This window comes from Molossus molossus, unplaced genomic scaffold (genome assembly GCF_014108415.1).
Source record: "Molossus molossus isolate mMolMol1 unplaced genomic scaffold, mMolMol1.p scaffold_m16_p_8, whole genome shotgun sequence".
In the NCBI taxonomy this organism is placed as follows: domain Eukaryota; kingdom Metazoa; phylum Chordata; class Mammalia; order Chiroptera; family Molossidae; genus Molossus; species Molossus molossus.
The window spans coordinates 98,497,445-98,762,127 of record NW_023425402.1 but is presented as its reverse complement, the minus strand read 5'-3'; the positions used below and the strand labels follow the sequence as shown (position 1 = coordinate 98,762,127).

General features: G+C 40.5%; 5 protein-coding genes across 31 annotated transcripts; 3 read left to right on the top strand and 2 right to left on the bottom strand.

Annotated features, from left to right (window-relative positions):
- Positions 1 to 14,161: 14,161 nt before the first annotated feature.
- Positions 14,162 to 36,054, top strand: KATNA1 (katanin catalytic subunit A1). Its single transcript, XM_036248401.1, has 10 exons — positions 14,162 to 14,336; positions 16,216 to 16,373; positions 19,654 to 19,834; positions 28,247 to 28,368; positions 29,491 to 29,596; positions 30,980 to 31,138; positions 33,645 to 33,771; positions 34,279 to 34,413; positions 34,725 to 34,851; positions 35,693 to 36,054. Exons 1-10 carry the CDS (start codon positions 14,175 to 14,177, stop codon positions 35,889 to 35,891), a joined length of 1,476 nt encoding a protein of 491 aa, XP_036104294.1. The 5' UTR covers positions 14,162 to 14,174; the 3' UTR covers positions 35,892 to 36,054.
- A 1,408-nt stretch (positions 36,055 to 37,462) lies between these two features.
- GINM1 (glycoprotein integral membrane 1) lies at positions 37,463 to 60,619 on the bottom strand. 2 transcript variants are annotated; one of them, XM_036248403.1, is made up of 8 exons: positions 60,503 to 60,619; positions 50,890 to 50,949; positions 50,654 to 50,750; positions 47,677 to 47,828; positions 46,766 to 46,922; positions 44,971 to 45,101; positions 42,648 to 42,811; positions 37,463 to 37,915 (listed from the first exon to the last, which is right to left on the bottom strand). In XM_036248403.1, the coding sequence occupies exons 1-8, from the start codon at positions 60,617 to 60,619 to the stop codon at positions 37,804 to 37,806; spliced, it is 990 nt and encodes a 329-aa protein (XP_036104296.1). In that variant the 3' UTR covers positions 37,463 to 37,803. The 2 variants fall into 2 exon arrangements, with proteins under 2 accessions (XP_036104296.1, XP_036104295.1); XM_036248402.1 differs by having other exon boundaries at positions 37,486 to 37,915; positions 44,971 to 45,104.
- A 7,020-nt stretch (positions 60,620 to 67,639) lies between these two features.
- Positions 67,640 to 102,264, top strand: PPIL4 (peptidylprolyl isomerase like 4). Its single transcript, XM_036249178.1, has 13 exons — positions 67,640 to 67,794; positions 71,316 to 71,383; positions 71,471 to 71,535; positions 72,055 to 72,172; positions 72,872 to 73,014; positions 73,478 to 73,574; positions 75,077 to 75,193; positions 81,101 to 81,225; positions 82,791 to 82,857; positions 85,677 to 85,788; positions 89,657 to 89,753; positions 94,094 to 94,241; positions 101,476 to 102,264. The coding sequence occupies exons 1-13, from the start codon at positions 67,725 to 67,727 to the stop codon at positions 101,725 to 101,727; spliced, it is 1,479 nt and encodes a 492-aa protein (XP_036105071.1). The 5' UTR covers positions 67,640 to 67,724; the 3' UTR covers positions 101,728 to 102,264.
- Positions 102,265 to 124,099: 21,835 nt separating this feature from the next.
- Positions 124,100 to 148,758, top strand: ZC3H12D (zinc finger CCCH-type containing 12D). The gene is made up of 6 exons (XM_036247775.1): positions 124,100 to 124,413; positions 129,188 to 129,563; positions 139,650 to 139,789; positions 143,852 to 144,086; positions 147,032 to 147,138; positions 148,073 to 148,758. Exons 1-6 carry the CDS (start codon positions 124,401 to 124,403, stop codon positions 148,756 to 148,758), a joined length of 1,557 nt encoding a protein of 518 aa, XP_036103668.1. The 5' UTR covers positions 124,100 to 124,400.
- Positions 148,759 to 180,172: 31,414 nt separating this feature from the next.
- TAB2 (TGF-beta activated kinase 1 (MAP3K7) binding protein 2) lies at positions 180,173 to 261,587 on the bottom strand. 26 transcript variants are annotated; one of them, XM_036247810.1, is made up of 13 exons: positions 247,100 to 247,175; positions 232,174 to 232,322; positions 229,328 to 229,474; positions 226,395 to 226,459; positions 225,148 to 225,189; positions 220,300 to 220,372; positions 219,183 to 219,258; positions 216,055 to 216,245; positions 206,510 to 208,010; positions 186,543 to 186,703; positions 186,242 to 186,335; positions 184,839 to 184,919; positions 180,173 to 181,672 (listed from the first exon to the last, which is right to left on the bottom strand). In XM_036247810.1, exons 8-13 carry the CDS (start codon positions 216,154 to 216,156, stop codon positions 181,530 to 181,532), a joined length of 2,082 nt encoding a protein of 693 aa, XP_036103703.1. In that variant the 5' UTR covers positions 216,157 to 216,245; positions 219,183 to 219,258; positions 220,300 to 220,372; positions 225,148 to 225,189; positions 226,395 to 226,459; positions 229,328 to 229,474; positions 232,174 to 232,322; positions 247,100 to 247,175; the 3' UTR covers positions 180,173 to 181,529. The 26 variants fall into 26 exon arrangements, with proteins under 26 accessions (XP_036103703.1, XP_036103695.1, XP_036103696.1 ...); XM_036247802.1 differs by lacking the exon at positions 229,328 to 229,474 and adding an exon at positions 223,882 to 224,042; XM_036247803.1 differs by lacking the exon at positions 229,328 to 229,474 and adding an exon at positions 221,944 to 221,971.
- Positions 261,588 to 264,683: the final 3,096 nt, after the last annotated feature.

The following is a 264,683-nucleotide window of genomic DNA, read 5'->3' as shown; positions in this document are numbered from 1 at the left end:
AAGCTATAGAAATTAAGCCATGGTGGTGAATGTTCCTAGGCTAATTATAATTTGCGTAATTCATGTCTCGGGACTAAGAAATACAGGGTGACAGGGTCGATCAGAAGAGAAAAATAGATAAACTTCATTTATTTCCCACTGGAATATTTAACATTTGTTTCTCAAGAATTACTGGCATTAAAAGCAAAGCACTACCATTTTTCTTTCCATATTGGTATTTTTAATGCTGCTTCCAGGTGGATATTTTATTTTTTGCATTATATGAAATGTTTATTATTTGGGTTGATGTGTTATACATGATTACAGTCAGAAGATTATTTCACAGAACACCAGTCCTTGAATTTGTTTTTATTGATACTTGTTTTGGAGATTCCTATAAATGTTAGATTGCTACTCTTGAGAAGACTAGATCTCTTTTCTTCTTTATATTCAGAAATTAGTTTGCTATTAAAGTTAAAACCACTAACGGAGCATATTCTTCTACAGACTGTCCATAGTTACCTTGGAAAAGAATTCAATACCTTGCTGGAAAAGAAGCCTGACTATATTTGTGGATACATATTTACATCAAGCATGAGGGTTGTTCTTTTCATCTTATGTCTGTTTACTAAAAATTCCACCATTTGCTGTTTGTGCTGCTTCCAGTTTTAAAGGGAACAAAGCTGCTATGAATCAAAATTTCTTATATTAAAAGCTAAGATTTTTCATATTTTTACTTTGAAATTTAAATATGATTTCCACCATCCTAAGCAGAAAGATTGTTTCCAGTTTCATATGAAACTTTGATTAGAAGTTATTTATGGGTACTCACTAGAATAGTATTTTTACTATATTGTGGCATTTTGAGTATGTCATCAGTAATGTTACAGGTTTCTTCTTTCAGAACAGTGCTGCATACATGGATTGTTTAACAGCAAAGGAAGATATGGCTATTTTGCAATACTTAACCTATGGGCAGATTGATGGAAAAAAAATATTTAACTCTTAATTAAGGTGGCCATTAGTAATTAGGGAAAGTTACATAGTGGTCCTAGTCAAAATTCAAGTCCTCCTAACTTATTTTAAAGTTAAATATGTTTTTCAACATTCCTATTATATAGGTTTAGGTTTCAAGAAGACTTGTGGTCTCAAACCAAAATACATTTAGCTTATTTTTTAGGATGGGGAAAAGGGCTCTATTCTTATATTAGTAAAATTTTAGTGATTTTCAAACTTTTAGCTTTTTTTAATATATAAAAGCTAATGGAAATCATATACGTAAGTAAAATTATGTTAAAGCTGTTCCAGTTGAATTGGGGACAGCAAAGATTTATTAGCTCACAGTTTTCACCTTTCTGTAGATGGCCCTCTCAGAGCTTGGCTTGTAAACCTCTGCGCAACACACTGTAATGGGTGTGTGTAGGAAGGGGCGGTGATCTTTGGGGATCATTGCTCCTTTTGAAAATTTGATGAAAGCTGTGGACTCTTCCTAGGGGAAAAAATGGACATGAACACATACACATGAAATGTGTACAGTTTTAGGGGTTCTGGACATGCTGAAATCTATCATAAACTCTTGGTTAAGAACCTCTGTCCTGTTAAGAACACTGATACATAAACTAAGAACTTTGCTTTACATTTACTGATTAGTTTTTCGATTAGCACATCGTGTATAAACACTGATAACTTGTGATGGAAAAAGTCTGTACCATGTGATAAGATATCCCTATGAGTGCTTCTCTTTCTGGTACAGCACTAAGACATTCTAAACACACCCTTTTGAGGGCACTGACATGTTTGGCTCTACAGGCTTGATAAAGAAATAATTTCTGAAGGACTTCTAATCAGAATTGTAAGAAAATGCACATGAGATGACAGTCTTCATGGGACATGATTAGTTCTATAAAATTCTATGCAAAACAAATTAGTTCAAGAATTTTTAGCTCAGTACTCAAAATTTCAAGACATACCTCTTGCTCTTGGGCTTTCTCAGTCACATTTAAATTTCCATTTAGTTGTTTTACTTCTGCACTATGGTGCAGTACAGTACAAAACCAAGTTTGTTATATTTATGTTGTAGGAAAACGAAGGTGCTGCCCCCTCCCACTTCCCCCTCACAAAATCTGTGTTGCCCTTATTTCTCAAATGTAAGACACTACAAACGTATTCTTTTGAAATTTCCTGACAGTATAAACTTTATGTTTATCTGAAGCCTTATACAAGCCTTTAGTATCTAGTTTTAATAATTTGGATATACTTATTAGCTATCTTATTCCCAAACTATATCCAGTTCTTCCAGTATAGAATCTGGTGCTTCCTGACCAAAAAGATAAGAATATAAATCTATATGCTTTCAATTGAAATGGAGTGAAACATGGGTTATGCATGTTTTCTTTAAAAAAAATTTCCCAGTCATTACAAAGTTACTGTCTTTGTTATACTTACCCCTTTTATGCATATCAATAGTATTTATGAAATGTGTTCTATAATTATGTAATTGTAGATACTGTTATGTATTGTTCAGTGACATCCTAAGGCAGGCCCTATTGCTGTATCTTTTCTACCTTATTTGTAATAGAAACTATAGAATGTATGACTAAGAAGTCACTTTGAGACTGACTTTTTAAAAAAGTGATTACCTTCTGCTGTTGCAAAGTGCAAAACTGTGAGTGGAAATGTTTTATTCTGACTTAATGTGTTAGAAATTAGAAAATACAGTGGGAGGATTTTTAGATATTGCTGCTGCTGTTACCTAAGGTACTTTAGAAATTTTCTTTAATAAACAAAAATAAAAATCCCTTTGGTATTTAAAGTGAAACAATAGCCTGTTTGTTTTAATCTAAAAAAGTAATTTGGGTCAACATATTGGTATATTTGTAAAGCGCCTTAATATATCCCTTTGTGGAAGGCACTGTACCACAGTTTACTTTTATATTGTATTGTGTATATAAGTATTTTGTATTAAAATTGAATCAATAAAACACTACAATTTTATAAAATAATGCTTTGTTAGGAAAAGGAATTAAAAAGCTTTGCAATATAAGTTGTTTTGCATACTTTTGAATGTAGTAGATCTGAATAATCAGCCTGTGTTTTTAATGAAACTATTTGTATTTTCCCAATCATTTTATCTAGTGTAACATTTGCTGGGATAATAAAAAAGCAAAATTCAAATCTTTTAATTATGTGTGGAAAGCTGACTTTTAAGCCACTTAAGTATGTTGATACTTTTATTCAAATATTCACTTTAATCTTTTTATTCTTAGAGAAAATGTATGATGAAAAATGTGATGCTTTGGAATTAAAATATATAACTAATAATAATACCTAATTAGGTTAAGGCAAACTGAACAGAATTAGTATATAACCCAGTAAAATGTCTTCACTTTGTGCAACATAAGTATAATATTCCATGTTAAGGGCTTCCTTTAGATCAGCACAGATTTAAACCTTTATAATCGTTAATCCCTGCATTTAGTATCGTTTGAGTTCAGTTTATAATTTTTAAAATGTGAAGTTGTTAGCTAATTTGTTTTTAGTGTTTATTGATTTTAGAGAGGAATAGAGAGAAACATGAATGTGAGAGAGAAACATCAATCAGTTGTACTCCCTTGTAAAGTTATATTTGATCTACATGAAAGCATTGTATAGCTGATACAAATTACATTTCTATGACCCATTTTACTGCAGTGAGGACCCAAGTTTGGCATGTTTCAAGTTGTTACTTTTCCTTGTTATGCCAAAGCAAAACAATGTATCTGCTTATGTGTGGGAAGTGTGGAGGAAGGATGCCAGGTTTGTGTTTGAAACATAGTTATCATCTTCCTTAGTTCCAGTCTTTCCTTCCTTCCTTAGAGTCACTTAGAGATCCTGAACATTTTGCTGGATTCAGAATCTGGTTGGGACTTGGAGTTGTTTCTCTGGAGAGGGGTTAAATTTGGTGGGAAAAGGCATTCTCATAAGTACTTAACTCCTAGAGAGGTTGACTAATGGTAAGGCTGCTCTTCCTTAGCATCCATCCTCTCATTCTTCCTTTCACTAATAGAGCCCTCATTCCTGTCCAAGTTTTGACTGCCCCACTAGAGCCCGTGTTTTTCATATTCCCTTATAATTAGCTGTGGCCACAGGACTAGGTTTTGGCCATTGGGATTGAACAGGTATGGTATGTGCAAATTCTACTTTGTACACTTAAAGTTGATAGTGCATGCCCTCCATTTGCTTTTTACCTCCTCCCAATGGAACAAGAATGGAGTGGTGATTCAATGTTGCCTATAAAAACTAGGAAAACACACTAGTGGTGACAGATCAACAAAATGAATAGAATCTAGTTACCTCAAAGATTGTGTAAAGCAGAGCTGTCTGTCCAGCCTGGACTGATCATCTTCAGAATGTTAAAGAAAAAAAACATAATATATCCATTTGTTACTAATGCTGAACCTATACCCTAACTAATAAAGCATATAATATGTATTAGTGTTTAATTTGCACAATTTAAGGAGGTCGTTTTGTACTTTGACTATCTCATGCAATCAGTCATGAAATCCAGTTATTTATTTATTTATTTGTTTGTTTATTTATTTATTTATTTATTTATTTATTTTCTTTATTGATTTGGGGGGGGGGAGAGGGACACTGATGAGAGAGAACATCAACAGGCCACCTCCTGCATGCCCCCCACTGGGGATTTGGCCCACAGCCTTGGCATGTGCCCTGACAAGGAATTGAACCAGCAACCTCCTGGTGCATGGGAAGATGCTCAACCACTGAGCCACACCGGCTGAGTGAAATCCAGTTCTTTTACCTTGTACATTTTTCTCTAATTAGCCATCTTCATCCACATTGTTACTAATTTGACACCTTCATCTGAACCTCCCTGGATTGCTTTTTATTTAAAAAAGATAGGGATGGGAAGAGACAAACCAAAGAACTTATATGCATATATGCATAACCAATGGACACAGTGTGGGGAAGGCAGGGTGGGGCAGGAGTGGGAAGGAAGGGGTCAGTGAGGGAAAAAAGGAGGTATCTATAATACTTTTAACAATAAAGATAAAAATTTTAAAAAGATATACTAATTATGTATACTGTTCTCCATTATAATAGAGATCACATACACCATAGCAAAATTATTATTGAATACTTAGTTGAGAATTTTACAAAACTCTAAGCTCCACAAAATATTGTATTTTGTTGACTACTCTATACCTAGTGCCTAGAATAGTGTCTGGTACATAGTAGTTGCTCAATAAATATCTGCAGGTTGAATTGTCTTTATCTAAATCTATTAAATTACTGGGATGCTTTAAAATTAGATTTTTAAAATTATCATGCACTCCTAAAAGAAAACGTGTCTTACATGTTTCTGTTCAATAGGTGAAGGTACAGGATGGAGACTGATATTGGAGGAAACACAGTACTTTCCAGTACGTATCTGTAAATCGCGGAACATCATATAATTTTATTTGTTCTCTGGTTGTTTAAAAGTGACCAAAACAAAAAAAAAAATCAAGAGAATGAAATCCCACCACCAGCGTGTCTTAATATCTTTGTTTACCCACTCCGTTTTATCTATGTTACGTCGTGACAAGCGCCCTAGCCAAATTCTGAGTATTTGGTTCTAAAACAGAATTTGTCATAAACGAATTGTATGACCCTTGACACTCACCTGTAAAACAGGCACTCTGACTTCCTAAACTTCTGAGGAATGTGGTGAAAATCAAAAGGGAGGACGATTGAGCAAACACTTCGAAAAAGATAGGTATGCATGGTGTTTGGTACTAAGTCATTACCATCTCGACTGTCAGCCCAACTCACTTCAAGGAGGCGACGCGGACTGCGCAGGCGCACTCCTGTTTCGACCCCGCCTCCGTTGGCCACGCCCATTTCGCGCCCGGCGCGCGCACGCCGCCCGGCGTCCTCGCTCCCGGGGCGTCGCCCCGCGTGCGCCGAAGTCGCCGAGGCCACCCCCGGCACCGGAAGTGACCCTGGCAAGTTTGCCTTCAAATTCTTGATTAGCTGAAGCTTCGCAGGGGGCTGGTGACGGTTGGACCAAGCACCGCTGGCACGGTGAGCACAGAGCAAGGTGGTTGGGGCTGGGCAGGCCTTCCTTCCTTGCCTGGAGTCCCGCTCCACCCTGCCCCTCCACCTGTCGCCGGGCTGTTTCCGAGGAGCCTCGGCCTCCACAGGTGAGTGTTCGCTCGCCTGGTGCTGTGGGGGTCCCCGACCCCCACGGCGGAGTCGGTGAGGGACTTCCGGGCCTGAGGTACGAGACTTGTCTGCGCGGGGTTCTTAGGTCCTTGTTGTCGTTGGCACACCTGTGGCTCAGGTGATGGTCCCCTTACGTGAGGAATCCTGTCCAGCCGGGAAATTTGGGGGGCTCCTGCAGATTCCATCTCTAGATCTGTGTCATTAGAGAAGTTTTCGGCCAAGAGAACATGTTTTATTTTTTCTCTTTTTGACCGATCCTCTCCGGAATCCGTCCACGCTCCCGCCCCCGAAATCCTCACCCCAGAAAAACTCCGAATAAGTAGGTATGATGTTGTTGAGGATGTTATTTCTTATTTAGTTTATTCTGGAGCCCGGGAAGTTCGTGGCTTTTTGTTTAGAGTTAGTATCTTTTAGAAAATTTATCCCTCGAAACGTGTGTCACATAGTATATTATATGGTGATGAAGTTGGAGATAAGCATGGATTTCTAAATTCCCTACAGTGGATTATCTCAAACCCTTATTTAATCTATAGTAATTTTCTCCTTTAACTGCGAAGTGCCACTTTTATATCAGTTACTGACTTCCAACAGCACAGTGTTGCACCCTTCTCTCTTGAAAGCACTGGTCTTCCTCTTTGAAATCAGACCTTTAGTCACTGCTGGAAACATTCCTAAAGTTTTAGAATGTGTGCGACAGATCACTGCCACATAGTAACAATGATAGAACACTAAGGTGTCAAGAAAGATTCTTGCAAGGTTCATACCGGCCTCAGTGTGTCAGTGTGCAGCCCTGTTTTCTTTGAAGTCAAAGAGTTCCAACACAGAAATACCAGAAAAATTCTTTTTTTGTATTAATGTTAATGACTTGTGGCCGGTAGTATGCCTTAAGGAAGGGGCAGTGCCCATCAACTTTTCAACAGTCCTAAACTATCAAAAGCTACATAAAGTTCCTTTATGGCATTGGTTATTCAAGAAGCGTTTACCTTTTATAGAATCAGTACTAGACATAGTATGTAGTCTGCATTGGATTCTGCATTTTATTTTGAAACTGGTATCACAATTCTGACAAATACTCAGGATTAGAGAATCTTACAGAATTTACTGTACTAACATTGTTGAATTTCTGTTTACAACAATGTGGGGTTTTTTTCTTAGCTACCAGAGTGGTTAAAAAGATAGTGTATCAGATCAAAATGGTCAGTGTTGATTACAGACTAAATAGATTTTGCTTGTGTGTTTGTTGATATGGCTTTTAAATTACATTTAAATTGTTATGTTCATTGATTTATTTTTGCATTGTTCAGGGAAAATTTAAAGAAAGTTTACTAAATACATATCCAATATATGTAGTTTTTTGTCTGAGCAGGTTGTTTTTTGGTGCTCTTTTTCTACAAAATAACTTTCTTGTGCTTCTTGAGTATCATATGATGATTATAAGGCTAAGAAAAATGGATGCCATGCTATAATTGGTCATGGGTTGCATCCTTACTGCTTATTCATAGTCACCAGTGACTGACTGTAAATTAGCATTATGGTTGCTTTCATATACTAGACATGAACATTCTGAAACTTGTTTAACATTGTATTGACACTTTTACAGTAATACACATTTGGTTTACTGAAATACCTTAGGAAAATGCATGATTGACTTTTATCTGTTTTATATTTTAGGACACTGGTTTTGCAGATATTTTTAACATTGATGCTGATTTTTTAGCCTGTGCTTAATAGTCTATGCTTGTTTTCTGTTACTAAACAAATAAAATACACCTATAATAAATAAGGCGATATCCCTTTACTAAACTACAAGGATTTCAAGGTGCTCTGTAAATGTTTCTTGAATGAATGAACTATACACATTATGGTAAAAACTGCAGTATAAGGGGAACCCTAAGATTCCTTTAAAAATTGCCCTGGCCAGTTTGGCTCAACAGTTAGAGCATTGGCCTGTAGACCAGAGAGTTTCGGGTTTGGTTCCCGCTAAGGGCACGTATCTCGGTTGCAGTTTGTCCTCGGCCCTGGTTAGGTCATGCGGGTGGCAGCCACTCAATATGTACCTTTCACGTCGATGTCTCTCTCTCCCTCCCTCTCTATCTGAACAAAAAATGAGAAAATGCCCTCGGGTGAGGATAAAAAAATAAAATAAAAATTAAGGGGGTAAGGTATCCATTTTAGATGTGAAATAAGGAAGGCCCTATATTTGTTGTTTTGTAAGAGAAGAGGAATCATAGGATTCAGATATTTGGATCTGTTGTCTGTTCTTTTTCCATGTCTTTGATCCCTTATTTTCCTTAATCTTAGAGGATAAAAAGACATTTTAAGTCTCTTTGTGGAGACACCACACCACATCAGCTATTAAGTTTGCTAGAAATATTGCAGTAATATTGAGTTTTTAGTGTTTAATTTTTAAATTTTTTACTCTGTTACTTGAATTAAAATTTCATAGTGCATCTTACTTAGTTTTAAAACAATGAATTTAGCCCAGGCAATGTTGCTCAGTGGATTGAGCGTGGTCCCATGGACTGAGAGGTCCCAGTTTGATTCCTGGGTTGCTGGCTCGATCCCCAATAGGCATGTGCAGGAGGCAGTCTATTGATGCTTCTCACATCAATATTTCTATGTCTCTACCCCTTCTGCTCTCTCTAAACAGACAAAAAAAATCAATAAAAACATATTTTTTAAAAAATAAAACAGTGAATTTAGTTATTAGCTAAATCATAAATACTCAAGCCATGTAAGCAAAAGGGTGGTTCTGATAGAATTATATAAAAGAAAAGTTTGCTGTGAGATAAAGCAGGCATCACCACTTAAAGTTATTTTCTCTTTATATAACCTCTATAAATCAAGAGTCTGAATTTTTGGACAATCTCATATTCATAAATGCTTTATTAATTGAGCCCGTAGGTAGTGTTTTCAATTAGTTCATGGTGGTTAAATTTGGTCTATAGGCTTTTCTTGAGATATATTCATTTCTTTAAATATTGCCAGATGTTGTGCTGAGTAGACCCAGTTTCTGTCCTCCTGCAGTACACTTTTAGTAATGATAGGATATATTCTTGAAAGTTGGAGACTCTCATAAATTTATAGAGCTGACATTCATTTGAGAAGAACGAGTCTGGCTTAGAGACTACTAAAAGAACAGGAAAAAATAATTTTTTTCTAAAATTTAGTCAAGGAAGGGTATTTTGATACTGTTTTCAGTAAATATGTTGTTTCTTTGATAACCAAGAATTTTTCAGGTTATTTATTAATGTGGCCTTGGAGTGACTTTACATTTTTGTTTGTTAGAAAGAGTTAATTCATTGGCACCTAAGGACTTTTATTTTATCTTCACCAAGGACATTTTTTTTTTTTTTTTTTCATTTATCTTCAGATAAAGCTGGAGGGAGAGAGGGGGGAAGGAGAGAGAAACATTGATATGAGAGAGACACATCAACTTGTTGCTACCCACACGACCCAAACAAGGGCAGGGGACAAAACGCAACCAAGGTATGTGCCCTTAGCAGGAACCAAACCCGGGCCTCTCTGGTCCACAGGCCGACGCTCTAACTGCTGAGCCAAACCGGCCAGAGCAAGAACTTTTATCTGACTAGAAAGTATTCATAACACAGAGAACCTTCAAAGGAGGCCTGAAGTGACTTCTGGCGTTTTAGGCCATTAACTCATGGCCCTCAGAAAAAAGAGGGTCACTCATATATAAGTAACAGTTTAATTTAGATTTTTTAAAAGTGGGGTAAGGGAAGAAATATCAGGAGAAAGTCTACACTATTGCCTAGACTAGGTGTCGCTGTACAGCATGTAGTTTCAGAGCAGAGGCAATCACACAGCTCTGGTAGCGATGAGTTGAGGATCAAGGAATGTGAGTACTGAGGATAAGGAACTGGACAAAGGTAAGAAATCTTAGTAGTTAAGACAAAAACTTGGCACTGTTCATTCATTTAAAAGTTAATTGAGTATCTGATGTGTGCCAAGCATGGTTCTGGGAGCTGCATATATTCAGTAAGTAACAGAGAGCCATGATCCCTGATCATGAAGCTTTTATTATAATAGAATATTATCAAAGTGACTCCAGAGAGTTATTATTTAGGTATGGGATTTTTTTTTCTTTTGGATCTGAGATGCCCAGCCTTGAGTTACTTATATACCTCAGTTCATAGTTGTATTGCTTCATAGCAAATTACCCTAAAACTTAAGGGATTTAAAACAACAAACATTTATTACTCGTAGTTTTTTTGGTCAGGTTCAGGTCTAGCTTACCTGGGTACTTCTGATAAAGGGTCTTTCACAGGCTGTAATCAAGGTATCGGGGCTGCAGTCATCTCAAGGCTCAACTGAGGAAAGATCCATTTCCAGGTTCCCCACACAGAGTACTTGGCCCGATTCCGTTTCTCTGGGCTATTGGAATGAGGGCCTCAGTTCCTCACTGACTGATGGCCTGCGGCCTTCCCTCAGTTCTTTGCCATATGAGCCTCTACACTCGGCAGCTCTCAACATGGTAGCTGGTTTCCATTAGAGTGGTCCAGCAAGAGACAAGGAGCAAGATGGAAATCACAGTCTAATCTCAGAAATCACATTCTGTTAATTTTGTGTATTCTGTTTTTTACAAGCTCACATTCAAGGGGAGGTGATTACACATGGGTATGGATACTGGGAAACAGAGGTCTTTGCAAGCCATTTCAGAGGCTCTCTGTGATTATTGATGGTTATGCATCTCTTCTTTTGTTGTATTAATTAAAAAAATTGTTTTTTCTTTATTGATTTTAGAGAGAGAGGAGGGGAGAAGGAGAGAGAGATAGAAATATCAATGAGAGAGAACATCGAGTGGCTGCCTCCTGCATGCCCCCCACTGGGGATTTGGACCACAACCTGGGCATGTGCCCTGACCAGGAATCGAACTGGTGACCTCTTGATGCATGAGCCAACGCTTAAACACTGAGCCACACCATCCCGGCTATTGTATTAATTTTTATTGTTTCTCTCCTACCCTTCATCCCCTTTCTCCACACATAATTCCCTATCTTAATCCTCCTCCATAGACACTGCAGTATACTTAATACGTATATTCTCAGATGTATATGTGTCCTTTAAAAAGGAGTGTTTTATATAGCATATGTAAGTAAATATAGCATATTTTTTAATCCTCACCCGAGGATATGTTTATTGATTTAAGAGAGAGGAAGAGAGAGAGAGAGAGAGAGAGAGAGAAACATCAATGGGCTGCCTCCTGTTCTCGCTCTGACCCTATGCACCCTGACTTGGGATCAGACATTCAGCTCAGGTGTGTGCCCTGACCGGGAATCGAACCTGCAACCCTTTGGTGTATGGGATGACTCTCCACCCAACTGAGCCACCTGGACAGGGCAAATGTAGCTTATTTTAATTTACAAAATGATGTTGGGATTTAGAGCTTGTTTTATGTGTAAGATTTTTTTTTTTTTTTGCCCTACCTTGTATTTTGATGATCTATCCATGATGCTATTTGTAAATTTTGCTTCCATCTGCTACATGGTATTCCATTGTATACATCCACCACATTTTTGTATCCATTTCCCTAGGTAGGTTGCTTCCAACTCCTTGATTTCCCAAAAGTTTATGTCATTTACATCCCAAACATATCCCTTTCTGGATCTGTGTGAGACTTTCTCTCTGATATATTTACAGAAGAGTGGGATTGCAGGGCCATAGGATGTATGCATACATAGTTCCCCTTAGTACTGCCAGATTGCTCTCCAAAATGACTATATCAGCTATACCCACAAATTGTATGTGAGGGTTTTCTTTTTCCCAAATCCTTGGCAATACTTAATATTATTGAATTTATTAATGCTTTTTAAAATCTGGTAAATGTAATAGGGGTGTCTTATTGCTCTTATTTGCATTCATCTGTTACTAGTATCTATTCTTTTTAGCCAGTTTGAGTTTTCCCTTTTGTGAATTGTCCTTAATGCTATCTACCCATTCTTGTGTGAAGTCCCTTTACATTAGTGTGAGGAATTGTAAGGATGGATTTTCTGATCTTAAGTTATTTTATTCCTAGGATAAACCTTCCTGATCATGGAGAGGGAGAGTGGTAGGGAGAGGGGGAGGGATGGAGAGAGAGAGGAGGGGGGAGGGAGGAAGAGAAGAGAGAGGAGAGAGAGGGAGAGAGTTAGTTAGTTAGTTAGTTAGTTAGTTAGTTAGTTAGTTAGTTGACACTGTTAGTTAGCTAACATTTTATTTAGGATTTCCATATCCATGTACATAATTGAAATGGGGTTTGTATTCTTACTCAGTTTTGAAATTTTGAAATTCAGGTGATCCCAGCCTCAGAAAAAAAAGTTTCTCTCTCTCTCTCTCTCTCAGATTAACTTTTATGTGATTGAAATTATTTTCTTTTCTACTTAGAAGGTAGGCCTGGAGTTTTTTATTATTTATTTTTGTTCATCCTCACTCGAGGATATTTTTCTATTGGTTTTTAGACAGAGTAGAAGGGGAGGAGGGGAGAGAGAGGAAGGGTAACATCTATGTGAGAGAGACACATCGAGTGGTTACCTCCTGCATGACCCTGATCAGGGCCATGGATCCAACCTGCAACCCAGGTGTGTGCCCTTGACTGGAAATTCAATCTGTGACCCATTGGTCTGCAGGCTGATGCTCTAATCATTGAGCCAAACCAGCCAGGGCAATTCTTATACTTTTAGTTCCTGTGCTTGAAACTTCATTCATTTACATCTTCACACAGATTCATAAGTACTTTCAACAGTTCTTTCACCAATTTGTTTCTTTTCATTTCCAAAGCCACAACCCTCTACTAAATCATTGCATTCTCAAAAGCACTCAGCTCTTCTTGACTTTGAATTTCACAGTGCTGTGTACAGTTAATAAATAGTAATAATTATCGTCAACATCAACAAAGCTGACATTTATCAGATGTCTCTTTCTAATGCTTTATAGCCATATCTATATATCCATATCCTACTAAGTACAAAGACTGTGTTTGGTTCTCATATATAGGAAGTTTCAGGGAAGATGCATTTAGTACTTATTGAAGATCTACTCTTTGCCAAATAATATGCTAGGTACTTGAAATGGTCATTTATTCCTTACATTGGAACTCTTAAAAGTAGTTATTGTCTCCGTTTAACAGATATAAAAACTGAATCTTAGGAAGTTAAGGGGCTTGACCAAGGTGGCAGAATTCGAATTCGAACCAAGATTTTTCTAACTTCAAAATGCACGTGCTTCCTGCTGTTCTACATTGCCTTCCAAAAACTGTATCTGACATTCTACGTTTGTTCTGCAAATATTCAGTGAGACATATGTGCTATACACTGAGGATACAGTCTCACACCATTCAGATGCAAATCCTACTCCCGAAGAACTTAGTCTAGTAGAGATAAGATATATCAGTAACTATAATTCAAAGTAGACAAGAGCCTTGAGATGATAGGTCCCAGTAAAGTGGCAGGGGGCCTTAGAAAGGGGAGAGTTTATTCTGAACCAAGAAGTTCAGAGTGAGACATGATGGAACAACTGTCGTCTCAGCTGGGCTTTGACACATAGGTAGGGTTTGGCTTTAGGAACTAAAGAATTCTTTTGCTCTGGCCGGTTTGGCTCAGTTGTAGAGCGTTGGCCAGCTTACCAATGAGTTGCAGGTTTGATTCCAGCCAAAGGCATGTACCTTGGTTGCAGTTTGTCCCCGGCCCTGGTCCAGGTCTTGCGGGTGGCAACCAGTAATTGTGTCTCTCTCACATAAATGTTTCTCTCCCTCCCACTCTATCTGAAGATATATATATCTCTCCTCAGGTGAGGATTTAAAAGAAAAGAATTCCTCTGAAGGATTAGAAATAGCATGAGCAAATGTATAGAGATGGAAAATGCAGTGCATATGTGCTTGTGAGCTTCTGGAGGGTGCCCTAGAAAGTACTTAAAAAAACTCTTTGCATTACTTATTTTTAAGATAATATGAAATGTTTCTTTCTTTCATTTTTTTTAGTTTACAATTGAGCATGAGTCTTCTTATGATTAGTGAGAATGTAAAATTGGCTCGTGAATATGCATTGCTGGGAAACTATGACTCCGCGATGGTCTATTATCAGGGAGTTCTTGACCAAATGAACAAGTATCTGTATTCAGTCAAAGATACATACCTCCAGCAGAAATGGCAACAGGTGAGAATCATGATCTATGTACTTTTTAATAGTTTAAGTACTCAGAATATTTCAATAGATTATCAGTGCTTTTTACAGTTACGCATGAAGAGTGTATCATTTATTACATGGACTTGTATATAATGTTACTTGAAATTTGATTTATTATATTAGTAATAGTCTATATTCACCATCATTAGTATTATAAGTTCTATTTAATTATTCTAATTGTTGGAATCTAATAGTTTTTCTTAAAGTAATGGTTTTCAAATTTTTTTCTAGATCACATTTTTATCTGGTAAAATTAGAGTTGACTTTATTAAGCAATTTTCGAAGCTGCAGATGACACCTGAATCTCTTGGGTACCATATTTTCTATAGAATGTTATAGAGCAGACCATATTTGAATTTTGTTTGAGGAACTTTAGTCACTGTAGACCAATAGAAGTTTACAGGTGGGATATATAGAACTAGTAGGTCCAGTTGAAGGTGGCATTTTATCTATGTCACAGAGGAAAGAAATGTTATAAAAATTAATAGTCTTTTTAAGCTGGTCGTCTAGGTAGAATATCATCCCTCAGATTCTACTGAACTGCTTTTTTGATAGTATTCCATATTTGTCCTTAATTTTTTAAAGAGAGAAAATATCCCACTGTTTTTAATGTAACCTCTTTTCCTAAATCTGCCTCTGCATATCTCTAACATTACCGGAAGGGGAAAATATTGTATTTCACAAGGACTCTTGTTTGTCACTGAAAGACTTTAAGACCTTTTGTTCTTAGGCTAGAGACTTTTACTTTAAATGTCTAAGCTTTTTTGTAAAGATCTTAAATCATTTAGTTTTAAGACAAAAATATTACCAACTTCATTTCAACATTTCAAATATATATGTGTATGTGTCTGTGTGTGTGTGTATATATATATAGTTTTTAAATTGAGTCAAGATAGCTTTTTTTTAAAAAAATCCTCACCCGAGGATATTTTTCCATTTATCTTCAGGCAGAGAGAGAGAGAGAGAGAGAGAGAGAGAGAGAGAGAGAAACATCAATGTAAGAGAGACACATTGATTGGTTGCCACCCACACAACCCCGACCAGGGCCGGGGACCAAACTGCAACCGAGGTACATGCCCTTAAATGGAATCGAACCCATGACTCTTTGGTCCGCGGCCAACATGCCAACAGCTGAGTCAGACTGGTCAGGGTAGTCAAGATAGCTTTTAAAAATATCTTAGTTGTATGTGAATAGAGCCATTTATCTTCTGAAGCTATGTTTTTCAAACTGCAGTCCACTAGTGAGTTATGAAATTAGTGGTGTCTAATTAACATTTAAGAAGTCTAGCAGTGCCTGTCTGGTATGTTTAGTGGATTGAGCATCGTCCAATGGACTGAGAGGTCCCGGTTCGATTCCCAGTCAGGGGACATGCCCGGATTGGGGGCTTGGTCCCCAGTAGGGGGTGTGCAGGAGGCAACCAATTAATTTTTGTCTCTCACATCAATGTTTCTCTCTTTCTATCTTAAAAAAAAATCAATAAAAACATATTTTTTTAAAAGTCAAATAGCATAAAAACACTATCAAAGTACAACTTACAAAAATAAATTTTTATCAAACTTTAAAGTTACGGCTAACTTTTCAATTTGTTATGCAGTTCGAATAAGAACCATAAGTCAGTAATATGGCTTAATTAGCTAGAATATTTAATTCATTTTATCAGAATTAATTCCGCAATTGAAAACAAAGAATTAATGAACCATTATTAAAATTTCAACAGAATAGCTTGGTGTGGTTTACTGGATATCTGATGTCAAAATGGAGGTTTCTAACATCTCTAATAAATGGCCCTAGTTTAATCTTGGCAGTGATTTATTTGTAATAAAGAGTTGTATTCTCCTTTGAAACCAGGTTTGGCAGGAAATAAATGTGGAAGCCAAACATGTTAAGGATATCATGAAAACACTAGAGAGTTTTAAATTAGACAGTACTCCATTGAAAGCTGCACAACATGAGCTTCCAGCTTCTGAGGGAGAAGTCTGGTCCTTACCTGTACCTGTTGAACGAAGGTAAGTGGAGACCTTTTAAGAAAGGCATGCCTTGACTGACAAACCTCAGAGGGAAGGGGGTGGTGGTAGTGGGAAGAGATAAACCAAATAACTTATATGCGTGTATGTATAACCAGTGGACACAGACAGCTGTGAGGGTGGGGTTAGGGGGGTGGGGAGAGAGGAAGTCAATCGGGGAAAAAGGAGAGACATTTGTAATACTTTAAAAAATAAGGATAGCCCTGGCAGGTTTAGTTCAGCGGTTAGAGCGTCAGCCTGCAGTTCAGAGAGTTCCGGATTCGATTCCCACTAAGGGCACGTATCTCGGTTGCAGTTTGTCCCCGGCCCTGGTTGGGTTGTGCGGGTGGCAGCCACTCGATGTGTACCTTTCATGTCAATGTTTCTCTCTCTCTCTCTTCCTCCCACTCTATCTGAACAAAAAATAAAAAAATGTGCTCGGGTGAGGATAAGAAAAATAAATAAATAAGGATAGCCCAACTGGTGTGGCTCAGTGGTTGAGCATCGACCCATGCATCAAGAGGTTGCCAGTTCGATTCCTGGTCAGGGCACATGCCCAGGTTGTGGGCCCAATCCCCAGTGAGGAGCATGCAGGAGGCAGCCAATTGATATTCTTTCTCATCGATATTTCTCTCTCTCTCTCCCTCTTCCTCTCTCTCTAAAATCAGTAAAGAAAAAATAAATAAATAAATAAATAAGAATAGCCACAGCAATCTTAAAAAAGAAGAACAAAGTAGGAGGGATCACATTACCAGATTTCAGGTTATACTACAAAGCCACTATAATCAAAACAGCCTGGCATTGGCACAAGAACAGGCAGATAGATCAGTGGAACAGAATAGAGAACCCAGAAATTGACCCAAGACATTATGCTCAATTAATATTTGACAGAGGTGGCAAGAGCATACAGTAGAGTCAAGACAGTCTCTTCAATAAATGGTGTTGGGAAAATTGGACAGCTACTTGCAAAAAATGAAGCTAGACCACCAACTTATACCATACATGAAAATAAACTCAAAATGGATAAAAGACTTAAATGTAACTTGTGAATCTATAAAAATTATAGAAGAAAATGCAAGCAACAAAATTTCAGACATCATACGCAGCAGAATTTTCAATGATACAACACCTAAGGCAAGAGAAACAAAGGAAAAAATGAACAACGTGAGACTACATCAAACTAAAAACCAAAAACAACCATCAAAACGGAAAGAGATCCCACTATATGGGAGACCATAATCACCAATGATGCATCAGATAAGGGGTTAATTTCCAAAATACATAGAGTGCTCATACAGCGCAACAAAAAGAAGACACAGAACCCAATTAAAAAAATGGGCAGAGGACCTAAATAGACACCTCTCCAAAAAGGACATACAAATGGCCAAGAGACATATGAAGAAATGCTCAATGTCACTAATCATCAGAGAGATGCAAATTGAAACAACTATGAGGTATCACCTCATACCTGTCAGAATGGCCGCCATCAACAAATCATCAAACAAGTGTTGGCGAGGGTGTGGAGAAAAGGGGATTCTAGTACACTGCTGGTGGGAATGCAGACTGGTGCAGCCACTGTGGAAAACCCGATGGTATTACCTCAAAAAGTTAAAAATTGAACTGCCATTTGACCCAATGATCCCACTTCTAGGAATATACCCTAAGAAGCCTGAAACACCAATCAGAAAGAATATATGGAGGCAGGCTGGCTTCTCCCTGTTCTGGGGCATCTTCAGCAAACGTGAAACAGGGAGTTCTGTTCCTCTTCATGTTGTTGGCTGGGGGCAATGTTAAGAGAGTTAGGGTCAGAGTGGCCTCGACTGGAACATGGGTCCCATCCATCTTGGCCTCACTTTGCTCATCTGTACAGAGAGATGATTACATCTCGTTGGAGGGCTGGTGTGAACCCATACACACCTGTGTCGCACAGGGTCGTCTTACAGTCAGTGTGAGGTACATGATAGCTATAGAGAAACCACTCAGAACACAATACTAAACCGAAGGTGACTCCACTTTGCTCTCTCCTTACAGAAGCCACAAGGCTACCCCTGAGCAAACCATTCCCACAGCTCTCAGTGACCTACTTGGGCAGTCTCCAGCTGAGCTTGCTCCCTGGGGAGCAGGAGTCACTGGTTTGCCACTCTTGGGAGCTCGGGTTCTGGCAATGGCCACTTCCCCAGGAAGATACCACCCTCCCAAACACACACATACACACACAGGAAGTGATACCCTCTGTTCACAGAGCTCTGGTGTTCCCATGGCCAGAGAGAAGCCCTGTGTTTCAACCCTGCCCCTTACAAAAGAAAGAAAGAAAGAATATATGTACCCCTTTCTTCATAGCGGCACTATTTACAATAGCTAAGATCTGGAAACAGCCCAAGTGTCCATCTAAAGATGAGTGGATAAAAAAGCTTTGGTACATATACTCAATGGAATACTATGCAGCTGTAAGAAAGAAAGATCTCTTATCCTTTGAGACGACATGGAGGGACCTGGAGAGTATTATCCTAAGCAAAACAAGCCAATCAGAGAAAGACAAATATCACATGATCTCATTTATTTGTGGAATATAATGAACTAAACAAACTGGTGAACAAAATTGACCCAGAGACATAGAGGTGGGGTACAGACTGACAAGCCTCAGAGGAGGGGGGGTTGGGAAGGAAGAGATAAACCACATAAACTTATATGCATGTATGCATGACCAGTGGACATAGACAACAAAGCTGGGGATGGGGCGGCGGGATAGGGAGGAGGGTGTCAATGGGGGAAAAAGGAGAAACATCTGTAAAAAAAAACAAAATACAAAATAATAATAATAAGGATAGGTTAAATAAATAAAAAGAAAAACATGGCTTTTGAAAAATAAAGTTTATTCACTCCTATCTTGTGTTCAGTTATTGCCTTGGCTTCTTTATTTCATAGACTCTTTTTTTTATTTATTATTTATTTTTATCCTCACCTGAGGATATTTTTCCATATTTTGTACAGATAGAGTGGGAGGGAGAGAGAGGAAGGGAGAGAGAGAAACATCGACGTGAAGGGACACATCGAGTGGCTGCCACCCGCACGACCAACCAGGGCCGGGGACAAACTGCAACCGAGGTACGTGCCCTTAGCGGGAACCGAACCCGGGTCTCTCCGGACCGCAGGCCGACGCTCTAACCGCTGAGCCAAACCGGCCAGGGCTATTTCATAGACTCTTATACACTGTTTGTGTTCATCTATATTTGGGCCAATTCCAGGGGTTGATTATGATTTTTATGATGTTGTGTTTGATTAGACCCTCCCCAGGTCCTAGAAAACGCCAGTCTTCTCAGAACAGTGACTCTAAACCACACAGTAACCGTCCAAGTACAACTGTCAGAGTTCACCGTCCATCTGTACACAATCTTCACAGTGACAGAGGGAAAGCTGTTCGTTGTCGGGAAAAGAAAGAACAGAATAAAGGAAGAGAAGAAAAGGTAAATGTTACTGATTTTCATAAATGGAAGTTATTAACTTTAAAAACAAAGACTGTACAGATTTTAATAGCATTTTACTCATTAAAACTGCCAGACTATGGCAGCTCTCTCTCTTTGGAGTGAGCCCCTGCCTTTCCCTCTCACCTTCCTCCAGGTACGTTTTCTTTGCCTTTCTTCTAAACTCCAATGGCCTTTCTTTTGAGTCTGTAACTTGTTTCCTGAGCCCATGCAGCCCAGCTGGCTCACCTTTTTTTTTTTTTTTACCTCTGTGACTTTCTAAATAGACTTTCTCCTGTAAAAAAATAAATAAAAATAAAAAAACAACACAAACAAAAACTGTCATCCCTGCCTGGCCAGTGTGGCTCAGTTGGTTGAGCATCGTCCCATGTACCAAAAGGTCACAGGTTCAATTCCCAGTCAGAGCACATACCCAGGTTGCAGTCTTGATCCCCAATACAGGGTGTGCAAGAGGCAGCTGATCAGTGTTTCTCTCTTGCATTGATCTTTCTCTCTCTGTGTCCCTTTCCCTTTCTCTCTCTCTAAAATCAGTAAAAACATTTTTAAAAGATTTGCTGGAGTATAATAAAACCTTAGTCATACTCCACGTAGGATTTTCCCACTCACTGTTCAACCAATATTTTTGGTTGGTTTTTATAACTTCATATCTTGATATAATTTCAGACTTGCAAACAAGTTGTAGGAATGGTATAAGGAACTTCCATATATTCTTTACTAATTTTTACTATTTATTAATATTTTGCCTCTTTTGCTTTATCGTTTACTCTTTGTATACTTGTTTTTTCTGAAGCATTGAGAGTAAGTTATAGATATCATGCCCTTTTACACTTAAGTACTTTAGGAGATATTTCCTAAGTACAAGGACATTCTTTCACTTAAATACTATACTGTTATCAAAAGCCATAAATATTATATTGGTACAGTAAATCTAATCCACAGAACTTAATAGATTTCTGGCAATTATCTAATGTCATTTATAGCCTTTTCTGCCCCATGCCAGGATCCAGTGTAGAATCATATATTGCATTTAGTTTTCAATGGTTTTTAAAATATATTTTATTGATTTCAAAGAGAAGAAAGGAGAGGGAGAGAGAGAGAGAGAAACATCAGTGAGAAAGGAACATTGATCAGCTGCTTCCTGCAGGCCCCTTACTGGGGATTGAGCCCACAACCTGGGCATGTGCCCTGATCGGGAATTGAACTGGTGACCTCCTGGTACATGGGACAATGTTCAACAAACTGAGCCACACCAGCTGGGCTAAATCTCATGTTTCTTTACTCTATTTTATTTATTTATTTTTTTATCCTCACCCGAGGATATTTTTCCATTTTTTGTACAGATAGAGTAGGAGGAAGGGAGAGAGAGAGAAAGAGAAACATCGACGTGAAGGGACACATCTAGTGGCTGCCACCCGCACGACCAACCAGGGCCGGGGACAAACTGCAACCGAAGTACGTGCCCTTAGCGGGAACCGAACCCGGGTCTCTCCGGACCGCAGGCCGACACTCTAACCGCTGAGCCAAACTGGCCAGGGCTCTTTACTCTATTTTAATGTGAACATTTCTCAGCCTCTCTTTTTTGGCCTGGCATTTTTAAAGAGTGCTGGCCAGTTATTTTGTAGAATGTCTCTCAGTTTGGGTTTGTCTGAGGTTTCCTCATGATTATATTGAGGTTATGCATTTTTGGCAGGAATACCACAGAAATGAAGTTTTAATCTTCTCAATGTATCATATAAGGAGGCCCCAGGATGTTTATTTGTTCTATTACTCATGATAAATTGGATCACTTGGTTAGGGTGGTGTCTGCCACCCTATACATGGGAGTATGGGAGCATTGTCCCATGTACCAGGAGGTCTCCATTGTAAAGTTACTCTTTTTCCCTTTATAATAATTTGTGGGAAGATGCTTTGAGACTGCAAATATCCTATTTCTCATCAGTTTCATCTATTTGTTGTATCATCCAGTGATTCTTGCCGGAATCAGTTATTCCTGTGATGATTGTGAAATCATGATTTTCTAATGCCATTATTTCTTTTACATTAATTGGTACTTGTCCATAAAGAAAAGCTTTGTTTTCTTCCCCTTTATTTAATTATATCAGTATGAATTCATGGAGTCTTATTTTATTCAGTGAATTATAATGTTACTATCATTATCTGATGCTTAAATTTTCCAAGGTTAGAGGAGTGGGAGATCCTTGCGCCGGATCCTATGCGTTTTTGACATTTGCTCATCATTCTCTGAGCTCTTCCTTATTTTCTGGCACAATAGGATGTTCTGGGCTCCCCTTGTATTTCCCCCATGTTTCCTGTTAGTGAGGAAGGAATGGGATTTAGAAATAAAGATTTGAGTGCTGATTAATATTTTTTTAGAGGGCTTATACTCTATTGTAATAAGAAATATATGGGTCCTGGCCCTGTGGCTCATTTGGTTGGAATGTTGTCCCATACACTGAAAGGTGGCAGGTTCGATTCCCGGTCAGAGCCCATATCTAGGTTGCAGGTTTGATACCTGGTCAGGGTGCATATGGGAGGCAACCGATCGATGTTTCTCATTCTCTCCCCTCTCTCTCCTCTGTCTCTCTCCCTCCTTCCCTCTAAAAATCAATAAACATACCCTTTGGTGAAGATTTAAAAAAAAAAAATGCATATGGGAATCTCAGAGCTTAGTTTCTGTCTTCTGTGCTACCCCATTTCCCCTACTTCTGCCCAAGGCATGTCTCCAGTGACTGTGATAGAATAAAGTACAGGGTATCTTGTTTGGCTACTTGGGCCAGAAAGACCTCTCCACACCACTTCGGCAAAGTGAAAACTGTGTAGCAAAATATGAAGCCCCCGTGCTTCCCATTCACTCCATTCATAACCTCACATCAGCTTCTACTTCATTCTTTCTTCCAGATGTACAGTCTAACTTTATAATTCTGCCTGAGAACCTCACCCAACAATCAGCAAAGCCACACCTTTAAATAGCCTTCCTTGTTGATAAAGATACAGATAATCATTTAGCTCTTGATTTTGTGTCGTCTGCCTCATTCCTCCTACATTTCTGGAGGTCAGTTGCTCTTGTACATCTGGACAGTCAGTTCTGTTAAGTCCCTCTTTCCGGATAGTTCTGTAGTCCTACATCTTTGCACTTCCAGGAGCAGTAGCAGTCCTGTTTTAGTTCCTGAAACAAGGAAGGGTGTGGGGAAGGTGGCTGATGAATCTGGCCTTTATGGAGTATTATCGATACCAAAGTTTCCCTGGTCTATCATTTAGGGTTGGGTTATAAGCCTTATAACCATTTGTGGTCTGTAGAACTCATCTCAGTGTCCTATACCTTTTCATTTTATTCCCATGCTTTTATACCCTGAAAAATGGTATATAACCTCAAATACTGTAATCAAGAAATCAGTTGTCCCAGAGAAATTAATATCTGCTTATTAAGACAGGAAGCTATAAAATATAAACTATAAAATATAAACTCAAAAATATAGCATGGTAATTACAAGTATGGGCATTGGATTCAAGTGACCTGTTTTAAGCACCAACTCTGCTATTTCTTTTCTTTTTTTCTTTTTTTTAATTTATTTTTTTTGGTACGTGCCCCTGGTGGGAACCGAACCTGGGACTCTCTGGTTCACAGGCCAACGCTCCAACCACTGAGCCAAACCTGCCAGGGCTAATGGTTTTTTTTTGTTTGTTTGTTTGTTTTATTGATTTTTTTTTAAGGAGAGAGGAAGGAAGAGAGAGAGAGAGAGAAACATCTGTGTAGGAGAGAAACCTCAATCGGCTGCCTCCTGCATTTCCCGCACTGGGAACCAAACCCGCAACCAGGGCATGTGCCCTGACCAGGAATCAAACCAGGACCTCTCAGTTCATGGGGCAATGCTCAATCCACTGAGCCACACCGGCTGGGTGTGCTATTTCTATTTGATATTAAGTTCTTAACTCTTGGCCTATTCCTAGATACCCCACATTTTCTATTTTTTTCTAGAAGTTTACATTTTACATTTAAGTCTGTGATGCATTTTGAGTTAATAATTATATAAGATGCGAGACTTAGGTCAAAGTTTACTTTTTGCCTATACATATCCAGTTGCTTCAGCACCATTTGTTGAAAAGGCTATCTTCTCTCTATTGAATTGCTCTTGTACCTTTGTCAAAAACCAGTTGGCCATATTTGTGTATGTCTATTTCTGGGTTCTCTACTTATCACGTTTCACTGATATATGTGTCTGTTTTTCTACCCATACCACACAGTTTTGATTATTGTTGCTATATAATAAGTCTTAAAATTAGGAAGACTGATTCATCCCATTTTATTTTTCCTTTTCAAAATTGTTTTAGCTATTCCAGTTCCTTTCTTTTTCCTCATAAGTTTTAGAATCAGCCTTTTTATGTCTACAAAGAATTTTGCTGAGATTTTGATAGGAACTACATTAAAACCTTTATGCCAATTTAGGGAAAATCAGCATCTTTATTATATTGAATCATATACTCCATGAACATGTTTTTTGTTTTTTTTTTATCTCCATTTATTTAGGTTTTTGAATTCTTTTATCAATATTATATAGTTTTCAGAATGCAGGTTTTGTATATGTTTTGTTAGATTTTATACCTATTTTATTTTTTTAAGTGATTGTAAGTCAATTTATTTTTTATTTCATTTCCACATACTCATTTCAATTGTATAAAAATACAATTAACTTTTTTTTTTTTTTATCCTCACCCAAGGACATTTTTCCATTTTTTGTTCAGGTAGAGTGGGAGGGAGAGAGAGGAACAGAGAGAGAGAGAGAAACATCGATGTGAAAGAAACACATCGAGTGGCTGCCACCCGCACAACCGACCAGGGCCGGGGACAAACTGCAACCGAGGTACGCGCCCTTAGCGGGAACCGAACCCGGGTCTCTCAGGACCGCAGGATGACGCTCTAACCGCTGAGCCAAACCGGCCAGGGCACAATTAACTTTTTTAAAAATTATTTTTTACAATTGTGGTTAAAATATATGTAACAAAAGTTACCATTTTAATCCCCTTAAGTGTGCAGTTTGGTGCAGGTGAATACATTCACATTGTTGTGGAACCATCACCACTATTTATCCACACAACATTTTTAATTTTGCCAAACTGAAACTCTGTGCCCATTAGAAAATTACTCCCTGTAGCCCTGGCCGGTTTGGATCAGCGGTTAGAGCATCTGCCTGCGGTCCAGAGAGACCCGGGTTCAGTTCCTGCTAAGGGCACGTACCTCGGTTGCAGTTTGTCCCCGGCTCTGGTTGGTCGTGCGGGTGGCAGCCACTCGATGTGTCCCTTTCACATCGATGTTTCCCTCTCTCTCTCTTTCTTCCTCTCTCTCCCTCCCACTCTATCTGTGCAAAAAATGGAAAAATATCCTCTGGTGAGAATTTAAAAAAAAAGAAAAGAAAAGAAAATTACTCCCTGTAAAGGGAGATTCTGTTTTTCTGTCTACACACAAGTACTCCAAGTACGCAGGGGATTTTCAATGCCAGGCAAATTCTCTCGCCCCAGCTGAGTGTCCCACAATTTAAGTAGATTTGACACTTATCAACCTGGAGTTAACATCAGATTCCACAGATGAAGGACTCAGTCCCGTAAGACTGCCCCCATAGCAGATGCCAATTGCAAGTCCATTTGTTGCCTGTGCTTCTAACTAGTATAAATCGGAGATTATCATGACTCTCCTTGGGCTTGATAATTTGCTAGAGCGGCTCACAGAACTAAGAAAAGTAGTTTACTTACTAGATTACTAGTTTATTACAAAGGATACAGCTCCGGAACAGCCAGGTGGAAGAGATGCATAGAGCAAGGTATGAGGGAAGGAGCACAGAGCTTCCAGGCATTCTTCTCCAGATTAATTAAGGCAGTGGATTTGGATTTGTTTATAATTTTGCCAGCTTTTAAAATAACTGGTTTTAAACCCAGGAACTTGTCTCCCAGTTACTTGGTCCATCTTCAACTTTATTGTGCGCATCAAAAAGGAGTGTGCACCAGAGAGACCTGGGTTCGGTTTCCGCTAAGTGCACGTACCTCAGTTGTAGTTTGTCCCCAGCCCCGGTTGGGGTCATGTGGGTGGAAACCACTCCATGTGTCTCTCTCACATAGATGTTTCTCTCTCTCTCTTCCTCCCTCTCTATCTGAAGATGAATGCAAAGATGTCCTTGGGTGAGAATTAATAAAAAAAAGAGTATACATTTTTTTAACCTCTCTGTTGTTTTCTTTTACCTCCTAGTAGCTGTTAGTATTTTCACTTAGAGCGAGTTATTGCATCAATGTATACTTAAAGGAAACTGTACTAGTTCAGCTAATTCAATAAAATTATATTAAAAATGTCAACATTTGAAATTCCATAACTTTTCTTTCATGACTATCATAGAATTGTTTCTCCTTTCTGCCTAGCTTAAATTTGTTTAGCTTTGTCTGGAAACATTCCCTCAGCACTGTGTTCTGTGGGCGAAAAAGCGAGAACTAGAAAGTGCCTTCCATTTGTGTCTTCTTGGGCTTACAGTGTACATTTCAATAGTCAGAGACAGTGTCTTCTTTCTACCCCCACAGCTGCTAGTACAGAACAGATTCTTGGTAAATACCTCTGAATGAATAACAACTTCATAAATACTTAGAAGAAAAGATAACATTCTTTTAAATGTTAAACAATACCTTCCTTGTTCCATGTTAGTATTGGATGCTGAATAGTCTGCACATTGTGAGACAGATGCTTATTTGGTCATATAGTGTAAAACTTTGAATATCATAAATATTGGCTAAGTCTAGACATTAATATTGACTTTAGACAGCACCATTGACAAATCTCATGTTAAGGGCAAAAAATGTTATGGAATGAGATAATGATCTTAGTACAAAATCCAGTAAATGATTATTTATACTAATGCAGAGCTTCATAAATTTTCTTGGCTCATAAAATTTGTATTTCAGTAATTTTCTCACAGTACCTCTAGGACCAAAAGAATACCTATCCATTTATGAAGCAGTTAGGTTCAAAGGACTTTATGTCCTAGCAACACCTGCTGTCACTGCAGTTTCTCAGACCTTGGAGTAAGAGTGGACATTCTACTCTTATTCCTCATCCACGTTGATTTTTCCCACTATATTTTTTATCAGAGCAACTGCCAAAAATCTAGCTTTCCAAAATATGGCATTTCTGAAAGGCATATAACAATCTTCATGTATAAACTGAACTGCTTCGAGCTGGTAGTTTCATCTAGTGTTCAACAGATACTGCTCTGCTTTCTTCAAAAATGGAAAATATCGCCCGGTCAGTGTGGCTCCGTGGTTGAGCGTTGACCTTGCACCAGTAGGTCGCTGGTCCAATTCCCAGTCAGGGCACATGCCCAGGTTGTGGTCCTGATCCCCAGTGGGGGGCATGCAGGAGGCGGTGTTCTCTCTCATCGATGTTTCTGTCTCTCCCTTTCCCTTACTCACTTTCCAAAATAAATAAAGAAAAAAAAATTTTTTTTTTTTTTTATCCTCACCCGAGGACATTTTTGCATTTTTTGTACAAATAGAGTGGGAGGGAGAGAGAGGAAGCGAGAGAGAGAGAGAAACATCGATGTGAAAGGGACACATCGAGTGGCTGCCACCCGCATGACCAACCAGGGCCGGGGACAAACTGCAACCGAGGTACACGCCCTTAGCGGGAACCGAACCCGGGTCTCTCTGGACCGTAGGCCAATGCTCTAACCGCTGAGCCAAACCGGCCAGGGCAAGAAAAAAAATTTTTTAATTGAAATTTTCAAATGGGGGACATTTGTAATACTGCCAACAATTATAAAATAAAAATAAGAAAATCTTTCAGTGCTCTATGAAGTTGCCATTGTGCCTTGGATACTTTAGTATATATTTGGGATCTATGGCCCGAATGACTGTCATCACAGGGGATTGGAGGGGGTGGGTCTCACTTAAGGACTGAGATGTCTTTTTTGGAAGGTGGGTGGGAATGGTGAAAAGGGATATTTTAGGAGTATTAATGAGGACTGAGGAGGTTGTTAAAGACTGAGCTATAGTCTTAGTTGAATAATCCATCTGTCTTTAACCTTATCTCCTCTAAAGCTTTGAAATAAGTGTCACACATATCTGATGTTCAGTAGTGGCCACAGTTACTCTCAGTATTAATTTTTTGATTCTCATCAGTTCATATGTACAATATTTTTAACAGCATTGCCATACCTTTTATGTAAAAATAGAAATTAAGTATGCAACTCTGATGTAGATGTAGAAGGATGACTTCTAGTCTTTGATTCTGCCCTTATTACTGTACTATAATATTAGCTTTTAAAAAAATATCACTTGAGTCTACTCTTTGTTTTTGACTCACAGATACAAAATATAATTTTTGAGTCTATCAAAAGCTCTTGTTTTTTTCTCCTGATGTAGAACAAATCACCTGCCGCTGTTACAGAACCAGAGACAAATAAATTTGATAGTACTGGATATGATAAGGACTTAGTAGAAGCTTTGGAAAGAGATATAATTTCCCAGAATCCCAATGTTCGATGGTAAGTTATAATAATTGGGTGCTGTTGATGTTTTTTGAAATAGAAAATGGAGCAAATGCGGGCATTTACTGGCAGTCAGTCCTTGGGGACAGAACCAGAGATGTAATGGGAGTGTGACGTGTAATGAAAAACTCCAGTTCAGGCTGTATCACTTTTTTGTCTGAGACTTTAATTTAATGAAATAAATAATAAAATAATATTTTATTGAATAAAAAATCTTAATACAGAATGGGAATAAGATCACAGAAATTTTGTCTTCTTTTGGGGACATTCTCTAATGATGAAATGGCTATGATTCTTATGCATGTGTGTTGCTTGTTATCTATATGTTTATCTAGTACATGCTGCTTTTATTTCCCACTATTTAGAGCAGTGGGTTTTTTTTACTTTATTAATATTATATCTAATCAAAGAACTGTAATTTATCACAATAAGTTATAAAAGCTCCCTTCCCCATGAAGTTAATAAGTACATTCTGTTATATCTATATCTATCTCTATATTAAAACCTGATTATATTATTTTTACATATGGTTTGGGGATATTTTTAAAATATTTTTTGACATTTGATATTTATACAATAAACATATTTTCATTAAAAATACCATGTGTGCGGTGGTGGTGGTGCTAATCTTGTGGTTGGAGATGACTTCATAGCAACCTCTATGATGCTCTTTAACCTTGGTGTCTACATCTTAATAGGGTTGGGGGCAAAGCAGCAGTATTACAACCTGTCTCTGCTTTATGCCTTGTTTATTCTTGATGGTTTTTTTAATGGGCTCATTGTTTTTAAATCATGGAGTTTATGGAATTAGCATCATTAGTAAGAGCAGGAATTTAAAATGAGATGGCATAATAATACTTGAGTGGGCCTATAGACCTATGTTCGTACTCAACAAGCTGAGGATCATCACTGACAAAAACTGAAAGTACACGTTGTGCTCTTTCTATGTACTGGTTGGTGCAGTCGGCCTCATCACTGTCTTAGTTCACCAGTACCAAGGGAGAGGCTTAGCATCTGTCGGCAGCATTAAATGACATAATTCCAGTGGTTCTGAAGAATGACTGTATAGAGTTAAATATATAATCTCAGAGATGACTGATAAAATATCTTCTGTTTCAGGGATGATATTGCTGATTTGGTAGAAGCTAAAAAGTTGCTTAAGGAAGCCGTAGTGTTACCAATGTGGATGCCAGAATTCTTTAAGGGCATCAGGAGACCATGGAAAGTAAGTTTATTACTAATATGGCATTGTCAAAGTGAATGGCAAGTACATTGCTATAGAAAGCCAGTATTTATCTATATGAGGGAGAAAGCAGTCGAGTAGGTAAAGAAAATTTAAATTAAAAAATGTAGCCCTGGTGGGGTTGCTAAACGGTTAGAGCATTGGCCAGTGGACCAAAGAGTCGCGGATTCAATTCTGGTCAAGGACATGTACCTCAGTTGCAATTTGGTCCCCAGCCCTGGTCAGGGTCATGTGGGAGGTGGCCAGTTGATGTCTCTCTCTCACTTGATGTTTCTTTCTCTCTCTCCCTCTCACTTTATCTGAAGATAAATGGAAAAAAATATCCTCAATTGAGGATTAAAAAAAAAAAAGGATGTTGTGTTATTCAGAATTTTGTTTAGACCAAAAGCTATTTCAAGGTTCCCAGAATAATAAGTATAATATGATCTCGGAAAGTAGGACACATAGCAGATTTAGAATGAGCTTGTATTTGCAAATGTGAACAAGTTGCCTAATGCGAAAACATTCCATTTTATGTATCATGTTGCAAACTTGTACCCTGTTCTTAAGAAATTAAGACATATTTGCATCTAATTCAGATATTTTTCTTCAAAAATGACAAATATCTACATCTGATGAGGCCTTTTCAAGATCCTGGGTTGATCTGAAAAGAGATTGTCAAAAAACCCTTTCTTGGATTTGGAAAATGTGCTGATAGCTAAGCACTTACTAATTTTTTTAATTTATTTTTTATCCTCACTCAAAGACATTTTTCCATTTTTTTGTTCAGATAGAGTGGGAGGGAGAGAGAGAGAGAGAGAAACATCGATGTGAAAGGGACACATTGAGTGGCTGCCACCTCACAACCCAATCAGGGCCGGGGACAAACTGTAACCAAGGTACATGCCCTTAGTGGGAACCGAACCCAGGTCTCTCAGGACCGCAGGCCGACACTCTAACCGCTGAGCCAAACTGGCCAGGGCTTCTTTTTTTTTTTCACTTACTAATTTTAAATCTAAATGTTAAGTGATAAGCAAGGTACAAAATTATAGACATTCTCTGAGTATAAATATGTAAAACTAATTTATTTGAACAAAAAGACTACCAGGAAATATTTCAGTTACTAATGATACCTGTGTTAAGGTATGATATTATAATATCAATATTATAATATTGATTGTATTTTTTCTCATTTCTGGGTTGCATATTTTTAATGTCTTTATACTTTTGTAATGGATAAAGTATCCTTCTGTTTACCTTTATTTTTGTCTTTTGTCTTAATGTTATGTGTAAGTTAGTTGAAAAGTGATCCTTGGTAATGGAATTCTTGTGAATTTAGCATAGTGTCAGATAAAACCTTCATTTACGCTGTTATATTCCAAACAGGGAGTGTTGATGGTTGGCCCACCTGGCACGGGAAAGACCCTCCTTGCTAAAGCAGTAGCTACGGAATGCAAGACAACATTCTTCAATGTCTCTTCATCAACACTAACTTCTAAATACAGAGGAGAGTCAGAGAAGCTTGTTCGTCTTCTGTTCGAAATGGTGAATGTTTGAGACAACTCTGAATCCAAAAGAGTCGGCCTCTTCTTTAGTGGAATGAGAATGGAAGTGGGATGATTTATGAATGAAAAAGAGAGCTTCTCTTACCAGAAGAAGTCAAAACAATTGGTGTCCACTCCAAGTCTCTGCATTACTCTCCCAGGTCATCCAAAGCCGATTTTATGTGTGCCACATAGCCTCTGCTTTAAGTCAGGGCAGGTTATTCTACACACCCTCAGAATTTGGGAAGAATTAGTCATTTTTATGTGGTATGGCAAAAGATTGAAATCTAAATTTTGTAAATGGTTTATAGCTAGAACTTCAAATGGAAAGTTTCTTAGATACTCTTTTTTTCTTTCCCTCTTTGTTAAAAAAAAAGTACAAAAATTTTTGTACATAGTACCTAAAACTCAAATAAGGGTGTTTTATTAAAAATGAAATTAACCCTTTGGAAAGAATAGATGATTTAGGATTCAAATTTTCTATTGGAAAAGAGAAATGTAAATATTAGGATTTCCCAAGGGAACATACTAAAACTAAATCCATACTTTGGAGGCACAGTACTTTCAACAGCTAAATGCCTCTTAAAGGGTACTGATTATAACCTTACAGTCCAAAGGAATTGACAGGCCTAGTACAATTGCATGTTCAAGTGTGGAAGACTCACTTGCCACTGTGGACTTTCATTTTTAGAAAAACCTTTAACTTGTTTGTTCACTCAAGCTGTTTTAAGAAATCTGTCATCGCCCTGGCCGGTTTGGCTCAGCGGTTAGAGCGTCGGCCTGCGGTCCTGAGAGACCCGGGTTCGGTTCCCGCTAAGGGCGCGTACCTCGGTTGCAGTTTGTCCCCGACCTCGTGCGAGTGGCAGCCACTCGATGTGTTCCTTTCACATCGATGTTTCTCTCTCTCTCTGTTCCTCTCTCTCCCTCCCACTCTGCCTGAACAAAAAATGGAAAAATGTCCTCGGGTGAGGATAAAAAAAAAAAAAAAAAAGAAAGAAATCTGTCATCATTTAGTTCTAACTTCCTTGTTTAGTGATTCTGTAAGTTTGGATATTTCACTTAAAAATGATTAAACAATGAACTTCTCTAGCTACTGTAATAAATTGCATCTTCAGACTCCTGAAGAGAAAGGTGATACTGTTGAATGTTTCACAGCTATTTACTAGTTAATCCTTGACTAGTAATTATTTAATAGATCAGTTTTTCCTGTCCTTTGGTTTGAGAAAGAAATGTATTTGAGGTACAAAAATAAACTCAGGAGGTGTTATTTATCCATAAAATGGAGTGAAGTACTGTAATGCTACAGTATAGATGAACATTGAAAACATGCTAAGTAAAGGAGCCACACACAAAAGGCCACATATTATTGTATGATCCCATTTATTAGAAATGTCCAGAATAGGCAAATCCATAGCGTGGAGACAGAAAACTAATTAGATGTGGCCAGGAATTGAGGGGAATGGAAATACAGGCTGTTTTTGGGGTGACGAAAATATCCTGGAATTTGATAGTGGTGATGGCTGCACAACATAGTGAATATTCTAAATCATACAATTTTAAAGTGGTTTAAATGGTAAATTTTATGTGAATTTTATCTAAAAAAGTTTAGGCAGCCCTGGCCAGTGTGGCTCAGGTAGCTGGAGTGTCTTGACATGCACCAAAAGGCGGTGGGTTCCATCCCCAGGCAGGACACATGCCTGGGTTGTGGGTTCAATCCCTGGTTGGAGGCATGCAAGAGGCAACTGATTGATGTTTCTCTCTCTTCCTCTCTCTAAAAAATCAATTAGAAAAAAACTTGGGCAAGATAAGAAATTCATTCTTCTAGTTGACTACTTAAAAGGATTAAAAAAGTACTTCTATTTTTCAAATGAAAAATGGCAATTAGCATTTCTTAGAGAAAATATATGTACTTTTATTTAAGATAATGGTTCACTTTAACCAAATTTTTCCCTAGAACTTTATAACACTTAACCAGTACCTATAAATGTTTTCTCATCAATTACTCATATTTTTATAGTACACAGGAAAATGCTGTATTTATATCACTCATAAGTAAATATGTATCCAGTTATAGTATTGAATGGCAAAAAACTGCTATATAATCTTTTAGTATAAGTCTATATTAGAAAGTATATTTTGCTGTTCCAATTTTATCCTCTCCCCCTAATATTTGGGCAAGAGAGACACACAGTATGGCAGACTCTTCAGCTGCTTTCTGGTTGCTCAATTATAGATTACTTTTTTAAAATAATTATTGATTTTTTTTTTAGAGAGAGAGATAGGAAGGGAGAGATAAAAACATCATTGTGAGAAACATCCATTGGCTGCCTCCTGCACGCCCCCTACTGGGGATCAAGTCCACAACCTGAGCATGTGCCATGACCAGGAATCAAACTGGGATCTCTCAGTCCATGGAAGGACGCTCAACCCACCAAGCCACACCGGCCAGGCTATAGATTACTTTTAAATGAAATAAAAACCTGGTGTTGCATGGTTTCTTTCTTTAGGCTCGATTTTATTCTCCAGCCACCATATTTATTGATGAGATTGATTCCATTTGTAGTCGCAGAGGGACTTCTGAAGAGCATGAAGCAAGCCGAAGGGTGAAAGCCGAGCTGCTCGTTCAAATGGACGGTAGGCTTGAGTATATGCATGAATTGACCAAGCTCTGCTCCTGGTGCTAACCCACACAACTCCCAATGACTAGAGGAGGCTGGCGAGTAGGTCCTGGAGTCTGCAGCATTAAATTGGGTACACTGACAGTGGTGTCATACCAGAAATAATGGCTATTCATAGGGCACCCTTTGGCATATACAGTGATCTCTTATTTTTAAGATGCAACTGGAATAAATGCAGATAAATTGGCTTTAGAGAGATCTGTATACTTTTGAAGATTTAAAAAAACTTATGTAATTGAGCTGAGCTGGTCTTTTGATTAAATCTATTTTGAGTCATATTTTCTGCATACTACAGGAACTCATTTTTCTTGTACCAAAGTTTACATATGTACATTAGTTTTATAAGTTTTAAGGAGGCTTGACAATTATGCCACCTTGTAATGTTGCACTAAATATTTGATGATCTTATAGTTGAGGTTTGTGTATCTTAATATCCTTTTACTCTCCCCTTCCTTTCTTTTAGGTGTTGGAGGTGCTTCTGAAAATGATGACCCTTCCAAAATGGTTATGGTTTTGGCAGCTACTAATTTTCCCTGGGATATTGATGAGGCTTTAAGACGACGTCTTGAGAAAAGAATCTATATTCCATTACCGTCAGGTATTGTCATGAGAATCTTGGCAGAAAGCTCATACTCTTGAGTAGTTTTTCTTAGAAATGTTTTAATTTGGTGTTAACTTTCAATAGACAAATGTAGGATGTTTTTTCTTATAGTAACTGGCTCGGCTATATCTACAGCCCAAAAGCCTTGATACTAGGATATTTAAAATTCAGTGAGGAATGGCTCTTACATTTTTAAGCAACTAAACTCTTAACAGTTGGTAAACAACTTCTCACACAAAGTGGACTTGAGAAATAATAACTGTGTTTATGTTGAAGGCTTACATTTTTAAATTTGTTTCTACCATTAGCAAAAGGCAGGGAGGAGCTATTACGAATAAGTCTACGTGAGCTGGAATTGGCTGATGATGTTGACCTTGCAAGTATAGCAGAAAACATGGAAGGTTATTCAGGTGCAGACATTACCAACGTGTGCAGGTATGAATTATTTTGGAAGCAGAAGTTTTTGTGTGTCTACACTTATATTATGAAGTTTTTTATGCCAAGTTAAGATAAAGAATAAAGATACACTTGAGTCTACAAAGACACAAGTTCTGGTATCTAGGTTAGCAGGTGCTAGTAAGATACTGGTATATCTTACATGTCAATAGAGAATCTGCAGTTCATTTGAAAACTACAAGTTCAGGAAGCTAATGTTAGAACAATGGGTGTATAATAGGAAGTCTGTCACTGTCTTGAATGAAAACAATTAATGTTGGTACAGTCATTCAGTACACTGTCATTAGGAAATATAACTGTCAAACTGATTTGGCATACCCAACCAAGTACAGTACAATCTCATTTTCAGTGAAGATGTCCTGAATGTGATAGGAATAACAGTAAAAGAGAAGAGACTGCCTCTAATCCAGCCAATTCATAAATTTTGTCCTAATCTAAGTTATTAGCTCAGACACTTGAGCAAGGTGCTTGACTGCACTAGTTTCCTCCTCTCTGAAGGCTGGTAGGTGGGGCTAGTGTGATGATTTGTGGCAACAGTGTATGTGTCTAAAGCAGCCATATGTTGCCATCCCTTTGTGTAAATGTTGCCTACTCTTAAGAATAAAACGTGGTGAAAGAGGTACTTGAATCTGAAGTTTCTCCTTAAAAAACAAAACAAAACAAAAAACAGTACTAAATCCAACAGGGTGGGGGGAGAAACCACCTAACTGGATCGGTTATTTTGTACTACATATGTAGTAAATATATAATTTTCTAGCTAACAGGTTTTTATTAAATCAAAATATCCCTTTGTTGTTGTTGTTTTAAATTTAAAACCTAGGGATGCATCCTTGATGGCAATGAGAAGGCGTATTGAAGGTTTGACCCCAGAAGAAATCCGAAATCTTTCAAGAGAAGAAATGCACATGCCCACAACTATGGAGGATTTTGAAATAGCTTTAAAAAAGGTTTCTAAGTCAGTATCTGCTGCAGACATTGAAAGATATGAGAAATGGATATTAGAATTTGGATCATGCTAATTCTCACATGTAAACTGTGAGAAACCTGCCTTAAGTGTTGAATAATAATTAAATGTAGTATTTCATTGCACTGAGTGCCATATTATTTTTTTAAACTTTCATAATGGTAAGATTTTTTTTTTAAACCATGATTCTGAATAAAGGAAAATTTTAAAATCTGCAATTTGTTTTACTTTAACATTACTTTAGCATAACAGCATTACACTGTTACTTAGTTTGGAAAACTATCTTTATATGCACTTCTAAGTGTAGCATCTTCACTGTCTACGGCTGTTCTTCCTTCTAGGGAATAAGACTTGCTCTAGCTCCTATATACAACCTTGCCGGACTTTATTCTGCCTACATAAGAGAGAGGCTGTAGGCAAGTAGATACGTCTAAGCCTGTGCTGCTCACTGTATTCTAATGAAACTCATCAACTCATTCACTCATGGATACTAAGCATAATTAGCAGTTGATGATTAAAAGTTAATAAATGAAATACAAGTTAATGGTATAAAATTTTAGATAAGATTTTTATGTATGATTACTTGTAAAAAAAACCAAAACAACTTATTGTATCATCCCAACCATAGAAAACAGCCTCAAGTTTCACTGGTAAAGAGAAAAGACAGGTAGGAAACTGCTGATCGCAAAACCTATACACTCTAATTGGCCATGTAGCCTCCTACAGTACATTGTTCTTGCCAGAATCTACAAGCTTATGCTGAATGCATGAAATGAGACCTGCCATCATTTGGAATTAGAACTGATGATTTCTAGCAACTTACAGAGTGAAGAAAGACAGACAGAAAGATCATGACAACCTAGGTGACTTTAGGATCTGAACTGTAAAGTGTATACTGTTATTCTATAATATTGAGATAGTACATACAGGGCTGTTACTCCTTATTAACAATAGGCAAAATGCAACATCCCTCCTTTACTGCACTACCTGCCATCCTTCCCCCATACATCCATATCTAGTTGGCCTAAATATAAAGTGGCTTTAAAAACTAGCCATAACTTTCTTGGACAATGTGCTTAAAATAATGGGTTGCAATAAAAAATTTATTAACAAAACAGAATAGAAAGTATCTATCACATGGAATAAAGATAAGCACTGTATTACTAGATCACACTGTAAAATATAAGTCAATATGGAAAATGGTTAAAAAAAAAGTAAGACCAAACACTACTATAGGATAAATAGCATTATACTTAGAACAATAAGGAAAGGTACTTTCTAATTCCATGATGATGGTACTTTTAACTGACTTAAACCTTGGTTTCGCCAGTGTACATGAAAGGAGCTATTAATATAGAAATAATTCTCACTTGGGCAAAGTTTTATACCAAAAGACCATTTTTTCCTCAAAAACATTTATTTTAGAGTGAGAACATGTCACTACTATTTTTAAATCCTGGTGCATTCAAGGCAAGTGGTCTTGGTACAGGATACAATCAAATCATGATACATTTCAGTGATTTTTATATACTTAATATAAAGGCACATTTTACTGAATAAAAAAATAAGTGTTAAGTTCTTGAGCTTTTAAATTAGAATTTCATAAAGTGCTTTTCATAGTCTTATATATTATAGTAATTAAGTGGATATAATTTCCTTAACAAAGGCACCTGTAAAGTATTGGCACATGGCATTTTATCTTGCCTTTTTTTTTTCCTTTTTGGTAATTTCAAAGTTTCTTCACAAGTCTTCTCTTCCACTTTAAATTTTCCTTAATAATTCATCATCTGAACAGCCAGCCTAGTTAAAGAATAAGGTGAACTATAACTTGACATTTTAAAGGTCAAGTTTTAGGAGTTGAGCAATTTCCCTAGTGTTTAAACCGTTTCTTAATGATTTAAAGAAACATTCAAGTGTCAATTCAGAGCCAAAAGACTAATTCAGAGTCCATGATTTGAGACAGTATTTCAAATACATGTTTTATCTTCAAAGTTTTCTGCTGTTTTCTTAGGACCATCTGCATATAAGTTGACAGCTGTCACAGGTATAACATTAACTGTATCCAACTGAAGAATTCCTCTGAAATATAAAAAACAAAATTAGTAATAAGGTAGGGCTACTTCAAGGTTAATAATGAAATGTATACCTGGGATTAGATGCTTTGCTTCATTTTGGTGAGTTTATAATGTCAAACTCTGAGTCCAAAGTTCACTTTAAGCAAACTAAGGGAATATAAAGGTCTAAGAGGAAGTCCCTTACTATAGGGAAAGGAAAGAATAAGGTAAGAATAGATCTCCAAGGCAAGAGGGTCAGAACCCTAGATTTGCACATGTTGGGCAAAAAGACTAGGCCTAACCTAAGCAGCTTTCCAAACAGTAATCACTACTTGAATGCAACCTTAGATCTTTAAACAGCACTTCTCCTTTTGTTTCTAACGTCCTGACCAGAGATCTTTGCAGAGGATCCAAGACCCTGTATTGCAAGTTCAATGTCATGCAATTAAAACATCAACAGAAGTTTAGTTTACAAAACTGAACAAGCTGAATGTAAAGTTCACAGGAGAGAAACTGCATGAATTACTGTAACATTTTTTTAGAACAGTGGGGAAAAGAGACACCTGCCCTAACCAGCTATCAAAGATTTTATTAAGTCTGGCTGGTGTGGCTCAGTGGTTGAGTGCCGACCCACACACCAAAAGATCACCAGTTCAATTCCCAGTCAGGACACATGCCCAGGTTGTAGGTCCAATCCCCACTGGGGGGCATGCAGGAGGCAGCCAGTTGATGTTCTCTCTCATTGATGTTTCTGTCTCTCTCCCTCTCCCTCTCTAAAATCAATAAAGAAAAAAAAATTTTAAAGATTTTATTAAAACATAATTATGGGGGCTGGGTGGAGGGGGAAAAGGGAACATGTGTAATACTGTAAACAATAACTAAAAAAAGAATGCAGAATCCTAAGACAAAGGGAAAAAAAAGTATAACAATTAAGGCTGTGCCACCGGCACAGGAATAGTTAAACAGATCAGTGAAAGCAAGTCCAGAAACAAGAATAATAAATATGGGAGTTTAGTTCATAATTTAACATTCTAAGTAATGGGCAAGTTACTAACGGAACAATGGCCTGTTTGTGAAACAAAATCAAAACTCTAGCTTAAACACAAAAGTTTGGCTCGGGGTTAGAGCGTCCACCCGTGGACCAAAGGGTCTTTCTTGGGTTCAATTCCAGTCAAGGGCACATGCCTGGGTTGCAAGTTCGATTGCTGGACCCAGTCATGATCATGCAGGATGCAACCAACTGATGTGTCTCTCTCACATCGATGTTTCTCTCATCCTCCCTTCCTTCTACTCTCTCAAAAAATCAATGGAAAAATATCCTTGGGTGAGGATTAACATCATCATAAAAAATAAACACTTGAAAAAAAAGAAAACACAACTTTAAGATGGAAAAGAACTACTTAGGAAAATGAAAAACCTTAGAAGCCATAATAAAGGAAGAACAGAAATTGCTTTCAACCCAAATTTAAAACTTTTGTATGATATGGGGATACCATATACAAGAGCAAATGACAAATCATAGACAGGGATGCCCACTTTTGCCACTTTTATTTAACATAGCACTGGAAGTCTTAGCCACAGCAATCAGACATGAAGGAAAAATAAAAGGGATCGAAATTGGAAAGGAGGAAGTGAAACTGTCATTATTCGCAGATGACATGATATTATACACAGAAAACCCTGAAGACTCCATTAAAAATCTACTAGACTTAATAAATGAATTTGGCAAAGTAGCAGGATACAAAATTAATGTCAAGAATGGATAAAAAAGCTGTGGTACATATACATAATGGAGTACTATGCAGCTGTAAGAAAGAAAGATCTCTTATCCTTTGAGAAGACATGGAGGGACCTGGAAAGTATTATGTTCAGCGAAACTAGCCAAGCAGAGAAAGACAAATATCACATGATCTCACTTATTTGTGGAATATAACGAACATAACAGTCTGAGGAACAGGGTAGTCCCAGAGACGTGGAAGTGGGGTACAGACTGACAATCCCCTGAAGGGGGGGATAAACCACAGAACTTATATGCATGTGTGTATGAACAATGGACATAGACAACAAAGGTGGGGACAGGGTGGGGAGGGAAGAAGAGGGGGGAATCAGTGGGTGTAAAAGGGAAAACATGTAACAAAAATAAATTAATTTTAAGAAATAAAAAATAAATTGAAAAGAGAAAAAACTTAGGACAAAAATCGACAAAAAGTACTATCATATATTTTATGGATGAAAAAAAAAAGTTGCTGACACATTAAAACATGTCAGCCTTACTGTTATAAAATAATGGTCATTTAAACAATAGTGAAAGATCATTTTTCAGGTATAAAATTAATCTACTTTTTCTTTCCTTAGTGATGTTCTCAGCCCTAAAATGAGGGTGAAATTTACTGTTTACTTTTATTATGCTCTCTGCTAGTGTAAACGTAGAAGTCTTAAATAAAACAAAGTAGGAACTAAAAAACTTTTAAAATTACAAGTTTGGCCTTGTAATACACAGGGCTCACTGATATTTATTGCAGTTTCTGTAATAGTGAAACATTGGAACAACCTAAATAATAATATAAGGTTGGTTAAATAAAACAATGTGTTTCTTAAAAAACAAACAAACAAACAAAAAACAAAATTAATGTCAAGAAATCGATGGCATTGTTATACACCAAAGATAAACTCACAGAATGAGAAACTAAAGAAACAATCTCATTTACCATTGCGGCAAAAAAAAAGTAGATACCTAGGGATAAACTTAACCAAAGAAGTAAAGAACCTATTTGCAGAAAACTACAGGACATTGAAAAAAGAAATAGAGGAAGATATAAAAAAGTGGAAGCACATACCTTGTTCATGGATTGGAAGAATTAACATAATTAAAATGTCCATAGTACCCAAAGCAACCTATAGATTCAATGCAATCCCCATCAAAATACCAACGACATATTTCACAGAACTAGAACAAATACTTCAAAAGTTCATATGGAACCAAAAAAGACCCCGAATAGCCACAGCAATCTTGAAAAAGAAGAACAAAGTAGGTGGGATCACAATACCAGATATCAGGTTATACTACAAAGCAACTGTAACCAAAACAGCCTGGTACTGGCACAAGAACAGGCATATAGACCAGTGGAACAGAACTGAAAACCCAGAAATGGACCCAAGGCAATACGCTCAATTAATATTTGACAAAGGTGGCAAGAGCATACAGTGGAGTAAAGACAGCCTCTTTAATAAATGGTACTGGAAAAATTGGACAGCTACATGCAAAAAAATGAAACTAGATCATCAACTTACACCATACACAAAAATAAACTCAAAATGGATAAAAGACTTAAATGTGACTTGTGAATCCAAAAAAATCCTAGAAGAAAATGTAGGCAACAAAATTTTGGACATCATATGCAGCAGAATTTTCACTGATACATCACCTAAGGCAACAGAAACAAAGGAAAAAATGAACACATGCGACTACATCAAACTCAAAAGCTTCTGTACAGCAAAAGAAACCACCATCAAAATGGAAAGGTAGCCCTAGCCAGTTTGGCTCAGAGGTTAGAGAGTCAGCCTTTGGTCCAAAGAGACCCAGGTTCAATTTCCACTGAGGGTGCATGCCTCAGTTGCAGTTTGTTCCCGGCCCTGGTTGGGTCGTGCGGGTGGCAACCACTCGATGTGTCCCTTTCACATCGATGTTTCTCTCTCTCCCTCCTACTCTATCTGAACAAAATGTCAAAAAATGTCCTCAGGTGAGGATAAAAAAAAATGGGAAGGCAACCCACTGTATGGGAGAGCATACCTGCCAATGATATATCAGATAAGGGGTTAATTTCCAATATATATAGAGTGCTCATACAACTCCACAAAAGGAAGACTAAGAACCCAATTAAAAAATGGGCAGAGAAGCTAAATAGATACCTCTCCAAACAGGACATACAAATGGCTAAGATATATATGAAGAATGCTCAACATCACTAATCATCAGAGAGATGCAAATTAAAACAATGAGGTATCACCTCACACCTGTCAGAACAGCCGCCATCAACAAATCAAGTAACAAGTGTTGGCGAGGTTGTGGAGAAAAGGGGACTCTAGTATACTGCTGGTGGGAATGCAGACTGGTGCAGCCACTATGGAAAACACTATGGTGTTACCTCAAAAAATTAAAAACTGAATTGCCATTTGATCTAGTGATCCCACTTCTAGGAATATACCCTAAGAAGCCTGAAACACCAATCAGAAAGAATATATGTATCCCCATGTTCATAGCAGCACTATTTACAATAGCTAAGATCTGGAAACAGCCCAAGTGTCCATCAGTAGATGAATGGATAAAAAAGCAGTGGTACATATACACAATGGAGTACTATGCAGCTGTAAGAAAGAAATATCTATCCTTTGAGGCAACATGGAGAGACCTGGAGAGTATTATCCTAAGCGAAACAAGCCAAACAGAGAAAGACAAATATCATATGATCTCACTCATTTGTGGAATATAATTAACATAACAGTCTGAGGAACAGTATACCCAGAGACGTGGAAGTAGGCTACAGACTGACAACCCTCAGAAGAAGGGGTAGGGGGAGGGGAGAGATAAACCACAGAACTTATATGCATGTACCCATAACCGATGGACATGGACAACAAAGCTGGGGACGAGGTGGGGGGGGATGGGGAGGAGGGTGTCAGTGGGGAAAAAAGAAGAAACATCTGTAACAAAAATAAATTAATAAACAAAATAAAATAAAAAAGTGGAAAATACTTACTTGTATTCACAAACAGGGAAAAGCACCTTCAAGACAGTTATTACCACAGCTGCTCCTATGATTCCAACCACCATGACATTCAAAAACATAAAGAACACTGGGAAAATACTGTTCCAGAGCCTACACAGATCTTTTCTGAACTTTTCCATCCATTGACACATCACCTAAAAAAAGAAGTTTCAATTAGATAAGCAAATTTCTTTTGAGCTCTAAGAAACTAAAAATTATATTCTAGCTTTGTTTTTGTTTTTAATGCTCAGCAGAGGATATTTTTCCATTAACTTTTTAGACAAGTGTGAGGGAGGGAGGGAGGGAAGGAGGGAGGGAGGGAGAGAAATATCGATGTGAGAGAGACACATAGATTGGTTGCCTCCCACATGACCCTTATGGGGGCCAGAGATCGAATCCACAACTGAGGTACATGCCCTTGACTGGGAATTGAATCCACAACTCTTTGGTCGTTGGGCCAGCTCTCTAACTGCTGAACCAAATTGGCCAGGACTATATTCTAGTTTTGGGGTGATAACATTCTATATCTTGATTGTAGTAGTGGTTACATGGATGTCTACACTTGTCAAATTACCTGTTTGTTTTATTTTATTTTTTTTGTTTTTGTTTTTTTATCCTCACCAGAGGACATTTTTCCATTTTTTGTTCCGATAGAGTGGAAGGGAGAGAGAGGAAGAGAGAGAGAGAAACATCAACATGAAAGGGACACATCAAGTGGTTGCCACCTACACAACCAACCAGGGCCGGGGACAAACGCAACCGAGGTACATGCCCTTAGCGGGAACCAAACCCAGGTCTCTCTGGACCGCAGGCCGACACTCTAACCGCTGAGCCAAATCGGCCAGGGCCTTACCTGTTTGTTGAATGAGTGCAATTCATTTCAAAATGTGCCTCAATAAATTCATTTACCATTTAAAAAAATTACTGTTCTAATGCCCTGGTCGTTGTGGCTCAGAGGTCAGAACACTGACCCATGCACCAATGGTTCTTAGGTTGGATTCCTGGTCCAGGGCATGTACCTGGGTTGCATGTTTGATCCTGGCCCTGGTGGGGGACCTTGTGAGAGGCAACCAACTGTTGTGTCTCTTACACATCAATGTTTCTTTCTCTCTCTCTCACCCCCTCTCCCCCTCCTTTCCACTCTCTCTAAATATCAATGGAAAAAATATCCTTAGGTGAAGATTAACAAAAGACAAATTAATGTTCTAACACAGACACAGAAATATTACTATCCTTTACAATTATACATACTATTGTCTAACTATACACCAAGTGAAAATAATTGCTAATTGACAAGAGGTTAGGTTAGTTTACACAACATGGACTGGAGTCAACTATGTGTTTTCAACAGTTGGAGGAAAAGAAAAGAAGAGAGAATCACAGTATTAACTCTTGGAACACACGGGGAATTGGTTGTGTGAAAACACGTTGCTATATTAGAGCGTGAGCGAAGACAGCACTCTAGTCTGGGCAGTCTGTTCTTGGGCTAGCTCAGTCAGAGGGAAGGGAGGGTAGGCAGCGTGAGGGCACTAGAGTTCAGGCAGCAAAAAGTGATCTGGCTTTTCCCAGCAACCCCAAATAAGAAATTCCAATGTCTGGCGAGAACTACTGCCAGTAATCATCTCTGGAATCCTGAGACTAACCACAGACCCTGCTCATTTAACTGTAAATGATTTTGAGTAAAGGGCGTAGCTATATATATGGAGATATCAGCACACTCCCTTTGAACCCTGAATATTTCCCAATCAGCAGTAGAATGTCATTCGTAAAATGTCAGTACTTAGTAGGTGCCAATGCATATTTACAGTTGTACCCATTTATTAATCCTTATACAGGCACCACTTTACAGATGAAGAAATAGAGACCAGGAACTTGTCCAAGATCACACAACTAGTTAGTGGCAGGCAGAACCAGAATTCAAACCCAGGCAGTGTGACTCTAGAAAGTACACTCCTACCCAAGTGTGCTTAGTTACTACATAAGATCCTGAGGGCACCATGCATGTGTGTCCGCACAATAGGAGTCATAAAATAAACACAAATGGGGATGTGAGGAAGACTCAGGAACTGAAAATCCCAAACAAAACGAAATCCAGTGCTTTGATAATCATTATCTGGCTATATTATTACCAAGTGAAACTTGTAAAACAGAAATACCTAAATATCTCACATTAACACAGTCATAAGTTCACTTTTAACATGTCCCGTGGTTCCAATCCACCTGGTTTCCATCTCATTTTAAATGCTAGTTATCTCTTTTGTTTAATAACTATAAATGTTTACAATATAAAGATAATCCAAAATACCTTATTTACCTTATAGGAAGATGGAGTCTCTGCTCTGAGAGGAGTTTCAGGTAATTTGCCAGGTAAAGCGTCTTCATCTACAGTGGTTTCCACATTCCTGACAAGATATTGGCTGGTGGTCTGTAGTGAACTAACACTTTCTACTGCGGAGGAAGAGCCAAGTTACCAAAATGCTAGGTGCAGGAGGGGTGTGTCTCCCACCAGCCCTAGAGATTGCTATGCCAATAACAATTAGATAGCAGGAACATAAATCTTCCCGTGGGAGAAAAAAAATAAACACATTTGATTACTCAGATTTAAATGCCAGAAAGGTGTCATAAACTAAAACTATAGCAGTTATGATTCTGTTACATAAAAAGCCTAATTTTTTTTTTTTATTTCTTTTGGGAGGGGAGCCGGGAACATGAGAACCTCTTCTAGAGATTTTGGGATGAAATGCGGTCTAATCTATTCATTCTCCTTGTTCCATCAATCCTGTGTGTGTGTGAGGGTGTGTGAGTGTGTGTGTGTGTGTGTTGTGTGTGGTGTGTGTATTGTGTATGGGTATGTTGTGTTTGTTGTATGTGTGTGTTTGGTGTGTGTGGGGGTGTTTGTGTGTGTGTTGTGTATGTTTATGTGTGTGTGTTTAGATGGGCATAGATGTGTTAGATGTTGGGGTGTGTGTGTTTTTTGGAGGATGGACTTAGGAGTTTGTGCCCATTTTGGTTTTCATGTTCTGTTCCCCTCCCTTGGTATCACTGGCCCCCAGCCAGCTCCATGGTGACGAGTGGAGGGCGGAGGGGGGTGAGGCTGGTGGTTGCTGTGGTTTGAGGCCAGTTAACAGTGAAAGTGCCCAAGAGTGTTGCATGAGCAGGGAGGAAGCTGGGAAGCAATGACATGCCCACCTGAAAATTTGGGGTCCCCTCCTTTTCCCTGGATGGTCAGGAACTTGAGCCCAAGGCCAATTTGACTCAAGGTCCAAAGGGGAAGAGAAGGAAAAAGTCTAATTTTTTAAAGTTTTGCTTTATTGGAAAACATGAATATTTCTTCCTTTAAATGAACCTAAATGAATGATAATCTTACTACATATTTATGATGATTACCCAGAGTAAAAGTAGACAATTACAGCAAAATGTCCCTATGCAATCAGTATTGATAATATTTTATTAAGACTTAAAATAAACTCCCAAAGTCCTCAAATGGATATATAAATACATGCTATAGCCCAGCCGGTGTGGCTCAGTGGTTGAGCGTCAACCCATGCACCAAGAGGTCGCCGGTTTGATTCCCGGTCATGGCACATGCCCAGGTTGTGGGCCCAATCCCCAGTGAGGGGCATGCAGGAGGCGGCCGATCGATGTTCTCTCTCATAGATATTTCTCTCTCTCCCTCTCCCTTCCTCTCTCTCTAAAAATCAATAAAGAAAAAAAAATTTGCCCTGGCCAGTTTGGCTCAGCGGTTAAAGCATCGGCCTGCGGTCCTGAGAGACCCGGGTTCGGTTCCCGCTAAGGGCATGTACCTCGGTTGCAGTTTGTCCCCGGCTCTGGTCAGTCGTGCGGGTGGCAGCCATTCGATGTGTTCCTTTCACATCGATGTTTCTCTCTCTCTCTCTCTGGTTCTCTCTCTCCCTCCCACTCTACCTGAACAAAAAATGGAAAAATGTCCTCGGGTGAGGATTAAAAAAAAAAAAAGAAAAAAAAATTTTAAATACATGCTATAAAGCATTTTTGCAAGAAGCTTATTCTAAACATATTAACTATGATTAAAAGCTACCAACTAAAGAAATAATTTCCTTAATACTTTAAATAACGGTCTTTTAAAGTACCTTTTTTGGAGAGGTTGGGAAGGGTAAATAAAACATCATCATCTCGGGAAATGGAGTACAGCATGCTTTTTTCCAAAGGTAGTGTATAGTTTGAATGTCTGAGTACTCCCTGGTTCTTAACTAAAATATTAATTTCGGTAATATCCTTCTGTTGAGCCTATTAAAAAAAACAACAGCAATTACTCTTTATTTTAAACAATGGTACAACCCCATAAGAATTTCAAACTGAAATTTTCCCCCTGATTTCCATTAAAAACTTGTTATATCCACACAATTCCTTTTTATTGCCCCTACTCTGAAGCATTTAATTAGCAACTTTAATCATATTCCTCTATACTTTAGCACTCACTATTACAAGCTTACTTTCAGTTCTACTTAATTTACTTAGAGAGACTTAGCCAGAGAAAATGGTAGCAGCGTTCCAAACCAAATTCAAACTCTGCACATACTTGCTGTTTAATGGTGTTTATAATGTGTTTAAAGTGACATAAACAGCGGGGCCAGTGTGGCTCAGTGCTGTGAACGTCCTCCCATGCCAGGGTTTAAGGCTTGATCCCCAGTAGGGGGTGTGCAGGAAGCAGCTGATCAATGCTTCTCTCTCACATCGATGTTTCTCTCTCTCTCTCTCCTTTCCTCTCTCTCTCTAAAAAATCAATAAAACATATTTACAAAATAAATAAATAATAAAGTGACAAATATGTATGAATAGAATTTTTTTTTAATTAAGATTTCAAAATGCTAAGTAAGTAAAAGCTAAAATAAATAAATGATAAATGACTGGGTATAGGCAACATTAGGGTATCCTTCTTCCTATGAAGTCAGAAATAATTAATAAAATAACTGAACACATGCATAATAACTCGTACAAATCTTTATTATAATTTAACTCCCAAATAAGCATATTATCTTACTTGTTTTCCATCAATCTCTACTACCTCTTCTTGAATGACAATTAGTTGCAAACTGGAACCAGATGTCATAGGCCACTCACGAACTAAAATCCTTACACTGACAATTCCAAAATATTCTTTTTCCTTCAAATTTTCTAGATTTTCATTCTTCACTATATTAAAAAAAAAGTAGTGACAGCTTTGAACAAAAAATGTCTTCAAATCTGTTAGTAAATTTGATTATTTATGACATGTATATGAAACCAGACAGTTGTAAACCAATTTCTTACGCTCTCCATCTCTGACCTCACTGATATTTCAGATTTATGAAAACAAAGAGGACTTGATGAATCATTACAATGCTTACAGGCATTTGAAAGGGAAAACTGCTTGATGGTCTGTAGATTTTGCAGGAAACACCACACTAGCAACATCTTTCCTAACCAACATGGCATAATTATTTACAAAGCATGTCAGAAGACACTGTACATGCCATGTTTTAGCAAAGTAAGTACGTTCATTCATTCATTCATTCATTCATTCATTCATTCATTCATTCACAAAATCCATGGACGGAACCCAAACAATGACAATTGAGACTTTTGCTCAATCCTTTCCCCAATAAGTGACTTGTTACTGTTGGAGAGGGCAGGAATGGGAAGAAAGCAGGAAAGCCCTGTAATTACTCCCTACTCACGGATGACAGGGTAAAATTAGCTACTGGCCGTGTTCCTTTCTAGCTCAGAACTCCCCATCCTGCCCATGTGGAGATGGCGTGTGGCAGTTGCAGCTGGGTTACAGAGCTCGTGGCTACCTTATTAAGGCAGAAAGTGCCACAGAAAAGGATAAATCAAGATACCAGCCCTGGCCAATTTGGCTCAGCGGTTGAGTGTTGGCCTGTGGACCAAAGAGTCCTGGGTTTGGTTCCCACTAGGGGCATGTACCACAAAAAAAAAAAAAAAAAAGATACCAATGAAACTGCTGCAACAAAACATTTAGTTTCTGTCACCCAAATATTATCGTCTGAGGATTACTTGCCAAAACGCAACCCAGATGGATATTCTAATGCAGACCCGGTGGTTTACATTGATCCCGTGCCTTCATAGGGCTATTCCCTTTATCTGGAATGTTCTACTACTCACTCCCACCAAAGACATTTAAAAAATAAACACCAACTTAGGTAGTTCTAGCTACCATATCCCTATAATGCTTAGTTCATGCCTTTTCTGATTTTTAAAGCATTAATGGTAGCTCTTCACCTGCCTCCTAAACTAGGCTGAATTCCTCAGGAGCATGCATCAAGCTTACTGTTCTATAGCTTTTGTTAAACAGTGACTCCACCTGCAATTATAAACAAGTAATTTAAAGTAAATATCAATGTTCAAATACCTGGTCTAGTTCTAAATTCTAACTATGCATCAGAAACACCTAGGAACAGTATAGATAACAGAGCCTTACCTCAATCTTAATAAACCCAAATCTCTAAGTATAGATCAACTTTTATAATTTTTTTAAATAGGTACAGATATTACTATTGAGAATCAAGTAACCTGGTTTTTAGCTCAATCTAAGTCTTCACAAAACAGTTCCTCCTTGACTTTGTTGTTTCATTATCATTGACAAGATAATGGTCTAAAACTTCCCCAAACTCACAGAAGACATCAAATCACATCACAGTATAACTATCGATGTGACTTGATATCTCTTCAAAATCAAAGACAAAGAAAAAAATCTTAAAAGCAATCAGAAAAATAAAAAACACAAAGAAAAATAATTATTATTCTCACTGGAGCAATGACACTGACACTGATTCTCAGCAGAAACTATAGAAGTAAGATGACAATGGAAATTAGTCTTTGATGTGCTAAACTATGCTTCCATATCCAGTAAAAATATCCTCCTAAAAGAAAGGGCAAAGGGCAAAGTAAAGATGTTTTCAGACAAACAAAAGCTTACATAATTCATTGCTAACAAATCTGCACTAAAAAAAAAAAAAAAAAAAAAAATAGTAAGGAGAATTCTTTAGGCCAAGGGAAAATGACCCCAGAGGAGAACACAGAGATTCAGGAAGGAACGAGCAATGGAAAGGGTAACCATGAGGGTTTTAAATACAAATGAGTACTGGAAAACAGTAAGAGTAATGACGTTGAATAGTGGTAAGAACACCAAATTAAAATGCATGACGATAACACCACAAAATGAAGTTTAAGTAATCTAAAGTTCTTGCATTGTTTGGGAAATAATAAATATTACTTTATTGTTCTCAAGGGTGACCATTAAAAGAACAATGAAATAATATAAAAACTAGTAAGACAAAGGAGAGTGATGAAAATAACCCCAAGTATTTGGAAATCAAACAATCTACTCTAAATGATTCACAGAACAAGAAAATAGCACAACAAATAATTAGAAAACACTATGCACTAAATGATAATAAAAATTTAGTTAACAAGTATAGGATATAAGTGTTTAGAGAAAAATTTACTGTCTTAAATGCCTACCTTAAAACAGGTACTATACATATTTCCCATATTCTTTATTTCATTAAAATAATATGGTAAATTCCAATGTAACAAATTTGCTTGTCTTTAAACAACTCAGGATTTTAAAGGGTTAAAAAGAAAAACATTATACAGGCATAGGGGTAGAAGAAAGTGAAAACTAGAGAATCAGAAAATTCATTCTTGTCTTTCACAACTGTTAAAAAAGCACTTTGCCAGGATTTTGCCTCTTGCTTGTAAATCTCCATTTACTACCACTACGCACATTTTAGACGCTATCAACCTACTACAAGTGCAATTCCATCAATGCCAATCTCATGAAAGAAAAAAATGTGAAATGCCAGAAATAACCAATGTAAACTGGAAACAAAATGTTAAACAAACTAGTAATGATGTACATTATTATTATAAAATAAAAATATATAATATCAAAGAACTATTTTACTAATTTAGTATTAAGAACAGAAAAATCATAGAAATAATTAAGTAGTACTCACCTATCAAAGTCTGACAGGTTATTCGGGTTACACCACTATTTACAGGGAAGTCATTTACATATAACTGTCCGCTCTCATAGGTTATGTTAAGAATAACCTTAAAATAAAACAGTATATACATTATGGTTTATACTTGAAGAGAAGTCTTCATATCAAAAATACATTATCTAACTAAATTAAAATAGGCTGCTAAATGTTTAGCTAAGTGATATATTAAAAACAATCAAGAGACAAACCTGTTCTTCATATATCTCCCCATCATCTTTTGGAATAGTTACATTAATTCGGATGCTGTCCTGTAAAACAAATATTATATAAATTGGATAGATGTGCATTTCGCAAACTGAAATTACCTTAGTTCTTTTTTCCCCCTCAATTTTATTTATGGCACAATGACTTACGATAACATTAAAAGAACATTTGTAGAAACATCATTTTCATTTTATGGCCTTTTTTATTGCTTTACTTACAACTCCAATTTTTCATAATCTTTTTTATTTTTCATTATTTTAAAAGCAGTTTTTATTTTCTTTATTGATTTTAGAGAGAGAGAAAGATAGAAACATCAATCATCAATTGATGTTTCAAGAAAACATCGATTGGCCGCCTCCTGCATGCCCCCCACTGGAGATTTGGCCCACAACCTGGGCATGTGCCCTGACTGTGAATTGAACTGGCAACCACTTGGTGCAGGGTCGATGCTCAACCATTGAGCCACATCAGCTGGGCTTTATTTTCTCTTTCAATCTTATACCTGGCCTTTTTATTTCTTCATAAAATAACATTTTAAAATATTTCTATTTTTACTGAATTTATTGGGGTGACATTGGTTAATAAAATTATACAGATTTCAAGTATACAATTCCCCCTTGACCCTTCTCTACATCCCCCCACCCCCTTTCCTTCTGATAATCACCATATAGTTGTCTGTGTCTATGAGGTGTTTTTTTTTCCCCTTAATCCCTTCACCTTTTTCACCCTGCCTCTACCGCCTCCCCTCTGACAGCAGTCAGTGTGTTTTCTGTATATATACACACGTGTTTCTGTTTTGTTAATTTTGTTCATTACATTCCATATATAAGTGAAAGCATATGGTATTTGTCTTTCTCTGACAGGCTTATGTCACTAAGCATAATACTCTCCAGGTCCATCTATGCTGTCACAAAAAGTAAGATTTCCTTCTTTTTTTACAGCTGAGTAGTATTCCATTGTGTAAATGTACCACAGCTTTAAAAAAATTTTTTTCCCTTTATTGATTTGAGAGAGGAAGGGAGAGGGAGAGAAGGAAATACTGATGAGAGAGAACATCGATTGGCCACCTCCTGCATGCTCCTCACTGAGGATAGGGCCCACAACCTGGGCATGTGCCCTGAATGGGAATCGAACCAGCAACCTCTTGGTGCGTGGGTCGACGCTCAACTACTGAGCCACACCAGCTAGGCTATAACACAGCTTTTTTATCCACTTATCTGCTGAGGGGCACTTGGGCTGCTTCCAAATCTTGACTGTTGTTAATAACACTGCAATGAACTTAGGGGTTCATGTATTCTTTCAAAATAGTGTTTTGTGTTTCTTCAGATATATTCCCAAAAGTGGAAGCTGGGTTATTAGGCAGTTCTGTTTTTAATTTTTTGAGGTAGTTCCATACTGCTTTCCATACCAATCCGCATTCCCATTAACAGAGCATGGAAATGTCCTATTCTCCACATTCTCACCAACACTTGTTGTTTGTTGATTTATGGATGATACTCACTCCGACAGGTGTGAGGTAATACCTCATTGTGATTTCAATTTATATTTTTCTGATGATTAGTGACGTTGAGGATGTTTTCATATGTCTACTGGCCATTTGTATATCCTCTTTGGAGAAGTTTCTATTCAGATCTTATACCCATTTCTTAATTAGATTTTTGTTGTTGTTGAATTGTGTAAGTTTTTTTTTTAATCCTCCCTTGAGGACATTTTTTTCCCATTGAGTTTTTCAGAGAGAGTGGAGGAGAGGGAGAGGGAGAGAAAGGAAGAAAGAGAAACATCAATGTGAGAGAGACACATCGATTGGTTGCTTCCTGCACGTACACCGGGGCTGGAGATTGGACCTGCAACCCAGGTAGGTGACCTTCACCAGGAATCAAACCCATACCCCTTTGGTTTATGGGCTGACACTCTAACACCAGCCAGAGCAGAGTTATATAAGTTCTTATAAATTCTGGATACTAACCCCTTATCAGAAGTATCATTGATGAGTATGTTCTCCCATTTAGTGGATTGTCTTTTCATTTTGTTGATGGTTTCCTCTGTTGTGTAAAAACTTTTTAGTTTGATGTAGTCTCATTTGTTTATTTTTTCTTTTTTTCCCCTTGCCCAAGGAGATACATCAGAAAAAATATTGGTACATAAATGTCTGAGATTTTACTGCCTATATTTTCTTTTAAGATTTTCATAGTTTTGCCTTGGCCGGTTTTGCTCAGTGGTTATAGAGCATTGGCCTGCGGTCTGGAGAGACCCGGGTTTGGTTCCCACTAAGAGCACTACCTTGGTTGCAGTTTGTCCCTGGCCCTGGTTGGGTCGTATGGGTGGCAACCACTCAATGTGTCCCTTTCACGTCAATGTTCCTCTCTCTCTCTTCCTCTCTCTCCTTCCCACTCTATCTGAACAAACTATCGAAAAATGTCCTTAGGTGCGGATAAAAACAAACAAAAATTTTTCATGGTTTTAATTCTAACATTTAATTCTTTAAAACACTTTGTATTGTGTAAAAAGGTGGTTAGTTTCATTCTGCATCTGTCCAACTTTCCCAGCACTGTTTATTGAATAGACAATATTTATGCCATTGCATGTTCTTGCCTCTTTTGTCAAATATTAACTGACCATAAAGGCATGATTTTATTTCTGGGCTCTCTATTCTGTTCCCTTGATCTATGTTTTTATGCCAGTACCATGATGTTTTGATAGCTATGACCTTGCAGTATAGTTTGATACCACGTAGTGTGATTCCTAACTTTGTTCTTCTTTCTCAAGATTGCTGTAGCTATTCAGGTTATTTTGTGGGTCCATATAAATTTTTGGAATATTTGTTTTAGTTCTGTGAAATACACCATTGGTATCTTGATAGAAATTGCACTGAGTCTATAGATTGCTTTGAGTAGATATTTTAATGACATTAAGTCTTTCTACCCATGAACATGATATATGTGTCCACTTATTTGTATCTTCTTCAATGTCTTTCTTCAGTGTCTTATCATTTTCCGAGCACAGGTCTTTTACAACCTTGGTTAAATTTAGTCCTAGGTATTTCATTTTCTGATGCAACTGTAAATAGGATTGTTTTCTTAGTCTCCCCTTCTGAAATTTCATTATTGGTGTATAAAAATGCAACTGATGCCTGGATATTTATTTTGTATCCTGGTACTTTACTAAGTTCATTTATCAGTTCTAGCAGTTTTTTGGTGTAATCCTTAAGGTTCTCCATATATAGTATCATGTCATCTGCAAATAATAGTTGATGTCCTTCCTTTTAGACTTGGATGACTTTTATTTTTTCTTCTATGGCTAGGACTTTTAGTACTGTTGAATAAGAGGAATGAAAGCAGACATCCCTGTCTTATTCCTGATCTTAAGGGAAGTGCTTTTAGTTTTTTTGCTCATCAAGTATGATGTTGGCTGTGGGTTTTTGATATATGGTCTTTATTACATTGAAGTATATTTCCTCTATTCTCACTCTGCTGATAGTTTTTGTCATAAACGGGTGCTGGAGTTTATCAAATGCTTTTTCTGCATCTACTGATATGACCATGATCTTTAGCCTTCATTTAATTAAAGTGATATATCACATTTGCTAATTTGGGGATATTGTACTAACCCGGCACCGGTAGAATAAATCACACTTGATCATAGTGTATGACCTTTATAATGTATTGCTAGATCTGGTTTGCTCCCCCCTTGTAGAGATAACTGTCTTGCTCTTGCTGCTTTAAAATTTTTCTCTTTGTCCTCAGTATTTGACATTTTAATGATATGTCTTGATGTGGTTTTCTTTGGGTTCAACTTGTTCAGGACTCTGCACTTCCTGGACTTGGGTGTCTTCTTCCTTCACCAGGTTAGGGAAGCTTCCCTTGCTTTCTCTCTTCTTCTGTTACCTCTATGAAGTGAATGTTGTTACTCTTCATGTTGTCACAAAGGTCCCTTAAACTCTACTGTTTATTCCTTTTAGTGTAGTCTTCATTTCAGATACTGTATTCATTTCTGACTGGTCTTTTTTGTATGATTTCTATGTCATTTTTCATGCTGTTGTAGTTCTCACTAAGTTATAACCATTTTTTTTTTTTTTACTTTATATGTGATAAATTGCTTGCCTTCATTTCACTTAGCTCTTTTTCTGGAGGTTTCGCCTTTTCTTTCATTTGGGGCATGTTTTTTTATCTCTCCATTTTGGCTGCCTCTTTGTGTTTATTTCTATGTATTAGGTAGATGTGCTGACTTCCAGTCTTGGTGGCAGGGTGGCCTCATGTAATAGGTGTCCTATGGGAGCCAGTGGCACAGCCTCCTTGATCACCTGAGCTGAGTGCTCCAGCAATGTCCCTGTGTGGGTTATATGTGCCATCCTGTTGTAACTGAGTCTTGATTACTATTGCCCCATTCATGCATGAGGGCCAACCCCTAAGGCTGGGTGACTGTGAGGATGAACCCTGACCACAGTGTATGGACTGCTATGCGGGTGCTGACCACACAAAGCAAAATTCGCCTCAGCAGTATCTGGTGCCTGCCAAGGTCTCCCTTTGGATATACTGCTTATAAAGCTAACTGGATCCTGCTGTGATGTCTGAAGCTGTCCACTGACTGGGTATGTTGCTCCTGGTGTCTCCTAGGAAGGATTCTGGTATAGGCCAATGACAGAAGCTGCCCGTGACTGGCCCTGGGCAAACTGTTTGGAGATACAAAGAGGTCCACCGTTTCTGGCTGCCTCTGCTGGGCTTGGGTGTGAAGGGACCAAGCTGCCCACCAAGGCTGGCTTTTACCAGCACTAGGCCTGGGGCAGGTTAGCTCAAGTCCAAGGACCCCTAAGATCCACTTCTACCTTCCCCCACCTGCTGGCTGCCTATGAGGTTGTCACTGAAAGAACCTCTGGTGGTACTCAAGTTGCCTGAGATAGGTTCTCAGTGAGTCACCAGGTAGGTGGGACTGGTGTTCACCAGATATATAAAGGTTAGAACTTAGTGCCAGTGCTGGGTCTGAGGCTACTCAGCAAATGTCCCAGGGCACACCAAGTCTAGTTGCCATCAGCTGGGTGCTTGCACACCTTTATGGTGAGTGGGGGGGTCTCGTGGAGTTGTTAGGGTGAGGCAAGCAAAGTTTATCAGGCCCAAATAGACCAAGATTTGGCTGTGTGAAAAGAGGACTCTGCACTGGTCAGGCATGTGAGAGAAAATGGCCCCCGTCCTAGAGTCACACAATTCAGTCTGTCCCAGATTCTGCCAGGAGCCAGATCTGAGCAGGGTAGAACCACCAGGAATTAGGAGGATAGGGCTAGTGGATCTTTTGTGAGGGGGCGGTGCCACTCAGGCTTGGGGAAATGTGGCGTGAGTGACTTCCCCCATCTCAGTGCCACATGGTTCAGTCTGTCCTGGATTCTGTCCCGACAATGGCAGCATGGATCTACCAGGAATTGGGAGGGTGGGACTACGAGCCCACAGAGTGGGGCTAGTGGTGAGAAGAAGGTGTCAGTCAGGTTTGCTGGAAAGTGGAATGGCCCACACCCCAAATCCATACCACTTAGTCACTGGCACCCTCTGAGTCTGTTCAGATGTCTATACCACCACCCAGGTAGTAGATACCTCAGCAGGGCTCAAGCTTACAAGGTGTGGTGACAGGGAGTCCATAGGGTGGGGCTATTGCTTATGGAAGGGGGTATTCTACTCAAGAAAGATGACATCTGAGTTGTGGGAGAGTGACTCAACACAGAGATGCTGGTGGCTGTCCCTTCAGCTCTCTCCTAGAGCCACAAACCCTAGTCTCTCCTCACACAACTCTAGGTCACTCAGTGCTCCCTCAACCAGAGCCCAGGGTGAGTGGTTGTGGGTGAGATTTTGTGCACTGGCCCTTTAAGAGGGACCCTGTGTCTCTAGCAGGCTCCCATCTCTCCATGTTGGATAGAAAGCCTGCTGATTTCACAGCTACATGTTACATGGGTGCTTCTTCCTGGCTGTGGTGCGCTGGGCTGGGCAGCCTGGCTTGGGTTTGAGACCCCACTCTTCTTAGGGGAAACCTTGGCAACTGAGATATCCTTCCATGATCTCAGCCACATTCTGTGGGAGCAGGGCCAGCCCTTATCATGTCTCCACCCTTCCTACCAGTCTCGATTTGGCTTCTTTTGTAAATCCTTGATTATAAGGCTTTTCTTCAGTCTTCAGGCAGTTTTCAGTTAATTGCTCCCTCTATATATTTTTTAATGTTTTTATGGATTTTTAAATTATTATTTTTAATAATCCTCACCCGAGGATGATTTTCTTTATCTTCAGACAGAGTGGGAGGGAGAGAAAGGGAGAGAGAGAGGAACATCAACATGAGAGGGACACACTGACTGGTTGCCTCCTGTACAACCCCAACCAGGGCTGGGGACAAACCACAACCAAGGTACATGCCCATGGCCGGAATTAAACCTGCAACTCATTGGTCCGCAGGCTGACATTGTACCACTGAGCCAAACCAGCCAGGGCATTTTTATGGGTTTTTTTAGAGACAGAGGAAGGGAGAGAAAGATAGAAACATCGATGCACGAGAAACATCAATTGGCTGCTTCCTGCACGCCACCTACTGGGGATTGAGCCTGCAACCTGGGCATGTACCATGACTGGAAATTGAACCAGGACCTCTAAGTCCATGGGACCACACTCAATCCACCAAGCCACAACAGCCAGGCTGTCCCCAATACTTTCTGTATTTCCAACAAATGAGAGAATAAGACTGAAGTGATTATATGAGGTTGAACTGATTCCAATAGTGGAAAAGGATTCTAACATGTAAGGTCCATACCATACTCCAAGGCTGGCTTTTGGTACATGTCCCAACTCCCATAGGAGCCTAGGAAGCTTTTGCATTAGTGACTGCTCAGAATCAGCCAGGCTTTCTCCTAACCCACCCTAATCTAGAATTAAGCTAGAATCAATATACTCACCTCTATGACAAACCAACATTCAATAAGCCTTCAAGTTGGTGTCTATATTATTTTGTATACATACAAATTCCAGCCAAAAACTTGTTTTCAAACTAGAGGATCCGTTAAGTGGAGATTATTGTTCTTACAGCCCAGAGATAACCCTCCAATGGTGATAGTCTAAGAAACTATAGAAACTATGTTTTATAGCTTCTTTAAGCAGTGAATATATACACTGTTAATAATTTACTGCACTTACATATCATTTACCTCATAAAATATGAGGTTTATAAGACAACAGACACTAGCATACTACATTTTCCAAAGAACCAAGTTCAATTTTTTGGGTCCTTCTGAATGACTTCATTTCAGGAGTCTCTAATCCCTTACTGTCTCCAGACCTTAAATTCATTTGTTATTCTTCCTGAGAACCAAAATGAACTGGAAGTTCAGATTTACCATCCAAGGTAGCACATACTTAGAAAGTGGTTGACAGAATTGAAATTTCTCCTCACCCATTTTGAACTCTTCCTCTAATTTCTGCATTCACAAGATGCCCCTCAGGGACACAACAGCTTCCTAAGGTACCATTGTAATTAATACCTAGTTTAAAATAAACAAGTAACTCTGAGGGAAATATCTGAAATAAATACTAACACATATAAGAAATAAGTGTCCTCTGGATAACTTCTCTTTGGTGACCAAGTATTTTACTATTATAAGAACGTACTATAAATATTTTTCTTCTTTTTACAATCTATGAAACTTCTGACAACTGCGTATGTAAACAGAACAATGTTTATAATCCAGTAAATCTGAGTCAGTGGGAAAATATTCCTGACTTCAAGTTTTCTTACATTTAGATCAGGGTAGATACAAAAATGAGATGAGCAGATATGTGATAAAGCAGGTATAGTAAAACCTTAATGGTAGCTCAAGTTTTCACTACTCGATATGGCACCCACTAACCACATGTGGCTTTTTCCATTTAAATTAATTAAAATTAAAATTTTTAAAACTCAGTTTCTCAGTCTCGGCCACATTTCGAATACTCAGTAACTACAGTAGTCCAGTGGCTACTGTATGGAGAGAACAGACCATACACCATCACTGTACAAAGGTAATATGGGTGACCACTGTAAAATTTTTTCCAATGTCCTGTACATTTGAAACTTTTTACAAAACATTGAAAAAGTTTAGGTCAACAGGTGCCAGTTTCCCATATAAGCATTTCCATGGAATGAAATTCTCCTCCTAGCTGCTCAGCATTCATTTAAATCTATGAAATTCTGAGTCTAGACCTGAACTTTCCAAAAGTGGAATAAAGGGGTAATAACAGAGAACTGAAATGATGAACTAAGAGCCGACAGTGCTTAAAGTCAAAATGAATTTTTCTCAGATTATAGCGACAGATTCAAATGTCTTTTGAGTTTAAAAGTGACTATAATGAATCTTTAAAAATTGGAAAGGGGGGAAACAATGTCTTATTTGAACTTTAGGAATTATTTCATTTTTATTTGGTCTCTTGGTGCTTGCCCATCATATTCATCTTTTTGACCAGGTGCAACTGTGGTCTACATACAATTTCAGATGTAAGGGGTTCTTAGGACTTGCATTTTTGGAATCCCATCGCAGAACTGAACCTGAGATTGCTTATTATTTTTGTACCCAGGGAAAGTAATGTCATAACTTTAAAAAATTAATTGAAAGTAAAAAAGTGACATTTACAGTGTCAGTCGTCTCTGAAATTAGAGTACTCAAAATTTGACTAGTAAGAAAATATATACCTATATCGTTTCTTTCCATTCTGGGAAAACTTTTCCCAACCTACATTCAACTGATGAAAGGCAAATACTGGTTTAGGTCAGCACACCTCTACAGCAAAAAACAAAACAAAACGGTACGAACCAAACACCCTTTAACTCAAGGATGCTGAGGTCCTCACACTTTAGCTGACCTCAGAATCCCCTACAGAAACACACTGCTGGGTCCCACCCCCCAGGTTCCTTGGGGATGTTCGTGCAGCTGGTCCCACCACGCTCCAAGAGCCACTTCTCTAACATCACCTGCCAAAGGGACATGTTAGGGTACACGTTGGGTCTTCCACATGCCAAAGGGACATGTCAGGCAACATGTTGGGTCTTCCTCTCTCTTTCTGAGGCCCCATCGTCGACAGGCGCACACCCCGGAGACCAGCACGCTGGGGGTAGGCGGTCCCCCCGCCCCCCCCCCCCACACCCCGCCACTGGCCGGGGTAAACAGTACCTGGAATCGCTCTGGCTCTCTTACTGAGCAACTTCCACATTTCCCGAGCACAGAACACTCTTACCCCAGGACCTGGCTCTACCCCAGCGAGGAGCCATTACAAAGGCTGGGATCACTTGTGATCGCGTAGTCCTTTTGACGGCGACACCCCATTAGGATGGCCACAGTTCGGACTGCGTAAGATATGTAAACTTCGCGTGGCCAAGCTTAACCACGATTCAAGAGTTCGGTTCGCTCTCTCGCTATCCCCCTTCACGCCCCCAACCCCATTTCTTTGGGTGCCTTTCCCCACTCCTCCTTTGGGAGTCCGGACCACAGCCCAAGGCCGGCCGGCCGGAGGTGAAATACGTCGATGCCGACGCCGCGTTCCCACGGCCCTGGCCTCCCCAGAGTCCGGACGAAGGAGCGGCTGAGCCGCGCCCGCCCTGTCCTACCTTCGGAGCTCCGGGCGGCGGCGGCTCAGGGGTACCCGTCTTCAGCCACCCTGCGGCCGGCAGCGCTGCGAGCAAGAGCAGACGGAGGGCGAGCGGCGCCAGCAGTGCGCCCTCCATTTTGGACTGGCCAACGGCGGCTGCGGGGTGCGAGGAGGGTTGGGCCTGCCCGAGGGGTGGGGCCAGAGTGGGGCGGAGCCGTTCTGGGGGCGGGGCCTGAAGGGACCCGGGGCGAGGTAGCAGCGGGCCTCGGTAGGCGTAGGTTTAGCGGAGGCTGGGGCGCTGGGAAGAGTGGGCCTTGCACGCACGCGTAGCAGGCTTGCAACGTCAAGGGGCGGAGTCAAGTCAAGTCCTATTTCATCATTAGACCGGCGCTCAGGATTGGAGGATTTCCCCACCTAAGCGTTTTCGTTGCCATTATTTTAAAATTAGTGTTATGTTGTATATGCACATAGCTATATCTCTGTGTGTATATATATTTACCTATGTCTATAAAGTGAAAATAATGGCAGTATATCACACTGTTATACACAAAAAAGAAGATATGCCATGTGTAGAGGGGAAATTTTATTAAGTTGGTAGTTTTCAAACCTTCGCTGTACATGAGACTGGCCTGGGCAGTTTTGTTATTTTTATTTTATTTTTTACTTCTTATGTAATGATTTTAGAGGGAGAGGGAGATTGAAACATCCATGAGAGAGAACATCGATTGGCCCCTCCTGCATGCCCCCACTAGAGATTTGGTCACAACCTGGGCAAGTGCCCTGACCCGGAATGGAACTGGCGACCTCTCCGTGTCATGGTCCACGCTGCACCACTGAGCCACACCGGCTGGGCTGCCTGGGCAGTTTTAAAAATTACTCTCAGTAGGGTACCAAGTTTCTGATTTAGTTAGTCTGGGCTGCTGTTCCGGCATTGGTAACTTTTAAAATTCCGCGGGGTGATTTATTGTGCCAAGGCTGAGGATCAATCAGGCATTAAATGTTCAACATTCAGCAGATAACTGGAGGTAGCATGGGAACAACGCTTAACTGGAAGCCAGTCCACCTGTACTCTAGGGGGGCCTTTCTGGTCAGTTTCTTAATCTACAAAATGAAGATGATAGACTTATTTTTCCTCCTTTCAGATTAAAACATGGCATGAAACCCTCTAAAGCAGAAAATACCAAAAAATTCAGGCATTTCAGATTAATCAATATTGCATATTGATTGAGAAGAACTTGGAGACATTGCCATTCAGGCAGAATAAGAAACATGTAGTCTTTTAAAAAATAAAATGATATGAAAAATAACAAATCTGTTTCTCTCTTAGCCCCTCTCCCACTTTTCTCAACACCTTTATCCATGCCCACAGAGTCTAAAGGAAACTACAAAATTGTTCAACTAACTCCTTGCCTACTATAAGATGCCCCACAATATTGTTAACTTGCAAGCTCCATCTATCTTGGGTTCCAACTGCAACCACTGGCCTTTTCACTGTTTCAGATGGCTGGGATTAAAAACAAATCTAGAGGTCAGAACACATAACATATGTGGATCTGTATAATTTGAATTAGTGATATATGTATAAGGTTCCAAAGTACATTTACATGAAAAAATAGTAGGGGAAAGTGAGGTAGTCTGTATTTCCCAGAGTCTGACCCGTAATCTATTATTCTTTCACTTCCCCATCTCCTTGGCTAGCTCTGAGCTCCAGGGGGCAGTGGCCAAAGGTTAAAGTATAAAGCCTGTTTAATCAGGGGTTTGTTGGGTAAATAAAGTTTAAATAGTTGATATTATTTGATAATAAACAATTTTACTATTTTGTATGACATAGTTCTCTCTAGGCCACCATTTTGCTGTATATAGGCATGATTACCATGGAATTTTCTTTTTTCTTTTTCAAATCTTTATTGTTGGATGTAAAATGTATTACAGATGTTCCACATTTTTCCCCCATTGACCCCCTCCCCACTCCCGCCCCCCTCCCACCTTTTCCCACACTTTTGTCTGTGTCCATTGGTTATGCATATAAGTTCTTTGGTTTATTTCTTCCTGCCCCCCCCAACCCCTTTCCCTTTGAGGTTTGTCAGTCTAGCAATGAATTTGTGCTTCTTAATCCCTTCACCTTTTTCACCCATTCCCCCAACCCCCCTCCCAACTGGCAACCAACAAAATGTTCTCTGTATCTATGAGAATGTTTCTGTTCTACATGTTCATTTTGTTTGTAGATTCCATTGTTGATAGATATGTATTCATTGCCATTTTGTCTGTTCATACATTTTATCTTTTTCTTCAAAAAGATCCTTCATCATTTCATATAATAACGGTTTGGTAGTGATGAATTCCTTTAACTTTTTCTTGTCTGGGAAAGTTTTTATATGTCCATCGATTCTAAATGACAGCTTTGCAGGATAGAGTAATTTTGGTTGTAGGTTCTTGGTTTTCATCACTCTGAATATTTCTTGCCACTCCCTTCTGGCCTGCAAAGTTTCTTTTGAGAAATCAGCTGACAGCCTAATGGGAACTCCCTTTTAGGTAACTAGCTGCCTTTCTCTTGCTGCTTTTAAGATTCTCTCTTTGTCTTGAACCTTTTGCATTTTGATGATGATGTGTCTTGGTGTGGGCCTGTTGGGGTTCATCTTGTTTGGGACTCTCTGTGCTTCCTGGACTTGTATGTCTGTTTCCTTCACCAAGTTAGGAAAGTTTTCTGCCATTATTGTTTCAAACAGGTTTTCGATTTCTTGTTCTCTCTCTTCTCCTTCTGGCACCCCCAAGATGCGAATGTTGGCACGCTTGAAGTTGTCCCAGAAGCTCCTTACACTATCCTCAATTTTTGGATTCTTTTCTCTTTTTGCTGTTCTGATTGGGCATTTTTTGCTTCCTTATGTTCCAAATCGATGGTTTGCTCCTTGGATTTACATACTCTATTATTGAAGCTGTGTAAATTATTCTTTATTTCAGTTAATGCCTCCTTCAATTCTAACTGTGTATCCATGATTTCTAACTGGTCCTTTTTAATGCTCTTGAGGCCCTCCCTAAGTTCACTGAGGTTCTCACTAAGTTCATTGAGCATCCTTGTAAGCAGTATTTTGAACTCAGTATCTGTTAGGTTGCTTATCTCCATTTCGCTTAGTTCTTTTATTGGGGTTTTGTTCTGTTCTTTCATTTGGGACCTGTTTCTTTGTCTCCTCATTTTGGCTGCCTCCCTGTGTTTGTTTCAGTGTATTACTTAATGAGAGGTATGGGGCTCGCTGAGACCAGATGCTGCTCATTTGAAAGAATTTAGGAAAAACCTGAAGCCGGATCCAAGACAGGCCAATCCTATGGTTAAGCAAGTGGCAACAGCTTGGGTGGGCTTGAAAGTTGGGTGGGCTTGAAAGTGGGGTGGGGTGGGGTGGGGTGGGGTGGGGTGGGAGTGGGGCCTCAGGGAGTCAGCAGGGCAGGGCTACCAGTGTGAGCCAGGTTGCTGGAGTCCCAGATATGGAGACTGTCTGCCGCCCCCCCCCCCCGCCCCGCCCCGGGAAGGGCTCACCAAAGGAACAAAGGCCTCTGACAGCACGTTTGTCCTGGAGGAAGCCCTCTCTCCAGCCCTCGCTCCAGTGCCAAACAGCTCAGTTCTTCCCTGTATGTCTCTGGCGCCCCTCGAGCTGCCTCCCCTCCGAGCTTAGAGGGAGAGAGTCTGATAAGTCCGTGCACGGGCCCTTTAAGGAGCTGCCTGGGGCTCCAGCCGCTTCAGCCTCCCTGAGCCTCAGTTTCCGCTGGTTTTTCCAGCCAGAAGTGATGGGGATTTTCTTCCTGGCACTGGAACCCTGAGCAGGGCACCTGGTGTGGGACAGGGACCCCTCAGTCCTCAGGAAGGACCTTCTGAGCCGCGGGAGCCTCCTGATTTTTATCCGCCACACGTGGGTGTGGGACCAGCCGGTAGCGCCGCCGCCCCTCCTACCAGTCTGGATGTGGCTGCTGCTTTAATTCCGTAGTTGTAGGACTTCCATTCAGCTTGATTTCAGGCGGTTTTGAATGATGGTTGTTCTGTAGTTTAGTTGTAACTTTGATGTGGTTGTGGGAGGATGGGATACCGCGTTTACCTACGCCGCCATCTTGACCGGAAGTCTACCATGGAATTTTTTGTTAAAATGTCCCATTAGTTGAAACAAACACTGTCTCTACCACAACTCTGATGAGTTATAACAAAACTTAAAACACACCTTGATGTAGGTTTCCACTCACTTGTCATCTATTGGAATACTCAGCTTGATATACTCAGCCTTCACATTAATCTGTAAACAAAAAACCAAAACAAAAAACAGAATTAAGTTGGCAAATATATCCATCAATGTTAATATGGTGAGAACACTGTTCTTTTCTTTTTAATTCTCACCCGAGGACACCCTTCCATCTTCTGTTCAGGTAGAGTGGGAGGGAGAGAGAGGACACAGAGAGAGAAACATCGATGTGAAGGGACACGAGTGGCTGCCTCCCGCACGACCGACAAGGGCCGGGGACAAACTGCAACCGAGGTACGCGCCCTTAGCGGGAACCAAACCCGGGTCTCTCTGTACCGCAAGCTGACGCTCTAACCGCTGAGCCAAACCGGCCAGGGCTGAACATTGTTCTTTTGAGTTTACTCATGTCAACTTGATCTCATCATTAAACCTGACCAAGAGTTCAGTTTGCTTGGAGAAATCTAGTGTATTTCTAGGCACATTAGATGCTTCATATTCCTTGAAGATAATCTTTCATATAGCAGAAGATATTCTAACACTTTTTAATACCATAGAAAACAAAGTATATAAAATGTATTAAAACATACATCTTTATTTTCACATAAAATAGTTTAACTCCAAACTTTGATATTTCCCTTTTCAGCAACTGATTTCATTATTTTCATAATTCTCAGTCAAAACTTAAATTTCTTTTTCTACAATTCAAAAGCAGGCTTGACATCAAAGGGAAATCTAAGATACAATCCATATCTGTTTCCAATTTCTGGGAGAAAGTAAGTTGTAGTCTACTCCATTATTTTCCAAAAACTCTCAACTACATATTTTTGAACTTCTGAAGACCTGTTGGAGAAGACAAAAGGGAGAGCAAAAAAGAACCATATCCCTTTTATATTTCCAAAGTCATTCACAAATTTTACCTTATTTTTCCTCTAAGATATTTTAAAACTACTTTTACTGTAACCTTCTAATCCATGTATTTAAAAGTGAATTTTACTATTCATGTGATGATGAGTAATGCTTCTGGCATGAAGAACAATTAACTCATAGAAATATCATCATTGTAGTAGCCAATGTTTATTGTGTTAAATGTGTTAAGTGCTTTACGTATATTATTTAAACCTCACAGCAACCCAATAACATGATTATAATTTATAATTCTTTTTTATATAAAATTAGAGATTTAGAGAGTTTAAGCTTTTTGCCCCGAGTTACAGCACAGTAAGTGATGGAGCCATGGTTTTTAACCCTGACATTCTGAATTAACACATTCTATTGGATCATAATAAAGGTAAAAAACAAAAAGTAAATGTCGTAATTTAGTTTGTTTTTATAGGGTTCCATTCATTGACTTTTTTTTTTTTTAATTTCATTTTATTGATTTTAGAGAAAGAGAGAAAGATAGAAGCATCCATGAGAGAGAACATCGATTGGCCGTCTCCTACATGCCCCCAGCTGGGGATTGGGCCCACAACCTGGGCATGTGCCCTGACCAGGAATCGAACCTGCAACCTCTAGGTGCATGGGTGGATTCTCCACCACTGAGCTACACCAGCCGGGTCCATTCACTGACTTTCTAAGAACATGAACTAGGTACAGAGAAACAGAGAAACAGAAAAGTGTAGGAGAGATTGCTGCTTTCACCATAACAGAAGTCAGAGGGGCCCCAGGGCCAAGAAGCAGTACCTGTTTCCTGCTTCTCCAGTTAACTAGTTCCAGCAATCTGAAAGCTGAAAACATGGAGACATCTGTACCCAAGGATGTTAAAAAGCATACTGTAAATTAGTGTCTGAGAAAAATGCAGTAAATAAAATGTTATTAAGAAATATTATGTAAATAAAATAACAGGTATTTAGGAAATAATTGTCAGAAACTGTGAAAGTTCTGAGATTTTGCCCTACTTTCAAAATAACAAGTTTGCTTGTCAGTTTCATGGATGCTGGTGGAAGATGTGAGACCCCTGGGTCAGAGACAAACAATTTATTACAGTACCGCAAGCTGCTACTTCTGCATCAGTACAATTGTAAGATATGAAGTTACTGAAGGTTATAAGTATGCAAAAAAATGGATTAAACGAATGATCAGCTATTCCAGGAGTTCGGGGTATAAGTTTTGAATAGAAATTCTCCACAGAAGCCAAAAGCAGTTTGTAAGTCTTATAAATAATTTTTTTTTAATCCTCATATAAATATATATATTTTTTAATTCTCACCCGAGGATATTTTTTTACATTAATCTTCAGATAGAGCTGGAGGGAGAGAGGAAGAGAGAGAGAGAGAGAAACATGGATGTGAGAGAGACACATCAATTGGTTGCTTCCAGCACAACCCCAACCGGGGCAGGGAGGAACCGCAACCGAGGTATGTGCCCTTGGCCAAAACGAACCTGGGACTCTGGTCCGCGGGCTGATGCTTTACCGCTGAGCCAAACGGGCCAGGGTTGTAAGTCTTCTAAGATCGAGTATTGATAAAACCAGTAGAGATTTAGGGCTGAAGCCTATGTTTTTGTAGCTTGTCGCACTAAGGACCCACCGTCTGCTGCTGTAAGAAGTATAGTCTCTAACATAGGCAGAAAAGAACTCTCTGTTAACCTTCTTTCTGAGTAGCAAGTTGTACGTTTAAGGCCTAAAACCCCGAGTGATCGTCCCAACAAGAACGAGGAGTAGGTGGCACCACGGTGGCCCTTGGCTACAACGGCGGTGGCCCGAGGAGCACGTAAGGGTCGCTCGGAGGCCCGCCCCGTTTTGAGATGGTCATATATAGGGCACAAAACCCTTTACAGAGGCCCTTTGTAGGGACAGGATTCCCTACCCTGCAGCCAAGGGCGTACCAAGATTTTCAAAAGGGCCGCGCTGGGGGCGGGGCCCACGGGAACTGCACGGCTGCCAAACAGTGCGGCCCGGAAGGGGGCGGTGTCGCTGGGGAATGACGCAATAAGGCGTCGCGCCGAGTTTGACGCGTGGCGTGGACGGCGACGGCGTGCGCCTGTCACCCCCGGGCCCGCTGCGGAGGAGGAGCGGGCGCCATGGCTGTTCTGCTGGAGACCACTCTGGGCGACATCGTCATCGACTTGTATACCGAGGAGCGGCCGCGCGGTGAGCCCGCCCGCTCACCTGTCGCCGGGGCGGCGATCTCCCTGCTCCACTCTCCTTCCGCCGCCCAGTCCCCGACGTCGACTGGTTCGAGCGCCTGGGCTGCTGTTGCCCGCGACCCGGCTCTAATTAGCGGGCCTTGGTTGGAAAAGTTTTTGTGAGGAGCAGCCGGTCTCCCGTGTCTAGTGCTGGCCAGTTGGCTGGAGGGTGCATGTGGTCGTTAAATGAGTGGGGGTGGGCCATAGACAGTGCCTGCAAAGCTTTCGTGGCGTTACTGCGCTTTGCTGGTGGCAGGAGCACCACCAGTATTCCTTGGTGTGTAATCTGTAAGCCTCGATGAAAGCAGGGAGGGTGTACCTTGGGTCAGTGGCGTGGGCATTGCGCCTGGATGGAGGCAGGGCTGTCCGGAGAGGGTGCACGGAGCAAGACTGTGCCAAGCTCTGGGATAGGCATCCTGGGTCTAATTTTCCGTTGGGGGAAATCTACGCTGGACCCCATTTAACTTTTTAAGTGTTGTAGAGGAAGAATGTGTGAGTTGCTATGGAAACCAGAGGGAGTAATTCTTCCTGATTGGGAGCGGGGAGAAGAAGCAAGCAAAGAATGCAGAACACTTGAACTAGCTCTTTAAAAGATAGGTGAAAATGAGGGTTTTCTCTGAGTTTGGAATTTCTTGGAAACAGCAAGTAGTTTGACGTGGCTGGAAGGAAGGTTATGTGACAAAGAATGGCGAACTGCAAGTCTGGTGGTATATATGTTAGATCGTGAATGGTCTTGGGTGCCCTACTGATGACCAGAGTTTTCGAAGGTTTTAAATACAGGAGGATTGAGGCATGGCAAACTTGTATTAAGAAGATAATAGGAAGCAATGTGGAGAACGTGTCAGAATAGGGACAATCTGGGGACCAGAAAAGGTTAGTTACAGTCAGGGTCCTGTCTACATGGAATGCAGAGTCTACCAAAGAAAATGAAACAAACCACAATGCTATGTGTACAATGAATGCCTCCTATTACACGTACCTCCCACACTCAGCTTTCTCCCCACCCCCAGCACTAAAAACTCAACCATATACCCATGCCTCTCCTCCTGTTTTCTCTACCTCACATTTCTTTCTTATGTTGTCCTTTTGGCAGACTTCCAGCTTATTATTAAATCTCAGGTCAAGCATGATCTCTGCTGTGTCTCTCCATTGTCCCTAAGCAGAGCTAGATCTGTTTCTTCTGCTCAGTCTCAGGTCTTTTATAAACCACACAACACATATTTTGTTAAAACATTTATCTGTTATCCTGGAATTAATTGCAAGTCTTGTCTCCTCTCAAGAGTATCAACTCCAAGAGAGCAGGGACTGTGCCTTAATAAGCTGTCACTATATCCTATGCACCTTGTGCAATGCCTGACACTTTGAAGGCACACACTGAAGGTTCATTATATTGATTAATCCATATATATGTGTTGTATTAAGACTGTGCAAGTGATAGAAACTCAACTCAAACTGGCTAAGAGAAAATAATCGATTATGTGTTACTAGAGTAAGCTTAGCTCTAAGGATGGTGGGAACCAGAGGTTCAGAGGATGTTATAGGGAATTGTATTTTTCATCTTTTGGTTTTGCTTTTCTTTTAGTTTGTTTACCACACTTTGCAAATGAGTGAGCCTCTTTCCCCAGAACTGTGAAGAACTAAAGGGGAGATGGGGCTACCCCACCTAATTAAAACAGAGGAAACAGACAAGCATAGGTTCTGCAAAGATACCTTGGAACACTAAAAATAAAAGCCCACCCTGTTTGTATGTATTTATAAGCATATGATTGAATAATATATACTTATATGTATAACTTATCAATCCATAGTAAACATATCCAGATTTATTTTTCTTTCTCCTTTCCCTTCTTTTTCTTTCCCTTTTTACTTTTTATTATAGAAAACTTAAGACATATACAGACATGTACAGAAATAGAATCGTGTAAATGAACCCTCATGTGCTGATGACCAGCTTCATTTAACAGTTGTCAGTACATAACCAGTATCGTTTCATTTATACCTCCACCTCCACTGGATTTTTTGTAATAAATCATTAATATGGGATTTATTTAATCTGTAATTACTTCAATTTGTATCTTAAAAGATACTTTAAAAAAAGACTACATAACCACAAATCATCATTGCATCTGAAAAAAGTAGAACATTCCCTTAGTATGATTCATATTTTCTTGATGTCTCATAAACATTTAAAAACTATTTGTTAATTTAAATTAGGATCCAAACAAGGGCCATATGGCATTATATTGATTGATAAATCTCGTAAATCTCTTTTAATCTATAGGTTCTCCCTTTCCTTTTTTAAAATTAAGACTTTACGCCCTGGCCAGTTTGGCTCAGCGGTTAGAGCGTTGGCCTGCGGTCCAGAGAGACCCGGGTTCGGTTCCCGCTAAGGGCACGTACTTCGGTTGCAGTTTGTCCCCGGCCTTGGTTGGTCGTGCGGGTGGCAGCCACTCGATGTGTCCCTTCACGTCGATGTTTCTCTCTCTCTCTCCCTTCCTCTCTCTCCCTCCCACTCTATCTGTACAAAAAAATGGAAAAAATATCGAGTGAGGATTAAAAAAAAAAAAAAAAAAAAAAAAAAAAAAAAAGACTTTACTTAATTTTTAGAGCAGTTTAGGGTTTATACAAAACTGAGGGTAAGATATAGAGATTTCCCATATACACTGTAACCCCACACGTACAGCATCCCATGATTGTCATTATTCTCCACCCGTTGTACATCTTTTGTGCATTTATTTGTACCATGTAACATTATACATGTTGTACATTCTCTATTCTCTGCCAGTCCAGTTCTTTTAAATGCCTCCATGAGGTCTTCTCATTTATCTGGCCAGAAACAATCTCTCTTTTGAACTCTTAAGGCATTTCTTAACCCACGTTTTTCTATTTTACTATTTAAGTGGCAGAAATGGTATTTTCAGATATGGCCAGTATTGCAACTAATATTTTTTCTCTTATAAAAATCAGTCAATAAATGATTGCTTATTTCATATGTGTTAGATTCCTGCATTAGCTCAGATGCCCAAGAAATCCCAAGAAAAAGAGAATAAAAAGATAATTTAAAATACATTGCCCTGCCCTGGCCAATTTGGCTTAGTGGTTAGAGCATCGGCCCGCGGACCAAAGAGTCATGGGTTCGATTCTGGTCAAGGGCACATACCTTGCTTGCGGTTTGGTCCCTGGCCCTGATTGGTGTAGTGGGGGAAGCAACCAATCCATGTGTCTGTCTCACATCAATGTCTCTCTCTTCCTTTCCCACTCTATATCTAAAAATAAATGGAAAAAAAAATATCCTGGAGTGAGGATTTAAAAAAAAATACATTGCCCTTTTTTAGGCTCACTGCCTTTTTTATGGCTTTGGACATTGGACCATTTGGGGGAGGTTTTGTATGGTAATTTAGAAATTAAAGTATACTAACTTTGCATTTACTTGCTTAAAAATGTATCTGAACTACTGCGATAAGTTTCTTTTTTGTTTTCTTTCAGCCTGCTTGAATTTCCTGAAGTTGTGCAAAATAAAATATTACAATTATTGCCTTATTCACAATGTACAGGTGAGTTGGTGGGTGTTTGTCATGTTTTTTATTATTGGAACCATCTAGCAAATTCTGTAAATTAATAAAGTATCCTGTATATTATAGAGGGACTTTATCATACAAACTGGTGATCCTACAGGGACTGGCCGTGGAGGAGAGTCTGTTTTTGGGTAAGTTCTTTTATTTTGAAATGAATAAATATAGAGTTGCCTCTTTACAGCGTTAATTAGCACATTTCAAGCTGCATTTTAAAATACGGTTCGCCCTGGCTGGTTTGGCTCGGTGGGGAGAGTGTCAGCCTGCGGACCAGAGAGTCCGGGTTTGGTTCCTGCTAGGGGCACGTATCTTGGTTGCAGCTTGTCCCTGGCCCTGGTTGGGGTTGTGTGGGTGGCAACCAGTCGATGTGTCTCTCTCACATCGATGTTTCTCTCTCTCTCTCTTCCTCCCTTTCTCCCTCCTGCTCCATCTGAAGATAAATGCAAAAAAGAAAAGAAAAAAAAAAAAACTCAATAAAATATGGTTCAAATTAGATTTTTTCCAAGGTCACTAAATGTTTATAGTATGAGAGGAATATTTTGAATCATACTGGTATTTCTATAAAGAAATGGTAGCCCTAGATATTACTAAGTACTTCTATATTTCATGTTGAGAATACTTATATTTTATTACCTTATTGTATGTATTTTCAGTCAACTGTATGGTGATCAAGCAAGGTTTTTCGATGCAGAAAAAGTGCCAAGAATTAAGCACAAGAAGAAAGGCACTGTGTCCATGGTGAACAATGGCAGTGATCAGCATGGATCTCAGGTTAGGAAGTGGGTGAGACGATGAGTTTTGCTTTAAAATAAAGGATTGTGAGAATCCTGCAGTTATGTTTTAGAATCATCCAGTAAGGAGAACATTTCAATCAAAGATATTTATAAAAAAAAACAACATTACAGTCTTTTTTCTGTATAACAAAAATTACATGACATCACAAAAAAAGGAAAAAAATTATTTTGTTCTTTTAAATGTAAGGTGTGTCCATTGTGAGGAATTTAGAAATCACTGAAAATTACAAAGAAGAAAATAATATTACTCCCAGTCCCACCATTCATGGATCATCACTGTTTACATTGTGCCCCGTTTCCTTTTTTGTATTTATTACTTATTTCAAAACAGGCCATGTTGAGCACTTTTCATTCATTGTCTTGTTTAATGCTCACTGAAACCCCATTTGGGGTAGATGTCTTTTTTTTTCTCACAGTTTACATGTGAAGAAACCGCCTTGCTTCGTCAGAGTATTTTAAACAATCGGGAACATCTGTGTATGTGTTGACATTTTATGTATAAACTTTGTACTTTTTACTTAGTACCAGTAACAAGTGGGTAAGAATCCATGCAGTTAATGTAGAATCTTACTTTTGTGTATTTTTTTGTCAGTCTGTAACTCATTTCAGTTTGAATTTTATATATACATACATATATATGTATATATGTATTTGTGTTCTGTGTTTTTCTTTATAGTTTCTTATTACTACAGGAGACAATCTAGATTACCTTGATGGTGTTCATACAGTGTTTGGTGAGGTGACAGAAGGCATGGACATAATTAAGAAAATTAATGAGACCTTTGTTGACAAGGATTTTGTACCATATCAAGACATCAGGTATGGTTGAAATTTACTACCTGAATGTACTGGAATATTTTAATACTGTAATGTTTGACATGGTAGTGGTAAGGGCGTGTGTGAAACTGTTTTCTGGATAATTCCAAAATGTGAATTAATACAAGATTATAAGATCTTTATATTCTTACACTTGTACTAATTATTTATAATTGCTTATGTTGGGAGGAATTATTAAACCTTTCGTATTTTTAAAAATGCAAGTTATTGAGAATTAGACATTATACTGTTATAGAGTAATGCAGAGTAATAAATACAATAGCAATCAAAAACAGTAACACTAATCGTGACAATGTACTCTAGTAAAATCCTTGTGCAATAAAATTTAGGAGCTTATGGTTTTTGGCTTTAGAGATACATAAGACATCTGTTAATATTTATAAAAAATAAAGCCTGATTCTGAAATAATGTAAATGTAACATTTAACATGAATTTATTTTATAAGGATTAATCATACAGTGATTTTAGATGATCCATTTGATGACCCTCCAGATTTATTAATTCCTGATCGATCACCAGAACCTACTAGGGAACAACTGGATGTAAGTTGAGTCTTCTTGTGATTGAATGTACATGCATATGAATGCTTTGCATAGCTTTTGCCTATTAAAACTTATTTCTTCAGAATGACTATCTTGCTTGATCAATTATTCTAGGATAAATTTAGAGTTCTTTTTATTTTTTATGGAGATATTAATTTTTCTAGCTATCTTTTTTTTTTAAATATGTTTTTATTGATTTTTTAGAGAGAGAGAAAGGGAGAGTATAGAAATATACACATGAGAGAGAAACATCGATCGGCTGCCTCCTGCACACTCTCTACTGGGGATCTAGCCCACAACCTGGGCATGTGCTCTTATGGGGAATCAAACCGGGACTTCCCAGTCCTTGGGATAAGGCTCAATCCACTGAGCCACATCGGCTAGGCTCTAGCTATCTTTTTTATTTCCCATTATAACATCCTTTCTTCAGTTTCTGTTTCCACCAGCAGAGCCTTAGCTCTGGAAACTTATATGATTACTTTGGGGAAATGTTTTTTTTTTTTTTTAATCCTCACCCGAGGACATTTTTCCATTTTTTGTACAGAGAGAGAGGAAGAGAGAGAGAGGGAAACATCGATGTGAAAGGGACACATCGAGTGGCTGCCACCCGCACAACCAACCAGGGCCAGGGACAAACTGCAACCAAGGTACATGCCCTTAGCGGGAACCGAACCCGGGTCTCTCCGGACCGCAGGTGGACGCTCTAACCGCTGAGCCAAACCGGCCAGGGTGGAAATGGTTTTCTTATCCTAACTCTAAATAGTGTTTAATTTAGCTTTTAGGCTGTCACCTTAGGGTTTTTTTTGTTGTTGTTGTTAATCCTCACTAGAGGATATTTTTCCATTCGTTTTTAGAGACAGTGGAAGAGAGGGAGGGAGAGGGAGAGAAACTTCTATGTGATAGAGACATAGATTGGTTGCCTCCCGCACAACCCCAACTGGAGCTGGGGCTTAAACCTACAAGCTAGGTACGTGTCTTTGACAAGGAATCGAACCCTCGACCCTTTGGTCCACAGTCTGATGCTCTGACCGCTGAGCCAAACTGGCAGGGCTAAACTATCATCTTTTAAGGGAATTTTTCTATTGGGGCATACTCTGAAGCCAGGCTAGAACCCAGAAATTTCTGTGGAATAATGCAGACTTTTTCCTCAGGTATATATAAATTTCTGCTTATGAGACCCCCTTAAAGCTAAGTTTATCTTTATAATTGGATTTAGTGCTTAATTTAGTGCTTAATGTTTATCTTTTGCATTCAGCACTTAGTTGGATACCAGTTAGTTTCTATGTAAGTGTTTATTTTGATTTAACAAATTAGAGGACTAGTCTAGCTAATATTATCAGATTTAAATCAATTTTTAGAGGTAAGTTTCACTTATGTGAAACAAATGAAATTATTCTATTCTAACACATTTGATGGAAATTAGAATAAAACAATATCCCATATTTTTCAGATTTTTTATTTTTGTAAATACTGCATATATATGAGTAACTTATGCCTTACAGAGTGGTCGAATAGGAGCAGATGAAGAAATTGATGATTTCAAAGGAAGATCAGCTGAAGAAGTAGAAGAAATAAAGGCAGAAAAAGAGGCCAAAACTCAAGCTATTTTGTTAGAAATGGTAAGTAATTATCTTTGTTCATATAGTTGTTTAGCAATATATTTAATACATACTTTCTGTTAGTTTATTTCTGGCTTTTTGAAAGTCTTAAAATACAGCCTTGGCCGGTTTGGCTCAGCGGTAGAGCGTCGGCCTGCGGTCCAGAGAGACCCGGGTTCGGTTCCCGCTAAGGGCATGTACCTTTTACATAATAGGTCATCAATAAATATTTCAATGGATGGATGATAATTTTTTATTATTATTTGATATAGTAGAGCTCTCAGATTCTTAGTCTTCTTTTTTGTTTTAATCCTCACCCTAAGATATGTTTTTTATTGATTTTTTAGAGAGAGGAAGTGGGAGAGAAAGAGACAGAAACATTGATGTCATTGATGGGGGTGCCTCCTGTATTCATTCTTACCAGGGATTGCACCCCCAGCCTAGATAAGTGCCCTGACCGGTAATCAAACAATCTTTTGGTGCATGGGACATCACCCCAACCAACTGAGACACCCAGCCAGGGGTCATAATCTTTTTTACAATTCATATTAGCATCACTAGTCTAAAGGAATAAATATTAAAGACTATATAGTTCAGTAATACTTTTCTGAATTAAAAAAAATTGAAAATACAATTTTTTTTTTTCAAATCTTTATTGTTGGATGTAAAATGTATTACAGATGTTGCACATTTTTCCCCCATTGACCCCCTCCTCCCCACTCCCGCCCCCCTCCCACCTTTTCCCACACTATTGTCTGTGTCCATTGGTTATGCATATAAGTTCTTTGGTTTATTTCTTCCCGTCCCCCCCCAACCCCTTTCCCTTTGAGGTTTGTCAGTCTAGCAATGAATTTGTGCTTCTTAATCCCTTCACCTTTTTCACCCATTCCCCCAACCCCCCTCCCACTGGCAACCAACAAAATGTTCTCTGTATCTATGAGAATGTTTCTGTTCTACCTGTTCATTTTGTTTGTAGATTCCATTGTTGATAGATATGTATTCATCGCCATTTTGTCTGTTCATACATTTTATCTTTTTCTTCAAAAAGATCCTTCATCATTTCATATAATAACGGTTTGGTAGTGATGAACTCCTTTAACTTTTTCTTGTCTGGGAAAGTTTTTATATGTCCATCGATTCTAAATGACAGCTTTGCAGGATAGAGTAATTTTGGTTGTAGGTTCTTGGTTTTCATCACTCTGAATATTTCTTGCCACTCCCTTCTGGCCTGCAAAGTTTCTTTTGAGAAATCAGCTGACAGCCTAATAGGAACTCCCTTGTAGGTAACTAGCTGCCTTTCTCTATTCTCTCTTTGTCTTGAACCTTTTGCATTTTGATGATGATGTGTCTTGGTGTGGGCCTGTTGGGGTTCATCTTGTTTGGGACTCTCTGTGCTTCCTGGACTTGTATGTCTGTTTCCTTCACCAAGTTAGGAAAGTTTTCTGCCATTATTGTTTCAAACAGGTTTTCGATTTCTTGTTCTCTCTCTTCTCCTTCTGGCACCCCAAGATGCGAATGTCGGCACGCTGGAAGTTGTCCCAGAGGCTCCTTACACTATCCTCATTTTTTTGGATTCTTTTTTCTTTTTTTTTTTTTTTTATCCTCACCCGAGGACATTTTTCCATTTTTTGTACAGATAGAGTGGGAGGGAGAGAGAGGAAGAGACAGAGAGAGAGAAACATCGATGTGAAAGGGACACATCGAGTGGCTGCCACCGCACGAACAACCGGGGCCGGGGACAAACTGCAACCGAAGTACGTGCCCTTAGCGGGAACCGAACCCGAGTCTCTCCGGACCGCAGGCCGATGCTCTAACCGCTGAGCCAAACCGGCCAGGGCGGATTCTTTTTTCTTTTTGCTGTTCTGACTGGGCATTTTTTGCTTCCTTGTATTCCAAATCGATGGTTTGCTCCTTGGATTTACGTACTCTATTATTGAAGCTGTGTAAATTATTCTTTATTTCAGTTAATGCCTCCTTCAATTCTAACTGTGTATCCATGATTTCTAACTGGTCCTTTTTAATGCTCTTGAGGCCCTCCCTAAGTTCACTGAGGTTCTCACTAAGTTCATTGAGCATCCTTGTAAGCAGTATTTTGAACTCAGTATCTGTTAGGTTGCTTATCTCCATTTCGCTTAGTTCTTTTATTGGGGTTTTGTTCTGTTTTTTCATTTGGGACCTGTTTCTTTGTCTCCTCATTTTGGCTGCCTCCCTGTGTTTGTTTCAGTGTATTACTTAATGAGAGGTATGGGGCTCGCTGAGACCAGATGCTGCTCGTTTGAAAGAATTTAGGAAAAACCTGAAGTCAGATCCAAGACAGGCCAATCCTATGGTTAAGCAAGTGGCAACAGCTTGGGTGGGCTTGAAAGTTGTGTGGGGCGGGGCGGGGCCTCAGGGAGTCAGAAGGGCGGGGCTACCAGTGTGAGCCAGGTTGCTGGAGTCCCAGATATGGAGACTGTCTGCCGCCCCCGGGAAGGGCTCATCAAAGGAACAAAGGCCCCTTACAGCATGTTTGTCCCCGAGAAAGCCCCCTCTCCAGCCCTCGCTCCAGTGCCAAACATCTCAGTTCTTCCCTGTATGTCTCTGGTGCCCCTCGAGCTGCCTCCCCTCAAGCTTAGAGGGAGAGAGTCCGACAAGTCCGTGTGCGGGCCCTTTAAGGAGCTGCCTGGTACTCCAGCCGCTTCGGCTTCCCTGAGCCTCAGTTGCCGCTGATTTTTCCAGCCAGAAGTGATGGGGATTCTCTTCCTGGCACTGGAACCCTGAGCGGGGCACCTGGTGTGGGACAGGGACCCCCTCAGTCCTCAGGAAGGACCTTCCGAGCGGCAGGAGCCTCCTGATTTTTATCCGCCACACGTGGGTGTGGGACTAGCCCCTCGCGCCTCCGCCCCTCCTACCAGTCTGGATGTGGCTGCTGCTTTAATTCCGTAGTTGTAGGACTTCCATTCAGCTTGATTTCAGGCGGTTTTGAATGATGGTTGTTCTGTAGTTTAGTTGTAACTTTGATGTGGTTGTGGGAGGACGCGGTACCGCGTTTACCTACGCCGCCGTCTTGACCGGAAGTCTGAAAATACAATTTTAATGAGCACACTGTGTATCAGAGGACATTAACCGAGAGCAATCAACACCAAGACAAATTATAAGAAAATTACTGTACATAAAAGAAAAATCCTTTGAGCAACAACTGGGCAACAAGAGTAAGTGACATATAAGGGAAAAATTATCAGAGTTTTCAACAACAAAAGTATAAGAAGTGCATGTCTTAAGAAAATGGGCTAATGTGTTTTTTAAAGTTTTTATTCACAGATAATTTTACATTTATGGAAAACTTAACAAAAAAACAGTACAGAGAACTTCTATATACCTTTTACCCAGACTTACCAATTTTTAGCTTTGCCACATCCACTTGAGCATTCATTCTCTCTCCTCTCCCCCACCTCTCTCTCCTCTCTTTTTCCCTCTGTCCTCCCTCTCTTTCTGTCTCTGATTATACATGTACATACACTTACCTTTTTTTCTGGGCCATTTGAAATTAAATTGCAAATATTCTTCTTTATCTCCTACATCATTATGTATTACCTAAGAGTAGCAATGTTATTCTACATATTTACCATACAGTTACTAAAATCAGGAAATTAAAAATCAATAGAAATTTTAGTTCCTATTCCAATTTGTCAGTTATTTCTGTAATATCCTTTATAATTCCCCTTCCCTCACCCCTGCCCCAGTCTAGAATCCAGCTTTCCAAACCTGTCAAGCCCAGAAGGGTAAAGCATATCTTTGTGTTCAGTGGGAAAACAAGGATTTGCCTTAGTGGAGCTTATATGTTAGTGTATGACATATTATTAACTAATGTCCATAATTTACATTAGGATTAACTCTTTACCTTGTACATTTCTGTGGATTTTTGACAGATGCCACGTATCCACCATTACAGTATGACACAGAATAGTTTTATTCCCCCCAAATCTCCTGTCCCACTTCTTCATCCCTACCTCCCCAAAGCCCTTGACAAACACTGATCTTTTTTTACTTTCTGCATAGTTTTTGCCTTTTTCAGAATGTCATATAATTGGAATTATACAGTAGGTAGCCTTTCAGGCTGGCTTCTTTTATTTAGCAATATGCAGTTAAGGTTCTTCCATGTCTTTGGGTAGCTTGATAACTCATTTCTTTTAATTGTTAATATTCTATCTTTTTTGATTTTTAGTGTACCACAGTTTGCTTATCTAATCACTTATTAAAATACTGGTTGCTTCTGAGTTTTGGCAAGTATGAATAAAGCTGCTGTAAACATTTGTGTGTAGATTTTTGGGTGCATATAAATTTTTAACTCATTTGGATAAATACCTGGGAGCACAATTGCTGGATTGTATGGTAAAAGTATTTAGTTTTGTAAGAAACTGCCAAATTGTCTTCCAAAGTGGTTGTACCATTTAGCATATTCCCACCAGCAATAAATGAGAGCTCCTGTTGCTCTACATCCTTTCCAGCATGTATGGTGTCAATGTTTTGTATTTTAACCACTCTAATAGATAGTCCTGTGTCTTTTTTAGTCCTCACTATTAACAGGTTTCGTCTTCTATTTTCTGAGAACATCAGTTTCTCTTACTTCATTTGTCTGTAATATGATGATAATTCAACTACTGTTTTGAACTTTATACCTGTTAAGAGTATTTTAAATTTCCGTGTTATCTTTGACAAGTAGTCTAAGTTTTTTTCTAACTCATTAATTTCTTTTCTCATTTGTGCTCACTTGAGATTATAATAGTTCTGCCATTGTAGGTGCTTTTGGGGATTTTCATGATTTGCTGTTCCCCAATATGTGCTATGAAACTTCTTATTGGACATATGTTATTATTGTCTTTTGGTAGGCTACGGAGACACTGAGCAGATCTTACTGGTGTTTCTTTTTACTGTTTCTGATTTTCAAGATTTGTTTTTGTTTTACCATGGTTATGGAGACAGTTTATGTGATAATCTTATCAGAAATCATCTCTGAGAGTTTTTGAATAAAGGAATATTGTTTTCCCCATCTAAAGGCCATGGGAAATAGTTTTCCTGCAATGAAACCAACACCATAATGGTTTTCTCTCACTGTTACCCTCATAGCTTCTTCAGTAGGAAGTGGTACTCTGCTTAGTGCAGTGGTTGACTGTGAAGTTGACTTCAGTGTGACTGAAGTAGAAGGTAGTAGTGAGGGTGAGATGATAGTGAGGTGAGAGTGAAAAGCTAGAAACATTATCCAGGAATTGTTGCTGTTCCATATTGAACAATAATGTGGAAAGAATTGGTCATTACTAACAGCAGAAGGCTAGATTCAGTAAGATAATATTTTCAAAAGTTTATAAACAAGAAAAACTAAATGATATATTGCTTAGGAATATATCTTATCTGGTAAAACTCTAAAGATATGTGAGGAGATGACCAATAAGGAAAACCAAGAAACAGGATATTCATTATTTCTGGTGAGGGAGGCACAGGGAGAATAGGATCAGGTGACATTGTAGTTCTTAAGCTAGTTGTTGTCATCATGGGCATTTTTTATTTTTATGCTTCATAACTTAGATATACTTTACATAAATTCTGTTTTTAATATATCAAATAGGAAAAAAGAAAAAGTGAAGATAAAAACCCAGACAAACTTGGGTTCAAATTTCAGCTCAGTTACTTGTTACTGTGTGGCTTTGGGCAAGTTAGTTATTTTACCTTTTTGAATTTCACTTTCACAAAATGGATTGTTGTTTTAAGCATTGTCTTAAGAATTGTCAATAATGAATTTTTAAGTCTTACTTAGATTTCTTTTCCTGAACCTGCAGTTTATAATGTAAATTTAGGTGTTTTAGGGAAATCAGCATTTCGATTTGGATAGGGTATTTAGAATGGAAACTAAATAAAGGAATCAATTTATATTTTTGTTTATTTATAATTTAGGTGGGAGACCTACCTGATGCAGATATTAAACCTCCAGAAAATGTGCTATTTGTGTGTAAATTGAATCCAGTGACCACAGATGAGGATCTGGAGATAATATTCTCAAGATTTGGGCCAATAAGAAGGTAATCGCTAGAATTAGTGAAACATTCTAGGAAAACAAGGTATTAATTTGTGGTTTTCTAATGACATATTTCTGATGAAGCTATGAACTCTAGGTGAATTTTACAGATGAATCTTTGGGACAGTGAGAAGTGGAAATATTTTATAATTAATTAAAAAGTCTTATTTTATGGCCCTGGCCAGGTGGTTCAGTTAGTTGGAGCATCATCTAATACACCAAAAGGTTTTGGGTTCAGTTCCTGGTCAGGGCGTGTACAGGAGGCAGCCAGTCGATGTTTCTCTCACTCTGTCTATCTCTAAACTCAATTTTTTAAATGTCTTATTTTATGTTTAGTATTTCCTTTCGTTTCCTGTTTTTTCACCCATGAAGCCATTCTTGATTCTTCCTGTTGAAAGAAAAATATGTAAACAACTGCCCCACTTTATTCCTTCACCCACTTACAATATATCATATTTATAAAATATATTCTTATACTGCTACTTTTTATTTTTCAGTTTTAGACATTATATGCTGACTTTTTGCTAAGGAAGGTGAGGATTTTACCTCTATTCCTAACCTCCCATGTTCATTCTTTTCTCCTACTACTTTGGTTATGTCATAATTTTGGTTAGGTCATTGTTCAATATTTACATGTTTATATATGTGAATATTGTAACCGCTGAACCATTTTCTGTAATGTGATTGCTTTTCTTTTTTCTCACAATGTTCTCTTTTCCTGTTTTATTTATTGTAAAACGAGACTTAGGACACTTCAGGAAAGGGACAAGCCAGGTGGTTTCAGCTCCACCTCATTGGCGCTTTCATGGGGTTGTTAAGACGGATTAGTTCTGTAGAATAGCTATACTTGTGGGGTTAAATTTGAGCTTGGTTTATATTAAAATCCAAAAACTCCAAAGTATAAACTTACTAAACATGTACTATATGTGTATGAATGTGCATAAATTATTCTAACAGTAACATTAGATATTCTATAATTTAGCTACATTTGGGGATTAGATGTGAATTATGATTTAAAAATTTTTTAGCTGTAGTTTACTTTTGCCACAGGAAAATTAAATATTTCTATCTTATTCTTCCTTAGGTGTTTGGGAATTTAGGACTATAGCCTGTATAGGGTGGTTTGTTTTTTTTGTTTTTAAGAAATGTTTTTTTTTCTTCCTTTATTGATTTTTAGAGAGAGAGGAAGGGAGAGGGAGAGAGAGATAGAAATATCGATGAGAGAGAACATCAACTGGTCACCTCCTGCAGGCCCCCCACTGGGGATTGGGCCCACATATTGGGCATGTGCCCTGACCGGGAATCGAACCGGCAACCTCTTGGTGCATGGGTCGACACTCAACCACTGAGCCGCACCGGCTGGACCTGTATAGTAGAATTATATAATGTAACTACTAGCTAGACTGGTGAACTAGTTAAAAAATAATGGTTATTGAAGAAATTTGGAAAAATATAGTTCTGTGAGTTTAACTTTGCCTTTTAATAACTGTCTTATTTTGTTCTTCACTTTTAAAGAGTTAGAGTGAATACTTTTTTTTTTAAGTCACTTTTTTCCAAATTTTCTTTCAGTTGTGAAGTTATTCGTGATTGGAAGACAGGAGAATCCCTCTGTTATGCTTTTATTGAATTTGAAAAGGTAGGTAATAATATAGATCTATTAAATTTGGTAATTTTTTAATTCTTATATGGTTTTAAAATGTGAAAATTATAGAATTTTTTCTATTCTCTAGGATTAGAGAATTACTGTGCACTTTCTTTAGGCACCAAAGAAAAATAACTATTCAAATAGGGGATAAATTTAGCATCTGTTGATGTTAATATATGTACCTTTACATTAGGTTCAGGTACAGTCTGCATTCATGAATCTTTAAAACTTTAAAGTTTTAGGTAAAGTCCTTCACATTCTATAAATGATTTTTCAATGTTATTTAGATAGACAGATATAAGTGAGTAAAGAAAGAGAACTACTGGGTGTTAAGTTCTAGATATTAATCCGAGCTTTGTCACTGACCAGCTATTATATTACATTTGGCAGTTTAGAATACATCTTTCCAGGTGTTAACTTCCATGTAAATAAAACTTGAGTATTGGATTAGATGGTACTTTCTAGGTCTAAAATAACAATGATAATTTATGTTACTCAAATAATTTTCTTTCTTTTTTTTTTTTTTTTTTATTAGATAGAGTGGGGACAGGGAGAGAGAAACATCAATGTGAGAGAGACACACTGAGTGGTTGCCACCCACACAACCCCAACCAGGGCCAGGGACAAACTGCAACTAAGGTACATGCCCTTAGCAGAAGCCAAACCCAGGACTCTCCTGTCCGCAGGCCAATACTCTAACTGCTGAGCCAAACTGGCAGGGCTCAAATAATTTTCTTTAAGGCAGACATTATGCTACTTGACATGCATTTAAATCTTCACAACTCTATGAGATAGGTACTATCCTCCTTTTCCAACTGAGACACATAGTGATACCGTGACTTATTTAAAATCATACCTGGGATTTGAATTTACACATGAACTTATGTAAGCACACCTTGCTTTTTGTCACTATGTTAGGCTATGCTATTTATTTTTTTTTTAATCTTCACCCAAGGATATTTTTCTGTTTATCTTTGGATAGAATGGGAGGGAGGGGGAGAGTGAGAGAGAAACATCAATGTGAGAAGGATACATTGACAGGCTGCCTCCTGCATGACCCCAACCAGGGCCGGGTATGAACCACAACCAAGGTACATGCCCTTGACCAGAATCGAACTCACGACTCTTGGTCCGTGGGCCGACGCCCTAACTGCTGAGCAATACTGGCCAGGGCAGCTATGCTGTTTCTTTATGCAACTTTGGATTGATGTGTGTCCAATAGTAGCTCATTCTAAGTTATAGTTATTCCAGAGTGTTTATTGAACCCCTTTTCTATTTCAGTGTGGTAAGTCCTAGGACCATAGGATGAATAATAGAGGGTTGGGAAGACAAACACTTAACAAATTTTACCTAGATACTGTCAGGTATACCAGAGAAATGGTATCAGTGAGGTACATTGGTGCTAGCAGAAAGGAGATCTCTGCCTTTGGTTTGCTATGAATGCTTCTGTAGACCTGACAGTGTCATTCCATTGTTGACACTATAGGATATATTAATTATTTGCTCACAAATATAATTTTATTTTATTTATAGCACGTAGACTATTGACTGTCTATCTTTCTCAGTCTTTTGCAGGTATACCATTTTCCACGAATACGTAGTTCAGTTCAACTTTATAGAATCCATGAGTATTTTTTATCATGATGCAGCATTTCCATTTTTGAGTTAGATATTTTGTGACCTTTATCATTTCCTGAATATCAATTAAGCTATATCATTCCGCTTCATAATTCTCATGGCTAGTAGGCTCTTTGTAAGTGTTCATCATTTAATTTGTATTTTTTGCATTTGTGGCAAGTTTTGTATGTTTTGGATAATCTGATCCCAGAATTTTTTAACCTGAAGAGCAAACTTTATACAGAAAATGTATAGCTCATGAGTAAACAGCTTGACGAATTACCACAGTTAATACATCTGTGTGAACCATCACCCAGGTCAAGAAATAAAATATTAGTAAAAAAAAAATTATCAGGATCCCAGAAGCCCTCTTTGTGTCCCCTGCAGATAATTTCCCCATCACTGCTACTTCTGACATCACAGATAGGTTTTGTCTCATTTTAAACTTGATATAAATGTCAACGTGTGTGTGTTTTTGTATCTAGCTTCATTAGCTCAGTGTTATAGTTGTAAGATTTCTATATGTTACTGCATGTAGTTTTTGTTAACATTTTTTGGTTGATTTTCATTGACATGTTATTTCATTGCAATAATTCTGTGTGTGTGTGTGTGTATACACACACATCTGTGAATTATATAATACTCCACTGGGTCAGCATCCATAATCAATCACCAAAAGTATTTCTTCATTTAAACAAATGAATAGTCATACTAAATGGAATAACATAAGGCCATGGCCTCCCATTAGGTCAGGTTTTGCTTTCAAATGGATTTTAACACCAAATTTATAAAAACAACTTTCAGTTTTCAGGATATTTATGGGTTTTGGCTAAAAGGATTGTGGACTTGTATAAGACAGTTGGTAAGTATATGTACGTCCACTACAATTGGACTGCCTTGGTTCAAATCTTGGTCTCACCCTTGCCAACTGTGTGACCTTTGACAACTTCTCTACCTTTCTGAACTTCTCTTTTCTGTTTGAGAAAATGTAAGATAATAATAGCTAGTACCTCATAACAGTTGTTATCAGAGTTAATTGAGGTCATATTTGCAAAGCATTTAATTGCATTTGGGGCATAATAAGCATTCAAATCTTCATTTTAGTAACAATAAACATTTTGTATTTTCAATATTCTAGCTGCAGAAATATTTTTTATAAACATCTATGTTTAAGTTTTTATAACTATTTTCAGGAAGAAGATTGCGAGAAAGCATTCTTCAAAATGGACAATGTACTTATAGATGATAGAAGAATACATGTGGATTTTAGCCAGTCGGTTGCAAAGGTTAAATGGAAAGGAAAAGGTATGTTGGTTTATTTTGTTGTTGTTGTTTTTCATCATTTGTGGGCGTGTGCATGTGTGAGTGCATGTGTGTATCTTCTTTGATTTAGTGCTATTAATTAGGAGAAATACTCTTTAATATAACTCCTGCTACATACGGTTATGTCGCTGCTATCTAGAATCTAAGATACAGGGGTGCATATGTGTGAGTGTGTAAATGTGTATTTTAAACTGATGATTTATATATTTTTTTATGTTTGACTATATTATAAATTACTTATAATTACCCACTGCAGACATAACATTTTCCCAAAGTAATTATTATGACGTTTGTGATGGTTTGGTTCTTTTAGATGCAAAAGTCTTAATATTTTTTGCCTGAAGTTTGTTTTAGTTGTTATATGGTCCACAATTGAAAATGGTCATGAAAATGTGGTATATAAAGGCCCTTTTTCACACTGGCCGGTTTGGCTCAGCGGTTGAAGCATTGGCCTGCAAACCAGAGAGTCCCGGGTTCAGTTCCCACTAGGGGCACATACCAAAAAAAAACCCTTTTTCCACTCCTGCTTCTCATCTACCCAATTTCCCTTCCCAGAGGTAGCCACCATTACCTGTTTCTTTTATAACTTGTATAACCTTCCACATACATTCTTTGAAAATATATACATATATTAATTTTTATGTTTAGAATTTCTTTTCATGTCTTTCCCTGTATACATTTTATATTCATAGTTACATATAATTTTCTCCTTTAAAACAAAAATATATATATTTTTCTCTATATATATTGTTTTCTCTTTTAGAAAAGCAAAACACAAATGGATGCAGACTACATGTACCGTTTCTGTTTACACTTTTCACGTAACAATGTACCTAAGAAATCAGTTCATATCAGTACATAAAATGACAACTTACTCTTTTCAGTCACTGCACAGTGTTTCGTGAATGTATGTATCATAATTTATTGAATCAGTCCTATTAATGGACAGTCAGGTTTCTAATCTTTTATTCTCCTATGTACTTTGAATTATCCCCATACATACGACATTTCATATCTGTATCTGTATCTATATATGTCGAATCAATTTGGCATATCAACTTAAGGCTGAATCTGTAGTATGCTGAAATAATATGGGGTTTTCATTTTTGATGAAGTGTTTTTTAAATATTTCATTTTGGCGAGTGGATAAAAAAACTGTACATATAAAAGATTTCACGTTGGCAGTTATTTACCATGTAACACTAACTTTTTCTTTTCTATAACACCTTTCTTTTTATTTCTCATGACTCTCTTTTTTAATAAGAAAGAAATAGAGAGCACTGCTTGAGAGTGACATGCTAAATTGTTTGGTAGGTTGTTACCTTACAGGGATTCAAGAAGGACAAGATTATTAGTGACTAGAAGAGGCAAGGCAGGCCCGATGGAAGCCATGCTTGGATTGGGTTTCCCTGTACTATTAGTTTCTCCCATGAAGCCTTCCTACTACTAGAATACATGACTAGATTTTGACACTCCTATCTATTTTGAGTGATTTGTATAAACTACATTGAGGCATAAAAATGGTGTGTTTTTCACATGTGATATATTGCAGCTATGTGAGAACAAAAGAATTGAATAAGTATATTCAGGAACAAAAATGGGCTGCTGGCCTAATCCAGTATATTTTGGTCCAGTAGTACTGCCAAGTAGGTCTTCTATGTAGCTTTTTTCTTTTTTTTATCCTCACCCAAGGACATTTTTCCATTTTTTGTTCAGATAGAGCGGGAGGGAGAGAGAGGAAGAGAGAGAGAGAGAAACATCGATGTGAAGGGACACATCGAGTGGCTGCCACCCGCACGACCAACCAGGGCCGGGGACAAACTGCAACCGAGATACATGCCCTTAGCGGGAACCGAACCCGGGTCTCTGTGGACTGCAGGCTGACGCTCTAACCGCTGAGCCAAACCGGCCAGGGCTGTAGCTTTTTTCTTCAGAGAGCTAACTTAATTGGGAATATATATTAAACAAGTATTATTATTCCTCATTACAGAAAAGAAATTTGAGGTATAATCTTGTGAAGTGATTTATCCAGGGTCATATAAACTAATGATTTAAACAAGCCCTAAATCTAGTTTTTTTCCTCCCAATTCCATTTTCTTTCTAACCAATCTACCCACTGAAGAAATGATACTGCCTTTCCAGGTTTCAGCGTAGTTTGTTTACAAGACGACTTTTAAGTGAATTTCTTCATGGTTTTTTTCTAAAATAAAATATCACAAAGGAGACAGATGCTTCGGTTTCACATGTGCCATCATAACATATAGTTTGTTGATAATCTCAGTTAATTTTGAGATTACTTTGTATATTATAGATTCACATTTAATAAATTAAATGTATACTATGTATCATTCACAGAGCTAAGTAATTTTCCCTATAGCCTTTTTTAATGATTCCAATCACTCTGTGAAATGTTGGTATTATTTTCAGTTTATACATGAGGACAGTGAGTTCCAGAGAAGTGAAGTGTCTCACCTAGGACCTCTCTCAGTACAGTCAAGTATGAATGTTGGTTGGGTCATGCAGATGGCAGCCACTCGATGTGTCCCTTTCACGTCGATGTTTCTCTCTCTCTCTCTTCCTCTCTCTCCCTCCCGCTCTATCTGAACAAAAAATGGAAAAATGTCCTTGGGTGAGGATAAAAAAAAAAGATATGAATGTAGAACTTCTCACTTTTTAAACCATTGCTCTTTTTATTATACGTAACTGCCTCATCCATAGTAAAACTCCTGACATGGTAAATCCTTTTTCAGTGATGAAATGATGTCTGCTTGTTACAGTTATGTCTTATAGTTATCTATTTCACATTTCTATGAAACATCGTCTACTGGCCATTTCTATTTCAGGAGCTTCTGGAATTACCAAGTGGATTCATCTTGTTTTTGATATTTACCCCCACCCCTTTTTTATTTCTTTTCTTCTTTAAAGATCCTGATGACAGTCAAGGTGTATACAGGATTTACAATCAAAACACCTTCCTGTGTACCTCCAGTTTACTTTAATTGTACTACATTCAATCTTGGACCCTTCTGTAGGAAGCCCTCCCTCTAGAAGCATTTCCTCGTGGTAGTTGAGGGGACAGGAAAGGCAGGGAAGTCAGCAGGTCTTGGACATGGACAGAGTTTAATCCTTATCCGGCAGCAGACTAGGCTTGAGGAGCAGAGAGGCTGCATGGGATGCTCTCCTTTGTGGCCCTGCCACTGCAGGCCAGTCAGGAGTTAGCAGTAGGTCCTATTTTTCCGAAGGGATTGTTGAGTTCATTGTTGGCACTTGTGAGGAATAAACGTTCTCTTAAGCAAGAATTTCAAAGCAGAGACACCAACCTTCCCATTTTGCATCTGTTAGCGGACTTCTACACACATCCTGCTGTCCCCCTTATCTGCTTGGTGCTCTGTTGAGATTTGGGGGCAGGGTCTCTTTTGACAGATCACTGGTATATAAAGCCTCACTTCTTCCAAACTTGTAAGCCTCTCAGATCTCAGACTTAAGTCCCAAACCCTTAGTTTCTTTTGTACCTAATGTTCTCATGGATATAATGGCTTTACTTAAACACTGAATGGATGCACTGTGTCATTTAGGATTTGAAAGTATGGTGTCGTAATATTCATTTATTTCATTAGGTGGCAGCATATGACTACCAGTTAAAATAGTAATGGATAGTGAATTATCATGATTCTTTTGTTTTCAGCCTTTTTCTATCCTCTGTATATATATATATTTGTCTCAACCTAAAACTTGATATATGTATCACTTATAAAATAGCTCTTACATATTATACTGCTTATAAAGTAATTTCTGTTCTTGACTAATTAGAGGATTTTTCTAAGTTTTTTTTCTTCTTTTTAATAAATAGGTGGAAAATATACCAAGAGTGATTTCAAGGAGTATGAAAAAGAACAGGATAAATCATCTAATCTGGTTCTGAAAGATAAAGTAAAGCCCAAACAGGAGTATCCTTCACAAGAAGCAATTAGTCAATATGTGTTGGCCATGCACTCTGTGTAGAAGAGTACCGTGTGGTATGTTATAAAAAATGTCACAAAGGCTGTAGAAAAAGTTCCTGAAACCAGATGGTTTATGAAGGAGTCATTTAGTTGATCTCTTTTCACTGTCTTATATATCCTTTGATTTTTTGATATATTCTCTATATATGGAGAAAGATAGGATTGAAATAAATCTTTAGCCTACTTCTTTCCCCTCCCTACTCTTAGGTTAAAGTTAACACTGTTCTCAGAAGGTCTTTCAGGTAAGATTTGTATTTTCTGTATATAATTGTAATGTTTTAAATTCCTCATAGTCAGAAATTTCTTTATTATAGCTAAGCTAAATCCTGTGTGCTCACCTTCCTTGTATGTTTAACTTTGGAGACAGTGAATATGTAGACAACAAAATCCTATTCTTTTACATAATTAAGTTGCTTTTTTCTGCTTAGTACATGTCAGTCTAGCAACAAATACTTGTTGGCTTCTATTGTGTGTAAGGGTTGACTTTTGTAGGAGTAAAGAAATTCATTAAATTGACCGTTTTATTTAGGTTTTTCCAAGTTTTAGGTTGAGACAAATAAGAAGGATTGAAACATGCTGTTCATATTATGTCATTTTAATTTTTTCATTGATGTTCTCATAAATCTATCACTACACACATTGTAAAGCTTATTTATTTTGTGATTCTTTTTGTAAATGGTTTCTTTGTTTTCTAGTTTCTGTTGGTGTTTTAGGGATTCTCTTTTCCTATATTGTATATGGGACATTTATTTTCCTAGTAGTTATCAAGGAAAGATGAATATCAGGTTGACCTATTGTATACTCATTTTAAAAACTGTGTTGATGGTCTACAATGCATAAAGCATTGTAAGGGTTAAGGCTGGCAAAGTCTGCAGTATACTGACATAAGCAGCATGAGAAGAGGCTTTCACTTGCAAACAGACCCACACAATAAGCTAAGATTTAGTTGAGAAGATGACTATCAGAGGGGGAATATGAAGTCTTAAAATCATAAAAGGTATGGATAGAATACAGTTGAGATTTACTTACTAAATCTTTAAAATTAACTACAGTTAATTTTAGAGTAACTACTGGTAAGTTCCATTGGAAGAAGGAGTGTGTAGGACAAATTAAAGTACAGTCATAGAGTATAAAGTAGAAGGAGGCATCTTTTCCCCCATAGAACTAGTTCAGACTGAGAAGAAAGAATATGTAGTATTACAGTATTTTAAATTCAAGATGATAGATTGCTAAGAGTAAAGAAGGGAAAGTAGGCATACTTGAGAATAAATCTCTAGCCCAGTACTGTCCAATAGGAGCTTCTGCAATAATGGAAATCTATATCTCTACTATCACTGCTAACTACTATTGGGCATGTGAGATGGACTGAGGAACTGAGTTTAAAATTTTGTTTAATTTTAGTTCATTTAAATTTAAACAATCACACACAGCTAACAATGAACAGTGCCTGCTTTAGTCTTTTGAAGTTGATAGAGAAGACAGACATGTCCTGTTGTAAACCACTGTTAATTATTCTCAATCAGAATATTGAACAAGAAGAAGGAAATTCATTAGTATGACCTAGTAGGGTAGTCTTTATGTTCTGGGTAATTGATAGGTTTCATTTTAGCGAGGCATTTATAATTTTTAGGGCAATAATAAAGGGACAGAGCATGTGTTTATAATATGTAAGATAAATATGTATATTTTTTCACGTCACATTATATATTATGTTTCTTTGTTACTATGGCAAGGAAAGAGGATTCAGAGGATATTCTAATGTGAAGATAAGTTGTCTTAAGTCAGTTAAAAAGGCATGGTGGAATATATTTTATGGATTTTTTTTTTTTATCCAATTTTTCCAATTTTTGTACAGATAGAGTGGGAGGGAGAGAGAGAGAGAAACATCGACGTGAAAGGGACACATCGAGTGGCTGCCACCCGCACGACCAACCAGGGCCGGAGACAAACTGCAACCGAAGTACGTGCCCTTAGCGGGAACCGAACCCGGGTCTCTCCGGACCGCAGGCCGACGCTCTAACCGCTGAGCCAAACCGGCCAGGGCTATTTTATGGATTTTAAGGGAAAGCAAAATTGCTGTAAATGTTGACTGCTAATAAGATTAAAAATAGAAGAAGTAGAGGCGAATTTAATTTGGCCAGACTAGACCTCGGGGAAGAAATTGGGGAAAAGAGGTCAGGGAGATCACACATTTATGTTTAATTCAAATGATTTTGTAGAGATTTGACGTCTTCTAGAAGTGCTGATTATAGTGGTGAATAGAAGACAGTGGATAAGTGAGGAAGCAGAAGAGAGAACAAGTGTCTTGGTGGCATACCATAATCAACAGATACTTACTTATGTACTCAGCTGAGCAGTGAAACGTAGCCTCTGCTTACATAGACCTTACATTTTATTGTTGGAGTTGGGGGTGGGGAAGAAGAACTGACATTAAAAATTACCATGAATTAAATAAATTTATATTGTGCTACAAATAAATTCATTTGTGGGATATGGGGTTTTTAATAGAGGTGAGGGGCCTGCAGGGAATACCCTCAAGTAACACTGAAAGAAGTAACAGTAAAGCTGCAACTTGAATGTCGGGGGAGGAGGGCTGAGGTGGGGTGCTGTTTCACTGTCATCTGTCATTTAAGAAATGCAGTTTATGTCTTGACCCAGCACCACCCACATATAATCATTCATGTGGACACATAATTGAAACAAATATGTCATAGTATTTTTCGTAGGTGGCATTCACTCTATTTCCTATTCTGTGTTACTCAAAAATGCTGGCTGTGACCCACTAAATGGAATTTGTACTTCATTGTTGGATTGTGATCAGCATTTTGTAAAACGCCTCTCTAAAGCCTTTTGATCAGAGGGAGAAGCATGTGAAAAGCAACGCACTGAGGTGAATTCACAGGCAAGGGCTATTGAATGTATATCTGGAAAAGAAGATCCAGAAAGTACTCTGGAAACTGATTTGGTATGACAGTATAAAGGAGAAAAGAAGTGAGAGATAATAGAGTAATAATAGGGTGGTACAGGCTGACTAGCCATATTTAACCATCTTACGAAAAATGAAAAGGTGCAGTGGTTTCCTGGTTAATCTGAGGTAGAAATGAATCATCCCTGAGGAGAGCACAGACTGTGGCCTTGTGCAGATGGACAGGAAACTCCGGTCCCCAGGGAAGTGTCTGCCACTGCTCTCGTCCCATATGCGGATACAGGAGCCCTGCCTGCTGGGCTTCCTCATCAGCTTTCTTTTGAAAACCACTCTTCTAGCCTTCCTCAAAATCTGTTTTAGAAATTGAGATTCTTTTCAGCAGAGGTTGTAGTAGTTTTATATTTTCTCTTGTTTTAAGACATGGGTCAGTTTTGTTCATATTAGAGAAAATGCTTATCTCTGAATTAAAACATCACAATTTTTATAACACATTTATGTGGAATTTTAAAAAATCCCTCATTGTTCTACCCATCTAGACAAATGATATTTATTTCTTCTTGTTTTTTTCAAGCCTTGAACTTTTATAAAGTTTTGTAAAGTTATAATCATTGTATGGTATAGATGGTTTTTGTTTCAAGCTTTTTTCACTTTTAATTTTTCGTAAACACCTTCCCAGGTTTTTGATAGCATTCATTTATCATTGTTAATAACTTCCTTTATAAAATATGTCATATTGAAGTACTACAATATAATTAAATATATATTTATTACTAGGCTATTTGTTGTTCCCAGTTTATTATTTAAAATACTTCTGTTATGTATACCTTTGTTCATTCAACTAGCTATTTAATTTTTAAATAAATTCTTATTTGAATTTAAGCATGATAACTGTTGACATGCATTGCTAACTTTCTTCCTGTAGGATTGAACTAATTTACTCTTTAGCAGAAGTCACATGAGTGTTCCTATATTTTATATAGCTTTTCTGGCATAGGAGTTTGTGTTATCTTAATTTTTTCCAGTTAAACATGCACCTCATTTTTTAAGCTGAATTTTTCATTATTGACAAGTGTTTACTTATATTTTCACTTGTGGATATAGTTTTTCTCCCCTCCATATTTTTTGCTCACTTATCAATTGTTAACTGCCTGTATACAATCGGAGTTCTTTCCATTTTTTTCTGACTATGTAATGAAAAAAAGTATGAGTCTTATGTCTTAGAAATAAACTATGCTTGTAAGGTGCTTTTGCTTTTAAAAAGTTACCTTTAATTTCTTGATCTTCTTTGTTTACTAGATTCTTAGGTTTTGATGTGTTACCAGTGTCAGTTCTCACATCTGTCCTTAACTAGCTGCTGCAGTGCAAAATATGATCTTATACTAGAGGAGCAGTCAGAAGACTCAAAATCAGGCCACTCACATACGAGTAAAAAACACAAAAAGAAAACCCGTCACTGCTCTGAAGAAAAAGAAGACGAGGACTACATGCCAATCAAAAATACTAACCAGGTACTGCAAATATCTACACTCAGCTGTGGAGAAAGAAATATTGTATCCTTTTATAAATTACATCTTAGTGACAGGCATCTTCTACGTCTAATCTAAAGAATGGTTTCACTGGGTAATGAACTTTAATTTTTAAGAATATGTATCACACCCAGCCAGTGTGGCTCAGTGGTTGAGCGTTGACCCATGCTCCAAGAAGTCGCTGGTTCAATTCCTGGTCATGGCACATGCCAAGTTGTGGGCCCAATCCCCAGTGGGGGGCATGCAGGAGGCAGCCAATCAATGTTCTCTCTCATCGATATTTCTCTCTCTCTCTCCCTCTCCTTTCTTCTCTCTAAAATGAATAAAGAAAAAAATTTTTTTTAAAGAATATAGATCACAAATTATAAAAGATTGTTTTTGAATGAACTTAATAGGTAGTTTCACATTGTGAAGCAAGTAATTTCCATACCACCTGTGGACACTCATTTGTTCCCATGAAAAAAAAGTGTGGTTATGCTCAGAACAGGTCTTCTCACTTACCGTTTTATCACCAAGTGTTCCGTGCAGCACTTACAGCTCTTGAGGGTTCAGGACCTGTAAAACATGTGTTCCCTTTTATATTGTGTACATGAAATGAAAACAGCACTCTTAATTAACTTGATGATCCCCAAAGCTTTCTTGAACAATGCATTTTCTAAGACAGTAATAATAAACATTCCCCAAAGAAAATTGAGTATAAAGAGAGAAAAGCATTTCCAGCCTTCATTTTCGCATTCAGTTAAATGAAAAACAAATTACACTATTGCTCCTTGCTTTTGTTTTACCACGTAAAGACATTTGAGCTAGGCCCTGATGATGAGGAGGGCATTGTAGGCAAAGGTGAGAAGGAACTCAAGACGGTTAGATGTCCAGATAGAGAGGCAATATGGTTGGCAAAGTAAAGGATTTGCTGTCAGAAGAGAGAGATTTAAATTTCCACACTGTTAGTCACTGATGTGACCTCACAAGTTATTTACCTTTCTGAGCCACAGTTTCTTCCTCTGTGAAATTGAGATAATACTTATTTCACAGGCATGTGGTTCAGATTAAATGAAAAAAAAAAAGTATGTATAATCATTTTCTACACTGGCTTTTGTTATTATTTTTACTGTTATAGTCAAATTGATATGTTTTAAATCAGGTGGAGTACTTTCTGTGGTAATGCCATTATTGGATTCACATTTCAAATAATTTAGTTTTGACATTTAAGGATTGCTTTAAAAATTATTTTGTTTTGTAGTTTTAAAAGTCATTTACATGGTTCCAAAGTAAAATCTGCAAAATGGGTACATACAGAAAACCAAACTTCTATCTATCACTGTCCTCTCCACCTTTTCTTTTCCCCCTTCTAGTTAACCATTTTGTGTGTTTTCTGATTTATTCTTCATTTAAAAAATTTTCAGCAAGAATATATTTTATATATATTCTTAGCCCCTAGCATACATTTCTGCTCCTTGCTGTTGTCCAGCCAGAGGTATAACCTCTTCTTTCCACAGCCCTTTAGCTATTTAAAGCTTGCCATCCTTCATGCTCTGACCTCAGTTTTTAAGTTACACCTTTGTCAGTCTTTCAAGTAACCTGCACATGAATCAGTAATAGCTAACATCGTCAGTCTATTTTTTTGATATATATATATATATATATATTTTTTTTTAAGTATTCCAGATGCCCCTCCTTTTTTCTCCCACTGACATTCTCCCCTCTGTTCCCCCAACCCCCGCTTTCACCACACTGTTGTCTGTGTCCATTGGTTATGCCTATATGCATATCAGTTCTTGGGTTTCTCTCTTCTCCACCCCACCCCTACCCCCTTCCCTCTGAGGTTTGTCAGTCTGTTCCCTACTTCCATATTTCTGGATCTATTTTGTTTGACAGCTTATTGTATTCATTATATTCCACAAATAAATGAGATCATGTGATACTTTTCTTTCTCTGACTGGCTTATTTCGCTTAGCATAAATATTCTCCAGGTCCCTCCATGTTGTCTCAAAGGATAAGAGATCTTTCTTTCTTACAGCTGCATAGTACTCCATTGTGTATATGTACTACAGCTTTTTTATCCACTCATCTACTGATGGACACTTGGGTTGTTTCCAGATCTTAGCTATTGTAAATAGTGCTGCTATGAACATGGGGGTACATATATTCTTTCTGATTGATGTTTCAGGCTTCTTAGGGTACATTCTTGAAGTGGGATCACTGGGTCAAATGGCAGTTCCATCTTTAATATTTTGAGGAAACACCATAGTGTTTTCCATAGTGGCTGCACCAGTCTGCATTCCCACCAGCAGTGTACGAGAGTCCCCTTTTCTCCACACCCTCACCAGCACTTGTTTGATGATTTGTTGATGGCGGCCATTCTGGCAGGTGTGAGGTGATACCTCATAGTTGTTTTTATTTGCATCTCTCTGATGATTAGTGACATTGAGCATTTTTTCATGTTTCTTTGCCATTTGTATGCCCTGTTTGAAGAAGTATCTTTTCAGGTCCTCTGCTCATTTTTTAATTGGATTGTTTCTTTCCTTTTTGTTGAGTTCTGTGAATACTTGATATATTTTGGATATTAACCCTTTATCTGAACATCTTCAGTCTTTACAGTGAGGTGCATACTATTGGCCCCATTTCATAATAAAGTGAAAACAAAGAGGTGAAACAGTTTGCCCATGGTTTTACACAGCTAATAAATAGTGGAGGCACAATTTAAACTCAGTCTTGTACTCCTAATGACTACTGCTGCTCTTCTTACCTGAATATATTGTCAGTTTTCTTTCCTAAATCTTATTTGCAGTCTAATATAATTGGTCCCATAGTGTAATAATTTCAATGTGATATAATAGGAATATCTTCCTTCTAATGTCTGTATTCTATTATAATCTTAGCTTTTTTTAATGGTGGCTGTACCACATTTCTATGAATATTTAATGTTTTTTACTAAAAACCCTTAATTATCTCCCTGGCCGGTTTGGCTAAGCAGTTAGAGCGTCAGCACGCGGACCAGGGAGTCCCGGGTTCAGTTCCCGCTTAGGGCACGTACCTTGGTTGCTCTTTGTCCGGGCCCCTGTTGGGGTCGTGTGGGTGGCAGCCAGTCGATGTGTCTCTCTCACATCGATGTTTCTCTCTCTCCCTCTCTCCCTCCCGCTCTTTACCTGAAGATAAAAGCAAAAATGTCCTCGGGTGAGGATAAAAAACAGCAACAAAAAACTCTTAATTATTGTGTCTGTCCACATCTCCATTAACTACAGCTCACTGTCCTGCACTTGTACATGGAATTGTCAGTGAGTCTAGGCCTGCGATACACGTTGGTGTGGCTGAGATAAGAGGTTTAAAAAAATTCCAAAGACTGGCTGCATTTTAAGCCTGTTTTTCTCCCCCTTTTTATGAATCTCTTTTTTAAAATCCTCACCTGAGGATATGCTAATTGATTTGAGAGAGAGAGAAAGGGGAAGGGGAGAGGGGGAGAGAGAGAGAGAGAGAGGTCAGTTACCTCCCAGAGGCACCCCAGCTGGGCATGTGTTCTGACTGGGAATCAAACTTGCAATTTTTTGGTGGATGGGGCAATGCTTCAACTACCTGAGCCACTCGGCTGGGGCTTCTGAATCTTTTTATCCTGTTGTTGGCTTACTTGAAACTTTAGAGTAGCAAATATCTTCATTTGGCACAGAGTAAAAAGCATCAAGTTAGTATTTTTTAGAGAATAGTTAGGTAGTTGGCAACTATAAAATTGTTAAATTCCAAATAACAATCTCCTATCTTTATTTCTCTGCTCAGAGTGTATTAAAGCAGATTTTTTTTTAATTGAGGTAACTAGCTAATAACCTTATACAAGTTTCAGGTGTACAACACTATAATTTTTTATCTGTGTATACTATAGTGAGCTTACCATCCAAAGTCTAGTTTCTAGTCATCACCGTTCATTTGACTCCCTTTACCTAGTTTGCCCCCACCACCCACTTCCCCTCTGGTAACCACCAATCTGTTGTATCTTTGAGTTAAAGCAAATGTTTTTTATTTTGTACTTTTCTTTAATAATATAGCTATACTTTTTCCCTCTTACTTTTTTTTTTAATAAGATTTCAGTGGGCCCAAATTGTTTCTGTTATTCTGATTTTTATCCTTTTGATTTCTGTCTCATAAATATAATCATTAAAGGGAATTTTTAATACTAGGTAATTGTCATGTATAGCTCACATTTTTCTGTTTGTTGGTATTTTGCCTGGTGAGTCTAGTTTCCTAAGAATGTCTTAACTTATTTCTTCAAGTTCTTTTGTTTTTTATTGAGTGATAGCCTTACTGTTATTGTTCAATTTGAAAATTTCTCTCTTTAATTTTTCCACCTCATGTCTTAATTCCAAAGATAGTTTCTGTGTTGTTGAGTTTTGGGTTTTACTAGGGTTACAGGAAATGAGTACACAGCTGTGGGTTGCTTGGCTGAGATGTATTCATACTGGTTGTTAGTCCTCCTCTGTGGTTTTCATAGGTGTTTAGTATTATTATAATATGGGCCTCTATTTTTGCTGTCATTTTAATCCCTTAATCTTATTTTAGTGATTTAGATTTAGCTCAGTCTTTGATTTAGTCCCCTGGTGTGATCAGAGCAAGGACAGCTTTTAATTGGATTAGATGTTTGCCCGGATACTTTGCATAAAATCATTGGCTAAGTAAGGTTGGTTGCTTTAAATTGACCATTTTATTTTATTTTTTTTCTTTTCCTTTTAGCCACATGCTAGTTTAATGATATTGTGTTATGTCTTAAATGTACAAAATGTTGAAAGTCCATACTGGGCCCTGGCCAGTTTGGCTCAGCGATTAGAGTGTCGGCCTAAGGACTAAAGAGTTGCAGGTTTGATTCCAGTCAAGGGCACGCACCTTGGTTGCAGTTCGTCCCTGGCCCTGGTCAGGGTTGTATGGGAGGCAGCCAGTCAATGTGTCTCTTTCGAATCTCTCTCTCTCTCTCTCTCTCTCTCTCTCTCTCTCTCTCTCTCTTTCTCCCCCTCTCTCCCTCCCTCCCTCCCTCCCTCCCTCCCTCCCTCCCTCCCATTCTATCTGAAGATAAATGGAAAAGTATCCTCAGGTGAGAATTAAAAGGATTAAAAAATAATAAAAATAAAGGAAATAGAAGTTCGTACTGGAAAGGACTTGGAGCTCATCTAATTCATTTTCTCACCGTAAATATGAGAGCCTGACCCCACAGGCCCATGGACCTTTATAATTTAGTGGGAGAGCTGCAACTTTAATGTTTATTTTGATTAAGTTGGGTGTGGTCACCCCCATTTCAATTTTATATGTCAAATTCTTTTTTTTATTTTATTTTTTATCCTCACCCGAGGACACCTTTCCATTTTTTGTTCAGGTAGAGTGGGAGGGAGAGAGAGGAACAGAGAGAGAGAGAGAGAGAGAGAGAGAGAAACATCGATGTGAAAGGAACACATCGAGTGGCTGCCACCCGCACAACCAACCAGGGCCGGGGACAAACTGCAACCTATATGTCAAATTCTTGATAATTAAATATGCAGATCTCGAGTCTCAGTTTTCTTATTTCCAGAATGAGGATGATACTGTACTCCCAAAGCACTTAGCACTGTGCTAGCCCAGACTACGAGGGCCCGTCTAACATGGCCTCCTCCTGGCGCCTCCGCTCTTCTCCGTGGTGCTCATGGCGCTACTTCCTTGCTTTTCAGTCTCCACTCGGCCTTCTCACCACCCATTCAGACCCAAACCCTCACTGTTTGAGGCTCATCTCAAGTCCTAACTTCTCTATGAAACCTTCCTGATAAATCTGACCGCAGGAGTATTTCTTGTTTGACACATCTCCCAGATGACAAACACTGTTGGAACCTAGAGCTGCCTGACTCCAGAGCTCACAGCTCTGAAACTACTCCCGGTTGGAGAGATTTTAAGGTTTCAGTCCACTTCAGATTTTCAGGTTCCTCAATTTTTCAAAGAAATAAGTACTGCATAACTAATCTCTCTCTGTGTCTCTCATTTTAAACACTCAAAGCACTTACGTGCCTCTATATGTATTTAATAATGTGCTGGAGATTTTATAGTTATGCCTCAGCTAACTGTCTTTTTATTTTAAAAGTTTATTGTCTCAACCGATTCAGAAGTCAGGTATACATAGCTACATTTTTGTCTATGTTATAGGAAGCACAAACATTCTTTTATCTAAGGATGTTGTATTTTGCTAGAAAATAATTGGTAAAGGGTTAAACCAAATACTGATTCAGTTTTCTACCTCCGGGACTCTTACAGAATGATAAGAACTATCCGGATTGTGTGGAAAATCATGAATCGGTTTATAATGTTGTATTTTATAAATACTGCTTATAGCAATTACGTTAGATCTCTATTCACATACTGCAGTCTCCATGCCAGGCGTAAGGTACGGTCTCTAGACAGCTGTGGAATAATTACAAATCATTTTCTTTTTTTTTACTCTCACCCGAGGACACTTTTCCATTTTTTGTTCAGATAGAGTGGGAGTGGAGAGAGAGAGAGAAACATCGATGTGAAAGGGACACATCGAGTGGTTACCACCCGCACGACCAACCAGGGCCAGGGACAAACTGCAATCGAGGTACGCGCCCTTAGTGGGAACTGAACCCGGGTCATCGGGAGGAGGGTGTCTGGGGGGAAAAAGGAGAAACATCTGTAACAAAAATCAATTAATTAAAAAAATAATAATCGCTCAGACCAAAGAATGCAGTGTTTATTTCCTTTTCTTTTTAGACTGATCGACTTGTCTGAAACCTCTTCTGGCTATGTTAGTTAAATGATGCCTTCTTTATAGGATTCTTATGGGACATTTTTGAGGATCAACAATGGGTCCACATTTTTGAGGAATAGAAAGTGGGAGGTGGAAAGGTAACTGACCGCACATGACCAGAATGTTTGGTATTGTGATTTTGCTCTAAATACCTGTTCTAATTTCAACTGAGCGATTTCAGTTCCTTGTTTTTGGATCTGATCCTCCATTTCAGCTGAAATAGTAGATAAAAAAAAATAAGATTTATAAGAAAATCAGGTGTACATAGCTACAAATGGTTATATCTTTTCCTGCATTATTTTTGCTTTTTAATTTATAAGATTTCTGGCATTAGCGGTAGCATTCAAATTTGAGCCGTTATGACCATTTGCTAATGGTGGACTTGTCTAAGTTTTATTAACTGACAGTGATTTACAGATTCACTTGCAATTCTCTCTATTCCTTTGACAGGATATCTACAGAGAAATGGGGTTTGGTCACTATGAAGAAGAAGAAAGCTGTTGGGAGAAACAAAAGAGTGAAAAGAAAGACCGACCTCAAAACCGAAGTCGTAGCAGATCTCGAGAAAGAGATGGCCACTACAGTAACAGTCATAAATCCAAATACCAAACAGATCCCTATGAAAAAGAAAGGAGTAAAAAGAGAGACCGAAGCAGGAGTCCCAGGAAATCCAAAGATAAAGAAAAATCTAAGTACAGATGAAACATGAAGAATCAGACATGACTGGCTAACATATTTCCTCTTGTCTGACTTAAAGCCATAGGTCTTCAGATCTGTGTCAAAGCAGTTAAAGACTATGCTTGTTTTTCCCCAATTCTAAGGGTGCCCCTTGTAGATTAATACCGATTGTGTAGGGCACAGAAAGACAATAAAGAATTGAACATTTTCTTTGTATACTTTTTTACACTGATTTTATTGTTATACATAAATAATAATCTTCATTTTTCAAGTCTTTCACATTTTCCACTTTTTAAAAATGAAGTATTTTATACCTACAAACACACATACATGTATGTATAAGGTATTAAAAATAATGATCTTTGTACCCATCAGGCAGCTTAGGAAATGACTATTACCTGCATTTTGGAAATTCCTCTGTGCCCTGTCCTTCTCAAGTAATTATTATTATGAATTTTGTATTTGTTATTCTCTCACTTGTTATAGTTTTACAACACGTGTATCCCTAAGTGAAATGTTAAGTTTTATATGTTTCTGAATTTTATATAAATGATATAATGTATACTCACTTCTGTGATTTGGTTTTCTCAGCTTAGTGCTTTTTGAGAGTCACTCATTTTTATTGCTATATAATTTTATGACTAGACCACAGTTTATCTGTTGTTTTGTGGATGGACGTTTGCGGTTTGTTTGTTTTGTTTTTGCTATTGCAAACAATGCTGCTATGGACATTTTTATCTAGGAGTGACACTGCTTGGCCATGTGGTATGCATGTCTTCATTTTGCAAGATAATGCCAAGTTGTATTCTGCAGTGGCTGTACCAGTTTGTACCCTACCTGCACTGTCTGAGTCACCTTTGTTCACATTATCTCCGACACTTCGTAATTCTGGACTTTCAGTTTCGCCAATCTAGAGGAGGTTAAGTGGTATCTTATTGTTGTGTTCAGCAAAAAGAAGACTATTATTCTTGTCTTCTATATGTAATATGTTCTTTTTTTTTATCCTCACCTGAGGACATTTTTCCTTTTTTTTTTGTTCAGATACAGTGGGAGGGAGAAGAAGAGAGAGAGAAACATCAATGTGAAAGGGACACATCGGGTGGCTGCCACCCGCATGACCAACCAGGGCTGGGGACAAACTGCAACCAAGGTACGCGCCCTTAGCGGGAACTGAACCCAGGTCTCTCTGGACCGGAGGCCGACGCTCTAACCGCTGAGCCAAACTGGCCAGGGCTGTAGTATGTTCTTTTTCTCTGGCTGCTTTTCAGTTTTGGAGTTTTAAGCAGTTTGATTATGGTGTACTTGGTATGGTTTTTTCTTGTTTTGTCTGCTGGAGCTATTTACCCTGGTTTTATGGTTTTCATCAAATTTGGTAAATGTTTGGCTATTATTTCTTCTGTTGTTACCATCATCATTATCTTGTCTTTCCTCGTCTCACTTCTTTCCATTTGGGACTCCAGTTGTACGTTAGGCCATATTAAATTGTCTCAGTCTGTTTTCTTTTTTTTTTTTAAGTCTTTATTTTCTCTTTGTATGCCAAATTGGACAGTTTCCATTATGTTCTCAGGTTCATTAATCTTTTCTCCTGAAGTATCTAATTTCCTGCTAATCCCATGCAGTGTATCTTTTACTTCAGACATTATATTTTTAATCTTTAGAAGTTTCAATTTGGTCTTTTGTATCTACCATATCTTTCCTTAGCATGCTGAGGATTTTTCTAATTTTTGAACATCTGGAGTATATTTATAATAGGTATTTTAATGTTCTTGACCATTCTGTCATCCATGTTATTTCTGATTTGTTTCTGTTGTTGATCCCCCCGTTATTCGGTTGTAACTTCCTTCTTTGTATGCCTGGTAATTTTGAATTTTACCTTGTTGGGTGCTGGAGTATTTTTATATTCCTTTAAATATGTTGAGCTTTGTTCTGGGAACAAAGTTACTTGGAAACAGTTTGATCTTTTCATAGCTGTTTTTTAAGCTTATTAATGAGGTAGGACTAGAATAGCCTTTGGTTAGAGCTAATTTGGCCACTGCTTAGGTAATACCTTTTTGAATAGTCTGCCTTATGTCTTGGTCTCTTATGAGATTTCTCCATTCTGGCTATTGGGAATGAAAGCTATTCTAAGTCCTGTATGAACTCCCAAATGTTACCTGGTGGTTCTTTCCCACCCTTGGGTTTCGTCCTCACATTTATACACTGACTGGTATTCAGCTGAAGACTCAGAGGAACCGTCTATAGATCTAGAACTCTCCCTCTGTATCTCCCTTCTCTCTCCAATACTGTGCCCTACAAACTTTTGTCTTGACTCTCCTAAATTCTCTGTCCACAGTCCCCCAGCTCTTTGGATTCACATCCTTGTCCTAGGGCTATAGCTTGGAAACTCCATGCTGTGAGCTCTGGCATTTGCAGGACTTTTTGTTTTGTTCCTTCTTTTAAGAGTCACTGTCCTGTTGTCCAGTGTCTGAAAAACTTTCTTTTCTATATGTTGTACAGGTTTTTAGTTGGGGAAGCTACAGTCCCCTGTTCATCCATTTTGGCTGGAGTGGAAGTCTCATTGTTTGAATTTGAGTATCTTTTCATATATGTTATATTCATTCCTAATTGCTCTCTGTGAGAAGGTTTTTCATGACTTTTGCCCATTTTATATTTTGTTTTCTTACAGATTTCTTTAAGCACTTGGTTTTGTTTTTGTTTTTAAAATACAGATTGTGGATATTTTTTACTATTAGATGTTGTGAACATCTTTCCGTTTGTGGCTTATTTTTTCACCTTTCTGTTGATGTCCTTGGGAGAGCACAAGTTTTAAATTTCTGCTCAGCTTTTTCTTTTTTGTAATCCTCATCCGAGGACATTTTTCTATTTTTTGTTCAGATAGAGTGGAAGTAAGAGAGAGGAAGAGAGAGGGAGAGAGAGAAACATTGACATGAAAGGGACACATCAAGTGTCTGCCTCCCGCACGACCCAACCAGGGCTGGGGCCAAACCGCAACCGAAGTACGTGCCCTTAGCAGACACTGACCCTGGGGTCTCTCCGGACCGCAGGCCGACGCTCTCACCGCTGAGCCAAACCGGTCAGTGCTGCTCAGCTTTTTAATGTGAAAAATTTCATACATTTATAGAAACACAAAACATGAATATCCATTTGGCCTCCATCCAGTTTTATCAGTTAATAGCATTTTGTTGTTGACAATTTGGAAGTAAATTGAAAATACAGTGACATTTCACCTTGCATTTCTTAAAATGCAAGTGCCCTATGTAACCACAATACTATTATCAAACTTAAGAAAATTAACAGTAATCCCATAATATATAGTCTATATTCAGATATCCCTGATTTTTTCAAGAATGTCACTTTTAGGTGTTGGTTTGATTTTAAATCCAAACTCAGTGAAGTTCCATGCACTGCATGTTCTTGTCAGTTTAGTCTCTCAATATAGCACAGTTTCTTACCCATCCGTCTATCTCTACCTCCCTTTTTTAAAATGACTTTTTGAAGAGTTCGGGCCAGTTGTTTTGTAAAATGTCCCACTTCTGGAATTATTTGATGGTATTATTATGGTGTCTTCTAACCTCTTTATTTCCTGTAAACTGGAAGTTAAGACTGTTGGAATAGCTTTTGTATTTTAGGTAGAAATTTCTAAGTTTAATGTCAAATTTTTTAGCCTTTCTCTGTGTGTTTTGTGCCTTTTGTATTTTGTTTAAGAAATCCTTAATAAAAATATTCTATATTCTAAAAGTTATAAATAAAGCTTTGTTTTTTTACATTTAAATCTTTAATCCATATCGAATTGTATATGTGTGTGTGTCTGGTGTGATATGGGGATCCAAATTCACATTTTTTACATATGGATATGTCTAGCTGTCCAAAACCCATTAATGCATGGTTCATCTATTCCTTGTTGACCTACAGTTACATTTCTGGCATATATGTTTCTATATATGTATGGATTTTTGTTTCACAGACTGTCTATTCCATCGGTTTACTGTTTATCCTGCCGCCAATACCAAACATCTGCATATCTCTAACCTTATGGAAAGTAGTTAAGCAGATCCCCCACCTGCTTCATTAGGAATGCCTTCATCCTTTGTTCTGTGCAGTTTTGGAACCAACTTCTTGGGTTTTCCAAACAATTCTGTTGGGATTTTAATTGCCTTTGCATTCAAATGTTAGATCATTTTGTGTGTGTGTGTGTGTGGGGGGGGGGGGGGGTCGTCTTCATAATATTGAATTTTCCTGTTGATAAAGATAACATATCCTGCCCCAGCCAGTTTGGCTCAGCGGTTAGAGCGTCGGCCTGTGGTACAGAGAGACCCAGGTTCGGTTCCCACTAAGGGCGTGTGCCTCAGTTTCAGTTTTTCCCCGGCCCTGGTTGGTTGTGCGGGTGGCAGCCACTCGATGTGTCCCTTTCATGTCGATGTTTCTCTCTCCCTCTTTCTTCCTCTCTCTTCCTCCCATTCTATTTCAACAAAAAATGGAAAAATGTCCTCAGATGAGGATACAAAAAAAAAAGATAGCATATCCTGCCCAGCTGGTGTGGTTCACTGGTTGAGCATCAACCCATGCACCAAGAGGTCACTGGTTCGATTCCCGGTCAGGTGACATGCCCAGGTTGGCCTGATCCCCAGTGGGGGGCATATAGGAGGCGGCCAATCGATGTTCTCTCTCATTGATGTTCCTACCTCTCCCTCTCTCTAAAATTAATAAAGAAAAATTAGTTTTTAAAAAATGCTATGTTCATTTCTTTAAAAAGGTAGCATATTCTTCCATTTAGTTTTTCAAATTCTTAGAATTTCCCTTATAAAGCTTTTAAACTTTTTTTTGTTAAATTTACTCCTAGTTTCCTTATCCTAATGTTCTATTATAAATAGTATCTTTAAAAAATATGATTTTCTGTTTCCAACTAAGAAGTTATATATAATTTTAATCTTTTTACTAAGATAATTTTAGATTTATGGATGGGTTACAAAAATAAGATTTTTGTATCACCCTGTGCAAGGCCATGCTAATCGTCTTGTATCATTCCACTTAGTACTTATCCCCAGAAGTGAACACAGAAGTTATATTTTGATTATTGCTCTTATATTCAGCCATTTTACTAAATTTAAAATCCATAAAGTATTTTTGGGGTCTTTCATATGGACAAATAATTGTATTTCTTCATTATTTTAAAATGTATGTATGTATGTATGTATGTATGTATTTATTTATTTATTTATTTATTTATGGTATGTGCCCCTAGTGGGAACCGAACCCGGAACTCTCTGGTCCACAGGCCGATGCTCCAACCACTGAGCCAAACCGGCCAGGGCAAATTTTATTTATTTATTGAAAAAAAAATTTTTTTTTAATCCTCACCTGAGGATATTGATCTTCAGTCAGAGTGGGAGGGAGGGACAGAGAGAGAGAGAGAGAGAAAAACATCAACTGGTTGCCTCCCTCACAACCCCATCCAGGGCCTAAACCAAACCACAACTGAGGTATGTGCCCTTGACTGGAATCAAACCCACAACTCTTCAGCCCCCAGGCCAATGCTCCAACCGCTGAGCCAAACTGGCTAGGGCATATTTATTGAAAAAATTTTTTAAATATGTTTTTATTGATTTGAGAGAGAGAGAAACATTGATGTGAGAGAAACATCAATCAGTCTCCTCCTGCACATGCCCTGACGGGATCAAACCTGCAGCCTGGACATGTGCCCTGACTGGGAATCAACCCTCTACCTTTCGGTGCATCAGACAATGCTCAACCAATTAAGCCACACAGGCCAGGGCTAAAATTTATTTTAAAAAATATAAATACAGCCCTGGCTCATGTGGTTCAGTGGTTAGAGCATCAGCCCAAGTACTGGGTGGGTTGTAACTTTGATTTCTGGTCAAGGGCATGTACCTGGGGTGCAGTTTCAGGCCCCAGATGGAGTGAGTATGAGAGGCAACCAATGTCCCTCCCTCCCTCCCTTTCCTTCCTCCCTCCCTTTCCTTCCTCCCTCCCTTCCTTCCACTCTCTCAAATCAATGGGAAAAAATATCCTCAGGTGAGGATTAACATACACACACACACACACACACACACACACACACACGGAGTGGTGGTGTTTAAGTGCTGACGGGCTAAACTTTCTAGTACAGTATAAAGTTGGCCTGTAATTTTTTTTTGTTTGTTTGTTTTGCTCTTGTCTAGTTTTGATGTCCAGGTTATGGAATAAATGAGTCTTCTCATTCTCTTTTTCTCCTGTTCTCTTGAAAGAGAAGAAAAATATTTAAATCATCTGTTCCTTGAAAATACGTACAGCTTGCCAATAAATGTTTCTAAACTTTTCTTTGTGAGACAGTTTAATTATTGATTAGATTTCAATGATTATAGAATTATTTGCTTTTCTCTTTCTTTCAAGTGTTTGTTTTTGTTACTGCATTTTGGGGGGATTTGTCATTTTTATTGAAGTTAACTTAGTGACATGAAGTTGCTCATAGTAAATCTGGTAGAACTTTTACTATCTTTTACATTTTATCTTGGTCCTTAGGTTTTAGTGTGTCTCAGAAACAATCTATAGCTGGATAATTTTTTAACCCAATCTTAACTTTAATTGAGGGGGTTAGTCCTAATTGTTTACTGATATATTTGGATTTATTCCATGTTTTGTGCTTTTTGGGTTACTTTTTCCACCTTATTTTTCTTTTTAACTTAAAACATTTAAAAAATTCCATCCTTGTCCCCATTTTGGGGGGAGGGGACAGATTGCCTTTGAATTTTACCATCCATACTTAAAGTGTAATGTAATATTTTCACCTTTCCTGTTTGATTGAAGACTTGGAAATCTTTACGTTTAAATCATCCCTCTTCTAATCTTTGTACTGTAACCCTCCAGTATCTTGGTCCTAGTTTGTGATTTTTAACCTTATAAATTAGACCTTATTGTTATTATTGTTTTGAAACAGACAATTGTTTAGATTTGCCCATGTTTTGACTAGTTTCATTACTTACCATTCTTGTATCTCAGACCTTCCTGGGATAATTTTCCTTCTTTCTGAAGCACATCCTTTGATCGCCCTGTAGCGACATGACAGTTTGTTAATATAAACCTTTAGCTTTTGTTTATCAAATGTTTTTAAGTTACCCATGTTCACCAAATTCATTTAAAGTTTATTTTCTGTATACATGACATGGACACAGTGAAGATGCAGAGTGTTCCCATCACTACAAGGATGCTTCATGTTGCTCCTTTATGGCCTCACCCACTTCCCTGACTCCTATTCTCTCTTTAACCTTTGGTAGCCACTAATCTGTTCCCTATTTCTATTTGTCATTTCAAGAACTTTATATAAATGAAATCACACAGCCTTTTGGTCTTGGCTCTTTTTCACTCAGCCTAATTCTCAGGAGATTCTTCCAGGTTGTTGAATGTATCAGTAATTCATTCACATCGATGGCTCAGTGGTTTTCTGTGGTATGGATGTACTGCAGTTTAACCATTCGCCCATTGAAGGACATCTGGGTTGTTCACAGTTTAGAGATATAGTAACTAAAGCTGCTGCTGATTTTTGTGTGAACATAAGTCTTCATTTCTTTTAGATAAAATTTACCTAGGAATGCAATTTCTGGGTCATGTGGTAATTGCATGTTTAGGTTTTTAAAAAACTGCTGAGCTGTTTTTCAGCATCGTCATACCATTTTACATTCCCACCAGTATGAGTGATCCAGGTTCTCCACATCCTTGCCAGCATCTGGTGTTTTCTCTATGTTTTATTTCAGCCATTCTGATAGACGTATAGTGGTAGCTCATCGTGGTTTTAATTTCTATTACCCTAATTGCTCATGATGTTGAACATCTTGTATGTACTCATTTTGCCTGTTTGGTAAAGTGTTTCTTCATGTCCTTTGCTATTTGTAATTGGATTTTTTTTTTTTTTTTTTTACTTTGGGGTTTTGAGAGTTATCTATTCTAGATACTCGTTAGTTATTTTCTTTTTTTCTAAATATTTTATAGTTTTACTTTTAAGTCTGTGATCCATTTTGGGTTAATTTTTCCCCAACCAGGGCCAGGTATCAAACCTGCAACCCAGGTATGTGCCCTTGACTGGGAATCAAACCCACGACCCTTCGGTCCACAGACTGACATTCTAACCCCTCAGCTGAACTGGCCAGGGATGAGTTCATTTTTGGGTAAGAGGTGATACTTAATGTTCTGGAAACTTCTCTGTGATTTTCTCTTCAAATATTGCCTCCCCCTTATTTATTCTATTCTTCCTTTTGCAACCCTAATCAGTTTTATATTAGGCTTCCTCATTCTGTTCTTTGTATCTTAACTCATATTTTCCATATGGTACATTCTGAATAATTTCTTCAGGTTAGTATCCCAGGTCACCTTTCTTTCTTCATATAAGCCAAATCTGCTATTTAACCCATTCAATGAATTTTTAATTTCAGTGATTCCTTTTTGGAAATTCTGTTTGATTGTTTTTCAAGTTTATGTAGTTATTTTGTTGTTGTAATTCCTTGCTCATTTATTCTCACACTTTATTTACGTGGTTACTTTATATTGTGTTTTTGACAATTCCAATATCTTAATTTCCTGAGTATTTAGTTTTTCGTCTGCTAACTATTGTACATAGAGATTTTTTGTGTTTGTGTATGTGTTATTTTTTAAATTGAAAATACATAATTTGGGACTCCTAAGTTACCTAAATTGAGAATAATTTTCTCCCAAGAGGATTTATATTTGCCTTTCTCACTCCAGGTAGTATTGTCACCTATGACTACTTTGATTTCTTGGCTTGTGATTTCCATGTACATGCATAGTGTAAAAATATCAGGGATGCCCTGGCTGGTGTGGCTCAGTTGGTTGGGCATCATCCCAAGCACTAAGAGTTTGCTGGTTTAGTTCCCAATCAGGGCACATGCCCCAGTTTCGGGCTTGATCTCAGTTGGGGGCATGCAGGAGGCAGCCAATTGATATTTCACTCTCACATTGATGTTTCTTTTCTCTCTCTCTTCCTCTCCCTTCCTCTCACTCTAAAAATCAATTTAAAAAATCTTTTAGAAAATATCAGGGTATACAAGTCTAATTTTAAGGCCTGCCCTGACCTCCATCATTGCAGAGCCAGGAAGTTGCCTGCAGATGGTTTTTGCTAGCCTAGTCTTTCTCTGAGAGTGAGACCTTCTAGTCTCCTGGTTTTATGTGGAGATTTTTAAAATTAATTAATTAATTAAAAATATGCTTCTATTGATTTTTTTAGAGAGAGAAAAATTGGTCAGCTGCCTCCTGCACGCCCCCTACTTGGGATCGAACCTTCAACCCGGGCATGTGCCCTGATCTGGAATTGAACCTGGGACTTCTTAGTCGATGGGAGGATGCTCAGTCCACTGAGCCACACCGGCCAGGGTATGTGGAGATTTTCGAGTCAGCTTCCCAACTCCCTTTCAGGCCCAAGCCTAGTCATCATCAGCATCCCTCCTCACTGTTGGCCTGAGGCCCTCCGTCCCCAAGCTCTGCATTGTACAATGGTAATGACATTACATAAGAAGCTATCACCCTGAGTAAAGAAAGATAAATATGGTCCATACTGAAGATTCTAAGAAGTTCCCTTAAAGAATGAACAAGAAAGAAATAATGGTTGACTGTGATTGGAGCAGTGAAATAACTCACTGACTTCTGAAACTTGAATTCAGTAGGTTCAGTGGGAAAAAAACAAAAGCAGTAAAAATGTCTGAACCTACCATTTCAAGGAAAAATTGTCCTTACTTATATAAGCTGACGTTTTAGGTATAAAACGTTTTAACAAGAGATGCATATATGGAAACGAAGTTCTGTTCATCAGCAAGTGATTTTAATGGCGATGACTCTAATCACAGTGCCCATCAGGTGCCCTTGCCTAGACACAGGGCGGTCCTGGTGCCATGTTACTACTATTAACATGTAGGTAAAAGCGGTCATGTTATTTTGAGATGAAAATTGCTCACTTGTTATAAGTTTGCTGCAAAGTTTCAGGCTGATTTCTTTTACCAATTGAATTTTGAAAGATTTTTTCATCAGAAACTATTAAAGGCTCAAAGTAGAGAAACTAAATAAGTTTATACTTACACAAATGTCTTTTAATAAATTGGTTGTTTTTTTAGTGACCGAAAGAGATATTTTATGTGTTTTCCACTGATCATAAAAAATTTTAATCTCAAGTTTGACATTTCTTACCCATCTAGACTGAGTCACAAAGAATGCATGAGAGAGAGTAAAATCGAAATCACGGAGGCCTTACCTTTCAGTGGCTGTTGCTATGAAACTCTGTTTTGATGGGAAATTTTAGAGAAGTGTGTGCTTCCTGTTATTAAATGATAGATTAGGGAGATCCCCTTGATGTTCAAACTTCTTTCTCTCTCTTATTTTTCTTTTTAAGCAAGTAATCTAAGTCTTGCTCCTGGGACGATCTTTATTCTCACCCTATCTTACCCACACTGGACTGCTAATTCAGGTGACTTTTTGTTTGCCTCCCGTCCTAGCCCTTGTGTATCAAATGGGCAGATGGGCAGGGTGTTGGAGAGGCGTTTATAGGTAGTTAAAAGGTTGTGTTGCTATTATTTGTTTTGCCTAGGACACTAGGAGCTTGAGACAACCAAAGGATTGCAAATGTGGCCACACACTGGTAAGAGAGCGCAAATAAAAAGAGAACTTAGGAAAGTGTGGCTTTGTTGGCATGGATTGAGAATAAGACCACACTCACCTCTGGTTCCTGGAAAAAAAGACAAGTTTTGTTTTGTTTTGTTTTGTTTCCTCCAAGGGCAGCGTGGTCTGGTGGAGAGAGCTTGGGATTCTGAGTCAGAAGCCTCGAGTCCAGAGCTAGGACAAGATGTGCAGGGAAGAACGATGCGATGGCACGAGTGGGGGCGGAGTGAGGAGCGTTGCGGGAAGAGGACGTTCGGGAAGGGAGTGCGCTGAACGCGAAGCGGAGAAGCGTGGACTGGACTTGCCAGGCCCAGAGAAGCAGAACGTGTTCCTGGTGAAGACACGGCACTGGGTGGTTGAGGAAAGTTACTCTGGGAGTTGTGTGCAGGCCCCCAACTCCTCAGATGGCATTGCCTACGATTCATTCAATGTCTCTTACACGCATAGCCCCCGATCCAGACTTCAGGCTGCCCCGGGACGGGTGTGCGCCAGGCCTCGTGCCCTGCAGCCACGCTGCTGCACAGCGCGAGTGTGGACTGGGCACCGCAGCCGCAAAAAGCAATGTCAGGTCACACTATCTTCGCTACATGCGCACCCATTTGGCATTACAGAAAGTGATGCGAATATCTTTGGGACGGTCATGGATGGACATGCTTTTAGGAGATCTGACGGGGTGCAGGCTCAGGATGGAGAAGACCAGCTCATTGTTGGGTGCCCGCCTCGTCCTGTGCTGTGCGGGGCGTGGCACAGGGGCCTGGAATCGCCCTGAGAGCAGGCTCTCCCCTGGCTTAGCTTTGCTCCCCCGCCACGTGGACAGCGTCTCCTGAGTGGGAAACTGGTCTCGAAAATTCTGCCATCTCATCAGATGGCATTGATGCATTTTAAACATTCTAACTTATGTTTCATTATTATGTTGATAATTATCTACTACTCGATCTCTGGAAACAAATAAAAAATACACATCTGTGGCCTTTTCCCCGAGCATATGCTTATGGGAAATAATGTGACGGGCCTCCCGGTAAAATCGGCTTTATCTGCAGGTCTGTCCCTCGTGTCCTTGCTGCGCGTGCCAGCTTGCGTGGGCCCCGCTCCCAGGCCTGCCAGCCAGCCCTGTAGGCACGAGGGTCACTCCCGCGCTCCGCTTTCTGTCTCCCACCGTCGGCAGGGGGGTGCTCAGCTGAGCAAGAGCTCTGAGAGAAGGTGTTGGAGTGGAGGGGTGTATTAGTTCTCTCTGGCCACCATTACAAGCCACCACAAGCTGGGAGGGGTAAAACAACATTTATTCCCATGGTTCCGGAGGCCAGAAGTCCAAATCAATGTGTTGGCGGGGCCGTGCTCCCTCCGAGGGCTCCTGCCTTCTCCTAGCTTCCGGTGCTGGTGCTTGGCTTCCAGCTGCGTAGCTCCCAACTCTGCTTCTCCTTCCTGGCCTTCTTCCCCTGGCTCTTGGTCTCTGTATCCAAGTCTCCTCCTTTCTCTCTCTCTCTCTCTCTCTCTCTCTCTCGTTTTTTTTTCTGCCTTGTTGAAACAAGGCCACCAAAACTTTGGTTGCCTCCCCCCCCCCCCAAAAAAAAGAGAGGGATTGAAAATGCTGCTCTATCTTCAGATAGAGCAGGAGGGAGAGAGGGAGGAAGAGAGGGAGAGAAACATCGATGTGAGAGAGACACATCGACTAGTTGCCACCCACACGACCACAGCCGGGGCTGGGGACAAACTGCAACTGAGGTACGGGCCCTTAGCGGGACCGAACCTGGGACTCTCAGGTCCACGGGCCAATGCTCTAACCGCTGAGCCAAACCGGCCAGGGCTCCTCCTTTCTCTTATAAAGATACTGGTTGCTGGGCTGAGGGCCCACCCTAATCCAGGATGGCAGCATCTTACCTTGATTACATCTGCAATGACCCTATTTCCAAATAAAGTCACGTGCCCAGATATTGGAGGCTAGGGCTGGCCCCTATCTTCTGGTGGCTCAAGTCAACCCACTTCAAGGGGTGAGGTGTTTGCCAACTTCAAGCAAAGCTGCTGCAGCGCTTCAGCCAGAGACCAGCAAGGATGCTGAGCGAACACTGAGCTGAGCTTCAGAGCCCACGTTTCTAGGCGCAGATAGAATGATTCAAGCGTTCAAATGTGACCACTTACAACCCACTGGTGTTAGCCCAGGAGCAGGGGCTTTATCTTAACACCTGTATCGTCACTCACTGTGCCCTCAACCAGGTGCCTCTAGCTGCTTCTCATAGACTCGCACCTTTTGATTCAGAGTCTGTCTTCCTCATAGTGGATAGAGTACGTACTAGACCATCCCCTACCTCCCTTGGGGCTTTTGTGAGAGAACAGACTTCAGAAAGTATAGGTTCCCCAGAGTTGACTTCAATCCATTGGCGCTGTGTGTTGCAACAGTCTTAGGGAGATTTTCCAAAATGCCAGCTTATTTAGGTTATATAATACAATCTCAGTGGATATCTCTCCAGGACCAAACAACGGCATTTGAGTGGGGCTAGCAAGTCAGACACCAACAATAGTGCAATGACCTCAGTGGCCAGGGTTAGAGAAAGAACAAAGTTGGAGAGCGCCCTGGAGAGTCACTACCTTTCTTACCATTGGTGGATAAAAGGCCTGAGATCCTTTAAAGGTTAGACAATCTTCAAGGCTAGAGCACTCTGAGACAGTTTTCCCAATCCAGTAGCTTCATGATGACCCAGAACTGGAAATAATTTTGTTTAAGAAAACTTTATAGCCTGTGTGTGAAAGACCATATATATTAATGACTCAATTAATTGTATTTTTTAAATGAACATATTTTTAAAAAAACTATTTAGCCTTGGCCATTTTGGCACAGCGGTTAGAGCGTCAGCTTGTGGACCGAAGGGTCACGGGTGAGATTCCTTGTCAAGGGCATGTGAGTGGGTTGTAGGTTCGATCCCGGCCTGGTCGGGATTGTGCAGGAGGCAGCCAATTGATGTGTCTCTCTCACTTCAATGTTTCTCTCTCTCTCTCTCTCTCTTTCCCTCCCTCCCTCCCTTCCACTCTATCTAAAAAAAAAAAAATCAATGGGACAATGAGCTTGTTGAGTTTTTCCTGAGCTGAGTTGTTCCACCTTGAGCCTTAGTCCCAGGCATATGGATCATCATGCTTCCCTGTGCCTCTGAGCCTGTGCCTAGGTTCTCCGTCCCCGGAATGTCCCAGACCCCCAGACTTCTGGAACCTACCCTTGAGAGAACCGAACCATCATGTTGTCTCCAAGGCCACCTCTGCCTTTTCACACAGACTTGCTACTTCCTCCTTTTTTTAAATCCTCACCTGAGTATATTTTTCCATTGATTTATTTTTTAGATAGAGTGGAAGGGAGGGAGGGAGGGAGACAGAGAGAGAGAAACATTGATGTGTAGAAAGACACTGGTTGCCTCTCTCGCACAACCCCGACTGGGCCAGGGATCGAACCTATAACCCAGGTATGTGCCCTTGACCAGGAATTGAACCAGAGACTCTGATCTGAGGGCTGATGCTCTAACTGCTGAGCCACACCGGGCAGGGCTGGTGCTTCCTCTTTGATGGAGCATCTAGTCCAGCATTTTCAATCAGGAGCAATATTGCCCCCAGACTTGACAATATGTGGGAACATTTTTAGTTGTCACAGTGTCAGCGGGTTGTGCTACTAGAATCTAGTTGACAGAAACCAGTGATGCTGCTGAATATCCTACAGTGCCCAGGACAGTCCCCATAGCAGAGTGTTATGCAGCCCAAATGTCAGCAGTGCAGAAGATGAAAATCCCTGCTTTGGTCTAACATTTACTGTGTGACTCAGCTCTGTGTTTACACCCATGATTCTGCTCACTTCTCAGCTGATGCTACGCTTTCAGCCTGGTGCGTGGTGTGAAATGAAGTGGATCCTAACAGAGTTTTACTGCCGGGACCCCACAGCTGTTTAAGATAATGTCCTGGGTGGAACTCAGAGGAAGTAACATAGATTTTATTTAATAAACTAAAAGTGTTTTAAATTAGATTATTGGGCTAAGCCCATAACAACTGCAATTGGATTATTGGCTAAGCCATAATAAACCATAGCAAAGACAACTGCTTCTCTACTTGCTTTTCTATGTATATTGCAGGTGCACACATTCCCACTGGTGACCGAGAGGGTGGTTTTACTTGTCTCTGTAGCCCTTTGATGTTCTTTTCAGTGTTTCCTGGGTGCTAGACTTTGCCACAGTAAGCTCTGATAATCCTGTCTTCATGAAAATGTGTGCTCATAAGAATAATAGTCAGCTGCTGAGCACTTAATATATGGCAAACACTATTCTAAGCACTTTATATGCATTAATTAACGTAATTCCCAGAGCATCCTTACAAGATTGATGTTATTGTTCCCATTTTACATATGAAGAAACGGAGGCACAGAGAGGTTAAATAATTTGCTCAAAGTTACACAGCTAGTAAGTGGCAGGGCATGCTGACTTTGAGTTTATGACACCAAACTGCCTATCATAATAAGTTTAGATCCTGCTGGGGTTCAGGACAGGACACACCTAAATATGCCACAGTGGCATATTGATTATTTTGAATTTAAGTTACTTGAGAAACAATGAGGGCAAAAAAACAAAAACACTCTGACCACCCCCTTCCCCACACTTTCCCCTGAACGCAGGAAATAAACCCCCATGGGAAAGTGTCCCCTGTACCGGGGGACAGAAGACATTCTTGTCACCAAAGCCAGGGAACTCGAGGCTGAGGAAGTAGTATGAGCAAATTTTGCTACCCCAAAATAAGCCCCTGTGTTTTGTCCAGTCTTCACAAACAATGGGCTCTTTGTCTAAAAATGGCATATGACTGCCCACTTTAGTCACCTGGGAGTCCCCGTTTTCTGAGACCTTGGGATATAAGAATTAAATTTGTATTTTTCTCCTGTTACTCTTTGTGTCGATTCATTGGACCAGCCAATAAAACTAAGAACTAAAAATTTTCCCTCCCCTGACAGTCTTTTCTCATAATGATTCATCAAAATAAGTTCAAGATTATGAGTAAAAACCCAATTATAGAAAACATATAACTTCATAGAAAACACAGGAAACTCTTCACAGTTCTCACCTGTGAGAATTTCTTAAACAAGATTCAAACAGCATTAAGGGATGAAAAAAAAATATCCAATAGTTTTTTTTTCTATTTTGTTTGTTCATTTACTTTGTATTTTAGATACCACATATACATGAAATCATATGGTGTTTGTCTTTCTCTCACTGACTTATTTCATGTAGCATAATACCCTCCAGGCCCATTCATGCTATCACAAATGGTAAGATCTCATTCTTTTTTATGGCCAAGTATTATTCCACTCTATATACATACCACAACATTTTTGCTCCACCATCTACTGATGGGGAAAAAACAATAGTTTTGACTACACAAAAGTGAGAACTGCAGGCCCAGGACATCATAAACAAAGGTAAGAGATACGTATTAGACTGGGAACAGATAGTTCTGGCATGTACAAAAGATAAAGGATTAGTATGGTAGAGATGAATTATCAATCAACAAGAAAAAGACTCCCAATAGGAAAATGAGTAATGGAGGGAAAAAAGAGGAAAATTGCACAGCAATCATCATATGAAAAGATCTCCAACTTCACTAGTAATCAGGGAAATGAAAGTTAAAATAACCATGAGAAAGACTGTACCATTTCTTACACATCAGATGGACAAAAATCAAGGTGTCTCCCTCTCCCAAATGTTGGCAGGGAGACCGAGAAACCAGACGTCCCCACTTCTTGGAAGAGTCACTGGAGAGCGGGTGGGTGGTGTCTAGGAACACTGGACCTTTGCCAGTCCCTGCCACTGCTGCCAATGCCTTCGCTCTGCTTAGTTCACTGAGAAAATGAATTCTACAGTCAGAGACTGTTCCTGGTGCTCACTGGTGCTTTGTTTAGATGGTGCTTTATTTAGATGGAGAGGAGGCAGCTAAGCCAGAAGTCCTGACCAGGGGCCATCCATGGGCTCCCAGGGCTCCGTGAACCATTGAAACCATCAGGAGTCATCTACCTCCGAGTCTCTGTATTCCTCCCTGCGGGAGGGCCTGAACCATGCATTAAGGATCCAGTCCCCACACCCGCAGGCTACTCCCCGAGAGCACAGAGCTCTGTCTCACTGCAAGGGCCTGAGCAGCGCCAGTTTTGAACAGCATGGAGGAGTGTGTGCCACGCCTCTCTCCATACTCCAATAGCTTTCGGAGGTAGGTAGACCCCAGTCCAATGTGCAGACCGCGTGTCTTCATATCTGCAAGTGGGAAGCTGCTGCCATCTCTTAGGCCTCTTGCAGGCAGACTCTAGTTTGGGGTCAGTGATGTTGTAACTAAAATCATTACCTCTGGCAGACCTTATTTCTCGTTCAAGTGCGAAGAGAGAGCCTAGATCGTGGTTTGTGGCCTTTGGCTTCCCCGTCACGGCAGCTAAGTCGTTTAAGCTGTAGAGGAATCAAGACGAGCTTTCTCTAAATCAGACAGGCGCCACTACGTGGTGATTCTTTCCTCGTTCGGACTGCGGAGGAACAGTTTTCTGGTCTATGTAGCGTCTGCGAGGTTTCCCACACACAGCTCTGGGACCTCTGCCAACACTTCCCTGTAGATAGATCGCTGAGCAGGTTCAAACGCCTCTTTTGTGAAACAGCTTGGTGCTGGCCACTGTGGAGTCTGTCCTGAACAGAGGTGCCGTTCTCCTGGGGGTGAATACAAATCAGGATTCTCGAGTGTCATTGCCCAGGTTCCGCTTTCATTAAGTGCACAATACGATGGCACTTGGCAGTGTCCCCAGAGAATTCCTCCGTGCTGGCCTATGACGGAAAAACCCGACTCGGTCATGTAGTGTGTGGAACGGATCATCCAGGGAACCCACTGGAACATGTCTCTAAGTTCTGTCGTTTAGTCGGCTAGATGACCAGAGAGCAAGACTCGTGGACACTGCTGTGGCACCTTCCCCCCAGAAACGCCGCCCCTGAGTGGCGGGGCATCAGCTCAGCTCTTCCTGGGGCTTCTGGTGAAGATGGGCATTTGGAGTCCCCATGCCTGTCCCCGCATCGTCCACAGGGTTGGAGCTGAAGCTATCTGAGACGTTGCTCGGACGTAGATCCCTGCTAGCATGTAATACCAGGGAAATACTTATTTCTCATGAAACCCGCTCATGCTTTGTCAGGTTGTGGAAGCTGAGCGGCGCTGTGCTGTGGACAGTATGTTCTGGAGCCCGGCGGGCAGCCCTGGGTTCCCATCCCGATTCGAAGCGGACCTGGGCAATTTTAGTTACTCTTTCTCAACCCCAATGACCTCATCTCAAAAATGGGAAAAATAATTCCTGTGCCACTGTGGGGTGAGACACTTTGATGAAAAGTCCCGAATATGCTGGAGGTGATGATAAATGGCAGCTGTTGTTAGAAAATTCATCAAATCAGGGCTCAAAGTGACTATTTTAATCTAGGTTTCTAGGAAAATGTTCTCCTTTTTTCTAATGGTTTCAGACTGTACTTTAAATTTTTATGTCAGCAGTCCCATTCTGTGTGTTGTTAATATTCTAGATGGCCTCAACTCTTCTGTGGGAGACAGGTGGGGAATGAACAGAGTAGCAAATTTCAGTTAATATGTGCACCAGCTCCCAGGTTCTAAACCCAGCCCGACCAACTGGGCTGAAACAGAGATGCTCCCTGTAAATCCCCAGAGACTGCCTGGGCGACCCCTCACCTGTGCCCCAGGTGTGCTGGCTCCTGGAATCCTGGGACCGGCCATTGCCCTGCCTCAGGCAAGCGAGTAAGGCATTCTGCCCTCATCTGGGCCAGGTCACGGCCAGTACCCCTGCCCACCTGCTTCTGTGTCATTATTTAGTGCCTGCCACACGGAGGAGGGTATTGCCCCATCTGGCCAAGACGCGCCTTGTATGTTCCCCTAATGAACTCTTGACGCAGGGATGGAATGGGCAGCCTCTTTCTTCGGTCCGAGGCTCTGGGAAATTTTCCCAACAGTCACTTTAGAGACATAGTCTTTGTTGGGAGGTAGGCTTCTGTGTGGTTTGATTGTATTCTTTGTCTTATTCTGACCCCTGATGGGCATCCCCAAGTACAGGAAATAAACTCAGAGTTTGGGGTCTGTTGCCCGTATCCACTGAGGCTGGTGGCAAGCCAGGCTGCAGAATGCTGTGGTCAGGTGGGTCTGGAGTTAGGTGGGTCTGGGGTCAGGTTCCCCACCCACCCCTTGCCATAGTGAGGTAACCCAGGGTCATATCCCTGACAGAGGCAAATACCCTGGTCCCCAAACCTGACGGACTTGGTGACTTCCCTGGGACTTGGTGATGGAAGGGGCAGGGTCCTCCTCATGCCCACATCCCCTGTGCACCCTTATGAACACAGCCATGTCTGCCCTCTCCCTCTCCCTGGTGCCCCGCTCCTGCATGCTGTTTCTCTCTATGAAGTTGTGAGTCCTGACCCACCTGGGGAGCGTGTGGGGTCAGCTGCTCTTCTGGACTGGAGGCCTGAGTGGGAACTTGGACACAGAGTCTCTGCCCTCAGACCATCCATGCTTCTGTGCCTCTGAGTGCCCCTGGCCTTCCCGTGCAGCCAGCCAGCGCCCTCACCCAGAGTCCGCTTTGCATGTGGTTGTTAAACTTTGATTCGTGACTCATGCTGAGGCTCAGGCTTGAAATCTCCCTCCCTCATTTGATTGCTTTCTTCCTTTTCTTTTTTTTTTTTTTCAAACCCCAAGCAAAAGTACCTTTGCAGCCCAGCGGGACTGTGGCATCCAGGAAGTGGTGCTCAGGCATCAGAAGTCTCCTAACAGCCACGTGGCCCAGCCCCGGGGCTCCTGGCTTCAGTGACACCTGGCTAGCTGGGAGGACAGGGCAGTGGCAGCTGCGGCAGCTGGGCGAGCCGAGGGGAAGCGAGGCCACTGTGAAGCCCGAGGGACGCGCCCTGCTGGTGAGTGCATGTCCCCTGGCCCCTGGCTGTCCGTCTTTCACACGCAATGTGCAGATTTGTGTGGAGAGAGACAGAGCTTAAGGGGAGGCTGCGGGTTGTAAGTTCTCACACCTTAAATTATTGCAGGTGCTCAGATAAAAAAAAAAAAAACCCAACAGGCAAGCATTTTAAATTTTCTTTGGGTCCCATCCTTGTTCATTTTAGCAAAATTGTCTTTAATTTCAAGATGGCTTTTGTGGGAGAAAGATTAATCAGAGGAAGCTCCTCCGTTTCAGTGACAACATCTACTGCCGTCTTTGGAAGGATTTTAATTTTATAAGAGCAGAAGGAAAGGATCTCGGCACATTTTAGACCTGTTGCCACGCTCCTGAAAGCATCTCTAGACTAGGAGTGACGGGCGGGTGTCTTGTTTCCGGGCAGAGCAGGAGCACAGGGCAGCAGCTCCAGACACCGCCCCTCTGGACCCCGAGGATGGCTCTGTGGGCTCTGAGCAGGCCTGCGAGGACACTGAAATAAATCTTCATCCGACAGCAGCGAAGAAAGTTTTGGCTGAACTCTGCTACCATTAGAAACCTCAGCCATGACCCCAGCTTTATCAACTCTTCTCCAAGGTCCAGAAAGTCCAGCTGGGGAGTGCCAACCCTTGGCATGGGGACAGGTTGGGAGTGGTTGAGGGTTTGTTTTTTTGAAACTTTGCTTCAGACCTGCCCCAGGCTATAGATCAGGGCTGTAAACACCCACATGCACACCTGAAGTGGCCGACAGCACACAGAAGAGCAGGGGACGAGTTTGAGGAGAAAACAGGCCAGGCCAGGTCACCCACGCTCATAGCAGCATTATTCACAACAGTCAAAAGGTGGCAGCAACCCAAGTGGCCATCAGATGAATGGATAAACCAGATGTAATATATACGTACACACATGAAATATTATTCAACCTTCAAAGGGAAGGGAATTCTAACACATGCTCCAGCAAAGGTGAACCTTGGAGACATTGTGCAAAGTGCAATAGGCCAGTCACAGAAGGACAAACGCTGTATGATTCCATGAGAGACAGGAAGTAGAATGGGGTTGCCAGGGGGTGAGGGAGAGGGGCTGGGGAGTTAGTGTTTCATTGGTACAGAGTTTCCACTGGGAACAATGAAAAGGTTCTGGAGATGGATGGTAGTGATGGTTGCTTAATGCCCCTAAACTGCACACTTAGAAATAGTTAAAATGGGCCTGGCCGGTTTGGCTCAGCAGTTAGAGCGTCGGCCTGTGGTCCAGAGAGACCCGGGTTCGGTTCCCGCTAAGGGCACATACCTCGGTTGCAGTTTGTCCCCGGCCCTGGTTGGTTGTGCAGGTGGAAGCCAGTCGATGTGTCCCTTTCACGTCGATCTCTCTCTCTCTCTCTCTCTCTCTCTCTCTCTCTCTCATCCTCTCTCTCCCTCCCACTCTATCTGAACAAAAAATGGAAAAATGTCCTCGGGTGAGGATTGAAAAAAAAAAGAAAAAGTTAAAATGGCAAATTTTAGGTAATGTGTATTTTATCACCATTTAAAAGCTTGAAATTCCCTTTAAAAAAAAACAACTATCCAGGCATAGGCTGAGGTCTTTGTCTCTCTGTGACTTCCCCAAAATCTAACCGACTCCGCTGAGGGGCTCTGGAGCTGAACTGAACCAGGAAGCCTCTGCCGGGACTTCGTTAGAAGACCTTTCTCCCCAACGCGGTGACCTCCGGCAGGCGGATGTGCTGATGTCTCTGCAGCTGGCAGAGGTGACCAGGGTGGGCTTGGGGGTCCAGGCAGTGAGTTGCATGTGCTCACTCTGGGGCTGATGTGTGGGTTCCCCGGCTCTGTGGGCCCGAGCTGCCCTGGGTAGTGCCCTTGTCCCTCAGAGACGGTGGGAATCGCTGCTCTGGAGAGTCTGGTCTCCCTCCCATTCATAGCTGTGCAATCCTGGGTAGGTCAGCGAACCTCTTTTTCTCGGGTTTCTCACCTGCAACATGGGTGATGAGGCAGCCCCTTCGACCTCCCGGCGGTGTTAGGATTTCCGGAGATGATATACAAGGAAGCACCTTATAGCTATAAAATACTGTGCACATGTGAGCGACTGACTTTCTGCAGATCCTGCCTCTCATTTCCTCTTCCTTCGCTTTCCCTTTTATTCTTTCCTTCGGGGGTCCTTCCAGTCAGTGTTCACAGACACTGCAGGGGTTGACTCTAGAAGGGACAGACCTGATCCGATTCCCATCGTCCCCCGGTGAGGTCCCGCGTCCCCCCCACCCTCCCTTCCAGGCTGTTCGGTTAGGTCACCCTTCACTTTGGCCACAGTCTCCTGGACACCTAATAGGAAAGTGCCACCAAGCTGACCCTTGTAGGAGCTCGTGAGGAGACTGAAGAGTTTTGTGTTGCTGATCATCGGTGCTGCTTGTGACTTCCAGTCAAGACTGAGGAAGAAAGCTACAGTGAACTCGGTCACGCTCTCGGGTCTTAAAAATAGAAAGGAAAGAAGCTGCCATGTTGCAGCGGAGGGACGGGCACATCTGAGGGGGGATTTGTGGCTGGAGGGCGGGGGCAGGCTCCTGAGACCAGCCTCCAGCCCAGGTTTCTCTCTCATTTAGAAGAAGTTTTAAAAGGAAATGAAATTGATTTTAATGTCTCAAGGGGAGAAAAGGCCTCTGAGGTGGGTGGATTGTTCCGTTAATCAGTCTCGTCAGCACAGCAGCCCTGTTGGAGCCCGAGGGCTGTGTGGACAGCCGCTGGGGACAGGGCCTCCCGTGCCCCCCCCCCCCCCCGGGTCAAAGCCCCATGCTTGGTATCTGGAACGTGTTCGGGTTTCTGTCATCCCAGGATGCGAGGTTACGAAACTAAGACGGCCTCTCCTTGTAACTATTCCTTTGTGGCCAGAGTCGCCCGACCCAGTCCCATTTTGTTTTTCCACGTCTACGACAAGAGGTGGGCTCTTCCTGAACACAACTCAAAGCAGCACATTGCTTTTGGCATCTGCTTGTCATCAGTCTTCGCCACTTACTAGCCATGTAACCTTTTCTCTGCACCACTCTGAACCTCAGTTTCTTCACCTGTGAAAAGTGACTCCTTTTATCGACCTCATCTGCCCACCAGAGATCATGGAAAGTTCAAGTAAGAGTCTCCACCCAAAAGCGAGGTGGAAACAACGAGGACCTACGTGAAAGTGAACTTCGAGTTCGTGTTGCCCGTTTCTGTCTTTCTTCTCTTTTCTTCTTTCTGACGTTAGCTCCTTCCCTCTTTTCTTTCTCCCCCTCCTCCTCTCTCTTTCTTCCAAACCAAAGTAAGTGCCGCAGGAGCTGTGGCGATCGATCGGGAAGGCTCCTTGGAGCATGCGACAGTGGCCTTAGGCCTGGGGGGATGGGCGGGGGGCAGGCAGAGGGGAGAGCCCGAGAGAAGGCCTGTGGGCCTGAGAGACCACTGGCCTATCGGGGACACAGCAACTCCTGGTGTGAGGCTGGGCTGCCAGGCTGGGTGAGTGTCCTCCTCCTCCGTAGAGATTGGACCCTAGCTGGACCCCAGCCCAAGGGAACAGCCGTCCTGAGAGGGGACTGGTCACTAGTCAAGAGTAGAAGGAGAGGCCAGACTAGAGGCCCGTGACCGGTGAGATTGGAAATGGGCCTGGCCCGATGGTGAGGCCTGTACGCTGATGCTGTGGAGTCAGTCACTCCGTACGGGACAGGGCACACGACGTCTTGGAGAAGATACAGAGTCTTTGACCAGTGGACTAGCTGGCTTGGCGGTGAGGGTGACGGGCTGGTGAGGAGGCCTCCGGGACCCTTGGGAGAGACGCCAGGCCGTGCTCAGACTGAGAAAGGCCCGCTCGCCCAGCCTGGGAGCCCTTCCGGTCTGTCCTTGCCCCTCAGAAGATACGTCACTCCCCACCTGTTTTCAAACACATTTCTCATCAAAACGATTGTGCTTATCGTCATGATTTATGGCGTATTGTTTACATTATTTGTCTATTTTCCCAAATAGACTGTAAATGAATTGAAATTAGGCGGTGGTTTATTTTGTTTTTATAGAACTGGGTTTTAGCGCAATAGGCAATCAGTGTTTGTGGAAGGAAGGGAGGGAGGGAGGGAGGGAGGAGGGAGGGAGGGAGGGAGGGAGGAGGGAGGGAGGGAGGGAGGGAGGGAGGGAGGGAGGGAGGAGGGAGGGAGGGAGGGAGGGAGGGAGGGAGGGGCCAATGGGCAGGGCCCTGTGGGTGAAAAGGACAAGATGGTTATGGAAAATGTCCAGAAGTAGAATTAAAGGCTGGTAGGAAGTAGATGTGAGAGAAAGGAAAGGGTCAAGGGCGCCTGAGATTTCTTCTCTAGGCCTCTGGGAGATGACATTCGATGAGATTCAGAACCCAAGAAAAAAATACTGTATGTGAGGAGAGAAGATAATTTCAGCTTTGGACATTTATTAAAGAACAATCTATTAAACTCAGACAGATTGGGCACTATGCCAGGTACTGGCGATTCTGGGGCAAACAGGTCAGAATGCAGTTCACAGGTTCTTGAGAAATAGATAAACAACCATTCAGGTGTCCTAACAGGTGTGCGCGAAGGGCCTGGGGGTGGATGCGATGACTAAGCCACTCATTCTGGCCCTGGAGTTAAGGGTGACTGCTTTGGGTTGTATTGAGCTGAATCTTGAAGTTCGCCAAACGGCAGAGCATTCCGGGTGGAGAGGAAGGAACGCACAGGAGCGCAGCGATACGCATGTCCTGGATACGTGGGGAGCAGGAGGAATTCAGCGTGGCTCCAGAGAGAGCTGGTGGGCCAGCAGCGGGTGGCGAGGTGGACAGGGGTCAGCACTGCGCGGCGACAGCTCAGCAGCCTGCTCAGGAATTGGTGCCTCCCCGTAGTCAGCGCGGGGTCAGAAGAGAATTACAGTCGGGGTGATGGTCAGCCTTGTTCCAGAAATACAGTGCTGGCTACAAATGGAGCTGGGCCAGATGGGACGAGGAAGGGGACCCCTTCGGAGGCAGCTGCAGTGTGCTGGGTCTGGGAAAAGAAGGCAGGACTAAGGCTTGAGTGGCCTGGGCAGCCAGTAGGAGATGGGGGTCAGAGGAGCCAGACTGCGGGAGGAAGAGATACTGGGCCTGTGTCCTGGGGCCTTGGGTGACATGTCTATAGGCCACCTACATGGAACCATGGATGTGGAAATACTTATTGGAAAACTCTGGATTTAAGAAAAATCTTTTTAGTTTTCGAGCCCCTTTCACTGTTGAAAATTATTAAGGGCCCCAAAGAGCTTTTATTTATGTAGGTTCTATTATCTATCTATCTATCTATCTATCTATCTATCTATCTATCTATCTATCATCTATCCCTTATTAGAAGCTAAAACTAAGAAATGAAAAAACATTCATTTAAAAATAATAAACCAATTACATTAATATAAATAACATATTCTTATGAAAAACAACTCTATTTTCCAAAATTGAAAATTTGTAAGAAGACTGCCACTGATTTACGTTTTTTTCAACCTCTTTAATATCTGGCTTAATAGAAGACAGAAGGACTCTCATGTCTGCTTCTGCATTCAAACTGTTGCAACGTCACACGACGTGTAGTCTCTGGAATACTTCAGGGTACACTCACAAGAGGATGAGAGTGGAAGAAAAGCAAATTATGCCTTAGCATTATTGTGAAAACAGTTTTTACTTTACCGACTCCCTGAAAGGGTCTTAGGTCCCCCCAAGTTTCCCTGGACCACACTTTGAGAACCACTGAAGTAGATTTGGCAAATATCTGGTGAATGACTGTCATTCTGAGTCCCCATAGCACTGTATTCAAATAGCACACGTGGTGCTATTTCACAGATGTGTAACTGTGTGTGCCTGGTGCGTAGCAAGGGGTCTGCGCCGGAAGACGGGGCGGGGGGAGGTCATGCGCAGGGAAGCGAAGAGGACCTGGAAGGACCTCACCTTTGGACGAGTGAGTAGAGGCTAAGCAAAGAGCTGGAAAGACGTAGGAAGAGACTCAGGCCAAGTTGTATAACCTAAGGGAGAAGAGTTTTAACAAGAAGGCTGTCCAAAACTTTTTTATTGAAAATTACAAGTTAGGGAGTGGTCCCCCATGTCGAAAGCAGGGGAGAGGTGGTATAAGGGGAGGAATGTGAAGTTGCTGTTGGAATTGGCCGTTAGGAGGCCACTGGTGACCTTGGGGGGCAGTTTTGGTGTGTCAGCAGTCAGGGGGCCCAGGCAGAGTGGGGGGTGACCAAGGGGAGCTGCAGAGGCCTCTCTCCAGGAGGCTGGCTGAGAAATGCCCTTCACCTGCCAGGCCCAGTCCTTGTTGGTTCTGGCCGGGTTCCAGCACACAGGAAGAGGCCCGGGGCGAGAATGAGGAGCTGAGCTGGGAACCTGGAAGAGAGATGTGAATGCTGTGGGGACCCCCCTGAGGGACCGGGAACTAAAGGTCAAGGCCAAGACCGGTGGCAAGAGTGTTCCACTGAGCGTGATTCGTAACAGGGAAGAATAGAAGACGATCCAATTGTCCTCATATGGTTAAACACCATCCATCCATCCTTCCATCCAACAATAATGCACTGAGGGTCAGCTGTGCCAGGCCCTTGTTCCAAATGCTGGAGAGACAGTGGGCAGCAGGACAGATAAACAGGCATGAAATGATCCCCAAAACTCTTTTAGTAAGAAAAACCAGTTGTTGAACATTACATACAGTATGACACTATTTATGTAAAAACAATCTCCCTAAAACAATATATGTGTGTCTATTAGATACGCAAGTAAATGCACAGAGAAAGTGCTGGGAGGGTGCAGACGATGCTCAGAGAGACAAGTGGGGTTTGGGGTGTGTGGGAAGAGACTATGTCTTTTTATTCTTATACTTCTGCATTGTTTCCAGTTTTCACAGTACATTTATTTTCATGATTATTTCTGTATTTTAAAATGTTGTTTGAAAGATGTAGGTCTTTGTGAATAGATGAGGGAGGGACCCAATGTGTCCAGAGTGTTCCTGTTGGTTTAATCATCTTTTTGTAAACACCTGGCTGCAGCCCCCACCTGCCCCTCCTCCCACAGAGGTGTAGCCAGGCAGTGATGCTGAGCGGAAAGGAGCGCAGCTGGATTAGGACCTTTATTTTAGAGGTTCAGTGTGGTCTGAACCTCTGGGGAAAGCCGAGCCAGTGCAGAGCTAAACTGGGGTGCATTTTCTGGGGGTAGAATTGACTAAGGGACATTTTCTTCTGTTTAAGCCGAGATGCTGTATTAGTTTACCAGGGCCGCCGTAACAAAATACCCCTGACTTGGTCAATACACTTTAAATTATGTTTACTTATTTGTTATTGTGTCACAGTCCTGGAGGCTAGAAGTCTGACCTCGAGGTGCGGGCGGGGTCGATGTCTCCTCGGCTTGTGGATGCTGCCTTCGCCACTGTGTCCAGATCTCCTCTTCTTTCAAGGACACCTGTCCTTTTGGATCAGGGCCCACCCTAAGGACCTCATTTTAACCTAATTACCTCTTTAAAGACCCCCTTTCCAAATTTAGTCACATTCTCAGGTATTGGGGTTAGGGCTTTAAAATATGAATTGGGGTAGACACAGTTCACCCCCCAAAAGAGCCTCAGAAACATTTCCTTGGCCTGTGTGCAGACGTCCAGAGGTGGGGGGCTTCTCAGTGGCCCTTGGTGCTTCGGGGCGGTGAGCCCTGCAGGGGCGCTGTGTGGGGCGAAGGCCTGGAGAACACACTAGAAATAGCAGCGTGATTGTATCTGTGGTTCTTGACCACACTGAGCAACTGAAAATCCCCACGGGGACCCGGCATCCTCACCATGATTTCCTCACAGATAAGCCGAGGGGGGAGCATAGATCATTTGCCCTCAGTAACCTGACAGCCAGGCTGCCCAGCAAACTCCTGATGGATGCTTTTTTCCTTTAGCTCATGCCGGCGAGGCTCTGCCAGGAGAAAGCCGGGGGCAGGACCCTTGCCAGGGGCCTGGCTGGCACAGCATGGAGCCCTCAAGCAAGATGGAGTTTTTCCAGAAGCTAGGCTACGACCGGGACGACGTGGTCCGGGTGCTGGGCAAGCTGGGCGAGGGCGCCCTGGTCAACGACGTGCTGCAGGAGCTGATCCAGACGGGCAGCCGCCCGGGGGCCCACCAGAGCAGTGCTGTGCCCCTGCTGGTGCCCAGGGGCTCCTGTGGGCCCCCAGACTCTGCCCAGCACGGGCTGGGGGCTGACCCCGAGGCGGAGTTCAAAGACCTAGCCAGTTCCTTGCGACCCATCGTGATCGACGGCAGCAACGTGGCAATGAGGTAGCTTTCTTTATTCTGTAGGGGGAGGTGGTGGGAGAACTGTCCCTTTTTCCATGGGTTTGGTCCAAACAGCCTGGAGCCAACGGATGAGGCTTTGAGTCCCTGTTCCATCTCTTAGTAGCTGTGTAGCCTTAAGTAAGTCACCTAACCTCTCTGAGCCTCACTGTTTCCATCTGTAATGTTGATGTGAAACCTCCCTAGAAAGAAGGGAGCTGCACGAGATGCCTAGGACAGTGCCTGACACACAGCAAGGGTTCCACAAGTGGTCACTGTTATCATAGGAACCCCGAGGGGCCCTCCTGAGGAAGACAGTGGATGACAGGAGGTCCGACTTGGGGAGCCTGCCCCTGACCAGCTGCATGATTCTGGGAAAAGCTGTGCCTCTCATTTCCTCTCCTGTGACCCGGGCCAATAGAGTCTTCTGCTTCCCTCGAGGGTGTGAGAATCAGATGGGAAAGTGTACTTGAACGTCGTTGGAAGCCTTGTGCTGGGCTTGTGGGGTGGAGGGGTGGTTCCCTGGCTAGAGGTGAGCTCATGGCCCCGGCCTGCAGACATGGTAGGTAGGATCTGCGTACTGGCACCTCTGTATGTTGGGGCAGTGAGAGAGTCATACCCCGCCCTGTTGTCTTTCCTGGTGAAGCCAAGTTCAGCTGTGCAGAACCTCTGCAGCTTCCCCCACACTCCCTGCTGGGCGAGGAGGAGGCATCGCCCAAACTAGTGATTATTCTACCGCTTGGCGTCGTGACAGCGGGGCAAAGGGCAGAGCCATAGGAAATCGCTCTCTCGCAGCTGCAAACGGATACGCTTCCCTTTTCCAAAGATGAGCTGCGGGTGGGGCTGGAGCAAAACTGTAATAGCAGCACGGAGTGTATGGGCAGCGCACCCTTTGGCTGGCAAGCCAGGGTTTGCCCTGGGGACTTGGTCTCACTTAGCATTTGGCGGGACCCAAGTTTGGAATGGTTCACCCCAAGATGGCTCAGCCTCAGGGGCTGCTCCTACACGCCCTGCCTGCTGTGTGTGGGGTCACCCTTCAGCCAGCCGGGGCTCCCTGGGCTTGATTAGATCAGAGAGAGTAATGGAGCCCTTCCTTCTCCAGGGCCTGGAAGCTAGTCCTCAGGGGTCTCTTGTATTCTCCCACAGGCTCTCAGCGAGCCTGTGAAATCCTGTTTAATTCCAGATCTCTGGGGGAGTTTAGGATTTTAAAGAATCCAGCTGGCTCAGAGGGTGTTAGAAAGTCTACAGGGTTGGGAAGGGGGGCCCTGGCCTCTGATCTGGCACCCCTCCCTCTGGGCATCAACAGAAATGTGAGATGATGCCGTCAAGTCGAAGAGCGTCCCAGGCCAAAGGTTCTGTGAGCTCTGCCGTCCCAGGCCAAGGGGGAAGGACGGCTGTGGGACATAAAGCACTTCAGGGTCCGCAGGAAAGTGTGGGCATCTGTCTGTGGGGACCAGACGTCTTTTAGGAATTGTTATGATGGGGCGGGGGTTCTTTTGATGAAAGTCTGTTGCTGCTTGGAATTCAAATGGAAACCACATCCTCTATTTGCCCATAATGATGATGTGTCCTGGTTACATCCATTCAGTCCGCCCCCTCCTCCCACAGCCGTAGTCAGTTTCACCCCTGCACCCTCAATCTGTGCGAGTTAGAAATGAAAATCACCACGCCGGCTATTGCTAAAAACCTGTCACACACAGGCTGCCTGAAAATCATCTCAGTTCACCAGCGCACGTGCATGGGTGGGTGTTCTCGGTGTGTGTACGCAGGTCTATACACGCACATACACGCCCTATTCCCTGCACCTCACTGCTTGGGAAAAACAGGCAAATTGCACGGCCACCACCTGCACGGAGGGACTCGATTTGGTCTAAGGCAAGTCTGGGAGAGAGCTGGGGTCTGAGATCACAGCTCCGTGTCCTGCAATAACACCGACTGTGCTCTCTGACCAGAGCTGCAGCAGGACCGTGCTCCTCAGGCTCTGGCAGACCCTCGGTTGTGAAGAACAGATGCAAGCGGGGCTCACCCTTCAGAGGAAGGGGATGGCTGAAACCCAGCGTGGTGTCTAGTTATTATCTGTTCACCTCAAAACTCAATTACCTCAGAAACATGGTTTCTGAAAATTCTCCTTTGCTGAGGTTTTGTCGTAAAGCAGACCTTGCCATTCTGTTTTTTTTTTTTTTAAGTTACCTAAATAGAAATCATTATTTAATATTTTTATTTTTCAGTTACAGTTGACATAGAATATTACATTAGTTTCAAATGTACAACTCAGTGATCAGACATTACATAACTTTCTAAGGGATCACCCTGATAAATCTCGTACCATCTGAAACCGTGCATAGTTACGACGATGTTACTGACGGCAGTTTGAAGATGCTGCTGCTCCGTGCGCTGTCTGGGCCTGAATGAGTGGGGCGGAGCAGAGAAGAGATGGGAACACATGTCCTGTCCGCCCTGAGCAGATGCCACGTGTGTCTTCTGTTGGCAGTAGCAACCTCCGGGGTCCTGTTGCCGACTTGCCGGCGGCGGCTCTGTGCCCTGGGGCCGGGGGCAGCGCCTGCCTTGGCCCACAGAGAACAGCAGCCCCGCTTTCAACGCGTTGTCTTTGGGAAGTTGTGTAAGAAGTGCCTCTGTAAGGGCCGAACCCGCACTGGCTTTCTATGGCTGCTCTGATCAATGACCACAAGCACAGTGGCGTGAAACAACACGCCTTTATTGTCTCCCGGGTCTGGAGGTCAGAAGTCCAGCAGTGGACTGAAATCAAGAGCTGTGTTCCCTCGGGAAGCTCCGGGGGGATAATATGTTTTCTTGTCTTTTCCAGCTTCTAGAGGCCGCCTGCATTCCGTGGCTCGTGGCCCTTTTATCTTCAAAGCCAGCAGAGTCCTGCAATGATATAAGTATGTGACATGTGCCTTCATACACGTGTTTCTCTGAGGAAGAGAGCCACAGCTTTCCATAGGTACTTACAGGGTCTGTGATCTCCCAAACGTAAAGAACCGCTGACGTAGAAGGAGAAATTATAGACAATGCCATGCTTTATGGGAGGCACCGCTGCCCAGAGACTGTTAGAGCTGGACACACGACCCTCTCCGCTGAGCAAGGAAGCAGCCCGGGGAGGGACTGGGTGGGCTTGGCCAAAGTCAACGCCGGCTCCATCGGAGCCTGGCCCCATCCCTGGGCTCCAACCACCCCACCCTGTGTGGAAGTTCCTGAGGGCTTCTCTCTCCAGAGCTTCAGAATGTGGAGCCCGAGGCTGTCTGTGGCGGTTGGACCCAGCAGGCCTGGGGTGCCTGTTCGCTGGAGCTCAGCAGCTGGGGCACCGGCGAAGTGCTTTTTAAGATGTGGGGATGTATCTGTTCAAAGCGCACAGAGCTGGCCTGTTTCACGAAACACAGACTGTCCTCAGTCATTTCAATAGAACTACGCCACCAAACTAAAACCCTTCCCTGTCCTCATTGTCACAACAACGGGAGTCCGTTTGGCTCTTATAAGCAGGACTGCCGGCTTCATTTCTCATTCATAAGCCATGGGTCCACTTCAGCGAGAATTCTAAGCTGCAGTTTCGGAGTGTAAGACGGGGACCTGGGAAGCCAGACCTTACGCTTGCCCCATAGTTTTGATTCATCTCCTGTATTTCACGTAGAAAACCAGGAGATCAGAGGCAGGGCGTGGCACATGGGGCTCAGAGGGTGAGGACTCGAGTTTGACCCCCAGCCTGGGGCTGCCCAGGGAACTCCCTGTGCTGATGGAAAGCTTCACACTTGCCCTGCCCATTACGGAGGCCACTTGTCGTTTGTGGCTCCCTAGCACGTAAAATGTGGCTGGTGTGACCAAACAGCTGAATTTTTAATTTTTTTGAATTAATTTGAATTTAAGGGCAAAGAGCTTCATGTGGTGAGTACCTACTAGCTTTTCAGCTTGACAGCTACATGACCTTGGTGTGAACCACCTTTATGGAGCCCTGCTGATATGATTAAGAGGTTAGACTAACAATAATAATCTTAAATGGTTTTTCATCCCTAACATTCTGGGATTCAAGGTGATTATTTTATGCATGGCTTGAAAGACACGAATGCATTTTTCTTGTAAAGAAATTTTTCTTCGTCTTGGCAAAGGGTCAGAGAGAGTAAGTAACTTGCCCAAGGTCACAGAGCACTAAGTGCCAGGCTCTGGATTCCATGCTCTTTCTAAAGCCCTACAGATCTGCCAGCACCGTGTTCCTCTCTCTGCCTTTCCCCTTTCCGGTCTTGGAACGGGTCTCAGCGTGGGAGACCCGGACCCCACAGGCCAGAGCCTGCTCATGGTGAGCCCCAGACTTGGCCTTGTCCACGGCAGACAGGATGTGCTAAGCCTCCAACCCCTCACCAGGGGCCCGGGGGCTTTCTGCAGGACTGGTGCCCAGAACACATCTCCTGCTGCCGCCAATCTTCTGGGGACGCTCAAGGTGCATTGCATGGTGGCTCTGATTGACTAGCAGCACCGAGACCAACTTCCAACTCCAATCCCTGCATCTTCAGGGGGGTATGTGTGATGTGTGCATGTCTGCGTGAGAGGGAGATGTGAGCTGAGTACCCGAGTCACTCTGTACCCGGCCTTTAGAGAAATGCCCAGCAGCTTTTACCGAGAAGGTGGTGTTCACTGAAAGCAGATTCAAAGCTGCATCGGGGTGACTGAGAACACTGATTATCACGTGACCCTGCGGCTGGCACTTCCTCGCCTGCTACAGGCGAGCTCGCAAGTGTGCGTTCTGTAGGCAAATTGAGCGGAGCATGATTTGAAGGACTTCAGCTTGGGGGAAATCCACCTGATAATTTCACATCCTCTTACTGCCTCAGGCAAGGGTTTCATTTGAATGTGTCCTCATTTTGGGGTATGGGGTTTTGTTTGGGGCTGTTGTTATTTACGTTTTTAAACTGTTAGAAACTTCAGCAGAATCTGGCTTCTTTTGGAGGAAGGAACCTTCAGCGAGGGGCTCAGGCCCACAGGGGAGGTCTCGGTTAGGGCCCTGTCAGTGGGCTCCCAAGAGCAGGCGTGTTCCTGGGCTGGTGGCTAATGCTCTGACCAACGCTGGCCTTGGGCTCCTGCCTAAGTTTGCACTCGTTCTTCCATTTGTAAGATGAGGGGCTCAGAGTAGCGCCCCCCCCCCCGCCCTCCCTCTTCCTTCTGACCTGAGAGATCTCTCCGTGAGAAGTTCAGAGTGTTTACAACTTAACTCCAATAACAGTCAGACAGTGGTGCCTCTTCCCACGCCGTACCACGAAGGGCCTGTTCTGCGAGCAGCTAACTTCTGCAGAAACTTCTTGGGCAATAGTTGAGGATACAGTGGTGTCCCACTTAAACTGTCCTGTCACTGTGCGTGGCTTCTCGCTAACTGTGGCTGCCCCATGCATGACTGTCATGTAGGCAAAATGTGTCTCAGGCACCAATCCACTTCCCCTTACCACCCTCCCTTTATTCAAAACCTACCACTCCTGCTGCCTTTTCCCAGGGCCTGGCTCTCAGCTTGTTGCCCATAAACTGGTTCACAGTGACTACTAATCAGCACTAGGTCTCTCCCCAAGCTCAAGCATTTTAGCAGCCAGTAACCGGCTCCAAAGCAGCTGCTGTCTGCACCTCAGGGGCAGAGACTGAGGAGGGACAGGGGTAGATGGAACAGTGGGGACAGGGGAGGGGTGGGGATAGATGGAAGAGCAGAGACCCGGAGGAAGCATTTGCAGTCCAACAAATGAGGCTCTGAGATCTGCCAGATCAGCCAGCTGGGCACACTGCTCTGCTTTAGCTTCCTCAAGGGTGAAATGGGACGAAGGTCATTTCCTCAGGGGCTCGTTGTAATGATTCAATGAGGTTCACGTGCAAAGTGGCCTGGGACACAGGGTTCTCAATGACTATTAAAAATGAGCTCCGAGAAGCAGGGAGAGGTCTGTCGCGTCCCTGCTCTCTGAGCACCCAGCACAGAGCCTTGTGGAAGCAGATTCATGAAGGATTGTGGGTGGCCGGGGGGAGCACGAACGGAGGGCGCCTTCGGGTAGGTACGGGGTGACCGCGAGCTTTATTGCTTGGGGCCTCTCGGGCTCCTCCTCGAGACAGGCCCGCGTGGAGAGGGGCTGGCGCCTGCCTATGGCATCGTCCTGCGGCTGCCTAGAGCGCTCCTGGCCAGAAGTAGGGCAGTCGTGATGGGGTTTTGAGGTTGGTAAAAAAAAAAAAAAAAAATGCGGCAAGGATGGAAAAATAGACAATCTTCACATCTCAAAAGAGACCAATGCTTATGAGGAGAGGTTCGTGGGGTATGTGGGAGTTCAGTCCTGCAAAACATAGACCTGAATGAGCATCTTCTATTCCAGAGACCAGCTTAGGGGTCCTGAGTGAGGCTCAGACTCCCTGTGCCTGGAATCAGACGGGAAGGGAGGGCCCTTCCTGGGGAGAGAGGGGGGTATGGGCCGCACGCATGCGCTGTGGGCTTCCCCTGGTCCAGCAGAACTCATCTACCTTCGGAGACTCTTGGCCGAAGGTCATAGGGGCCACGGTTTCAGCTCTTGCTGCACGAAGCTGGTGGGAGCCTCCTTCCTGGGCTCTTTTCCTGAGCTGTGCAGTCCTGACCCCAAGCCCCTCCCCTGCCGGCTGTGGTCCTGACCAGTCACCAGAACCCATCCCCCTCACAGGGGTGGGGTTCAGTTTCTCTCCCTGCCCCCAACCACGCAGCCGTGAAAGGTAGCAGGGAAGGAAAGTTGGCTTTTCAATGGTTAAACAGATGTGTAGTCACAGAATAGAGAGCAAGTAAGAATCACTTTTTAAAGGAAACTGTGGTTGTGTTACGTTTACTTGAGAACTGACTGAGCCTGGACTGACTGCTGCCACACGTGTCTGTGTCGGGGTGGGATCAACTGGACGCATCAACTGGACACTTACCGCTTCAGTGTGCACGGGTAGTGGGCCTCATCTCCTATGCTAGATGCTCTCTTCCCCACCTTCTAGGGAAACTTGCCAATCTGTGACATCTGTGTCTCTATCTTCTGGAGGATTCAGGCACCCTGTTTCCTCCCCCCTCCCCTGTTCTCGTTCAAATGGCATCTGGGGACTTTGAGTACTGGTTGGGGGGGGGGGGACTGAGACCCTCACTGGGCTCCGCTGCAGTGGCTGGGCTGGCCTGGCTTCCAGAATTGTCAGCATAGAAGGTCTCTTGTCCCATTTGGCTCAAAGCAGTCATGCTGGCTTCATGTGCTGTCCTTCCCATGGGCCTATTTGTCCACCCCCAGGCCTCAGACAACTCACCAGGTCTGGTGTCATGCAAGAGACCGGAGTGTGGCTTCCCACTCCCCTATCAGCCACTGTCCTCCAAGGCAGCCTGTGGCCCTGTGGGGTGCCGAGCCCCTGAGACCAACACTTCTGAGAGGCTTGCAACCAGCCCAGGCTATGCTGAGGCATAAGCTTTCGCCCCCCTCTTTGCACCCATCCTGATGTTCCCACATCTCCCCTCCCCTTATGGCTCAGTTGGGTGGAGAGGCCAGGGGGTGCAGGGATAAGGACCCTGTGAATGACCCCTCCGCATTCTCCCTCCATCTCCTTTCTTTTCTCAGCTTCCACTGGGGAGGAAGGGGCTAGCTTTCTACTTCCTCTTTTATTTATTTTTTTAACCACAGACAGCTACACTGATATTTCCTCCTTACTGTTTGCAGAAGCCTCACAGCTCAGCCGCAAGGACCAGGGCTCTTTTCTCTAACCGGGAAAGGGCTGGGCGACTCGGTTCCGATCGCTGCCGGAGCTTAGGAACGTCCGACTCTTCACAAAGCCCGACTTCCAATACTGTTGATCAAACAAGCCCCTTTCCTCTTTACAAACCCGGACCTATCCCTATCGCCTCCGAGGACACAGCCGGACAGGCCAGGGACGAGAGGAAGCACAGTAATGAGAGATGGAAATGTCATCCTTGCCCAGACAGGGGCCACTTCTGAAGGGCTGACCGCCCAGGGGAGGGAGCGAGTGTCATGGGGACCCCTGGCTCCCCGAGAACCCAGCCCTGCCTCTCCCACCTCACTTCTGAGACTCTCCCCTTTGCTCACTCCGCCTGCTTCAGTCACACTGTCCCCTCTTTGCCCCCAAACACGCCAAGTCTTTCCTGCATCGGGGTCTTTCCAGCCTTTGCCTGGGCTGCTCCTCCAGCTGCTCACAGACTGGTTTCCTCCCAGTCGTTTATTTATTCAACGTGTTTTATTAAGTCCTTACCAATTGTCAGGCACTGTGCTAGGCGCTGGCAATTCAGTGGGGACCAGAGGAATGTGTGATTTAGAGAAGGGAAGTCCTGACTCAGCCTCGTAACTGGGAATCTGACGGGGCAGAGCGGCCAGGGATGCTGTCCTAAGGAAGAGAGAGAAGCCGAGACCTGCGGGAGGAAGGGGAGTAGACTGGCCTAGAGGAGAGAAGTGGCTGGCGTGGTGGCTCTGTGGCGGGAGTGGAGGAAGGTGCACGGGCAGGACAAGGGCTGAAGGAGGTGCAGGAGGGTGAGCTGGGAGCACGGAGCACAGGCTGTATCCCATCCACAGCTAAGTCCAACTGGTTTCGCATTCTCGGTATCTCACACCTATGCACGTATCTGCCTCTACAGCAAAACCGCCCCGACCTCCATCCACTGAGTCTGAGCATTGCTCTCAGGCCGCGTTGGTCCCTTGCAGCCGTGTTCAGCTGCCTCCTCCCCGTCGCTTCCACGATGCGGCATTCTTCTGGTTCACACCCTTTCTGTCTTGCTGGGAGACTGTCCTCTCCATCCGTGACCAGCTATTGAGTTCCAGAGTTCCTTCGGGTCTGGCTCTGGGCCTCCCACTCTCTCCCCAGGCAGTCAGACAATTCTCTCCAAGCGCTGGCTTCACCTGTTGCTTAAACACAGACAACAACGCATTTTGTCACCCAGACCCCTCTACGGAACCCTAGCTATTTACTTAACATTTTCACTTCGAGGTCACAAGACCCCTCCAACTCAATATGTGTCCACGACCAGACCCGTAGTCTTTCCCTCTAAGGCCTGTCCTCCTCCAGAATTCCCTGTCTCAGTGAAAAGCCCACCATCCAGTTATACAAACAGAGATCTGAAAGCCTCCTCAAAGCCTTCTTCTCTATCATCCCTGTATCCAATCACTGCATTCTGGAGGTTTTACATTCATCTTCAGATAGAGCGGGAGGGAGAGAGGGAGGAAGAGAGAGAGAGAAACATTGATGTGAGAGACACATCGAGTGGTTGCCACCCACACGACCCCAAATGGAGCCAAGGACAAACTGCAACCAAGGTACGTGCCCTTAGTGGGAACCGAACCCAGGACTCTCTGGTCTGTAGGTCGAACCTCTAACTGCTGAGCCAAACTGGCCAGGGCCATTCTGGAGATTTTACCTTCTAAATATCTCTCAAGTTCACCTACTCTTCTCCCTTATGCATCAATACCCGCTCGGTCCAAGTCACCAACTACAACAGCTTCTGAACTGGTACCCAACTCCCACTCTTGCTCCCTCCCAATTTATTGTCCTCTGTGCTGCCAGATTGAACTTTCTGAAATATGCATTGGATCACAGCATATCACATCACATCTCCCCTCAATCTCAAAACTCTTCTGTGACTTCGCGTTCCCCTTAGGAGCCAGGAAATCCCCCGTAAGGCTGCAAGGCTCTGCCTGGTCTGGAGCCTCTCACACCCCCTCCTTCTGCTGCCATCCATGTCTTGGTGGAATTTACGGGGCAGGCTGGCTTCCCTGCTTGGCTTGGGAAGCCCAATAACATACTTACAATCCTCTCTTAGGGTGAGAGTATCCTGCAGGTGGCTACTAATATCCAGTTGGTGTTCTTTATTAGATTCAGTTAGTAAGAGAATCTAGTCTTTTAATCCTGGGAATACACTTGTCATGGAGCCCGAGACCCTCTACAAACTATCAGAAACTGTGTGGTTCCGGTTAAGAGGCATATTTTGTGCAAAGAATGAACTGTTTTTTAAAATGTAGATTTGTCTGATTTTCTTTGATTATGAGACTGTGATCCAGGATATTCCCAGGGGAAATCACTCTTTAGAAACCCTTTCTGTGTCTCTACAGATTTTTTGTTTTCCCATTGTAGCCATGGAAATAAAGAAGACTTCTCTTGCCGGGGAATCCAGCTGGCTGTGGATTGGTTCAGGGAAAGAGGACACACCTACATCAAAGTTTTTGTCCCATCCTGGAGGAAAGACCCACCAAGACCTGATAGCCCTATTAGAGGTATGCTGGAGCAGATACGTGCTCGTGAGGTGCTATTTACCTGTCCTCAGTGGTACTCCTGCAATGATGCACAGTGGGTTATCTACAGAGCTACTTGGTTGATGATGTCTGTCGGTCTTACGGGACTATGAGCTCCATGAAGGCACTCTGTGTGCTCCCTTTCGTGGTCCTGGAACCTAACACAACCCCTGGCATTGAGTAGGTGCTCAATATGTAGTTGCTGAACAAATTACTACATCTTTTAGTGTCAATGACTGAGTTCCAAAACAATTGTGTTTTACAACTTTTAACACTCTACAGAAACATTGGATCTGCGTCCCACCCCTCATAGTATATAGGATCTGAAAGAGACTTTTATTTGGTCTGGTGATATTTATTTATTGACTCCATAGTCCAATCTCTTCATTAAAAAAAGAAGAAGAAAAAGAAAGAAAGGAAGAAAATTGAGACTGAGACCCAGGGAATTCCTTAGTTTTAATTCTTTTATCAGATAAGAATATTTTAAGCTACAAAAGCAGGGCTTTGTTTTTGTTTGGCTTTCTTTTCACCAGAAGTCAGGTGCTGAGCAAGCCACTGCCTTGTTTCAGCCAAGTCAACAGAAGGCTCCTCCCGGCGATTCTGGGAGATTTCTTTGACTTTGTCTTCCATCCTTTTACCTAAAGGTTTTGTTTTTAATTCTATCAATGCTTCTACTTCTCTTTTGGATTCTCTTGTCTTATGGATGCAGTTATCTTTTTTACTATTTTTATAGACTGTCACACATTCTCTTAAGTTCCACAAATCATATTATTTTTCCTGTGGTCAGTTCTCTTTGTTCTCTCTCTCTCTCTCTCTCTCTCTTTCCGTTGTTAGGTTTTTTTCAAAAGCCTGGTGATCTTTTGGTTGTCAGTTTTTATTTGTGAATAAAAACACCAGACTGGTTAAATAACTGTTTATGTATATAAATATCTGTGCGATTGCCATGGGCTTCCTTTCTTAGTGTTCGGGTCCTTCCCTGAATGGCTGGGCTGACCACCGGTGCTGACCGCAGCCTAGTGTCCCCTGCACGAGCAGGCAGGCATCTGGGCCACCAAGATGATGACCTTACCCTAGAAGGTCAAAGGCCACATGGGAACCTCCTCTTCCTAGTTAGAGCTTCACTTTTTGTTTGCTTAGGCATAGGAAAAGGATGGGTACCACTGCCCCCCTCGGCCTTCTACACACATTCTGGTCTATGGCTCCCACTGCACTGTAGGGTCAATATGATCTACTTTCTGTCTCCCTAAAATTTGTCAAAGTCCTGGGTTTGCTGCTGTCCCCAAACTCATTTTAAATGTGATCAGGGATCCCCTCCCCTTTTGGACTTCTTTGCTGCCATTTCAATGGGATTGTGAGAAGCGGGGGCATAAGCACTTGTTCTTCATCGTGAACTGGTTACCCCAGATTGTTCCCTGTGGGCTGAACACGGAGAACGGTGGCTTTCCAGGTCGTGTCATGTTTAAATCTAGTATGGGCAAAGAGTAGGGGAATCAGCTTGGGCTAGGGAAGGAATTTTTCAACAAGCCACAACAAGTGCAAATTTGTGGGAGAAAGATTCATAACGTTGACTACACTAAAATAAAAGCCTCTGCTCATTAGGGGTTACCACAAGGACAATACAATGAAAAGATGAGCCTCAGACTGGGAGAGGCTCTGTATCAGGTTCCTGCTGCAGGATTACTGTCCAGAATCTATAGCGAATGACTCCAAATGAATAAGACAAAGGACCAATAGAAAGACGAGCTGAAATGCACGAATAGGTCTTTCACAGAAAACATAAACGGCCAATAAACATATGAAAATATGCTCAATCTCATTAGTAACGAGAGACATGCAAAATGAAACCACAACAAGAGGCCACCTTACACCCACCAAATTGGCAAAAATTCAAAACCCTGAAAATGCCTAGTGTTGACAAGGTTGTCTTAGCGCCGGGCTGGGTTGCTGGTAGTAACTTGATATAACCACTTGGGAAACAGCGGGGCATTGTCCTGTAAAGTGCCTCGCCCTACAACCCAGCCGTATCGCTCCTAGCGATGTGTCCCAGAGAAACCCTTGCATTTCTGCGCCCGGAGACTTCCGTGCACAGCTGACAGCAGTGGCCAAACCGCACCGACACCATGTTAGATGGAGCAAGTTGCATAGGAATATGTGCAGTGTGAGTGCATCTGTGTACAGTCTAGAGGTTTATAATCACATGGAAAACAGTCCTTTTGGGGGATGCATTTTGTATTTTGCAAAATGAAAGTAAGGGAATTACAAACACATAGTTCAAAGTTTGGTTACTTAAGGGGGAGTAAAGAGAGATGCAAACCGGGGAGGGGGAGGGGGCCATCAGAAGCAGGGGCCATGTTCTGGTCACAGGGAGTGCTGCCTACGTGGCATTTCAAAAAAATGTCTTTGTATTTTGATGCATCATGTACTTTGAAAAGTCTGAAAATTATGTCATATAGGAAAGGACTTCGACCTGAGGGAAGAACCACGTGTGAAGCTGGAGCTCTGCCCCTCTGAGCTGGGTCCGAGCTCCTAGCGGCTGCTTTGTGTAGACGCCTTTGTTTGCCTGTGTCCTAAGGCAAAACTATGGTCAAAGAGCAGACCTTCCAGGATGTGGCAGTTAGCTCCGGACGACACCTTGTAACATTCGTGCCCCCTGGTACATGTGCACCTCCCGCCAGTCCTGAGCATACCCAGTCTACTCACAGACACTGTGAGCAAGTGGAGGAGCTATTATCCTCGTTTTATAAATGCAAACACTATGTTCAAAGAGGGGTGAGGTCCCCAAGAGCTGGAGCTAAGATCAGAATCTAAGCTGTAGATTTTTAAAAAAATCTTTATTGTTGAAACTATGACAGATGTTCCCCATTTTTTCCTCATTGACCCCATCCTCCCCGCTCCCACCCCACCTCCTGCCTTCCCCACACTATTGTTTGTGTCCATTGGTTGTAGGCTGTAGATTCTTTTCTTTTTTATTATTAATTTGTTTTTGTTACAGATGTTTCTCATTTTCCCCCCACTGACACCCTCCTCCCCTTCCACCCCCCACCCCTCCCTAGCTTTGTTGTCTATGTCCCTTGGTCATGCATACATGCATGTAAGTTCTGTGGTTTATCTCTTTTCCCCCAAGCCCCCCCTCCTCTGAGGCTTGTCAGTCTGTACCGCACCTCTATGTCTCTGGGTTAATTTTGTTCAGCAGTTTGTTTAGTTCATTATATTCCACAAATAAGTGAGATCATGTGATATTTGTCTTTCTCTGCTTGGCTTGTTTCACTTAGCATAATAATCTCCAGGTCCTTCCATGCCATCTCAAAGGATAAGAGATCTTTCTTACAACTGCATAGTATTCCATTGTGTATATGTACCACAGCTTTTTTATCCACTCATCTACTGATGGACACTTGGGCTGTTTCTAGATCTTAGCTATTGTAAATAGTGCTGCTATGAACATAGGGGTACATACATTCTTTCTGATTGGTGTTTCAGGTAGGCTGTAGATTCTTAATCCTGGACTCTTCCCATGACATTCTTGTGTCCTTCAAAGCTGTCACTTATGAGATGCTCTATCCTGAAGGTGTCCCAAGCAGACTCCTGTGTCTGCACAGAGGGTCTCAGCTAAGGGCCCATGCAGGAACCTTAGAGGTGGATGCCAGGATCCTGGTAATTCTGAAGGCACTGCCCAGGTTCCAGTTGTAAGATGAATTTCTCCAGAAAAAGTCCTCTGGTGTCCACAGTGACTTTTCCTTGTAGATACCATACTCCAGACTTCTCCTGACTCAGGCGGACAGAAGTCAAGAGCCTGCTTGACCCGGGGCAGGGGCCTCCTCTGTTGTTCTGTTTCTGCATTACCCAACTCTTCTGCCCCGGGGCACCCCAAGCTCAAGACCTCCTCGCTCTCTGACATTCTGGGCTATAGGATGGGGAGGCAGGAGCTGGTTCAGAGGGGACCCTGGAGCTGCCAAATGTGCTCCCTGATCTTAGGATGGTCCTTTAGGGTGGGGAGTCCCCCTGAGAAAGCTGCTCCATGCTGTCCGCACCCTGCGCCCCCAGAGCAGCACGTGCTGGAGGAGCTGGAGCGGCAGGCGGTGCTTGTGTACACCCCGTCCCGCAAGGTGAACGGCAAGCGCGTGGTCTGCTACGACGACCGCTACATCGTGAAGGTGGCCTACGAGCTGGACGGCGTCATCGTCTCTAACGACAACTACCGTGACCTGCAAAGTGAGAACCCCGAGTGGAAGTGGTTCATTGAGCAGAGGCTGCTCATGTTCTCCTTCGTCAACGACCGGTATGTGGTGGCCGAGGGGGCCTGGCACGGTGGGTTGGGGGTAAGGGGAAGAAACCACTCCAACCAGCCTAGGCCCGGCAGAGCTGGTGGTCACAGGACACCATGCCAGACGCACAGGACACCCAGCCCTGGAGACAGCTGGTCCGAGGTGGCCCTTTCCGTTCCCATAGACCACACAGTCTCTGTTCTCCTGGGTCTCCTCTCTTTGGTGACCAGCTTTCTCCAGCAGGACTATTTTGCCCCAGTTGTCCGTGACCTTTCTGTTCCTGAGTCCACATCCAGCTGACCTGGCACAGAGCTGTCCAGCCGGTGGGCCAAGCATGGGCTGGGGGCACCGTAAACTTGTGTTTTTATCTTTAAAGAATTTAATGCTTCTAATAAGAGCCCTGGAACAGCCATCGGGGGGAAGTCTGAACTTGGTTGTACTTCCTTTCTCTGGTTTTGCCTTCCTTTTTTAAAAAAATCACACGAGGGAGTGGCCAGCATCATCTTTGGAGCCACCAAGATCTTGGGACTGACTCTGACTCAATACCTCTTGGTTGAAATTTTCAGGGGAATCTGCTTGGTTCATCTATCCCCTAGGCCGGTTCCCCCGGTCAGGTTTATCCTGGACTAACCAGCTACACGAGAGTCACAGGCACAAGGTGCTGGGTGAGGGCCCCAGACCAAGCCGGGGAGGAAGCATGGCTGGTCCGCAGCCACCGTGCTCAGGCACACAGAGGGCACAGGTCAGGGGCCGGCGGCGTGGGCGGGGGGCTGAGACTAGCATAGGGTGAGACAGTGTGGGGAGGGCACGGCAGGCTGGCACTTCACTCCCACTTCAGTTTCTGTTCCAGCAAATGATAGCTTGGTTCTCATTCTGGGCTCTCCACTGGCTTTCAGGAACGTGGTTTGCGACAAGCTGCCCAGCTCTGTGAAGGCAGCACCGTGTCTTACATGCCGTGGCCCCGCATGCCTGGCACGTGGCGGGTGCTCAACAACAGTCTGTGGAAGGGAGAGTGCGGAGGGAGGAGGCCACACGTCAGCTGGCTCAGGCCACTTGCACACCAGTCCCGGACCCTGAAGGCCCGGGAGGCAGTGCGGCACAGTGCAAAGAGCTGGGCCTTGGGGGGCAGGCGGCAAGGTTTAAACTGAAGCTCTGCGGTTAACTGGGTGTGTGTTATGGGGAAATCACTCAACCTCACTGAACTAAACCTTCTTTCTTCACCTTGAGTTACCGTACTCAGATTAATCATATGTATGTCTCAGATGGTTGTGAGGATGGGAGAGAATTGTACCCCATTATTCTCAGGCCAGGCCGGGACACAGTGCCTCCAGGGGACACTGTTGTCCCCACTACTACCTGCCACACAGCTGCAGAGGTGGAGGACTCTCCTGAGCCCTGGGGCAGGTGCTCGCAGTAGCTACCTGCGGTTGCCCCCATGGTCATTTCCACATACACAAGGCCAGCAGCTCCCTCTAGCCGGCTCAGGCCTGGAGGAATCTGGTGAGTCTGGTAACTGTGGCTTCCAGAAAATCCTCACTGAGTTCTGACGGATCATGGCTGCCTCTGGCCTGGTGACAGCCTGGGGCCCAGGCCAAGTTTTTTATGCACGGGCCTCTGCTGAGGGTCTGCCAGAAGGTCGCCTGGCTGCCAGAGGCAGAGCCTGCCCGCCTGCCCATGGGCGAGGATGCCCACCCCAGTGCCCTGGGCACGTCCATTGGGCCCTCTTGGCCCAGCTAGCAGCTGCGAGGCCGGGAGAGAGCAGGAGGTGAAGCCTTTGGGAACTTTTAATAACCGCAGTGAGCCGCTCCCCAGATTCTTGGTCAGGGCCCAACTCTGAGAAGCCGGCTGTGTTACTGGGATGTGAGCTGGGGAGGCTGCCCAGGGATCCCCCAGCTGCGGGCCAGCCTGGTGGGTGTGGTCTGCAGGGTGGGACCTCAGCATGACCCTTAACTCTTAGGGGGACACCAACTTGTAAAAACAGGCCCTCTGTTTAGAATCCACAACCCCTCCAGAGGAGCCTTTGTGTGACCTGGCAATGTCTCCTGGGAACAAAAGTATTCATATAAAAAAGTGGATTATTAAACCAGGGGAGTTCTCCCTCTCAGGAATGTTGTTTTCCCCTTTGAGCTGTGAGCACCCTGAAGATGTGTTCCCTTCCTGGGTAGACTCAAAGCCAGGGAGAGGGGCAGAGGCAGGAGGGACAGGTGGGGCAGGGTGGGGCAGAGAACACGGCCGGGCTCAGGCGGCCCTGGAAGCTGAGACCAAACCCGCCCAGAGCCCCGGCTTTGCAGAGGAGGGTCAGGTCTGCGAAGGCTGAGTGTGCAGGCAGCACCTGGGATCCGCAGCTGTGCTGACTCGCCAACGGTGTTCCAAACTCTGTTCATATTAATCCCACCCTGTCTATGCCCAGAGCTGGGGGCTAACTGCAGAAATGGGGTTGGAGCCACAAGGAGCTGTTTGCAGCCCCACGGAGGTCTTTAACTTTCTCTGTCGAGGACAAGGGGAAGGCAGCTCAGAGTTGCTTTGGGGGGCGGGGCTGGCTGAGGGCAATTATGCTTCAATTTGAGTGGATAAAAATTACCTGGGGCATTGTTAAAATAAAGATTCTTGAACAATGTGGGATTCTGATTAAGTGGGTCTAGTAGGAAGCCAGAGAGCCACATTTGGAAAGGAGTTGCTAGGTGATTCTGGTCCCACTGGCTTGAATGTCAGCAGGAGAAACTTGGAAGAGGCCCAGGGGCTGCTCTCCTGGGATCGTGCTGTGCTTCATGCGGGTTCAGTGAGAAGGGCTGTGCTGTTTAACACCCTGTGACCCCCTGGGTGCGGGAAGAGCCCTGGCTGGTGAGCCTGGCTGGGGTCAAGCCTGGGGCTGCCATTCCCTTGCTGGGAGCTCTTCTTGCAGGTGGAATTGTTGAGTCCCTGTTGGTCATGCAGTGACCCCCCTGTGCTTGTTTCCTAGGTTCATGCCTCCCGATGACCCCCTGGGCCGCCGGGGACCCACCCTGAGCAACTTCCTGAGCAGGAAGCCAAAGCCCCCAGAGCCGTCCTGGCAGCACTGCCCATACGGTGTGTGACACCTCGCACCGCGTGGGCCCCGTCCAGGGCCTCGTGTCTTGATGGCAGTTTCTGACAGGGCTCCCTGTTGCATGGAAGTATTCAGGGGTCACACCCAGGGCCAAGCTAGTGCCCGAAGTAGGAAGGCTTTGTGTTCCCCAAGCTCCCCTTTCTCAGTCCCATCCTGCTCCCACCATCCTCCACCCTGTATCCTTACGGACTTTGGTCAGTGCTATCCATGAAGAGTTAAGGATTTTATCCAGAGCCCTCCAGGGTGCCAACCTGCTAGCCAGCTCTCACTAACTTGCTTTGGCAAGTTATCCAATGCCCCTAGGCCTTGGTTTTTGTACCAACAGAAGTTCAAAAAGCCTTAGGTAATAGGTAGAGTCATTTCATCGAGAATTAGGGTGAAATACATTCAGATTGACACATCCTGCTCCCTTTCACTCTCAAAGGCGCCCAGGTTGTGATGATAAACTACCTGATCACCTGTTAGGACCGTCTGTAGGAAGAGGGCGATGGTCAGCACAGAGCTGTGGGTAAATGGAAACTGAGGTAGCACTGGAGGTGCAATCCTAGCCATAAGTACCCACTGCCCACCCCGGCTGCACCCCCAAGCTTCGCCCTATGCACAGTGTCCCTGGGAAAGTAGCGACTGAAGGTAATTGGATCAAGAAATTTGGTCTCAGTCCCTGGCCAAAGGGAGTTCCTAGACTGACACCACCTGGCTGACACTGGGGTTACTGCGCCCAGCGCCCCGTACCACAAAGCCCCAGGGCACTTCTCCCCACCTCGTCCCCCAGCCCTGATAACTCTGCAGCCTGGGCACTTTCCGTGAACAATCCCCGGGGGAAAGCCGCGGGCAGGTACTGCTCACTGCAGCGGCCGCACAGCCTCTCCCGCCCGAGGCTCACCCAGCGCCCTCTCTGTCCTCTGCCCTTTCCAGGCAAGAAGTGCACCTACGGCATCAAGTGCAAGTTCTACCACCCGGAGAGGCCGCACCAGGCGCAGCTGGCGGTGGCCGACGAGCTCCGCGCCCAAACGCGGGCCTGGCGGGGCGCGGGCGCCGACGAAGAGCGGCCGAGGGCCCGGGCGGAGCAGGGCGGCCCCCGGGGCGGCCCCGCCGCCACCGCCTGGCCGGGACCCCGGGAGCCCGGCGCGCGCAGCCTGTCCCCGGCGCGGAGGGCAACCGACGTGATGGGCCTCGAGGGCGGCCTCCTGCGGCTCGGCCTCAGCGACGACCCGAGAATCCTCGGGGCACCCCCTCCCGGCCTCGGGCCCCGGCCGCGCTGTCCCAACCGGGTGGCGCCGCGGGCTCCACTGTCCCTGCCAGTTCCACCCGGCCGCCGGAACGTCCAGAGCCAGTCGGGCCGGCTGGTTCGGCCCCGGGCTGGGGACTGCCTCGGGGACCCGCAGAGTGACCCGTTAGCCCAGGGAAGGCCGCCCTCCAACCCGTGGGCCCTGCCGCATGAGGCCGCCCGCTTCCCTGGGCGCTCAGCCTGGGCGGAGTTGGGCTGGGGCGAAGGCGCCTTCTGGGGTCCTTTGGGGTCCACTTCCCGCGCCGCGGCCAGCGAGGGGGACGAGCGCGCCGGTGCACGCAAAGCACTTTGCAGCATCTTCCCGCCCCACTAGGTGGACAGCGTCCTAGGCCTGTTCCCCGCACTCTCCGAGGTCACCAGGCCCATCGTCCTCATCCAGAGATTCCGCAGGCCTGGTGCGCCCGTGGGAAACCCCTAAGGAGCGAGTCCAAGTCACTTTCCGTGATGTCCTGACTTTGCCGGTGGTTGCCTGCTTACCCCTGGGTGGGCCCGTGCGCGAGCGTGTGTGTGTGTGTGTGTGTGTGTGTGTAAGGGCTCCCTTTTCTTTAAAGATGGCAGGGAAGCCAGCTTCTTCACCCTCAGCCATGCTCATGGTGGCACTTAGTGACTCTCACTGTTGACGCAGGGTCGCTGCCGGAGTCGAGTCCTGCAGACGAAGGCTGGCTGCCTCTGTGGCCGGAGTGACTTCTGCCGCGAGACTGCTAGCCTCCCAGCGTTTGCCTGGAACTCAGCTGCAGTTGGGATCCACAAGTGGGTCACAAGGTCAATGTAGGGGGTCACAGCAGAAATGGAGTGTAATAGGAGGACGTCCCGGGGCACACCCCACATAATCAGGCTAAGTACATATGGAACTGTTGTTTGATAGCTATGTGTGTGCCTGTGTACCCATGTACATTTAATGTGGGTCATGGGCAGAAGTTTGAGAAATCCTGGTAAATGGTCTTACATTTCATTGCAGCAATTCATGTTTGAAATATTCAGTCAGTTGGCCAGTGGCGACTTTGGCACCTGGAGGTTTTCATATGAGCTGTTTCTCTTGTAGCCTCATGAGGGCAACGCAGAGTTCTAACCTTGATGGGTGGGCTCCTCTTGTCACCGAAGTTGTGTGTCTGCTAGTCTGTGCAGGTGTGACAGGGGCACATTGTCCTGAGGTCCTGCCTGTGGGGCCTTCAGCCCCTTTGCACAGTGCCCACACAGACATGTACACACACAGACATGCCGTTTGACTCAGGGACAAGCGGTCTAGCAGAGGCCCTCTCCCGGTGGAGGCTCCAAACCACGGTCACAGCCCAGGCCCTTCTGTTCAGAAACCTCCAGGTTGGTTAGAGGCGAGCTGTGCTGCGCCTCAGTCCCAGAGGCTTTTGCCACCTTACACGTTACTGTTTTTACCATCCAGCTACTGATTTGAGTTTTGGGCTGTAGTGCTCCACCCATTTGCAGTGGACAAGAAATTACGATTGCAAATGATGTTGCCAGAGCACGGACCTTGTGTCCTCAGGCACCTCAGAGCAGTGTCCACCCACTCATTCTGGGTTACGAGTCCAGTTCTGCAGGTCTTGGCTGATTTGTTCATAAATGGACTTGGTGGCTTGGCTGTGGCAGAGACTGTGAGGCACCTCTCAATGGAAGACTAGCTGCCAACCCCTGCAAGCTTCCTGCAGACTGGCTAGACCAGGGGAAACTGTTTTTGGTGTGTTACTCGGCTGCACTGTTGGCACAGCCCAAGGTGCACCCTGGGAGAACCTGCTCCTGGCCCTTTAATTCATAATCAGTGCTGCCATTGGAGGGATGGTGACGCTCTGTCTGCCTGTGATCCCTGTCATCTTTTAAACCAGATTCTTAGCCGGGCTTCAGACAAATCTGTTTCTCACTTCTTTTTTCTATAAGAAGACACAGCAGCCGAAATTGTACCTTATTATTTTGGGACTTTAGTCATGAAGCGGGTCTACTCTTTCCAGATATAGTTGACCCCTCTTCCCTTTTTTTATGGCAATGGCTTTTATTTTATTTTATTTTTTGGTGTTTCTTTTCATTGACAAGACAAGCTTTATGTTAGAGCTGCCATTGTCTCTTGGGTCTGTCTCCTGGTGTGGAATCATTGCATTGCTGGTTTATAGTTGGAAATGTTTAAACTTGCTTCCTTGGAGGACAAGGTTGAGCTGTAGTAAGCTGTAAAGCTATTGTATTCGGTTCACTATGGTTAAGACAAGCACAAGAACAAGTGAAGAAACAGCACATTTCCATGTAATCCCCTTTGGAATTTTTTTCCAAAGTCTTGGTATGTCTTTGTGACACAAAACACGGATGGGATGGGTGAATGAAATGTTCCTAGTTGCATAGCTGTTACCATGCTCCAAAAATAAATCACTTTTACCCACACCTGGGCTCTTCACTGTCAAGTTGTATACCCGTTTCTCCCGTGTCACTTTCCCCCTAGGCTGGTTTTTCATGTTAAATACTGTGGCCGTGAAGACTGAGGCTGCTCTATTCAGTGTGACTCCACCCTTGGGAGGGGGAGGGGAGGGGGCTGGAATCCACCTTTTCCAGGAGAGGCATCGAGGCTCCAGGCAAGGACATGCCTTTGCTGGCTGTTCAGCAGGCTGTTCCCAAGGACACAGGCTGCTTACCTGTCTGCTCGACTTTTAAAGTCCTCATTAGAGGACAATGAAGCTGTAAAAGCTGCTCCTCTTGTGCGAGCCTGCAGCCGACTGCACGGTTGCTCAGACCTGAAGAGCCCGGTGCTGGACCACGATCACGCGGGTGCAGCTTCCTCAAGGCCTCGGGAAGGTTTCAGGCAGAATTGCAGAATGTTGGGGGTTGAGGGGTAGAAGCAAGAGAAGCCACTCCTGCTGGCATTGCTCCAGATAAAATGAATCCCAGCTCTCAGGACTTTACAGAGAACTCAGAGGGGGAGCGAGAGCTGACTGCCAGCTGGCTCCCCGTGTGACTGCATGGCTCCCTGCCGCTGGGAGAAAAGTCCCCTGTGAGGAGGAAGAGCACGGGGTGGCTGGGAGGCGAGGGGAAGAGGCGGGGGTGGGGTGGGGTGGGGGGGTGGGGAGGGGCCTCTGGGAACTGGAGCAATTAATTGGAATCACAAATCCCACCATGAGAGAATGCTCAGAGCCAGAACCAGCTACATAACATGTGGGCCCTGTGCAAAATTAAAATACAAATCCCCTTGTTCAAAAGTGATCAAGAATTTCAAGACGGTGAGAGCAAAGCATTCAGCCAACCGTGGGGCCCTGTGTGCGGTTACCTATAGGACAAGCAAGAACATTCTCCATACTGAGTGTGTTTGTAACAAAACACTGAGTGAAAGGAGTCGGAGCCAGGATGAGCCACGCACATTTTATAGCTGGGAAAGGGCAGTGCATCCAGGGCAGGTGCTGGGCCCCCGAGCCTCACCCTTGGGGACTGCCCACTGCACCTGCGCGAGGACTGAGTGGGCCTCCCTGCGTTTTCCTGCTCACTCTGATGCAAGAAGCTAAAAAGGAGAAGTCGAGGGGCTTGGGCAAACCACATGCTGAACGGGCCACTTCCAAATGAGAGGTCGGTAGGGGTGGCTCTACCCAGGCAGCAAGTACACTGGTTTGTATTAGGCCAGGCTCTTCGGTTCCAAACCTGGCTCACAAACCCAGTGGCGGGAGGCCAGGGGTGAGGAGTGGAAGCAGCTGGGGGGCTGGCTGGAAGTAGGGGCTCGCTCATCTGTTTTCTAATGAGTGTTGGATTATTCTCTCTTTCTAAGTTTTTCCCCACATAATAAGAGCCATTCTGTTGGCAGACCGGGGCACAGATGCTTTTAGCTAAAGGACTCAAGAAGCAGCCTCAGAAAAATCCTGGGGAGAATTCTGATTGGCTGGCTTGAGTCACCTGCCCGCCAAACCAAGCACTGTGAAGTACAACCATTGGTCCAGCCAGGTCCAGTGCCGCTAGGATAAGGGTATATATATACTGTGATTGTCAGCTCCTACCTGCACCCACTAGTTGGTGGGGGTTCAGGGGTTGATGGGGATGGCGCATAGTTCCCTCAAAGAAGTGGAGGCAGTGTCCAGGCAGAGAAGACAATGCCCACCATAATGTTAGAATCTGGGGACAGTGCCAGGATTTAGGATGACCCCACCCACCTCCACCCCTAACTCTGGTCCTACCCGAGAAAGGAACTGCTGTGTTTAATCTCTTTTTCCCTTAGTCAGGAGAAACCTTGTGTCTGCCCATCCACAGACAACAGGGCTTTCTGTGGAGGAAGTTGGAAGGACCAGGGGCTACAGTGCCCCAGGTATCCTGGGACTGTGCCCAGGTGAGCACTTAGGTGGGAGACCACCAAACATCCCTGCAGGGGAGGAAGTGACTCTTCAGAGTCAAAAGTAACCATGTTTCCTTTGGCTCACTTCTGAACTGATGTTGCCTGGAGCTCAGGAAGCTCCCCGCCCGAGTCACAGCAGCTCAGCCCAGCCGCTGACAGCGGACAGTGAGGGCCGAGGGCCTGACCCAGCCGAGCCATCGCTCTGTTCCGAGTTCCCGAGGCAACGTGCCACCTCTCTGTCCTTGTGGACGAGTGACGCCCATGATATTGTAGGAGGGTGGTAACGACTACCGATGTTGGGCATGTAGTATGAAGTGTAAAGTAGATTATAAAAAGAACTTACCATATCATCTTTTTTGTTAAGGAAATACATTTTATATGCACAAAATATAACCAAAGGAAATTCTCTAAAAGATAACAGAATATATCTGGGTGATGGGATTATAATTACAGGCGACTCTCTCCTGCTTTTTGTATCTCTATACAAGTGATACCTCGGTTCTCGAACATAATTCGTTCCAGGAGGACGGTCGAGAACCAAATTGTTCGAGAACCGAAGCAATGAAACCCAATAGGAAATAATGGAAACTGGATTAATTCGTTCCAAGCCCCAGAAAATGCCTATTTACTGGCCTAATTTGTATATAATATGTAGAAAAACATAAGTCTCAACAAGAAATAAAAGTGTACAGTATGTCTAAGGGTTAAATTCAGTGTAAAGCGTGACTCTCTCCACACAGCGTGACTCTCTCTGCACTCACACTGAGGACGCGAGCAAGGCGCGCTGGGCCCAATGAACGCCATTCGGCTCAACTCAGCTCATCTCGGAAGTTCGAGTTCCAAATATTTGTTCGGATTCCAAGACAAAAGTTTCTCGAATCTCCTGGTCGAATACCGATTTGGTCGAAATCCGAGGCGTTCGAGAACCGAGGTATCACTGTTATTTTTCTAAATCTTCTCTAGTTAATATCTTGGTAACAAGAAAAAAAATTCCTTACTAAACAATGCTGCCTTTTGTTGTTGTTAATCCTCACCCGAGGATATTTTTCCACCGATTTTTAGAGAGAGTGGAAAGAGGGAGGGAGGGAGGGAAGGAGAGAGGAATATTGATGTAAGAGAGACACATCGAACCTGCAACAAAGGTATGTGTCCTTGGCTGAAATTGAACCCGCGACCCTTTGGTCCAAGGAGTCTAACTGGCCAGGGCAACAATGCTGCTTTAAAAAAATAATATAATATACATACATTATAAAAGATTCAGAAAATTTGGGCCCCTTGAATTGACATCTGATAATATCAAAGTGTACATCTTTCCAGACCACTTTGCATAAAAGCGCACACGTTCAATTGAAAGAAGCCTCACGGGCCAGGGCTGACTCAGCAGATCACAGTCCGGGTGAGCGTCATGCTGGTCCCACTGCCAGAAAGTCCAGCGCAGGCCCTGGATCCTGGGCAGGTTGGAGGATTCTGGGAGGCCCCCCCATCTGCCTTCAAAAGACCCATGTCTGCTGGCTTCAGTGGTTGCTCTGTGGAAGACCCACCCCCTTGTGGCATCCTGGGCCATGAACACTTACATTTAGGATCACAGTCTCAGGGGAGAAGAGACAGCCCTGCCCTCAGCCTGATGGGGACACCCCAGCCCTGGGGCCTCGCGGCTTTCTGGCTCAGGAGAGGAGGGAAATGAACATTTCCCTATTCTCTGTTTATGTTGTTAAGTTGATTCAACTCCAGGGAATTTTTTTTTTTGGTCAAGTCCTGTTCAAAATAACTCTTCGTGATCTGCCTGGTGCAAATGCAATTGATTTACGACTCCGCTGACTTTTGGTTGGTTGGCAAAGCACAGCCTGGCCCTGGGGAGGTTTTCCTTTGCTTGTTTACCAGAGTGATTTAGGAGCAGTGGGGCCAAGAAGGTTTCCCTACTCCTTCCGCCCAGAGCCTGACCCCCTGGCCCCTGCCCTCAGGGCTCACACCCCGGTTGGGGCGCAGCCTCATACTTTATACACAGTGGCAGTTATCCTTTGGATGCCCCGGGCAATGTCACTTGCATTCTCTGGCTTGTGTTAAGAAGCCCCCAGGGAGACTTCCCGAGGGGCCTGTCCTGTTGACTGCTGCCTGCAACCCCGGCTTCCTCCTTGTCTCCTCTCTGGCTCTGGCTCCTCTGTTGCTGGGGGCCTGAGGCAGAGACAGAGTAACTATTAATATTGGTGCTGATGGGTTCGCTCTTCACAGAGCCTGAGCACAGCCAGGGCCTGCAATACAAAGGAAGGAAATACTGTATGTGCAACAGGAGTGGGTCTCAGAATGAGGATGCTGAGTAAAAGAAGCCAGTCCACCAAGGGGACGTGCTGTATGATTCCATTTATATGAAACTCCAGAAAATGTGAACTCATCTCTAGTGCCAGGAAGCAGGCGAAAGGTCGCCTGGAGACAAGAAAGTGGGGAGGGTGGGGAGGGGGTTTCCAAGGGGCACGGGGAAGCTTGGGGTGATAAATGTGTCATCATCCCGATTGTAACGGTGGTTTCATGGGTGTATACAGATGTCAAAACTCATGAATTGTACATTTTAAATAGGTGCTGTTTATAGTGGGTTAATTACACCTTAGCAAAGCTCTTTAGGGAAGAACAACAACAACCTACATGGAAAATGTGTTCCCAGAGCAGCTTTCACAGTGAATCTTGCGAGTTGGGTCCCAGCCTCTGCTGTCATCTCTGTCCGCACCGAGCCCGGTGGGAGGTGGCCGTGCCCTCCTGTGCCCCGACTGTGCTGCACTCGTGTGGGGCGGCCGTCTCCGCCTCGGCAGGTGTGGAGGCCGGTGGAGAGGCAAGGGCCCCAGGCCCTCTGGGCAGCGCAGTGGCTGTTTCTGTCCCCGCAGTCCCCGGGGTCCCTCCTGGAGGCAGGTCCTCTCACAGCTGGGCTGCTGGCCGCAAGTTAGGCTGCTGACCCTGACCCAGGCCCTAGCCCACCGGCAGGGCCTCACTGCCCATGCGGACACCCCGGGGGTGCAGTGATCACAGAATGTGGCAGCCCCTCCACCTCACTCCCAGCTCCCAGAGGCCTCTGGAGGGGGTTCAAGGAAGAGAGGAGGAGACAGCCTCCTAAATAAGTCTCCAGGAAGGGTGGAAAGAGGGGCTGGACGGAGGGAGGGTGCGCAGGAGAAGAGAAAGCACAGGGAGACACACACCACCTTCCTGGCCTGGCCCCTGGCGGACTGCCTGGTGCTGCCGTTTTTCCCCAGCTGGTTTTATACCTGGCATTTTACCGGCATTTTCCAAGCAGTGGTATCTGTGAGGTCCTGGGCGCATACGTTAGCTCTATTCCCCCAGTGCACATTAATGTAAATACGTAATGAAAGCTATTTCTAAAGAGACAGAAAGTAGATTAGTGATTTCCGAGGGCTGGGGGGTGGGGTTGCTGAGGGGAGTAAACAAATGTACCTAAAGGGTGTGGGGTTTGTTCTTGAGGTGACAAAAATGTCCTAAATTTGATCATGGTCCTGGTTGCACAACTCTGTGACTGTACTAAAAACCATTGAATTGTACACTTTAAGTGGGTGGACTGTACGTCGATCAAGCAGTTACAAAAGCCAAAGTAAGAAGAAAGCAAGCTGGTCTGTGTAACATCCCGGATCTTCCCGCATCTCTCCGTGGGGCAAGGACCAGGCTTTGGAAACACTCGCTCTCTGGTTCCTTCCGGTTCCAACATCTCAGGGCTGTGTTGAGAGAGAGACCCAGGTGGGGAGCCCGCGTGTCCCCGGGGAGGACCTGACTGTGCCCAGCTTTCTGAGCTAAGTTAGCGGCAGCCGCAGAGACCATAGCTTGGTCTCACCCAGGAGAGGGTAACTTGTTGGCAATAATCTGAGCCTGGCTGCAGGCTGCGGGCAGGATTTTGGTTTTTCTTGGCCCACCTGGGGGTTATGCCCAACGGCAGTGTTGTTACCACATTAAGGGCTGCAGAAGCAGTGACCCAAAGCAGCTGCCAAAATCCATTATTGTCACACCATTGAGGAAACGTCTGGGATCCAAGGTTGCAGCTGACCCTGGCCGCGGAGACATTCAGCCACGAGACCGTTGGACACTTGTGGGCCCGGGGCTGACTTGGAATTAAATCCAGGGAGGCAAAGAAACTGGCAGCCCCTCAAGCAAGGCAGGGATCCTTGGGTGACAATCATCCAGCTTGCCTAGTACTGTCCCAGATATAGCACTGAAAGTCCCACATCCTTAGGAAACCCTTTGGTCCTGGGAAAACCAGGCAGCTTGTCACCCTGATTCCTTACAAATCCCCGAAGGCAAATGGCTGGGCCGAGAGACCGCTGCAAGGCTTCAAGGACTGCTCCGCCTCCTTCGGCTGCAGTCCCACCATCACCGGACCGGCTCCTGGAGGAGGGAGAGGAGGGTCTTGCTGTAAGCCTGGCTACCCATTTTCCAGCAACAGAAAACAACAAGCAGCCGGACTGTGGGGAGCCAGGCCCTTGGCCAGGGCAGTGAGCGCAGCCACACCACGGTCTTGAGTGGGCTCCACAGCAGTCTCTGTGGGCCCCGGCAGTGTTTGCCTCCCTCCACACCTACCCTCACCCTGAAGGAGGTAACTGTCACTCATCATGATGGTTAATTTCATGTGTCAACTTGACTGGGCCCCAGAGTACCCAGATATTTGATCAAATACTATCCTGGGAGTGTCTGTAAGGGTGTCTCTGGACTATTAACATTTGAATTGGAAGACTGAGGAAAGTAAATTGCTCTCCTGTGGGTGGGCTCCATCTAATCAGTTGAAGGCCTGAATAGACCCCAAAGGCGGACCCTCTCAGACTTCTTCCTGCCTGCTGGCCTTCAAGCGGAAGCATTGGCTCTTCCTTGGTGTCAAGCCTGCTGGCCTTTGGACAGGAACTAAACCACCAGCTCGCCTGGGTCTCCAGCTTGCCGACACCCCTCCAGGTTTCCCAGCCCCTGATCGTGATAGTCAATTCTGTGCAACCTCAAGCTCTCAACCTCTCTGTTTCTCACCGCTTCTGCTTCCCGGAGAACCCCGATATGCTGATGAATCGAGCTCTCTCCTTGCACCCCTTCCTCTCTTAAGGACCCCCAAAGAAAGGTGTTGATTTTCAGTAATTTTGAAAGACTCGGGCCAGTGATATTTCCACATCAAAGTAGGTGAGCAGTCAGTTTTGTTAGTGGCTTGTCATTGTGCAGACTTAGAGAATTTATAAATAGCTATGGAAAGAGAAAAGCCCGCTCACCTCATGGTGTGTCACCTGTTTCGGAACCTATACTCATTTGACTGGTCCTGTGTGTTGTGCTAAAAATACTAGCATTACTGAGTCTGCTCTCAGACACGCATACATCCTTGGACATGCCAAGACTCTAAATGCCTGTGGGGATGGGCAATATGAACTCTAGGTCTCCGTGACCCCGACATTCTGTAATTTAAAAAAGATTCACCCCATTTATGTAGCATCACTAATCAACTTGTTTTGAAATGGAAAGAAGTACATGCAATATTTCCTACCCAACTACAGAAATATTTTTCCCCAGAAATCTCACTTCAAATGTGGGTTTGAGGCATTTTTTATTTTTTAATTGATTTTACAGAGAGAGGAAGGAAGAGATAGAGAGATAGAGACATCTCTGAGATCATCTCTTGGCTGTCTCCTGCATGCCCCCCACTGGGGATCGGGCCCACAACCTGGGCATATGGTCTGACCAGGAATCAAACCAGCGACCTCTTGGTGCAGGGGTGGACGCTCAACCACTGAACCACAGCAGCTGGCCAGACGAGGCGTTATTTTAAAAGGGGTACAGACACTGCCTTGGTCTTGTCAACAATAATGGAAAAGTTCAGGACGCAAAGCCAGGCTCACTAAACTGGAATTCTCAGAACGAATTGAGCTCTTCTGGGAGCGCTGATCTGCTTCAGCTAAACTGGGAGGGAGTTGATCAGCTGTAACGCATTCCAGTCCAGAACCCTTTCTCTTTCACACGAGAGAGCTGCTGGAGCAATGGGCTGTCCCGGTTCCCAGCCCTCCAGATCCCGGAGAGCAGGCAAGTACCTACATTGACCATTAGGTGTCACTGTTGTACACAACATGTATCGACCTGGGCTCCAGACAGTTGCCCTTGGCTTTCTGCATCATTGTGGGTTTCCCAAAAGTCTAGCAGTGCCCAGCCTGAGGCCAGCAACCAGCCAAAGGTTGAAGATGATTATAGAACATGGGTAAAGCTCACCTGTACTGGCACTCTGGTAGTCCAGCTCTTTGTAATGGGAGATGTAAAAGCTGTGGGTAACACGAGTGACTAAAAAGGCAAATAAAAAATATTTTCATGTTGTATTTTCTTTTCTTTTAAATTTTTCCCTCTATTGACTTTAGAGAAAGGAAGTGAGAGGGAGAGAGAGAGATAGAAACATTGATGAGAGAGAACATCAACTGGCCGCCTTCTGCATGCCCCCCCCGGGGATCGGGCCCACAACACTGGCAGCGTCCGACCGGGAATGGAACCAGTGACCTCTTGGTGCAGGGTCGACTCCCAACCACTGAGCCACACCGACGGGACTTCATGTTGTATTTTCAAATTCTATTTCAAACACACAGAAAATTACAGAGAATATTATAAAAACAAACAAACAAACAAACACTTGGGTTGAATTTTAACAACTTACCATGTTTGCTTCAGTGTTTTGTTTTAAAGAAATGAAACTGTTTATCTCCATTTCTTGCTCTCCAGAGACAACCACCTGTGTGTATTTGTATGCCATCACTACGTTTATATGTAATTAACAGTATATAGCATCATTCTGCCTGTTTTCAAATTTTATGTAAATGTTTCCCTTTACATTATACATATTATTTTTCAAGTTGCTTCAACTACCTTAGTTATTTTTCATTTTTGAGGTTTATTCATGTTGATATAAGTAGCTCTGGTTAATTTATTTGAACCACTGTACTGTATTCAATTGAATTTCTACAACAGGCAATTTATAAAATTATTTGTTGTTCCTAATTTTTTAATTGTTGCAGATAAAGCTGCAAAGACAATTTTAAAATTTTAGTTATAACTTACATAGTATATATATAGTTCACCCATTTTGTATACAATTCAATGGTTTTCAGTAAATGTGCCAAGTTGTACAACCATTACCAAATCAGGTTTCCACCATTTCTATCACTTCAGTAAGATCCGGTGCCCATTTACAATGAGTTTCCTGCCCAGCCCACACAACTACTAATCTACCTTCTGTGCAATGACTATCTGCACACAGGTCTTCATGCAAGAGAGTTTCTTTCTCCACCTAAGACTGAAACTTTGAAGGTGTGCACATTTCAATTCGCACATTTTACCAGTAGTCTGTAGACTTCTCCGGTCACATTATTGCCATATTTCTTTTGTCCTTTTCTTCAATTTTGTTCTTGTCCTTGACAATTTGATTTGCGTAATTCTATTGTTTTAATTTACATTTTTCCAATTTTTATCTTTTGGTGTTTATTGTCTTTTTGAATGTCCTCTTCTGTGAATTATCTATATCATTTGCTCATCTTTTTTTTTGGTACATGCCACTGGCCATTAGGGCCTAGTGGGAACTGAACCCAGGACTCTCTGGTCCGCAGGCCGATGCTCCAACCACTGAGCCAAACCGGCCAGGGCTCATTTGCTCATCTTCTAATGCACTGTCCTTTTCCTATTAATTTGTACTAGTCACTTGTGTATACTGGATAATCATCTTTTTCAGTTACATGCTTTGGAAATATCTTCTCCCAGTCTGGTTCTTTAAACTCTAGGGACTTCTGTTGAACAGAAGTTGTAAATTTTTATGTTGTCAAGTAATCAACAATTTCTTAATGGTTTGTAATTTTATGCCTTAAATATTTCCTCATCTCAATCTCACAAAGATATTCTGTATTTTTCTCTTATAAGTTTTACGTTCCACTTGAGATCCTTAATCCACCCATGATTGCTTTTTGTGTGGTGAGGAATGTTTTTCTCCATTTTTGTTCCTTTATTAGATGCCATCTCATGTCAAATTTCTTTTCCTAGGCTGTCGATTCTGTTGATCTGTGCCTGTGCCTAATACCACAGAATCTCAATCATTACACTTTTAGAGCAGGTCTTGATATTTGGAATGTTTCTAAGCCCTGTGGGGGCCGGGATTGCTGACCATTTTGTTAACTGCTATATTCCCAGCATCTGAAGCCGGAGCACACAGTGTTTTCAAATGAATGAATGAGTGAATGGATGAGTGAGTGATGGGACAAGTCTCTTCTCTCCTTTCAGCCTTTTCTTTAGGAGTGCCTTAGCTATCCTTGGTCCTTAACTGAGCTGGATAAATGTTAGGATCAGTTTGCCAAGTCCCACAAAAAACCTTACTGAAAATTTTATTAGAATTGTTTTGAGTTTATTAATTTGTGGAGAACTGAAATCTTTATAATATTGAATCACCCCAGCTAGGAACATATTATCCTTTAATAATGATTTGTAATTTTCTCTACAGAGAGATGGGTGCATGTGTTATTGAAATTGTTCCTGGGTACCTTGTAGATTTTATTGTTATTATAAATTGGTTCTTTTTCTCTAAACTTTCCCCTAGTCTATTACTGGTGTATTGATTTTTGTACGAGTATATTTTGAATTCTCTGAATGCTTTGTCTCTGTCTATTGAGATGATTACCTTTCCCCTTTTAATCTCCTAATGTGCATTTCTTTTGTAATTCTTTAATGTTGAGCCATCTTTGCAGATGGGAAAAGCCAGGTAATTTTTCTCCATTAGTGCTGACCAACAGATTTTTCTGTGAGGATGGAAATGTTCTGCTCTGCCCGAGAGAGAGGCCACTGCTCATCTGTGGCCACTGAGCACGGGAAATGTGGCCAGTGTGACTGAGGTATTGAACTTTAAACGTTGCTTAACTGAGTTATAAATGCGAACAGGCCAGGTGCGTTCCTGGTGCTGGCTCACCTGTGGTGCTTCTCCAAGTTTATCTCCTAGATCCTCCCCACAGGAATGGACTCCTTAGGAAATGTGATAAAGGATGCAAGACTCTTGCTTTCCCCGGGAAAATATAAAAATGCCACTGAAGCCGAACCCGAACGTGATTTGGTGGGAAATCTCGTGATGGCTCCATCCAGGCTCTCCTGCCCTGGGCATTGTACCCACATGCTGCACACGTCCGCACGTCAGGGAATGTCCGATCACTACTTCTTTCTTTGGAAAATTACGTACACGTGTGTCCCATCATTGAAGGAATAGTACCCATTACAGAAAACGAAGGAGGCACCGAAAAGTGACAAAGGAAAAAACCAACCACTTAATATTCTGGTGTATTTCCTCTGATAGGCTTTCAAAATAGGATTTCTCTTTTGTTATCATGGGTCTGCAGATGTATGGGTGAGCTCATTCTCCAGATATAATTTTAAAATTCTGTTTTTTTAAATTATGACTTGAGCATCCCCTTAGCTTATTACAAACTTTGTAAACATCATCTGTTAGAACTATGTACTATTTTTCACAGTGGAGAGCTACAATTTACTTAGTTTATTGAACGGCATTCATTTATTGCTATTACAAATATAAAGCTTTTGGCAGAAAGCTTTTTCACCGTTTCAGAATTTACTTCAAGTGGAATTACTAGAAGCAAGCAAAGAAACCGGTATTTCAAGGCCTACGAAGCCTGTTGCCAAATCACTTTCCGGAAGGCACTGTATCACTTCCCCGCCGTCAAGGACGTATTCAGAACGAGCCCCCAAGCCCCACCAGCGGGGCCACCCCAGAAATCTGACAGGGGGGCAGTCGACACTTTCACCTCTTAGATGGACATGTTTTCCACGAGTCTGCTAACACGTTTGATTCTTCTTTGGTGAACTGTCTGTGCAAACGTTTTACCTACTTGGTTAGCAAGGTCTCTGTGCCTTTTCCTTATTCATTGGAAGCTCGCTACACATGCGGGAAAACGTATCCGTTGGTTTCTTTTTATTCGTGAACGGTTCCCTCTGTTTGCTTGATAACATTGGGCTGTTTTGATACACAGGCCTCCCTCTTCCTGTCCTCTCTGCGGCTCTGCCTGGCCGTGAAGTGCAGGGGCTGGTCGGGTGGCCTTTCTCAGTTTTTCCCTTCCCCTGGGCCATGTTCCTCCTGGCTTGAATCATCACTGACAGCTCGCTGCCTCTGCAGCCGGGACACACCTCAGGGGTCAACGCCCTCGGACAGCTCTATTCGGGTGACTCACTGGTGCCTGGGACTCAACACGCTCCACCCTGATGTCATGAATTTCCTCCCAACCCCCTTTGTCCACACCCTGTCTCCCCCATCCACCTGGCTGTCCCTGCCGAAGCTGGGGGACATCCCTGACCTGCCCTTCCCCACCTGATAACATCAAATATGTGGTCCATCCTGTTCCGCCTGCCCTTTCTCCACCTCCACCGGGATTCCGCTGGAGGAATTTTCTCCTGCAGTACTTGGATCATCTCCCCCACCCCTCAGCTTTCTCATTCAACATACGAAAGTGCAGGACGTTATAACATGTACTCTGATTTTGTAAATGCTAACGATAGCCATTGACCGCATCAAAATTCTCAAAGGATGAGAGACCGTCAGAGCCGAATCCTCCTTCGGACCCTCTAAGCCCTGCCGGCCCTGCCCCAGAGGTATGGTGTCTCTCATCCCTCCTGCTTTTCATTCTGCTATCACGTGCACACGAGTCTGAAAATACAAGCGGCTTTGCGTTGAGATGTTCTGTAAGGGGTACCGAATGCCGCATCACCCTTCTGCCTGCAGTGTGCTTGTCCACCTCTATGAGCACAGGCGGCTCCAGTTTATTTTAATTGCTGTATAGTTTCCATGGCATGAACCTTCCCCAATTCACACATCTATCTACTCCCCTGTCGTGGGGGACATTCGGGTTATTGGCTTTCCCCCCGTGGCCACCCATGCTGGTAGACGGATCACACCCTGTTCTCCGGCACGCAGGTGGTGTCCGCGGGCCGTCCTGGAAGTAGGTGTGCTGAGCAGACGGCACCCTCAGCTTCATCACATTCACTCTCCTCCTGCAGGGCTGCAGAGCTTGTTTTCCCCCAGTCTCACCAACAAGGCACCGACAGACAGCTCGACAGACAGCTTTCCCCTGCTGCCAACTTGGGGTGTGAAGCACACCGCTGTGGTTTGAGTTGGCACCTTCCTGTGTACAGGTGACGTTGGGGCTCTGCCCGTGGCCTCGGCTGTTGTGTTTCCTCCCTGAACTGCCTGTCGGGATTGTTGTCCCCACAACAGCCTCTTGCCCCCTCCGATCCTTCTCCACACTTGTTCCGGAGTGAGCGTCGGGCAGGCAGCCTGACCCGGGCACCGGCTCTGTGGAACACCCTGGCTGCTCAAAGCCCAGATCCACAGCGGCCGCAGACGTCCCCTTTCCACGATGACCTCCTGGTGCGGCACCTGTGCGGGCCACGCTCCCTCATCTCTCAGGGCTCCTGGCTGCCTGGACTTTGTTAGTCCCGCAGGTGTGCCAGGCTGCGTCCTGCCGCAGGGCCTTTGAGTCTAAGTTACCTCTGCCCCACCGCCCTCCCACGTCCTGAAATCCTCCAAGCCCACAGCAGGATGGTGCCTCCGGTTCCTTCACCAGAAGCCCTCCTGAGCCCGGCCAGAGCCCCACTGCTCCCCCGGAGCCCCGGCCCTGCCTGTCTTGCTTCTGGTTGTGTCTGCAGAGCCTGACACTGTCTGGGGCATGATGTCAGCAAAGGAAGAAACTGAGCCTCGGAGCGTATACGTGACCTGCATGAGGCCCACATCTGGTCCCCGCCTGATGAGTTACGGCTACTTAGGGTATAAAGGGTCCTCACACTTGCATATAGGAGGGTTTCCCAGGTGGGGGGTGAGGATCAGCCCCCCCAAACTCACTTCAACTGCAGCAAATCTACTTTGTATCTGCATTATATATTGGCAAGGTTTTATTTGGGAAAAATTTAGTTGCTAAAAATTTATAGACAAGCACTTTGGGTCACACTGGCCATTCCCTTCCTGGTCATGACAGACTTGCAGCAGTGACACACTGCCTTCGGACGGCCTCTGTCCCCACGGTGCCGGGAGGCAGGGCTCAGCTTCTGGAAGGCTCCTTAGCTGTGAGGCCGCCTCCCAGGCGGAGCACAGGCAGGTCGGGAGGAAGTAAGCCCGGGGCGCAGGGTCCGCTGACAGCAGGGAGGATCAGGATGATGGAAGATCAGGGCGAGTCTCTTTGAACACAGAGATAAGGAGCAACGAGGCTGGTGTTCGCTGCTGCAGTCAGGTGTTCCCACATCACAGGCATTGCGCCCGCGCTTCGCCTGCATCATCATCACATCCTCACGGCCGATCGTAAAGTGGATTTTAAGGCTGGAAAATTAAGGCACACAGGGATTAAATGACTTTCTCATAACCCTCTCCCCTTTCAGACACCACAGTGGCCTCCACAGCTTTCTCTGGATCTAGAACATTCCCACGCAAACTCATCCAACCAGTGCTACACTGCGCTTCTTATGAAGCCCCCCCCTTCCTTCCCAGGAATAATGTACTTTGTGGACTATTCAGACTGTGCGGACACAGTTGCAGTTAAAACCATGACAAAACCACCCAGACGAATGCGCAGGGCTGATCAGTGTCCTCCCGCTGACCCCATGTGCCGAGATCCGTGACATCACCTGAGCAGCGTCCGGTGCTCATCTCTCCACCCCACCACCCCTCGTCACACTCAGGCCACATCTGCTCCATGTCCTCCAGCCCTCACTGATCAACATGGGTAAGGGTTGGGACGAGAAAACATGGTGTCTAAATGTGTCTTGGCTGCAAGCTATTACGAGATTTAAAAAGACGTGTGATGATGAACACATGCGCCGAAGCTGTCTGCGTCCTCCTGCTGCGCCCTGTCACCCTGCGCGGCTAGTGGAGGCCTTTCCTGAAATGCATGTCCCCCTCCCACACTCCGGGGCTTCACAACCGTAACACCGAGTCCCGAGGCTGCATCGCCAGCACTGGGCCTACAGAAGTGCGGCTTTGCTGACCTGCTCAGTGTCCCCCCTGCTTTACTGAGATATTGTAACATGTAAATTTAAGGTGTTCAATGTGATGATTCGATACATGTATATATTGTGGAATGATAACCACAACAGGGTAAATCAACACCTCCATCGCCTCAGTTACCTGTGTGTGTGTGCGCGCGCGGGCGCACGGTGAGAACATTTATGATCTACTCTCCTGGCACTTTCAAGTACACAGTCCAGAGTTGTCAGTTACAGTGACCATGCTGAGCATTAGATCCCAGAACGCGTTCATCTTATAACGGGCAGTTTGTGCCCCTTGACCAACGTCTCCCCATTTTCTTCACCCCTGGCCCCGGCAACGACCATTCTACTCTGTTTCGTCTTTTTCAGATTCCACATGTAAGTGACATGATACAGCATGTGTCTTTCTCTGACTTATCTCACTGAGACCTGCTGGGTAATGAGTCACCTGGCTGCCCCCTGGCCAGGAAGAGGGTCCTGTCTCCGCCGCCTGCCAGGGAACACCTCCCATGGGGCGTGTGCGTGGGGCGTGTGCGTGGGGCGTCTGAATCTGCCCTTCTCCGAGGGTCAACCACGGAAATGCCCCAGGCCTCTTGCTGTGGGGAGCACAGGGGACTGAGAGCCCTTCCCGGAGGCCTCCAGTTCCTGCGAGAGCTCCAGGGCCTGGCCCGCACTTCCCTGCAAGGACCTGAGTCCGACACTCCCTACTCAGCCATCCGGGCTCTCTCCGCATTGTGGTAGGAAGGCTGTCTGTCCTCCTGCTGCGTCCTCCTTCACCCTCCACAGCACGCCCCCCAGCCCGCCTCTCTCCCGTCTAACCCGTTGTGTTTGTGCCACAGAGGACCTGAACCAACACATCCAGTGCCAGCTGAGGTCCCAGGAAATGCCATGGGGCTGGGAACAGACAGCTCCCTGCCCAGCGGGGCAACAGGGCGCCGTTCTGAGAGGTGTGTGAGGCTGGAGAGTCTCTGGTACGCGGTGTCCTCACGGCTGATGGTGTTGAAGATGTCCGTGGTGGGACAAGATGCAGGGTAGAGCTGATGACAAGTCCCAGTGGAAGAATCACAACACAGACCCCTGGATTTTGGAACAAGGCTGAGCTAGCCACAAGCAGAAAATTACATTGTTTTGAGAAATAGCTTCTGGTATGTTCCGGGGCCTTGATCACGGGGCTGAGGATTCATCCCGAACCATCTGTCATGAGCTGGACTCTCAGACTTATCAGCTCATACCACCGGATGGGCCACCATCAGTCCGTTTTAGGATGAAATGGTACATCCATGGTCAAGGCAAGCAGGCCCAGAGGGTACAGGTAGGCTGCATGAAAAGGTAGCCCTGGCCCTTTGTCACCCCAATGCTCCTTGCCCAGCTCACACTTATGGTCTTAAGGGAGATCCTATATGACCAGCAGAGGAGGAGGGAAAAACCCAAGCTTGGTTTGTGGGTGGGTCAGCTTGGTGTGTGTATGCACGCTGAAACTGTGTGGTGGCTGCATTACATTTATACCCAGGAGTGAGATGGTGGACAGTGGACAATGTGTGGGACCATGAGCAGGGCCCTAGACATCCACTTTGAGTGCGAGAAGTGGCCACATACTGATCTGCGGGCGGAAGCCAAAGGCCTGGCTTTCTGGTCAGGGCACGAGGAGAAAAGGACTAGAAGAGGGGCGACGAGGAGGTCTGGTCTAGAGGCATCTGAGGGACACATGGGAGGGAGTGGGCATGAAATGAGTTTGTCAGCTCATAGCACCAGAAAGTGTCACTATGCATGAAGCAATGAGCGACCAAGAAGACAAAGTGGCTTAGTCAGTGACATGGTCAGATTTGGCTACTGACCCCCTAGAACTGGCATGATGGGCACATGGAGGCAGTGATGGACGCTATGTTTATGCCTAGTCTGGTCTCTCACTTACCAAGGCCAACCGAGCTCCTTACTACCTCTGACTTTCTGACCAGTCTGCACAAGGCCAATGTGAGCCCTGATGTGACCCTCTTCCTTAAGGACAGCGACCAACTCCCTGGGACACGTCAGCCACACTGGCCGGTCTGCCCTGGCAGGTGGCGGTTCTCCCTCAGGAGGGAGGTACCCGTGCAGTGGGTCTGCCTTTCCTGCCACCGCTTCAGGCTGCACCACCATCTAGGGGCTTCCTCGTGCCTCATCCAGGAGACCCTGAGCCCCACGCCGCACACCACAGACGAGCGAATCCTCTCCCCAGAGAAAGGGGTGCAGGGCGGGTTCTTGGTCAGGAGGTGCACTGGTGACATCGCATGTGCCCCGTCCAGCAGCAGCGAGCTTCGGAGCACCGGCGTCCTCTGAGGGCTCAGCGGCAGCCCCGCTCAGCAGTCCCGGCAGAGAAGACCGGCACCTTCCTTGGGGGGCCGCCCGCGGTGAGTCAGGAATCTCCGTGTGGTGCTGTGTCTGAGTACAGGGGGCGAGGACACGGGGTCCGCAGAGGTGGGTCCACCTACCTCGACCACCAAGGACCACCCGAGGAGTGCGTCTCCTTCCCCCACCTGTGGCCTCTGCAGGGTTGTGGGTCCTGGCCCAGAGGGGAGACGCCTGTCAGAAAGCACAGCGAGTCCCATTGGACCACAGGGTACTGTGCGGCAGGCATTGACCGTCTCTGGCAACCGGCAGGTGAGGGGTCACCATCATGATCAGCGGGAGGAGGCAGGGCCAGGGAGGGATCTGTGTGGACCCGTGATCCTTGGGGCCACCTCCTGGTCCTATCAGCCTCGCTGTATTGTTCACAGACATTTGCAGGCCCTGGGCTGAGAGGGCTGTGGTTGCCAAGGAGCCCTGGAGACCTGCTGCGTGTAGCTGAGGGTGAGGGGAACTCCGAAGGAGAGTGGGAGGGAGGGAGGGCGTGCCAGGCGTGGTCCCCAGGCCACCTGCCGTGACGGGAGCAGTGGTTTTCCCACCAGCCTCCCTCGGCGGGAAGAGGCCTGTGGACACTGTGGAGTTGCTCCCTAGACCGACGTGGACAGAGAAACATCTGTGTACTGCATGGCTGGACTGTGACATCTGCGAAAGTGTCCTGCCCCGTGTCCTACTGTGGGAATGTAGTTGGCCCCATCCCATCTGCACCGAGGATTTCCTGCAGGCCACTCGCAGCAGTGAACCCAGCTGGGCGCTAACTCAGGCCCATCCCAGGAAGACACAGGCTCCTCTGACAGCTCAGCAGGGCTCCCCACTGCCCTGGTGGAGACTTTCTTAGACCCCGGCAGTCTGAGGTCTGTCCCCTCAGTTCCTCCCCCTCCTTCCCAGGGTCAGAGCTGCCTTGTGTTGGCACATTCTCCCCACCTTCCCCCCACCCCTCCCCCGTGCCTCCAGCCTCTTTAATGGGGCCTCAGGTCTGCTTCCTGGAGGGTGTGAACTAACAGAGATGCTCTTTGGATTTTAAATCTCTACTGTTGGTCAACTTCTCCAGGGGGTGTGCTCTATAAAGACGTTTAAACACGTTAGAATAAAAGGCAGCCTTTAAAATGGAATCGATTTTGCTTTATGAAAATTCAGCACATTGTTCTCATTTTTCTTTTTCTGCCACAGCACTGGAACATGTAGTTATGGATTGGGATGAGTTTGAAGCTTGGCATTGGGGGGCCACAGGTATAGGTCACCCCGCTGGGCTCGCCTGGTTTCTTCCGCACAGCGGGGTTCCTCCAGGGGGTCTGGGCCTGAAGTTTGTGCTAACGTCGCGAAGGTTTCTGTGTGTCTACCCATCGGTGCTTTGTGAAGATGGCCAGGGATGGTCTGACTCGGTTCAGTGCCGAGCACAGCTAACATGGGTGGGTGAAGGCCCACTGTCGGAGCATCTTCCTTCTCGGCAGCAGAGGTGCCGCTTTCCACGGCTGCCCAGGCCCTTCGGGATGGAGCTGAGAGGCTCGCGTGGAGGGTCCGCACGCTGGCCGCTCCCTCTGGCCCAGAGCCCCGCGGCCCATCCTCTGCTCCGTGTTTATTTCCTACCGTCAACCTCAGATGCTTTGAAGCCTGCTGGACCACGCTCGGGCCATCTTTTGGAATCAATCAACACTTTAATCCTCTGCTTGAATCATTTTTTTTTTTTTTTTGAACTGTGGAAATATGAACTCTGTAAGAAAATATGCCTGAGGAGCAAACTGAAAACGGCTTAAACTGTTCTCTGTGAAGATTTTTCCGGGTGAGCAATGTTTTCAGCTTAAGAACGTTCCTTGTAATTATGCCTCTGTGTGTATTCCTGCTTTTCTTTTGCTTGACTTCCATCCTGCTGACTCAGCAGGCCAGGGCTGCGCAGGGCCGCGGAGGACAGACTCTCGCCATGTGCTTGGAAAGCAAGAAAGTGCAGCCCGGGGAAAGAAACCACGTGTGCAGGCTCCTCCCCCACACAGCGCTTACGGTGGAGAGAAATGGTCTTTTTTGATATACGCTCTCTTCCTTATTAAGGATAACATTTAAAGAAAGACAGTGGGAAAGAAACAAATGATGTCAGGCTTAGAAATCCATGCAACTTTAAGAAAATCCGATGCTGCTAAGCATGGCCCGAGTGTGCGACAGTGCACCTGGTGCAGTTTCCAGGGCAAAGGCTGCCAACCTTTAGGGAGCTGTAACTCCAAACCCATTTACCAGCCCATTTCCCCTCCCACCCCATCTGAACAGCTTTGCAACTCAGACCAGTTCTGACGTGAGGAAAAGCTAACTTTCGGAGCATTTAACAACACCTCTTGACTTTATAGTATCACAAAAGCAGAAGCCAGAAAAGCATTAAAGTCTCTAATTTTCCAGCCAAGGTAATGTGTGCTCACATTTAGAAATTTATTCTGAATCTGAGCATCAGAATCTGAAAGGAAGATACTGTATAACAAGCCCACCCTCAAAGCAATCGGTCACCGAAGAGAAGGGACGCGACCAGGGGGATGCAGGACAGGCCTGGCCATGGGCCCAGGGGACAGACGAGCACAGGGGTAGCACTGGGCCTTCTTCGCTGTCGTGTCCCCAGAATCCAGACAGCACTTGACACACAGCACTGCACTTTTTTGAACGAATCAAAAAGAATTGGAATTTCTAAATGCCGGTTTAACTCCAGGAAGTAGAAACATCTCATAGTTGTTGGAGACTTGTCAGACAGCATAAGATGTCACGTAGTAAATGTAACCAGAGCTACTAATATTATATACAAGACAATTATAGAGTTAAACATACATTTTAATGAAAAGGCACTCAGAACTGGGACCACTAAAGATAGGTAGCTCCCCCTGAGAACACGTTTGTAGGTCAGAATTCAAGATGCGAGAAGGCCAGAGGCTGCGTGCATAGCTCGGGGCCACCATCAGATGGTGGCTGCGTGGGCGAGTGAGCACCACCAGAACGGGGCAGCTCCTCCCTCAAGAAAGAACGATCCTTTGTTAAGACCAGAAGAACCAAAGTACTGCAGCAGGGCTGACCTTGGCAGATGTATGGCGCAGCTCACTGGCCACTTTACAGTGTATTAATGTGCACTGACTCCACAGTGCTCCCTCGAAGGAAAAGATGACAGCACACTGCTCCTGAGCACAGGATGGCCTCATCCAGTTGTCTTTCTTGGCATTAATTCAATAGGGTTATGGTTTGAGAAGAACACTGGCCAGATACATTGGTCACCAGATATAAAGTGGTGATATATTATAGAGGAATTGGTACATATACTACTAATATGAAGTTGTAAATAAAACACAAGTTAGCAACATTATGGATAATGGAAGTTCTCAAATGGAATGATGTCTGTGAGTCTTTGGCTTTAGATATGACAAGATTTTACCTTATTCCTGATCATTACTAAGGGACCATCTAGTTGGTAACTTTTTAGTTTCTGGTTTCTCTTTGTCTTTCTCATGGGTGTTTGTTCATCAGGATGGGGATATGTATTGAATCATATCAGATGTTTCCTCTTGTAAACCTTTTAAAATAAATTTATAATTTTAATTTATATGAAATACAGTACATTTAGACACTGCACAATTTTTATGCAAAACACACTCATTTTAAAAGTTTTGGCAAATGGATATGCCCATGTAACCTTGCCTCAGTAAGATGCAGAATAGATGCATTGCTCCCAAAGTGCTCGTGTGCCCTTTCTAGTGACTCCTATCCCTCTGTTCTGCTTCCTGTCACTGTTGATTAGTTTTGCCCTTTCTGTACTTTCCTGTAAATGAAATCATACAGGAATCATACAGAATGCACTCCTGTATCTGGTTTCTTTCACTCTGCACAAGGCATTTGAGATCTATCTATATTGTTGTATTTGTTCCTTTAAAAGGCTGAGTAGCATTCCATTGTGTAGACAGACCAAAACCTATTTATGCCTTCACCTACTGATGGACTTGGGTTGTTTCCAGTTTTTGGCTACTTTGAATACAGCTGCTTTCAACGGTCATGTCTGAATCTTTATGTACACTTACATTTTCATTTCTTTTGAGCAAATTACCCAAATTATTTTCATGGCTCATTTGTGCCTATCAAATAAAGTACACTCTTACTCGTCTCCATAAAATGCTTCAAATTACCTTTTCTGCTTATCTTCCTAACCTGTACTCACTTTTCAGCCAAGCAAGTTGTCTGCAGATCTCTGAAGAGCAGAACCCCTGTAGTTCTTAGTTTCTGCATTTGGAGTATCTTCCTACATCTATCAGATTCTCATCTACCATTTTGGTCCCATTGCAAATGCCTCCCTTTCATAAATTGTCCGACTCAACCACTGGAAGTTGTCACTTCACTGAATTTTATATCTCTCTGTACAGCAGTTGCCTTATGTTATAATATCAGTTGATTCTCATTATATAGTAGTTATATTCTATAAAGTCTCTACAAACACTGATTAGCAAATACTAAACGATTGCTCCTAGGAAATAACAGTTAGGTTCCCACGACCTTCTGGTCACATTTTCATCAACCAATCAAACATGACCTTGTTTCATATGTGTTTCTGTATATATTGAATAAGGTGTCTTTATGTCAATGATTCACAAACATTGAACTCACAGGCAACACCATGACTCATGCCTGTACAATGCTGATCTCACACACCCATTTTCTTGGAAAGTACATCATGAGCTTCTTGAACTTAAGAATGCTAGACAGCAAACAACAAAATCACCAAGCACAAAAATACAAAAACACGGCACTATACAGACCATGAAAAAGGGCAGTATATATAGGAAGAGCTGAAACAAGAAGGCAGTGTTGTCAGCCTCTTTGACCTCAGTGGGCACATGAGCATCAGTGTCCACTGAGGTCAAAATTTTCACCATTCTGTGCATGTCTATGAATTCACAAATGATTACATTGAGTACACAAATTCACAAACTACGGAATCCAAGAATAATGGGGGTCACTTGTACATGCATATTGATTTCCCTTTTGTAAGCTCTCTAAGGTGCTTACCTTATCTCCCATGGTGTCTAACACACTGCCTGGCCTACGGGAGGAATGTAATACTGAGAAGTGTTTGGAGGGAAATGATAGAAAAATAGAGTTACACTAGGTTACTAAATTTATAAGGTAACTTAAAATTTGTTGTGCACCTACTCTGTGCCAGGCCCATGCTGGGAGCAGGATATGCAGTGGTGAACAAAATAAGACTCCCTGTCCTCACTCAGAATAGGAGCTGATAACATACCTTAGCTACCTTGGAATTATTAGGAGTAAAAATCAATTTGCAGCCCCCAGGAGAGGCTGAAGGCAGCACATCGTAGTGGAGTCAGATTGCTCCACTCTGAGTTCTGGCCCTGAGTCTAACAAACTACGTGACCTTCGGTGAGTTGCTTCACCTCTTTGCCTCATTTCTCTTCTGTAAATTGGGGAGAGCATACCATCTACTCTGGGTTGTTATGAGGATTACAGGAGAATATTTGTAAAGCATTTAGAACAGTGCCTAGCATAGTACTAAGCATGTGTTAATCATATTTTAAAGATTATATATAGTACTCAATTTTTCTGAAGAATCAAATCTTGCCAGATCAATTTGATTATCTTTGAGAGAAATAGGTAAATAGAATGCGAGGTGGTTGCCCTACTCGGCATTCTTGTCATCGGGCTAGGAAAATGCAGTCTTCCTTGGGAACCTTTCTCTGCCGAGGGCCATTTGGATATTTATAACATCATTCGGGGGCCGTACAAAATTTCAACTTAAAAATTAGCCTGCTCTATTTGGTCAGGCTAATCTGGTGAGGCGTGTGATGTGAGCTGGCATTGATTTCACGGCCGTGTGTGGCCCGGAGGCCGACGCTCCCATCCCTGCTGGCAGACAGGCTGGCGTGAGGACGAGTTGAGTAGAGATGGTCTCATCCTCACCACAGGACTGCACAACGGCTAGTCCCGGGCTAAGCATCACCACTGCCATTCTGCTCAGTGTCTTGGTGAGCGACATCCAGATCTACTGAGAAAGTGCTCAGACATGTAGGGAAGGATGAACTTAGTATGCACTGTTAACAATGAAAGAGAAGTGAAAGTTTAAATAATCTACAACATTAGAAAGATTGATTCTATAAAATAGCATAAAGAGCCATGAAGTAAAACCAATGGTGGAATAATAATAAAAAACAAAACCACCAGTAAGAACAAAAACCCGAGGGAGGGACTGGATTGCACAACTCCAAGTCAGCTGGGATCCACGCAACCCTCTGAAAGCACAGGCTGATGCTGTGATGAATGACACCACGGTGGGAAACCTCCAATACACCCCCCGCAACACATAATCAAAAGCACACGGCATGCAAGAGCCAGAAAACAAGCATTCAGTCCATTTTCTGAATGAGTAAGGAGGTCAAAGGTCCAACGTCTAATCATAATTCAAAAAACGTGGTAGAGGTAGCTGACCCGTAAGGGAAGGAACATAGGTTGTAAGAAAGACTGAAGGTAGGTTTTCTATCTGGAGAAGAGAAAGCTGAAGTGTTACTTCCTTGCACTGAGAAGGACGGCATTATTTTTCTCTGTATCCTGACTGTAGAAAAGCGAGAAAGCAGAATCAGTGCCATGCATCACAGTAATAAAATCCCTTTACTTGTGGACGAATGATTATGTCAAACTATGAAAACAAAAGCCTTATACAACTGTAATGGGGGCAGGGGCTGTCTCAAGATTTCTGCACTGGAGCAAATGTGGATGCCAGAGCATAAATGCTCAGAGAAAACAGTGACAGTGGTTTAAGATTTCCAGTGAATCCTTTATTTCACTTGTCTTAGAATGTGGGGGCCACTTGTTCTGTGTAATGTGAAGCCAGTGTCTTTAATTATAGCATCTTAATGGTCATAAACAGTAGAAAAGAGTTTGTGCAGCAAGTTTTAAAAACTTTGCTGTTTTTGTCATTTGATAGTAAATATAATTATGCTTTGGGCAACTTCGCAAGCTTAACAAAAATCACCTTTTATCATTCATTGAAATGAAATTGCTTCTCATTCAGCAGCTTAGCAGAGCTTGGTCGCCTGGCTTGGTAAATTACTGCTCTTAGATGTGTGTACTGTCCTATAATGAGAAGAACCTGGCACTTCCATAAAAGGGTTTGTGAAATCATTCTGTTAAAATCCAAATGGTGGGCCTGGCCGGAGTGGCTCAGTGGGTGAGCGTCGACCCTTGCACCAGGAGGTCACTGGTTCGATTCCTGGTCAGGGCACATGCCCAGGTTGTGGGCTAAATCCCCAGTGGGGGGCACGCAGGAGGCGGCCAATCGATGTTCTCTCTCATTGATGTTTCTCTCTCTCACTCTCCCTTCCTCTCTCTCTAAAATCAATGAAGACACACACAAAATTTTTTAACCCCCCCCCAACACACCAAAAGGTAGTAAAAACTTCAAGCCACTTGTGTAATAAAATGCACACTTGTTTCCTGTTATTATTCCTCACACAGTGTCTTGGTTATGCATGGCCAATTCACAGATATACAAATAGCCCCTGCTTCCTATTACTCCTCTAGTGGGAAGCCTGACTTTTCACACCTTTCTTGGGAAAGAGGAGAGGGTTAGTGCACATTTAGCATTCAATTTTCTTCATTTCTTGACCAATTTTCTTAGAAAAAATATCCCATCCCTCTGTGCTTCAATTTTGAGAAAAGTTAATTTGATCATTCTCATTTAAGGACAGGAAGCCATTTAAACATCTGTAACCAAGAAAAGGCAATGTTTAAACTTTGATGTAAAATCAGATGTTAACAGAATCAGGAGCCTCTATTTCAAATGACAATTTCTGAATTTTCTGGAATATCTACAACGGTCTTGATTCTTCCATCCTCTTCCAGAACCACACAGAAAACAACAGAAACATTCTGTTAATTTCACGGTTACACTTACATATCCCAATACTACTGTGCCTTATTTCTGTATTTCAAGTGCAAAGTATTTTAGTTAATTAGCAGGTTGGCCTGGAAACCTATTATAATATTGGTCCTATGGGAAAATATATACCAAGTTCAAAATGGCTGCACTCAGATTAACTTGGAATTAAAGGTTAGAAATTAACTTGGCCCTCAAGAATCATTATCACTGTCAACAATTACTGATCTCTTACTATGTATAAGGGTATCTGCCGTGGGGGACATAAAGGGGTATGTTACTAACATCCACCATGTCAGTATATAAACAGGGAGGTCAAAGTAGCAATGAATGCGAATGGGCAGAAAATAGAGCAAGTGCTACGAGAAGGTACAGTTTGGAAGGGTCTTAGAACCTTGGCCCTCGACTTGAGCCTTGAAGGTTAAACTTAAGTAGAGAGACTGGAAACGGGATGGATGAAAGTACAGTACTGGGAATGTGCAAGATCTCCTAAGGGAAATGATAAAGCCAATCCAGTGTAAGAGTTTTCTGTTGGAGAGTAACAGACCATCCTGAGGAGGCAGGCAAGGATCAGACCACAGAGTCTTAGATTTCTGAGCATGAGCGTGTGGCCTTACTTGGTGTTCTCTTTATTCTAGCTGCAGTGTGCCGAGGTGTAAGAAAGAGCTTGAGGCAATATGCAGTTGTGCAAACATTGGAGTAAGTCCTTTGAAGAAACTGTTTATTTTCCTGGAGAAATAATTTGTTATGCTCCATCATAAAATGTACATTCTTTAGATAGCTGGACATGTAACAGAAATATGAACGCATTTTATCTTTAGGTCAGCATTTTATATTTGCAAAACAACCAACCTTTCGATAAGGTAAAGAATTCAATCACAATAACTGAAATATTAAATTCTGATCCACTGAGACATCCCTAGACCAATTCAGAGAAATAAATAGCAAACTTACTTTTTTTGTTCATTGATACTATGGAGAAAACACCGTGAAACTCATTCATGCAAGAACATGACCTACTGTTTTAGGATAATCCAGTTCCTGGTGAGAGAAGGGGTTGGCTCAGGTAGTTCCACATTAGTCCCCCAACACCTTGTAAGGTGGGTTTAACACTAATATAATTATCTTTCCTTCACAGGCAGAAAAATAAAAAACAAGGACATATCCCACAGTAATAGAGTAAATCTAGGGTGATGCCAGAATTGAATCCTATTTCTCCTTTTTTAAAAAAATCCTCACCCGAGGATATTTTTCCATCTATTTTCAGACAGAGTGGGAGGGAGAAGCGAGAAACATTGATGCGAAAAAGACACACTGACTGGTTGTTTCCTGCAGGGCCGGGGACCGAACAGAAACCGAGGTTATGTGCCCTTGACCAGAATCGAACCCAAGACACTCTGGTTTGAGGGCCGATGCTCTAACCACTGAGCATACCAGCCAGGGCAGTTGTGAGGTCTATCTGGAGAACAATGATGTATCACAGTGTTAAAATGCAATTGCTTTCATAACCTTTCCAAGAAACTAGGTAAATCAGTAAACTATACCATAATGTGGCAATTCTATTTTTGAACCAATATAGAAAATTTAGTTACAAATACAGTGCATTACCAAGCATTTTTATATGATTACACTCCCTTTAAAAAAAAGAAAATCCAAATAACTTGCTACATAGAGGGAAAAACCCAACTTGACAAATATAAAGCTACAAAATTGTGTTTTCTTTAGAAAAAGTCTCTGTTGCCTAATTATATTTTCAGATGAAAGCAATAAAAATTGAAATGCAGCCCCGAGCCATTTCATCTCCAAGTAAAATGGATATAATTGTAGCCTCTGAAAACTAGAGCCAAAAATATGTTCACTTGTCACAGAAAAATAGAAGTATTTTGTAATATTATATGGAAAACTATGCTAATACCCAGCAGGCAGATATTAAATCTGGAATGGCCTTTGGTGCCACTACAGATTTGATATTTTCTAAAGCAATATAGCCAACTTCAATTACTCATGGACTGTATCTTATACCATTCACTTCTTAAACCTGAAAAGTCAGCTAACTTTGCTATCTATAAATGCTTTGATTAAAATGTAAGTTTAGCGCTGACCGGTTTTGCTCCGTGGTTAGAGCGTTGGCCTGCGGTCCAGAGACCGAGGTTCAGTTCCCACTAAGGGCCTCGTACCTCGGTTGCAGTTTATCCCCGGCCCTGGTTGGGTCATGCGGATAGCAACCACTTGATGTGTTCCTTTCACGTCAATGTTTTTCTCTCTCTCTCCCTCCCTCCCTCCCTCCCTCCCACTCTATCTGAACAAAAAAAATGGAAAAAATGTCCTAGGGTGAGGATTAAAAAAAAAAAATATATATATATATATATGCTTAAAATTAATAGCTAAGCCCTGGCCGGGCGGCTAAGTTGAATAGTTGTTCCATACACCCAAAGTTGCGGGTTTGATTCCTGGTCAAAGCACATACCTAGGTTGCAGGTTCGATCCCCATTGTGTGTATGGGAGGCAACTGATCAATGTTTCTTACATCAATGATTTTTTTTCTCCCTCGCTCCCTTCCTCTCTCTAAAATCAATAAACATCTTTGGGTGAGGATTAAAAAAAAGTTAATAGCTAATATAGTTTGTATTACCTATAGTTTTCTGTATAAGACTGTAGATTGATCCAGGTTCTTTAAAAAAATAAAAATGTTAAAAGAACGATAAATTTTCATTTTCCCCATAAAAATTTGCAATGTAACATTATCTCTGTATAATGTATTAGTTATTACAGTAGATACTGGTCAACATTTTGTTAATATAAGTTTTCCCAAGAAGCCCAGTTTACATGTACTGCTTGCTAACTATCCACCTTCCCTTAAAATACAGAGAATGTCAGCACCCAAAGATAGTGATGAGAAACAGAAGTCCATCTCCCATTTGAAGCTTTTAGTACCTGCAACTGGATCTTAGTGCAGTAATTCCGGGAGGGTGGTCCCAAGACCTCCAACATGTCCAGACCTCAAATTCTCTGGTAAAGAATATTTCTGTACCATTAGGTTTAAAAGTCCAATCAAGATAAGGCAAGGTTTTCTACAGTTATGTCATGAAGAATCAGTAGAAGTGCTCCTGTCCTCTTTCTTGCTCAGAAAAACTGAGTCATAACTTGGTGAAAACTTTTAATATAAAGGTTCCCTTCAAGAGAAGCACAACCACCCTCAGCACCTACATATTATGTGAGAGCAAATATTAACTAAATGACTACTTAGGCTAAATGACCCAAGGAATCATATTTTGAACAATGGGATAAACTAAAAACAAACCCAAAAAGAAAGAAAAGGCAAAGCTCTAACAAACTATGAAAAAAGAAGCTATATTCATTTTTCTTGCTCAGCTGAAACATGGTTTTTCTTTCATCATTAAAAAAGCCTGGGGAAATTAATAAAAATAATCCAAGAAGTACAGTTGAATATGCCATGAAGTCATGAGAAGACTCTAGAGAATGAGTTTTTCTCTGGTTTCAATTAACTATAAATTATCTCCTGTCCCACAAACTTTAAAAACAAGTCACAAAATCCACATTAGAATATAAGTTTTTTAATTTTTATAAATAACTTATCTGTTACAAAGATAGTTTACCCAGCTAAATCACAAAACCATCAACTCAAGATATCCAAATTACATTTTATTAATAAAACAAGTAAAAACTGATTTATCAATCTTCACATAGAACTGCAGATGAAGCTGAAAAACAAGGCCTATTTTTAAAGCAAAATGCATCAAATGTAAGGGCTTTGGGTCTACTGTCTAATTAACTAGGATTGTCATATTTCTTCCCATATACACAATGCAAAGCCTGGAAGTCAAAGCTTTGACATTCATATAGATCACCTGTAATAATTGTTTATTTAAAAAATATTCATTTGCAAACATTTACAGTGGGTGACAGTCTACATCATCTCCTATCTTTTGCTACATTTCAGCACTTCTGTTAGCCCCATTCTAAGCACTGGTATATAATTTCATAATTCTGTCTTTTTAAATGCATACTGTTATTTTTCTTGATTTTATTTAGTTATATACATTCCTGATCATCTGAATATTTATTTTCCTTATAAAAATATATCATGAAAATAAAGAGATGCTTGAGGTTGCTTCAGTGTTCAAGTTTGCTTGTTTTTTTTTTTTTTTTCCAGCTTTTCTTCAGTTGTCCTAAATATGGCTAGCCTTGTTTTATAAATACACATGATACTGCCACCAAGTCAGGTTTATAAACGAATTGCCCCAACAGTAAATCATTTAAACTTCTCTCTCTCTCTCTCAAAACAAAAAAAAACAAACAAAACAAAACAAAAAAAAAAGGCTGTAGGTACTGCTGCTGTTGCTGGTTCTGAAACTGTACTTTCCCAATTGTAATCTCTCATGGAAGTTCTGTGGGACACCAGGCAGATGAAGCAAGTTTAACTTTGTTGCTCTGTCAGTGGGTTAAAAAATCTTTTGTTTTAAGCTTCCATGTGGAAGATAAAACACTGTGTTGTGTCACCCACCACTAAAGTCAGTCTATGGTGTGACCTATAGACAGAGGTCTTGTAACATTTTCTGCATCCACTGTGCAGCATCTGTATGTCTTCACAGATATCGGCACTTATGAGGGCAAAGCACAGAATAAGTAGAGGAAAGTTATTTTGTGCATAGTTTCATTTCATTAATGCTTTTTTATTTTAAGGCACTGCTTCTTTTGGGTAAGGCTTAAAAAGGGACATGATCGTGCTTAATCACTAAAAGGAAAAAGAAAATTAGTTAACAAAAGACTATTACACTATACATATAGAAATATAAGAAAATACTAAAGGAGAAAAGAAATCACTTAAAGCAGACTTGAGAGATCTGTACAGCAGGAAAAGCCTTGGGCTATCTCACTGCATGTTTGTACACAATGCACGCTGCTTTCCTTTTCATCTTCAGACCCTAGATGCTGGCTTCAGAGTGGAGACGTTTTCAGGGAAGACAAAGACAAGGCCAAGAGTACCACAGATTTGTGAAGTTCTTCCCCTATCCGTGGGCACTATGCGGCAGCAAACAGTTTTTAAATAGTTAAACCTTGTTCCTTTTCTTCATGTTTGTAGTGTTTCACTGAAAGCTTAAAAAAAAAAAGCCATCATTTTATTCCTTCCTCTTGTCAAAATTCAGTAGTGACATGAGGGGAAAAAGGTACTGGGAACACCTAGGCATTAACATATTGAGAATTATCCATAATGGGCTACTGGTAACACTGTACATGGTTAGGCAGCGGGCAACCAAGTCTTTCAGCAGATTACCTTTCATGTGATGAATTTCAACTGCCCATGACATTAGACTGAGGTATTATTAGCTCCGTGGGCTGACATTTAACATTAGCACAACACCATCTTGTCACACCTTCAATTTGACAAAATCCTATGTAGCAGTGAAACTTTTCCCCTGATGACAGTTTCTTGAACTTCAGATGTGGTTTTGGAGAAGATATAAGGCCTTTTGGCTCAGAAATGCCTTGGCATCTCACACTGTTCACAGCGGATTAAGGCAGGATGGTTCAAAAAAGTACAGGCAGTACAATTCCACTGAGCCCCCTCGTCATCTTCTGTATCTTGAGTCTTTGGTGTTTTGATGGTGGACCTTTGATCTATAAGAAAGCAAAATAATTATTTTAGAAGCAAAAATCACAAATTCATAAACTACTAGCAATCTTAAACACTATGTGTACTGCACAGCACGAGGCCAGTTGTTAACCAGATGAAGCATCTAACTGAGACTGACACACACCCTTGGTCCTCACCAATCTCCATCAAGCTGTTACCTCTCTGCTGGGGAACAGCTACATGATGTAGTCACCTCAGTATCTTCTTAAAGGGGAAAACAGCATCATTTCCCCCAGTTTATTGCAGGAGAAAGGGAAATCAATTCATATGGTAACCAACAGCAAAGATTCTCATAATGTCACCTAAGACTGTGGAAAGGTGTCCTTCTGCAATGCAATACTTACAGTGAATTTATATCTCATTTAAGTTAGAGTTTCACTTCTTACTTAGTATTTATATTTGTTTCCTACCAGGAATAAAATTTTTTTTGTTAAATGTTCTCTATCTGCTGAAAATGTAAGCCTTGAACACAAATAAAATAGAAAGATGAACTAATCTCTATAATCTTATTTAACTATTTATCAAGAGACCCTGGAGAAGTTAATCAGGGTAAAATTTTTACTGTATTTTATTTTTAACTCAAATTTATTAAGAAACAGTAGAAAGAGCACTAGATTGAGGGTTGTGAGAACAGGGTTCTCTGGCTCAGCTACTAACTCCTGATTTATTTGCTCTGTGATCTTAGATAAATCACATATCCTCTAGGTCTAATCTTTCTTATTGGTAAGTATAAAGTCACTGCAGCTTTGAGAGGTAAATGTTCTAGAGTGTTGGAACAAACAACAGAGATATCTTAAATATGAGAAATTATATTCCTCCAAAGTTGTGGTTAAAATGAAATTACATTTATGGAACTTTTTTGGAGTGATCCTGTTATAAATTTAGAATAGTGTTCCTATAATTATATTTGGGAAGTTTAAAGTAAAAGGAGTATGCAATTAGATCTTTCCTGTTAAGGTTTATAACAATGATTTAAACTATTAAAACTATGTGTATTAATTTTCAAACTCCACCTACTATTATTCAGTCACCGTGACAGTAATTAAATGATATATTTTCTGCTATTTAAAAAGACACATTATTGTATTTATTAGATGAAAATACAGGAGATTTGTATAACAAATATGAAATAACTAAGTGATGTTTGGTATTCCATGCCCCTTTAGCAGTAACTTGTTTACTGATTAGTCAAGAGGACTTCATTGCAAAATTCCCAACTTCAGGCATTGGTCATAGTTTTTAGGCACCCTCACAATTTTTGCCACATGGATGCGTATCCTGAAAATATTTGAAAAATCAAGGGTCTGACAAGGGAGGCTCTCTCTCCCTTCTTCTCTCTCTAAAATAAATACAAAAAACATATATATATATCCAGCACACAAGCTTCTGTATTTCGTGAAAAAGCTTTTAATAATGAATTTTTAAAACTTTTTACCATGGAAAATTTCAAACATATATACAAAAATAGAGAGAACAGTAAACTCTCATGTACTTGTCCTGCTTCAATAATTATCAAAACCAATCTTATTTTATCTATATTCCACCTCTCTCCTACGCTCAATACACAAGTACTAGATTATGTTGAAGCAAAACAGAAACTTTTTATTAAAAAATTCTGGTTTCTGAAAGAGTGAAAATATTATAAATAGAGGCAACTCATTCAGAATCTGAAATACCTACTTTGCTTATTTTAAGGAACTAGGCTATGCCACCATTTTTATTTTATTTTATTTTATTTTATTTTATTTTATTTTATTTTATTTTATTTTATTTTATTTTATTTTTTTATTTTATTTTATTTTATTTTATTTTATTTATTTTATTTTATTTTATTTTATTTTATTTTAAAAGAACAGTTTATTGCCCTGGCCTGTTTGGCTCAGCAGTTGAGTGTTGGCCTGTGGACCAGAGAGGCCTGGGTTCGGTTCCCGCTAGGGGTACGTACCACAAAAAAAAAAAGAACAGTTTATTGATTTTTTTTTTTTTTTTTTTAATCCTCACCCGAGGACATTTTTCCATTTTTTGTTCAGGTAGAGTGGGGGGGGGGGGGAGAGAGGAACAGAGAGAGAGAGAGAAACATCGATGTGAAAGGGACACATCGAGTGGCTGCCACCCGCACAACCGACCAGGGCCGGGGACAAACTGCAACCGAGGTACGTGCCCTTAGCGGGAACCGAACCCGGGTCTCTCAGGACCGCAGGCCGATGCTCTAACCGCTGAGCCAAACCGGCCAGGGCCAGTTTATTGATTTTTAAAGAGAGGGGAAGGGGGGAGAAGCATCGATGTGAGAAACATCAATTGGCTGCCTCCTGCCAGGGATCAAGCCCACAACTTGGGAATGTGCCCTGAACAGGAATTGAGCCAGCGACCCTTTGATACACGGAATGACACCCAACAACAGAGCCACACCAGCCACCATTTTCTTTATTCCTTTATTCAGTGAACAGCAAGTAGCATCCAGTGTCTGAATACCTGCTTACTGTGCCAAATGCCCTAATCTCACCTGTCACCTTTGCTCCTCTGTAGTAATAGTTCATTACATTCTACCTATGTTTAGAAACATTTAAGTAAAAAAAAAAGAAAAAATCAAGATTAGCGAAGCCTGATTAAATGATACTTAAATTAATGCCTGGAGTAAAAATCACACACACATATTTTGACATTTCCTAGTTTGGAGGACATATACTCAATGAATATCAAAGATGTAAAATGATAGCAGGTAATAGTTTTCAAAAATCACTCATCTGAAATTTATAGTATTTGATTATACAGAATTATGCATAAATGAAATAAAACAGGCTACTAATAAAAAATAAACTTCCCTATGGTATCTTCCTTACAATTTTTCAAACATTCTAAAGAATACAAATTTTTGCACCTGATGAATTTTTTGGGGCCAAGACTTGATATTTTGGAGGTGTATAATGAATCCTAAGGATGTATACTACTTTTTAAGAGCTAAATACATTACACTTTTACATCCTCCCCAACCCCAGCATGTAAATAAAAATCAACAAATATGTTCCTAATGAATCCATGCAAGAAGCCCTGTTTGAAGCACTTCTAGAAAGAAAGGTTGTTAAAAATAAAAATTTCTAAAATCCTGCTTTTCAAAATGTAACAGTTTTCAAACTTAATAGAGACACTAACCTTTGGGTTTTGGTGGCACAGGACCTACAAATCCAATATTGTCATAAAAGTTATGAATAGCGCTGGGATTAAAATGTGGTCCTGAAATATATAAAAAGTAAATATTTCAATATTTATAGCTGAAAAACTTTATTTTTTAAAAAGCAAATATTTTATTTCTAAAAAATAATCACAGAAATGCTTTTTATTTATTTTGTACCTCTCATATCAAATCATATGTAAGGATTTCAAAACAGCTGAGGTAGGTATAATATAGTACTCATGAGAGAGGTCTAAGTGGTTAATTGGGAAAGAAGTCAATTTGATGCTAGTAAGACAGTAATATAATTAGAACCAGATCTTTGTTCTATGGGACAAATTAAAATAACTAAAAAATTTAACAGTTTAAAATAATTTTAAATGACCAAACATGGTCTTAAGCAACTAAACAGCTTGGCCTCAAGTAAGTATAAAAACCTTGCACTGATGTAATACAAAGGTTCAGATTTTAAACAAAAGAAACAAGTTCAAAATGATAGTTTCTAGACCAGCCCTAAGTTTCTTTTTCTCTCCAAAGTTAAATTATGGCATTTTCTATGAATGTTTCAAGATAAACAGCTTACTAATGTTTTAAAAGAAAAGAAAATGAATCATCTTTCAGTTTAATGGATTCTGGCACACACTCAAAAGTGTGATTAAGGACTTATTTTTTTGTTGGCTTCCTTTCCTTTCCTATCTTTTCCATTTTATATATTTCTATTATCTCCCCAACTTCAGAATCAGGTTTGTTATAAAATTTCCTTTTAATTGTTATGAAATTGAATTTGTAAACATTTTTTACTACAATAAGCAACAATTACTTGTCAATAATATCTCAAGCATAATAAACTATCATTGTTCTAAAAACGTGTAAGTCATATTTTTATTCTCTTCTCTATTTTGTCAATGAAGATAGTGCCATTAGGGTGAGGGTGCCTTTTTAATTATGTTTTGCAAAGCATAATTCTTGAAAGGTAAAAGAAAATACAAAAAAGGTATATGAGCACATATATTTTAATCTTAATAAATATTATTGTAACACATTCTACTAATACATAATAGCAATACATTTGACAATGCAGCCAGAGATACTAATCCTTGTCTTCCCTTAACACATGACTAAAGCAGATTTGAAGGATATAAAATGTAGCAAATTAGTCCTTACCATATATATATATATATATATATATATATATATATATGTATATATTTGGGGGGAGTGGGGTAGGGAAAGAGAAAATGAAAACCCAATAGTTCTTTAGCACTATCTGGATCCAAAGTCAAATCTGAGACAGTAAGAATTTGATTGATAAATCTATTTCAGTCACAGGAAGAGTTGGTATATTTATACAATGAATTTCTGCTGAGTATGTACTGAACTTTACCTCGGGCTTGAAAAAGATCAATTTCTTTGGTTAAGCAGTCAATGTCAATCTGGAGTTGTCTATTACAACTTCTCAACTGCTGCATTTCTTCCAGCTGAAAGATAATTCCATGTGAGAAGGATCTACATTGAATTCTCGTGTCATTAGTTAAGAAAAAGTAGAGTTTGGCAGGAGAAGGGAAGAACAGAAAAACAAGTATGAATTAAGAGCTTTTAAAACTAGATCAAGCTTTTATACTTATGACAGATTACCCATTCACATGTTTAAGCATAGAGGTCATAATAGTTATAGAAAGACTTACTGAAGGTATTTGGGATATGGAATTCGATCTTTTCAGGCGCCTTCGAGTTAGATTATTTTCCATTTCATTAACCTCAGATTTTAGTTTATCCAGCTTTTTCTTTTGAATCTCAAGTTCTCTTTGAAGTCGTTCCATTCTGGCCTTCTGGTGTACCAATAGAGCTGCAATATATATTAGTAAACATGAAGTCTTACCCGCTTTAGTCAATTAACCTTTAAGCGGCCTTGGAAAAACAAAACAAGTGACTATTTCTGTGACAAGAGTTTGTCAAGAATGCCAATACAGTGATACCTCGGTTCTCGAACATAATTCGTTCCAGGAGGACGGTCGAGAACCAAATTGTTCGAGAACCGAAGCAATGAAACCCAATAGGAAATAATGGAAACTGGATTAATTCGTTCCAAGCCCCAGAAAATGCCTATTTACTGGCCTAATTTGTATATAATATGTAGAAAAACATAAGTCTCAACAAGAAATAAAAGTGTACAGTATGTCTAAGGGTTAAATTCAGTGTAAAGCGTGACTCTCTCCACAAAGCGTGACTCTCTCTCTGCACTCACACTGATAACGCAAGCAAGGCGCGCTGGGCCGAATGAACGCCATTCGGCTCAACTCGGCTCATCTCGGAAGTTCGAGTTCCAAATATTTGTTCGGATTCCAAGACAAAAGTTTCTCGAATCTCCTGGTCGAATACCGATTTGGTCGAAAGTCAAGGCGTTCGAGAACCGAGGTATCACTGTATTGTGAATTTAAACTTTTGCTATTTCAAAACTTAAAAAAAAATTTTTTTTTGTTCTTTATTGATTTCAGAGAGAGAAGAAAGGAGAGGGAGAGAAACATTGATGAGAGAGAACATCGATTGGCCGCTTCCTGCATGCCCCTACTGGGGATTTGGCCCACAACCTGGGACTGTGCCCTGACTGGGAATCAAACCAGCCACTTCTTGGTGCTCAACCACTGAGTCACACCAGCCAGGAGATACTTCGGAACTTTATAACTTGAAAATTATCTTAAGTATTTAAGTGGAAAAATGTCAGTCATTTTTTTTTTTAGGCTACTACTTCTATAAAGGTTCTAATCTAGTCAATTAACTTACTACTATTTAATTCACGTCTGACCTTCTGAAAGAGTAACTTATTTTACTCCAAAAGGTCTGATATGTTTGGACTATCCATAAGATATTCTAATAGAAACATTTTATGGATACTTTAAAAGGGAATGTAATTAGGTTTAACTGACTTTGATATATGCAATAAACAAAACAGATTAATGTTAACATTCATGTGGATTAAAATCAAATTGCTGAAATTGCAGAGTAAAAACTATAACATTGAGAGAAATCAAACATATATTTTCTTATATTCCAAATACATTTTGTGAAAATCTTTTCCTAAGATATTTTTAAAAAGAATGTAAGTAGCATGAATGAACTGCATGGGAAACCTATTAAGCCATAAAAATTGATATATGTTCTTGTGAGTCATCCCTGGACAATGTGATGCTCATTTTTTAGGATACTGAACTGAAAGTGAAAATATCTGACTCTACTTCTATAAAAAGGTAGCTGGGGATGATTCTACCATAAGAAAATTGGCAGATTTGGAAAAGTACAATAAATAACCTTTAAAAATGAAAAATAGTAATTAAAATAAAAAGTCAAGCAGATTAAACAGATTAGATTAATGCTGAACAGTCTTCTTTCAATGAAACTCAAACTTCTATGAATCTAAAAATAAGGGAAAGGCTACGGCATATTTATGTACATTCAGGCCATTTAATCCAGTAGTATATTCTAGAGCCAGAATTAGAGTTGGGGAAGGATGTTAGGTTCAAGTACTTCAAAATCAACTTTAAACAGTTGATAATTTTGCCCAACAAAAATCTGACACTAATATAATTCACAGATGTTCTCTGTGTAATTTTCCTTTTTTTATTTATTGGAAGAAACAAATATGAGGGCATTATGTTTCTACAGTTTTAAAAAAATGATGGCTAATTCTGATAAACACTAAAATCCTGGTACCTTCTCTGCCATTTTAATATATATTCTGTAACACAGGGAGGCGTTTTTGAAGGTACACATATTCCAAGTCGAAAACTTGCCAGTATCTTTGCACATCCATACTTATCCAAGGTTGTTTTGTCAAGCTTGTATTAATTTGGTTTGTTTTATTTGAACTGTAGAGTTTTATCTATTACCAAAAATATAAAAATTCTGCATTAGGTTTATTTATTGTTCTAAAAGAAGATGAGGATGTGGGTTTTTTATGTTTTGAGTAGGGCAACAAGAGAAGAAAAGATGGAGGCAGGAAGTGGAATGAAGGCAAAGGCACACTGGGAGTAATATACTTTCCTTCATTTCTAAAGTCCAACCACCCAGCAACATGTCTCAAGTGGCATTAATTAGAAATTTGTTCAAATTAATAATTATTTTATTTAAAAGTTGCTTTTCTTAAAATGTTGAAGACTTTCTTCCCAAAAACTGTTTTTTGGGTTTTTTTTGCTAAATATGTAAAAAAATAACAACACATTTACTTAGTGGTTCTAATAACTAAATAATGGATTATGCTAAAATCAGAAAATAAGATATATATTTGTGATGTCATTCAATATTATATACAGAGAGGGGGGTGAGAATGAATTTCCTAAGAAACTGAAATCCAAATTATACCACACTTAAGTGGTCACAATTTATAATATAGGGCAGACAGAGATCTCAGTGTTAGAAATTATTGTAACAATTAGCCCCAGGCTGGTGATTTCCTTGGGGTGCCTGGGAGAAGCAAATGCAAACTGTTTTGGCAACCCACTTCCATCACCAGGGAACTAACTACAATGGCATCCATAGAGGAAAAATACTCAATGAAGAGAAGGTCTCAATAGAAAAAGTATAACTAAACATGAATATGCTCTATCACGAGAATCAATGGCCCAAAAAGAGCCTTCAAGCTTAAAAATTATATAATAGTCTGAAAGAAGATATGGAAAAGTCTCTTTAAGATGATTATAGTAATAACAGAAGAAACAAAAATAAAATCAAGAATATGACACCGTGAATAATACAACAGATAGATTTGGAAAAGTACCATAAACAACCTCCTAAAATGAAAAACAGTCATTGAAATGAAAAAAGTCAAATAAATAGATTAAAAAGTAGATTAGATAAGAGTAAAAAAACACAGTTAGTGAGCTGAAAGATAGATCTAAGGTTGTTACCCAGAGCATACAGAAATACAATGATAAAAAACACGAAAGCGGTGATAAAAGATCTCATATAAATCTACAAAGGAGTTCCAGAAAAAGACAATAGAAAGAGGAAAGACAAAACTGGAAGAGATTCTTGCTGAAAATTTTCCAAAATTGAAGAAAAAAAGAAATAATAAATTCCAGAAGATAGGAGAGTAGTTTATTCACCTAACTAAATTATTGGCATGTAGATGGTTAAAGACATTTCCAGATAAAGTTTGGGGGAGTTGAACAACCACAGACTACTGCTGAAAGTACTACTAAAGATGTTTTTGATAAGAAGGAAATTAATACAAAAGGAAGAAATAAGATGAGTAAGTCTTAAAAAGTTCTAACTATAAAACAAAGAAAAATGACCATGGCAGTGAGTGGGGTAGATTGTTTAAAACAAAGCAATACTAAAATATTAGAAAAAAAGTAACAAGGAAATTGGAAATATAAACATCAAAGGAGAAGCATTCTAAGGTCTTGAAAAGTGTTTAGGACGAATACTCCCAAATGTTGCTAAACCAAATATACATGTTAAGGATTTAGGAAGCAACACTAATTTATAGGATGCTAAACAGAATGCAGTCTCTAAATTAAAAGACAAACCAAGAAAAATCAATTAAGATTTGATTAAACTTAGATGGCAGGAAAAAAGGGGGAAAGAATTAAAAAACAAAAAATGACAGGAATAATTCCAAATATATCAATATTCACAATAACTGCAATCTAATTAAATGTATCTGTTAAGATGCAGACTGGATTTTTGCAGCTATATGTTGTTCACATACACACTTAAAACATAATCCTCTAATCCATTCTTTAATATATTGAGAGCCTACTATGTGTCAAACACTGTTGTAGGCACTTGGGAAATCAATGAACAAAATAGGCTAAACTCCCTGCCCTGCTAGAGGCTTGTATTACAGAGGTAGGGGTTTGGGGGTGGTACAAGAACAAGGCTCTAAGCAAGAGGCCAGCAAACTATGGCCAAATGTGTCCCATTACATGGAATACAGCCATATTCACTTGTTTACTTACTGTTTATAGTTGTTACTGGGTTATGACAGCAATGTTCAATAGGTGTGACAGAAATTGCATGGCTTGCAAAATCCTACATAATTAACTATCTATCTGGCCCTTTATCAGATCATTTGGAGATTTGTTGACTGTATCAGGACTGTAAGTAAATGGGAACTTATCACAGCACAGAAAGGGTCAAAGTAAGAGCAGCCAGTTGGGGGAGGTATTTGAAAACTGTGGTGTACTAAAGGTAATAACAAAACCCAAACCTAATAACAAAGCTCCACTCCTGACAAAATCGACTCAACCCCTCACACTAATAATCTGACAGAAAGAGAGGTGTTTTAATTACTGGGTTTACGTAAATACACTTTATCTCAGCCTCTTCTATTTTTCTTTTTTACACACAATATCTGGCATTCAAAAAAAATTATGATACACATAGAAAAGCAAGAGAAAAATCCAACTCATCATTAAGAGAGAAAGCAATCAATAGAACCATACTCAAAGATGACCCAGATGCTGGAATATCTGACACGGAATTTAAAACAACGATCAATATGTGTAAAAATCTATTTACAAAGGTGGACAACACGCAGGCTTCAACAGGCTTACCAGAACAGTGGAGACAGAAGAATCAGTGAGTTTGAAGATGGAAATTACCCAAACTGGAACACAAAGAAAAAAAAGTGGAAAAAAGAACAAAGCATCCAAGAGGCGTGGGACAATATCAAACAGTCCAATGCAAGTAACTGATGAAGGAGAAGAGAAAAACAAGGCAGATGAAATATTGGGGGAGATAATGGCCAAATATCTCCCCAAATTAATTAAGGACAATAAACCACAGATCTAAGAAGTCCAGAGATCTCCAAGTAGTATTAAAACAAAACCTAGACACATCAGTCAAACTGCCAAAAAACAAAGATACATAGAAAATCTTAAAGGCAGCTAGAGACATACTGAAATCTGTATACCAAGTAAATATAAAAAGGAAATAAAGCCAGTGTAGCAATGTTCATTTCAGGAAAGGAAAAAAAAAGACTTTAGGGAAAAATATGTTATATGATAAAAAGGTTCCTCACTTATTGATAAAAGGGAAAAAATGCTAGCATATAACTCATTCTGTATGGAAACCCATAAAAGAGCATTCTAATTTATTTTCCAACTAATTCATATTTCAGAACATACATTCCAGGACAGGGGTTAAACATTCTCCTAGTTACAGATAGCTTCATTAGTAATCCTCAATACAATCTTTCTTTTTTTTTTTCAGATAGAGCGGGAGGGAGGAATGAAGGGAGGGAGGGAGGAAGGGAGAAAGAGAGAGAGAGAGAGAGAGAGAGAGAGAGAGAGAGAGAGAGAGAGAGAGAAAGAGACACATGGACTGGCTGTCTCCTGCAGGACCCTGACCAGGGCCAGGCACGAACCTCAACTGAGAAACGTGCCCTTCACCGGAACTGAACCCAAGACACACTCGTCCTCGTGCCGAGACTCTAACCACTGGGCTGAACCAGCCAGGGCAATACAGTATTTCTTAATGTTTTTCTCAAAATAGGAAAGTAAACCTTCAGCAAGAGGCAGAAATTTGATTTAAAAAAGATTTAGGAGAAATGAAGATGCAGTTGCTGAAGGTATTATGCTGCAGGGATGTTTTGAAGTTAAAGGGTGAATTCTTAAAAATGTTTCTGAAACAGAAAAAAATATTACATCTTAGGGAATTCACAAAGAAAGGAGTTTTTGCAATGGCTAAAGATGAAGCTTGCCTTTGGGAGTTAAGGCAAGATATCTCCTATGATTAAACTGAAGCCCTAAAACAAAATAATATGAATCTACTGTCCTAGAATTTAAGAGATATTTCTTTCTCATGAAAACAAAATCTTAGAGTTATAATGATTATATTACTTAGAAATGACAAGCCTAGTTTGAAGCCTATTCAGGATCTTTTAAGTATGTCTATTAATTATAAACTAAAAATGCTCTGAAAATAGCAGAAAAGATATAATCTCTATTTCTTAGCAATTCTTTCTTCTGAGTGCCTGAATTTTTATGTATCTAGTTCACTTCTGATTTGTGGTCTGGGATTTCTAGATAGAAATCTGAGAATAATAAAACAAAGAAAAGAGTGTCAGGGTGAACTTCTAAAAATCGCTATAAAAATTAAGCTAAAACTCAACTCTTTTTCTCTAGTTGTAGTTTTTGCAATTTTAACATTTACAATACAGATTATACAAGTATCCACTAAGAAACAATGTTATAAGACTCATAATGACGAAATATATTTATAGTGTTTATTTGTAAAGACACTTTCACTTTGATCAGCTTTCACTAAATGAAAAAGGGTTGGGTATTGACTGGGGAAAAAAAAGCATGACAATTACATTTCCAGGGTCTAAAAAAAGGGGGGGGGGGGACTTGGAAAAAGACTCAGGAAGGCTTAAAGAAATGAGGGCTGCAGTTGTGGGGAGAGGCTAGAAAATTCCACCTCTGTTATAGGAAATGACTAGACAGGGATTTAAGGAACCCCTTAGACTGGCTTTTTAGGTTTTGTTTCTTTCTTTTGGCATATGAAGAAACTGTTATAAACAAAATCATACAAACCACACATACACATGAATTAAGCTCATGCACATCTAGTAATATGTACTTACATAGGAGAGGTGATTTGTTACAGACTCCAGTGGGGTAAGTAGAAGGAAAAAATGTCTCCATTCCTGTTTTTTACATATAGACCAATATGGCCCTAAAAAAGCCAAGCTATGAAGAATAAATTATATTAATTAGGACTTTCATTTAAGGAAGTTAACTGAGCACTGTATTTATATATATTCTTCTGCCTCCTGAAACCCCACGGAAATGAGAGGAATAAAACTGGGAAAATCCAATGATACAACAGAAAGTAGGCAATTAATGGACAAGATATTTCAGCCAGTCTCTGGAAAAATGAAAGCAGATGAAATGGCATAGACTAATGAAGGAGGGTAAAGAAAACCACAGTCTCAGATAAGGAAAGCACTTAACACAAAAGAGGCAGAACTTGCCCTGCAGAAACCTAGAAGCTTCAGACTTTGGACATTACAGGTACAACAGGAGACAGAAGTGAAGAATGAGCCAGAAATCGGGAGCTTAACTGGATGTTTATTTATAGAACAGTCAATCTCTCCCCATAACATAGAAGGGCAAGCACCTGTAAGTTTATTTGTAAGGTGCCCAAACACATAGTTCTCAAGCTGATCCACATATACAAAGAATACTAGGTGGTGATGGTGTCGTGTTCTCTTGTAGCAGCTGGCTCTCGACTTATTCAACACAAAGCAGCCTGCCAAGTAACTTATCTCACTTTCTGATACAAGATTTCCAATTAGCCTTCATACTTAAATATAAACTAAAAGACAAGGACCACAACACTAGGGAGGAACATCTCATAAGGAAAAGATCTAGATAAAAAAAGAGAAAGACTAAACCTAGATTAAGTGGAGATAATTCAGAATAGAGCAGAGAACTTAAATTCTAATAAACATCATGAACAGATTGGAGACAATAATGCACCCATAAAACAATAATCCAGTATGAAAAGAGAGCCAGAGAACTAGGTATTAGAAATTAAAAGACATCACTGCTGAAATGAATTTCATATATAGGTTGGAACAAAAATTAATTGTAGAATGGAAAGACAAGGAGGTAGACTATACTGAGGATATGACAATGCATGATAAATAAAAAGTTGGTCCAGAATAAGTGAAGTTCTAAAAGAGACAACTGAGAAACTGGGAACCAGAATGGGATTTCCATGGCTGAAGGGAGACACCAATTTTTAAACTGAAGGGGTCCAATGAAGGTGGAACAAGAATATTAAAAAACAAAACAAGCCCTGGCCGGTTTGGCTCAGCGGTTAGAGCATCGGCCTGTGGTCCCGAGAGACTGGGGTTCGGTTCCCGCTAAGAGCGTGTACCTTGGTTGCAGTTTGTCCCCAGCCCTGGTTGGTCATGTGGGTGGCAGCCGCTCGATGTGTCCCTTTCACGTTGATGTTTCTCTCTCTCTCTCTGATCCTCTCTCGCCCTCCCACTCTATCTGAACAAAAAATGGAAAAATGTCCTCAGGTGAAGATAAAAATAAAAAAAATAAAAAATAAAAAACAAAAAAAACCTACACCCAGACACATCATTGTGTCTATATATAGAAGCAGTGTATACAATGTGCATATAGAGCATATATAAGTGTATGTTATACAAATATGCATCCCTTGATAAAATTAAATTTCCAGTTATACACAAGTATTTGAATCATAATAAGGTCTGGGTAAAGAATGTACTGCAGTTTCATTTGTGGTATTTGCATTGAACCACTATTCAAGAACCTACATGTTATTACTTTGTATTTATAAATCATCACCACACTAAGAGATAATTGCTTCATTTCACACTTGGAAAAATTCAGCATTTTAGATTTTTCATTATTAAGTATATTTCTCAATTAAACCTCAGGTTCCTTAAGGGTAAATACTGAATTGTTTTGCACCATCTGGTACCTAACATTAAGCCTTGAAAATTGTAGGCACTTAAAAAGTATCTATTATATGTAAAATAATGACAACTTAACTTTTAATGAATAGTAGAGTAACATTCTAATTGTAAGTTCAATAAAAATATTGATAGAACAAAAAGTTGAGATTTATTTCAAAGTCTTTTTCAATGTTTAAATACTTTTCACTTAGCAGGGCAATATGGTTTTTAAAAAAATCCTCACCTGGGGATACTGTATTTCATTTATCATCAGATAGGGGTGGGGAGAAAGAGTTATCAGATGAGGGGGGAGGGAAGGGAGAGAGAGAAAAAGAGAGAGAGAAAGGGTGAGAGAGAGAAACACTGAAAAGAGAGAGACACATCGATTGGTTTCCTCCTGCACTACCCCAAACAGTGGAGGTACGTGCCCTTGACCAGAATCAAACCCGCGACTCTTTGGTCTGTAGGCAGACACTCTACTGCTGAGCCAAACTGACCAGGGAAGTTAGGCAATAATATGTTTTGAAATAAGGCAAGACTTTTAGGTTGCTGACATTGCGGGAAGGTGGCTTTTTAATATGCTTGTTCTAACAAGGAAATAAAACAAGTGATGTATTTAATATCTCTATTATACACTGACTTCTTTAGTTTCTAAACTGACTTATCTACTTTGTCCTCTGAAATAGACCAAAAAAAGAGAAACAACAGGTAGAAGGGTATATTTAGTACCTTTTAAATCATCTTTCAGTCAAAATGAAAATTTAATGGATAAAGATAATTTAAGCATGCAACTCCCTCTTGTGGTTGTTAAAATAACCAGGTAATTAAAAAACTAGGGCTCTTGAACTCCAATAAGTATGCTAGGTATTTTATATAGCAATTTCAGAAAGTTTAGCCTTCACTCAACTTCTGTCAGCTTCTGATGAACAAGAAAAAAAATTTAAAAAAATTTTTTTTTCTTTATTGATTTTAGAGAGAGAGGGAGAGAGAGTTAGAAACATCGATGAGAGAGAACACTGACTTGCCGCCTCCTGCATGCCCCGCACTAGGGATCAGGCCCAAAACCTGGGAATGTGTCCTGACTGGGAATCGAACTGGTGACCTCTTAGTGCATGGGTGGATGCTCAACCACTGAGCCACACCAGCCAGGCAGAAAATATTTTTAAAGAATTGTTTTAACTTATCTTTATTTGTAATTAGAAAAACACACCTGAAGCTCCAAATGGTTAAGCTTTACTAATTGTAGGCATTCTACAGTGTAAATGATGTCTAATTTCTCCAGAAAATAGAGAACAAAATGTGCATATTTTTTAAAATTGATTTTAAAGAGAGAGAAAGGGAGAGGGAGAGAGAGATAGAAACATCAACGAAAGAGAACATTGATTGGACGCCTCCTGCGTGCCCCACACTGGGGATCAGGCCCACAATCTGACTGGGAATCAAACCAGTGACCTCTTGGTGCATGGGTCGACGCTCAACCACTCAGCCGCACCGGCAGAGCCAAAATGTGCATATTAAAAAAAAAAAATACCTCTGCCATTGGAAAATGTGCCAGCTATTTATTGGATACAAAGATCTTAGGCTTATTTTAAAAAATTGCCATTGGAAATTAATAGGTACTTACATAAGTTTTTGCCTGTCACAACAATTTAATATGCTTAAGTCAGGTACATGCTTAAATCACTGGAACTAAGAAGGTACAATATCAGCTTATAAAATAAATCAAGATTTTTCTAGAGTGTTAACTGTTGATAGCAGGAAGATCTGTTTTATATACCATAGTACAATTACAGTCACTTATTTGGTGATTGAGTCACAAAAAATTAAGAGATGGCAGTTACTCTAAAAGCATCCTGATGTTTCATCTATTTTGTCATTTTTAAGGTCATTTTGAAATCAGATCTTGCAACAGTTCTGTAATTGGGCCCATAATTTGGGTAACAAATATAATAAGAAAATTATAAGAAATGATGCTTAACCTCTGTAATTATTTTTAAGAAATTTAAATTACTTGTACATTAGTATTAATATAGTAATAGGTAAACAAAGGGCCTCTGCTTGATAATACTTTGTTGGCATTTGTTTGTATATAATGAAGATGTTGCATGCAATCTTATAGAGTTAAGGTAACAGATACTGTCCCACCAAAATTTTGTTTTAGAGAAAAATATACCTGGGGCCTAGACACACCAAAGGAGCCTCAAAGATGAACTAGATATAGATAAACCATGAAAAGGCACTGGGGGATTATATATAGTTTAGAAAGGTTTATACTTTAAAAGAGAATATGATAGCTATTTACAAGTTTTTGAAGGAATGCCATATGAAGGAGAAATAAGGCCAATTCAATATGGTTTTCAAGGAGAAGTATTATAATTAAAGAAAAGATATGCATAAAATTTCTGTTCTTTTTTCAAAATCTTGGGATGGAGAAGAGCTATGTAAATAGGATATAAAACTAAATAAAGAAACTAGAAAGAGCCCTGGCCAGTTTGGCTCAGCGGTTAGAGCGTCGGCCTGCGGTCCGGAGAGACCCGGGTTCGGTTCCCGCTAAGGGCACGTACTTCGGTTGCAGTTTGTCCCTGGCCCTGGTTGGTCGTGTGGGTGGCAGCCACTCGATGTGTCCCTTCACGTCGATGTTTCTCTCTCTCCCTCCCTTCCTTTCTCTCCCTCCCACTCTATCTGTATAAATCAATGGAAAAATATCCTCGGGTGAGGATAAAAAAAAAAAAAAAAAGAAACTAGAAAGAAAAAAAACTGGTAAGTATGAATATATAAACGTAAAAAATTTATAAAACAAAAAAAATTTATTGACCAAGTTAAAATAACATTACAAAAAAGAGGCATTCTATTAAAAAAGGCAAGTTCACGACATAAGAAACACAAATGGCTTAAAAATTAATACTTGTAAAAATGCTCAATCTTGTATTTATAATTTTTTTTATTGAAAGTATTACAGATGTCCCTTTTTGTCCCCCTTGGCTCCCTCCTCCTGTCCCCCCAATTTTTTTTTAATCCTCACCCGAGGACATGCTTTTATTGATTTTAGAGAGAGAGGATGGGAGAGTGAAACAAACTGGCTGCCTTTTGAATGTGCCCCAACCAGAAATCAAACCTGCAACCTGGGTATATGCCCTGACTGGCAATCAAACCCATGACCTTTCAGTGTACATACAGGATGACGCTCCAACCAACTGAGATACACCAGCCAGTACATTTAAAAATACCAAAACAAGCCATTTTTTACAAAACTACAGAATAACAAAGATGTATTTTTTTCAAACACCTATATAATGTGGGTGGGGGAAGGATGGAAGAAAATAATCTTAAAAATGTTGCCAAATGTTCCTCATTTATAAATATGGGAAAAATATTCTACCAGTTTATACTTCAGTAGAAGAATCTCTTTAGAGTCTCAAAATTGGCAACATGTACTGTATAGTTGCACCCTTCACCAAATATTTTTGGCTCTCTGCCTTCTAGGTACAGTAGTTCGTTCCCTCTTATCTGCAGTTTCACTTTTCATGGTTTCAGTTACCCTTGGTAAACCCTGGCTCAAAAATATTAAATGGAAAATTCCAGAAGAGAACAATTCATTACTTTTATTTATTTATTAATATATTTTTTTATCCTCACCCAAGGAATTTTTCCCATTTTTTGTTCAGATAGAGTGGGAGGGAGGCAGGGAGAGAGAGGGAGAGAGAGATTGACGTGAAAGGGGACACATCGAGTGGCTGCCTCCCGCAAGACCCAACCAGGGCCGGGGACAAACTGCAACCGAGGTACATGCCCTTCGCGGGAACCAAACCCGGGTCTCTCTGGACCGCAGGCTGACACTCTAACCGCTGAGCCAAACCGGCCAGGGCCAATTCATGAGTTTTAAATTGCCCGCAGTTCTGAGTAGCATGATGAAATCTTTTGCTGTCTGGCTCGAGAGGTGAATCATCCTTGTCCAGCATCTACATGACCTCCCCACCCTTGTTAATCACTTCTTGGTTATCAGATAAACTGTAATATCTCAGTGATTGTGTTCAAGTAACCCTCATTTTACTTACTAATGGCCCCATAGTACAAGAGTGGTGATGCTGGTGATTCAGATAAGCCAAAGAGAAGTCATAAGGTTTTCACTTTAAGTGAAAAGGTGAGTACAGTAAATAAGATGTTGAGAGAGAAAGAGACTACATTTACATAATTTTCATTCCAGTACACTGTTATAATTACTCATTTTATTATTATTGTCATTAATCACTTACTCTGTTTAACTTTATTACAGACATATATGTATATGAAAAACATATATATGGTTTGGTACTATCTGCAGTTTCAGGCACTGAGTAGGGGTCTTAGAACATACTCCCCACAGATTAGAGGGGACTACCATATATGACAGAACTGAGTCTCTTCATTCCGTCTGAATTAGGTGTGGCCTGTCTTAGCTAAAGAGAACATGTGTTTGGGCAGAAGCTTAAGGAGTCAGTGCTGATTTGCTGTATTTCCTTTGTCTTGCCTGAACAATCATGGAAATATAGAGACTGTAATATGGGTCCTTCAACATGGGTCCCTGAGTGAGGATGATATACAACAAAGCCCACCAGCTAATTATACTGGCAAGTAAGCTAGAAATAAACCTTTGCTATTTTAAAGACAGTTTTGTCACTGTTGCATAACCAAGTCTAAATGATACATCTATCAAAATTTAACATATGTATATCCTGTGACACAGCAGTTCCACTCCTAGTACTTGGACACGGACACAAATAATGTACATACAGAATTTTTACTGCAGCAGTTTGTGAAAGCAAGACTTTAAGGTCTATCAAGAAAGGTTAGAGATTATGTGCAAAATACTATACAGCCATTTTTAAAGAAAGCAGATATACACTTGTTGACCTGAAATATTTAAAGAGAACACACACAAAACATGACAAAAAGCAAAATACTACGTTCCATGTCTCAAAGAGATGTTAATTTATATATGCTTGATACATAATTCCACTTCCTAGCAGAATACAAAATGAACTGTTTGTGAATAGCTATTAGTTGTCTCTGGTGGGGGGAACTTTTCATTATTCACCTTTTTGTCCCTTGATTTCAAAAATTTAAAAATCAAGTATATTAGAAAAATAATATTTGCGTGTAATAAAATTTAAAATAGACAATTCTAAAATTTATATGGAATAGTTTGAGTGAGACCCTAAAGTGCCAAAATAATTTTGAAAAGGAACAAAGTACAACTTACACGTAAGACAGTGTAGTACTGGCATAAGGATAAACATATGGATTAAAAAAGAAATGAAAGAAAGACAGTATTAAAGTATCATTAAAAATGTTTATAACTTTGTATAAGTAATTAAAAAAAAACAACATTGCAGTTTATCGGTCAGATCAATACACAGATGGATTTCTGTAGAGATAACAGAGAAGAGAAATCAGTTTTGGCAGCAATGTTAGTTTTTTAAGAGTCTCTGACTATTGTAACAAAACACAGGAAGCAGGACTCTCCACCCCCTCCAAGGAAATTGGTTTGAATAAGTTGCCATTATTACAAAAAGCAAAGTTCTATGAATGGGAGAAAACGCCATAAAGTCTCAGAATCAGGGAATGATAAAGTATTTATTGGTACTTTCCAGAAATTAGGTAGTATCAGGTGGTATGACTGAAAGAGAAAAATGTAGATAGGTATCTGGCCAGTGTCCTTACTACTGGTAAGCAATTTGCATTTCAATATTTGTTCTTTTGGGGGGGGGGGGGGAGATCAGAAGGACTGTCCTCAGCAGGATCAGCCTCGATTCAATATTTGTTCTTAATTGGTAAAATAAGACTCTTCTTTATATCTACAGATTTTAAGCTGAAAGTTCTCTCTAACCTAAATTTGTTTTTAGCATTCTATTCAGCATGCTTTTTTTTTTTTTTTTTGTCTCTGATTCCTATAGTACTTGAAAGATTCAAATGTGATTTAACTGCTTTGGGCTGGTGTTGGAGATTGTGGCAGACTGGTGATGAGATCAGCAAGATTCTGGTAAATTTCATTAATTTATCTTTTTCTTCGAACAATATATCTCTTACAAACATAAATTTTTGTTTCTGAAATTTTTTAATTGTAGCATTTTAGATTAAATGTTAGATAAAATATAAATGCAAAATAATGCATTTTGGTTACCAAATTTATTTATGTATATTTCCTCTTCAATTTGAGAAAATATTTTCCTATGATTTCAGTACCTGGCTTGATTTATTTTTCCACTCTGAAACAGTATGGTCCAGGAGCTTTAGAAAAGATCAATTTCACTGCAGGAGGCAGAGGTATTTATTTTCTCCTTATTGCCTACACCACACAAATTAGAATTCAGAAAAGATCCTCACTTAAAGATCAGTATTACTCAGGGCACCCCATTTAGTACTGCAGGAGTGCTGAATAAAATGGAAAACATCACCAAAAAAGGCATTTTTCAGAAATGAACAATCCTTTGATTTCACTAGAAGTCAAAGAAACACTAGATTTAAGATTTTGTCATTGGATGATACATAAATCAGGTCAATACCAGTTCCATAGTAAACAGGACACAAGATGAAAGGCTGCAGGATAGCACCCACCCTAATATAGAGTGCACACACAGATAACACAAATGTGTAGAGCCACATGAATGTTAGGGAATTCCGTATGTATGTAGGTATGTTTAAAAAGTGATCACGGTTGTTACAGTTATCTGAAGGTTATTAGCAAAAAGAAGTAATTAGAATGGCAGATTCTGGGGAACCCTGCTTTTTTTGGGGTAGGCTTTGAGTTCTCAAACCAGAGCCTTCACTCATTAGCAATTTTTTTTTTAAATTCCAGATGCCTGTAGAAGATGCTCCCTATATTTATCCAGGGCATTACTTTATTGTTTTATTTCTAATTATATCTATATATTGTGATTTCTTTCTCTACAGCTACCTATTTTTGCTTTAATTTATTTATTGAGAGATTGTTTAGCTCTATGCTTTTTCTTTCTTTTTCTTTTTTATCCTCATCCGAGGACATTTTTTCCCCCCATTTATCTTCAGATAGAGAAGGAGGGAAGGGGGGGGGGGAGACAGACAGACAGACAGACAGACATTGATGTAAGAGAGACACATGACCTCAACCGGGGTAGGGACAAACTGCAACTGAGGTTATGTGCCCTTAGCGGGAACTGAACCTAGAACTCTCTGGCCCATAGGCTGACACTTTAACTGCCGAGCCAAACTGGCCAGGGCTCCATGCTTTTTCAATTGAGGCACATATGGCCCCCACAATGGTGCACCAGGGATTGTATGAAACTACAAGATAAACCTGAACGTTTTCTCTAGAGGGTTTATTTTGAAAATATGGAAAGCTATTCTAGTGTCATGGTTAAAAGTGAGTGCTCTGTTGTCAACTTCCTAGGTCAGAATCTTGATTCTGCCACTCATCTTTGGCAAAGTACTTAAACTACCTGTTCCTAAGTATTTTAATCTGAAAATAGGAATAATACTAGTGCCTACTTTATACTTGGTTTTGAGAAATGGGCATTCAGTACCAGTTCCTAGCACACAGTAAGCTTTCAGCAGGCATTAGTTATTATATATCTTAAAATCAGATTATTCATTTCCCCCTCTTGAACAAAGATGGAAAGATAGAAAATGTTAAGGTGTGGATTTAAATAGGGAGACCAGGGACCATCTCACTGAAAAGGTGACTTTTGAGGAAAGACCTGAAGGGAGTGAGGGAATTAACTGTGAATTCTGGGAGAAGAAAACTTCAGAGAGAGGGAACAGCAAGTACAAGGGCCCAAGGTATGCCTCTTTGTTTAAGGACTAGCTTCCTAAGGCTGGAACAGAATGAGTGTGGTGGCAAGAAAAAGAAAAAGAGAATGGGGGAGGGACAGTAGTGGATCATTTAAGGCTTTGTAGCTTTTATTCTGAATTGAAATAGTCATGTGCAGAAGAGTGATTATGATCTGACTGACTTTTTTAAAAAAACCGTATCTGCTGGGTTGAAAGAAGACCACAAGGAGGCGAGGGCGAAAGCAGGCAGGTTACTGCAATAATCCACTTAAGAGATGGTGGTAGCTAGGACCAGACTGGTGACAATGGGAGTAGTAAGAAAAGATAGAATTCTTGATATATTTTGAAAGTTAAGGTTGATAGGATCTATTATTAAATTAGATGTGAAATGTAAAAATGTAAAAGAATGAAGAAGTCAAGGGTGTTTTTGAAGTTTATGGCTTAATCCCTAAATAAAAATTAAGATGCCATTAACTATGATGGGAAGAATGATCACAGGAAGAGAAAGTTGGGGGGAATGTGAGAACCTGTTTCAGACTTAGTAAACTTGAGAGGCCTAGTAAACATTAAAATGGAGATGTTAAGTATATGTTTAAATAAACTAGCTTGACATTCAGGGACTAAGTCTGGATTAGAGTTATAAATTTGGAAGTTATTAGCATATAATAATATAGTCATGGGTTGCTCGACAGGAATCTCTTTTGAGAAATGTGTTGTTAGGTGATTTCATCATTGTGCAGACATCACTAAGTGCACTTACACAAATGGAGATGGTATAGCCTACCACACACCCGGGCTGTCTAGTATAGCTTACTGCTCCTAGGCCACGAACCTATACAGCATGTCACTGTAGTGAATACTATAGGTAACTGTAACACAATGGTAAGTATTTGTGTATCTAAAGTTATCAAAATAGAAGTTCAGTAAAAAGAAGGTATAAAAAATAAACTGTGTGCTGTGCTGTGGGAGCAGGGGGAGGGCTGTGTAGAGAGGTGCCATCTGCAGGGAGAAGACACCAGGAGGAGGGAGGGAGGAAGGAGAGAAGGAAGGAAGAGAAGGCTAGAGAAAGAGACCCAGAGAGATAAAGCTTGAGACTAGAAATAATAAAGAGGGAAAAGAGAGAGAAAGAATCAGGACTGGAAAGAAAGAGGTACAGAGAAATGGAGGGAAGGGAAGTGAGTATGTGTGTGCAGGGGTGGACATCTGGACTCTCCTATTCTCCAGCATTCTCCCTGGCTCCCTCACCAACTCTGGACCCCAGTCACAGTAGGATGCAGGTGGATAACATGCTGGTAACATAATTTACTTAATATAACTTATTTTAACCACCCAGAACTAGCAGTAAATTCAACACTTTAGTCAGGTCCTGTCTTTTCTTTCAACATACAAACACTTTTTTGCTTATAATCCATTTTGATCTTAAGGACGATATATATGTGGCCTGGTACTGACTGAAATGTTGTTATGAGTGCACGGCCATATCTGAAGTCAGGAGACTGAATGGGATCACCTAGGAAATAGCACAGACAAAAAAGAGAGAGGCCCAAAGACTGAGATTTGAGGCTTTAACATCACTTCTTAAAGAACATGTGACAGGTCAGAGAGATGAGGGAAAACCAGCAAAGAATATAAGGAGAAGTGGAAATCCTAGTGTAGACTCTTGGAAGTCAAATGAACAAAATGTTTCAGAGAAGAGAGTACTCAACTGTGGCACATACTGCTGATACAAAGATCAAGGAAGATGAGGGCTGAAAGATCACCACTGGCTTTAGTAACAATGCTGTCACTGATGACCTTGACAAGAGCAGTTTTGGTTGACTGTGGAAAAAATCCTGATTACAGTAGATTCAAGATAGAACGGGAGAAAAATTGGGAATAGTAAGTTTAAACAACTTTATTTTCACATGCCAGTTCAATATGACTATCTTTTATCTAGTTCAATACAAAATTCCCCTTATCAAATTATCTTAAAAAACAGCAGCAAAAACTTACTCTCCTTTTAAGAATCATCAACTATCCAAACACAGGAAATCCACTAGTTCGATAGAAGGAGACTAGGAGAAGAGGACTTTGGGGGAAGACTAGAAATTAAATAGCAGTGGAACAAATAGTGGTATATTAGAATTTACATACTACTGCTGAACTAAACTAAAATGGTTCCAGTTTAGTCACTTGTGTGTGTCTGTGAGGTAATTTTAGCACAATTTCTAGTGCAAGCAGAATCATCCATGGATCTTTAAATCAAACAGGCATGTAAGCACATGAACACACCTAAGGGGCTTCACCATTCACAGAATCTAACTGAGCAAGTTTGGGCTGAGCTCTGGGCATTTTTATTTTTTGAAAGTTCCACAGGTGATTATGGAATTTGAAAGCACCATATCTCAGCTTGGGTTGAGACTCACTAGAATATAATGGTTTAAAACATAAAATAAGCTCAGGTTCCTCTAAGAAACTCAGCAGTAAAATCACTATGTTTGGAAATTTTAAAAAGGACAAGTGGTACCAGCAGTAGTAGGGGCCTGCATGCTGCAAGAGGGTGATGATATAGTACAATACTTGGAACAATTCACTGAGGATACAAAGATGACTAAGGTATGTGGTTACCCTAAAGGACTCACAGCTAATCTACAAATATACTTCAATATTCAAGAAAACAAACACTTATCCCCCACTTTGTTATTTGAATGAATTTAAATTGCCTATTAAAGACTAAGCAACTTAAGGAGTCAGATAAAATATGACATGATAGAAATGATATATACTTGAATATAGATATAAATTAGTAGTATGCCAATATCAACCAGTCTATTTCAGAAAAGGATACTGAAGTGAGATAGATTTAAAGTAATGCTCTTATTGACAATTCCAAATAAGAGGAAAGGTTGCATTACCTTATTTTTCAAGTGAGGCTGAAAGAGACAAATATTAGGAACAGGATTCAAATTTTTCTTTATATTACTCTAAGAACTGTAGTGATATATACTTTGATATAAAGTAAGACAAACAACATGGTATTAGAGAAATAAAGAGAATTCTACTGGTCAAAGAAGGCAGATTTACTATATTAGCCAACTAACTTATTAAAATGTATATTTATATGAATTTTTATTTGCAGAAAGTTTAAAGGGAAAGTAAGCATCACCACAGGTAAGACAGTAACTGAAAAGAATGTGTTACAAACATTAAGAAAACAAAACCAGAGTTGATCATTCTGAACATTTGATAACTATCATTCAAACTTCAAGTTGTATACCGTAATAAAATTGAAATTTTAAATTTAAATGAATACTCACACAAGCTCTTAAAAGGTGACACAATAATGCTGATTTAAAAGATGAAATAACGCTTATACCCACTTCTGCAGTGAAATCAAATGTACAGCAACAAGCCCAGTATGGAAAATGATCCCACCTTTAGTATTATTACCTTGTGTGTAGGCAGCATCATCAGATCCCATACTCAACTTCCGTGCTTCACTTATTCTATCCACATGTGCTAAAGTAGGGTCCGTGAGGTGTTGAATATTCTCTGTTTCTACATAATGATCAGGATGATTTAGAAGATTTGTAAGTTCAAAGGTAGGGGACACAACCCCTGGTGAAACTGCAGGGGGTTTATTGGGAGAAACTGTAATTTTGAAAGTATATTTTGTATTGGGCTGAGTGACCACCACTCGAGGAGAAGTTGCTGAGTTATTGCCTATTGCTCGACTTTTGGGAGGGTGGTGATGAATAAAGGCAGGACCCATGCTCACTTGCCCAGACATATTCCTGGAGGCAGCAGATGCTCCAGAGTTTGTGGATATGAAGAGGGTGGGCTGATTCCGGATGACCTGCTCATCTCCTGTGGTGGCATTAGCTGAAATATAGACCTTAGGTTGACTACGGGACATCACCTCATCAGTATTTGGGGGACTGGCAGCTATGTAAACAGTGGGTTGATTTCTATTTAAGGTCTGGCTGTTGACAGAAGAGGAACCGCTGGAGGTTCGAGGTCCAGAAGAGCGCAATTTTGAAGAACTGTTTCTTTGTGGAGGCTCAAGTTTGATCTCAATCTGGTTTTTTCGAGGTCCTGTTGAAATATTCTGAATGTTATATTGGCTATGGGCAGAAGACTGAGAGCTACCAGACGAATGAATTGTTGGTGGTTGTGGAGTAGTAGGTGAACTGATGGGCATGTAGACATGAGAGGTCTGGTGGCCTTGCTGATTTGGCTGCTGGGCTGAGGTATGTGACAGAGGATTAGATGTAGGATAAGTAGTCCAGGGACCAGGTTGTGAAGGTTGATAGACTTGTTGAGAGTTCATGGGATTAAACTGAGATACCCAGCCAGAATGCTGTTGTGTCTGTCGAGTTGTACCACTAGGAGTTGTAATGTAAGGCCTAATATAGATAGAATTTCCCTGTGGACTGTTAAGTACAGGTGGAGGTACACCATGTATGTGCAAAGATGTAGGAGTATTACGACCAGTCTGGATATTTGGGGCTAAAGTTACCATAATGGGATTAAATCTGGTGGTTGGTTGAGAAAGGTTAGAAGTTCCTTTGCTGCCTAAGTGAAATCCAAGATGTGGTGCTGAATTTGAAGCACCAGATGTACTGGATATTCCAAAAACGTTAAAGCCTTGAGGAACGTGAGCTGGTGCTGTCTGTGGCTCCTGCTGAAACAGTTCATTATTGGACTGACCACCTTGAAGTTGTCCATCACTAATGCTGTGCGTTAGAGTCCTACTTCCATTCATTCTATTTCCTTCTCTCCCATGGTGGTAAACATTCTGTGACTGCAAGTCCAAGTTGAGAGAAGTCATGTGATTGCGCAGACCAGAAATTCCAGAATCATCCGAAAAATTCAAGTCTCCTTCACCATAAAGATAACGTGTACTCTCTTGAGAGAGAACTGCACAGCAGGCATCCAGGTTATTATTATTCTATAAAACAAAATAAAAACAGCTTGATGTTAAGAACCAGAAGCTAATGCTTATGCTCACCACTACTAAAATATTACATAACCAAATTAGTGAATAAAATTACAACAGATATATTTGAAACTTATTTGAGAAAAAATATTTTTATGCAAATAGTTTAATTAAAAACCCTCATTACTAATATGGAAAATTTCTCTTAACTAGCAATAGCTAAGTGAACCAAGTTATTGTTCAGTTTTAGAAGCTATTTTATAGTAAAATGAACTCATGCAAATACAATAAATTTACAACCTAATTAAAATGGAATTTGAGTGCTGAACATTAAACTTAAGCATATAATACCGTATGACTATTTTACACACATTCAAGTGCTATGTAAATCCTTTTAAAATGACCTTTCAAAAAATGACATTTGTAGTATTTAAATTTTTAAAATTCTAAAATTCTTAACAAAGCCATCTCAATTCCTTACATGCTTCTTCCTAACTTGTGTAAAACACACACACACACACACGCACACAGAAAAATAAAATGTCAGCTCAAGGTAGCCTGCAGAGTAACTTAGTTCATGCTCTGTCTTTAGATAGCACCATGTAAAAAGATACAACAGAGAAATAAGAAACAAAACAAGAAACTAACCAGATCGTTTCTAAAGAATCCTCAAAAGAGACTAACCATTATTCATAAATCATCCATAAACATATTTATCAACCACCTAGAATATGCACAACACCCTGTCTGAGATTGTAGAAGACTCAATGACATATAATATCAAACTTCCCTAGAAGAGCTTGCAACTGGATTATAGAGACAAACCATACACGGGCTTTTGAAAAGGTAACATTAAAACATGTGAGTATTTGCCAAATAATAAATGGTACTGAAGTTCAACAGAGAGTAAATATTATAGGCTACTGTAGAAAGGAGAAAGAACTCTGCTAATGAGGGAGGTATGGTCTGATTGTTTTTCTAGGATATGTAAGACTTGGCTACAAAAAAATTCTTGATGAAGAAAATGGCATGAGTAAAGAAAGACATAAATGTAATAGCAAGTTAAAGCATGTTCTAAACAAGGTGACTGTATCAGATGTGGCTGGAGTCTGTACTAGTTTGTACTGGATATTTTGCAGAATATGCTGTTAGAGAAGCAGACTGGAATTAAATAATTGAGGACTTTGAAAAATGAGTCATGCTGGAGTTTGGACTTTAATATAGGCAATGGTGAGAGCCACTCAATGTACATGAACAGTGAAGTCAAGACACAGTGTGTTTTGGGAAGACAAGTCTATTGATACAATGAATAGAAAAAGGGAAAATTCGGACAGTAAGACCAGTTAGAAGATGTGACATAATGACTATTTTTTTTTGTTGTTGTTTAGATAGAATGGGAGGGAGAGGAAGAGGAGAGAGAGAGAAACATCGACGTGAAAGGGACACATCGAGTGGCTGCCACCCGCACGACCCAACCAGGGCCGGGACAAACTGCAACTGAGGTACATGCCCTTAGTGGGAACCGAACCTGGGTCTCTCTGGACCGCAGGCCGACGCTCTAACCGCTGAGCCAAACCGGCCAGGGCGACATAATGACTATTTGATAGTGGAAACAAATTATGAAAGACTACAAATAAATAATCAACACAATCTGGCTACAAGAGAGAAAGAAAATTCAAAGAAAAACTTGAGAACAGGAGCCTGATAGAAAAGGGACACTTTTAGATATAAAAAAGATGAGCAACCAAGTTAAAATGTCTACAGGTGGTCTGATATGAGATAAAATATTGTTAGAGAAAATTAAACTAAAAAGGCATTTTTAAGTCTTGTTAAGAAATGACAGTCCATAGTTCGAATAATAACAAAAAAGAAAAGGTTAGTAAGATTTAACCTCCCCCCCACTCCAAAGCAACAGTTCAAATTTCTCCTACTGTAGAAATACTTTTATCTGACTTCTAACTCTGAATTGATATATTCGTTTTTAAAATGTAATTTAAAAATTCATCACAAGCTTTATCATCTGATTACTCTTTGTTATATTTATGCCTTTTCTTTACCAAACCTAACTGGTGCTTTTTGCTTCAAACTAACTTTACTGCTATTAGTAGTAAATTCTCTCTTCTAAGCCTATGCTCACAAAGACCCTATCTTCTCATCTTTTTGCCAACATTCCCAAATTAAAATGTACATTCCTTACCAAGTCCAATCCAAACTTCCTTTTTAAAAGCTGGCACACATATTTACAAAGTCTTCCTCTTTAATTCTTCTGAGCTCTCAAAAATCCCCTCAATCCTTTAAATTTCTGATTATTTAATATGTTCTAGTCTCAGCTATGCCATAACTCACACTGTTTTCTTATAGGCAAAACATAAAAAAAAAAGTTACAAGGCTTTTATAAGGCTACAACAGGGTAAAAGAAATGTAGTTTTTATTTTAGAAATCCTCATCATAAATAAAAATGAAAAGTAAATATAATAAATTCCACTATGTTCATCATTAACAAATTGATATATGGCAAATATTTTTTCATCCAATGTGTATGCCCTAGCTAGTCTCCCCACAAGGCTAAACCAAGTCTTAGACATTATTTTGTTTTTAGCTGTAAATACATCAATGTGTATCTTAAAAAAATAAGGACTTAAAAATAACCACAACCACAATGTCATTATCAATACTTAATGTCTAATATCCTAAGAGTGTTAAAATCCCCTTACTGTCTCATAAATGTCTTTTAAGTTAGTTAAAATCAGGATCCAAATAAGCAAGTTCCAATTATTTGGTTGATATGCTTTTTACATTTATTTTTAATTTTTAAAGCTATTTGTTGAAACATTTGACCATTTGTCTAGAATTTCCCATCTGGATCGGCTGACTGCACCTGTAGTGTCAATATCCCCTGCATTTCATTACATTACAAACTAGTTGCAACTACAGATATGAGCAGGTTCATGTATGAATTTTTGGTAAAACTCTTTATAGGATCGATTTCTATTTTTTTTTCAAATTATTTTTTAAATTAATTTTTGTTCCAGATGTTTCTCCTTTTTCCCCCAATGACACCCATTCCCCCATCCTGTCACCCCCCTTACAGCATTGTTTTTTAAAAATTATTTTTTGTAATTTATTTTTGTTACAGATGTTTCTCCTTTTCGCCCCATTGCCACCCTCCCGCCCCATCCCCAGCTTTCTGTCTGTGTCCATTGGTTATGCGTACATGCATATAAGTTCTGTGGTTTATCTCTTCCCACCTGCCTCCCTCCTCTGAGGTTTGCCAGTCTGAATCCTACTTCTAGGTCTCTGGGTCTATTTTGTTCATCAGCTTATTTTGTTCATTATATTCCACAAATAAGTGAGATATGTGATATTTGTCTTTCTCTGATTAACTTATTTCGCTTGGCATAATAATCTCCAGGTTATAGTGTCTATTTCTTATTGCATCACACAAGGAGGCACAATAATGACTGCCTGTCTTTTTGTGATCTTGAAGTTGACTGGTGGATTCTGATGTTGTCAGCTTATGCCCTAGCCAGGTAGCACAGCTGGTCAGAGCATCGTTCTGAAATGCCAAGGCTGAGGGTTCAATCCCCAGTGAGGGCACATATAAAAATCAACCAATTAATGGATAAATAAGTGGAACAACACATTGATGTTTCTCTCTCTCAATCAATCAATAAAAAATATGATATTGTCAGCTTCATCCAGCTAATGATTTTCAGCAAGTACTGGTTAGAAACATAATTTCATTATGGGTTGCAAAATGGTGATATTGGTGATATCCCAATAATTAGAGTCCTTCTTCATATATTAGCTGCAATTATTCCTCAAAGAACTTGCTCACTTCAATTATTTGGTTAGTTTTCGCACAGAAGAGGCACTTTCTCTGTATTGGTTTTTAGAGTAATGAATTGGTACCCTAGCAACCTCCAAAGGTGACTAAGATTTATTTTTTTGTATCATTATAGACTCCTGTATTCTGATGTGTGTTAACTGACTGTGGTCATTATATCCTATCTTTAGGCTACTGGGAATAATTTCAAGTTGGTTTTCATGTAGGTATGACATGAACCCCAGTAGTCATTCATAGCTTCCTTGCTTCCCGACATAACAAGATGTCCAGATCACCTTGTACACTTCTTACCCCAGACCGGGAATCAGCTATTTCTCAAATAAGCCCTAACTACTTTTACTGGGAAACTGTAGAAGACTCCTTTGAAGTGTATCAAAATGGGTGGGATGAGCTTTTAAAAGGTTGAGAATCATTGCTTTTTTGTATATATACAAATCTGTATTCTCTTTAAAGCTACAAACGAACCTGAATCATAATTATAGTACCTCTTCCATTCTTCCCCAAGCTTCTTGCAAAGACATGGAGAATATAGATAGTAATCAAAGTATATATTATGACCATTCTTCTCAAAAAATAATCTTTATTGATTTTAGAGAGAGGAAGGGAGTGAGAAAGAGAGAGAGAAAGAGAGAGAGATAGAAACATCGACTGGCTACCTCCTGCATGCCCCTCACTGAGGATCAGGCCCACAACCTGGGCATGTGTCCTGACCGGGAATCGAACTGGCGACCTCTTGGTGCCTGGTTTGATGCTCAACCACTGAGCCACATCAGTCAGGCTCTTCTCAAACTCTTATTTACTCCTTCAACCAGTATCTGCTGAGCACCCACATTAGGCAAGTAGAAAGGAATATAATCATTGCTTTTAAGGATCTCACAGTCCAGTGGAGGAAACTAATGTGCACACAAATATAATACAGAATGGTAGGTGTTTTAACAGAAATATGGATAAAGACTACAGGTGGAGGTCATCTGAGAAGGCATCAACTAAGGATATGATGCTTAAATACTAAGTTTTACAAATACTGAATGAACACTCTGCATGCATTATTTTGAAGAGAAATAGCAATTTTAAACTTGCATATTAAATCATATTAAGATAAAGTAAAAAAATTCAGTTTAAAAAAACCAAAGTACCAACAATGCTGTATTTTCAACTATTATAAGATTTAATCACCAAACATCAATCAATTTTAAAGATATGAATTACACCTGCTGAAAATATAGCTATCCTAGAGACTCCACAGCACAAGTAATGTGAGTAGCTCCAGAAACAGGGATCTGAGGAGTAAATACAGTCAAGAAGAGAACAGAGGCTAGAGTCTTATGTTCTCCTAAGAAGCAAGACATTTAAGAAGAAACATGGCAGTAGTTGGATGCCCAGAGTGATTACTAACTCAGAATAAAAGTGTTTCTGCCTCACAGGTAATTGGCAAGCCAAACAGAGTCCATTTCAGTAATCACTAGGTGTTGGGAAGCATGTTGTAGGAAGATTTGATTTGTAAAACCAGATTAACACAGTAAAGGTGATATTACTGAGTGCCCAAAGGAAATGCAAAATCATTTATTTTCTATTTTATGACAAAGTTAAAAATATGCTTAATTTTAATTTTAAGAAAATACGCAAGACATTTACACAGATCAAAACAATAAAAATACACATATGTTGAGATGTCTCATTCCCGTATCTAACCCTATCTGACTTGTTTCCTCTTTCCCACTATTGGTAACCGTCTTTTATTAATTTTTTTTTTATCCTTCCAGAATTTCTTTATGCAAACATGGAAAAATATATAAATGTGTGTATATTTATTCCCTTTGCTCTCATCTATATATATTGATCTGTTCTGTTTTCTTAACTCAATATACGAAAGATTATACTGTACAATTACATGGTTTTTTGTTTTTTTGAAAATATTTTAAATAGAATGTCAACTGTAACTGAAGATTAAAAAAAATAAAAACATAAAATATTTTAAATAATTCTACAAAAAGCTCTATGTTTTAGTCCCAGTTAAGGTACTTCAATATCTCTATAGCTGTGCTATCGGGAAAGTGTACTAGACAGTTCTCTCGATATTAACTTATAAAATTTTATTGTGGAACCTACAGCATTTTTCTCTGTCTCACTGAACACTCTCAGCATAGTCTTACTTTACCACAAAATTCTATTTGAAAAGTTAGGAAGAGGTACCTGAGTCCTAGGGAGACACTTCCCCCCACTATCTCTGCTCTTCCCCATACTTTCTTTAACTTCTGACTCCATTCTTATTACTCCCCCCTTCCCTTTATATATATTTTTCACATCCTATATCAACAAATGGGGACTACTGATTCACTCACCAAATATTTACTATGTGTCTTCTACTATTATTACTGTTAATTAGTACTGGCTGCTAACATTTATTGAGCTTTCATTATGAATTAGGTATCCTATTAGTTGCTTTACCTGCATTATCATATTTAATTCTCTGTGAAGTTTCTTATTCCCATCGTACAGTTGAGAAAAATGATCAGAGGTTAGTACCACTAGTAACTGTCAAAACTTGAACTCAAATCTGTTTATCACCAAAGCATGCTATTTATTATTTTAAATTTTTATTTTTATTTCCTCCCAGCTTTACTGAGGTATGATTAAAAAATAAAAGTAGTATATATTCAGATTGTACAATATGATTTTTAAAATGTACAATTCAGTGATTTCATGTATTTATATATTGTGAAATTACCACAATCAAGTTAATTAACACATCCATCACTTCACAGCGTCAACTTTTTTTTTTGGTGGTGAGCTCACCACCACCACTTAAGATCTACTCTTTGAGCAACACAGTATTATTAATTCAAAACATTTTCAATATTATATTATATAAAGAACCAAGCATGTTAGGATAATTCCAATCAGTTGAAGATGTTACAGTATTGGTTGTGAGGAGAAAGGACTGGGCTAGAGATCAGGCTGCAGAAGAAGGCAGAATTCCAGATCACAGACCTAGTCATTCCCTGGTCAAGATATGAACTTTATTCTGAAGGTATGAAGAACAACAAAGAGGTTTAAGCAGGTAAATATATGCTAAAATCTGCATTTAGAAAGACACTTTGGCAAAAGTGAGGAGGATGGATGGCAATATCAAAACTAGGTTAGAGTAAAGGCAGGTACACACCAATTAAATGTACAGATAAGCCCAGCCGGTGTAGCTCAGTGGTTGAGCGAAGACCCATGGACCAAGAGGTCGCTGGTTCAATTCCGGGTCAGGGCACATGCCTGGGTTGTGGGCTTGATACCCAGCAGGGGGTGTGTAGGAGGCAGCCAATTGATGTTTTTTTCTCATCCATGTTTCTATCTCTCCCTCTCCCTTCCTCTCTAAAAAAAAAAAAAAATCAATAAAACACATTTAAAAAAAGTACAGATAAAAGGGAATAAGGGTGTGAACAAAATATAGTTACTTAATATCCAGTATAAACACTAACTCTTTAAAATTTTCATACAAATTCAAACTTTAAAAATAATTTGCCAAGAGTAAACTAAATCCAAATTACTTTTTTATATCTCTATTTTGACAAAATGAAATCGTTTTTGATAGAAAGATTTCTAGTTTAATAAAATGAGAAGGCACAACTAGCACTACATTTATGGATTTCTAAAATTGTACATATTAGTAAAAATATAAAAATTTATCAGCTGTTTAGTGATATTAATTGGAAAGCTTACAGATTAAATTAAAAATATGAAGATAAACTTTTTCCTTTAGAATTGGGATGTTAGGCTTTTGTCTAGTCAATTTCCTTCACTTTTACACATAAGAAAACTCAAGTACAAAGAAGGCATAGTACTTGCCAAATATGCTTGGGATGCCTATTTAGGATTAGAACCCAAGAGTCTTGATTCCTATTTAATGATTTTTCTCACTTTCACATGAAGATCTGGAATTCTCCTGGCAAAATAGGAGGGGGAAAAGTAAAGCAAGCTCATAGTATGTATAAACCATATACCAATGCTTTATATGGTGTTTCATTTAATCCTCACATCTACTTTACAAGGTAGGTATTCTCCATATTACAGATGGGGTACAGAGACTAAATAACTTGTTAAAGGCCACATCACTATCAGACACCAAAGCTCACCTCTTTTCATGATAGCAAATTAATTCCAATGTTTAAAAAAATACCAGGTTTATATCAATAAATTCAGAAATCATTGAACACTGACCTGTAACATGCACCTGGATACAACAACTTCAGGTACTTCAGGGAATTTTTGTCGCAGGTCATGTAAAACCTGAAAATCAATTTGGTGGCTTCCTTGGGCCATTCGTATATTGCCTGATCAGAACTATTTGTACAGTAGGCAATTCTAGGCCTTAGCGGAAATAGTACTCATCTCTTCTGTCCAAGCATTTTCTGTGAAAGAAAGAAAAAAAATTTTTAATGAGAACTGATTATAGAATGAATATTGTTGTGGATTTAAAATGTCAATACAAAAGGGTATTGTGCTCTAGTACCTAACATTTAATATAAACTATAAAAATATTATTTAGTCCTATAATACGTTACACATAAGTTATACTATCTTTATAGTTTATAACTCTTGATGGTTAATTTTAAATGGTCTAATTCCTACATATTTTTATGCTTTATAATGGCAGTGCCAGAAGGCTTTTTTTTTTTTTTGGTTAATCCTCACCCAAGTATACTTTTCCACTGATCTTTTAGAGAGAAAGAGAGAATCAATGCAAGAGAGACAGACCGAACTATTGCCTCCCACACGACCCGACGAGGGCCGGGATCTAACTAAACTTGCAACCAGATATGTGCTCTTGACCATAATTGAACTCGAGACCCTTTGGTCTACAGGCTGACACTCTAACTGGTGAGCCACACCAGTCAGGTATTTAAATAAATTATTGACAAGGTGGTCTTCCCTCATTCTTTTAAAAGGGAAATAAGTACTTTTACTGATTCTTTTCTTAATGATTAGAGGTCAGCCTGAGGAGAGGAATTCTCATTTACTCTACATAAAATTAGGATCCTGAAAAAATTTGATTCTACAAATAACTTTGCATGCTTTGTTTAAAAAATGATCTATAACCCAATACATTAGATATTTTCTCTTAATTTTCAGATATACTTAACCTTTAAATGTGTAATCAATTCATTCTCAGGGGCTTAATAGCATTTTATTCAGTGTTTCTATTAAATAAGTATTAAAAAATACTAATGCTTGGCCCTAACCCCAGAGGTTCTGCTTTAATTGGTTGGGGAGGAGCCGGGGAATATAAATTTTTTAAAGTTCCTCAAGTGATTCTAATGTGTGGCCAAAGTTGAGAGCTATCTACCTTATTTTTATTCCTAATATTTCTAATGTAAACCATGTTGATTCTTGAAAGCCTCTTTGGGATATAAGTACTATGTAAGTATATTAAACTGAAATAGCATATTAAAATAGTTAAAATCATGGCATTTGCATAATAATTAAAATACATTTCATTTTAGGATAAATTTAACAAAAAGACAATTTTTAAAAAACAAATTTCTTATCTGTACTATTTCTGTTAACCTCGTTAACAAAAGTTTAAAAAAATACGGGTCTGTAAACTCCACAAATATAGGAATTAGGTCTCTTTGATCCATTATTGTATATCTAGCACTCTGTAGACAGTTTTCAGCACAACAGTAGATATTAAAATACTTTTTAGTAAATTTAGTTACGATAGAACTCCCGAGCCCTCAACAGAATAAAAATCACTTAGATAGCATGCACAGTAAAGCCTTTCAGGTTTTATTATCATTTGATTAAACTTCACTTAATTCTATGTGACTTTAGCTTGGTTACATATTGGATGAAAGCACTGCCAAACCAAGTTATTTGTATTATAGATTTCCCAAATCTATTTCTGCGTGACACACACACACACACACACACACACACACACACACACAATTTCAGCACACAAAGTACGTTTCTACAAAAGGGCTGCAGGAGAAAAGGACTGAAAATTAGTAAATGATATTAAAGATAATTTAAGGAGTACTGCTCATCTTGAGAAAGCAACTCTTGACTTCACTCAAGCTATCAGTTACCTGTCCCGTCCCTCTTTTGGGCTACAACTCCTGGAAAGAGTTGTTTATACTTAAGTGTCTTCATTTTCTCCCTCCTAATTTCTTATAAACCTACCCCAATGAGGCTTTCATAGTTTTTCCTCCACTGAAACTATATTTATCAAAGTCACAAACCTTCGGGTTTTCAAATGAAAGGTTAGGCCTCAGTTCTCATCTTACCAGACCTTTCTGCAGTCACTCCCTCATTCTTTAAACAATTTCTTCACTTGGCTTCTAAGATTTACACTCTTCTGGTTTTCCTCCTATCCACTGGCAGCTCCTTCTCAGTTTTGTCAAATTCTCTTCCTTCTAAATGTTGGTGGGATGTAAAGTTGAGATCTACGGTTCCTTTTCAACTACACCCACATTCCTCTTCAAGGTAATCTCATCCCAACATACTGCTTTAAACAGAGGTTTTGCAAATTTATATCTCCAACTCCTAGGAAGTCTTGTCCTTGAGTCCCAGACTAATATAGCCTGCTTCCTGCCTGACATCTCCTTTTGGATATCCAGAATTCTTAGTATGTCCAAAATCAAACTCTTAATCCCCCCATCCAAACCAATCCTTTCTCAGTCTTTTTCATCTCAGTAAATAGTACCATCATTCATACAGTTGCTCCTTCTCTAACATCCCATATGGAATCGATCAAGTAATATTAGATGTACTGGCAAAACAAAACAAACAAACAAACAAACAAACAAAAAATGGAATCTGACCACTTTCCCCATTTCTGTTACTGCTTTTGTCCAAGCCATGGTCATAATTCACCTAGATGGAAAGCAAAATTCTTAACTGGTCTCCTCCCTGCCTTCACTATTTGCTCCACCTGCACCTCATTCTATTGAGTGGAGTGGTCTTTGTGAAAAGTAAATCAGAGTAATCATTATCCCAGCTCAAAATCCGACAACACAGGCTCCTGGCTAAAAACAGCCCCTCAGCCTTCATCTCCTACCACTCTCCTTGATCTCAGTTCTGAACTGAGCCTTTGGTTCTTGATTTCGCAAAGTCAATCTCATTCCTTCTTTGTGGCTTTTGAACTGGCTGCTCCTTGTACCTAGAATACTCTCCTCTCAGACTGCTTGCATGCTCTTTCTCTTACTTCATTAAGATCCCTAACCAAATGTTACTTCCTCAGAGACAGCTTCCCTGACCAATCTAGCTAAAATAATGCCCTCCCATCACATTCTTATACCCTGCTTTTTCTTCATAGCATTTACTGATACATGGCATATACTTACTATTTATCTAGCTATCCCCAAAATGTTAGCTCCACAGGATCAAGAACTTTGACGTTTACTGATGTCTCCCCAGGATCTAGGTCAAAGCAGCAACATTTTGATGAAATGAAAGTTTTACTGTATGATTTCTTCATATTACTTTGTTTCAAAATATATTTCCAATGACCTAGATTTGGAAATGTATATACTATTTGAGGGAGAAGCTAATACATTTTCACCTTAATTCAGGACCATCTTTATTATTTAAAAGAGAATAAATCACGAAAATAAATTTCTATTAAAACATACACAGAAACCTCTAAAATTCTTTGAAAAACTTATCACGCTTGCTTTTCTCATAGACTATCAAGTACACAAATGAGAAAACTGTTCAAATGTACAAATATATTTGGGGATTCTACTTCCTGTAATGGCTAAATAGCTCCTACTATACCAACTCTCTCACCAAGAACAAACTATAGACAATAGACACAGTATAAAAAACTACTACTTGAAGGCAGAAAGCAGAAGCAGCAATGGGGTGGTAGTGATGGTGCTAGAGGTGGGGAGAAGACAAGAGTCAGTGTTTAGAGAAGGGAATAGCATGGGGTGACTTTCCATTTTTTAAACAGTTATTAGCTAGAGAGCAGACCCCAGTTGGTTAGGGTAGATAAAACCTAGACAGAAAACCTGCAGTCTTACTCGTTTAATGAACCAAAGGGACAGTCTTTGACATAACCACAATAGCTGAAAATCTAGTAAGTCAGAGAAAGAAGAGAAGTACCAAATTCTACGTATTCTATCTACATACATCTGATTCCCAAACTACACATGTGAGTAATTCCAAGAAGCTACACTAAAGCTAAAACAACAAACTGAGATTTCAGCCTACAGGTTTGAGTTCAGCCAAGTTAACTAAAACAGACAAGCAAGAAAGCAGGCAAACCAACCAACCAACCAACCAACCAACCATCAATACTCATGGAGGAACACAATAGAATTCAGTCTCTACGATGTATCATTCATAATGCCTTGTACTCCAGGTCACAGAAACTACTAGATTAAAGGCAGTTCAATATAAATTCATAATTTAGATAACTTGTCCACTATTTTATCTTTCATTTGTCTCCTCTATTACCAGATCTGATGCCTGCCATCTCAGTTTATCTTGCTGCTATCAATTTGTTCATTTCTTCTGCATCATTCAAAAACTGAAATTGAAAGAGGGCATGTACATTAATAAAATTGTGGAGAACAGAACAAGAAAAAGATAGGGCCCAAATCATGAAGTGCCTTATAGTATCATTAAAATGTGAAGGTTTTACCTTTAGAGTAATGAAAAGCCACTGAAGGTGGGAAGGTGACATGATCAAGAAATTATGAATATTGCCCGGCCAGTGTGGCTCAGTGGTTGAGCATTGACCCATGCACCAAGAGGTTGCCGGTTCAATTCCTGGTCAGGGCACATTCCCAGGTTGTGGGTCCAACCCTCAGTGGGGGGCTTGCAGAAGGCAGCCAGTCGATGTTCTCTCTCATGGATGTTTCTATCTCTCTCTCTCTCTCTAAAAAATCAATAAAGAAAAAAATTTAAAAAAAAGAAAAGAAATTACGTATATATAGAGAAAAGGACGAAAGAATATGTGAGAAGACTAGTTAGAAAACTACTGCTGTAGTCTAACCAGGAAATGGTAATAGCTTATAATTACAGAGATACCAATGGAGGCTGAGTAAAGGAGAAATTTTAAGAGATATTTAGGAAGTAAAAATTAACAGAACTTCGTGATAGATTAGATATTGGGGTGAAGGAAGAGGTGTCAAGGTTGATACCTGACTTATTCAATTGTTTCATGTATAAACTAGGGAACAACGGAAAAGACTGTAAACTAAGGGGTCAATTAGAGGTTTGGTTTTGAACATGTTGAGTATAGGGCACATTCATTTTTTGTTCACTTATTTTTGGCTGATTTTTTAAAAAAAATCGCAGTTGAGCCCTGGCTGGTTTGGCTCAGCAGTTAGAGCATAGGCCTGCGGTCCAGAGAGACCCGGGTTTCGGTTCCTGCTAAGGGCATGTACCTCGGTTGCAGTTTGTCCCCAGCCCTGGTTGGGTCATGTGGGAGGCAGCCACTCCATGTGTCCCTTTCATGTCGATGTTTCTCTCTCTCTCTCTCTCTCTCTCCCTCCCACTCTATCTGAACAAAAAAATGGAAAAATGTCCTTGGGTGAGGATAAAAAAAAAATTACAGTTGACATACAATATTTTATTAGTTTCAGGTGTATAGCATATTGATTAGACATTTATATAACTTATAAAGTGATCCCCACTGATAAGTCTAGCATCCATTTGACACCATACAGTTATATTATTATCAATTATATTCCCTATGCTGTACTTTACATTCCCATGTAGGGTACCTTTAAGACATTAAAACAGATATCACAAGAGGGAGTTGAAATATGTGGGTCTAGAGTTCAGAGGAGAGGTCTGGGCTGCAGATAAACATTTGAAAGGCATCTTTGGTGCTGGTGTTTATCAAAACCTGAATATAGATGAGAAAATCTTACCATATAACTTAAGAACACTTAAAAAATATTCTTGGTTATATACTGTATAAAATATTATACAGTCATCACTAATTTTCCCCCTAAAGGCCAATATTCCTTACAGCCATCCTAAAGCTGCCTTTTTGGGATATTGATTTTAAGTTGTTTACTAAGAAATAAGACTTGTTCAAGAGAACAAGTGACACACCCCTTCCTGCCCAAGAGATTCAGAGAAACCTACTTCAGGAAGGAGATCTTAAGATGTGTGCCTATAAAACAAAAACAAACAAACAAACAAAAGCTCCTGTTAGCTAGATACCCCATGTCTCATTCATTGTTTGTATGCCTAGCAAGAACTTTTCTGCTATGTATGTTCCCCTCTTCCACAACCAACTATAAATGCATCCTCACTTCTGAAATCCAATACACCCCATCCCCCAACTTTTCGTTTGTACAAAAATGTCATATATCCAATGTTGCCTCACTGTCTTTGAAACTTTCATGACTATGTGATTTCCTCATGCACATGTATTAAAACTGACTTTTTCCTGTTAATCTGTCTGTTAATTTGATTATTAGCCCAGCCAGAAGAACTTACAAGGTGGGAAGAAAAGTATTAAAAATATTTTAGCCCCTCATAAGCCCAAACAACTAAACTAAAACAACTCAAAGAATTTCAAGGATTAATGATAATACAGTAAAAGTTCATTGTATTGCACCTGTCGGGCCTGTAGCAAAAACATACAAATACTGAAAGTAATAATTATGCTAAATATCATGAATTTCCACAAAGCGAAGGGAATAAAGACTTGCAAACAGGGCTGCACGCTACTCTGGCTGCAGAATGCTGAAGGAGCTGACGGAACTGCTGAGGCTCTCCTTTTCCATGTAGAAGGACAAACAACTTTGTGTAACTGGAGAACTTGGACAGAGCTGCTTGAAAAGCCAAACAATACTAGGTTATATATCAGTGGTATAAACTGTTCTATAGGTATTTAAAGGGATATCTGGGCTGAGAAAGGGAGTGGGGGTGGTATCTTGAATCATGGGTACTTAATTAAGAAGATTAAAGTATGAAGCAAGGCAACCAAATACTAGGCAGATTCTAGCGATAGTGAGTCAGTCACCCCTCTGGCTAGAAGAAAGGAGGGACAGGAGGAACGAAGGGGATTATGAAAAAGGAGTTCGGGTGGGGAGTAGTTACAGGAGAAGCTGAGAAGGGCCAATGAAGGCTGCAAGTGTACAGTGGCCTTTATTATAGAAGGCTTTAATATACACTAATGTTAAAGTTTTAGTATTAAGTAAAACTACACACACACACACACACATATATAAATAAAATTTTATCTTTGCCTCCTTACATAACTGAGTTTTACTGGAACACATTCAATTATTTTAACAGAAAAACACAGTTTATGTTGAATATAAGAGAAATAGGATGAACTAAAATTCACTTTTCAACTGAATTAGGATTCTCTTTTAGTTTATGAAGAAGGTAAGGAGGTCTTCTATTTTGAGGAGGTCTTTCCACTTTAACATATACATCATTTAAAAATATAATTGTGATTTTTATAGTAACCTCTAAAGATGATAATCTTTTCTGTAAATATTGGAATTTCAAGTTGCACAGTACCCTAGGAAATTATGTTGTAAAAGTATGTAATTTAAAGAGATTAGAGGAAAGCCTTGTTACCCAGTAGACTCCTTACTAGACCTTCCTCTTTCACACATCTGTCCAATTTTACCTCTTAAAACCAATCCCTGGCAACAAATTCTTTATACTAATGGTAGTTTCAAAGTGGAGAAAGTAACTTCTTCACTGCTGTAGCCTAAATACTTAGAAAGTGTATGGCAACTAGAAGATGCTCAGTAAATATTTGTTGCAATAAATCTCTAAATATGTATCAGTATACATCTAGATTTAAAAGACTATTATAAAAAATGGTATCTATTCCTCCAAAGTGTTTTCCTTACCCTCAGCTATAAGTCAGTGCTGCTATATTACCTTGCTTTGAAACTGCAAATTTGTTCCAATGTAAATGATATATTACTAGGGAACAATTGGAGCATTACATAAATTTTGCTGTGATTTTTGTCTGTGACAGACACTATGTGAATGCAGAAAACAAATTCACCTGAAACAAGCTAATGAATACACAAAACGTAAATATGAACACACCTCAAACATCTGCCAGCTCCCTCAGCTCACTGAGTCTGTGTGCAGTCACCCTCATCCACAGCCTGTGTGGATTTTCCTTCTGATTTCAGAAAACCCTCCTTTGACTACTTCACAATAATAAGCTATCACATCTACGTTCACGTCCATAAGCAAACTTCAGGCTTTTTTAAAGCAAAGAACAATATTTATTTGTATAAATGCTGTATAAGTATTTACATATTTCTTAACCACTTAACATTTATACTACTATGTTTTTTTAAGATTACTTTTTTAAAAAAAAAAAAAGTTCACTGATAAAGTTTTTGAGTGTTGTCCCCTGAATTCTCTTTTTTCCATAAACCCTGTGAAGGGCCTTTTTTTTTTTTTGCACAATTTGCAAAGCATGGTGATTTTCAGAAAAAAAAAACCTATGTCAAATTTTAGCAGAACTATCTGTACTGCAAAAGCCCTCTGACCTCAACAACTATTAACACCAACTTCCTCAGGATGTCTAATGGGAAGGCAGAATACTTCAACTTATCTCTTTGGTTGTCAATATAATGTTAACAGTGTCTTATCACCATCTATAATGTGTCTCTTCTGTGGATTGCCTGACATTATCACACCACACTGAAGTTGAGTTATTCTTTAAAGAATATTTTCATCATAGAAAGAACAATGGTATGCAATAAAAATAGTGGAATGATGCTATATTTTTAAGATTAAAGTTAAAAAAAGTTTTGAAACCTTTTGGCCAAAAGGAAGATTTTAGGATTAAGCCAGAAAAAGAATCATATTACCCACTTAATTACATAAACTATTTTAAGTACCTTTTACATTAGTGATATATTATGTAAATATGTCATCAAATGCCAGTTAAGTAACAGTGGATGCACTTCATATTTTTTAATTTTAAAAGAATTTCCAAGTGTCATTAAACACAAAAAGTTTCAACATTATTTTCAACAGCACATTATTAGAATTAAATTTCTTGGAGCATGATGTTACACATTTACTAGGGCAAAGCAAACTATAATATCAAAGTTATTTTGAAATCTATAATATCAAGTTAATTTTACTACAAGTTCAAGTACAAGAATTGTAGCTACGTAATTAAAAATCTAAAATTCAAATACTAACACCATTCAAGATTAAAAACAAGATAATTATAGTCTATTTTTAGCATAAAACAGCTGTCACTTTTGATCATTTTACATAGTTAACCAGTTATTTGCAAAAAATAAAATAACAGAAACATACCAAATCAGTCACCTAAATGCTACTTACTTTAAGTTTACTATTATGTTCAGATTTAGTGTTCTTTATAAGCTTGAAGGGAACAAAGAATTATGTTAACAAACAATGGATTTCTCAATACAGTAATTTACTTTCTAAAGATAAATAATAAACATCAATAGTTGAATATAATGATTCATACTACCTCTTCTTAAAAAGAAGACTTTCCAATTTTCTAAAAATGTTTTTATTGAAATTTTTAGAGGGAAGGAAACATCAATGTAAGGGAGAGACACGGATCAGCTGCCTCCTGCACACCTCCTACTGGGGATTGAGTCTGCAACCTGGGCATGTGCCCTGACTGGGAATCGAACCAGGACCTCTCAGTGTATAGGATGATGCTCAATCCACTGAGCCACACTGGCCGCGTTATTTTCTTTTAATTTAATACACTGCCTCAAGTCCATGAATGTTGACCATTTCTTATGATTAAAAGGTTTACCAGTAATAAGTTTTTCGAAAAGGAATGTGCAAGTCAGCCACACTTGGCAATTTATGTACTGTGGTTTTGTGGTGAGTGCTACCATTTTCTAAGGATCAAGAAAAGTGCAATAAATCTAAGACAGAATAGTTATAATTCATCAAAACATATTATATAACTACCTTTTTGTGTGTTTTCCAATTCATAGCTCATTATTCTCCAATACATTAGGGCTTCAAGATAAAAAGAGTTATATTGTTCAGTGGCCCCTTTTTTTACTTAATTTTTGGATAACACACCTTGTGCATAAATATAATCTTTTAAAAAAGATGACATAAATATGTGATATGTTAAGTTCCTATTTATGGGTAAAAGGAGAAAAAGGATAAAGATAATGAAAACACTTGAAAGAACCAATTTCCATCTCACATTAGTCATAAACATTTATAATGGAACAATGAACTCAATGACATGTAGAGATGATAATAATTTGGTTAAAATATTAATCTAAAATGGCATCTTAATATGAAGATAAAGAGAAAGTTATGAGAAGTTTCACCAACTAAGCCCCATTCAGTTTCAGTCCTTTCTTGGCCCTATGTTTCCTCTGTTCTCATATCACTTTGCACAGCTTCTTTCTAATGTCATGGCCCTCAGATACCTTTTCCCTAGACTGGACTGCTAGTCAGATGCTAGGTGTGTGTTATGGCTTTGGGAGTGTTAAGTTCACAAAATGGACAGTTATTATTGATGTTATAAATCCTTTAATAAACTAACAAAAAGTTAAATCAGCAATTTTTAAATTATACATACATACTTGATTGGTAATTTGACAACTGTGGTAAATCATGAGACCGTTAAGACTGCTAATGAAGATAAGATCTATGTGCAAAGGAAAACATAAACAAAAGATTTCATTACTATAAAAGCACTCAGAATCTTAAAAAGAAATGAAATAGAACTCAAAATGAACAAGTTAAAACTGATAAAACAATATTAAACTGAATCCAGTCTCTAAAATACAATATGTACAATGCAATTATTTTCTTAAGTATGTGCCAGATTTTCAATTCTAACACTTGATTGTATAGTTGGTTATTAGTCTCATTATGGTTATGGTAAATGAATTTTTTGTTAGATGGTCAAGAATAATCTCAGAACTGTATAGAAACTCCTATTTCAGCAGATTTATTATATATAAATGTTTTATATTTCTCTAATTACAGATACCCTTAGAGAATATGCAATTTAATATTTTTCATTGTATAATTGAACAAAAAAGAACCAGAATCTCATCCTATGATACTTATCCATAAAGACTTCCCTAATGAAATTTGAACTTTGAACTGTAAAATATACTGAAGTGATAAATTAATGAACATCTTTATGAAATAACATTTTCTAATGTATTATTTTTATATATTACATTTTTATACATATTGTGTGTGTGTGTATACCTTACTTAATAAACCTGTTGAGTGCCTACAACTTCCTCAATACTATAATGGGTGCTAAAATATTAAAATTAATAAAAGCACAGTTGCCTAATGTTCAAAAGATTTTCATTTTAGTAGAAGACAAACACATCAAATAAATGTAATAAATTGTAACTGAGTTGTTACAGATACAATATGCAGTAACACAAGCTTCCAGTCAATTCCGATATAAAGGGAGGATTTAAGGAAAGGATTCATTAAAGAATGTGAAAGCTAAGATGTGCCTTGGAAGATGAAAATATGTTTACTAGGTGGGTAGGTGAGAGGAAAAGAATATTTTAAGATATAAGTAGTTGCCTGGGGAAAGACTTAAAGGAGTAAAAAATAGCATGGCAAGTTTGGGAAACCACAAGTAGCTGGCTAATGTTGAAGTGCAGGGAGTGAGACTAACAGAGACAAAATGAGGTAAAAGAAAAGGCTAAAGAAGTGGAGTAGGCAGGGTTACATTATAGAAGATCTAACTGCCCTCCTTGGCACCATGCACATTGCATCCTACACGTCAGCAAAAACATGTCTCTCACTTTCCTGATTCAGATCATTTATCTCTGAAGTTCCAGGCCCTGCCTGGTTCTGTGATATTCTAATACGTCCCAGAAGCGAGCGTGTATTCATTCAGCAATATTCACTCTGTATTATGTAGAGGTACATAAACTGCAATGACGGTCAAGAGAAAGAAATGCCTAAACTCAGAAATACGGACAGGCAGGAGAAACTTCACAAATAATGTAATGCTTAGCCATGAAAGATGAATAATAAAAGTCTTGCAGGGTATCACTGATGACTGTGTTGGGGGAAAGAACATGATAAATTTGAGGAATTATGGCTATAGTACAGCTGGGAAGTGAGATGAGGTTAAAAAGGTGGAAAATTTTCAGTGAAAAATATACAGATTTCAGATAATGTAAAATATACATATAAAAAATTCTACCGGTCTGAAACTTTCTCATAGATATGACCCACTTTTTGGTTCACCATTTCTGGGATCCATTCCACTAACATTGCCCACTATATGCCACGCAATGTGCTCTAAATATGCAAAGATGAATAAAATAGTCTGTGCTTTTGAGATTATAATCTAGTAGAATCCAGATTTATATTGGACTTCTTAGAGCACATCTGTTATCTTATTTTATCCTCTCCACATATAAAGCTAAGAAGACAACTGTTATACTATGTTTTTTTTTTTTTAACTGAAGAGAATCATGGAGAGAATATATCCAGTTTCAACTGAGTCAGTGGCAGATCAGTATTCTAACCCAGTAGTTCCCAACTGCGGTGTCACCACTCACTGTTACTGCAATCAGTTGTGAGATGGGTTGAATGAAATTAGTTACTAGAAATAAAATACCAGAGCTCTACCTCTTTATCTATATAAATCTAATCTATGCATGTGTTCAAGGAGGGGCACACAAGGTTGATCACCTAAGTGTGTATTAACAACCTGAATGTCCATTGAGGAATGAATAAGTAAATTATTGTACAGCAAGACCAAGAATAGCATGCAACTGTTTTGTTTTTTTTTAAAGTAGAGTAAGATCCAAGCAATATGTAAAGACCTATAAGATATTACCTAATGAAAAAAGATGCAAAGGCTATGTATAATAGATTAAAAAAAAGACACCCAAAAGAGATAAATTTTAAACAGATATTTTTATATGAATGTATAAGAAAGGTTCTAAAAGGATGCCACTAATTATTTTGAAGAGGAGGCTGGGTAAAGGGACGCATGGATGGAAGATGGTCCAAGGAGGTTTAGTCATCTTTGTTATGTTTTCATTTATTTATAAGTATATGCATGTATTACTTATATAATTAGTCTTAAAAATTGAGATAATCAGTGCAGAATATTGTCCTTATAAAATTATTTCCTACACCCTCAGAAGAGGGTGGTGGTGGGGAGAGGGAAGAGATAAATCACAGAACTTATATGCATGTAAGCATAACTAATGGACATGGACAACAAAGCCGGGGACGGGGTGGGGGGGATGGGGAGGAAGGTGTCAATGGGGTAAAAAAGGAGAAAGATCTGTAACAAAAATAAAATAAAATAAAAGGGCAATCTAATAGAAATAGAGACTAAAATGGTGGTTACTAGGGGCTGGAGAAATGGGGAGATGTTGGTCAAAAGGTAAAAACTTCCAGTTAAAAGATAAATAAGTTTTGGGGATCTAATGTACAGCATGGTGATTATAGTTAATAATACTGTAGAATATACTTGAAAATCGCTAAGACAGTGGATCTTAAACGTTCTCACCATGAAAAAGCAATGGTGTTTATGCCGTATGGCAGAGGTATTAGCAATGCTATGGTGGTCATCATTTTGCAACACATATGGATATCAACTCACACGTGGTACACCTTAACTTGCACAATGTCAGATAGCAGTTATAGCTCAATAAAGCTGGGGAAATGTAAAAAAATAAAATAAAAATTATTTCCTTCCTATTTCCACATAACATTACTTGTATTCTGATATGTGGAAATGAGTTATCTGAAAGTTACAGAGTTATCTGAAAGTTCCTGTATTTAGCCAACTAAATGTACTTTCAAATACTTAAAGGACTATGTTATCTATGTTGAAACCATTACTGATATAGTTAACAGCTGTGAGAAAATGATCAATTTTCAGGATGCTTGACAGATGAGATCTACAGTTACATTTTAATTAAGTTAATTTATCTAAGACTACCTCTATGCTTAGTCTCCTATCTTATAATCCACTGTTTAAAAAAAAAAAAAAAAAAAGGCCAGGTCTGTCTGTCTCTCTCTCTTTTTTTACCCAAAGGCTAACTCAATGTGAACTAATATGCAGCCCTCAACCGAGTAAGTAGTACTCACCCACCAATGAGATGGTTTAAATGTTTAAGATAAAAAGAGTAAGGGGTGGTAGAAAAAGTTTACTGTCACTATGTTAAGCTTAAGAGTCTCCCAATAAACCCAACACTCTTATAGGAATTTATTACATATAAATATGGATAAGAACAGCTTTCTGAGCTTATAGTATAATCACTAGTTCTGTGCTAAATGATTAACATGTATCATTTTCGTTACTTTTCACAACATTCCTGTAGTAAGGATTAAATGAGAAATTGCATGTAAAACTCTTCATACATAATGCCTGACATATAATAATAAATGTTGTCCTTTATTAAGTATTACTACTGCCTAATCTTTAACTTTATCAAGTAAGCCTTGCTCTGCCACATTCAGCTTTTCAAAAGACTCACTGATTTAAGTGCATCAGGGCTAAGAAATGTTCAATGGATCCCATTATTTACTGAATTAAATCGAACTCCTTCACTTGACATTCGAAAGCATGTATGGCACAGCTCCATTTCCCATCATATCATCCCCTACACCCCACTATTCTCTAGGCACACAATTTCTAGAACATATTACTTACTTTCATTTCCATAACTTAGAAATACTCTTTCCACTCCCTCTAAAGAATTCTATCTGTTCTTCAGTAGAAACATTACCTTCCCTACCAAATCACTTCTGTCTGTGATACTTTCAAGTATATGGTTTGCACCTCTATTATGATACTTAAAAACCAAAAATTACTTGTCAGTAAGCTCACTGAAATTAAGGTTTATTCATTTTGACATCCTTACTGTGCCTAGCACAGTGCTTTAAACACAATTTTCATTCAATATAGAAAGATTTTTACCATTACTAATAGTCCCAATGATAACTAATAAGACCTGAAATTCAGATGCAATACCCTCTGCAATTTCTCCTTTAATCCACTTAACAGTGAGAATGCTCCTATAATTCTAGTAGTAGCTCCTTTTCCAGTCCTAATTCAACATTCAGATAAATATTTTTCAATGCCACACAAGTGATGTGGCACATAATCAGTGACATAATGCTGACTAGATTGACTAACATTAAATTCATTATGCACTAACAATGAAGGGTGGAATATTAAGCACAAGCTAGAATATTAGAATCATCTCTTAAAATCACAACTGGAATATAAAATTCCTTTGTTCAATATTGGGTAATCTCTAACCTATCTGAATGAAACTTTAAAATCAAAAGATATGTATAGTTATCTTTTTTAGAAAAATAAAATCACCTTTTTAAAAATAATTTTTTTCTTTATTGATTTTAGAGAAGGAGGGAGAGACAGAAATATCGATGATAGAGAACACTGACTGGCTGCCTCCTGCATGCCCCCCACTGGGGATCAGGCCCACAACTTGGGCATGTGCCCTGACCAGGAAGCGAACCAGCGACCTCGTGGTGCATGGGCCAATGCTCAATCAATGAGCCACACCGGCCGGGCAATTCAATCACCTTTTATGGATTGTTTCTAAATCTGTACAAATTGGTAAAAGCAATAAATATCATTAAAAGTTAACTGACCTCAACCCTCAAACTATTCATAAGATTTTTCTTGGTTAAAATCTAAGGCAGCAGGAAACCTCAGTTTTTTGTTTTGTTGTTACATTTTGTTGTTATAATTCCAACTACTTATAACTTCCTAGTCTGGTTTCTTTTGAGTAATCAAGTAAAAATATAGCAAACATTACTTATATACTTACATTTAAAGTAATTAAATTCTCCAGGTAACTGGTCTATATAATACATTCTTTGGTTGTATCCAGAAATCTTACTTATGACTTCTAATTACTGAAGAATATATTAACTCTTTATGTGAAGACATTTGTAATGGTTTAGGAACTCAGGATGGAGAATTTGTTTCACTTATTTAATTCTCTATATTACTTGTACTATATGTGAACCTCTTAAAGGAAGACAGTTCTGTTGTGGCTAATGTTTACTTTTCAATGAAGACCAGATTACTTTTTGTACATTTATAGGGCTTAACTCAATAGCATTTCAAATTTATTTTTCTTAAATTGTTTCTGGATTAGTTTGCTACTACTAGCAAACAAGTTAAATTAGAAATATTCAGGCAAAAGGTATGTTAAGGTCAATACTAGCTACAAGTTACCTATATGTTAGGGATGCTGCTATACTTTTAAAGCAAGATGACCACAAATTTTGAATGTAAAGTTTTGGTTATCATAGATTTCATTGTAAGGCAGTTACATAGGCTAAGCTTGACTGGTGCCATTGACTTTAGCATACCTGGAAATAGAAAAATTCAAATTGTAGCTGTTCTTGGTTGGCCCATTGCCATTTTTGCAGCTTACAAATTTTTAATTAAGTAACTGCAGTGAGCTCATCTCTACTGGATACTTCTTTTCCAGGGCAGGTCCAGGAACGGGGTCTGGAGCCTTGAAAGCAGAAGAGAAACTAGAGTAAACTAGAGGTAGGCAGAACAAGAAACCTGACCAGATAACATTATGAGATCTAACAGCAGTGAGGTAGTCCCCAATGTCTCTCACATAAAATATTCCCAAGTGGAAAGAGGGTCTCTTAAATTACAAGTTACCAGAAGATGCTATTTACATTAGTTAAGTCATTATTTTAACCTACCCAACTCTATTCTGGACTCCCTAGTCTAGAAATTGAAATAGTAGCCTTTATGAAATCTCCAATGGCTTTTAGCAACAGACTGTCCAACATCAGACCAGAGTATAACAGAAAGAGAATAACAATAAACCCATTTTCGATGGTAAACCTTTCCAAAGCCCTCATTTTCAGATCAGTTTGCTTTTCTCTTTCGCTATCTTTACTACTGTCTTCTAACTGTTCCCCCTATGTCCTAAAATCAATTCTCAGAGGTTTCTTTAAAAAATGCTTTAGATGCATTCAAGAAATGAATTGAATTTCAAGTTCCAATTTAAAAAAATACTTGGTAATTCTTAAAGAGGGGACAAAGAACAGCTCATAAGCTGTGGTTCTTAACCACAATGGAAATTCTTTTTCCATTACCAAAATAGATTCAATGATTAAAAAAAAAAAATTTTTTTTGTTAGGTCCATATTAAAAACAAACAAACAAAAAACCCAACCTTACAACTATAAAAGTTACAGAAATGGTAGGATATTAACAGTGGTAGACTGTTGTGCTAATTAGATCACTAAGGCCTGGAAACAATGTCCTTATACTTGGCAAGCTAGCATCCTAAGGAGTTTCTCCAAGAAACCAATCTCACAGCAGTCAAAATAAATTGAATTCTCTGCTGCTGCCAAATGATGGCTGATTGTGAAAATTGTAACTGGACTGCCCTGGCAGGTTTGGCTCAGTGATTAGAGCATCAGCCCACAGAACAATGAGTCGTGGGTTCGATTCCGGTCAAGGGTACCTACTTCAGTTGCGGTTTGCCCCCAGCCCTGGTCAGGGTCATTCGGGAGGCAACCAGTTGATGTGTCCCTCTCACGTTGATGTTCCTCTCTCTCTCCTTTTCTCTTCCTCCCACTCTACCTGAAGATAAATGGAAAAATATCCTCAGGTGAGGATTTAAAAAAAAGAAAATTGTAACTGGGCCAAAAAAAAAAAAAAAAGTGAAGACAAGGAATCAAATAACTTTCTGCATTTTTAGTAACTAGCAACACAGCAAAGCAAAATAGAATAAAAGTAGTTTTTAACAAAAATGCAAAATTTCCATCCTTTGTGATGGCATATTGTTGGTGAAAAAAAAAATGTGGGAGAGACAGATCTAGGTACAAATCTGGTTTCAGTATGGCCTTGGACTAAAACTTTCTGCAGAAGTTTCCTGTCTGTTAAACAGGACAGCACTGCCCACATCACTGGATGGTCATGAGAATTAGCTAAAGGATATCAAGACTTAAAAACCTGGCACACAGTTGGTATTCAATACACTTTCTGCATTACTAAAGAATGAAACATACGTTTTTCCTAAACATAAGTATACTTAAATTTTCTTTTTCATAAATGCTAAAGCAACAGCTGTGTAACACATTTTAGTTTTAAATAACTCTTCTGCATCACATCCTAAGAAATATAACCAATTTTTCATCATTGATTGCAAAACAACTACAAGGTAAATGTGTGAGAGCTAATGATTAATAAAAATATAAGAATTTTACATTTAGGATATAAAGAGAATTAGTGGCAAACAAAAAGACGTAATTCTCCTCCAAGTAAAGTAGAAAATACTTTTGTCAACACACATTGGTATGGTTACAGATCTGGAATATAGTGCTTTTTAAAAAACAAAAGAATCAATATATGATACAACTTAGGTCTTTAAGTCAGGAAATGCTTTAAGGGCAAAGAAAAGCTTTACACTTGTGCAATAATTTTCCTCGTACTGATAGAACAGTGGGTTCCACACAAAATTATTATTTACCAAATATGGCTCAAAGATCAGATTACACCTTCCCTGGCATTACCAAGCAATAGAGCAAGTATCACAGCCACAGGAATTAAAAAAAAATTTGTTTCCCTTAAAGTCATTCTAAATGTATTTGCTGTTGCAACTTTATTTTAAAGTAGTTTTTAAAAGTTACATGAAAAATGTCTATTCAAAAAAGACTATAATTTACTTAGAGATAAGATTAAATAAGCGGGTGCATTCCCCAGAAGGAAAAAAAAAAGTATTTTAAGAATGAGGATTCCCATTCATTAACCCATATGAATAGGCTTTCAGTTTAAAGGACATAAAAACAACAACAAAACAATAACAACAACAAAAAAAACCCTTGCCCCACTTTAGATTAACTAGCTATCATACTGAAATCTTATTACTCATAGTAATATTTCAGTTGATTCTTTTGGCTTTTCCACATATACAATGTCATCTATAAATAATGAATTTGCCTCTCTTTCTTTTCAAATAATTACACCTATTTTTTTTTGTCGTTTAATTACACTGGCCAGCGTTCCCAAGACAATGTTATGTAATAGTAATGCTGGCCACACCCTTTTTGATTCATGGCTTTTTAAAAGAAATTTTGCATTTCACTAAATAATAAAATAGGAATTCTAGTATTCTACCATTAAAAATGCTGACTTCTGGTTTGAGATATATAAAACCTTAGGTATACTAATTTATTCTAATCCTTTATTTCACTAAGGATTCTTATCAGAAATAAATGTTGACCCCTTCCCCAGCTTTTTTATCCCTTAGTCACACCACCCCTCTCACCTACTAATGTGAATTAATTTGATTTATCATTATATTCCTAGGGTGAATCCGATTAGAGCATTATTCTGTTAATGTAATGCTAGATTCCATTTGATAGTTTTATGCAACAACTTTTGTGAGATCTGTGTGTAGTCTTTTACACTTATATTTTATCATGTTATGTGATGTTTTATAAAAAGAACTGGGAAGCTTACCTTTTTCCCCCTCTCTATTCTAAAACAGTTATCTGATGCTTGATGTTTTTTTTTGTTTGTTTGTTTTTTTTTATCCTCACCTGAGGACATCTTTCCATTGTTTGTTCAGATAGAGTAGGAGGGGGAGAAACAGAGAGGGAAGGAGGGAGAGAGAGAGACATTTTTTGTTCACATAGAGTAGGAGGTGGAGAAACAGGGAGGGAGGGAGAGAGAGAGAAACATTGACATGAAAGGGAGATATCGAGTGGGTGCCACCCGCATGGCCAACCAGGGCCTGGGATAAACCGCAACCGAGGTACGTGCCCTTAGCAGGTACCGAACCTGGGTCTCTCTGGACCGCAGGCCTACGGTTGACACTCCAACCACTGAGCCAAACCAGCCAGGGCTGATGCTTGATGTTTTAAGCAATTCAAAAGTAAAACCTAATGGGTCTGGTGCTTTTTCATTTGTGGTTCCAGATCTTATCCTTTCCTTCATATTTCCTTGATGAAACCAACCCCCTTTTTCTTCAATCTCTCCCTTCAACCTATGAACACGTTTAAGACTTCACCACCTTAAACATACATCCATGTACACACTTGTACCACAAAAATTTTCCTTACCAATTATGTGTTATTTGGCAAGTATTGATTCACAAAGCTATTTATTAAAACTGTACTTTTTTCAGGGCACTGAGAAAACAGAGAATGAGCTGCAGTTCCTGCCCTATACCTACTTTTAATTCAGGTAAGAATAACAAACATGCATTACAGAAACTGTAATAGCAAGGTAAGATATGAATATGCTATGTCAGTCCATGTATCTCTTACCATTCATGCCTTGCCAAAATTATCTACTGAATACTTATACGACGGCCTCAACTTTGTTTTAAACTGCCTTCAAGTTTCCTTCCTTGATACTAGTTTATTCAAATCACCAAATCCAACCTCTTAAGGATCCTCATCCACGTTTTTGGAATAACTTAAGTTCAAAAATATTTTTAAGTTTTATCAGGCACTTCTAAATCACCATATCATTTGATCCTTATGAAAACCACTGAGAAAGGCTAGGTAGTTATTACTCTCACTTTGCAAGGTTCAGAATATTTAAGTAATTTACTGATTATCAAAACTCCAACAGCAGAGTTAGGGCCAGAAATGCATTCATGGCTTTCTAACTCCAGGTCCAAAGTTCCTTCTTCTGAACTGTATTAACATGATTGACTGATTACTAACTTGAATGATTAGTGATCATTCTCTACTTGAAAACTTTCCTGGTCATCACTATATGTTCTAGTTTCCTAGGATCCTTATTTCTATGTTTGTTTTTAACATTTATAAAAAGAATATAGGTGCAAAGTTATGGCTTTCATTCTCTACCTTCCTTCCTCTGGCATCTCATCTACACTTAAGAGCATAATCTAAGGAGAATCTCCTTTGAATTGTAGTTTACGTTTTCTATTCTACTCTATGAACTTAAACATTCAAAATTGTAGAATTTCATAATGAAAGCTTTATAGAATATCTAGCCCAACATTCTTATTTAATGAAAAACAAAGTTCAAATCATACAAATTGTAGCATAATTTGAATAAGTTTGACAAAATTTGCCTTTAAACTTATGAATCACAAAATAAATGCATATATTTATACACAGTGAAAGAAAATAATTAAACTAATTTAAAGTTTAATTACTGAACCTTATTTCATTTTTGTTAAAGACTTGTCCCTATTTCTAAGAGATTTTATTTATAATATAGTATTAACGTATTGAGTCCATTTATAATATTTTTAAAGTCACAGAACGGCAATACAAATAAAACCTACTCAATTCTGTATATTCATGAACTATCTAAATTTCAGATTAAAGCGAACTGGGAATTAAAAATTATATCACTACCCATGCTATGCTCTAGGTTGATATCATGCCGCAATTTAAAAGGCAGAAACAGGTATTACTATAAACTGCTGTAAAGTATTTAGATCAGTGTCTGGCACATGGTAAACATTCAAAACATGTCAGCTACCACTGCCGCTGCAACAACTACTCCTTTTGAATATGTTCATATCATTATAAATATAGCCATATTAATGATTCAACCATACAGAAAAGAATACTGTTAGGGGACAAGTACCTCACTCCACTCCTTTCCGTCTATTTTCCAGGTGAGCAGGGCTCCAATTCTTAGTTATCTAGGTATACCTTTCCAACCATTCCCAACCTACAAGTCTGAAGGCTTTCAAAATTAAAAGCTTATTTTATTTTATTATTCATTTTTAATTAATTTTTGTTACAGATGTTTCTCTTTTTTTCCCAATTGACACCCTCCTCCCTATCCTTCCCCCACCCCCGGGTCCCCAGCATTGTTGTCTATGTTCATGGTTACTCATACATGCATATAAATTCTGTGGTTTATCTCTTCCCTCTCTCCTGTCCCCTTCTTCTGAGGTTTGTCAGTCTGTACCCTACTTCTAAGTCTTTGGGTCTATTTTGTTCATCAGATTGTTTTGTTCATTATATTTCACAAATAAGTGAGATCACATGATATTTGTCTTTTTCTGATTGGCTTCTTTCGCTTAGGATAATACTCTCCTGGTCCCTCCATGTTGTCTCAAAGGATGAGAGATCTTTCTTTCTTACAGCTGTATAGTATTCCATTGAGTATATGTACCACTGCTTTCTTTCTTTCTTTTTTTTTATCCTCGCCCGAGGACATTTTTCCATTTTTTGTTCAGATAGAGCGGGGGAGAGAGAGAGAGAGAGAGAGAGAGAGAGAGAGAGAGAGAGAGAGAGAGAGAGAGAGAGAAACATCGATGTGAAGGACACATCGAGTGGCTGCCACCCGCACGACCAACCAGGGCCGGGGACAAACTGCAACCGAAGCACGCGCCCTTAGCGGGAACCGAACCCGGGTCTCTCGGGACCGCAGGCCGACGCTCTAACCACTGAGCCAAACCGGCCAGGGCGTACCACTGCTTTCTTATCCACTCATCTCTTGATGGACACTTGGGCTGTTTCCAGATCTTAGCTATTGTAAATAGTGCTGCTATAAACATAGGGGTACTTATATTCTTTCCGATCGGTGTTTCAGGCTTCTAAGGGTATATTACTGAAAGTGGGCTCACTGGGTCAAATGGAAGTTCAATTTTTAATTTTCTGAGGTAACACCATACTGTTTTCCATAGTGGCTGCACCAGTCTGCATTCCCACCAGCAGTGTACTAGAGCCCCCTTTTCTCCACACCCTCGCCAACACTTGTTTGATGATTTGTTGATGGCGGCCATTCTGGCAGGTGTGAGGTGATACCTCATAGTTGTTTTAATTTGCATCTCTCTGACGATTAGTGACGCTGAACATTTTTTCGTATGTCTCTTGGCCATTTGTATGTCTAGTTTGGAAAGGTATCTCTTTAGGTCCTCTCCCCATTTTTTAATTAGGTTGTCTTCTCTTCTGTTGAGTTGTATGAGTACTCTATATATTTTGAAAATTAACCCCTTAAGAGCTTATTTTAAAAGAAAATTTTATACTCCAATACATCTGAACTTTTAAGTTCATTTACTCATGATATGTAATACATGAAAAACAAAAGGGAATCTCATGTGAAGCAAGTTTAAACTTATTCTTGTAAACTAGTCCCTCTTCAACTTCTTTTTTATCAGTAGTAATTCTATTTTTAGTCTGAAAACTGAAATTACCTAAGCTCTTCTCTTGCTTTTCTTTAAAACCTTTCTCGACTTTTTTTTTTTCATTTTTATTTTTATTTTATTTATTTATTTTTTTGTTATAGATGTTTCTCCTTTTTTACCCCATTGGCACCCTCCCTCCCCATCACCCCCGCCCGGTCCCCGGCTTTGTTGTATATGTCCATTGGTTATACATACATGCATATAAGTTCTGTGGTTTATCTCTTCCCAACCCCCCCACCCCCTCCTTCTGAGGGATGTCATCTGTGCCCTACTTCCATGTTTCTGGGTATACCGCATTCCTCAGACTGTTGTGTTCATTATATTCTGTATATAAGTGAGATCATGTGGTATTTGTCTTTTTCTGCTTGGCTTATTTCACTTAGGATAATACTTTCCAGGTCCCTCCATGTCGTCTCAAAGGATAAGAGATCTTTCTTTCTTACAGCTGCATAGTACTCCATTGTGTATATGTACCACAGCTTTTTTATCCATTCGTCTACTGATGGACACTTGGGTTGTTTCCCGATCTTAGCTATTGTAAATAGTGCTGCTATGAACGTGGGGATACATATATTCTTCCTGACTGGTATTTCAGGCTTCTTAGGGTATATTCCTAGAAGCGGGATCACTGGGTCAAATAGAAGTTCAATTTTTAATTTTTGAGGTAACACCATATTGTTTTCCATAGTGGCTGCACCAGTCTGCATTCCCACCAGCAGTGTACTAGAGTCCCCTTTTCTCCACACCCTCGCCAACACTTGTTGTTTGATGATTTGTTGATGGTGGCCATTCTGACAGGTGTGAGGTGATACCTCATTGTTGTTTTAATTTGTATCTCTCTGATGATTAGTGATGTTGAGCATTTCTTCATATGTCTCTTGGCCATTTGTATGTCCTGTTTGGAGAGAAGTCTATTCAGCTCCTCTGCCCATTTTTTAATTGGGTTCTTTGTCTTCCTTTTGTTGAGTTGTCTGAGCACTCTATATATTTTGGAAATTAACCCCTTATCTTATGTATCACTGGCAATGATGTTCTCCCATACAGTGGGTTGCCTTTCCATTTTGATGGTTGTTTCTTTTGCTGTGCACAAGCTTTTTAGTTTGATGTAGTCCCATGTGTTCATTTTTTCCTTTGTTTCTGTTGCCTTAGGTGATATATCAGTGAAAATTCTGCTGCGTATGATGTCCGAAATTTTGTCGCCTACATTTTCTTCTGGAATTTTTATGGATTCACGGGTCACATTTAAGTCTTTTATCCATTTTTAGTTTATTTTTGTGTATGGTGTAAGTTGATGGTCTAGTTTCATTTTTTTGCATGTAGCTGTCCAATTTTCCCAACACCATTTATTAAAGAGGCTGTCTTTACTCCATTGTATGTTCTTGCCACCTTTGTCAGATATTAATTGAGCATATTGCTTTGGGTCCATTTCTGGGTTCTCAGTTCTGTTCCACTGGTCTATATGCCTGTTCTTGTGCCAGTACCAGGCTGTTTTGATTACAGTGGCTTTGTAGTATAACTTGATATCTAGTATTGTGATCCCACCTACTTTGTCCTTCTTTTTCAAAATTGCTGTGGCTATTCGAACTTTTTTGGTTCCATATGAACTTTTGAAGTATTTGTTCTAGTTCTGTGAAATATGTCATTGGTATTTTGATGGGGATTGCATTGAATCTATAGATTGCTTTGGGTAGTACGGACATTTTAATTATGTTAATTTTCCAATCCATGAACAAGATATGTGCTTCCACTTTTTTATATCTTCCTCTATTTCTTTTTACAATGTCCTGTAGTTTTCTGCAAATAAGTCCTTTACTTCTTTGGTTAAGTTTATTCCTTAAAATCTTAATTTTTTTGCCGCAATGGTAAATGGGATTGTTTTTTTCAGTTTCTCTTTCTGTGAGTTCATCATTGGTGTATACGAATGCCATCGATTTCTTGACGTTAATTTTGTATCCTGCTACTTTGCCAAATTCATTTATTAAATTTAGTAGATTTTTGATGGAGTCTTTAGGGTTTTCTATGTATAATATCATGTCATCTGCAAATAATGACAGTTTCATTTCCTCGTTTCCAATTTGGATCCTTTTTATTTTTTCTTCATGTCTGATTGCTGTGGCTTCGACTTCTTTATATCTCATCCATTTAATAATTATCACTCCTTAAGACACAATTCCTAAGACTCTCCTCACTGGATGTTACAGTCAATACAGTCTACAAATACTTGCCCAGTACTGAGATCTAAAAAGTAGTGAAAAGATTTTTTTCATGAAACTTCATGTCAAAACTTAACTGGTAGTGGCAAAAATCTGCTTTGAACTGATATAAGGCTATTTAAAGGCCATATTTGATCTACTTACTGTGACTATTTCCATGTTTCACTGCAGAAAGATTAGTGTTTAATTACTACGTGATGCCTCAGACCTTGCTGAGGGTGTTATGTAATATATAATATATATACCATGGTAGCTTTCTAAAATTCAAAAATTTTGAATTCTGTGTTTTGGATAAGGTATTGTGAACCTGTGCAGTAGTTTTCCAAGAAACCTAATTTAGGTACCCTATTACTTTTTTTTCTGATACTTTTTCTTACTAGGCTTCTCCCCTGCTTATCACTCTCCAATTTGGTTCCACTAGATCTGGTGTCATGGACCCTTTAGGCAGTCTGAAGAAAGCTACAGATTCCCACTCAGAATGGTTTTAAATGTATAATATACAGTGAGTATACAGGATTACAAAGAAAGACAATTTTAGTGAAATACTTAATTTCTAAAAATATGAATGATTTTAAATGCATACATAATTACAAAGAAAACCAGTTATATAGAAACAGTTACCAAATGTTTTTTTAAAGGTATTTTCTATTTATTTGAGGCATTGATTTGTTGTTCCACTCATTCATTCATTCATTCATTAGTTGATTCTTGTAGGTGCCCTGACTAGGTATCGAACTCATACAACCCTGGCAACTGGGACAACAATCCAACGAACTGAATAACTCAGCCAGGGCCCAGGTATTTTGAAAATCCTATTTGTGATATATGAATATATATGCTTCTTTCCCCCGTCCCCCAATTTTTCAACACCTTTATTGAGATACAATTCACACACCATACAGTTCATTGATTTCAACTGTACAATTCAAAGTTTTTGTATATTCATGGTAGTGCAACCATCACCTGCACCATTGTATAAATTTTAGAACATCATTATCATCCCCAAAAGAAGTCCTGGACCTATTGGCAGTGACTACCCATTTCCTGCTAGCTCTAGGCAACCACTAGTCCACTTTACGTCACTGTAGATCTGTCGATTTTCAACATTTTGTATAAATGAAAGCATACCACATATGTGATCTTTGGAGACTGGTTTCTTTCACTTAGCCTAATGTTTTCACAGTTCGTCTATATTGTAGCATGTGCCAGTACTCCCCCCGCCCGTTTTTAAATTAATTAATTTAAGGTGTCTGGAGGGAAAAAGAATATATGTGCTTCTTTATTAACACTAAACACAGTAAAATCTAGCAGGGGTCTAACAACAACCATAATTTTGAAATACTAACAAATTATACTCAGAGATACCCACAACTGTAAATTAATACAAAAATATCAGTCCTTTTTCTATTAGTAATAAAACCACAGGCACTACTTCTGTGGTTTATTGCTTAAAATCACAATAGAAAGAGTGCTAAATTTCAGTTGAAGTACTGTTAGTGAAAATATAAAGACATGATTTTTTTTCCCCTCATCTAATTGTGTGGAGTCCTCTAAATTCTGTCCTCAGACCCCTTCAGGGGTCATGGAGACAAGAGTAAAACTATTAAATCCATTTACTTTTATTTCCCACTATCGGTTTCACCCATAAGAATCCAGTCAAGCTTGTCTGAACATGTTCTATGACGCCTTCTTTCCTAACTATGCTAATGCCCTTGCTTAGAATGTAATTTCTCCATTTTGATGCTTATCATAATGTTAACTACCTCTTCAAAACCGAATCAAGTTTCATCTCCTTCTTGAATCCTTTTTCTAATGCGTCAGCCCCTCTGGATCTCTCTATTCCTAGAACTCCTAATGCACCCCTGGGTCAAGGCTTCATGATCCAACATTTAATTATTCTCTTACAGTTCTACTTCTCTGTCTTTTCATCTAGGGTATAGAAAACACTGCCTAAATATAATATAGGTATACAGAATATATGCAATAAATCCTTCTCAATAAATCAAGTATTAGAATATCATTTGTTTGTCAACTTTAAGTAGCAAAAAATACACCAAGGCCAAAAATTCTACTAAGCAGCTAACACAGACATAAATTAAGCTTAACAGTTCACCTCAATCAGAACCTAGATATTCCTATTATATTAAAAACTCAGAAGCTTATTTATTAGGCAGTAATAAGTTCCAAGTAATATATCAGGAAAGGAGTACTAAAGTAAGTATAAAATAATGATTCATTCCACAAATACTTGCTAAGCACCTACTACACGCCAGGCACTATTCTAGATTCCATGGATCCAGAAGTAAAGAAACAAAATATCTCATACAGGAATTTTCTGTTAGACCTTGAACTAGAACCTGGGGCTCCTGACTCTCATTTGAAGCTCTGAAACAAAGAGCCATTTCTACCTTTCAGAAAGAGTTACGTATGGGGCAGGGGGAATGTTCCCCATTTTAGAAGTCAATAAAAGCAGATTTGGATGGATGGATGGAGATACATAGATAGATACATAGATAGATGGATGATAGAGAGATAGATAAAATAAAATAAAATCTAGTTTTAAAATTGCCCTGGCTGTTGTGTGGCTCAGTTGGTTGGGCATCGTCCCATGCATCAAAGGGTTGCCAGTTTAATTCTGGTCAAGGGAGCAGCTGGGGGTTGTGAACTTGATCCCTGTAGGGAGCATGCAGTAGGCAGTCCACAGATTGATGTTATGCTCTCATATTGATGTTTCTCTCAGTCTCTCTCTAAAAATCAATAAACTTAAAAAAAAATCCATATAGTATATATAAATATAAAAATCTCTCTATAAAATGTATAAAGAAATAGATTTTGGGATGTTCAATTACCTTATGTAGAATATTGATTACCTAATGATACTAGATGAATGAGGTGTTCCTTACTCATTGATTGATTAATATTTTAAGCACAAACACTTCATTAAGTTTTGTTTGCTTTCATAGAGTTCTGCCAAGTTACTTCATTTATGTCATATAAAAATATAAAAGCTATCTATCAATATGCCAGAGTGGGGTGGGGCAGTAGTAGTGATGGTGATAAATGTTCTGTAATCTTTTTCACTGGAGGAAAGGATACAAAAGAGGAGGATAATGTAAATCTGGGTAGGAAACAAGAAATTGCTCACCACACATTTCAATCTCTACTGTTGATAATGAGGATCAAAAAAGCAATTACTTTGCCTAAAGGGGAGTGAGTGAAGGGTATGGGAGGAGGAGGTAGTTGAGACTGGAACCTAACAGCCTTAAAATGCCATGCCAGCAACCTAAATTCATCTGTCCAAAACTCAGCTCATTTCTTTCCACCCACTAATGTATCTCTATGTTAATTATTAACAACTGAGCATGACTCCGAAGCTAGAAATCTCAGGGTCTTCAATTCTTTTCCTGGTCATATACAATCAATAGCAAAGTTCCACTGATTACTCCCAAATATTTATTGCATTCATCCCCATCTTTATTCCAACAACATCCTTGTTCAGGTGTCTTTACCTGGATTATCACAATAACACAATTTCTTATCTGATGACTTATTCCACTCCTAGGCCTTGCTTAACTGTATTTCACAAGAGTAACACACTTTACAGCTCCTAACATTGTAGCTGAATCTTTTTCCCAAAGAGAGGTTAAGAGATATTATAGAATTATACGGCACTGGGTTTTAGTAGAAGGTGGTGATATTGACCTTGGGAATAATGAAAAAAAGGTTAGGCAGGAAGAAAGGAGACTTAAAGACCAAGAACTTACAGAAAGGGGTCAGAAATGTTCGATAAAACGCAGGAAAGAATGGGAATAAGAGAGACAAATAAAAAAAGCTTAAGAATAATTATTATATTCCTCAAAAAATTATAAATGGAACTGCCTTATGACCAAGCAATTCTACTTCTGAGAATTAATCCAAAGAAATCCGAAACACTATTTTGAAAGAATATATGCACCCCTATGTTCATTTTGGTGTTATTTACAAAAGCCAAGATTTGGAAGCAGCCCAAGTGTCCATCAGTAAATGAGTAGCAACAGCTATGGTACATTTACACAATGGAATACTACTCGGCTGTAAAAAGGAAGAAAATTTTACCCACTGGATGAACCTAAAGAACATTATATTAAGTGAAATAAGCCAGTAGGAGAAAGACAAGTACCACATAATTTCACTTATATAGAGAATTTAATGAACAAACTGAACTCACAAGCAAAATAGAGACAGACTCATAGAGAGCAGGCAGACAGCTCTGGAGTGGGTAGGGGGATGGGGGGAACTGGGGAAGTGGGGGGATTGAGCAAAAAACAAAAGAGAAAGATCTCTTATGGATACAGACAACAGTGTGGTGATTGCTAGGGGTGGGTGGAAGGGAGTGGGTGAAGGCGGAAGAAGGTTACAGGGGGAATAAATGGTGATGGGAAAAAAAATAAGGAAAAAATGTACTATGTTTTAGGCACTGGGTCAAGTGATTTATAATGTATTCACTCATTTAATGCTCCCAATAATAATGTAAGGTATGTATCTCTAGAACAGACCCAGTTTATTATATGTTGTTCTCTCTCAGAGAGGAATAAGGATTATTTTATATAGCAGCCCCCTGCCTTACTCCCCATAATGCCTAAAACAGAGTACTAAACAATTTACATTCTTTCTATGTTGGTGTTAAGAATACCAGAAAAAGCCATTATTCCTATAAACTTTATTAATTTATCATGGACTATCACAACATATATCTGTTTGTACAGGTATACACACACACACACACACACACACACAAACACACTATGGATCTGGAAATAAAGCATTGTGGCTTTCAAAAATAACTGTTCTCCTGGTGCTTAAATCTACATTGAAACAGTAAAGGCTCAGGGTATTTTTGTTTAATAAAACTCAAAGGAGAAAAGGTAAGCTTGGCCCTACTATTTGCAAAGTGTGCTCCATGTGATACAAGAAGTCTGGGCCAAATGTGAGAAACATCAATCGGTTGCCTCCTGTATGCATCCTGACTGGCGATCAAACCTGCAACCTAGGTATGTGCCCTGACTGAGAATTGAACTCTCAACCTTGTGGTGTATGGAACAACATTCCAACCAACTGAGACATCTGGCCAGTGCAGGGTGTTTGAAAGCATAAGGCACTACTCAGAAAAGACATTTGACCATTATCCATACTTTGGAATCTCAAAAACTCATTCCAAAAGTAAACAAATTCATTAGCTTTAAACTTTTTTTTTTTGGTATGTGCCCCTAGCAGGAACCGAACCCGGGACTCTCTGGTCCGCAGGCCGACACTCCAATCCGCTCTAACTGCTGAGCCAAACCGGCCAGGGCTCATTAGCTTTAAACATTAGCAGTGTGTGTGTGTGTGTGTGTGTGTGTGTGTTCATTCATTCATTCACAAATATTTACAGAGAGCTTAAGTGCAAAGGCATTGTACTAATGATGTTAAAAACTTACACCATTTAGTTGGAGAAACTAAAAAGTAAACAGAATACTTATTATACTACAATATGGTAAATCCTGTGAAATAAAGAGCTAGAGATATATAAATCATGAATAAAAAAATATATCTTTAGAGTTAACCAGTTACAGTAGAAAAGATCATGGCATTTAAAAAATATGTTCCAGAATACTTTAATATGAAGTAAACATATCTGAATGGAACTCAGATCTGTCTTTTTACCAACTCTGTAAACTGAGGCTCACTCTCTCCCTTTTACCAAAAAAAATGTATCTATAAATCTTATGTATGTATTTATGTATAAATCTTTAAAAATAATCTTTAGGGTGTTGAAAACTTCAAAATGCTGATGAAATAAATCAAAGACCTCCTATATATAAGGAGATATGTTGTGTTTAAGATTTAAAGCCAACAAAATTAAAACATCAATTTCCCAACTGAACTATGGTTTTAATGCAGTTCCTACCAAAATCCCAGCAGGATATTTTTGCAGATTCCAAATTTTACATGTTAAGGAGTTGGAACAGCTAAAACAATTCTGAAAAAAGAAAATTAAGTTAGAGGAATTTCACTACTTGGTTTTAAGACTTACTATAAGCTACAATAATCAAGACAGTACTTATTGGTGGAGAAATAGCCTCAAAGATCAATGGAACAGAACAGAAAATTCAGAAAAAGATTCTCACAAGTACAGCCATCTGATTTTTTTAAAAATCTATTTTTCTTTTTATTGATTTGAGAGAGAGAGGAAGGAAGAGAGGGAGAGAGAGAGAAATATCGATGAGAGAGAACATCGACTGGCCGCCTCCTACATGCCCCCGACCGGGGATTTGGCCCACAACCTGGGCATGTGCCCTGACCAGGAATCAAACCAGCGACCTCCTGGTGCATGGGTCGATGCTCAGCCACTGAGCAACACCGTCTAGGCCAGCCATCTGATTTTTGACAAAGCTGCAAATAACATTAAATGGAGGAAGGATGTTTTTTAAAAAAGATTTTTAAAAACTGATTTTTAGAGAGAGAGAAAAGGAGAAGGAGAGACAGAAACATCAATGTGAGAGGGAAACATCAATTGCCCACATCCTGCAAGTGGCCTACAGGGGATGGAGTCCGCAACCTGGGCATGTGCCCTGACTGGGAATTGAATGGGCAACCTTTTAGTACATAGAACGACACCCAACTGAGCCACACTGGCCAGGGCATGGAGGAAGGATAACTTTTTCAACAAATGTTGAAAAAGGACATACATACATAAAAAATAAACTTCAAGCTAAGCATCACACTTCTATATAAAAATTAAGTCAAAATGGATTATAGGTTTATATATGCAAGATATAAAGCTTTTAGAAAACTTTTAGAAGAAAACAGGGACCAAAGGAGAAGCAAAGAGTTCAAAGACTTGACAACAAAGGCACAATCCAAAAAAGAAAAAATGGATAAATTAGACTTCATCAACATTAATATTATTGTTTACTCTGCAAAAGCCTGTTAAGAGGATGAAAAGAAAAGTTGCAGGCTTTATTTACAATATTTACAAATCACATACTCAAAAAAGAACTTGTATCCAGAATATCTAGAGAACTCACTAAACTCAACAAGAAATAAACAATCCCATTTGAATATGAACAAAAGACTTGAACAGGCACTTCACCACAAAGGATACGTGGACAGTAAAGCATATGGAAATATGTTCAACACCATCAGCCATCAGGGAAATGTAAATTAATGCTACAATAAGATGTCACTACACACCTATTAGAATCTCTGAAATAAAATATACTGATAATACCAAATGCTGGCAAGGATGTGGAGAAGCTTAATCTCACATATATGGCTGGTGGGAATGTAAAATAGTGCAGCTGCTCTGGAAAAGCAGCGGATTCTTATAAAGTTAAACATAGTTACCACACAACCCAGCAACTGCACTCCTGGGGGTTTATCGTAGAGAGATAATGTATTTCCACATCCAAACCTGTACAAAACTGCCCAGAACTTTAATTTTTACCACCTCAAACTGAAAACCCAAAAGTCCTTCAGTCAGTCAATGGCTAAACAAATTGTAGTACACCTATGCAATGGTACACTTCTTAGCATTACAAGGAGCTATTGATACATGCAAGAAATTGAATGCATTTCAAGGACATAATGCTGAGTGAAAAAGTCAATGATAACATAATGTATAATTCCATTTATGTAATACTTTTCAAGTACCAAAATTATAGTGATAGAGAACAGATCAGTGGTTGCCAAGATTTAAGGAGGTATGACTATATACAGACAGATGGTCCCTGACTTACCATAGTTCAATTTAAGGATGGTGTAAAAGCGATACACATTCAGTAGAAACTGTACTTCGAATTTGGTCTTTTCTTGGGCTACCAATATTCGGTAGATACTCTCTCATGTGACCCTGGTCTCTCACGTGACGCTAGTCAGTGGCAGTGAGCTGCAGGTCCCCCCACATCTGCCACACAATCACGAGGTAAGCAACTAATGTTCTACATTGTACTGTGTTGCCAGCATTTTGGACATTATGTTTTGTGTTTTCACATTCCATCATGTCTACATAAACGTCCATCTTTGACTCTTGCTTCTAGCAAGAGGAGGAAGGCAATTACTCAAGATGAATCTCAAGGTAATTGTCCAACTGTAGACTAATGTAAGTGTTCTGAGCAAGTTTAAGATAGACTAGGCTAAGCTTTGACGTAGGTAGCTTAAGTGTACTAAATGCATTTTCGACTTAATGATATTTTCAACTTATGATGGGTTTATTGGGACAGAACCCCATCATAAGTCAAGGAACATCTATACAGGGGAAACACAAAGAAATTTATTATTGGTGATGAATGGTTCTAGTTCTATGTCCTGACTGTGATAGTAACATAAATCTATACACATGATAAATGATATAGAACTATACATACACAAGAACCAAAAAATAAATCATGTCCTAAGTGAGGGGAAAAAAGAAAAATAAATGTATTAAAATTCTTCAGTGGCTTCCTATGTCATTCTGAATAAAATCTAACGTCCTTATTATAATCTAAAGATGCTACATGAAAAGCACATACCCAGATCTCATCTACCCTTCTTGCTCTGTCTCAGCTCCAACTACACTGGCCTTCTTGCTTTTGGAATACTGCAAGCACACTCCCATCTGAAGACCTTTGCATTTGTTATTGCCTCCATTTAGAAAGCTTTCCTTTGATCATTTCATTCAAGTACCTATTCAAATGTCATCTAATTAGAGAAGTTTTCCCCACTCCCCCATAAAGTGATTATATATAAAGTGATGTCTTCTTCTTTCTCTCTCCATAGAAACCTTAAATCAGCAAAAAGAACTCAAATATCTTCCTCATCTGTTACTGCCCCCCAGCATCTTCTTGTATTGGTGAATGGCAGTACTCAAACCAGGGCATGTGCAATCCTTACCTTGTTTTACTTCACACTCAGTATACTCTTTTCAAATTCATCACCTACTCTTCTCCTTAATCACAAACCTACTTCAGCTCCTTGTCAACTCTCAAATATCTGCCTCTCCCCACCAAGCCTGGCTCTTTTCTAAAATACTCTCTACAATGCAGCTAGAGAGATTTTTGTAGAATGTAAATTTAAGCACTCACCTTCCATCATTTATAGGATGAAGTCAAATCTACTTTACAAAGCATGTAAGAATCTTCATACTCGGTCTTCCAGTTTTCCACCTCACTCTTATTAATCTAGCGCTGGTGCCTAATGCACTGTGAAACTACTCACAGTTACTGAATACATATTGACTTTCCCACCTCCTCCATCCTTTGCACATGTTGTCCTCTCTGACTGAAATGGCTTCTCATCTCCCAACTTGTACTTCTCTTATCTATTTGACACACATTAAGTGTTACCTTTCCTATGAAGATTTCCTTCTCACATCCCTTCATCCCTTGCTGAGCCAGACACTCCCTCCTATAGATTCCTAAAGTGTTCTCTGTTTAACCCTGTCACTGCATTTGTTACAGAACAGCATACTACTTTGTATGTCTCTTGAGGGTAAGAACTGCACTCATCTCTCCATCCTTGTCACCTAGCAAAGTACCTGGCACACTGTAGGAACTCAAAACTACTGGATAAGTGAATTGATCGACTAATAAAAAAAAAACATAGAGATGAGACATAGTGGAAGAATGAGTCAGGCAAGATTTCTTGGGTTATCCCGCTATTTTGCACAGGTGTGTCATACAAGGCATATGAAACAAACTCTATGGAGTTTCTTGCTATTCTTTTGATCATGTGATAGCCTATAAAAGTTGAAGTCTAATCCTGTGGCTTGGTTTGGCTAAGATTACCAGTTCAATTTTCCCATGAACCAGTTACCTTCCCCAAAAAAGTACTTCTTGTTCCACTTGCAGAGCTTCAGCAACTGCTCTAAACAGTCATCCTGTAAATTCATGCCATTGCTCATGAGGGGAAAATCTCATGAAGAGAATGAGGACGTCTCATTCAGGCCAACCAATACCTCAGCTAGAAAATCTCAAAGAAAAAACCTGAAAGAAAAAGCAAACTCGACCAATACATACCAATACATTTTTATATGTAAAAAAGCAGAATCATCTATGGAAATAGGAATTTTTTTTGAAACCCCCATTTCCACGTTTATTTTTCATTATAAAGAAAATCATTATAAAGTGACAAAGAGTTCTTAGTCAAGTATAGTTTAGGTACACACTAATCAAAAGGTAAACTTACACTCAATGAAAACATAGTACCTGTACTTCCACCAACTTATGACAATGATCCCTTAGCTACCGCCTTCAGTATTTTTTAATTCTAGCAACTACTTAACCTGTGATGCCTACAGTCATCTGTTTAAGTTTCTGAGAGTAAACACTCATGTTTATCAGGTCACTAATTGCTTTTTAAAAATTAACCAAGCAACTATACCATAATTTGTGCCCAATGGGTTAAAATGAAATACACATTCTGTTTTGAATTCCTTTTAAAATGCAAGCTTTCTTCCCTGTATTGTTAAAATTTTCATAACTATTTTCTAGTGATGACTTAGCACCAATAAAAACCTATAATCAGGCCCTGGCCAGTTTGGCTCAGCGGTTAGAGCGTCGGCCTGCGGTCCAGAGAGACCCGGGTTCGGTTCCCGCTAAGGGCACGTACTTCGGTTGCAGTTTGTCCCCGGCCCTGGTTGGTCGTGCGGGTGGCAGCCACTCGATGTGTCCCTTCACGTCGATGTTTCTCCCTCTCTCCCTCCTACTCTATCTGTACAAAAAATGGAAAAATATCCTCGGGTGAGGATAAAAATTAAAAAAAAAACAAAAACAAAAAAAACTATAATCAGGAAATGCTAGTATAAAAAAAGGAAAGCATGAAAGCATAGTCCATAGAATGTCAATATGAATATTAATTTTTAAAGGGAGGTTTCTTCAATTTAATTTTTTCATGCAATTATTGGTTTATTTGTTACACATAAGACAAATTGTTGCAAATGGCAAAAAAAACAAAACTAACCTATTGATCTAATTATTATTGGCATTAAGTGACCCATCTGAAAGGATTTAAAAATGTTTCAAAATAATGGTATTTGATAAAAACAAAAATGAAACTTTTGTGTATATACATATAAATAATCCTTCACATTACATGTTGACTTTGCTGACAGCAAAACTATTCAGCAATAAAAACAAGACTAAAAAAATGAATATCTATCTCATAATTTCTACTGCAATAATAATGTCATTTATCTGGTGATGAATGGCTGGATCTTCATCACTATTTGTGCTTCTGGATTTAGTTTACAGGCTACACAAAAATTTCACATGTGGAAGACTAATGTGTAAGTATTACCTCTAGGATTAGAGATTTCATGTGCACACTATAAAATGTTCTAGCCCTGGCTGGTTTGGCTCAGCAGTTAGAGCCTCGGCCTGCGGTCCAGACAGGCCGGGGTTTGGTTCCTGCTAAGGGCATGTACTTTGGTTGCAGTTTGTCCCCAGCCCTGGTTGGGTCGTGCGGGAGGCAGCCACTCGATGTGTCCCTTTCCTGTTGATGTTTCTCTCTCTCTCTTCCTCTCTCTCCCTCCTGCTCTGTCTGAATAAAAAATTGAAAAATGTCCTCGGGTGAGGATAAAAAAACCCCACAAAAAACTGTTTAAATAAATAAATAAATAAAATGTTCTAAATATACTTATTAAAATGGAAGCATTTTTTAAAAACCTGTTTCAACAATAACCACAGCTGGATTTACATTTTGGTAACAAGATATTTGCATTACATTACTATACTAACAGGAAGAGCTCTAAAGTTTACTAAGTAATCAATAAACAAATGATATTATTAACAAGTTAAAATACAGTTTATACAAACAGCATGTAATACTGATTAGTAGAGCAAAATATTCTACAACAATCACACCAGTTTACTCAATGGATGAAGATTTTAAAAAATTTTAGGGGAAAAAAAAAATCAAAGCAAAATCAATTAATCCAGTAACAGAGAAATTTAGCACAATATTCCTTTTAAATGGATACAGACAGGAGTATTGTTGAAATAATACAAAAAATGTTAATTAGCAACTTAAAACAGAAAAAGTACAAAGATTATTTTATACAGATAAAGTGACAAAAATTTTATAGTATATTTAACTCATGTTTGAGGTGTTTTCAAAACCAGATCCATGCCAATTTTCCACTGTTTTTCATAAAAAATAATTAAATTATGGGTTGTAGACTACTTTCAAACAGAAAATGTGGGCTTTTCCATAGGGCCGGGAAAGAAAAATACAGAAAATTAATAATAATTTGCATGTTTATTTTGTGATTAAAGAAACAATAGTGATGTTTTATTTATTTCATCCTTGGCCTAAAGAGCTCCAGCAAATTAAACAGTATAGCAATGATTTCGTTTTCATTCTATTTGTTGAGGAAAAATGAACTGAACAAGTACCCTGAAGGAAAACCTATCTAACAAAGCAAAATTCCAATAAAATTACTTCCTATTATTTAAGCTACATATGTTTAATGTCAGAATTCACCTTGTACTATCTGAAAGATTAATACTTCTAAAAATTAAGTTTTACTAAATAAAAGGTGCTCAAAAATGAAGCTAATGTAAGTTACAGGGGAAAAAAGCTGCAGCACAGGATATCACAGGATATATTTGACTAGTATTTGTTTGTTTGTTTGTTTATTTTATCCTCATCTGAGGACATTTTTCCATGTTTTATTCAGATAGAGCAGGAGGGAAGAGAGAGGAAGAGAGAGAGAGGGAGAAACATTAACGTGATCGAGTGGCTGTCACCCACACAACCCAACCAGGGCTGGGAACAAACTGCAACCGAGGTACATGCCCTTAGCGGGAACCGAACCTGGGTCTCTCTGGACCACAGGCCGATGCTCTACCGCTGAGCCAAACCGGCCAGGGCCTGACTAGTATTTATTGATGCCTACCTACTAGGGTCCAGTTAGGTACTGTCCTAGCTAACACAAGAAATACAGGTAATAGAGTTAAAACTAGCAGGCAAACCAAGTGTTAATATAAATCTGTATTTTTCTAAAGAAAAGTCCTAGGCTCAAAGAGTTTCACTGATTAACCTAAGACCACATAGCTGTAGTTAGCAATACAACTCATATTTGAAGTTGGGTTCATTTGACTGTAAAGCTCAGGTCTTTACTTATTATACCTCACTGACTCCCAACATGGTACAATTAAGACATTAAGTTAAAGGGGTGGAGGTCAACAAGTTGACAGAGACCAACTCAAAAGTAGTACTTTCTTTAGTTGCTAAAAGAATTAAAACCCGGTAAGCTCCCCTTCTAATGCTCTCTCTCCAGTTCATGTCAGAATTATTGTTTTTTGTTGATTTCTCTGACTAATCAAGACTTGCCTGTGTGAGAACTATGTTTTGCAAGGTCAAGATGCTGATTTCAAGTTTTTGTTTATACTGGCGAGTATTTTCTCTCATTGATAGAGAATGGAAAATCTTTCCACTCAATTACTGTTGGCTCTATATTGATGAAATAAGCAACACCCTTGGCCTGCCTGACTGGCAAATATACAGGAAACAAACTTGTGATGTGCTTAATTCTGCTAATACTAAAAAGCTTAACATTAAGATATTAAAGATCAAAAGAAGTTTTCCTTAATATAAATGTAAAGCTTTAAGCTAAACCTCAAAATAACAGCCTTATTTAATAATTCAGATGAAAATAGTTAATTAACCCGGGAATAAGTAGAATTTACTAACTCAGTATTTCACTTTTTTTTTGCAATAATTCATTCTCTCAGAACCTGTCTTCCACACCAGTCAAACAGACAAGTTAAATGGACAGAATTACTCCTGGGAAACTTTCAAGTCTCTGATGGTAGCACTAATTTTTGTAATAAACCCAGGAACGTGGCACTGCTTTGGACTTACTGTTTTGCAAGGTTGGGGGTGAGGGGGCTGGTTGCAGGGATCATACACTTTCTTTAATGGATTAGTTCTTTTGAATAATTTTACTAATAACAAACGGCATTCACATATTTCCACCGAAATCTCTCTTGAATTCTACATATCTTACTCTTGCTTCTCCTGTCTCCACAGGACCTTTCCCATTTTATTATTTGGCTTCTGTGACATGTATTAGTACTGTTTTTGTTTTTCTTAAGTGAAACAAGAATGTTATTTTCTTTAATAAGGCAAATAAGATACTATAAAATCTTAAAACACCCTAGTCTATGTTATATCTGTTTGTGGATAAATCAGACTTTCTTTCTAAAGCCACTCAAACTAACACTCAGCAGCACTATCTTTTCCAGTGGGAGGTTGTTACAGTTCAAAACAAGCAAGCAATCCACAAGAGTATCAAAATATTCAATTGTATGTATTTCTATCTCATTTGTAAAGTGGCATTTGTGTAATATCAAATTTGAATATAAAACAATTTGGCCTATACATGTTTGTGGGGACTTTTTTTTAAAGCCAAGAAGTACTTTGTGTAAATGACTAAAGGTCTTAGAACTTAAGGGAAGTATTAAGTTTTAGGAAAGCTAAAATTATTATTCATTAGGCAAAGGATAACTTGCCACAGAACAGGAAAAGCTAACTGGTGCTAAGATTTAAACATCTAAAAAATGGTTACTGTAAAGTAGAGTGGGGTGGGATGTTTTCCCTTTTCTGTGAAAACACCAATATTCTCCACATCATAGGAATATAAGAAAGTGACTGGGCCACTGAATTCATAAAGCCAGTAGAAACCTACAGTTTCACTGAAGCTGCCTTGAAGATAGATAAAGTTGTCTTTTAGCAACTAAGACCATATAATTATACATGAATTACTTCTTCAACTCTGCTTTTTAACTTATATTCACTTTAATTTCAACTCACAGGAGATGAGTTAACAAAACTAATCTAGCTGCAAATAATTGATTTCTTCTTTTCAGTTTCTAGGACATTTTTCAAAGTTTTGGCTAGATTTATAAAATGGCATTCAGAAGACTTTGCATGACAACTTAGTTTGTGTTTAAAATTAGAGATTCAAAGACATGTCTAGTGCAGCCGCTTTTCAGACTCAGAATGTGCTTACTACCAAAGAGTTGTGGTACACAGAAAAACTATTAATAAAAACCATTCAACATTTAACACACAGTATTTCTTGAGCTCCTGATGACAGGCCAGGCACTGAAGATATGGTTAAGTCAAGATGGAATGGAAAATAAGACATGGTCTGTCCTTGAAAAACTCAATTTAGTGATCTTCCAATCAAAAAAAAAAAACAACTGCAATATGATTGGCTATTCCACTCTTTCTTCAAAAAACTCATTCACATTTGTATTATTTTATCTTTGTAAAAGTTGTCCTTAATACTTTGTAAATTCTTTGAATTATCTCTCTTTACACAAGAAAGGAGTAACAAATGACAACAGCAAACATTTACTGAATATTTACCACATGCCAGGCACTGTACTAAATGTTTTACAAGTGTTTCCATGAATTGGAATCTTACACAGTATTTGTATGTACTTGTAAAAATGCTGTGACCCAGCTCATCAACCTATACAAGATGTATCACAATGTTTCTTCACCAGAAAAAGGAAGATAGCAGGTTTACTCCTTGTATCACATTGACTAGATAACATGTACAGACTCCCCAGAAAGTACTAGTGACTGTAAGTTATAGTTGCATTTTAATGAACCTTATGCTATCAGACAAGACTGCTTTAGCTGTTCAAAGCAAATGTACTTATTAAACAATGTCCTACACAATGCTATGAGAACTTCTAGAAAGGGTCACCGACTTCAACTATTTTTAAAAGAACTCCAGATAGGAAGTAAACAATAAAGTTGCAATTTACTTAGTCCTTTCTATATCATATAATTTACAAAAAATGTAAAATTTATCATGACAACAACCTTACAGATATATTTTCTTTTCATTTTACAGAAAAGAAAACAAGCTCAGAGACGCTAAGACATTGTAACTGGCTCCAAATCACAAAACTAACAGGTGGCCACCAGGATAGTAAACTCCAAATTTTCTAGGGAGCCATGCAACTTTCTCAAGTACTTAAACAATAGGAAATTGCTATTAATTGAAACTGTAACTCGTAAGTACAAACATAATTGTGTTCCCAAGTTATAAAGTGTATTTGTTGTTGTTAATCCTCAGCAGAAGATATTTTTCCATTGATTTTTTGAGACTGTAGAAGGGAAAGAGGAAAACATCCATCAGTGTAAAAGACACATCTATTGGTTACTTCCCTAACAACCCTGACCAAGGCTGGGATCGAACCTGCAACCCAGGTACATGCCTTTGACCAGAATAGAATCCGCTCTAACCATTGGGCAAAATCAGCCAAGGCATAACATGTATTCTTTATCGAAAAAAATTTTATCTGTAAGGCAGTTTTTGTTTTTGAAAGCAAGGATAATGTCCATTATAGTTTTACAAAAGAACAAATAGACTCTGTCCATTCCCCAAACCCCTTTTCTGTTTTCTTTTTCTTCACTGTACTTTCTGCTCCCAGACACACTACAGTTGATTTATTTACGTCCTTTACTACTCAAATGTAAACTATAGGACAGAAATTTTGTCTATAATATTCATTGCTGCATCTCCAGCATCTCAAAGGTCCCTGGCACATAGTAAGTGCTGAATAAATATTTGTGAAATAAATGAAAGCTGGGTACCCAAAAGGCATTCAGTAGACATTAGTTTCTTTCTCTTTCTTTTACTATGTTGGGAACACTAAAAAGGTTAACATTAAGATATTAAAGATCAAAAGAAATTTAATGCCTTGATACAAAATGTTGAACTGGAACAGATTAGAAATGTAATAAAATTTAATAAAGTTTTACACTAAGAATGATAGGCAAATCAGAAATACACTTTAATTTTCATTTGCATTGTCAGGAGATAAGAGGGTCTACATAAATAATTTCAAACCAATGCACTTTTAAGTGTCAAAATATTAGTAAGTTTTCAATAAGGATCTTTTACTGATATACATATATAGCCATAATTTCACTTTGTGGCAATTCTGACTTGGTTCTCCTTCTGAAACATCAACTTGTTAGCAGTGCTTTTAACAGTAACTCATTCTTTTTGTAAGGATTAAGAAACTAGAAATTAAGCACATTCTGAAATGAGTCAATAAAAATCCAAGTGAAATGCATAACTTTAATGTAGCTGGCTAGAACTAGTAAGTACTACTTACTAAACATGGTGTTTTGAGGGATGAAATACTTAGAAAACAAAGAAAAAGACAGCCATTCTTAATATGACTATCAAGATAATCAAGTTTAGTTGCTAACTAAAGAGAATAAAAAGTATAGTCAGTACTAGCTAACCCTAAGAGTAAACTTACTCGGGTGTTTTAGCTTTCTGATTAAGCAAGTGTCCTTAATTTTTTAGGATCAGAATCTTAAGATAAAGTGTTAAAATACTGTCAGTATTTTGGAAATATGAACCAGAGGTAAATAAATATGAACATACATAAATTCAAATTTCATATAATTTTAGCATCTCCAAATCCTTACCATCTTAATACAGATAGTTTAAAATAAGATGACATATATAAACTGTCAGAGTCTATCAAAAGATTCAGGGTAAATCTCCTTAATACAGTTCATCATGATCACTTTTCTATGCTTGGCAGCCACCACTACCGACACCTCCAAATTCCTAGCTGCCTAAAACTGTTCATCTAATCCTTTACCAGTTACCCTTTATCTTCTCCTTCTTATTTCTGTTTTGCCCCAATTTTCACATTTGCCTCTGTTATTAACCTCATTATCCTTCTACTTTAGAGAGTCTCAATTTTTGATGGATCAAATAAAGACAATATAAGTGAAACAAGGGAAAAGTGCTACTACTGTTCTCCTCTGGGTCATGGGAGCCTAGCCAGGTAGAGATATAATGGAATTGAAGCCACTGTGAATTATAGTTTATTTATGAACTTTACATATCATAAAGAATAGTAGAGACTTTTCTCCAAAACATTTATAACAAGGAAAAATTTCTCTTTAAAGTGTGTTGATGATCATTTCAAAAATAAACTTTTAGTCTCGATCAGTTTATATAACTCAAAAACTTCTGTTTTAGAAAATTCAGACATTCCTCACAGAGTTTTTTTGGCACGAAACTCATGAGTTTCATGTAAATAGTCTACATTACACCTATTTTTCAAAATATAGTATGTTCAGAGATACGTACATATATTTTATCCTTAACAGTATTTTCAGAAAAAAAAATTTCCTTACAGGAAAAACCACAGAAGTAGAATAAACTTTTATTTCACCAAGACACACAAAACCAATCATGTTAAGACATTTACCCAAGTGTAACGGGTTATTAACACTAAAGATGCAATATTCAGTAATAACATAACTGGGGATTTGGGTAATCTATTTAACCCTGCAGAGTTAAAAAACCCCAAATTCATTAGGTGTAATAATTGGTATGCAAGTTTTAAACAATATCCTTAGCTGAAGGCAGGCACTGAGAGGACCAAATATAGGTACTATTTCAATTAAATGGGATTGATCCAAGTTAAAATTTATTTTTCAGGAAATCTGTAATATATGAGATTATGACCATTTCCCACGTCTTAAATGAGTTACAAAAGCACAGGTTCTACTATGTGACAGTTCACTAATAAAACGTGTGTCTATCCTTTGAGAGTACTTTTAAACTCAGGAAAAGTTATTCCAAGCACCCAAGAGAAAACTGAAATAATAGAGTATTCAGTGGATGACTTACTTATCTAATTAACACATTCAACTTTTAGTCGATCCTTTAAAGATTTACATCTTAAGCACCCTCTATTAAAAACTGAGTCGATTTCAAGGAGGGGGGGAAACCCCAACAGAAGTTCTGAATCACTGGAATTTTTGTTCTATTTCCTGTTAACACACTGATAGTAACATCATTCAATATATTTGTCCCATACACTTTTAAAAGCTATTGGATCCTTTTTAAATTAACTTGGCCCTAATTTAATTTGTAGCTCATTTATCTGACAAGTCTTCCCATTGTTTCTAATTTACGTGTTCAGCCAAGGCATACAATAAGATGAAGAGCATGTCTTCCTTTACTGGAGAATGCAATGGTTTCAAAATCTAAAGTCTTAAGCTGTCAACACTTAAAATCAAGCAGGACTTCGCCGTTACAAAAAGCTTAAAGATCTTTTTTAAAGAGATATCAATACTCTGTTACTGTATGAAGAGTGTGGTAAGCAGTAGTAGTGTGAAAACTGAAAGCAAAAATTCTGTTCCATGCCCACCAAAATTCCCGGCCAAATCTGAAATTGCATAAGGAGCAACATACCCTTTTCAGTGAGCTAAAGCACAAACTAATTCCTTTTATAAAACATGAATCAACCTGACCCTAAATTTCGACACTTTACCAACTTACCTAGAACAGACAAAATGGATGCAAAATTATACTGCCTCACTGTTGCCTGGAATACAACCTTAGTGTTCAAGAACTTTCCAATGAATAAAGCACTGAAAACAGCCTGGCACCGGATACCTGAATTTCATGAATTTGAGACCCCCGAGAAGCTGCAAACTCCCTCCGATTTCCTGGAAACCCCTCTTATCAGAAACATTTGAAGAATTTCTGCACAACAATTAAGCTGACTTGAAGAATGGAAACCTAACATCTCAAATATACTATATATGGAATGAAACATGGGCAAACACATAGATACAAACTCACAAGGGCTCTGACACTTTGGTATACAACTCCTCCCGAGCAACACCACAGCATCAGCAACCGAAAGATACACCTGTCACCTGTTTAGCACTTCCCAGACCCTTTCAGCCTCCGTCCCACAACCACAACCTAGGGTTTGACACAGATTGGACAGAAAACTAGAATTATCCTGTGCGGCCACATTATCACAGGGGGCTTGCTCCCCACTTCAAGAAGTCTGCAGAAAACCAACATTGGAAAGGGAACCACTTTATCTCCCAGACCCCCACAAAACTCTCGGTCTCTCCCCCCAACACTTCGCCTGTAGGTCATCTTGATCCGGACCACGGCTCCCCAAAAGGAGTTTTCCGTCCCTCACCCCCATCTCACACTTGCCCGAGGGGCGGGTCGGGGGCACCGCTGCAGGCAGGGGCCTCCCCATCCCTGGCGCCCTCCCCCACCCGGGGCTCTCCCGGCGATCGACTCCAATGAATCTCCCCCTCCCCCTACACACACACAACCGGGAGCCCAGGCCCGGCCCGATGCTCCCCACCCCCACCCGGTCTAGAGGACTTGGGGGGGCCTCCCTCTCTGCCTCAGCACTGGGGGAGGGAGGGGGAGGGAGGAAGAGTGAGAGGAAGAAGCGGACGCCCCGCAGGGGCCTTGCGAATCCGCAGAGCCCCTTCCAGACGAAGGGGGTTGCGGGGAGCAGAGGGGAGAGCCGAGACTGGGGATCCCGCCGAGGCCCGGCTGCGCTGTCCGCTTACCCTTCGCCGCCGCTTCCCCCTCCTCCTCCTCCTCGGCCGCCGCCGCCGCCTCTCCCACTAGGGCAGCCGTCTCCACCGTCGCCGCTGCCGCCTCCACCACCACGGCCGCCGCCAGCGCCGCCGCCGCCTCCGATTCCACCCGGCAGGGGGGACACCTCAGCCCTCCCTCCCTCCCCGCTCAGCCCCTCCGATCGGCCGCCGCCGCCAACTCCCTCCGGCCGCCGCCGCCGCTCGTGGCTGAGGGGGAGGGGAGGGGGTCTGGCTGGGTCGCCCCGCCGGCGGCTGCTGCAGATCAAAAACGGTGGCTGGGTGGCGTCGCCGCTCCCGGTTCCTCGGCTCGGGCTCGCTCGGCCTCCCTACCTCCCGCTGCCCCCACCCCCCTCGCGCTCGCCGCCCTCCCCCCACCCCCCCAGCTCTCGCTCGCTCTCGCCGCGGCTCTGCCAGCCCAGTGCAAATCAAAATACTGTCACACAATATGGCGGCGCGGCCGCCGGCAAACACCGCGAGATCTGCGGCCGCTGCTGAGGCGGCGGCTGTGACGAGGCTCCCCCAGCCGGGCGGCGGGGGAGCGGCGGGCGGCGGCGGCGGCGGCGCGGGGATGCTCTTTCTCCGCCCTGCACCCCTCCCCCGACACTCGCCGACTCCACGCCCGTCTTGCGAGGCTGCAGGGAGAAGGCTGCCCAGCGCGCGGACTGGCGCGGGCCGCCCCAGTCGCTCGGAGAGGGCCGGGCTCCTGCGCTCTGTGGTTTTACTCAGGTCCCGCCGCACAGACTTTGGATCCGGGGGTGCGTGTGCGGGGAGAAAGTGCAGGTTCCCCCTCACGGGGCCGACAGCAGTTTAGCTGAAGGGAGAGCGGCCCTCCGGCGCCCGCGGGCTCGGACCGTCCGGAAGCGGTCGGCGGCGCGGTGCGCGCGGGGGCCCCGCGCTCTGGCCGGGGGTGCGGAGCCGAGGCCGCGGCCGCGGAGGCAGCAGGTGGCCGCGGCGGAGGCTGGAGTCCGGCCGCGGCGGGGACACACCCCCTCGGAGCGTGCGGAGGTGACCCGGCCGGGAGACCGGGGCCGGCGGCGTGTGGGAGGCGTCCCGAGAGCCTCGGGGCTCCCAGCTCCCGGGCTTGAAGCAAGTGTTGCAAAGTTTGCGTTTTCCTGAGCGCTTGGGAAACTAAATTAAACTAAAAAACACTAAATGGTGCAAGCGTTTTGTAGTTTCGATTTTATTTTAATTGCACGTTCCTAGAAGTCCTGGCAGCAGAGCCAAAGACACTTTAACTTGGGGGGGAGAAGGGGAGATTTCTTTCTATCTTCTTAAAGAAATACTTAATTTCCGCTAGAAAAAACACAGACATTTCCCACAATGTAAAATATTTATTAAAACATTCTAGCGCTTTCATGATGTCCAAAACACTACGGCCTTTTTTCTGTCCTCGTCCAAAATTTCCATCTGTCTGCCAGTTTCTTCCTCGACACAGTTCTCACTCCCCAGAAAAATCCTCAAGGACCATTTTTATTCTGTTTCCAGGGTGAGCGCTATAGCTACAGTGAGAGAGCCCTTTCCCCTTTTCTTTAAAGGCACCTTTTAAGTCCAAAGTGCTCTAAAGTTAAGGGACTTCCTAGGTCTTTTTCCCCTCACTCATTTAAAAATACCTGAAATCTTGGGATGTACAGTAGTACCAATTCGAAACCTTTACCACCTCGAAAGCCAAAAGTATTTATTGTTGCTTATAAATCAGAATGTAAATATTTTCTCTACATTGTCGATTTCATTAGGAGATGTAAAGGTAAATTAGGCTATAAAAAAAATGGAAAGATCGTTTTAGTCACTGAAAGTAGTAAGAAATCACTAAATTTTAATACTTAACAGTAGCCCTCTGAGGAATTATTTTCACACTCAATATTAAAGTAATTGATGGGCCGGGCTGGTGTGGCTCAGTGACTGAGCATCAACCCCTGCACCGAGAGGTCGCTGGTTCGATTCCCAGTCAGGGCACATGCCCAGGTTGTGGGCCTGATCCCCAGCGATGGGCATGCAGGAGGTGGCCAATCGATGTTCTTTCTCATTGATGTTCTATCCCTCTCTCTTCCTCTCTCTCTAAAATCAATAAAGAAAAAAATTTTCAAAATAAAATAAAATAATTGATGAGTTAGAGAAACTGAATCCTTATCAAGTAAATTTCACTTGTCTTTGAAAACATAAGCCCAGAGCCAACTATTGCTTTTGAGATGGTAGAATTATGTATTTTATACAAAAATGTATTTAATGAAATGTATATATACATATTAGGAATCCAATGTTTTATAAACTTAAGAATATGATAGGTGTAAATAGGTCAAGTCTAAGAACCAGAGGGTGGCAGAGAAAGTATATATAACAGTACATCCTCACACCTACATTGAAGAGCTTTAACCTGGATCGCATCATGAGGAAGCATCAGACAAACTAAAATAAAGGAAAAGCCTAAAAAATAACTGGCCTGTATTCTTAAAACACTGTGACTGTCATAAAAGACAAAACAAAACTGCAGATTAAAGGAAACTAAATGCAGTATGTGGCCCTGAACTGGATCCTTTACTGGAGGAGAAAAATGCTATAAAGGACATTATTGGGATGACTGGTGCATTGGAATAGGGACTATAGATTAGATAAAAATACTGTATCAGTGTTAAATTTCCTGAATATGTTATATATGAGAATATATTTATTCATAAGAAAACACTAAACTACTAAGGGGTAAATAACATGCATGCAATTTTCTCACAAATGGTTCAGAAAAGTTTTACACACACAATCACAATCTCTCATGTCTCCCATACACATATACAGAAAAATTAACAAAAATCTAAAAGTTGGTAAATCTAGGTTATTATTATTTTATTGAAGAACCACTTTTATTTTCATTGAGGCTAGAATGTGATGAAAAAGGGGTTATCTTATAAAATTTTAAATCAGCCATAAAAAGGAAGTTCCAAAAAATGAGGTTTCTAAAATACAAGAACAGATTGATTCCTAGACTAATAGCACATAGGACAAAGGAGAAGATAATTACTTTTTTGGAATCTGTAATAAAATTATAACTTTTTTTCAAAGATGACTTAACTGTTCTCATGCTTGAGAATGGGGGTATG

Coding starts and splice junctions, on each gene's coding strand:
- KATNA1 (XM_036248401.1), top strand. CDS start 14,175: ATGAGTCTTCTTATGATTAGTGAGAATGTAAAATTGGCTCGTGAATAT. Junction 28,369..29,490: donor CAGAATCCCAATGTTCGATG/GTAAGTTATAAT, acceptor CTTCTGTTTCAG/GGATGATATTGCTGATTTGG. Junction 34,414..34,724: donor CTATATTCCATTACCGTCAG/GTATTGTCATGA, acceptor TTCTACCATTAG/CAAAAGGCAGGGAGGAGCTA.
- GINM1 (XM_036248402.1), bottom strand. CDS start 60,619: ATGGAGGGCGCACTGCTGGCGCCGCTCGCCCTCCGTCTGCTCTTGCTC. Junction 50,751..50,889: donor GGGAGATATATGAAGAACAG/GTTTGTCTCTTG, acceptor TTTTATTTTAAG/GTTATTCTTAACATAACCTA. Junction 45,105..46,765: donor TCCCAACCTCTCCAAAAAAG/GTACTTTAAAAG, acceptor CTTCCTCCGCAG/TAGAAAGTGTTAGTTCACTA.
- PPIL4 (XM_036249178.1), top strand. CDS start 67,725: ATGGCTGTTCTGCTGGAGACCACTCTGGGCGACATCGTCATCGACTTG. Junction 73,015..73,477: donor GTACCATATCAAGACATCAG/GTATGGTTGAAA, acceptor TTATTTTATAAG/GATTAATCATACAGTGATTT. Junction 94,242..101,475: donor CAATCAAAAATACTAACCAG/GTACTGCAAATA, acceptor TTCCTTTGACAG/GATATCTACAGAGAAATGGG.
- ZC3H12D (XM_036247775.1), top strand. Junction 129,564..139,649: donor GGCAGCAACGTGGCAATGAG/GTAGCTTTCTTT, acceptor TTCCCATTGTAG/CCATGGAAATAAAGAAGACT. Junction 139,790..143,851: donor ACCTGATAGCCCTATTAGAG/GTATGCTGGAGC, acceptor CTGCGCCCCCAG/AGCAGCACGTGCTGGAGGAG.
- TAB2 (XM_036247801.1), bottom strand. CDS start 216,156: ATGGCCCAAGGAAGCCACCAAATTGATTTTCAGGTTTTACATGACCTG. Junction 208,011..216,054: donor TATCCAGGTGCATGTTACAG/GTCAGTGTTCAA, acceptor TTTGTTTTATAG/AATAATAATAACCTGGATGC. Junction 186,336..186,542: donor CCATATCCCAAATACCTTCA/GTAAGTCTTTCT, acceptor ATTATCTTTCAG/CTGGAAGAAATGCAGCAGTT.